Source organism: Brachyhypopomus gauderio, chromosome 14 (genome assembly GCF_052324685.1).
Source record: "Brachyhypopomus gauderio isolate BG-103 chromosome 14, BGAUD_0.2, whole genome shotgun sequence".
In the NCBI taxonomy this organism is placed as follows: Eukaryota; Metazoa; Chordata; class Actinopteri; order Gymnotiformes; family Hypopomidae; genus Brachyhypopomus; species Brachyhypopomus gauderio.
In genome coordinates, this window is record NC_135224.1 from 18,505,535 (window position 1) to 18,779,244 (window position 273,710).

Below are 273,710 nucleotides of genomic sequence, written 5' to 3' on the forward strand. Positions count from 1 at the left end.
CTTGGTTCCATGGCCAAACACCAGTTTATCATTGCCAAATGTCACACAGTTTCACACACCACTACGTTAACATCTCATCAGCTTCACACACCACTACATTAACATCTCATCTCCTCACTCATCTATCCAAATTAATGGACTAAGTTTATATCTTATAAATGTACACAACTACAGCAAAAGTAAATCTCACAGTACAATGTAGAAAACATCAGGTATAAAAAAATGAACATATGGTGTATTGATATGTATTTACCTGTGCTATACTTCTTATAGTTCCTTAAACTGAATACATATCACTAAGATGCTTTACTTTTGTTACCATTATTTACCATATAATTAGGTTTGTTATTCCCCATGTTAGTAAGATGTTAAAGTTCAACTTACGGGTCTCCACTCTTAGTTTAGTACCAGTCCCAAATATAATCTTATTGCTTGCTCCAGTATTCACACAGAGGTTTGGTCTAGAACGAAAACTAACACTCAATGTTTTCCTACTATGTTAACATTTAAGAATTAAGGTTTTTAGCTCCATAACAAAAGAATTAGATTTCACTCACATTAGCTGTTCAGTTCTAGATCATTGTGTTTATATAAAATTTAAAGCCTTCCACATAGAGAGGACTTAATTCTTGGCAAAGCAGTGCATGCACTGCTGATAGTAAATATATCTTCTCATAACATATCTTTTAAAAATTATACAGGATCAGATATTTCTACACGTTAATGCACATTAAGTCTGAAATACTGATTCAGGAACAGATTTTTCTAAAGCTTAAGACACACTGAAACCTGAAATGCCGAAGGACCTTACGTGATTCCACAGTCAGTTTGATTCCACTTCCAAAAATGATCTTGTCATTCCCTCTAGTCACACAGAGCTACACGCCACAACAAAATCTACCCAGACTCTGTCCACCTAGTCTGCCTTTTAACACTGTTAGTACAGAGAGATTTTATGTAAATGCACCATAAATTAATTGGCTTTTTATTCCAGTAATGATTTATAGAATATGATTTAGAATTCAGTTGATTTCAGATCAAACAATACAGTCTGAGTAAATGTAAATTTGGAATTTCAATAGAAATGTTTGGCCATTCCAACACAGGTAAATTATATACTATGACATCTGCCTTTTTATAAAGACATGGCATTTTTATAAAGACATTTATGCCTTGTTGTTAAAATATATAAATGTTTAACTCACGTTTTTCAATAAACAGCTTTGTTCCATGGCCAAACACCAGTTTATTATTGCCAAATGACACAGTTTCACACACCACTACATTAACATCTCATCTCCTCACACATCTCCTACATCTCCTCACTTATCTATCCAAATAAATCGACAAAGTTTATATATATTATAAATGTATGCACCTACAGTAAAATTTAATCTCACAATAACATATTGTGTAATGATCTACCTGTTAATCTGTATTTAGTTTTGTTATGTTTCACCCATATTTAAAACTTACTGGTTTCCATTTTCAGCCTGGTAGTTTTGCCAAATGTGATCCTGTTCCTATCTGCAGCATTCAGACTACAATACACTTCATATGAAATATAACTCACCTAATCAATCAACAATAATCTCTCAATTACCGACTGTGTCTATATCCAGATTAAACTTTTCATCTAACACCAATTACTTCTAGTTGATAATGAAATGTCACTATAGCCTTTTCATTCTGGGGCCTCACACACATTCATCATGGTTAAGAACATAATTAGTACTGCTAATGAAGTATGTTTCAGTAATTACATGAAACTTCTTACTAGTTTTCAGTTTTCCTATAATGTATTCCTGTAAACAAACAAATTCATCAAAATAATAAAATTCAGTGTCACCTGTTTCAACAGTGAGCTGAGTTCCTTTGCCGAAAATAATTCTGTCTCCACCAGTATTCACACAATACCTTCCTCCCCAACACAAACCTGTTGTACTCTATTCTGCAGATAACTTTCACATATTTGATACTTAAAAATGAATTATTTTCATAAATACAGCCAAGTGTTACTGTTCCACTAAATGCACACCAGTGTTTGGATTGGTATGATAAATGCAATTATAATTTTGAATCTTTGAATATAACAGAAGGATAATTTGTACTTTTTTGTATTGCCACAAACCACATACATTTTGCTAAGATGCTACATTTTTGTGGTGTTTTTGGTTTACAGTTAAGTTTGTTGTTTCCAAGACAAGTGAAATGTTAAAACTGGACTTACGCATCTCCACTGTTAGTTTAGTGCCAGTCCCAAATGTAATCCTGTCACCTCCTCCAGTGTTCACACAGGGATTTGGTTCAGTCCAACTATCAATCACTGTTTTCCTACTGTACGAGCATCATGTTCTGCCTCCCTTCTGTTTTATTGCTTACAGTTTTTATCTGATTTATTAGTGCCCAATCATTTAATAATAGTTTAATAATAAAGTATTGTTGTATGCTGTTCAAATAATAAGTACATTTAATAAATAAATAATTGGGGGATCATCTTGTTAAATGTAATAGGACTTGTATTATTTACAATATAAAAAATTTGAGGTGTCAATTCCAGGTTCCGAGATTAAAAGTCCTCACCAGGATTTTGCTCAGGCTTCCTGGATTGTGTTGGATCCACTAATTTTACCTGGATTGCTAATTAGAAAATCTAGCAAGCTTGAGCAAAATCCTGGTGAGGACTTTTAATCTCGGAACCTGGAATTGACACCACTATACAGAATATTGTTTAATATATAATGTTGCATTTTGCCTAATTAACAGAAGTTTAGTTCCATGGCCAAAGATCATGGAAAACAATATTCTATTTTCATTAGCCATGCAGCATTAGATGCTCATTTATTAATATTATAATATAATATGATATAGGCTACATGATCCACATATTCAGGGCTTAAACCTTTCTGAACAATGTATGTATTGTTGCACAAACACTTCTCAAATATTCATCACTGCTCATCAAAGTTAACCCAACACTGTTTGGTAAGAGGTATTGTGTTGCTGGTTGCTCAGAATAAAATATTATTTCTTACCTACTTCAGTGTAGAGCTCAGTGCCTTTGCCAAATATTAGTTCGTTAGTACCAACAGTCACACATTCTTATCCTCCATGACAAAAACGTGATGGCATGGAGGATGTGACTTTCAGCAACCTGAAATAAAACAAACTGTCCCACCTGAGTCTCTGAATTAATTCATTCTCATAACAATGAATCTCTTTTATCAGACAATGAGATTATCAGAAAATCAATCAGAGATACTAAATATTGTAAATGTGTTTACATTTGGTTCTTGTCCACATGTCCTTATAAGCAAACAAATATTAATAATAATAAATCTGTACTTACTGGGTTGAATGACAAGCTTTGTGGCCACTCCAAAAAAGACCTTGACCCCTTAACCTGACACCCACCATGCCAGATAACACCATGTAAACATCACCTGCAAAATCAAAACAAAGAACAAAACAAAACAACTTTCTCTGTTGAAAAAACATTGTGCTAACATATTTATGTTTAATGTGGATTTTTATTACTAAGTGGCAGGTAAAAACTAAAAAAACTATTATATAACTTTACAAAAACATACAATAAACTTGATGTTTTACTGCATAAAAACATGGAATCATTTTGCAATTAAAGGCTGTCTTGATCCAGATACCTTAGGTTCAGTGGTCGCAGTGATCAGTGTATGTATCTGTCCCTGGTCTCTGCCATTTGATTGGTCACTTCCACAGGACTTAAACAGCAGTTAGACATCCAGAGAAATCCACTTACATATCTGCCCTTTTCCACAACCAGAGAAAGTGTGTGTGACACAAGCACGTTCCTTTTTAAAGTACAGCTTTAAGCTTTGTTTAAGGCTGGGTTTCAAATGCGGGGTGCTGCCAGGCAGGGATGTACACACACACACACACACACCCCACTGCCCCAGTGTGCCCCACTGACCCACATTCCACAGTCACAGGTGAGCACGAGCCAGCCGCCATTCACCTGTGCTTTCCAACAGTAACATGGTGGTTATGCAAACCTCTGTTGTCACTTGTTAAAAATCCTGTTTGTTTTTTTTTTTGGCCCACCTTCAACCATCTAATTGAGGTTAGGTGGACCATAAAGGAGAGGAAAGAGGAGAGAAAAGAGGGGGAGAGAAAGTAAAAAAAATGACTGTGATGTATGTGTATATGTGAGTGTGTGTGTTTATGTAAATGCAACATAGGATAAATGCATGGAATGCACTTACTAGTGAGGGTAGAAAGCTGTGACAACATTCCCACAGAGGCCAGAGGCAGAGAAAGACCAGGGAATCCCGCCCGAGAGCCACCCATCATCCGGCAGGGCCCCCCTCCAGCCGAGGAGCCCCGAGCCGCCCCGGACCACAACCGCCCAGGGGAGTAGGCCAACCACCACGCCGGAGCACCAGGCCGGGCCCCGAAACACCAAAGCGCCCCCCTCCGGAGGGGAGAAGTAACCACAGGGGAGCAGCCGGGAGAGGACCAGGCACGACAGGCCCCCGTCCCAGAACCAGCTGTCCTCACACACACTCAACCTCATATATACATTCACCCCCATATATATACCCACACACATATTCACCTGCACACCTTCACCCCATATATACCCACGCACCTTCATTCACACCCATATACACTCCTACATACATATACACACACCCCCTTATATACACCCTCATTATATATACGCCCACACACACACACACTCACCCTCATATATAGACCCTCACACATATACTGTATACACCTACACGCACATGTACATCCACACAAACATATACACTCCCACACACATTCACCCACACCCATATACACTCTTAAGGACATATATACACCCACAAAAATACATACACATTCACCCCAATATATACACACACACCCATATATACACCCCCCCCCCCCCCCCCCCCCCCCACGTACACACACCTTGTCGACCTCTGGATAACATGCCTGCCCCCCAGGATCTACTGTGTGTGTGTTTGTATGTGTAGGGGATGGAGGTGGGGGGGGGGGGGGGGGATATGTAGGTCCAGAAGAAATAGTCCCCTGGAAGAGTAGGGCGAGCTAACTATCTGGCTCATTAGGCACCGTGTTTCACTAACCCCCCACAGAGGCACGAAGAGGTCGACCCAGGGAGACCAGGGAGACACCACCACAGCATCCAAGCCCAGACCCCCACCACCCCCACCGCAGAGAGTAGCCTATTGAGCCGTACCAGTCATACAACATTGGACATCCACATTTACACAAACACATATACACCCACACATTCATCCCATGTTTTGTAAGAAAATGAAATAACAAGAAATGATAGGGTTTGATATTAGAATGCACTGAGCCCAAATGAATTTATGCCAAATATAAAGTCTAAACTATTTTATAAACGGTGTACTATTGTATTTGTATCAGTGCAGTAACACGTCACTAAGAAGTCTTCATGCAGCCACAATACTGTATACCCAATACACCAGACACATTTTACTCTCTCATCCACTAGAGGGAGCCAACATGGCTCATGCTGATAGTCTTTTTCTGCAAGTGAGCACATGGTTCATTGTAACTGTGTCTTAGGCAGTCCTTTAGAGAGAGCTCTACATCTCCAAGCTACCATGTTTCTTTCTAAAACCTAATTTTTGCATGAGCTAAATCCATTGCCCTTAAAGGCTGCCGTAGGCTTTATATAATAATGGAGGGTTTGCTATACTATTTGTCAGCTAATTTTTCCCTTGTAAGATTTCATCCAAACCCCTTAGCTTATAATTATTATTTGTAAAATGTTAGTGCAGTTCTGGGCTTTGCTACTTTATTTTACAGTATTTGACAGATATGGAGGCACATGGCAAGGATTGTAAACAGCAACCAGCAAGACATCGTACTAACAACCTCACATCAAATCACATCACAGCTAATTCCATCCCTGATTTTATATACAATTTTGTCGTTTTGGGGTTATATATTTATGTTTTGTAAATGGATATTTTATCATTATCAACATGTATAAAATGTAAATTTTTTTGCAGTTTTTGGTTTGACACTGATTAATGTGTCCTTCATTGTATCATTCAGTTTTGAGGTGTCTGTATCTCTGGTTAGAAACCCCAGCAATACTGAGGCAGGGGCGGACTGGCATACATTACTACCGGGGATTTCCCCGGTGGGCCACCGGTGGTTTAACTCGGCCCGTGGAGGAGCCATTGCCGCGCACTGTGGCCCCGGCCCGTAGTCACGCTGCAGTTTAACGGTGTTATTACCTCTCCCCCGCTCCAGTCAGACAAACCTGCTCAGCGGACTGGGCCAGCTGATGCGGGCTGATGGTATGCAGTGGAGATCAGAAAAAAACCAACTTGTCCCAGAATATCCGGGCCGGACTACGAAAACATACAGCAGCTGTGGCACTTATTAATACAATTAGTCAGGAACTGGAAAAGCCTTGTCCATACTAATGTCTCCCTGTTTGTATCCCAGTGACAAGTCAAGAGAGAGACGATAGTTGCACACTGAGACTGCTGGAGGTCTAACTCATCATGTGATCCCTCCGCGACACGGTTGACACTACTGAAACATGAAAAAATAGGTCTGCATTGCCGTAAAGATGGAGCAGTCTAAGCCAGGGTCTAAACATACTACAAAACGTAAAGGTGGCGATGAAAAGCTGAGAGAGAAAAAAAGAAAAGCTACAGAGGTTACTCACTGAGTGAACAATGTAGGTTTCAGTAGCTTTCCAGTTGTTTTTCCCCTGTATATTGTCAGGGTCAAGTTGTTAAGTTTGTTAGTTATTTTGTTATGCCACGATGTGGTTTTGTAATTATATTATTGCTGGAAGTAATATTGTTCATATTGTCCATATATATAATCATATGCCCTTACTTAATATGATTAACTCCTCCCTTAACCTAGGTTACATGCCCAAACAATTAAAATGCGCCGTAATTAGACCCTTGATTAAAAAACAGAATCTCGATCCGCAGATTTTAGCCAACTATAGACCCATTTCTAATCTCCCATTTATCTCTAAAATTTTAGAAAAAGCAGTTTCCAATCAGTTAAACCACTATCTCCAATCAAATAGTATCCATGAAAAGTTCCAATCAGGATTTAGACCAAACCACAGCACTGAAACAGCTTTACTCAGGGTAGTGAATGATCTACTAATATCGGCCGATAATGGGCTCGTCTCGTTCCTTATACTGTTGGATCTTAGTGCAGCTTTTGATACTGTAGACCACAACATTTTGCTGGATAGACTAGAAAACACAGTAGGTATTAAAGGAGTCGCACTCTCCTGGTTTAGATCATATTTAACTGACCGCTTCCAATGTGTAAGTGTTAATAATAAAACCTCTAAATCTGTGCAGGTTAAATATGGTGTCCCACAAGGGACAGTCCTAGGACCACTTCTATTCACACTGTACATGTTACCCTTAGGCGAAATTATGCATAAGCATGACATCAGTTTCCATTCCTACGCAGACGACACTCAGCTATATTTATCGGCAAAACCCGATGATTTAGGCGCAAACAGTAAGATTGAGAAATGTGTAGAAGAGATAAAACATTGGATGGCATGTAACTTTCTAGCACTAAATGCCGATAAAACAGAATTGATAATAGTTGGGTCTAGGGCTGCGAGAGACAAGATACATAATGCAGCATTGAATCTACATTCTTTTACTATAACCCCCAGCGCAGAGGTAAAGAACTTGGGCGTCACAATAGACCCAGATCTCTCGTTCGATACACATATTAATAATATAACTAGGGTAGCGTTCTTTCACTTGCGCAACATTGCCAAAATTAGAAACATATTAAATATTAGTGATGCAGAAAAACTAATCCATGCATTCATATCCTCTCGTTTAGATTATTGCAACAGTCTCCTAGCTGGATGTTCTGGTAAATCGATAAACAAACTCCAGCTGGTTCAGAACGCAGCAGCACGAGTTTTAACAAAAACTAAAAAGTTTGATCACATTAGTCCCGTACTATCGTCATTACACTGGCTGCCAATTAGATTCCGTATTGACTATAAAATACTTTTATTAACATATAAAACGCTGCATGGCTTAGCTCCAGACTATCTTAGTGAACTTATTGAACAATATAACCCAGCGCGTTCACTTCGCTCGCAGGACGCAGGGTTATTAACTGTTCCTAGGATCAAAAAGATCACAGCAGGTGGAAGAGCCTTTTCTTTTAAAGCTCCACAATTGTGGAATAATCTTCCTGCCTCTATTCGGGACTCAGACACAGTCTCAATGTTTAAAACTCGATTAAAGACTCATCTGTTTAGTTTGGCCTTTGATTAATCTGTTACATATTTACTACATCTCGTATCTTTTCTCCGAGGTTCACCTGGAGAGTAACATTGCAGTCGGAGCCTACAATACCAGCATCGCTGCTCCGACACGGAATGAAAGCCTGGCGTTCATCAACAGACATTTACAGTGACAATATCATAACCCAGAACTTTCATTTTTACCTTTACTTAGTCTGATTGTGTGATTTGTGTGTGACTTGTGTATTTGTCTGTATTTTGTGTAATCTGTGTGTTAACGGGCCGCCCAATGGAGGATGGGTTCCCTTTTGAGTCTTGGTTCTCCCGAGGTTTCTTCCTATTCCCCACTATCTTAGGGAGTTTTTCCTCGCCACTGTCGCCCTTGGCTTGCTCATTAGGGTTCTGGACCCGTAGTATTGTTAACCTTTTAAATCCTGTAAGGCGCTTTGTGACAACATGTGTTGTGAAAAGCGCTATACAAATAAACTTTGATTGATTGATTGATTGATGCCTGCATAATATGAGTTAAAATTAAACAGGCAATAGTTAAACAGACAAAAGGAGGTTTAAATTACAGTGTGTGCAGTTCAAAACAATACACTGCAACCACTTCACCTGTGGTAATCTAATAGGAACACTAGAACACCATATGGACAAGCATCAGTTTCTTAATCTTTCATTTGCAGACTGTTTGCTGACGCAGGCCCTGTGAGTAGTTGTGAAACCGAGAACGGTGTGTGTTAGAAACCAGGATGTGCAGTAGATGTGTATCTGAGAATGAGGTTAGCGCTTAACGTTGTAGGGGCTGTGTGCAGTTAAACCTGTGGTTAAGACAAGCACTCACAAAATGACACTTCTGCATGCAAGGTTTATTGTTGCAGTCATCTCTTTCTAACATTGCATCTTACATGGGTGTATCTTGCATCTTAAATGTTGCACTAAAACTATTAACATAACCATATAATAAAGGAAAGCTAAAGCACAAAAAATTATTTATATATATATATATATATATATATATATATATATATATATAGCAATACACAGATTTTTTAGAAAACATCAATGTGACTACTCTTTGGAAACCACCTAAAAACACCTAAAACAAGTGCATAGAACTACAGTTATAGGCAAGTAAACAAACGTCTCCTTTAGATAAGAAATGCTTTCATTGACATCATTAAATTTATTGCAACAGCCTTTGCCAGCAGAAGCCTGAGACCCGTCATGATCAGGTTCGTCGTGTATTCCACGGGGTTATCTGCACAAGAAAAAAGTTATTAAAAACCATTTATGTGTGAGTGCTATGGCTATGTCTACGTATTCATTAACCAAGTCATTACTCACTGCTTGTTTCTGTGGATTGGTTTCCGTTTAGACTGCTTATAGTTATAGAGGGGATACAGGCAGTGCCAGGTCCCTGTGGTTTTTTATCTGGGGGACAAATTTCAGTTTAATAGACCTGTACCCAAAGCGCACACTGCACATCTGATATTTACCAAAGGTTAATTTTAAGACAGAAACTCACCTTTGGAAGCTCCCTTACTAGTATGTGTGCCTTTCATCTCACATTTTTGAATGTCTTCCGTAGAAAACCCAGCATAGTAATAGACCCCGTGTTTGGACAGTACAGCATTGGAGACAGGCTGACTAACAGCGGTCTCACTGCCTGCCAAGGTCAGCTTCATTTCTCCTTCCTTTGGTGTAAACCCTGCCGCCAGACACACCTTTGGCCCATTACTTGAAGGGGCCAAGATTGAGAGCTGAGGAGGTGCATTAGGCCGAGTGGCTGGAGAGGAGAAAACAGAACTCATGTCATGCACTCTGGCACATAAATTCATTGAACATAACAATCAATCTTAAACTGGTATTACAGTAGATTCTGAAATTTGAAACTGCTTCTTTTCTTCTGAATGTAACCGTATTATGCCATTTACCATACTACAGCGAATGTATTATGAACAGAAAAAGTAATTTATTCAAAACCTTTGTCAAAGTAGTGGTGGTCATCACCCACTGTGTGATAAAATTGATGGACTATGTATCATCTGTCAGGAAGCCTCACAATATGACAAATGTTCCATATTAAGACACACTGAACACCTCGTGGAGATGTTGCGCCCTGGACAGGAACTTTAACTATACTCCATCCCTGTAATTTGGTGCTTGGAGAAGCTTCACTAAGACTTAAATGTGAATGTTATTCACTATGCTTAGGGTTTAGGGTTAGGGTTTAGGGTTTCTTTGATACAGCTGCTTTAAAATGTGTTTTTTACATTTACATATAAAGGAACCAATCCTAACACATAATGTAACAACATTATTAGTTCTGCTCAAAACATGTTTGCCTTACTATCTGCATAAAATACACATTGACCCCAGCAACATACACAAGTAAACATTCATTCAAGCTATTCATTAGTGTTGTTACAGATTTAAGACTTATAACCTTTATAACTTATGGCAAACCTTTAGCATTTCATTTACCTTTATAAAGCAATTTCCTTTATATATTTTCAATTATTTTTTAGATTTATATGTAGTAAGATGACCTGCCCATGGTGTACCCTGCCTTCGCCCGGAGATGCTGGGATTGGCTCCAGCCCCCCCGTGACCCCGACTAGCGGGATTAAGCGGTTCAGATAATGGATGGATGGATGGATGGATGTAGTAAGATATATATTTATATATGAAGCACTTTGCTTGCACAGCTGATGAAGGACCTCTGTATAAAATGTTCTGTTTCTCTGGAAACTTTGTGTATTTCACTACAATGTTTAACATCTCTTTGTATCTTACGTATGTACCCTGCAGTTACTTACCTGGAATGCTCTTCAGAGATACACTATATTACCAAAAGTATTCGCTCACCTTCTTTGACTCACATATGAGTGACATTCTATTGCTAATCCATAGGGTTCAATATGACGTTGGTCCACCCTTTACAGCTAGAACAGCTTCAACTCTTCTGGGAAGGCTGTCCACAAGGTTTAGGAGTGTGTTTATGGGGACTTTTGACCATTCTTCCAGAAGCGCATTTGTGAGGTCACATACTGATGTTGGACAAGAAGGCCACGGGTGGCATCCTATCACAATTCCACGCTGGAATTCACTGGGCTCCTGAGAGCGACCCATTCTTTCACAAATGTCTGCATGCCTAGGTGCTTAATTTTACACACCTATGGCCATGGAAGTGATTGGAACACTTGATTCCAATCATTTGGATGGGTGAGCGAATACTTTTGGCAATATAGTGTATATTTTTTTTTTTTATCTACTGAAGCTCACAAGCATTCCAGAGAAGTAGTATGTTTGAACATTTGGAGAGTTTTGAGATGTAATTTTAATTTTCTGTCATTCCTTACTAATAAAAGTCTTCTTAGCATATATTGTTGACATACTGAAAAGTCTGAAATCCCTTGATAGAGCCTTCAACACTGGAACCATCTTTACCCGACAGTTCATACAGAATTATAGAGAAGTGTGACATTAATTAATAGTACATATTCTGTTTCAAAAGAAGCTGTTAAATAATTCAGGCTCTATTCACTAATATAAATATTATATATATATTTTAAGCAGTGTCACACAAACATTTTCATATAATCATATTAGTATATAGGAAGAGTATATACTATGCAAGAGTAGGCTACATTAAAAATGTAATGCAACTTTAAATCCAGTAACAAAAAGTGATCAATACAGAACAACACGGAAGATTTAAGTAACAGTATTAAATTAAGTATACTAGATTTGGATCACACAATCTTACTAAAATAATGTACTTTTTTACTTATGTATATTTATTACATTCTTGGCATGCTTTTAATAAATTTTGTCTTAACTCAATATCTAAATAAACTAAATAGAGATCCAAACACCAGGGTCAAACAAAAAGGTTTTGACCCTGCTACTAACTTTGACAATATTGGCCAAGAAAAAAGAAATAACCATATGCTCATCATTCAAAGAACCAGGACATTTATATTCCAAACATTCTGACATTCTGACTGTAACGGAACTAACAGACTGCAACTGGAAATGCACATTTGGCAAATTTTATATTTTTTAAAACCTTAGTTCAGTACTTCTTTCAAATGAGGTTTCTGCTTCTATTTATATCACTCTGAAGTAAAGACACTTTCTTTAAATATCTGGAATTAAAGACAAGAGACCATCTAAACATATGCATCTCTTGAAGCTCAAGTCACCCTACAATGATCACTGCTTAGCAAGATGAACATGGATGTTTCCACATGGATAGTAAATTAAACTGTAAATCAACATTCAATATTCTGTGATTCTGCTTTCAAGAAATAGACGAGAAGAAAGACTTACTTGGTTGAACTTGAAGAGATATCGGCTTTCCAAAAATCAAGGGATCAGTATTAAGCACTGCCTTAATAAGCCTTGCAAAAAGGCTCTCACTTCAGTTTTGCTCAGAAACATGGATTCTCAAAACACTACAGCTAACACTATCCTTTGCTGATAATCCAAATTTTTCACAAATAAAGTGCAGGTACATATCCAGTGGTGAAATGAGTTTTAAATGATGTTGAGATACTTTACTTACTTGGTGTGACGGTAAGTTTGATGGGTTTTCCAAAGGTTAGCTCAGACAGCACATCAGTAAAGCCTTTAATAATATCCCATGGTAACAACAATAGCCTTCATGTCTATAGCAAGACTAATCACCAGTCTTAATACTTTTTAAATGATATCCAATAACATAATCCACCTTTGTAGTCATTTCAGAAGCTCTTCGGTTGTTTTTAATTACAGACTCCACATGCCAGCACTTGCATCTACCTTCGATAAAAACGAAAAAAATCCAACAAATATATAAAAATAAGTCCAATACGCATACAACTGTGTGTGTACAGCAGGCCTGTCAGACATTTTTGGGTCTCACTTATTTTAATTCCACTCCAAACAATGAAAACAGAGTCTAGGTATTTTGTACAGGGCTTAATGAGACTTGAGCCACCGTGGTACTCCAGTCCACTGTGATAGACACCAGCACAAAATCCTATGGCTCAACCAAACTGCTAGCTCAAACGTTAAGTTTCTTCCATAGTTTAAAGAATTATTTCCTTTGTTCTCACAATAACATTTATAAACTTTGAAATTTACAAGCTATCCTTTTTTTGTAACTATACTTTTTGTGGATAATTCTATAATAATTTCATATTGCATGTCTAGTTCTACATTCATACTTACATTAATTTTTGAAGATTCTCTGCAGTTCTGTAATTAATTGCCCATGTTCACTTGTAGAGTGAAATGCCAAAATTCACTTCAATACAGCATGATAGCAATGTGTAAATAATCCCATATTTATCATGTGGCAGTATGGCAGTATTAGGACAGTATATTCGGGCAGTACTTTGTGCAATATCTTTTATTTGCCATGGAATGGAGGCGGCAGGTTTTTGTATGAGGGCGGTGCAGAAATGAATCACTGTGGTATACCCCAGTCCCACAGCGAATCAGAACTAAACAATAACCTTCAGTCTCCCTCAACACACATGTTCACATTACCCAAAGCTTTTTCATGCAAACTTTTTTGATGTTTTTAAAGTCAGTAATAGGATTTATTAATTATATATATATATATATATATATATATATATATATATATATATATATAATAAAGATAATAATAATTAGAACAAGTTTCTTTGGGCAAGAATTTTTACACTATTCGTGCTTTGAATGGGTTTCTATATTTTGTGAAAAGCAATAATGAATGTTAGAAGCCCATAACACTGAGTACTTCATTAATGGATATTAAAGACAATTAATTGCAGCCTAAGTGGATTCAGTTCATTAAATAATAGTAAATAATGTGTTTGTGTATACATCTTAAATGCTCATAGAATCTGGCATTACAAGACAGAAAGCCTCACTAAGGAGTAATCCAAGCAGACTACTGAATGTAGGACATTTTTAAAAGTAGTGAAAGCTTGGTGCAGTTTATAAACTAACTGACTGTGTTCTGTAAAAAAAAAATCTGGAAAAAACCTGCAAAGATGTCTTCATCTTGAAGAGATTGATTCCACATGATTCCATGATTGACTGTAATTTCATGTGATTCCATGCTTGATTGTGATTCCACATGATTCCATGATTGATTGTGATTCCACATGATTCCATGATGATTGTGATTCCATGTGATACCATGATTGACTGTGATTCCACATGCTCCACGATTAATTCAGTTTCCCCACTGGACTTGTGTTTTTTTACATTCCCACCTGTTACTTTCTTCACATGAGTCTTGCCACCTGTGTATTTAAGCCTCATGTCCTCTGCTCATTCCTCTTTTCTGAGAGACACAGTGTCTCTCAGAACACGTCCAAAGCTAAACACCTCATACATATCTCTCATACACGTTCAAAGCTAAACAACTCCCTGTCTAGACATGGGGTTTGTCCCAAACCTACTGAGCTGTCTACGTAGGCACTGATTACGTATTCAGCTGTTTACGTAGGAAGCATTCTCACTGACATCCATCATCATAAGCAGTGATGTCAGTAACGCATTACTTAGTAACACATTACTCTAATCCAGCGTTTCTCAAAGTGTGGGACGTATTGCAGTCCCACACTTTTTGTGAGTATTGAGTATTGAGTATTGAGTACAATATTGAGTATTGCAGGTGGGGCGCAAGCAATTGGAAGAAATGAACCTTTTTAAGCCTGTCGTTTTAATGCCTGTTTGTTTTGCATAAGCCCCGGATGTTTAAAATGTCTGCGGAACAGTGTAAACCAGGGCTAGATCCGGACCTTTAATGAATTTGTACCGTCCCGCGGCCCATCTCCCCATAAATAATAATAAATATTTGATAAACCCCTGTAAAAATAAATAACATTATATTTGCAACATTTGACGACACTGTGTTGCGCTTTACTCCGCCGCCACCCCCCTTGGTCAACAAATTACGTTCGCCACCCCTATTGAATTTAGTTCAATAAATTGTAAAATGTAAAACTTGTTATTACCATTTTCTTTGGGTGGAATTTCCCCTTCTTCTGAGGTGGGGAATGATAGAAAAAGTTTGAGAACGACTGCTCTAATCTTACCATTATTTTTTCAGTAACGAGTAATATAACGAGTTACTATTTCCAGTCCAGTAATCAGATTAAACTTACTTATCTATCTGCCTGTTGCTGCAAAATCTGCAGTCAGTCTTAATTCTGTTATCAGCTGCTTAAATGACATTAAGCATTGGCTGTCTCAAAATTTTCTCCATTTGAATGATGACAAAACTGAATGGATTTTGTTTGACACTAACAGGAATCCATGTAACAATTCTTTCAGTTCAAGTTTTCACTCCCCCGCCTTAACCAGGTGGTAAACAATCTAGGAGTGAAGCTTGATAGTATTTTAAAATTGATAAACAGATTGATTCAGTTGTGAAAACAAGCTTCTTTCAGCTCCGTTTGCTCTCTAAAGGAAAGCCTTTCCTCAGCCGTACGGATTTGGAGAAAGCCATCCATGCTTTTGTGAGCTCTAGACTCAACTATTGTAACGCTCTATATGTTGGAATTAATCAGTCTTCCATCTCTCGTTTACAGCTTGTTCAAAACTCTTGCTGCTTGTTTGTTGAGCAGCACACATAAATCTGAGCACATTACACCTGTTCTTTCATCTTTAAACTGGCTGCAAGTTTCAAGTTTAGAATACAGCTTAAACTGCTGGTCTTTGTCTTTAAAGCTTTGAATGACCTTGCACCACCATACATCACAGAACTTATACAAATCCATCAGCCCAGCAGAGCCCTACGGTCAGCTGGCCAATACCTACTCAAAGTACCAAAATCCAGATGCAAGCACTGGGGGGATCGGTCCTTTTCTGTTGCTGGTCCAATGGCCTAGAATTGTCTTCCCTTAGAGTTGCGTTCCATCTCTGACCTGGTTCTGTTTAAGGTCAAACTAAAGACCTACTTATTCAAAAAGGCCTTTGACATATAATTCTTGACACTTTTAATTACTTCTACTTTTATTTAAATGGTTGTATGATATTTTTTTATTTGTTTTGTTTGCACTTAAGCACTTAATTTTGACATTGTAAATTTCTTTTTTTACCTTACATGATTTTATGATATTGTTTTATTTGTTTTGTTAAGCACTTTGGTCAATGCAAGGCATTGTTGGAAGGTGCTATATAAATAATTTTTGATTGATTGACTGATTGATTAAAGTAACTGTGTGTTACTATTTTTATTTTTCTTAGTAAAAATATATACATTTACATTTACATTTATGGCATTTAGCAGACGCTCTTATCCAGAGCGACTTACAAAAGTGCTATGTAGTTGCTTGGAATCTCCAAGGTAGAATAGATAGTCCTGAACACAAGGTACTCTAAGCTGGAAAAAACCACTAGACGAAAGTCAAATGATACCTAACAATTATACCTGAATATACACATCCCCTGAGGAAAAAGACAGTAAACAATTCCTATAACCCAATTATGCACAATACCTGAGGAAAGAGACGATAAAGTACAATAGACAAAGCATAATTATGCAAAGTGCACTTGAAAGAGGTGGGTCTTCAGTCGGCGTCTGAAGACAGCAAGTGACTCCGATGTTCGGACACACAAGGGAAGTTCATTCCACCACCTTGGAGCCAGGACAGAGAAAAGTCTGGATGCTTGTCTCCCATGTGTCCTGGATGATGGAGGGTCAAGACGAGACATACTTGAGGCGCGGAGGGCTCTAGGTATGCATCTGGGTTTTACCATGGCCATCAAGTAAGGAGGAGCTGGACCATTCTTTGCTTTGTAGGCCAGCACCAGGGTTTTATATTTGATGCGGGCAGCTACCGGAAGCCAGTGGAGGGAGGACAGCAAGGGAGTGACATGGCTGAACTTGGGAAGGTTGAAGACCAACCGAGCTGCAGCGTTCTGGATCAGTTGCAGGGGTTTGATGGCATGCATGGGAAGACCAGCCAGTAGGGAGTTGCAGTAGTCCAGTCTTGAGATAACAAGGGACTGGACAAGGACCTGAGTGGCCTCCCTAGAGAGAAGTGGCCTCCCTAGAGAGAAATGGCCGAATATAAAAAATATATTTTTGCTTTCTTCTTGTCTCAGTTCTACTTTTGCGTCTGACCGTAGGCTCGACTCCACACGCTGCGCGCAAACCTGTGAGAGCGCGAGCGCGTTCACGTCATTCTGTGCAGTGTTGTCCGAAAGGATATGTGGTAGTGTAAAGAAATACCCCTCAAAAACAGGGGAATGAACATTTACCTGACGAATTTTAATATTGCATTGTGTTTCACGTTTGAAAAGTGTTGGAATTTTGGCTAACGTAGCCTACTTAAAATGCTTGAAATTGTAATGGCCAGTCATGGCCTGGTGGTTAGGGAATTGGTCTTGTGACCAGCAGAGGCGTAGCGCAAAATTTGAGAAGGGTAATGCTGCAGGCCGGAGCCCCGGTGGGCGTGGGTAAAGGGCGGAGCATGTGTCAATCATTTTCGACTGCAGCCAATCAGATACTACACTTTTGTTGTCAATCAATTTTTATTAAGCCAATTATCAGCCAGAGTTAGCTGTCAATCATTTTTTACTGCAGCCAATCATCTTAACAGATCTGCCAAAAGAAGGCGGAAACTGCACGGAGAAGCTCTTTAAACAGAAGTATATGCCGCTCTTACACAAAAGTAGCTGAATAAAAACATTAGAAGAGCTATGACTTTAGACATTTTTAAATAAAAGTTTAAAATACTTCTCACTTGTTATTCTGGAACGGCACTTTAATGTTTTTTTTTCCTTTATTGCACGTATTGCATCATTTACATCATATATATATATATATGTGGCGAGTGTAAATTGTTAGCGGAGGGGAGGTGTAAATGGACACAAATTAAGTATTATATCGCGATCGATCGCCAAGTATAAACGCCTCCGCCGAGCAAAGCGTTGAGGAGCGATTTCGATTGGAGGATCGTGCTCTATTTTGTATTATTAATTTTTTGCTGATGCTGGTCCAGCGTGTCGCGTGCCACTGATTATGCCTCGGCGTGCCAACGGTGGCCCGCGTGCCATAGGTTGCCGACCCCTGCTGTAGAGCCTTTGAATATTAAAACCATTGTAGAAATTAAGCTCAGCAAGTAAAGTAAAAGAAGGACGCGATCACACAGTCTCATTGAATATGTAGGAGTTAATGAATAAAGTGCACCAACGCAAAACCCGTGACATAATCCAAATCCAAAGTTTGAAGACCAGTATTTTTTTTATATAATCAGGCATTGCTTTTAATCGTCATAATTATGGAGAGCTAGCTAGATATCGTATGTTCACCGTGTATCTTTCGCCAAGAGAAATTCGTGGGCAGAGTTTAATTACATCTTTGCGGGAGTCATTGAGTTGGATTAACTCTGATTTGATCAACTCTGTCCGATAACTCCAACGCTCCATCGTCATTTGATTATATCAAAACAATACTAGTCTTCAAACTTTATTTGGATTATGTCACGGGTTTTGCGTTGGTGCACTTTATTCATTAACTCCTACATTTTCAATGAGACTGTGTGATCGCGTCCTTCTTTTACTTTACTTGCTGAGCTTAATTTCTACAATGGTTTTAATATTCAAAGGCTCTACAGCAGGGGTCGGCAACCTATGGCACGCGGGCCACCGTTGGCACGCCGAGGCATAATCAGTGGCACGCGACACGCTGGACCAGCATCAGCAAAAAATTAATAATACAAAATAGAGCACGATGCTCCAATCGAAATCGCTCCTCAACGCTCTGCTCGGCGGAGGCGCTTATACTTGGCGATCGATCGCGATATAATACTTAATTTGTGTCCATTTACACCTCCCCTCCGCTAACAATTTACACTCGCCACATATATATATATATGATGTAAATGATGCAATACGTGCAATAAAGGAAAAAAAAACATTAAAGTGCCGTTCCAGAATAACAAGTGAGAAGTATTTTAAACTTTTATTTAAAAATGTCTAAAGTCATGGCTCTTCTAATGTTTTTATTCAGCTACTTTTGTGCAAGAATTGCATATACTTCTGTTTAAATAGCTTCTCCGTGCAGTTTCCGCCTTCTTTTGGCAAATCTGTTAAGATTGGCTGCAGTAAAAAATGATTGACAGCTAACTCTGGCTGATAATTGGCTTAATAAAAATTGATTGACAACGAAAGTGTAGTATCTGATTGGCTGCATTCGAAAATGATTGACTTATGCTCCGCCCTTTACCCACGCCCACCGGGGCTCCGGGCTGCAGCATTACATATATGTGCAAAATTCTGGGGCCCCACCGCAAGGAGGCAATGAGGAGGCCCGTGCGTGAGCTAAAATCTCGCGAGCGACCGTAGCGCGCGACCCTGTGCGAGCGGTGTAGGCGTTTATACTTTTGCGAGCGTCGCGAGCGTCACTGCAGTGTAAATATGGCTTTGCAGTGTTGTCCGAAACCATACGTTAACAAATACGAGCCTCTTGTAATTCCAGGACGAAACATGAGAGAACGTGAAGACGTTAAGATTGGGCGTTTTGAAAATAAACAACCATTAAATAATTTGATAAAAAGCGAATAATTTCGAGTATATGTATAAATATTTAACCAAGTTTAACGTGCTGGGAAATATTGAAATGGACCTTGAAAGTGATGTACGCTGTCGCGGCGCGAGGTCGTGCACCTCTCGAATTTTGTAACTTTGCGCGCGCGCCGCGCTTCAGCGCGATCGACAAAGTCATGTTTGCAGGGTTCATACACCTAAACAAGGTGGAATTAAAGCACTTGTACGGCACTTTTAAGGTCCATTTCAATATTTTCCAGCACGATAAACATAATTAAGTTAAATATTAATACATATACTCGAAATAATTCGCTTTTTATCACATTATTTAATGGTTGTTTATTTTCAAAACGCTCAATCTTAACGTCTTCACGTTCTCTCATGTTTCGTCCTGGAATTACAAGAGGCTCGTATTTGTTAACGTAATTTCAACATTTTAATGTACTTTAGCCTAAATTCCAGCACTTTTCAAACCTGAAACACAAAGCAACATCAAAATGCGTCAGGTAAATGTTCATTCCCCTTTTTTTGAGGGGTGTTTCTTTATACTACCACATATCGTTTCGGAGAACATTGCAAAGCCATATTTATGTTTGATGCCTGGTGTATATATACGGTCTCTGGTCAGGTAAAAATGTTCTTTCCCCGGTTTTGCAGAGGTTTTTTTATTCTCCACTGCCACCTATTGCCACCTATCGTTTCGGAGAACACTGCAGCGACGCTCGCGACTTTCGCGAAAGTATAAACGCCTACACCGCTCGCGCAGGGTCGCGCGCTACGGTCGCTCGCGACAGTATAAGCCAGGCTTTAGGCGGGGCCCACCTTTGTTCGGGGCCCCCCCGCAGTGCGTGCCTTGCGTGCCCCTCCCCTACGCCAGTGGTGACCAGAGGGTCGTGGGTTTGATTCCCAGACCTGAGACCATGACTGAGGTGCCCCTGAGCAAGGCCCTTAACCCTCAATTGCTCACTTATATGTATAAAAAAAAAAAAAGATAAAAATGTAAGTCGCTCTGGATAAGGGCGTCTGCCAAATGCTGTAGATGTAATGGTATTTCCTTTCACAACAAATAGTTGTCTGACTGAATAGTTCGCTTGCATTACGTTTACAAATATATTTACAAATAATACCGTGCAGCGACACAAACGTAATGTCAGGAGATACATTATTTAAATGTCAGGAGATACATTGTTACTGTTAAAAATGCACTTCCAAAAAGTGAGTATTGGAAAAACATTGCTGCTGAATGTAACTACTAATAAAGTAACTTGTAATCTAACGTAGTTACTTTTAAAATCAAATAATATGTAACGTAACTAAGTTACTTTTTAAAGCAGTAATCAGTAATCGTATTACTTTTTCAAGGTAAGCCATCACTGATCATAAGGCAGATTATTGAGACACTCTAGTTAGACAGCCATTTCATGACATCTTGTTCTCGCACTATGTATGCGACCGGTGTTTATTTACCTCAGTTTCTGTTGACTCGGTGTTTCAGCACGATGAATTCACCTCTTCCCGTTTTTGTGGCATTAAATAAACTTGTTGTGCTAAGACCTTTGTTAGCCAGCTGGCTATCCACGACAATAACTTGAGGCTTCAAACCCCGCTAGTATAAATGCTAATCCCTCAGTGTATAAAACTGCTAAATGCTGCGTGGTTTTATATTAAGAAACATGTGTTTAATATTTCTTGAATATTCTAGAAACAACAGATATCATTAGAATAACGTACACTTGAACATAACTTCCACAGCAGCAATAGTTGTGCTGCATTGAATCATGGGACCGTATAAGAATTGGGGCAACCTATGTGTCAGGAGTATGCACACCACGATGTAAAACGCTATCTATGTAGATTTTGGGACAGACCCAATGACTAGAAAAGGTGCTACAGAAATCCAGACAAGATGACGCAAAAGCATGAGTATGCTTATTTGTAGGCAGCTGTCATCATGGATATTACATATATAATCTAATGCATTTTTGCTAACATTAACTGCACTAGTCTCAAATTCAGTGCAACATTTCTCAGTCCACCATTCCCAACAATAAGGAACTTAGATTTGTATTTGTTTAGTTGTAGAACGTTGTGCAATATTCAGGATTTTATGTCCTTTAGACCAGGGTGTCAGCCTGTGGGCCATAAAGCACCCACTCCTGATCTGCAGGTCCATTCTCAGGGGTCCGTAGTGGACTATTCAGGGTGCCTTATCAATAATGGGGAGGCACAGTGGAGTCATGAATTAAATCCTTTCTATAGGGCACGCCAGGGCCGGAGTGGGACACTTTTTCAGCCCGGGAGTTTCATGCCCAAATCCAGCCCAAAATTATTTTCCCCTCCCAATCGGCCCAAACTAGAGACTGACATGAGCCGGCCCATCGGGAATCCTCCCGAATCTCCCGATTAGCCACTCCGGCTCTGGGGCACGCAGTGAGGGATGGAAGAATTATTTCCTACTTCGCGAAAGCCTGGCATGACAAAGGATGTCACCTGATGTTTTTCTGTATTGTGTGACATAAAAGTAAGTATTAAATAAATGTAGGTATTAACATTTTTATGCATTTCCTGTGATGAAAATTAAATGGATTGTGTATCTTTTAAGCTATGGTTGGCATATGAAGTGGGAAAGGTTGAGAAGCCCTCCTCTAGACAATGAAACAAGGAGCTAGTAGATCTTCACAGGTCAGTATGTATTTACAACTGTGTGTCACTGATGGCAGGAAATTCACTTATTAATTGTCCTGGCGATATCCTGGAGCATGTAAGGGACTCTTAAGACACTTAGATGCATAATTAATTAATTAATGCCAATTAATGCTAATTAATTTTCATGGCCATTCTGGTAGGACTGAAAGCAATTTAGAAGACTTCAGTTGTAGCTGTAGTAGTTGTAGTTTTCATAGAAAAGGAATATTGGAAATGTTTTCCTAGTTGTCCATAGTTTTTCAGGACTGACTTGATAAAACAGTTTTAAAACTGTTGATACTAAAAGACAGAAGGACATTTCTCCCATCATCCTTCTTCTTTCACTTCTACCTTTTAAAGTAAAAACATAGAGCACTCATGTCTTAAGAGAGCTGAGCTGAGTTTCTGTAGAGGCCTCGTGTTGGATTTGATCACTGTGCGTCCGTAAGTACACAGCAAAACATGCCAGTGCAAAAACCGTTCAAAAGAGTTCGCAAGAATAGGAAACGCGATAAGTCAACTGGTACATGTGGTAAAAAGATTAAACTGTTCTGGTTTCCTCAGGAAGTGGGAGAGCTTCTCTCACACTCCAGCATTTAAACATATGCATGTACAGAGACAGTTAAACCTGACCTGTTGTAGAAGTCCTGGAAAGCTGGAAGGCTACATCAGATTATCCTCTCTGTTGTCATGATTATGCATTGGAGCTTGGCTCACTTGTGTGAGGTGGAGGATCCAAATCAGCGAGTTATTCACTAGTTGCTGATTACATGAGGGTGAACCCTATGATCACTATAGGACTGGATCATCAGGGCCCGTGGCAAGTTAAAGTTTCCCTGGATATGGTGGTGCACAAGAAGGTCACAGTGGAGATCATTAAATAGTGAGGGGTGGTGGGGGTTTTATTTGAAGTCCACCACCATCTCTACAGCTTTCTGGGTTTTTTGTCCTAGTCCAACCTGCTGACTCCTATTTGTTGGACCTTCAAAGGTCATGTATATGTAGGAAGTAGACAGTCATACTCATGTACACTAGCTTGATTACCTTCTTACACAGTTTGTTTGGTTACGCTCTGGTAGTCAGTTCTATGTTGTATTTTCTTATGTTTTGCTACCCAGACCAACGTCCTACCTCTTCTCTCTCTTAGTTGCTTTGGTACCAGATAAAACTCCCAGAGTCCATCATCGAATACAGACTGAATAATCTTCAATTTTCACCAACGTCTGCACTTTTGTTTACACCATGCTCTATTTCACATCACTTTGTGTGGTTTTAGAGTTCTGCCACAATCGTCCCTGACACACCTAAGGTTAACAACGGCCCAATTCTCACTGACGTACCAGCACTAAGGATAGCAACGCCCCAATTCTCACTGACGTACCAGCGCTAAGGATAACAACGCCCCAATTCTCACTGATGTCCCAGCGTTAAGGACAACAACGCCCCAATTCTCACTGATGTCCCAGCGTTAAGGATAACAACGCCCCAATTCTCACTGACGTCCCAGCGCTAAGGTTAACAACGCCCCAATTCTCACTGACGTACCAGCACTAAGGATAGCAACGCCCCAATTCTCACTGATGTCCCAGTGCTAAGGTTAACAACGCCCCAATTCTCACTGACGTCCCAGCACTAAGGATAACAACGCCCCAATTCTCACTGACGTACCAGCACTAAGGATAACAACGCCTCAATTCTCACTGACGTCCCAGTGCTAAGGTTAACAACGCCCCAATTCTCACTGACGTCCCAGCACTAAGGATAACAACGCCCCAATTCTCACTGACGTACCAGCGCTAAGGATAACAACGCCTCAATTCTCACTGACGTCCCAGCGCTAAGGTTAACAACGCCTCAATTCTCACTGACGTACCAGCGCTAAGGTTAACAACGCCCCAATTCTCACTGACGTACCAGCGCTAAGGTTAACAACGGCCCATGCACTAATTGTTCATTTGGCTCAGTTTCATGTTTTGCTCTTATTGTGCCATCCATGATCAACCAGTGGATGGGTGCTGGTTCTCAAAGTTTTTTCCTCAGCCTCTGATGGGAGTTACTCTTTGAACCGAACAGGGTTCATACACTTTTTTGACAATTCATTTCCATGACTTTTCCATGACTATACATTCTCTAAACATATGTGTAGACATGAAAAATAAGAAAACATCCAGGCCAAAAGTCCACAGTATATCATAAATTATTGAAAAGCCACATGGTTTAATTGAAAATATAAACATTTACCGTATTTTCAATATCAATATAAGCCGCACCTACAAAGTTTTTTTTGTATGGAAAATGTTGTACAAGGCACCGGTGAGTCCCCGCTTAACGATGGGTCTGGTTAACGCCGGGCCGGAGTTACGATAGACTTTTAAAAATTTTGTGCGGTGCGCGGAGGAGCAGTGGCAGCACAGTGGGGTGTTGTGGCGTGTTGTGGGGTGTTGTGGGGTGCTGTGTACGATAAGCCCATCTCGGCAACGCGGTCGCTCTTTCTCACGCCATAGCCATAGCTTGTATTTGCCCAACTGAAGCCAACCATTGTTGAATGGGCATTTACCAGCATTACGCTGATCTACAACTCATCAAAGCACAATCTACAGCTGCGTTTGGAGTCCGACGCTAATGCAGAACACGTGTGAAGTTACGTTAGAGGTCCGCACAATGGGGAAAAAAAGGGCTATATTTTATTATATATATTTATTTTTTCTTCCGGTTATCAGAATGACATACATTTATTGTGTCAAGCAAATATCCATGACTTTTCCAAAACATTTGAGTATTTTTATCTTCCAAAACTTATCCAGGCCTGGAAATTTCCAGATTTTTCATGACCGTACGAACCCTGACCGTAGCCCTTGGCATTCTCACTGGGGGATTAGTCACCATTCACCCCAGTGCGGAATACAGTCATCCCCCCAGGCAGCTCGATCAAGGTTAAAAGGTTAATATACATTTTGAACAGTGGTACGGGATCACTACTTAGTCGATAGTCTGAGTTCAGGTGTCAGAATCAGTATTAGGGCAGTGTGGGGCTACCCTAGTGTTTGGGAGTGAGCGAACATGTCACAGAAGGGAGTAAGAGTAATACTGCATTAGTAAAAAAAGAGGAAGACAACTTTAGAGGACATGGTTGACTTTATTAAAGGCAAGGCTGATTTCAGCATTTCTGAATGTCCATTGAGACAAAACAATAAACCAAGCCCATTGCAGAAGGAGACATCTTCACCCAACCTAACCCTCAAATCCTCTGAAAGACTTCACTGGATATCTCCTTCATCCTAAACACACAAGGCAATTTCGAAAGCTGTATTTTTCATGCACAATTCCCAAACGGATTCTCATACAAGAGGCATGGTCACATTCGCTCAGGGTTGGCCTTCCTCGTGGTCGAACAAGCGGTCAGTTTCTTTAATTTCTTTATTGGAATGTTATTACTGCCCAGAGGTGCAGAGGTTGTTCTCAGTAACTTGTAAAACATGTCACTAATGCGAGACACATCTACAGTCAAAAAAAAAAAAAAGGGGGGGGGGGGGGGGGGGGGGGTACAGGTCTCCACACTGAAAATGCAGTGATTAGCAGGGCTTCTAAAGGAGAACATTCAGACAAGATTACATAGCATCTCTTGACCCATCCAAATACAACAATGATAGGTTTCCACTAAAACCAAACCAGAACGCTGTTTATGAAACCCAGGAATAAGTATTAAAAGGAACAGCCAAAAATATATAGCACACAACTCCCCCTACTGGGCTGGGCTTGGTTCTTCTGTTACATTATTATCTAATTTTTCCCTTAAGTTCAGCTTATTTTATTATGCCTCTTTTTACATCTTTTTTGTTTTTTTTTTTAAATACTTTTAAATGCAACAAGGAACACAATCACACAGCAAATAGACATCATTTACAGTCGTCTTCAATAAAACGTTCTCTACATGAAAATAAAAATATGTTCTTCCCTCTTCTTGGAACCCGCCACTCAAACCTTCCATCCAAAGATACGTCTGCAGTACAGCCATGAGAAAACTGAACGTACTCACTGAACGTACTCACTGAACGTACTCGTCAACTTCAAAGTTTCTCAAACACTGACCTCTGGCCTAGAACCGGCCCTAATAAACAGAGGCAGGAAATGACACCACAAAACCGTGCCCTTAAACAGTTCCCAGAGCTGCATATCTCAGATTTTAAAAATCTGATTTTACAGGGGGGAAAAAAACAAAAAATAAATTAAAAAATAATAATAATAATAATAACAATAAAACAAAAGCAAACAGAAACACCTCCCTCCCCAGACTGCAGAGTCCAGCCAGACAACCGAAACCCAGGAAGGCCCGGAGAACGTCGGTAGAATCTCCTGCCCACACATCTAGGGTTTTGTTCAGAGCCAGCGTTAACCTAAGGGAGCCTACAGCAGCGCACATCTACGTCAAAATGCACCGACGGGCAGGCAGGTGATTATCCGGACAAACGTCAGCGGCTAAATGCAGCGGTACCTACATCTAAGAACAGCGCGAGAAGCTTTTCTACTGTTTGACAGTGATAGCTGAAGAAATAACAGGTCACTCTTTTAGGTACAAGAGTACAGTAAAGTATGTGGGGTGGCTATAACTAGTTTTCTCTGATCCAGGAACAGATAGTGGCTATAAGGGCTATAAGGCCGTGGGAGAACAGTAGAGGGGCTGCCAAACCAGCAGGGGCAGAGGCTGGGCCCAGTCCACCAGCATCTACCTCAGAGACAGCTTCAGCCATGGTGGTGGGGGAAGATCTTATTTCTTCTTATCAAAAGAAAAAACAAAAAGAAAAGAGGAGGAGGAAAAAAGCTGAACAAACACTGACCAGGCACACAGAGAGCTAGTAAAGCCACTTAAAACTACCAAACGGCAGAACCAACATGAACCAATAGAACTAGTATGCAAGTAAATGTTGGGCAAGAGGGGCGGGGCTAGGGCAGGGCTAGGGCGGGGCTAGGGCGGGGCGAAGGCCTGGGGAGGAATACAATATATAAAGTTCTCCCAGTTTAGCAGTAAACTATTGAACATATCAATCCAATAATATCTCAGAAAGCTAAAACTGCTACATAACAAGTCACAAAATACAGTATTGTTAAATGCAATCTCTATTGCAGCTAATGATACTACACCCTATTACCTATAGTCTAAGGCCTACCTCCGCATAGTTCTTGGTAAGCCATAATTTGGTGGTGTGATTTATAGCAGTTCCATCTACTAGAAGAGGCCGACGTGGCTTGTCCCACCCCACCCGTACCAAACGAAAACACTTCCAAGAAATCAGCAGACCAGATTATCACAGACAAACTATTATCCATGACCGGTGGCAAACTACGTCCTATGATCCGTGTGCGGTGTGTACAGGGGTACACTCATAACACCAACTGCAGTAAATACAGAGCCCACTATCTGGTATTACCCTACCCCACTCCCCTCAGCTACACCAAAGCCCTCCTTCAAGTAAATACATCCAGACTTCAGAAACATCAGTCTTTCTGTTGATTTGCCCACTACGCCACTTCAACCCCTCCATAAATCTTTCCCTTCTTCACACACAGCCTTCACACACGTCTCGTCTCGTCCCTCGTGCTATGCGTGGGTCACACCGGGTGGTGAAGTGCAGGTGGTTGAGAGGGTCCAGTACAGAGTCTAGAGTCACGCCCAGGAGCGCCTGGGTTCCCTGGGGAAGCAGGGAGGGGCGATCGGGAGAGGAGACCTCCCCGAAGTTCCCCCGTGAGGGACAGGGCAGCAGCCGGCCCGTTCTGAGGAGTGCGACGGGTGGCTGGTTCTCACACACACACCCCCCCCGGCCATGCAGGCGCACAGAGAGAGACAGAGCGAGAGAGAGAGAGAGGGGGAGAGACGGAGGGGGAGACAGAGGAGAGGACTGCACCTCCCTCATTGGTCAGGCGATTGGCCGGTTTGGAGCCGGTTGGTCCAGGTCGGCCCTTGACTCCAGCCTCCACACGCAGGTAATGCCGGAAAAAAGAAAACTTTTTTTTTTCCGATTGGAGCTGGTGGTTGAGCACCTCCTCCTCCTGATGGGCGTGGTTTTCAGACAGCGCGGGGCGCGTGGAGGCCGGCGCTCAGTGCGGTGGGTTCATGGCCCTGTGGCCACGCTGCTTCTGTTTCTGCTGCATGAGCAGCTGTTCCAGCGCAGACGGACCTGGGGGCATCATGGAGCTGGACCAGATCGACTGAGGACACACGCAGACACACGCAGACGCAGAAACTAAGTCACTGCTTACAGGGAATACAACAATCTAAATCAAACTGCTTATTACTGGCTACCTTATTTCTGCAGTTCTCTGCAGACTGTGTGATTTATGTTCAGAATCATTTTAATTTCTCCACACTAGCAGTGATGGCGTTAAAAGGTTCAAGTTCTTCACAGCAGGTACCTTGAAGCTGTCGAGGAGAACGCTGGAGGCATCCTCCATAGGTATGTCCTGGACTGCCCAGCTGCTGGGGGCGGGGCCCTGGTTCCAGCTACTCGTCTCAGGAGCAGAGGAGGCGGGGCCTGCGGGCAGGTAGTCTAACCCAAAGCCACTCACACCTGCAGGGAAAGAGGAGAAAAATGTGTCCTGGCTTCAAGTCTGGAATTGCTGAGGAACTAGATGTGGAGGTCCACGTGTATAGGGGTCGTGTACCGGTCTTCTCGGGCTTCCAGCGGTCAGGCGCTCGCCGCTCGCGGCTGTCGGGCGTGCCGATTGGCCCAAAGTTGGAGAAAGGCAGAGCACCGTGGCTGTGGGTGGGCGGAGATGACGGCAGACTACTCGGATTGGACGAGTGAGGTGATTGGCTGGCTGGGGTCGAGTGGTCTGCCAAGAAAACAAACAAACCCAAAAAAAAAGGAGAATAAACTGACTACGAGTGTGAGTTGGTTATCCCAAAACATGCATGCACACACCCATGATGTAATGAGCTCGGTGATGGTAGAGCTCTCGGGGCATGCTGGGATTGACGCAGGCACCACACCAACCTGAGGTGGCTGGGAGTGAGGGCGACCACGGAGTGCCTTCAAACAGGGAGTAGAGTGAAGGCTCCTGGTGCATCATGGGAACATCTGGCTTAGCTGCGGGTGCCATGTTTTTGCCGTAGGCCTCACTGAAGATGCTGTTTTGGTAGGAGCTCTCCTGCAAAGTCATGGCAGTCACTCTCTGTGCTGGCAACACTAAAAAACTTTATAAAGAAAATGTGCTGCCTTCCTGCAATTAGACTTTCATCATTATCTTTTTTTAAGTTAAATATATGCACATCTCTATGTCAATGTTAATGAACTACACACTACATGTTAAGCCTACAGTTAAATGAAGTTAGTCTACAAGCAGTAAGTGTTGTTAATCACAGTCACTGATTTTGGACAAACTTGGTTTGGACTGCACACCTCCTGTTTTCCATTATTAATGCTGTGACCAATCAACAAACGTAACTTCACTGGTGAGCATGAAACAAGTTTAGACCAGGCATTGCAATTAAAGCCATGCTTCACAGGCCATTTCTGTGAACAATGCTGCCACCTGGTGGCAGAAACATCATTGTGCTGGTGTGAGTGACACACTAACCTGTACAGAGAAGACAGAGCGATGGTGCAGAGAAGGTTGGCCCACTGCCTCACTGTCCAGCCTAGACTGGCTCGATAACTGCAAAACAGGAAACCACACAGGCTGTGAGGCACTGACCACACTGCGTGATCTTTAACTCCACATTAGCTGAACCTCACCTTTAGCTGAACCTCACCTGAACCTTTTAAAAAAGATTATTAATTTGCTTGTTAACTGGTTTGTGTTTACATGGTTAAATAATTCAACTGCCATCAAATCGCGTCTAGCTAAACACTGAACTGGGGTTCAGAATTCAGAATGATGAGCAGTGAAGTGGATTTTAAGGCCAAGATCCCAGTACATCCTGCCGAGCCTGGACCCATCCAGTATCTCCACTACTGCCCTCCGAGCTAATCTGCCTATTTCACTGCAGCAGGCGAGTGTGAAAAACAGTAAGTCACAGGAGAGGAAGTTCAGAAGCTCTGGCAACCCCTGCCTGATGTGATGGGAGGGAAAGCTACATACAAACAGGTTCCTTCCAGAAGCAGAGTTAAGAGGGCCGGCCAAGGCCTGGTAGCAATCATGAGACCTAGAAAACCCTCGCTCCTCCTCCTCCTCAAAGTCCGCCAGAGTTTTTAACAGGTCTGGAGGAAGAAGAGGAGAGCCCTTGTTGTCCTAGTGGGAAACGAAGCAGAAAGGGAAGGAAGGAGGGAGGAGAGAGAGAAAAAACAGCCCTGTAAGAAAGGAGAAAGCCTAAGGAAAAGCCCAACCAAAAGAGAAGTGCTGCCACTCGCCCCACACACTCTCCCCAGACGCTCACCCCCCCACCCCCCCCCCCCCCCCCCCCACGAAACCCAGACCCTCGCCACCCCCCTTCAAGACGCTCACCCTTGCCCCCGACCCTCGAGACCTTTCTTGCTTACGCAGAATGTAGTTAACGGGGTAACTGCGCAGTCCTAACTACACAACGAAAGGCGACCCTTCACCGTGACCCAGTTAACAATAACAGAGCTGCAGCACGGGCCTCCGTCCCCCTCGCAGAAGACAGATCAGAAAAGGAGAAAAGAAAAGCTGGAAGGCGAGCATATCCCCTGCTGCCCCCTGCTGGCCTAGCACCCAACTTCTCATCCAGCTGCCCCCTCAGAGCTAGTCCTGTGGTGGGCTGTTCACACTCGTACCATGCATCGGGTCTGACCGCGGTGTCTGCCTCCGCACAACACGCTCCTATAAACGGTCCTAAATACTGATGCTAATTTACAGTAAACAGTAATGTACCTCATAGGCTGGGCCCCTGGGCGTGGAGTCCTGGTCAGGACAGAAGACCCCGGACTGGTGTTTGCTCATCCTCTCGCCGACGCCCCCGCGACCCTCACCCATGCGGTACGGCGCCTCCCAGTAGAAATCCTGCATTTTGACCTCTGGGAAATTGAGTTTCTTGTCCATGGCGGCCTGCGGCGCCTGCACGGACACGGCAGTGGGCATCGAGTGGTCAAAGAGCTTCATGTGGTCTGGGCCAGACATGAAGAAGGACTGCTTGGGCATGGGCATCTTGGGTATCGAGGGCGGGGCCTGATGATGGCTCCACATCTGTCCGGACGGCTCGGATACGGGCATGTAGGTCTGAGGGAGAAAACGAAAAAGACGGCACGGTCACAAAGACGGTACGAAAAAGTCGTATGAATGACGTACGACAAAGATCGCCCATCATTACTGCAGCGCAACCTTCATAAACGTATCATTGCGGAGGCAGACCAACCTGTGGCAGGCCGGGGAGGTGCGGGGGGCTCTTGCCCAGCTGAGAGCTCTGCTTGGTGGGAGACTGCTGCACCTGCAACTGCACGGTCTGCTGCAGGTTTTGTTTGGAGGTCTGCGTGGGCGGCGGCTGGGTCTGCTGGGGCGGAGCTTGGGGCGTGGCTGGGGGCGGGCCCTGGCCGAGGGCCCCTGGGCCAGAAGGCCTCTGCTGGCTGTAAGGGATGTGCGAGGGCTTCCCCGACTGCACCTGATTGGCAGGCTGGGCGTGGGAGGGGGGCTGCAGGAAGGGGGTGGGGACGGACACGCCCGCGGGGAAGGTGAAGCCGGGGTTCATGGAGAACGCTACAGGGGGCGGGATCACGTACGCTGGTGGAGGAAACCCTGCGGCAGACGGAACAGAGATGTCCTGTACAGTGAGTGTCCTACAAAGGTGACCTACAAAGGCAGGACACCCTGGACGGTGGATGGATACTACGCACATGCTCACGGAAAGAACATTTTTTATAAGAGTAAACTTTATATAATATCACACTTCGATAATAATCAGATGTATTTATTAAGACATGCTTCACTGTACATATCACCTACATATTTGATGTGAGCGTACATGACTGCAGTGCTTACAGACAGCAGACAGGTGTGTGTGTGTGTACCTGGCCTGCTGGGAAGGGGCGGGAAGGCTCCTGGATGATGGATGGGGATGAACTGTGACGAACAGGTCGTCTGAGTCTGGGTGACGGGCGTTTTCCTCGCTTCGGACACTGGAGTCTTCCTCATTTCAGACTGAGTCTTCACCTTCCCAGAAAACCCGATAGAGCGATTAAAACTGAGCCCATTATTCAAGGATCCACATGCTTCTCGGGGGGCCGGTTGAGTTCTTGCACGCGCGAGTGTTCTCACCTGTTTGCCGGCGTCTGGCGCTTTCTCGTGGCTGTTCTTCTTCGTCTCGCTCTTCCTCTTGCCTTCCTTCTTGGGCTCGTTTTTCCCGGGCGCGCCGGTGCCTTTGCCGAAGCCGGCCCGCTCCTTCCCGCCGTCCCGCGGAGGCTGGCCACGCGCGTGCTCGCGGCTCTGCTCGCGGGGTTTGATGTTCTCCTTGAAGGTGACCACAGGCCTCTCGCCCGGGTCCACGCCGCTGTTCTGACTCTTCCCTGCCGACAGCACGGACTTGAGGCCCAGCGAGCCGTCGTGGGGGGTCTGCTCGCCGTTGGACGACTCCTGCAGCACGGCGGGGTCCTTCTCCTGCGGCTCCTCCACCACCAGCTCGGGGATGTCGGTGAGGAAGAGGACAAGGCCGTCGCTGAAACGGCACTGCACGAGTCTACGGGACAGAGACGCGGGACAGAAACGCATGAGCAGATGAACGGAACCGATGAAAAGAGAGCGGTAACGAGAATAAATAAATAAATAAAATAAAATAAATAAACAAATAAATGCATCAAAAGCACAGTAAAATGAAAAAAAAAAAATGAAATGTTAATTCTAGTCTCACCCGGGCTGGTTGTCGGCCACCCACTTTCCCAAGCTGATCAGCCTCTGGTGTCGGGCGTGGACCGTGAGGCTTTCCTTGCCAATGGCAATGCCCTGGTGACCCTTGGAGAAGTCCAGCAACCTGCATAATTAAGCGGAGTTCAGGTAAGAGAAGAGCGCCCCCCGATGCCCCCCCCCACCCAGCTCCAGCCTGAAATGTGCCACCGTGCCACGCGGATGCGTAACGCTACCTTAAAGCCGGCCGGAGTGCCAAGAAGCCCTGGAGTTCAAACTCTTCCGGGAGCGGAGCAGTCACTGGAACACAAGCAGAACGTCTCAAAAACACGTACTGCTGTTGCCAGTACACAGAGCGAAGAGAAGCCGTTAAGGACATTTCAGGGGACAGAGACATTACCTGATGGACTGGACACGTCTTCCTCCTTCGGCTGGAAGCTGTTAAGAACAGACACCAGCCATGGCCAAATACTGTGGGGAGATACAAGGCCTTAATCAGCATATCAGAATGGCAAAACACCATTCAGACAGAACGTGTCCCCATTAGCACATCACAAAGCATTAATCCACCTCTAACTGGGACTGAACAGAGAGGAAGGAGGTCTTACTACTGTCTCTGGTCGACAGCGCTCTCGGTGAAGACCCCAGGTCGTAGACGCAGCCAGTCCAGGGACACTTTGATGGCAGGCAGGGGACATTCTCCCCTGGTCTCCTCTTGGTTCTTATTCAGTAAGGCTCGGCTACACATCCCACCCAGGAAGGACACTGCACACACACAAACACACGCGTTACAGCACAGGCACAAACGTGCTTGAAGGTTTTAGAAGCCTGTTCTTTAAAGGTATGTTTAGTTTGTACTTTCATCAATCCCAAAGACCGACTGTAACAAAGCAATGCTAAAGCTATTACCCCTAATTTAACATTCTGCTACTATCGCTAGTCAACTTAGCATTGAGTGAGTCGCAGATCCCTCAAGAGTTGCAATCTTGTTCAGAGGCGGAACATCAGAAAACTCTGTTAAACCTCTTTTGTTCCTTTGTTACTATTGTTTTAAATCATCGAGTTCACTGTTAATCAACTGCTGCGCAAGTTTTTCCCTTTTCAGACGAGCGCCTACCCTCCAAACCAAACGAGTCTTTTAATGAACGACGCTAAATGAACAGAAGTCAAACCGTAATGCCAAAACACTAAATTCTCTTAAAGGGCATTGTGTCTTTCAAACAATACGTAAAATCTCTTGAAATATTTTTCCAACTGATATTGCAAACAGTCAACTCATCAATGCAGCCCAATTCAAAATCTGGTCGAAGTTGTTACTGATCATGTTTTTACATGCAGACTTTTAATTTAACGGAGAACGCATGAGGAACGCGCAAGGAACGCCCGAGGAACGCCAGCGAGACATACTGAAGAGGCCCAGGAGCTGTAGCCAGCTGAGTTGCTCGTCAGCGCTGAAGCTCTGGCAGTCAGGGTCGTTGCTGAAATCCCGAAGGTGGTGGAGCTCAAACAGGTTGATGACTGTGATGTGGACCAGCTGCTGAGAGCTGAAGGCTTTCTGCAGAACCAGCCTCTGTAGGACAAAGTCGAGAAAAAACAAACTGAGTTTGGTGGTCTTCTGTCAGCAGACCAGGCAAGCATCTGGGCCACTGGCCCAGCACTGTAGTCTGCGTGGTGGTCCAAGCGCCAGAAATAACTATGAAAATCCACATGCAAACAGTTTTCTACCATAAATCACCGTCTTAGCAAAGTATGTACAGACCATTTTGCCACTGGGCTAGAGATTGCATGTCCCTGTTCTATTTAAAGCAGGTCTTTGTTTAGAGCATGTCCTGCATAGGTGCAGCGGTGTGGGGCGGTGTGGGGCGGTGTGGGGCAGTGTGGGGCGGTGTGGGGCAGTGTGGGGCGGTGTGGGCCAGTGTGGGGCGGTGTGGGGCAGTGTGGGGCAGTGTGGGCCAGTGTGGGGCGGTGTGGGGCAGTGTGGGGCGGTGTGGGGCGGTGTGGGGCAGTGTGGGGCAGTGTGGGGCGGTGTGGGGCGGTGTGGGGCAGTGTGGGGCAGTGTGGGGCAGTGTGGGGCAGTGTGGGGCGGTGTGGGGCGGTGTGGGGCGGTGTGGGGCGGTGTGGGGCAGTGTGGGGCAGTGTGGGGCAGTGTGGGGCAGTGTGGGGCGGTGCGGGGCGGTGTGGGGCAGTGTGGGGGTACCTGGAACTGTTCCTCCAGCCTCCCACGCAGGGCACTCAGCTTCTCCAGGCTTTTGCTGAGGTAAACATGGCCGTGGAACTTGATGAAAGCCTTAATGAAATCTGACACGCTCCATTTCGTTTTGACCTCGTCACGGCTGCAGGTCAGAAGAGGCTCAATGTCAGAACAATGTTTTTGTTTGTTTAAAATTAAATTAATAAAACACACACACAACTCACCACAGCACACAAGACCAATATTTGCAGAATCATCACACAATAAAAACAACATTTGGTTAATAATATGCCCTTTTACTTAATTTGACAGTTGTAGGAAGATCAATGACTAAATTGTTAAATAAGCTGTTAAATCCAGTTTAGCGTAGGAAACTGTGTACCTCTCAAGGGCCTTGGAGAGAGCCTTCTGTAGATTAGTGGAGGCTGCGGGGAAGGGAAACTTGACGGCGATGCTTCTGCAGTAGTAGAAGATCGTGGTAAGGTGATCTCCTTTGGAGGAGGCCAGGATAGCCAGCTGGTTGTAGGGTTGACCTGAGAGGCACAACACAACCCACCACCCTTCTTACACACCTTTTAAAGACTTTTAAAGCAAGACCTGCTGCAGACGCTGTCAAAATAGAATCGGAGGGCGGGTGTGATCGCGGTGTGCTGACAGCACTGTCTGATGGACACTGGAGGTGTGGAGGTGAGAGGGTGAGGAGAGGAGGTGAATAGGTTAGGAGAGGAGGTGAGGTGGTGAAGTGAGGAGAGGAGGTGAGGTGGTGAAGTGAGGAGAGGAGGTGAGGTGGTGAAGTGAGGAGAGGAGGTGAGGTGGTGAAGTGAGGAGAGGAGGTGAGGTGGTGAAGTGAGGAGAGAAGGTGAGGTGGTGAAGTGAGGAGAGAAGGTGAGGTGGTGAAGTGAGGAGAGAAGGTGAGGTGGTGAAGTGAGGAGAGGAGGTGAGGTGGTGAAGTGAGGAGAGAAGGTGAGGTGGTGAAGTGAGGAGAGGAGGTGAGGTGGTGAAGTGAGGAGAGGAGGTGAGGTGGTGAAGTGAGGAGAGGAGGTGAGGTGGTGAAGTGAGGAGAGGAGGTGAGGTGGTGAAGTGAGGAGAGGAGGTGAGGTGCCTGTGCTTTAAGAGTGACCAACCGTTCGATGGGACGAGTTGAGCTGCGTGCCTGTAATATGACTCCGCTTGGCTGGTCTGGTTACGATAACGTGCTTCACATGAGAAGAAAACAAACACACAAATAAACAAACCTGTCGGTGCAAAACAACAACAACAACAACCAAGCATTCACACATAAATTTTACGCCACCCTGAAACGTCAGTCAAACTGGACGACGGCGACTTTAAAGACCATGACTGACTTTGAAGTCTACTGCCACAGGACTCCTTCCCTCGCCGTGCGGCTGCCTAGCAGGCCTGTTCGTGATGCACGTGGCATGAAGACTCACCAATGTCCCCCAGGTGGACCAGACAGTGCTGGCAGATGTAGGAACAGGAGCTCGGCTGAGGCTTCACGATGGCGCTGGTGCTGCTACTCTGTTTATTGCTGATGATGCCAAGCTGAGATGACTTCACACGACAAGGCAGGTCCACGTTGAACACGGTGCACAGCTCTTGCAGTAACTGAGTGAGAGTGAGAGAGAGAGAGAGAGAGAGAGAGTGTTTGTGTAAGACAGCAAAAGGGAGAAAGACAAACATGTATTTTGACAGAGAAGCAGTTTCATTCCTAAACTGTTTTACACCGAAACAGAAATGCAACTAGCTGACTGTGTAGCGTTTAGGCGTCTGTAAACTGGACACCTCACCTGAGTGTAGAAGCCACTGGCTGCTTCCAGGAACAGGGAGAGGTTGGCTTGGACCTCACTGCGGTTGGGGTTGGCCCTGTTCTTGGCCTGGCTCTGTAGTGTTGTTATCTGATTTTTAAATGCATGGTTCCAGCTGAAAAAGAAAAGGGTTGGAATATATTGGGGGTTTCTCCCACATCAATGTTAAAACATCCAAGACGTGCCTCCATGTATTCGGGTGCACTGCTGTGATGTCAGCGTGAAGTGAACGCTAATTGAAGCTCGGGCAGTCTGCCCTAAATGAGCTGCGTCTGATGTGTTTTCTCCTTACAGGTCTTGTTCAACTTTCTTGTCCAAAGCGTACTCCAGGTCCGTCACCAGCATTTGCTGATACAGGTCCTGAAGAGCCTGTCGTGATGTCCAGACCTCTGCAGCACCGAGCTTAGAATCTGCAGAACGGCCAAAGAACTAAAGCTTAATCACATCCACAACTTTTGCTTAAAACTGAAGTGAGAAACGCAAACCATGTGTTTCGCATAACAGACCTGACTCCTACAAAAACACAGTACAATCAGCTACAGTCTTCATACATATACAGTGAAATGAACTTTCCAAATTAATCAAGGTCTTGTGTCCTCAATTGTGAAGTTGTGCAGTAAACCAGAGCCATGTTAAAAGATACAAACCTGTCATATCAGCCTTCAGTGTCTCCGCCTGCCTGCTCCAAGAGAGGAAAAAGCAGAACGATGAAGATATTACATATTCATACTGTATTAGCATATGCAAATATGGGACAGTAAACACCAGACAACCACACGGGCCACAGGCAAGATCATCGTCACATTCTTACTTAATGTCTCATACTTTTGTCGTCAAGTCAGTTCATACAACTGTGCGACAGTCATCTGGTAACACCAATCACTTCGAGCAGTGGCCTTAGTGTTTTATCATTCTACCATAACAGCAGACGTCAAACAATTACAAGGTAAAGGCACATACGGAACATTGTGTCTGTCTGGCCAAATACTCCAGACCCAAATGTTCTTAGAATAGTCATCTACTTTTCCACACTTCACATTTTCTATTTGCTCAAAACTACTAGGCTAAGGGTTTGGTGCATAAAGCTAGCTGTTACTTAGCAATACATAAACACGGTGATACAATTTTGTCATGAAAAATCGTGCTGTTATGAATAATATCAGTATGGCTATCATGCTTCCCAACAACAGTGCGAGGTCAGGACTAAATGTTGTTTAAAGAAATTGTGTGAGACAAGTAGAATAAACAATAAAACTGAATGCTTCCCCATTTATGAAACAAATAATGCACACTTATACTATCAGAAGAGGAACCGAGATCTGAAAGCAAAGGTAACACCGCTCACAGCTAAAATCAGAATAGTCACAGTTACAAAAAAAGTTACACAGATTATGGATATGAAGAACTCACAAAGGGGCCTCACAAAGGCCAGGTGGTCCAAGACAACAACAAAGGAGGACAAGAACATGGAGAAGTGGCGGGTGGTGCTGCACTGGAGAAACGCTCCACCTCAAACTACTACTGAAGACCAAGGACTGCACTGGAGAAACGCTCCACCTCAAACTACTACTGAAGACCAAGGACTGCACTGGAGAAACGCTCCACCTCAAACTACTACTGAAGACCAAGGACTGCACTGGAGAAACGCTCCACCTCAAACTACTACTGAAGACCAAGGACTGCACTGGAGAAACGCTCCACCTCAAACTACTACTGAAGACCAAGGACTGCACTGGAGAAACGCTCCACCTCAAACTACTACTGAAGACCAAAGACTGCACTGGAGAAACACTCCCCTGAACAGTGACCGTCAATACAAACACCACAAACTACTACTGAAGACCAAGTCGTATAAAGGTCAACCTTAACTTGTACTTAACAGGTCTGGACCCTTTATAAATTTTGGTTACATACAATATAAAATTCTATATTTGAGAAAACAAGAGACTGTGGCCCATTCATTAGAAAGGCTCTTGCATAAGGTCCAACGTGCACTAAATATAAAGAAATTTGCTTGTTAATGGCAAGTTCATAATTTCTGGATAAAAACATACAATCCAAGGCACATTCTCTTCAACCATATTTAATAACCTCAAATAATAATTTTAATGTCTCATGCATACCGAGAACAATTTGTTATATTTTAGAGCAATATGTAATAGAAAACCATAACAAAACTAAAATAGCATCTATGGCAGCTTCATTGTACAGCCAAATGATATGCTAACAGATGCAGGTGCAAAGTTAAACATATTTCAAGGTTTATCAGGATATGTAAAACAAATGTCTGTCATTTAAAATAGCCTACTGTGTAAATTTCCATAGCATTTTTATGGTTCTACAGCTATCCGCAGCAATATGAGCACCAGCATTTTGCATGGATGGACACACGTCTTTAGAACTCAAGGAGGGTTGACATTCTGACAGCTTCTAATTCAATCTATTCCCATGAGGGTTTGTATACACCGGTAACCCACAATAATTACCTGTGATTATTATTTGTGGGTATGAAATAAATTATTCGCATTAACCATTTTTGGTGGCATAACAATAGCTATTCAAAAGCAGGTTTAATTCACATTCCCTCATCCAGCTTACTGACTGCCTGGGCATTGTGGTGGTTAACCTCAAGGTTAGAATAGTAAATGCTTAGCCACCACCATGTTAGATATTCGTCTCTAGCTTACTCTAAACAGCTAGCTAGGCTTTCATGATCAGGAGGAACGGTAGCTATATCCATTTTGATTACCATCACTAATTAAACAGATCACTGCTAACCAGCTCTCAAGGCAGACGGGTAATGGTTCACTACCACCAAGAATAACTCATCATGTGTATACATATCGCGTTTGGCTAGACAGCAAGCAACTAAATTCGGCATCAATGAACTGAAGATAGTTCATATGATCTAACTTACTACAGCACGCAGGCCCAGTCAGCAGCCGCGTTACAGCACGCAGGCCCAGTCAGCAGCCGCGTTACAGCACGCAGGCCCAGTCAGAAGCCGCGTTACAGCACGCCGACACAATAAGCAGCCGCGTTACAGCACGCCGACACAATAAGCAGCCGCGTTACAGCACGCAGGCCCAGTCAGCAGCCGCTGCGTTACAGCACGCAGGCCCAGTCAGCAGCCGCTGCGTTACAGCACGCAGGCCCAGTCAGCAGCCGCTGCGTTACAGCACGCAGGCCCAGTCAGCCGTTGCGTTACAGCACGCAGGCCCAGTCAGCCGTTGCGTTACAGCACGCAGGCCCAGTCAGCCGTTGCGTTACAGCACGCAGGCCCAGTCAGCCGTTGCGTTACAGCACGCAGACTCAGTCAGCCGTTGCGTTACAGCACGCAGACTCAGTCAGCCGTTGCGTTACAGCACGCAGACTCAGTCAGCCGTTGCGTTACAGCACGCAGACTCAGTCAGCCGTTGAGTTACAGCACGCAGACTCAGTCAGCAGCCGCGTTACAGCACGCAGACACAATAATCAGCCGCGTTACAGCACGCAGACACAATAATCAGCCGCGTTACAGCACGCAGACACAATAAGCAGCCGCGTTACAGCACGCAGACACAATAAGCAGCCGCGTTACAGCACGCAGACACAATAAGCAGCCGCGTTACAGCACGCAGACACAATAAGCAGCCGCGTTACAGCACGCAGACACAATAAGCAGCCGCGTTACAGCACGCAGACACAATAAGCAGCCGCGTTACAGCACGCAGACACAATAAGCAGCCGCGTTACAGCACGCAGACACAATAAGCAGCCGCGTTACAGCACACAGACAATAAGCAGCCACGTTACAGCACGCAGACAGCACGCAGACACAGTCAGCAGCCGCGTTACAGCACGCAGGCACAATAAGCAGCCGCGTTACAGCACGCAGACACAATAAGCAGTCGCGTTACAGCACGCAGACACAATAAGCAGCCGCGTTACAGCACGCAGACAATAAGCAGCCGCGTTACAGCACGCAGACACAAATGAAACTGAGGAGGCGAGATGTGGACACCCTGGCAAAATGGTCATAAATTAAACTTGAATGAATTTAGCTGGAAACGTGCCAGCCTGCTCATATTTATTCCGCAACGCAACAACACACACCGTTACATGAAGTAACCCAAAGCGAGTAAATTAAAGACAGTAGCGAACGCACTGAGCAGCCAGGTGAGCGACTAGGTGCGCTACCACAGCTGTAGCTAGCCCAACTATAGCTACCCCGACAGAGCCAATGTCAATGAATATACACACACGGGCTGATTATATTCACAAAAGCCACTAATATCCTGTTATTACTGCGATGCCAGATATATAACGATGCGTGGCCGCGGCTCGCCGGTGCGGTAAAGACACCGTTGCCGTTTGTTTGTTTGCTAACGTTAGCTAACGCCGTTAGCCATCCCAGCTAGCCGGGCTAGCGAGCTGTGCTGCATGTAGGGGAGATAAATACCAGATTAGACTATTAGCCGGGTGTCTCCTGAAATCAGAGCTCCTTTCTGCGTGAATGCGTGGACTGGTTACTGGAAAACGAATTCGTCGCATCAACCTTACGGGTTGTTAAGCTAGCGGGCTAACGGGCTAGCTGGCTGGCTCCGCTCACGTTTCAATACCGTCCGGTGGGTACCCTAGCATGCTAGTTAGCCACCAGGTCAGTCGACCGCCTAGCTCGATGGTGCCGGGATACTTCCCACCCGGGCGGGCAAACCTCGCGCGTAAAAGCCCCGGGGAGCCGCCAGTGGTGTGTACGTACCGTAAATATTGAGCACAGGCGTTCATCCTGCCGGTATCGCAGGTATATTAGACAACGACAGGTCCAAAAGCTAAATCTACACCAGGCGCCATATTGTCTGTCGCTCGCTAGCAGAAACGGAGCGGGCGTCCGCTAGAGGGCGCTGGCGAGCCGCCGCCGCCGCTCCCGCCCCTTAACGGTCAGAGGGGACGGGGGTATTTATCATTAGATTAAACATTAAGCTTGCTAACTAAAATGAACGTCGTTACTCTGAGGTTAATACGTAACAACCTTAAACTAGTTAATTACCAATTAATAGGCCTGGGTTGAAGTTGCCAAGACAGTTATTACTTCCTTACTGTAAACTTTACTGGTTTAGGAGAAACCCCAAAAATGACATGAAACTGTAGCGTGTTCTTCACATAACGCCGAGCTCTGTGGAGGAGGCAACATCACAATTTAGGATGAATACAAACCTTTCCTGTGTGAGACCAGATTACACGCTCCATATAAATCAACAAAACAGTACAGACGCGGAATCCAGACATGTAACGCACTCATATGCCCTATAAACATCCATCCGTTTATAGGGCAACATCTCCGCTTAGGTTCGATCCAAGCTGACCTTAGACTCTTTTTATTTCAGAATATTCATTTTCATAATGTGGAAAGGCCGACTCCGTGTCTTTAGGTGGAGTCTGTCCCTTTAAAACAGATAGCCCGTTATTGTGACGCTCTGCGTCTGGCTGAGGAGACGACGGACACTGCAGGCGCAGACGACCGAACCTCGCCTTTCTCTGCGATCTCACCAGAACAAAACAAAAAGGCCGTGTCGCATGTGAGAGGAGATACGGACCCACAACTACAATGACGGAGACCACCAAAACGCACGTTATTTTACTGTCATGTGGAAGTTTTAACCCCATCACAAAGGGACATATTCATATGTTCGGTAAGCATTATTTTTGTTTGTTTCAACCTCGAGTGACTGTGCGGCTTCGACCAGCCCACTAGATAACCTTAATTGTAATTTTAACAGTAAAAGTTGGATGTTTGTGCGATTTCAAGTGATGTTAACCGTAATAAGTACGGCAGGATAGGTTGTTTGTGAGCGCTTGCGGAATCGCTGTCCATGGCGAGGTGCTGAAATGGGCGAGGGCCGATGACATACTAAATAATTCAGTCAAGTTAAGCGGATGCGGTTTTGCGCAGCAACAGATTTGTAAAACGAAAGATTAAAACGTTATCCGTCCTTTCGTGTAGCTATAACTATAACTGACATTACACATTTTCATAAACAGTGTAGTCTGTTATTGCCTGATGACATGTCAGGCTACAAAATTCGTTGTGTACGTAGTTAAATAGGTTGGTATGGCTATGGCTTACATAAAAGAAACATGTCCTGTTTTTATGTTATCTGTTAAGAATTTGTGCCTAGTGTTCATCTCGAACCGATCTTCTATTGGGCGTATTTGTTAATGAGAGTTACAAATCTTTCTAAAATACCCATCATTGTGAGAAAAGTGACGCACAGACGTAATTGTTCATTTAATAATACTCGATTAAAGTATGGTAATTGTATGCCTTTCTGAATTCTAAACGAAAAGGGGGACAGTGATATAAGGGGGGAAACCGTGTGAGCTGACTCACCGAGATGAAAGTGGTTTTAAACCAGAAACCTCTGGGAGCATGTGCAGTAGACCACGTGCACCAGCCTGCCTCAAGTAGGTCCGAGTAGCGTAATTAGTGTAGGTTACAGAACTCGCGAATCAGTGTCCTACAAGTTATAAGTTATGAATAAATTAATTAATTTAAACAATTATAACAAGTTTGCAAGTCCTTAAATATTCACAAAGAAAAAATTGTCATGAAAATCTGTTAACATTCATTTAAATTTAGGTTAAATGAGTCTGACCTGAAAACGATTCCTCAGCAATTTAAAGTCTTTCAGCAGTTTAAAGTAATTCTCTCACATTACATTTGTTCACTCTGTACAAATGTTCACGCTTGGTTTTAGTCCTTATAACTGTAAAGAGAGAAAAGGTCTTTCCATGGAATTGGGCAGGTCAGGGGCTGGTGATAGGTCTTGTGCAGTATTTCAGTGAGGAGCAGATATCAATAGTGTTAGATAAGAGCTGCCTGTCTCACAACTGACACTGACTTTTCTCTGACCTATTTTCCAAGCCTTTGACTGCTGTATGCTTTCTGTAGAGGTAGAACAGCTTTGTGTCAGCACTGCACTCACTGGGGAAAAGTGTTAAAGTAGAGCAACGTAATATGAATATGGCACTTTTAGAAATCAAATTTAAATTGTTACGGGTTCAACTGGATCAATTTGTTCAGTTATCTTATTCATATTAACACACAATGTCAAATAACCGTAGATAGCCTTAGATCTCACAAAACGGAAATTTGTAAGCTATATTATTCACAATCTATATAAAATAAATTTTCTTATTGCCGTTGTTCTACAGATCATCTTTCATATGATCTGCACAAACACATCTTCCTTTATCTCAGGAGGGTATCCTGTTTCTTTGCCTAACCCCCTCCCCCTCAAAATGAGACCACATTACAAAAACTGCTTTACAAAGACAGCACATTAAATAAAATGATTCTCTGGTGTGAAAGCCATAAACCTGTGATGAACAGGATCATAAACTTGTGAGGGAGAGATGGTTGTGAGGCAGAGATGTGCTGCTCATCGTGAGGGAGAATTTTAAGAAACAGTTGTGTATATAATTTAATTTCACCTTCCCTGCCTATCTTTATTCTCCAAGCGCTACGTCATTTACTTCTATGGTGCTGCGTGGTAATTCAGATTATATAAAAAACACATTCACTGACCCAGTGCTGTTTGAGGCATCTGTAACTGTCATGTGGCCATATGTGATCTGCAGAAAAAGCCAGAGAGTATCTGCATAAGACTGGGAGATTCATCGTGATCGGGGGGATCATCTCACCCGTACATGACTCTTATGGCAAACCGGTAAGCCATTTTTTTCCAACTGCCTTGTAGCTATGAAGACTACACTTGAAACTTGGAATTGAACAATGGACAATGGACTCAGACGTGGCTATTAGAATGAACGGTGGTTGGTTGGAGACGCAGCTAACGTGAAGGTGGACGATCTGAAACGTCTGCGTTCCTGCCGTATTTACTCCTGTCGTGACCACATGGGTCAAATGTGTGGACACACGTGGAGAACGAGGCGTGGCTGGGTACCAGTGAGCAGTGTGGTGCGTGCAAACCGCACGTCACTGCTAATAAAGTGTCCTTGTCCAAGTGTCCTCTGTAGTGAATGGAAAACTGGCCTGCTTTCCTGCTCTCTTTCCCACTGCCAACAACACAAATGAATACAAAATGTTTATAAAACACAGATGCCATCAATTGTTAACTTTGTTATATCAATAATATATTCCAAACAATAAGGTGATATTAATGTGTAGTGTTCTGAACTGTAGAACATTTGGAAAGTGTCAATTGTTTTACTGGTTACTTGGAAAATTCATGTGCTTATATATTATATGTGCTTATATTTATAATTTGCATTGGAAACTTTTGTGTGGAAATTTGTGTTTCCTGTTTTTGCCAGGGCCTCGTGCCTAGCAGACATCGCCTCACCATGTGTCAGTTGGCAGTTCAGTCCTCTGATTGGATCAGGTAACTGTCAGTCAGTCACAACACTTCTCAATCGGATGTAATTAGTACAACATTTGTGTCAAACCCGCAGGGTTTTTTTTTTTTTGTATAATTCCTGTTAAGTTCCCCTGTAGTTCTAGATAGAGCATGACAGGAGCTGGAACAGAACAGGGCTAAGAACAGTGCTTGCCTTCACAGGGTGGACCCTTGGGAGTGTTATCAGGACACCTGGCAGACGACCTGCAGTGTCCTAGAACACCACCGAGATCTCATGAAGGTCTAAAGCACTCCACTCAGACCAACCGCTAACACGGACCACTAACACTAACACCAGCCTCTTAAACCTCTAAAGCCAACCACTTAAATCACCCAGTAACACCAGTTACTAGAACCAAGCGTTAACACTAACAGAGTGAAAGCACACCTGCCAACACAAACCTGTTACACTAATCATTAATATTATCCAGTAATACTAGCCAAATTCAACAACCCATTAGCCATTATTAACATCAATTACTAACTCCACTAACCAACCACCTGTAAAATCTGCATTGTCAAGCTTTTAAATTCATATCTAAAATTCTAATTCTCAGTTTAAACATTGAATATTGTGTTGTTGTGCTTCCTCACAGAGAGTGACAGGATGTATTCTATCAAACGTGAACTCTCCCTCCACAACTCCTGTGATTGGCCAGCCCCAGAACACCACCTCCCCCATCTACCAGAACCGCAACACAGTGGACAAGCCCACAGCCAGTCCGAGTCTTCTCTGAGCTTCTCCACGCAGTCACGTTTGATGTTAGTTGTCTGATGTGTGTGACATAAAGATCTAATATGTCTCACTCACTCTCTGTCTCCATGTAGTTAAGCTTTGGGGCAAGATGAGTGAGGGTCTGGGCAAAATCTGCTGTGTACGCCCACATGTGGAGCACTTCACCTTTGTGGGTGGGTACCAGAGGTCCATTTCACTCTAGACCTGCAGTACACACTTCACCCACACACACACACACACACACACAAACACACACAGATCTTTCCATTGTCTTCATTATTGACTTTGACATAAGCCATAGAATGAAACACTACTCCTTATTCTAGAGTCAGCTTTCATGCTCAGTTTGATATGTGTTCAGATATTAATGTCATTGAAGACATTAAAGGCTTGTTGGAGTCTCCCTGTCACCCTGACTCAACAACTGTCTTCACGTCTGCATTATTAATAAGCATTTTGGACAATAGTACATTTCCATGACCAGCCTAAGTTCCAATATATCAGCCATGATGTCTAAGGACTCTTTGTTCAAACAGATGAGAACGCCAACCTGGGCACGGCGGTGCGCTACGAGGAGATTGGTGAGTACACGGATCCACGTTGTTCTGACTTGTACTGTGGGTTCTTCACCGCCACATGGTGTCACAGTGAGTCAGCGGCAGGCGCTCTAAGTTCGTCCAGACACACACGTCCATTTCTCCTGCGGACACGCACTTCAAACAGCAACAGATGAGAGGATAACGCACCGAAGAGTCTTTGGCATCGGCAGAGTGCATGTGGCATTTATTAGCATGTTTCCTGCAGGCAGTGCTGTGCTCTTTTGTTGGGTTAAATGAATATTGAATTCTTCTTCATTTCATAAGCTGCTGTGCAGTGCTGGTCTAATATGTGCTGTGTCTGTTCAGAGCTTCGCATCCTGCTCCTGTGTGGCAGTGACCTGTTAGAGTCCTTCTGCATTCCTGGTCTGTGGAATGAAAGTGATGTAAGTCTGTCTGTTGCTCTCTGTCTGTCTCTCTCTCTCTCTCTCACATGCACACATGCACATACAAATAGAAAAAAAAACTATCACAAAGTTTCAAAAACAATTTAGTGCAACAGATAATTAATGGGGTTGGATTTAAGACCATGTATCAGCTGTGCATTGTATGGTATCAGCAGGGCTATTTTCTATGATGCAGTCTACCATGTTCCTTACAGGTACCTTTGTAATACTACTGTCAATCTGCAAACCTGAGTCTGTCCTAAGCTGTTCATGTTTTTGTGTGTGTGTGTGTGTGTGTGTGTGTTCATTTGCAGATGGAGGTGATTGTGGGAGATTTTGGGATAGTGGTGGTGCCACGTGACAGAGCTGACACTGAACGGATAATGAATCACTCCTCCATCCTCCGCAAGTACAAGGTGGTAACCGCATCTTTAAAATATGCTCAATTCTTTTAAATATGCCCCATTCATTTGAATATTCTACATCCATTAGAATATTCTACATTCTTTTGAATATGCTCAATTCTTTTAAATATGCCCCATCCATTTGAATATGCTCCATCCTATTAAATTTTCTCCATCATTTTGAATACGCTCCATCGTTTTGAATGTGAAGACTCTCTGAATGTCCTGGATTGGTCGTCTTTGTCTCTCTGAATGTCCTGGATTGGTCATCTTTGTCTCTCTGAATGTCCTGGATTGGTCGTCTTTGTCTCTCTGAATGTCCTTGATTGGTCATCTTTGTCTCTCTGAATGTCCTGAATTGGTCGTCTTTGTCTCTTAGCTTGTCCTGCTGTACTCACTGATGGAGCAAATTGATTGTGGCTTCAGTGCAGAGCTTGTTAACCAGCCCAACCTTCATTATTACAGGAAAACATCATTGTAGTGAAGGACGACCTCAACCATCCGATGTCAATTGTCAGTTCAACAAAGAGCAGGTAAGAGATTACATGCAACACTGTATCATCTTAAGAACACACATAGTGTAAACTAGAGACCAAGAGCATAAAAGTCAGATCACGAGAATGAACTTGAATCAGGACTACAATCACAGATCTGATGTAAACCCTCAGGTCAGGAGCAGCATCTATATCTAATCCATGTGTAGTCCAATGGTATGACACAGTACTGTAGATGTGTAGATTAGGTCTGGCCAGCCCTGCAGGACGTATTCGTTTGGCACTGTTGGCACTGTTAAACTGTCCATGTCCACGCTGTAACCCAATACTCTTTATTTAGACTCCACGAGTCTCTGTCCATGTCCACGCTGTAACCCAATACTCTCACTTCCCTGCAGACTGGCTCTCCAGCATGGAGACGGTCATGTCGTGGACTACCTGTGTCAGCCGGTGATTGACTACATCTTGCAGACTCAACTGTACATCAACGCCTCTGGATAGGAGAGGCCACGCCCCCAGCCACACCCCCCAGCCACACCCCCCCCAACCTGCCCTGTCGGTCTCCCCCTGTGTGATTAACAGAATAGTCCTCCCACACCACTGCTGATTTCTTGTAGAGGAGCATAACCTACCTGTCGTCCCTCCTACCTGTATCATAGTGACTTGTCAGGCCAATGGTTGTGCAGCATCGTGCCAAAGAGAGATGCCATCCACCAATGGGAAGCGAGCGAATGGGTCAGGTGGGCAAAGTGATCCAGTGAGGTGAGTGAAAGGGAGAAGGGGAAATAGGAGCAGGAAGAGGAAGAGAGAGGGAGCGAGAGAGCTCTGTTTGACCCGCTGTAATATTGGCCTTGCTGTTGATTTCATACTGTCTGTTCTTCTAACTGCATGCCTAGAGGTTTTGTTTTTACCGCATGAGTGCTTGAATGGCCTCATAGACTGTAGTCTGCTGTGACAGTGTTTGCAAAAGTCAAAACAACTGCTCAGACGCATCATCTCATCTCTCACTTCCTTTTCTATTTAGAATAGAACAAAGAAACTTTGCGTTAATTCCTGCGACTGCATACTGTGCGACGCTGCACGATCTTCAGCGTGCATTTATCATTTGAGCGTATGGGTGCACATTAAAAATGACGTTTCCTTTGCTTACATGCCCAACACTTTGCACACAGCTGGTTTCACTTGCCAGAGGAATAAGACGCTATTAACGTTTATTTATTGATCAATTTTTTTTAGTAAGCCAGTCACTGCCATTACACTTTATACGTTTACGCTGCCAGGTTTGTTACGACTCGGTGGTTTAGGCTGGGAGTCCGTGGCAGGCTCTTCTCCTGTTTGGATCCAGATTGAACACTTTCAGCCTTAGAATGTGAAACTGATTGGATGAATGTGTCACATTTTGAACCAGGGCGTCGAGTGTAAAAAGGGACACGTGCGTGCGCTGTATTGTCAAGACGCAACTGCCAGTTTATAAACAAAATGATAGGGACGATAAACACGCTTTGAGGCTACTGCAAAATTGTTTGATGAACCACAATTAAGGTGAACTACAAGTCCAGATATTGTATATTACAATAAAAATATTGCTGAGAATAAAATTACGCTTTCATCACACACTAATATTGTGTATTTAGAACTGACACAGCAAGCTATATTTTTGGTTATATTTGTACACTGTGCGCTCAGTCTGTTGACACTGAACACATTATTGTGTTATTGGTAATGACTGGAGGTCATATCATGAGGAACTGGAGGAACTATGAGAAAAATGAAACAAAGGTCATAACCGTGACTGATATGGTTACATCAAAATGTGTTTTAAATTTTTTTAATTTATTTTAACTTTATTTTACCAGGAAATATCCCAATGAGATTGAAAATCTCTTTTTCAAGGGAGGCCTGGCCAAAAGATAATATACCTAAACCCATTTTAAGGCTGAAGCTCATTAATCACATTAAATCATATGGTAGTTGACTGAGGAGGTCTTGGTTGGGTTCTGTTCAGCCTCTAGTTTTGTTGAACAGGTGCTTGTTTTGTATGTTCATTTGGTGGAAATGACCTTTTAAATGTTTGATAACACGCATAGAATGAAGTGAAACACAACATGAAAAATTAATTGAACTTCCTGACTGTGAACAATGACGGTTCCTATAGTTCTATACTGCTAAACAATGTTTCTGACCTACAATGTGATAATATCGAAATATGTCCACACTGTGTTTCACATTTCATGCTTTTAGTGAATCTCAACATTTAGTTGTTAACATGCCATAAAATGAATCAAATCTACATAATCCTAGATGAGTACATTTAAGAGTTCACGCTGTTAACACGTTTTGCAAGCTTACAGACTCTTTCAACACATCACCAGTGTTTTAATGTAGCTGTGTGATCATTAGTGTAGCTAAGTGCTCATTACGTGGCACAACAGAGTTACAGTACCAAACGCAAAAGCCCATGAAGGAAATCTCGCACAATTTCAAAACGCTTGCAGTTACAACCTTTCACCGCCTCTAATTCACTGTGTATAATACAAAACTCGGAGTCAAAACAGATATGACATAGACCTGTGGCCGCATCCCGATCATCGGGTGTGGTTTAGGAATCCTGGCCTTCAATATTACCTCTACAATCCACAAAGCTTCCTGCAAAGATCTATGCCTTACCACACAGGCCAGAGGATCAGTTCCACTTGTTTTCTTTGTACATGACAAAGTTTTCATTTTGTTGCTGTATTCAGTTGCTTTTTAAAGCTTGATTCCAGATATGGGTTGCTTTTTAATCTACTGGTATATATAAGGTTAAATGAATACAGAGGCATGTAAGAAAAAATAGTATTTGATTTTGTTCTCAGACCTGTCATTTGTGTTGAGTAATTGTTTATATTGGCAAGAATGCAAGAAGCTGATTACGTACAGCTTGGGTGCATCATGGAAACATAAGGATTCAACACTGAATGTCCATATTTAACTCGAAGGCAACTTTTGCTCTGTTCAGCAGTGGATATAATATTTAGTTTAATAAAAACCATCAAACAGTTAGTTGTGCTTTTTTATTCCTTGTCAGGAGTGTTTTATAAGAACGCATAATAAATACTGAAGGTTTCAGTGATTTCCATCACTATATGATTCATCAAACTCTGCTTCATTATTCGTGTAAAAAAATGAACATCTTTGGTTATCACAACAAAGGTCCAGGACTGATTATCATCATAATGTCACAGTCGTGTTTTTTTCACAAAGATGTAAAAAAAAAAATATGAATGAAAATAATGAAATGATTAAGGCCTCACTCAAGGCCACACGTACCACAAGCGCCCACAAACATGTTGCAAAGGAACAGTTGTGTTGAAAAGTGTCATTAGTCTGTGTGGCCTTGGGTTCTGCGTAACAAATGTAAAGTGTTGTTTGTGTGTTTGTGTGACCTTGCGTAACAAACCTGTTTAAGTGCAAGTGCTGCTCTAGACTCCTAGTCCTAAGCCTAAGCCTAACCTAAACCTTAATCCTAGCCTTAAACCTAAACCTAAACCCTAGCCTTAAACCTAACCTAGTCCTAACCCTAAGCCTAACCTAAACCTAAAGCCTAGCCTTAACCCTAGCCCTGACACTCAACACTAAGGTCTTTCAATAGGTGCTGTGTTGTAGCAGCCGTCTGGGATGTGGTTGTGAATGTCCTCCAGGTTGGCTATGTCATCCAGGATGGTGTCGATGTCTCTGAGCATGCGTGCAATGGCGGCTGTCTGCTGGGCTTCTCTGTCCCCGAGCTCACGGAGTCTGGGCTTTAAGTCCTGCTCCACACGCCTGCGACTCTCGGACACGGCCCTCTCCAGATCCGCCATCCTCTTCTCGTCCACTCTGCCTGGTTCTCCTGGAGAAAGCATGGTGATTTCAGGTCAAATTAAGGGTCAATGCAGTTCAAATGTAAACCTCATCACAATACTACAGTCACATTTTAACTTCCATGATGAAGATTGAATGGCAAGTTAGTAACTGTGAAGTTGCTTGATATGCAACCTTGCGACTAAAATCTAAAACTAATTGAATTCATTTCTGTTTTTTGCAATTTTTTTGTCAAAGGAATTGTCAAAAAGATTACGTAATTTCAAAGTGACTACAGGTAGTGAACTGGGCGAAAACGCAAACAAATTTCAGAACAAGTCCACATATTGCAGTAAGGTTGGTCATCAGATGGGTTTCCAGACTCACCAAGCAAACCCAGAAGGTCATTAACGGTCTTTAAAGTGGCTCCGACAGCATCTTTGGTGTGCTTTGCTTTGTTGAATGCTTCATTGGCCTCCTGATTAACCTGAAGAGGAAGAAACAAACGTCTTTGTGATGAGGAGTTCCACGGGACTGTGTGTGTGTGTGTGTGTGTGTGTGTGTGTGTGTGTGTGTGTGTGTGTGTGTGTGTGTGTGTGTGTGTGTGTGTGTGTGTGTGTGTGTGTGTGTGTGTGTGTGTGTGTGTGTGTGTGTGTGTGTGTGTGTGTGTGTGTGTGTGTGATACCTCGCCAGCCAGCTTTCTCTCTCGGTCTGCGTTCTTTTTCTCTTTGGTCAGTTTCTTCATGGTGGAGTCTGCCTGTGTCTTAAGTTCTTCCAAACCTCCCCTCAGTGTGGTGGCTGTGTTCAGAACATCAAAGGACGGTGGAAGGGAGCCAGACATTGTCTGAGGAGACACACAGAGGGGCTCTTCAGCTCATTCCCAGTGAGTTTGCATCTTGCTGTTCACTTCCACGATGAATCAGCAGATTTTTCTTTTCAGCGACACACTAATCGAGGGGGTTTTTGAGAGTGCAGGAACCGAGATGAAGTCTAAAGCTACACTGCAAAGGGAAAGACTAATGCTAAGTGCTCCTGTAGCTCCAGGTGTTAAGGTCAGTGATGTCCAGGTGCTAAGGTTACAAATGTCCAGGTGCTAAGGTTAGTAACGTCCAGGTGTTACGGTCAGTGATGTCCAGGTGTTAAGGTTTGTAATGTCCAGGTGTTAAGGTCAGTGATGTCCAGGTGCTAAGGTTAGTAACATCCAGGTGTTAAGATTTGTAATGTCCAGGTGCTAAGGTTTATAACATCCAGGTTCTAAGGTTAGTAACGTCCAGGGGTTAAGGTTAGTAACGTCCAGGTGTTAAGGTCAGTGATGTTCAGATGTTAAGGTTAGTGTTGTCCAGATGTTAAGGTTAGTGATGTCCAGATGTTAAGGTTATTGATGTTCAGGTGCTAAGGACTGTCCAACAGCTTGGATTCCAGAACAGAGCTTCTCTTACCTCCACTTTGTTCAGGGTGCTCTTCAGCTTGTCGAGGGCATCCAGAGCATCGCTGTAGTCGCTGAGCTGGTCCAGAACGGCCTGAGTCCTGTCATTGCTGGCTGTGGCCTGCTGAATGGTGCCATTGATGATGGGGAGCTTTTTGAGGGCCTCATCAGCCAAAGCCTTACTACTGCTGATCTGCCCTTCAAACCCTAGACAGGTTCAACAGACCAACAAGAACATCAATAACAATGCTCCTGCTATGACTATTAATACTACTAATACTACTGCCATCACTATAAATACTACTAATACTACTGCTATCACTCTTAATACTACTAATACTACTGCCATCACTACAAATACTACTAATGCTCCTGTTATGACTATTAATACTACTAATGCTCCTGATATCACTATTAATACATCTAATACTACTGCCATCACTATTATAATTTATCAACTATTATAATAATAAAATGCTAAAACAAAATAAAGTATAACATAAAATACCCTTGTCATGTGGACTATTCATATACTATAATATAGAAGTCATTTTATATGTATTTTACAAAACATCTCTGTGCTCCAGTTGTACCCAATGTTGTTACTGACATTTGGGTCAGACTGTGTGCTGAGATCTGAACCAGACTGCACTGATCTCTAACCTCTAACCTGTGAACCAGCCTGTGCTGACCCCTAAATCGGGCCGTTTGCTGACCTCTGAGTTTGTCCAGTGCCTGGTCCACGTTGTCCAGCTGGCTGAGGACCTGCAGAGACCCCTCCGCCTCAGCCTGGGCAGCAATGGCCCGGTTCAGCAGCTTCTCCTGGGCCTTACAGAGCACAGCAGCACGTGTTATTCAGCACAGTTCTATCCCTGGTTTGGGAAGACCAATCTAATACTGACAACTAAACCAAACCAAACCAACACAGCCTCTTGCTGATCAAATATGGCGGCAACTGCATAATCTTTATGTGAGCATAATCTGTAGGGATTTTACTGTACCTGCTGAACCGTTTTGAAGACATTCATCAAGTCTTCGGCTTCCCTCTGATCAGCCAGAACCTCCGTCTGCAGTTCCTGGTAACTGGTTTCATTATTCGCCAGTAAATCCCTCAGGCCATCCAGTGTGGTGACCAAGCTGCTTATATCCTTCTGATGACAGAGAGTTGGGTAAGAATTCTGACACACATCTCATTAAAATGCACACGAAACTACCATACATACTGACACAAACACAACAGATGCTCTCTCTCTCTCTCCCTCTCTCCCTCCATCTCACTCACACACACACACACACACACACACACACACACACAAGGGAACTGCTCCAAACTTCTCCCTCTCCCTTGACACTGATTCTCACGTTTCTGCTGACTCATGCTCTTAATCACAATATTTAATTTCAGGGCTCTGCCGCTCTCTGGATCTTAATACCGCTATCATACCAAAGCTGTACATATGATGACACACATGCCGTGTTATTATGAGTGATGACTAACACACGTCAACAGACATCAGTCACACTAAAAGAGCAATACACAACGCATCCACTTATGCACTGTATCCAAGAACATACTGTATGATCTATACCTGAAATCAAAACCAACATAAATCACAGCTCAGCACCTTGGGAGGCTTGGGAAGGTTGTTCTCCAGGTCAGAGATCTGGTTCAGGGCGTCTTCTGCTGCACGGCTCTCCACCCCGGCCTGGGTGCTCAGGCGACCGGCCTGCTTCTGCATGCCCTCCACCAGCGCCACGTCACGCTCATACCTGCCACAGTGCCCATTAGTCTTAGCATCTCCCACACGTGATGGTGGTTGTAATGTGGACTGCACACAGTGTATCTGTATGGTATCTGTGCGGGTGTAATGTAGACTGCACACAGTGTATCTGTATGGTATCTGTGCGGGTGTAATGTGGACTGTACACAGTGTATCTGTATGGTATCTGTGCGGGTGTAATGTGAACTGCACACAGTGTATCTGTATGGTATCTGTGCGGGTGTAATGTGGACTGTACACAGTGTATCTGTATGGTATCTGTGCGGGTGTAATGTGGACTGTACACAGTGTATCTGTATGGTATCTGTGCGGGTGTAATGTGAACTGCACACAGTGTATCTGTATGGTATCTGTGCGAGTGTAATGTGGACTGTACACAGTGTATTTGTATGGTATCTGTGCGGGTGTAATGTGGATCGGGTGGCCCACTAGTGCCGGGCTTTGGAGTACTCACTGGTTTTTGAGGTCGTTGATTTGTTCTCGGACTCGGTTCTCCCCGCTGACAACGGAGCGCGTGCGTGCCAAGGCGTTCTCCGCCTGCAGGACGGCGCTGTTGGCCAAGAGCTCCACAGCTGCTGCTTGTTCCTGGTGCCTGGTAAGATAAAGGGGCAAAGATCAGTTGCAACCATCTAACTCTAACCCCCAACCCCAACCCTAACTCTAACCCCAACCCTAACTCTAACCCCCAACCCCAACCCTAACTCTAACCCCAACCCTAACTCTAACCTCCAACCCCAACCCTAACTCTAACCTCCAACCCCAACCCTAACTCTAGCCCCTAACCCTAACCTTAAACCTAACCCCCAACCCTAACTCTAACCCCCCAACTCCAACCCTAACTCTATCCCCCAACTCCAACCCCAACCCCAACCCTAACTCTAACCCCAACCCTAACTCTAACCTCCAACCCCAACCCTAACTCTAACCTCCAACCCCAACCCTAACTCTAGCCCCTAACCCTAACCTTAAACCTAACCCCCAACCCTAACTCTAACCCCCCAACTCCAACCCTAACTCTAACCCCCAACCCCAACCCCAACCCTAACTCTAACCTCCAACCCCAACCCTAACTCTAACCTCCAACCCCAACCCTAACTCTAACCTCCAACCCCAACCCTAACTCTAACCCCCAACCCCAAACCTAACTCTAACCTCCAACCCCAACCCTAACTCTAGCCCCTAACCCTAACCTTAAACCTAACCCCCAACCCTAACTCTAACCCCCCAACTCCAACCCTAACTCTATCCCCCAACTCCAACCCTAACCCTAACTCTAACTCTAACCCCAACACTAACTCTAACTACCAAAACTAACTCATCTAACCGCCAGTGATACCAAAAATGATACATAAAATATACATTATGTTGTGAATCAAGGCAATGCTCTGCACAGGTGTAATGTGCTGGTTTATCTGTAGGCTATGAAGACTATTCTGCTACATGCAGCACTGTCACAGTGTTCATAAAAGCTTACACATACACAGAGAGACGAGGACAGAGGGAATAAAGGACTGAAAGACAGGGGAACTGGACAGATGTCCAGAAGGGTGCACACATTTACAAGGACACTCGTCATACACACGTCTGTGCCAAAGGGAAGGAGAGACGCTCCACTCACCGCTCAGCCATATCTGTGGCTTTCTGAACCAAACTGGCCATCGTGCTGGTGCCGGCCTCCACGTCCCCTAAAGGCAGCTCCTGACAGAGGAATACAGTGGAGTCAAAAACATGGTTCCAGGAGGATCGCACAGCCGTAGTTTGTGAGTGCTGTCTGGGGCTCAGCGTGACGCTGGAAGCTCGCAGTTCTATGGCACTTGATGACTGGATACACACTTGTGAAAAGAGGCCCACTGAATCTAAAAGAAGCATGCTGGTGCTGGGTCTAGTGGTTCTGTATGTGTTCAGGTTGGCCATGGGGATTCCTGGGAGCTCTACGGTGGCTTATAAGGGGTGTCTGGATGCTTTGTTTTGATGAGAGGTGGAACATGACTAAAAAGAGTCTGAGAAACATTCATCTAGGTCAGCAGATCAAGACAAGGAACCGGAAACTGAACGGGAGGATTCTACAACACTCACAGCTGCATCGATGTTCTGCTTAGCCTTTTGGAGGTTCTTTCTGATATCACTGATGAGTTTCTGGACCTCAGCCACTTCTTCCTTGTTCTGACGGTCCTGCTGCATGATGGTCTTCACAGTCCTGGACACGTCCTGAATTTTACCCTCTTCCTTTCTCTGAGAGCTGCCAATAGCTGACAGTTTGTCCTGAAGTCTCGCCTCCGCATCTGAGGGACACACAAAGTGTTGCATGTAGGAAACAGAGGTGTGAATATATACAGTATGTGTATATGGCCCTTATACCAGTGTACTGGGATGTTATGTAATTAACTGACACATGAATGGAGTCCAAAAAGTATATTCTACCCTGTGCAGTGTAATCCACACATGAAATTCAGTGTAATTGCTATGCTGTGATGTCCATACTGTAATCTATCAAGTCAAGTGCAGTGTGATTTACTGCCCCCCTGCAGTGAAGTGTGATCTACCCCCTCACTGATTCAGATGTAATAATCAGATGACACATGACTCATTACATTAGAACATGGAGAACTCCATGTCCCTAGAAGCCCCCAGTCCTGCGGGCCTGGAGCTCGATATAGAGGAGCTGCATTACCAGTGAGAGCATCTGCCTTGTTCTTCATGGACTGCACCATTTCCTCTGCAGTGCGAACGGCTCTCTCCACAGCGGCGGTGACGGGAACATCTCCACTCCCCACACTGTTGAAAAGGGCCTCCAACTCCTGGAGTTTCTGCGTATACTTCTCAATCTGCCCATAAAACAACAATAACTCACAGTAAAAAAAAAACCCATGATCTGGTGGGGTTCTTGGTTTTAGTGTTTCGTATTAGTTAAGCTGCTCTCTGGGGGAGGAGGCCTGACGTCGGCTCCTGCATGCAGTGGTACTCGTCACTGCTGCACGCTGATATCTGGGCTAGTGCCATGTTTGCTCCACCCACACATCCACACAAGCTCCTGAGGAGTCTGCAGCTACGTCACTCTCCACCCTAAACTCCACTGCAGCTGGCGTTGAGCCCGAGATCCAAGTCCACTTTCATCAGCTTTAGACTCTCAAAGCAGCTTTTATGTGACAATAAAACATCAGAACTTTATTTCTATTTTGAATTTTAGGTTCACATCCAAGGAGTCTAATTGTGTTTTGATTATAAGTAACATGAACTTACTTTCTTAGTTTTCCATCCGTGAGCTGTCATACCTTCAGCACAACTAACACTGAGTGGGTGACTGAACCAAACTAGGACTGAACCAGGCCAGGACTGGACCAAACCAAGACTGAACCAGGCCAGGATTGGACCAAACCAAGACTGAACCAGGCCAGGATTGGACCAAACCAAGACTGAATCAGGCCAGGACTGGACCAAACCAAGACTCGTGTCACTGAGACCGACACAAATCATCAAGCAGCAGGCAGAGGCTCGGGCCCTCACCGAGCTCATTAGACCTTCCTCCTCAGACCTATCGACCTGCCCCAGGTCCCCCTGGCAGGTCCCCAATGTAAAACGGGTGTTTGGAAGCCCCAAAGTGGGCACTATTCTCTTATTCCTGCAATGTGTCTTAGACTAATATGTTAGATTAATATGTTAGATCAGTGCTTTAGACTAACGTGTTAGACTAGTGTTTTAGACTAATGCACTAGAACAGTGTTTTAGACTAATGCACTAGAACAGTGTTTTAGACTAATGTGTTAGACAAGTGTTTTACATGTTGGAGAGGTCGTTAGAACCGTGTTTAAATCTGAATGTTCTCAGACATGTGCTGGATGGATCACTCCGAGTCGCAGGTGGGCCTACCTGACTCCTGATGGGGCTGAAGCAGGACGGACACTCCTCGCGTTCACACTTGTGTCCGTGGAAACCGTCCTTACAGCGGCACTGTCCCAGGGGACTACAGGACCGAGACACCGAGCCCCGCACGTCACACCTACACGCTGCAGAGAGAAGGGAGGAGCAGAGGGACACGTCGTCAGCGTCGGCCCGTCCAGGCGCCTGGTCCCGAGCTGGTTCGCGGCCCAGTGGGGGTGTGCGTTACCCTGGCACGCGTCTGCCTCTTTGCGGTGGTGGAATCCCTCCGTGCATTTCTCACATCTGGAGCCTGTGGTGTTGTTCACACACTTCAGACACTCTCCTGTGATGCTGTCGCAGTTTCCCGTAGCGACTGGGTCCAGGTGCCCGTTACACTGGCAGCGCTGGCACGGTCGTACCATGCCTCTCTCTCCCAGGGGGTCACCATAGAAACCGTTGTCACATTGCTGGCAGTTGGAGCCTATCATTAGCAAAGGAAAATGGGTCATTATTACTGCATCCCATAATACTCACACATCCAGACCTCTCCATCCCATAATACTCATACATTCAGACCCCTCCATCCCATAACGCTCACACATCCAGACCTCTCCATCCCGTAATACTCATACATCCAGACCCCTCCATCCCATAATGCTCACACATCCAGACCTCTCCATCCCGTAATACTCATACATTCAGACCCCTCCGTCCCATAACGCTCACAAATCCAGACCTCCCCATCCCATTAACGCATCATGAATTAATGGAACCACACAGTCTGCTAGCGGTGTGACATCATGTGACTCACCTGTGGTCCCAGGTGGGCAGCTGCACCTCACGTCCAGCGTGCCAGGTGTAACAATGCAGGAAGAACCCAGAGGACACGGGCACCTCAGGCAGGAGCCAGGGCGCCGTGGGTCACTGTAGAAGCCCACAGCACAAGCCCGACTCACGGGTGTCTCATCAGCTGAGTAGCAGTCTCCTGGGAAGAGTGCACAGAAAGATCTTTCTCTTTACTTCACTGTGCAGGCCACTCGGAATGGAATAGGACCATATAGGACAGATATAGCACAAGAAGCATTATAGAGCATTATAGAGGCTTATGGAGAATTATGTAGCATTATAGGGCATTACAGCACAAAATGTGTCAAAGCAAATGCCCTTAAATGATAAGAGTTTTGTGATGACTAACCTGTTGCTGGATCACAGCTTCCTCCCTGACATGTGCAAGGCTCACAGGGGCTTCGGGGCCCTTGGTCAGGGAATCGTCTCTTATGACCTGCAACACAGCGCTCACAGAACTGGCCTTCGTAACCCTCTGGACAGCGGCACTTCTTCACCCAGCCTGCAGGGGCGCCAGAGCCCACCCGAGCCGAAACCAGAGTGACGTCGTCTAAATACCCACGTCCTGAGTTCCAAACATGAGCGAGACAAAACAGTTAGTTTGACTTACAAAAGCAGACCACACCTCTGTGTTTAAGACAGCTGCCCTGATTGGAGGAGAGCTCGTTATTGTGACTGCACACTACAGGATGTTTGGCTTCATTATCTGCATCATTTGGGTCTCATGAACTACTCAGTGGCTTCTCCAAGACCCAGAGGAAGTCGGAGCTCCTTGCAACGGTTTGGTGGGTATTTTTATAACTTTAACACTAAAGAACCTCTGCGGTGACGCTTACCCTCTTCTCCAAACGTGGCCCGGATCTTGATGGCTGTGATGTTGCTCAGAAGCGTCTGGAACTCTGCAGCTGACAGCTGAGGCTTCCATTTACTGCTGGGTTGCTCATCCAGTCTAGAAAGTAAATCGCAGTATATCCATGTACAGACGGGATTCATACGTTACACATACTACAAATCCTGTTAAAACTCAAGTGGGAGGGGATTTTAGCGTGTTGTCAGTTTTTTGCAGGTGTTATGATAAGGATTAGGAAATAAATCCGTTGTATCCGTTGCATGGGATTATCAAGGCTCTTGCATAAGGCCGGGTTTATGAGAGGAGACAATCTCATGTTTTCATTCTCAAACAGTGCCAGCTATGAAATGCTTGTTCATCTGTCAGCCGTCTGTCGGAACTGCGTGTCCTCTCCACGAGACTAAAGCGACTGTGCTGATGCTCGTGTCTTTACTCAAGATTTAAAGCTCGCAGTTCGCCAGCGCTGCCACTGACAGGTCCGCCACATCTGCACCGGACCAGCGTTTTCAACAGTGCTTTGGCAGTTACATCCTGTGCTTGTTCTGATCCGCTGAGCAGATGCATCGTCAGCACTGCGTCCCTGTGGCAGTGACGGCAGCTCTCGACTGGGACGCTGCTTCAGAACCGGCTGTGCTGCATGCTTACGGGAACGTGATATAACGCAGACGTGTAGGAGGAAACATCTGAATGCTGAATAAGGATGCAGACTGTGGCCCAGTGTGTAGACTGTGGTGTATGGCCACTGAGACGTACCTGAAGGAGTAGGTGACTTTCTTTCCACAGGGTACAACAGTCCTGAGGTCCCCCAGTGATGCGGAAACTGTCAGGCCGTTGCCCTCTAACATCACGTCAGAGGTGGAGGGGTGGCGGACACCTCTGTCCAGACGGAGGGAGAATGTGAACATCTGGCCGTAGCTCAGGGCCTGGTTCCCCAGGAACGCAGCTGAACACGACAGAGGGAAAGAGTTCAGACGTTTCTTCCTGCAAATGTTCATGGGGTTTGCTCGTATTTTGGGTAGGATAACAACAGACGTAGGACAGATCGAACCTGGAGCAGACAGGTAAACCGGCAGCACGTCTTTAGAGATGACCTCAACGTCTCTATGTGTGGGGGACCAGCGGAAGTGCACCGTGGATGGGTTCACCATACGAGCAGTGACGGTCCGCCATCCATCCGTCCCTGATGATTCATGGGAAAATTCACTACTTCTTCACAAATGACTCATCGCGCAGTTTCATTCACACAGAAACGGGCCGCCTGACCCACCTCGATCAAAGGTTGAGGTGATGTTGTAAATCGAGTAGCCGTGTGCCGGAGAGCATTCTTCTGAATGTCCGTAACATAAACAAGTTGTTTGCCTGAAGAAAAAGTTTGTTCTGTCAAGCACATCGAGTTCCAACATGGATAGAGGACTCCGAGATGGCGGCAGTAAACGTGAGAATGTCCGTCTGCTTACCTGGGCTGCCCACACCCTCGGGCAGTGACTGGAGACCCATTGGTACACTGGTCACACCTGGCCCCCTGCACGTGCTGCTTACACACACACTGCCCCTCACTATTACAGCCTGGGCCTTCAGCACCTAAACAAATTCATGGGAAACCGTTGACAGATCCCCTCTCCGGTGGGGGACTGGGGTTCAAATCCCATCAGGGCAAGCGCTCTATACCAATAAATGTCCTTGTGCAAGACTCCCGATACTACATACGTAGTACAGGTCTGCAATACGTTACATCTGTAAGATGCTTGAAACTGTAAAACAACCTGGATAAAAGTGTCTGCTGAGTTCAGTAAATGTAGAAGATTCTGGCAATTTCAAAGGTACTAAACGGAAACTACTTATTTCACAATGAAATTCTGTATGATTATTTAACTCCATACAAATTGCTTATTTAGAATATCCTGTTATTGCAGGATATTCAATAGAAGGTTCCTCCTCAGTCCTTACCTAAGGAGTTGCAGTAACAGGGCAAGCAGCGCTCTCCTGCCCTCTGGTGGTAGTATCCTTCCTTGCAGCTCTCGCAATGCCTTCCTTCTGTGTTCTCTTGGCAGCTCTCACAGCGCAGGCCCAACGAGTCCCGCACACAGTACAGCGCCTTCCCGTTACACGCGCAGCGCGCAGATGCTGCAAACACAACAGCTTTGGTTAGATATACAAGAATCAAGACGGGATCCTACTCGCTCTGAAAGCTAGATTTTTACATGTGAGTGTAAAATTAGCAGCCAAATCTGCAAACAAATGGATCTTTAATTACATGCGCGTAATCGCTATGTCGGTGTTTAACCACACCCCGGGGACACCTGCATTCCTCCAGGATCAGGTAATGCCATAGAACTACCCAAAACATCAAAACGAAGACAACACACCCATGTTCTACTAGGGTCATTTTCAAAGGAAGATAACCGCAACTGCTTCCCCTTTAGCCAGTCCCCCCCCCCCCTCACTTTCAGTCAACAGATTTATTCTGAGGGAAAGACATGTTTTTGTGCATGCCCTTCACCACAAGTCTTATCCAGAGCTCCAACGGACATGATTATATACAGACTTCATGCCCTCAGGGCAGACGACACACTGCTCTTACTAATGAACACACACTAATGAACACAGGTTGGGTGGCAAAGGTTGCAGATTGTAATCAAACAGCTGCTTTGTGATCTCTGTGGCACCAACTGGTTGCCAATACGCTTTGTACTTTCGCCTGACTGCTGAGCTATCTGAGGAATAAACTTTGAGGTCTTCTAAGGTTAGGAGATCTATGACAGCAAACGAACACGCTTTTAATCGGTTATAAACGACAGTAAACTCAGTAGTATCCGAATTATAAACGATCACATTACTTCAGCATACGACATATGAAAAGGGTTAAACTGTAACTGTATAGAACATTTATTATACAAAAACAAACAAAAAATCTAACTAAGCTTAATTTCTTATACATAGAGTACATTTCGAAAGATCACTAACTCCGGTAATACGCATGATTGAACTTGTCAAGTAATTATCAAACCATTTATCAATACCCTCAGGAGGTGAATAAATTGGTCTGGGAATACATTTCTTTATTAATCGAGAGTATGTTTCCCAGGGACTGAACTAAGAATCATTGGCCTAACACTGCTAACATTGGTCTAAAGAAAACATATAAAGCACAAGGTCCCCAAAGGTACCAGCGCGTCCCCTTAGCGCAACACACATTACACCTGTTGCCTAAAATCATTATTTAGCAGCTAAATAAAATAGTTTCAATATACACCAGCCTATTTGGATGTACGACAATGTAACCAAAATCGCACTTACATTCATACGCTCGGATGGGATACCAGACATAAACTGCGCACAGAAAGATCCAGCTGATCTTCATTTTTCAGACAAGTTAAAAGTAAAAGTTATCCCTCTCTCGTTTGATGAGACCTGCAGCGACAGACGGAGTCCGTTTAGTTCTGCTCAAGACTCCTCGGTGCGCGCATTTAAAACCTCTCACTTTATCCAGCAAGCGCCGACACGCCACGCGTGTTTTCTCATCTGTCATTTTACTCAGGGCTGATTCACAGCGAGCGTGCCCAACAGGAAATGTATCACTACACTGGTCGTTAGCAGGACACTGCAACAGGACAAACAAGACAACACAGCAAGCCCTGTTCCACTGTAGAGTGTTTGGACTCATGTAAAGGCCATTTCTGTCAGTTTTGTCAATAAGAGCTAAATGTTTCACCTCTATTGTACCATTTATTACCTACTTCACCTAAGTAATTTTTACGTAATTATACTTTTGTACAATAAGTTTTTGGCACGTTAACTTGCTACTTTGGTAAGTTAACTTGTGCACATTTAACACATGATTATGGTGTGTGAGAGACCAGATACCTTTTCCCACCAATCATTCTCTTTTACATTTGACCTTTGCACATTACATTTAGGCCAAATTTAAGTCAAATCTCAGCCCATAACTGCCTAAAATAGTTAAGAACACAGATATTACATCACAACATACTGAAGCTCTCTGCTGACAAAAACAATTACCTGAACTTTTATCAGCTATAACAAGGTATGACTTCATATAACACATATTAGAGAAGTTATAACTTAGGATAATCTAATGATCAGGGCAATTTAGATTTTTCTGCAATGAACATATATTGACACGATATACTTTCCAAGAGACAGGCAGTTTCTCATAAAAATCACTAGCTGATCCACAACTGGACTCAACATTCGGTCTTGTATTGTAACACGTGGGGCGAACATTCGAACTAACAGCGAGGAACAACACAAAACAAACACCTACACTGAAATGAGTGCAACAGAAGAGAAGCTAATGACATGGTCAACCACAGGTTCATATCAACCACAGGCTCTGGCCTTTTAAAGACCAGAGTACCTTATGTTATTAACCATCAGGGGCAGTTCAGCAAATAAGTGAATGTTTAGTTTTCGTACTGAATCACTACCTCATTGTACTAGTATGCATATTCCACCAATCATCAGATTAATATTGTAAATACTGCAAATATTTAATATTGTTAAAGTTGTCTAAAACAAAAAGAAGGTAGTCCTGGAACACGACTGTTGTTGTATGTAGACGCCTCTGTCACACCACACCCAGAATCATCAAGGAGATGTTGGACTGCAGCCAGCCGGTTGGTATAACGCCGTACCCTGCAGACACGAGATACATTCCAGCTCAAAACATAAAACATCCAGAAAAATCCAGCCCCTCGAGGCAGTGATTCCAGCACTGTGTAAGGAATCACGCCTTGAGTGTCGCTCGAAATGAAGGCTGAGTCAGAGGTTTTCAACCACACCCAAACACACACATACACACACACACACACCACACATACACTCATCATTGCCACACCTTACTCTGCTCACACACCGGGCCCCACCTCAAGTCAAACTCACTCACACTCCGTACAGATGTACAGAACAATGTGCTTACGGAACTTCCAGGTCACACCCTGTCTACATTTGTGTAACTTGTCAGTACCGCACCCTACACCTCACACACACACACACACACACATGGAAACACACACACACACGGGAGAGTAAAGATGGAGTGATATAGGGACTTGTGTTTGAACACTGGAGAACGGGGCAAAGCATGACAAATCCTGTAGGATATTTCACGTCAAACAGTGATAAAGAAATATTCACACAGGAAGCAACATGCTTGCCTGAAACAAAATGTAAATTGTGACATACATGTTGAAGAATACTAAAAAACTTAAAACAGAAACTAAAAAAGCAACAACTGAAGAGTATATTTTTTCCACAAGAGTGTTTCAGGATTCTAAAACATGACACATAGGATGAAAAACCATGACTCTTACCAAACTGGCTTTTAAACATTTAATACTCCACACATAAAGTGGTCGATCTCATGATCGTCTTCAATCTCAATAATTCATATCATTTTAATGGGAATTCAAACAAAGAAATCTTTTTGTAGGCTTTCAGTACATAACGACTGAATGGCTCATTGTAAAGAAAGCCTCTTTTTAAATCCATGTAAATGTCTTAGGGAGATCACACAGTGGTTGTCTCCTATGGCCAGAAATGGCACAATGATCACTCTTGTTGCTGTGTGTTGCTTATTGCAGAATGAAGCTGGTTCATTGGCAGATTTGATCCAGTCATGTCTGCAGCAATGACTCACACATTACTTACAGACATCGCCACATGATTTAGACTTATTGATACTGAACGTGGGCATGACTCAAGTCAAGGATCTTATCTCTTGTGTTCTCACACTGCTGTAATACACCTCAGTGCTGCAACTGGCGTTCTCATTTAGCCAGAAGCTGATCTGTAGCTCTCAGGTTTGAAGCAGACCTGCTGAACTTGTGGGCCACCAACACGCAGCAGATTAGTGGTGTGGGTTTTAATTGTAATGTGAATACATTACATAGAGGCTCTCTTGTTTTGTAGCTCGTGGTGGACAAACATTTAGAATGACCACCTGCATTAACAGACATGAGGAACAGGTCCTCATAACATCACTGGCCCTGGTGCTCAGGATTTCTGTCCCCACCCTGTTGCACTCACGTCCACCCTGCTGGTACAGCCACTCACCCCCACCCAGTATAGACCAGGGTGCAGTGTGCCACACATCCTGTGTTTCTTTAGCATGGTGTTTAATGACCATATAGTCCTGTGTGTAGTCCCGTGTATTCACGCTTGTGTAGTCCTGTGTGTTGTGTTGCACTATGGACCATAAGAAACATCTCATTCCAGTGTATAGAGCCCAGACCTCTAGGCACAGAGAACAGAACCCCAAACTTAAACTCTGTAACAGACAGGAATGAGTGAGGGCATTTAAGGTCTGATTTCTGAAATTTTTAACTGCCTAGACCAGTGGTTCCCAAAGTGGGGGGCGCGCCCCCTAGGTGGGGTGCAGAGTTATTGCAGGGGGGGTGCGAAGCTTGGAAGTAAAACATGTGCACTTGTGTCAATATGGGGGGGGTGTGTAGGGGGGGGTGCAAAAATATTCTCATCTACTAAAGGGGAGCACGGCAGAAAAAGTTTGGGAACCACTGGCCTAGACCATCACAAGTGCAACATGAAGTATGCTTTTAAATGAGTGTAACCACACGTTACAAGGTCCTGTAATAACCACTGTTTATTATTCAAATGTTACAATCGGATTTACAAGCAAACAGGAAACAAGACGCAGTTTCTCAGGTCCTTTGGAGTGTTTGTGAAGAGTGTCGTACTAAAGAACAGAGGAAGGCAGCCATCTTAAAACCCATTTACTCTCCAAAACCAACGTAAAAGACTGTGCAACACACACACACATACACACACACACATACTAAAAATACAGATTAAAAATACTTGATTCAATATAAATTAGAAATACTGTTTTATACATAATTGTGTACATGTTGCACGTCTGTCCCCAGTGGTACGGTTAGCAGTGGGTGTAAGCTCTAGCTGAAATATTTTGGTGATAGATTCCACAGTTAAGTCCCTCATCTCCAGACACAATAAATCACGAAAAGTGGTCATTTCAAAGAATCAAGAGCCTGACACCGATGGAACATTTAAAACTAAGAAATGTAGAAAGAAGAGCCTGACCGAGAAACAGACAGAAAAACAAACAATGTGGTAAAAGAATCTACAGCAGACGCCTTAATTTCCCTGCTAACGACTTCAAAAATGCAGTCACCAAAGAATCTCAGATTATGTGCAATGAATGGGATGGTATCCATGTAAATGGTAAATTAGGGACTGCATCTATAATTTAAGGCACAAAACCTCATTAGGGGTTGACTAGCAACATGGCACCTGCTTGGTCTCTTACCTTTAGCAAACACTCAGGCAAAACGCATGTTCTGAAATGTTAGACATATATCACTTAGACTGTTTCTGATGGTCGGTTTAGTGTCAGAGGAGAGTTATTCCTCATAAAAGCATTATCTGTTGTTTTATTTACTGCCCATTGAAATTAAAAATACACAATTAAAATAAATGGCTGAGCTAAGAGGCAACAAAACTGAAGCAAGTATACAAGCACAGTACACCACACGAGAGCCAGCAGAGACCGTATATATTATGGAGCTGGAGGTATCGGCTGAATTTGTTTCAAATTCAAATTTGTTTCAAATCAGCCTTTCCTGAAACATTAAAGCATATATTTACACAAATAACAAATCCTCAGTCTATATCATAATAATAAAAAAGACATTCACACAAAAATATAACATTTGAAATAATTATTAGCACCAGTGTATCAGATAAAAGTCTCGCTACGCAAATGTACAAAATTGCATAGTGTTGAATTTTTGCCTCGGAGGGAAAAACAAAAAGAAGAAATGTTAATGTGATCTGCAGTACACCTGTAAATAAGCAGCAGCGTCTGACCAAAACAAACAAACAAACAAACAAGAGTCTCTAGTGTTAAAATAAGTAGATGAAATGCATACAAACCAGGCCAGTCTGCAGTTATACAAACCACATGGGTCTGAAGAAGCCTTGCTGTCCACCCCGTGCTTCTCCGTCTATTGTCACGCACGGGTGGAGAGATAGAGGTGGAGGTGAATACTGTACTGTAGTGTGTGCTGCAAACTCCCTCTACACGGCCATCACTAGATAGGGCATGTAACGCTGAGAGAGTAGAGGCAGATTACAATGACATAGCAAAGATGATTCCTTCACTGTCCGCTTTCTGAACCACTGGTAAAGAAATGTTGAGGGTGTCTGTCAATAGCTTAAATCTTAAAATCTATAATCTCTGCTCCCTCCCTCTGCTGGCTGTGATAAAGCAGGAGCATTCTCCTCAGGATTGGGGGAGGGGGGTAAATTCAGGGGAGGTGGGGTAGGCGGGGGCAGGAGAGGCAACCTCTGCCAGCCTGCCTCGGCACATACGGTGTTCGCACTAGCTAAGAATTATCTTCATGCTGATGCACTGCAGTGTGTTTGGAGAGAGGACAAGATGAGTGGAGTGGAGATGAGAGGGGGAGAAAGCTGCTTCTTTATCGTATAATTCACAGAAAAATGGCTTGAAAAATGTGGCTTCGTTCATTGAAATAAAAAAAAAGTTAAACCGAAAATAAAACACAAGAAACAAAACAAAAAAAAAAAAAATCCACAAGAAGAAATGTGAAATGAAGATGAAAGCTGTTTTGGTACAGGATGGCATCTTGTCCCGAGTGTTCGAGTATTAGATGGTGAAAAGGCGTGGTTCAGACAAGGAGGGAGGGGCACAGAGTAAAGGGGAGGGGCATGGTTGGAGAAGGGGGAGGGGCACAGAGGGAGGAGTAGGATGCAGAGCAAGGAGCAGAGGCATGGTGGGAGGAGCAGGGGAACTTAGGGTCGTTCCAGGGACGGCGTGTTGAAGCATCCCTCCGGCAGGGTTTTCTTGATGTCGTTGAGGTTTTCGATGTCTTTGCGGATCTCTCTGATCTGCTGGTCGTAGTCACTGATCATGTCCTCTTGGCTCTTGGCCATTTCATTGAGCTCTTTCAGCTTCTTGTCCAGGTCGCTGCCTGCCATCTTGTCCTTGGCGTCCTTCAGCGAGTTGTCGATCTGGTCCAGTTTGCTCAGATCCACCTTGTCGATGTTGCCTGAGAGGGGAGAAGACTCATAAGGGTGAACTACAGAACTACATATAACTACCATCAGAACTACAACAAAAACCCCTGTGGGCACGTGACTGGACTCTGTGCTCACCTAGCTGGCTGAGGAGATCGTTGATGGCGCTCAGCACGGTGCGGACAGCATCTTTGGCCTTGCGGGCATTTTCCTCCGCTTTCTTTGCACCATCAGATGCCTGTAAGGATAAGATGATCGACAGGTCAACCATCCAGTAGAAGTAGTTCAAGTTCACACATAGCAACTACAGTGTCAGAGTATCACGGTAAATCATGTTCTGTTCATGTTTGTAGGGACTATGCAGCTGCGGCCAGGGCCGTTCCTCTTGCGTTTTCTCACCATGCTAGCCATCATCATGTCCTGGTTGGCCTCCTCGGTTTTCTTGCCTAGCTCATTCTCCGCAGCAGTCAGCTGCTTCATCATGTTGTTCACATCCTCATCCAGTTTCATCGTGTCTTCAAAGGCTTTGTCCGCGTCTGCTTTGGATTTAGCCGAGTTCTGGCAAGGATGAGACAGAAGTGGCAGGTGGGCATTTGCCAACGGTCCCTAAGGCACGTCTATGTGAGGGTGCGTTTGCCAACGGTCCCTAAGGCATGTGTACGTCAGTGTTGTAGGCCTACATACCTTCTGGACATTACTGGCGATCTTCTCTGCCTCCTCAGCCTTGGCTTTGGCCTCTTTGGCGTCGGTCACCGCGTTGCCTAGCGAGGCCTCCGCCTGCCGCGTCTTCTCATTGGCCTCGTTGATCGTGGCGTTGATCTGCGGGATGCGCTTCATGGCCTCCTCAGCCGCCGTCTTGTTGTCGTTCACCCTCTTGTCAAAGTCTGTAGCGGGACACGTGATTGAGGTCACAGTGAGGTCACGGGTGCCGGGACACTCTCGGAAGGACACGGTTCAGCTCGCTGACTCGTTAGGCCCAGAGACAGGTGCTTTAAACCCCCACCTCCTGCACCTTCCGCAGCTGTCTCTTACCTCGGAGGTTGGTGAGGATGTCTTGCGCCTCCTCGTAGGTGGACATGCCCCTCTTTGCAGCCTCCTCAGCCAGGGCCTTGGCAGCATCGGCACGTGCCAGCAACTGATCCGCCGTCTGAGGAGAGAAAAGGCAGAAAGGAAGGGAGAGTTAGCACCAGAGCTAAGGAGAGGTGCAGGAGCAACTTAGCTCACCTGTGGAACTATTTACTATGAACATTATGTAGATCTGAAGGGAGCTCTTCTGTGTTGGTACCAATCCTTTGTTCAAATACTGTTCAAATCATTTCTGTTCAACATGGTGTGTGTTCATGATTTCATTAGAGCATCACTTTGAGCTCAGTGATTGGTGCAGGATAAACCAGACAGCACAGTGAAGACTAAAAAAAAATTCCCAAGATCAAAAAAATAAATAAATAAATAAATAAACTTCCAAGATCTAAAAGAATCCTCTCAAGACCTAAAAGATATCTTGGGTTGTGAAGGAAAACGGACACACCCCGTGGTTTTGTTTTTGCTAACTGGTGAATGCCCCGGTCACCTCTAGGGCTCAGAGGAAAGTGCCCTCAGTACCTGCTGCTCAGTCTTCCCCTTTTCTAGAAGCTTCCGGACCTCATTCTCTTTCCCCCTCAAGTCCTCACGCAGATCGTTGTACTCCTTCTCAGTCTTATCGATTAGATTATCCAGGTCTGCGGCTTCCTTCTTGATTTTATTGGCTTCATCCTAAGAATGCAAGAATTACTGAGTGTGTCATTCGTATTACTGAGCAGGATACTTACAAACAAAGAAAAATACGCAGGCCATAAACGAATATCGATGCAAGCCACCAATGGACAGACATATTCCACTGGAATGGTAGATATACAGTCTGTCAAAATGTAAACTTCTGACTAGCTTTAGTTAAAAGGTGTCCACGAGCGTACTCGATGAGATCTCTTACCTGCAGGGACTTGACGTTGATGGGCGGCAGGCTGGTGAGGTTGGCGTAGATCTTCAGAGCTTTGGTTCCAGCTTCTTCTGCTTCAGCATGAACTTTATTGGCTTGTTTCTCCAGGTTCTTCGCCAGGTCCTTTGCCTCATTGTACCTAAGAACACACAGCTGGTTCGTTTACATATTCCCCACAGTGGAATATGGCCAAGCAGTTTCATGATGATCACACATACTTCCTGTTGAGTTCATCGATGTCATTGTTGATCTTGGTCTCGCCATCTAGAGTTTTCTTCAGTAAGTTGTAGGCCTTGTTGGAAGTGTCATTGGCATCTTTTGCAATCTTCTCAATCTGGTCAGCATCCATCTTATGCCTGAGGAGGGAAACACAAAGTGAGATGGTTTCACACAGTAAAAAATGTACTGGTCCATTATCAGTGTTATCACTGTCCATTATCCATCATTCTTGTTCTCATCATTACTTCTCTGCCAGAGTGCGGGCCTCTTCTGCCAGGAGGGTCATGTTGTTGGGGTCTCCAGTGGTTGTAGGAGTTTTGATATCCTGTAAGGTAAGAAACATTTTCTTTCATGCTCGTTTACCGAATATTAGAGGATTCTAAGGGTCTGTCCCAAAACCTAGTGAGCCGTCTACATAGACAGCATTTTAATCCATAGTGCGTGCTCTCCCGACACGAAGGCCGTCCCAATTCTTAGATACCTTAAATATGCTGTGTACTGAGATATCTGAAACTGCCCAAATTTTAAGCCGGCATTGGTTGCTCAGCTCCTAAAGCCCCTAAATCCCATAATTCAACGCTTTTGCGCCTGGTGAAGTAATTTTCAAATGTATGTTATTCTAATTCTCTCTGCTTTCTCTAAAATATTCAAGAGTTTTTATCTTAATATAAAACCACATAGCATTTATTTTACCACTTAGGTTAGTTTGTGACCAAACTATGTTTTATACAGTTTTATACATTAAGGGATTAGCATGTATGCTAGCAGAGTAGCTTATCCAAATGCAAGAATTAAAATTGCAATAAAAGCGGGAAGAGGAGAATCCATCGTGTTTCCAGTCCAAGACTGCTCTCGCAAAAGGGAGGACAGAAGCAAATGGCAGTCAGCCATGTTGAAGACTCACCACTTTGCTGATGGCGTCTTTGGCCTTGTCCAGCTCCTCTCTGGCCCGGTCGATGAGTTTCTCTGCCTCGCGGACCCGGTTGCGAGCTTTGTCCGCCGTGGTGCCGGTGTTGTCCACGGTGTTCCTTATGTTCTGCAGCCGATTCCACTGGGTGGTCAGTGTGGAATTGATGCTCTTAAGACGATCCAGGAGCCCCTTGTCCGCATCTGCAGGATTACAAGTCATAAGGAGTCTGTAATACTTATTCACCAAGACAACAAACTGGAATCTCATAATAATGTACAGGTACAGCGTGATAAGAGAAACATCATCATCATCATCATCAACAATGTACAGCACGAGTGAGGCGAGCTCTACCTTTGCTTGCTTGAGCCTCTGTCAGCAGGTCCATTATGGCTTTCTCCGCCTCTTTGAGGCGGTCCTCAAAGTCCTGGTCACTGACTGTATCCTTGCTGCCCAGGTTGTCGATTAAGGTCTGCAGGTCATGGAGTTTCTGCCTTTGTTGGTTCACCTGGACAATGTGGAGAGGAAATTAGACTCTTTACGTTTTCCTGCCATACACAGGGTTTTCCTTTACTCATATTTGATCTGCTTTCTGATGATAATCCGATCATCTACTTTTCGTGTAGTCCAAACGAAAGAAGAATGCTTTGAACTTGGATCAGTACCAACGCGACACCTTTTTCTTCCCGTCTTAATGTTACATGATCTCTTCACTGACAAACAATGTGTGCGAATGTGCTTGTGTAGAAAGAAACGCTAGCTGTGTGTCAGAAAACAATAGAACCTGCTGTAAAATGTAACCCAGTCTGCTGTAGTGCATTCCACTGCAGTAGAACACAGAGTAGCTCACTACACATCTACAGAAGACACAGCACTTCACAGCGTTTCAATCATAGCAAAGGAGAAGAGAGTCTCTGTGCACTGGCCACTATGGACTTCAGGGGCCGTGATTTACTAAACAGTCCATAAGAGAGCACAATATGAACCGTCCATGCAGCCTTATACTCACTAATTACATTTGATTATGACATGGAGTCGCAATGTTTATGATGGACTGAAATACAGATCAGAATGCAGTAACATTTGGAGATTTATTTGAGCTCATTTGACGCAGGGGGCATCTGTGTGAAACACAGTGGGATAAATTGGAGTGGATTACAGGGGTTTCTCACCCCTGACAATAGTGCAGCATTTCGCCACGCAGGCAGTTTCAGCACAGAAATCAAGAGAACGTGTGAGACAGGATCTTCTCATTCTACTGGGAGTCAAAGGTCATGATATGCAAGGCTGTGTGTGTACATTCTTCAGTCTAACCCTGACCATGTATGTACATTCTCATGAAACTGTCACATTTCCAACCTCAGCAATTTATACCACACTACTCTACCATTTCTCTCTCACACTCACACACACACACACACACACACACACACACACACACCTCATTCCAGAGTAGACGGAGCAGAACAGCCCTTACCTTGTCTTTGACGAGGCTGTAGCAGGTGGGGCACTGTTGACAGCCAGGGGTGGAGCGATTGTAGAAGTAGTTCTCCTCACACATGTCACAGCGCGTCCCCACGAACCCGGGACGGCACTCACAGCGCCCGTCCTCCCTGCACTGAGCCATCTGGGACCCCTCCGGATCACAGTCGCAGGCTACGGGGGGCAGGACAGGCCTCGTAAATGCACACACACACGAGCTTCTCCAACAGCAACACACACCTTCAGCCTCTGTTTGTAGTTCTAACCGTCCACACCCAGTGCTGCGAGACAACTCTATAGATATTGTAACACTTGCGGGTCACGTGACTGACGTAATGCGGCGAGCGTGACGTGAGGACGGAGCCGTGACCCTTACGTTTGCAGCCGGAAGAGCCGAAGCCGAAGAAGTTGACCTCGCAGCGATCACAGTGTTGACCTACGACCCCAGGCTGACATTCGCACTGGCCACTCGCAATGTCACACTGGCCGTTAGTCGAGCCAATAGGGTTGCAGTTACACCTGAAAGACAATAGTTTAAAAAGAAAAAAAGTGCCATCAGAACGGACGTCCCAGCATGGTTGAAGCATGGTCACGAGGGCGGGTGGAGGTGGGAGGGTGGAGTACCGTTCGCAGCCCTGCAGGCTCTGCAGGTTGTAGAAGCCGGGCTCACAGGCGCTGCAGTCGCGGTTGGTGACGTGGGGCAAACACTGGCACTGACCAGTCACCTGCATGCAGGTCGTCTGCCTGCCCACCGTGCCGTATGGAGAGCAGGAACAGGCTGGACATAAGAACAGCACACGTAAACACCGCACACCTGCACACGGCTACAAACGCAGGCTAGCTGCTTCATTTGAGTGGTTTAGACGCAGGGATTAGTGATATGTGTAATGTTTATGAAAAATAGGAGAACGTCAAATCAATGTCTTCAGAAGCCACAGCAAAGCACACCACTGATGAGCTTAAAGACACAGACATCACAATCCCACTCAACACAATCCCACTCAACCCAATCCCACTCAACCCAATCCCACTCTACTCACCCCCACTCAACACAATCCCACTCAACACAATCCCACTCTACTCACCCCCACTCAACACAATCCCACTCAACCCAATCCCACTCAACCCAATCCCACTCAACCCAATCCCACTCAACACAATCCCACTCAACACAATCCCACTCTACTCACGTTTGCACTTATCAGCTGGGGTTGCTGCCAGGGCATTGCCATAAAACCCTTCTTTGCAGCGGTCGCAGAAGAAGCCATTTGTGTTGTAGATGCATTTGAGGCACTCGCCCGTCTCCCGGTCACAGTTGCCGACGGCGTTGGGGTCGATGTTGTCACTGCACTTGCAGGCGCGGCAGGTTCTGGCCGGGCCGTTTGTGCCCAGCGGGTCCCCAAAGAAGCCGTCGTCACACAGCTCACAGCGCTTGCCTGGCCAAGAACGGAGACGTTGGCATTTTTACCCAGACATTTACATTTACAAGATTAGACGCTCGTTTAGCTTTTAGGCAACGTTCGTTTTGGACCTGGCATCATTAAACATTAAACACATTGTAAAATATTAAACACAGGAACTCATTCAAATGAACATTAGCCAATAAGAATCAACTTGAGCAATAAACACAATAACAGCTAGGACAGATATTTCTAAACCACAGCCTTTGATGCCAATCTTGCATGTGCAAATGAAGGATAATGACCATGTAGGATTCTCACACATGGGTGAGCAAAGATGTGTGGGGTGTGTGTGTACCGGTGGTGCCTGAGGGGCAGTTGGTGCTGGGTGTGTGTACCTGTGGTGCCTGTGGGGCAGTTAGGTGCTGGGTGTGTGTACCTGTGGTGCCTGTGGGGTAGTTAGGTGCTGGGTGTGTGTACCTGTGGTGCCTGAGGGGCAGTTGGTGCTGGGTGTGTGTACCTGTGGTGCCTGAGGGGCAGTTGGTGCTGGGTGTGTGTACCCGTGGTGCCTGTGGGGCAGTTGGTGCTGGGTGTGTGTGTGTGTGTGTGTACCTGTGGGGCAGTTGGTGCTGGGTGTGTGTGTGTGTGTGTGTACCTGTGGTGCCTGTGGGGCAGTTGGTGCTGGGTGTGTGTGTGTGTGTGTACCTGTGGTGCCTGTGGGGCAGTTGGTGCTGGGTGTGTGTGTGTGTACCTGTGGTGCCTGTGGGGCAGTTGGTGCTGGGTGTGTGTGTGTGTGTGTGTGTGTACCTGTGGTGCCTGTGGGGCAGTTGGTGCTGGGTGTGGGTGTGTGTGTGTGTGTGTACCTGTGGTGCCTGTGGGGCAGTTGGTGCACACCACCTCTTTGGTTTTGGGAACAACGGCACAGGTAGCAGCTGCAGGGCATGGACACTCCTTACAGTCTGTTGATGACCCCACTGTAGCATCGCCATAGAAACCATCCTTGCACCTCTCACAGCTCATGCCAGCTGTGTTGTGCTGGCATTCACACATTCCTGGAAAGAGAGAAACACAGCATCATCATCATCATCATCATCATCATCATCTGAACGTGCCACCAGGCATCACTGGGTCAAACCACCGTGACCCCCTGACCCCAGGACCTCGGAGTAATAGGTGTGCAGGTGACTCACCTGTCGCGGAGTTGCAGGTGTCGCTGTGGCCGTTACAGTTGCACGGCTCACATGGGCTGTAGAGGCCCAGCTCCGGCTTGCTCCGTCTGTAGCCGCCGGCACACTGACCGCAGTGCTGGCCCAGGTAGCCCTGCGGACACACACACTTCTCCACCCAGCGCGCAGGAGTACCATGACCTCGCCGAGCCGTCACCAGGGAGACATTGTCCAAATAACCTGCACCTGGACACCAACAAAGACCACGTCGTCACCACATCTGTGAGGTCATGACTGCTCATCCAATAAGCTCTGGGTTGACTTGTTCTATATTCAAAATAACATCTGTGAGGTCATGACTGCTCATCCAATAAGCTCTGGGTTCACTTGTTCTATATTCAAAATAACATCTGTGAGGTCATGACTGCTCATCCAATAAGCTCTGGGTTGACTTGTTCTATATTCAAAATAACATCTGTGAGGTCATGACTGCTCATCCAATAAGCTCTGGGTTGACTTGTTCTATATTCAAAATAACATCTGTGAGGTCATGACTGCTCATCCAATAAGCTCTGGGTTCACTTGTTCTATATTCAGAATAATCAGCATCTCGGCTTCAGGAAGCAGCTTCTTAGTTTTGGTCAAATGCAATCTGAGAAACAGCTGTGTGACTACGGCTGTAAAAGTGCTATACAAATAAATTTGAGTTTGACTTAAGGATTGTTACATTAGTATAATTACACCCACCAGAGGGCCTGGGAAGACCAGGTCGCAAGACAAATTGATTTTATAAAATTAATTTTAAGGATATATTAGCAGAAAGCTGTTCTTGGGAAATTTTTTATACAATTTCACTTATTACGTATTTACTTGAAACAAGTAGAAAACTTCTTTAAACGAGTACAATAGTCTTTTAATTCTTACAACCATATCAGAATGAGAAATATGAGATATTCACTCCAGACTAAAGATGTGTTCCCTTTGGGAGACTTCACTGCTGTGTGGTTCTCAGTGTGTTGTGTTTAAATGTGGCTGTGGCAGGTCAACACAAGGTTCTGAGTTCTTCTCCAAACAGCTGGTGGGAGGAGGAGGTGTGGAGTCGTACTTCTCTCACTGTAGGTACCGCGGATCCTGACGGAGGTGAGGTTGTGTAGGAGCTTCTGGAAGTCCGCGTGTTCCAGGTTTGGTCTCCAGGGATAGTCAGCGGTGTGGTGGAGTCTGTCCAAACAACACCACCATTTTGATTTCTTTTTCAACACAGACGGACCACAGACGGGATGCAGTGCATCGCCTAGCAACCGTAGCCCACCTGAACACAAAGGTCTGCATTTGCTCTGCGGGATAAGCATTTCCCTGGGCGATGAGCGGCACGGCAACGCGAAGCCCCGCCCCCTCCAGCACTACATCCTCGGCGGAGAGTCGTGCGTCACGACGCTCCACTCGGAAGCTCAGGGTGAGGTTCTGGCCGTAGCTCAACAAGTGGTTTCCCAGGTATTTTTCTACAGGAAGGGAAAAAATATATATACACATTTGCTGAAACGTCTGTGGTAGTTCACCACTCACATGCAGTGCTGAATTCTGACTGTGGTTAAATCAGTAGCATAGAAGCGCGTTAGCGCCCTCATCCAGACAGCGGAAGACTCGGGGGTGTGACGGCAGTACCAGGGGCTACGAAGTACATGGGGAAGTAGTCGTCTGAGAGCAGCGAGATTTCCTGGGAACCTGCGGACCACTGAACGTGAACAGCAGAGCCGTCCCTCTTCTGACCCTGCCAGCCTTCATCACCTAACACCAGAGAAACACAGCAGCACAATACTTCAGGACACACACACCCACCACACACTTCAGGACAGACACACACCACACACTTCAGGACAGACACACACCACACACTTCAGGACAGACAACACTTCAGTACACACGCACACAACACTTCAGGATAGACACACACACACCACTTTGGCTTTTCAAAGGTGTGTGTGTGTGTGTGTGTGTGTGTGTGGGCCGACCTTGCTCAAAGGTGGAGGTGATGGTGTGGATGCTGTATCCCTCTGCGCTGTCACACACGGTGGAGTGATGGAAGCAGAAACACGGTGTGCAGCCCTGAGGGTTCGCAGGGTCCAGGTTAAAATAGCCCAGCTTACACCTGAAACACACACACACAGAGTTCAGTTTAGAGCCACATACACACACACACAGTTCAGTTCAGAGCCCCCCACACACACAGTTCAGTTCAGAGCCTCACACACACAGTTCAGTTGAGCCTCACACACACAGTTCAGTTGAGCCTCACACACACAGTTCAGTTGAGCCTCACACACACAGTTCAGTTGAGCCTCACACACACAGTTCAGTTCCACACACACACAGTTCAGTTCCACACACACACACACACACACACACACACACACACACACACACACACACACAGAGTTCAGAGCCACACACACACAGAGTTCAGAGCCACACACACACAGAGTTCAGAGCCACACACACACAGAGTTCAGAGCCACACACACACAGAGTTCAGAGCCACACACACACACACACACTGTTCAGTTTCGTTCCACACAACTTCTGAAGGAACATGGCTGTGATGGGCAACGTGGCTGCTTGTGTGTGTGTGTGTGTGTGTGTGTGTGTGTGTGTGTGTGTGTGTGTGTGTGTGTGTGTGTGTGTGTGTGTGTGTGTGTGTGTGTGTGTGTGTGTGCGCGCGCGCATGTTGGCTCCAGACATCATCAAATGTCTTTACATCAAAAGCAGATGCTGTAAAAGACAGCATCAGAATAACACACACACACACACACACAGCATCAGAATAACACACACACACAGCATCAGAATAACACACACACAGCATTTATCCAAGGTGGTCTGGAATTTGGAACTTTACCAGCAATACAAACAGTTATTGTTCCCAGTGATGCAGAAGGTTTCGGACTCCTCGTGTGAAAATCAGTGACCGAAAATAACAGTCAACACACACACACACACACACGGAGCATCCAGCTCACGTTTGGCCCAGTTGACTTACTGTTAAGGACTGGCATGGGCTTTGTGTGTGTGTTTGTGTGTGTACATGCATGTGTAATTGCATGTGTGTGTGGGAGTGTGTGTGTGTGTAAGACAGAACTAATAGCTGCTAAGATGAAGAAATTAAAAGGGAATTTTGGGAAATGAGACGGCAACAGCCTGGGGTGTGTGTGTGTGTGTGTGTGTATACACGAACATGTGTGTGCATGCGTGGGGGGTGGAGTGTATGGGTAATGAGCAGGCCTCACTGGGGGGCGGGGCAGTGGGCGGGGTTTCAGGCATGTTTTGGCAGTGTGATCTGGTGACTAGCCGTCTGCAAGCCCTACATGGTGTGTCTGAGGTTCTCAGTGGGGAGACTGCCACTGTCTCCGAGCTATTTCTACTGCCCCTAATTCTGCCACATACATGTTTCCTCCCCCTTAGCAGTCTCTTGGTTGGACTCTCTCCCTATCTCTCTCTCTCTCTCTCTCTCTCTCTCACACACACACACACACACACACACACAAAGGGACTTTCCATGTTTTAAAAAAGTGCAAACACGTAAAAGGGATCTGTAGATTTCAGCCGTGTTTACTAAGGAGATTTAAGGGTGCTGGCTATCATATATCTGATCTGAGAACAGTGTATATTGACTCACTCCTGTAAATTCTGAAATAAAGGTCAGACTCAGTACACATGTGCCATTTAGTTTCATATGTAAGAGATGGCAGGAGAGAAAAATGGAAGAGTGAGAGAAAGAGTGAGAGACGGAGAGTGAGAGGCGGAGAGTGAGCTCAACCTGTCACAGTTGAATCCTTCCACGTTTTCCTTGCACTTGCAGCGTCCCGTATTCACATCACACTCTTGTGTGCTTCCAGCAGGGTGACATTCACAGGGTCTGTGGGGGGGGGAGAGAAACACGTTATGCGTGTTCTTAATCGGAACCTTCACACCGTTCTCCACCTCCCTGCCCATAATCCTACATTACCCCCAATTAAACTAGCGGAACACTCCACACAAGACACACAGGTGCACAGGTGGTCTGGATCCTAATGTTACAAGGCTAAGCTCATGCAGGCTTGTGTGTGTGTGTGGTACCTGCAGCCTGCCTCGCTCAGCGTGTGGTATCCGGGTTGGCAGCGTTCACACTTGTCCCCCATGACGCCTGGCTTACAGCTACAGCGGCCTGTGTTGTCACACTGAGTGCTGAGGGACCCTAGAGAAGCAGACCGGACTGTGCATGAGAAACGCACACGCCCACACCTGCCCACGCTCCGCCCCTAACCTCGTCGGCCCCGCCCCCAGCGCCCCGCCCCCTTTCCTCACCCACTGGGTTGCAGCTGCAGGCGAGGCAGCGGTGGCCCGAGCCGTCCCGGTAGTAGTTCTCCAAACAGCGATCGCAGTGCGGCCCGGCCGTGTGGTCGGCGCAGTTCCGGCAGTGCCCCCCGTGGCCCGTGGCCCGGTACAGCTCGGCATCGAAGTAGCACTCACCACTCTTCCCACTGCAGTCGCATGCTGAAACACGCACACGCAAACACACACGTCAATCAAACACTCAGACCCCCCCCCCCCTAAACAGCGTCCAGGACACGTCACATATGTGATATGCGTCGATGACCACAGCATGGACAACATGGGCTTCAGTCAGTTACAGCGGGATCAGTCCCAGGATATGCAGCAGGAGTGGGTTCAACACACAGTCACTGTGACGCCCTGATCTGGGACCAGTCGTGGCTTTCTAGAACCTGGTGAGAGAGCTGTGGAGATGGCGGAAGAGCTGATCCTGGGTCAGCCTGCTCTCCCGGAGGACGGCGGGACGTGGGCCTGGGAGCAGTGTGCTCACACGTGTGCATTAGTCATGCGTTTCCAGGAAGGACGTGTGTGCGTGTATAACCAGACGAGGGGGAGGGGGGCAGACTTTATTATTTATTTATTTTACTGCTTTTTGTAGACTGTTCCCAGACGCTCCACTTCAAAAGTGTGGAACCACTCAAACGCTGGAGACCACTGTTCTTGATTATAAAGAAACCTTGTTGCTACAGATACATAATAAAAATTCATTTCCAAACGACCCTGTATGTGTAGCACTTTATTCAACATTCTATCACTTAGTTTTCTCTAAAATACTAAATGTAAGTTGTAAAGTGGCTTCTGTTGTCTGTTTGATATCACAAGGATGTTCACCATGTTCACACTTGTAGTGTAAACACAGAAGAACGTGTGAGTGAGAGAGAGTGCAGGTGATCCTGGAGATACAGAGACAGAGACGTGGAGACGCAGAGATGTGGAGACACATGGCTGTTCCGTTAAACAGGGTCTCCATCGGCAGCAAACAGGCAAAGCCATGGCTGCAAATCCCAAGACCTGCATGGTGTGTGTGTGTGTGTGTGTGTGTGTGTGTGTGTATACGTTACTCACGCAGACACTCGTTGGCGTTGTCTGCCGTGGCTCTGCCCCAGGGCCGGTCGTTGAAGAAGGGTTTACACATCTCACAGTCATCGCCGGCTGTGTTGTGTTTGCAGTTACACACCAGCTTGCTGTACTCATTCTTCACACACTCGCTGGCGTGGCCGTTACACTTACACCTGAGTGCGAGAGACAGGAGGTCACGCATGTACACACACACACACACACACACACACACACACACACACACACACACACACACACACACACACACACACACACACACACACACACACACACACACACACACACACGCTACTGCTGTGACAAAGCACAAAGGACATGCCACTCAGAGGCAGTGCTCCAAGACGCGAGAGCGGACCCACGTGTGACGTTCAGGCCCTGCGTGAGATGGCGACCTCCCTAGCACAACCTTCATCTTTGACACGTCTTCACCTTTGTCTTCAACACGTCTTCGTGGAGGCAGTGCGTAGGTGCTGACTGACTGTGTCCTCTGACAGGAGACATTCAGGACGACCCCAATATACTGTCTGTTCCTTCTCATGATAGAACCTGACAGCAATACGTCCCGATAAGCAATAACGATGTTTTAGATGTGGACAGTGAGCGCTCTGACCAGCCCAGATAAGGCGTCCGTAGGGGCCTGGATGAATCGTGGCATTCACATGATCCACCAAACGCAAGTAATGTGGCTCAAGTCAAGATGGCTGTGACCACATCAAAGGCTCCCCAGGACGCCTCTGTGTGGGAGTCAGACTGGAATACAGTCATATCACTCACAATCGCTGCTTTATCCTCCACATGTGAACCGCACCAGCAGGCCATCCATCTGTGGAGAACAGGGCCTTATCCTCCACATGCCCCGGGCCACGTGACCCGGATCACGTGACCTGAGCCACGTGACCACCTTCAGATCACAACGTCAAGCCGACAGCCCTTCTGCAGACGTTTAAAGCATGCCAGACGGCACAGGGGCCCGTCTGCGTCTCCTGTCTGGGGTTTTCGTGGCAGCATTCCTGCGCAGACACTTCAGCACGCAGCAGCTAACGACAGAGCTTGAGTCCACACACACACACACACACACACACACACACACACACACACACACACACACACACACACACACACACACACACACACATACACACACACACATACACACACACACACACACACACACACCTCTCAGCGATTGTCTCAGGTGTTTCCTTGGCAAGCCCGACGGAAAAAGTGATGGACAGAGCAGAGGAACAGGAGTGTGGTGGAGTCCTCTAGTCAGAGATATAATTAGTGCTGCAGATCAGGACGATGAGCCAGTCTCTGTTGTGCCCTCCGTAAGGTTCCCAGTCCTGATTTAGTGTCCTGTCCTGTGTAGTACACTCTCCTCATGGCTATTCTCAGCCTCTGTGATTTGATCAAAGGCCAGTGCTGGAGTCGGTCTCTCGTGAAGAGCCATCCGGAACAGTCGGTCTCTCCTGAACAGTCATCCACAACAGCTGGTCTCTCCTGAATAGCTTCTCTACAGAGACTCCGCACATCACCACCAAAGCAGCATGGAACAGCAGGCCACAGGCCCAGACGCCGGGCCTGCCAGACGCCGGGCCTGTGTGCCAAGAGCAAACAGGTGTAATCTGTCTCCGTGTCACACATGCTCGCACATTCGCTCGCACGCTCGCACGTACGCACGCTCGGGTAGTCCACTTTCTGCATGATCCATAATACTGCACTTCCAGGCAGGAATGTGAGGAATGTGAGCTGTGTAATGAAAACGTGTTCCAAATTTCAAACAACGTGTGAAAAGTGTGTGTGTGTGTGTGTGACAGCACACAGAGCAGGAGCTCAACACCAGACCCTGCCCGACCACTTTAAACACACCGTTCTTATCAACACACTAATGTCGTATCAAGTCGTGCGAGGGTGAAACCCAAAATTTGCGCCGAGGTGCTATTGAGCGTGCTCACCACCCTCCACAGGCTGGTCGTGTTCTGAACGCCTGAACGCTGAGATCACTGCCTTCTCCACAGACTTGTTTGAACTTGGACGAAGGGGATCACTGCATTATAGCAATCCCATTTGCAATCAGATTCAGAAATACCTTCACAGTCTTGTGTCTTCTGGCCCCATCACGTGTCACATCAAGTCCTGTTGCTATTGGAGAGTCCGGTCACGACTCTTGTACACACCTGGCTACATGCACAGATGATGGACTGCACCCTTAGCTCCACAGAAGAGCATGTTTTTCTTAACTTGGCATTGTGGGGGAGGCTTTAAGTCTCTAAGAAGACTTTCAATTTAGCTAAAAAGTTTGCTTTATTTAACACGTACACGCGCACACACGCACACGCACACACACACACACACACACACACACACACACACACACACACACACACACACACACACACAGATCCCAGAACCTGGCCCCAGTGCACACTGGTCACACGTAGAGAGCAGGTTTCAACCCACAGGTCAGAACTTTTTCAAATGTTTTGTGGGATTTTCTCATACACAAACAGATTTGATGCATTTCCCAGATGAGCTTAGTGTGTTAGTTCTTGTGAAATAAATGCAGTAACAGACAAACCCCGCTCCCCCCACCTCCTCCCACAGTGAAGCCCCGCCCCTCACCAGCCTCCCACAGTAAACCCCCACCCCTCACTGTGAAACCCCGCCCCTCACCTTCCTCCCACAGCGAAGTCAGAGATGGCGTAGTAGTAAGACTTGAGGACCTTGGGGTCGTTGAAGACCTCGTCTCCGAACGTGTTCAGTCTGTTCAGGGTCACTCTGATGTCTGTGGCAGTCACCCAGTCCTGAGGACATCAGAAGGACAGAAGGAATGTTAGAGTCACCAGCTTCTCAGAGCAAAGCAGAGTTAGAAAGTGGAATTTGTCAATCTCCTCCATACAGCACACATATGAAGGAGGGCATGACAAAGTCAACTGAGGGAGGGTAAACCGGAGATTCCAGAGATAACGGGCTGATAAGTTTATTGACGTTAAAATTCTAGTGAAATCCTTATCGCAGGAGGAGAGTAGTTACATTGTGCAGTCGGGGACGATATCGGAGCGTAAAGGTTCAGAGTAACACATGCAGCTGGCCAGCAGACAGCTTCAGTGGAAAATGGACGACAGTTAAGACGTTAAACAACTGCAGTGTGCTTGTTTTATTCAGCCATATGCAGCTGCTGCGTGTTTTCTGGACTATGTGCATGACAGGTGAAGGCTGGATGTTCAAGGAAAAGAAATAACTACAATTTGGTATTACTCAGAGGTGGGCATTCCAGGTTCAGAAAGTAAAAGTCCTCACCAGGATTTTACTCAAGCTTGCTGGATTTTCTAATTAGTGCAATCCAGGTACAATTAGTAGAATCAACACAATCCAGCAAGCTTGAGCAAAATGCTCACCTCTGGTATTACTACAACTAAAAACACAACATTTAACCTCATTCTGCAGTTGCGCCCTCTAGTGGGCCTGCCAGACATTCTGAGAAGAATGTGTTAAAGAGTGTATGGAAATGTTGACAGGTTATAAGAGTCTAGTTGTTTTCAGATTCCATGTTCTCACTCTGAAATAGCGCCATGATTCGATGTTTACACTCCGGAATAATGCCAAAGACTCTACAGTTCTCTCCTTCACACACACACACACACATACACACACACACACACATACACACTTTAAATAAGCTAATTCATAAGCTTTTTGTTCTCTAATAATCTCTACAATAATCCTACTAATAATGACATTACAATCACCTCTGGTAAACAGTCAGACCTGCCCAAGGTGCATATAAGCAGCACACAAGGGAGTCAGAGTCCTGGGAGAAGAAACTCCTTTGAAGGGAAGAGGAAGTCGCCCCAGAAAAAGTCATGCCGCCAGCCACCTGCTGGCCCTCGGCTTCTGTACAGTTGCTCAGGACGAGATGCGATACACAGGACTCCTCCAGATCATTACACGATTTACTGTGCAGGTGAGCAGTTTGTTTGAGTTTCAATATTCCAATATAACTTAAATGTATATGGTTTACATGTTCTAGAAACTTCAATTGTGGCTACGTCTGAATAAGCTGCTCCATAGGACTCAACAGGGACTCAGCAAGGGTCTGGGCAGGGAGGGTACAGCAGTGTTTTCAAATGTGTCGATCATCTTCCATCATCAGAAATGTTGAAATGCAAAATGGCATCACCTCTGGGATTTATACTGCAGCTAAACGAGACTCCGTCCAGGCCAGACTCCGCCACAACTCTAACTACTACCAGCACTTCTGATCAGACGTCACATTCTAGAAACGCAATAATGTGAACAGGTCATCCTTCAAAGCATCACCGCCCTGCTATGCTTTGTGTAACACTAATCACAGCTGACATCTGCAGATTTTAATGTCCCTGGGGTGGGGAATAAAGTCAAGAGGTCACACCTTTGGCTGTAGGTCATAGGTCAAACTTTCATCACGGTCTTCGCACACCAAGCAAACATGACACCACAGAAAAGGATCCATTCCTAAAAAAAGAGGCCTCGCCATTGGGTATAAATAGCTGAATAGCACAGGAGTCGGCTAATATGGAAGTATCTGGAGAGAGGGCTAAATCTGTCCATTCTGAAGAGGTAGAGCGGTACACATTACAAAACATGCCTTTCTGTGCAAAGAATACACCAGAGCTGAACAGGAGAAGGCTGTCATACCAAATAACACGCTGCCAACTATGAAGGATTACATTTACAGAAGACATCAACAGTAAAGACAGTCCAAAATTATGCTAATGACAGGCAGGCGCCATGACAACAGATGTTCTGTTCTATTAGAGAGCATGATATCGTGAAACAATCCCTTTTAAACAGTCTCCCATAACGTATCTAAAATTACACCACTGTCAAAATGATTGCCAGATGATTTCACCATCTCACACCTTTCCCCCCCCACACCAAATGCCACAGTTTGTGGACACACCCCCCCCCCACCTCACACACCCACACTCCCTCCTCCCAAACACACACGCACGAATGCGCACGCGCACACATGCACACACACACACCCACATTCCCTCCTCCCAAACACACACACACACACACACACACACACACACACTCTTCCAGCTGTGCCTGCGCGTCTGCCAGATGCAATCGGAGAGAGGTTGGGAAACATGGGGGTGTCACCTAGCAACACGCTGCGAGTCTTGGCAGTGGTGAGTGAGTGTCGGGCCCCGTGCTCCGCTCCACCCGAGCGCCAGAGGACGGCTCTCTACGGATGCCTCCACCCACCCCCACCCACAGCACCTGACTCTCATCTGCTGCCCGGCACCCTCCCCTCCCCTCCTCCCAACGCCTCCACCTCTTCGGAATGAGCACTACAGAGACTGGCTGTCTTGCTCCCTCCCTCAAAACATGACGCATGCCTGGCCAGATGGGTTTCTGACTCACTGTTACCGTCCTGTCCTCCGTCCCTGGCATCATGGTGCTGGACATGAGACACCGTCTCTAAGGAGGCCGGCTGGGGTGCAGACGGACTCGGCGTTCGTCCCGCTACTCGTGGGCCTTAATAACAAGGCCACGCAAATACAGATTTGTCATAGAGATTTTAGTAAGAAACTTCCTGTCCCCCAAACTCCACTTCCCTCACACACTCTGAGCTCACTCGCACTCACACACTTGGAGCCCTGGGTTGTTTGTCTTGTCACAAAAGGTCTAAGTTGCACAATCTGGCTAAAGACTTCCTCAGGGAAATACGGCTGGAAAGCACAGGCTAGTTGCTAAGTAACCGTTTCTGTGGCGTGGGAGAGGATTTTGTACAAATCTGGATGTTTGTGTTGTGTGGTAACATGAACCCTGCTCGGACAGGATTAAATTCTCAAGGGTTCCTGGGTAAATTTCTGCTTTTACAGGTGCCTGTTGGTTTATTTCCTTCCAGATGAGTGAATTACAGACCGAATCACAGACTGTTTCACACCTGTTAATTGAAATTTGGGCTGCACGATTAATCGTATTTTTATCGTTATCGCGATGTGAAGTTTCACGATAAACACATCGAAAGAGCCACGATAACTCCTTGAATAACAGCAAACTCAAATTGCATTATCCTCGTCCAGCAATAGAGGGAGCTATTCGTGCTGCAGACTATGATCACTTGACGCAAGTAGGCAAGAGGCAGAGTGAGGTGAACACGCTCATCAGTCACGCAATTTGGTTTAAGCTTGGTTACACTTGATGCGGCACGAGGGTCCGCGAGGCGAAAATAACGTAATCGCGGTGGCTTCGCCCGTGCGCGATGACCTCGCGCGCTGTCGATTCACGAGGTCGTGCACCTCTCAAATTTTGTAAGTTCGCATGCGCCACGTCTCAGCGCAATGAGAACAGTCATGTTTGCAGGGTTCATACACCTATACAAGGTGGAATTTAAGCACTTGTACTAGGGTGACCATATTTTTGTTTGGGAAAACCAGGACACGGGGGGGGGGGGCACGAACGTAAGTTGTTGGTTCTCCGCCAGTTGAGTATGATGAGGCTCAACTGATGAGGCTCAGGGATTCCGTGTCATACAGCGCCGTGCTCAGGGTCCGAACGTAAGTTGTTGGTTCTCCGCCAGTTGAGTATGATGAGGCTCAACTGATGAGGCTCAGGGATTCCGTGTCATACAGCGCCGTGCTCAGGGTCCTAGTGCCTGTAGAATTAATGGCCCGATTAACGTAATTTAAAAACCAGGACATTTCCACAGTTTTAAAAAATATCCCGGGACGCCCGGGGCAGGACGTGAAATACGGACATGTCCCGGGAAATACGGATGTTTGGTCACCCTACTTGTACGTCACTTTCAAGGTCCATTTCAATAATTCCCAGCACGTTAAACTTAATTGAATTAAATATTTATACATATACTCTAAATGATTCGAAATAATTCGCTTTTTTTTTATCACATTATTTAATGGAGTTTTATTTACAAAACGCCCAATCTTAACGTCTTCACGTTCTCTCATGTTTCGTCCTGGAATTACAAGAGGCTTGTATTTGTTAACGTAATACAAGAGAACTGTTCAATCAGACAGATATTTGTTGTGAAACGAAGTAGTTACAATTTCAAGCATTTTCAAGTAATTTAGCCTAAATTCCAGCACTTTTCAAACCTGAAACACAAAGCAACATTAAAATTGGTCAGGTAAATGTTCCTTCCCCTGTATTTGAGGGGTGTTTTTTTTTTTTTTTATACAGTGGTACCTCGAGATACGAGTTTAATCCGTTCCAGACCCGTGCTCGTATCTCGAACTGCTCGGTTCTGGAAGCAATTTAACAATGTAAAGTATTGTAATTGGTTCCGGTCCTTAAAAAAGTCACAAAACTAGCGTAAATGTGGAAAAAAAAGACATGTTCTTTATTAATAAAGGCATGAACCGGTGTCCGAAGTTGGGACAATATCGTCAAGCCTTTCGCCGTGTTTGCACTTTTTAAAGTTGTCCTTCTGCTTCAGGATAGTGCTAATGGTGGATGTACTCCGGGCGAACAGACGAGCGAGTTCGGCTACACGAGTGCCTTTCTCATGCAGGTGAATAATCTCCTGCTTAGTTTCTATAGTTATCATTCTCTTCTCACTGGACTTTCCACTACTAAAGCCCTTCTTTGGAGCCATAATGCAAAAAAAAACGTTTGTAGTATACTGTACTGTATACACCAGGGGTGCTCATTACGTCGATCGCGATCGACCGGTCGATCGCGAAGGAAGTGTCGGTCGATCGCGAAGGAATGTGCGTAGATCGCGTCACATAAAATAGTAGTAGATGAATCGCACATCTGCACTGACGGTTGTATTTTGATTGACATTCACGGTAGCCAATCTGCAATCCACTCAACAAATTACGTTCGCCACCCCCCCCCCCCCCGCTCAACAAATTACGTTCGCCGCCACCCCGGTAGATCTTTCTGACTGGGTCATCTTATAAGTAGCTCGCAAGCTGAAAACTGTGGGCACCCCTGGTATACACCGTACGTACTGTTACTCGTTGCAAAGCACACGTGCGAATGGCTGTGATGACCGGTTCATGCTCGTATCTCGAGCGTGCACTCGGGTGTCGAACAGAAATTTTGCTCGTCTCGGTGCTTGTATCTTGGATCGCTCGTATATAGAGCAGCTCGTATCTCGAGGTACCACTGTACTACTAGGCCTACATATCGTTTCGGACAACACTGCAAAGAATGTGACACGGCAAGATTAAACGCTTCACGAGGTGTGCGGAGTCGCGCGCTACGGTCACTTGTGAAAGTATAAACCTAGATGGAATCTATTGTTGAATAAACATGCAAAATATCTGGAATTATTCTTATTCTTATTACTACATTACACAGTAAAAAACAAAACAAATTAACGTGCTGCTGTTCAGAGAGACACTACACTTCTGTATTTTAATCTTAATTTATCGTGGTTCACATCAATATCGGGATATCCAACAAGGTTATCGCACATCGCAATTCTAGTCCATATCATGCACCCCTAATTGAAATGCCAGTGAACGAACTGATCATTATTTACAGAAAACTAAAAGTTTACTTTTAGTAAATAAATTTTTGTAAATTCAGAACCCCTAACCATGACCTTGACCCTAACCCCAAATCACAAGCAAAATCTCATTGTTTTCACTGATTTTATTTTATTTATTTTTTTACTCTTCCTGATAATGGTCTCCCAGGCAATGCGAGAAGTCAAGGTGTTACCACCAGACCAAACAAATGGCTATGTGTTCTGTGATGTGGAAAGTGTTTACTATCTAGGGGGTCCACTGATATGAGCCATGGGAGACTAAATACAGCAACAAACGCTGGCCATCTGTATGGAAAGACATCAGCACGTGTATTCAGATGGGACTAAAATGATCAGACATCATCAGACAACTGCTGAGTTTGGCAAAAAAAAGGGAGGTAATTCAGCCGGAAATTTTCCTTTAAAAAGGCAGAAAAAAACACCAACGTGACCAATCTGGAGTGAAATAAAATCACAGAATGGCACGTGTAAAAGAACAAATCCCAGATCTACTTTTAAAATTAGTGCTGTCTGTGGAGGACTAAAGAAAGAGACGTGTGGGAGGAAACCAGACTGTAAGCATATGTCGCAATGTTTTGCACCACCACTACCCCTATGGGTGGAGGAAAAGGGCCCGAGGCCCCTGTACCTGCAGCACGGGGCTGTGGTCGAAGTTGTAGGCGCTGGGCCGGCCCTCGAGCGTGGAGAAGGCCACGTTGCCCCCGGTGAGCGGTGAAATGTCGCTGAACTCGTCCGTGCAGAGGGCTTGCTGTTCGTCCTCGTTGGTGCGGATGAAGCCGCGGTTCACCTTGCTGTAGGTCTTCTCGCAGGAACCGCTGTAGTACTGGTAGGGCACCCAAGGGCCGTCCACACGCGTGCGCTTGTAGATCACAAAGCTCTCCGGACGACTGGTGTGGAACTTTAGACGCACGTAGGTGATGTCGAAGGCCTTGCCTGGAGGATGGAGAAGGGTGGAGAGAGGAGGAGGGAGATGGAGAGATGAAGAGGAGAGAAAACACAATAAATCAGTCCAATGCACAGGACAGCACGCACTACACACACATGGCCAGGAAGAGATGTTTGTGATAGGAGGCCACGCTGAAGGCCCTAGGGCAGGCGTACTCAACTAAATTTGTCCGCGGTCCAATTTTGGCAGATACCTGTGACCTGAGGTCCAGTGCGGCGGGGGTGGCGAACGTAAGTCATTGAGCGGGGGGGGGGGGACGGTGCGCGAACGGTGGAGGCGTTTATACTTTCGCGAGCGTCACTGCAGTGTTCTCCGAAACGATAGGCGTTTTGTCCGAAACGATATGTGGTAGAAACACCCCTCAAAACAGGGGAATTAACATTTACCTGACCAATTTTAATGTTGCTATATGTTTCAGGTTTGAAAAGTGCTGGAATTTAGGTTAAAGTACTTTAAAATGCTTGAAATTGTAACTACTTGGTTTCACAACAAATAGCTGTCTGACTGACTAGTTCTCTTGTATTAGGTTAACAAATACGAGCCTCTTGTAATTCCAGGACGAAACATGAGAGAACGTGAAGACGTGAAGATTGGGCGTTTTTTAAATAAACAACCATTAAATAATGTGATAAAAAGCGAATTATTTCGAGTATATGTATAAATATTTAACTTAATTATGTTTAACATGCTGGGAAATATTGAAATGGACCTTGGAAGTGACGTACAAGTGCTTTAATTCCACCTTATAAAGGTGTATGAAAACGTGACTTTGTTCATTGCGCTGAAGCGCGGCGCGAAGTTACAAAATTCGAGAGGTGCACGACCTCTCGAACCGACAGCGCGCGAGGCACTCGCGCACACGCGAAGCCACAGCGATTACGACATTTTCGCCGCGCGGACCCTCGCGCCGCTCGCGAAGCGTCAACCAGGCAGGCTTGTTGTTGAGCGCGGGGGGGGGGGGGGGGGGGGGGGGTGCAGCGTAAGTTGTTGAGCGGGGGTGGCAAACGTAACACTCGTGACGGAGTGTTTTTTCAATAGCCCTGAAATAAATGTTACGGTTTTGTTTTGGTCCGTATCCAGTTAATCAGGAATGTGATTGGGTCCGGACAGGACTGCGTTCGGGTCCGGATCCGGACCGCGGTCCGCCAGTTGAGTACCCCTGCCCTAGGGGCAGAGCAGACACGAGACAGGACCAATGGGCTCTCGGGGGAGGAGTTCTGGCAGACACAGACGGGACCTTAACGCCATATTCACTCATTCATAAACTATCTGTACCTCAGCACGACGCCACAGGCACCTACACATGGAGGAAATGGTCTGCTTCTCAGAAGCAACAAACTGGCCAGGGAGAAATATCAATGCCATCTTAGTCATAAAAAACAAACAATTATTATTATTATTCATTTTCCAACCTTCCTCCAGCATTGACTTTGGCAAAAAACTGTAAAGACTAACTAGAACATCCACATGTGTGAAATAACACAAAAAAACAACATTGGACGACAGAAATGAGATAGAGTGATTAAATGTAATTGATTAAAGTTCTTGGGTTCATATGTGAACTGCAGCAGTCTGTTGAGGTCTCCCAGCAATAAATCTGTGTATGCAGGAACGCATGACGCAAGTCTGAACAAGCACAACGTGTCCGAGAGGACCCAAGCGCATCCCCACAGAGAACAAGGAAGCACTCCACAGAGATGGCGTTTATTTTGAGTGAAGGAAATGACACCATCTTTCAGCAGAGCCACAGGGGATTGTGGGATTGGGGAGCTGGGAGGGGGAGGAATAAGGCAATGTTTGCTTTAGCAAAGACTCTGTTCTCCTCACACATCCTCAAAGACTAAAATGGTGGACAAATGCATTAAACAAATAGGCCGACTTATGCAAAGGTAAACACCAAAAAGTAGTTCACTGATGCCGAGACAGGCTGTTTCATCACAGCTGCCTTTGGGTGTCTGGTGGAGGTTACCATAACAATGAACACGCTCACCTTCCAGAGACCTCTGCACGCACTTCAATTGGTCAAGGTCAAAGTTCATGCAAAGCGAGAGAACGTTTAACATCAGGGTGTGGACCCGTTACCACCTCCTTATTCGTGAACACAGAATGTGAGGACCTACTTAAAGATATGAAATGCTGGACGTTTAACCCAGTGTGTGTGTGAAACCGGCCTACATATCTCTCGGGACACTCGGGAGCGGAGCATCCAACACGCATCCAGCGCGCTCCGTCTGCAGTCTAATTCAGCTGGTACTCATACTCCTAATGAGTTTATACTTTTTTTACATAAACAGTTGGCGCAGGCCCAGCTGTGTATTACACACTTCGTCGGGGTTTCACGACACGGCGCTGCAGAAAAGCAACAACTAACTTGTGCCGGTGGGGGCATTAAAGGGAGACCTAAAGAGAAAACGCACCATTTTTGACACGTTTGCTTCCAGTAAAACACAGGAGATGAATTAAAAGCTTTGATGTCGGTTACGAATTAAAATGTTTGACGTGAGTTTCTTTAAGGCTGGTAATACAGCTACAGTGTAACGCATCTGTATATTCCACATGGATGTATGCTAGAAAACGCACCCAAGGTAGGAGCCCAATTAAAGTGATGGGAGTACCGCTTCTATTTTAAATGTGTGCAAACCTCCTCAAAACTACCCTGTGGATAACCAGCTCAGTGTGAAAGACCAAAGCATTCATGAACGTTTTGTCCTTCTGGCGAGAGGCTGAATTAAGGTTGTCGCTGAGGGTTCTGGGCGCTGGACTCCTCTCTGAAGCCGCCCCCACACCCCAGCACAACAAGACAAACGTCTGTTGGCACAGCAACGTGGAGCCGAGTGACCGGCTAGATGGAGAACCAAACAACAGAAGCCCTTCATGGGAGCGATGTGGCGCTGTGCGATAGTCCTGGAAAACCAGAAAACCATAAAGGGAAACCATAAAGACGCTCCACCCATGCATACAACCGCAGAGCACTGCTGGGTCTGGGACACGGCTCGGTCCCGGGTCAGGGACACGGCTCGGTGCCGGGTCAGGCAGAAGGGACTCAACCCGCCATGCTAGCTTAAAACTCAGCCTCGACGACATCACAGCCTGAAACGACACTCAGGTTTCACGAGGCCTGAAAAATTCACCCTCCCAATTCTGATAACAATTCAACAATACAGTCAAAAACTGCTCTGTACAATCAAATTCTCATGAAGTACTTTACAACTACAGCTTGAACAATGAGATCTTATCAAACACTGGAACAGGTTTCAACGAAAAATACACATGTCCTGCCAAACAACATGAACATAACAGTCCAAATGTTCTTCATCGCAATCCAACAACCAGCACCTGGGACCTACCACGGAGAAACACTCTCCCCTGAAGAGTAGAGACTTGGCCCCGCATTGCTGTCCACTGCAGCTGCAGACGTCCCCTAAAGGATCATCTGTCTCCAGGAGCCACGACCCAGCCGGGATCGTCACAGTGCCACCGGGCCCCAGCACACAAGTGCGAGCTGTGAGGAACACTTACGCCCTCTAACTGGAGTCATTACACCGATGAACTGACATACACAACAGATAAAAAAGGAAATTTGGTTTTTAGTAATTCTGTTTCTCGCCACGTATTTTTCTCTGATTAGTTCTTTATGTGGTGTAATCTGCATTGGAATATACTTATTGGCGTTGAGCTCCCAGTATGATTTCAGTCCCATGGGGTTTCAATCCCATCCTTATTAGAGCCCAAAACCACAGAGTGAGAAGAACTACCACAGTCGTTTAATATGCAAATCCCCACATAATTATATATCCAACACAGGTGTTAATTGACACAGAAACATATTGACATTAGTACTACAGCATGAATAAGTCACTATTAATTAATCAACCCATCAGTCTAAAGCTGTTGTGTGTTTCTCTATGTTAATAGTGATCTTTTGTACTGGGTAAAAACAGTAATCCAACGGTTTGCTTGGACTTGAGTAGTAGACGTATACAGATGCGTTGGCTGGTTTAGCACAGCACCCTGATGGACATTTGTTTATCTACATCAGTCCTGATTACTGTACTGGGGTTCTTTTGCACGTACTCGAACGGGTTTTTGCTTGACCGCAACAGTGAAGCTCTGGATCGTATGACATGCTCCTTTGCTACATGCGAGGGTGCAGAAAGAGGGGGTGGGGGGCTCTGGTTCAGATGAGAGGAATGTGTTTCTGCACAGCCCAGCAAGGGGAGGAGGGAGAGGAAGAGAAGGGGGGGGGGGAGAGAGAGAGGGAGAGAGGGAGGGAGGGAGGGAGAGAGGGAGAGGGAGGGAGGGAGAGAGGGATAGGAGAGAGGGAGGGAGAGAGGGAGGGAGGGATAGGAGAGAGGGAGGGATGGGAGAGGGATGGGGAAAGAGGGATGGGGAAAGAGAGGGAGAGATCATGGAAGACACTGGCTGCAGTTGATCAAACGAGAGAGGAGATAGGATAAAAAGAGAAGATACAGTCAGCGCAAAGAAGCTGCAGGCGATCAGAGCAAGACGAAACACGACGGAAGCAAAACATCAACGTGAGGAGAACAAACAAACAGACACCGATGAAACATGGTCCTCACCACAGAACCTGCAATCAACATGGCTCTCCATAATGTCTTCACATTCACCTTTCAAATTCAGGCTACAAGAGGTGGACTTTTTGTTTTACATCTTCCCTCCAAAGGAGAATGTGAACTTCCTGTAACTCGTGAGCGCTGCAGGGATCAGTGGAACAGAACTGGTTATTATGGTTCATGGCGAGAGTGTTATGGCAGCCCGCTGAGGTTTGTACAGAAACCATAAACATGGGCCTCTCGACCCAACTGAACCAAGGCCTGACTATGAAAACACAACCAACAGAGGACTAGCGTCTCCATGGAGGACTAGAACCTGGAGACACAACTGCAGACAAATGCTAGGAAGAAACGTAACCCCAACCCTAACCGAACCGATTCCTCAACTCCCAACCAAACCAAGTGGCGGTGAACAATTACAAACATATGCTGCGTGGCTGTAGTACTATTTATCACGAAGGGTTTCAACAGTTCCTGCTCCGAGGAGCGAGGCCACAGCTGCTGGCTTTCCTGAGAAAGAGGCCATCGTAAATCCGCTCAGTGTGTAAGCAGATGGCATTATAGGAAGAGTCATGAGAACAGCGTTGATCCCGTGTTCCCAAGAGCGTCTGGGCTTTGGAGCCGCTAGCGGCCCGGACATTTACAAACCACCACGTACAATTTACCACTCGTGTGCGCTGTAACACTGTGGACATAGCAGTTTTCCTGAGTCACGAGAGTCCTGGGAGTCGCCGGGGGACTGTGGGTCCCTGGGAGACGCCGGAGGACTGTGGGTCCCTGGGAGACGCCGGAGGACTGTGGGTCCCTGGGAGACGCCGGAGGACTGTGGGTCCTTGGGAGACGCCGGAGGACTGTGGGTCCTTGGGAGACGCCGGAGGACTGTGGGTCCCTGGGAGACGCCGGAGGACTGTGGGTCCTTGGGAGACGCCGGAGGACTGTGGGTCCTAAGAGACACTGGAGGATTCCATGAGAAGTGGTGAGGTATGGGTGAATGCATCAACAGAAGCTCCGTGCCCTTGAGTTTCTGCTTTTTGGAGTGACTGGACTGCTAAACTCCTGCTGTCATTTTCATTCACAGAGCTGAGCTTTAAAATCCTGCTTCCAGAGTCTGATTAGAGGGACAGACACCAACACACCATGAATGATCATTTGTTCTAATAAGGGACGACAAAGAAAAGAGGCCTCATGGGACTTCTTCATGCTACATGGGACTTGGGAAGTGACAACACTCGGCTTGGCCTAGAAATGTGCCAGCACTCATTTATGGGCTGAAGAAGAGAAAGACCAGGACTGAATCAAGAGGCTGTTTCACATGGGAAGACTGCCTGGGCTCACAAAGCACATCCTCCAGTGACCATTCAAAAGGAGATACTCAATACTACCAATGAAGACACACGAAATGAATTAAAATAAACAAGGGTGCTCGCTTTTACCTAAAAGGATTTTCACTGTAGTCAGTGAAAAGGCCTCTAGACTCAGTAACTGTAAATACACATAGTCCTCCCATTGACAGAGGAGCTTAGCTTGTCTGTCCATTCAGAAGTGTGAGGGTGAGGTCCACCTTTCTCAGTCCAGAAATTCCTTTGAGCTTTAGCCTTGCCGGCTTCCCCAAAGGGCGGAGCGTTTTTGCCGTTGCCCATGCGATGAATTCACGCCTTTCAAAACACCTTGAAAGCACGTCAGCGCCATTCAAAGGCCAAGCTGCAGCTCTGTCGAGACAAAGGACTGACCAACAAGGCAAAACAAACAGACACACGGGCCCCCCACGGGACGGCTGCAGGACACAGGGTAATTCCTCCGTGATGTTTACTGGAGGACTCCAGCAAATGGTGAGGAATAAAAAACAGAAACACAGTTACAATGTCGTGTGAATGTAGATATACTGATGATGTCTGTGAAGGGGACGTATATCTTCATGGTTATGACAAAACATTTGCAGTTACTGGATTTCCTGTGAGAACACAGCAGCTTAATACAAACGCCACCTTGCAGTTTTACAGTCCACACTCCCCCTCTCTCACCTTCCCACAATCCCTTGCATACACACCCCAGAATCACACAACTCCATACATGTACTAACACCCACACACCCAATACCAAGCATGCAGCCTCCCCCACAGACACAATATCATGCCTGCACCCACACCACACCCACGCAAGCAGGCGGCCAGACGGTTAGGGTGCAGGCTACTCCTTCGTAATCCAGACTCACAGGTGAGCTACACACACAACCAGCCTTCACTTCACCATCAGCTTTAGCGCACCTGAATTCAGGAAAGAGTTTTGCCATGCAGAGCAAACAGAAGTCACTATCAAAATGTTTTAAATTATCCATATGCTTTGTCTTAGTCAAGAAACCACAGAAATTTCAACCAGATGTGAATAGTTCTGCAAGTAGAGACTACTGAAATTCAGAATACAATCTTGGAGCAATAAACACACCAGTATTACAACAGCCTGGGCGAGCAGTCAGTACTTCTGTCATTTCGACAGAGGTGTGTGTTAACCGGGTTGGAGCGGCGCCGACCCAGTGAAGTAACACCGGGCCTCGTCATGCACTCCTCCGACACGCTTTCACACTCTTAAAACACTCCACAAAGTGAAGCGCACACACACAGGGAAAGAGAGACAGAGGAAAAAAAAAAGAGAGATTTGGAAAAAAGGGGAGGGAGGTCCCCCAAGAGGAGATAGGGATTAGGGGGTGCTGTGAGAATCAGAGGTTATCATCCAGTGGAGAAGCCTCCACCCATCTCCCCCAGCCCAATTAAACGCTCCGCTCATGACTTCATCGCATTCTTCGCCCGTGGAACGAACAATCGTGGCTTTGACTTTGTAACGTGTGGGCATGACCAACTCTCTTCCCACGTAAGCAACATTTTCCTCATCTGCCCCTCGTCCAGCTGGGAGCTATGTGGAACATCTGCTGGCGTCCACACTCCCACGGAAGACGGCCCCACGCTGACGCACGCGGGGCTCACATATCGCGACCCCTGCTCAACACCACACCACTCCCGCCAGCTCAAGAACCACGTGTTATGACTTCGCATTAAACGTTTGACTACTGATCCTGTCAAAAAATATATATATATACAAATGGAAGAAACACAGTGAGCACCGCCCTGCAGCGGTGTCCTGACGTTTTGTAAATTCTGTCATTTGTTCCCGGGGGAATCACTTGCTTTATAGAGTAGCTTTGGCAGGAACGTCTTGGATGCCATGGATACATTTCACCTTTACAGATTAGCCACTTAACACAGTGTCCCAGCAACAGACATGCCCGGTTTAACCTGTAACACATCCGAGAACGGTCTGAGACAGGCCAGACACCAGCTCGCTCTCAAGACACCTTCCACGATCAGATGATGAGGAGGGAGACGAAGGGATGTGCACCAGACTGCAGCTAGTCCAGATTACACACGGGGCAAACACAGAGGGATTATTGGGAGACAGAGTGGGGGAGGGACAGATTACACACGGGGCAAACACAAGAGGGTTCACTGGGAGACCGAGTGGGGGGGAGGGGCAGAGAGGTGCGCATTACAATGGAGGAATGTGAAGAATGTGGCGGAATACAGCGGCAGAGAGGAGCTGATAGCCCTTCACAAAACGCCGTGCATGAGAGACACCTTTTCATGTGGGGATTAGGGAGGGACGACCCCCTTCCCTCCCCCACTCCTTCTCCCCCACCCCCTCTATCTCTCCCCCTCTCCCCCACTCCCTCTATCTATCCCCCTCTCATCTCCATATATGGATGTGAACCCCTTTCATGAACTGGCCACATAATTAAGGACCCACGCTCTTAAACTCAAACTGGTCCTGTTCCAACTCAAAACTAAATGCAGGAAGCGGCAGATTATCTGGAGGAAGAAGCTCTTCTCGGATCGTCGGACTTGACGCCTGCTCCTTAATCTGTCGAAGTATCTCGCATGTTCATCCGGAGAAAGCCCCATTCTTTACTCAGCCTAAACATTGCTGTCTATTCAGGGCTTTGTATTTGCTCGGTCTTTGAGGAGAAGTCACAAGACTTCAGGTGTTGAGCTCTGGAGGGTGGAGGGTGGGGGACTGTCCTGGCCTGTGGGGTGATTCTTTAAGCTGGGTGAGGGAATCCATAATGTCAAGGGCTGACAGAGAACAGAGCACTAGGGCTTAACATACGGGGTTAAACACAAATCTCTACAGATAGTGAAGTGCTTTTACAAATTTATTATCCATGATTTCTCAGTTACAGGTTTCACACCGTTTGAACCTACAAGACAGCTGGGCACCAAAGGCAGGATTTCTTAACTGATGGCTGGACCACCTGTGAGCTAGTAAGGGCAGGAAGGTGAGAAAACAGGACAGCACTGTGCTAAAACTTCACACGTCTGCTCACTAGGACAAAGGTGGAGCACACCCACACTACTCTAACCCACACCCACACTACTCTAACCCACACCCACACTACTCTAACCCACACCCACACTACTCTAACCCACACCCACAATACTCTAACCCACACCCACAATACTCTAACCCACACTACTCTAACCTACACCCACACTACTCTAACCCACACCCACACTACTCTAACCCACACCCACACTACTCTAACCCACACCCACACTACTCTAACCCACACCCACACTACTCTAACCCACACCCACACTACTCTAACCTACACCCACACTACTCTAACCTACACCCACACTACTCTAACCCACACCCACCCTAACATGCACACACACACACACACAGAGCAGCTGATGGCTTTATGGCATATTAAAGTGTGAGGTGCGAGGTGCAGGTGAACACTCCTGCTGTTACATCCACTGGAGTGAACACTCCTGCTGTTACATCCACTGGAGTGAACACTCCTGTCTCTTCGGTTACACTTGTTGCAATACAGCCTTTAAAAGAGCTGCACTGTTTTGCTTCGATCAGATTGAAGCGGTTAGCGTTAACCTGTGTTAGCCTAACCTGACCACTGCCCCTTGATGACTAGTGCGAATCCTCATTTGTTGCTCATAATGTGCCTTTCAATGGCTCATCAAAAATCACTGATGGTAATGGATGTTGAAGTTTTACATATTAAAGATTTTATAACAAAAATCTGATCAAATCAATCTGGAATCTATTGGTTTCCATTTTGAAATTATTTTTTGATAAAACCAACCATTCAAGAGTCCTAAAAAGGGTCCTGCATGAAGGCCCTTGTACCGCATCCCAAGCGCGCGCGCGCGCGCACACACGCGCACACACACACACACACACACACACACACACACACACACACACACACACACACACACACACACACACAGCCCTTGAGGAACCACATCACAGGGTATTCACAGACGAGTCTTTGTGGAAGACTAGTCATAACAATGGCCTTTTCTGCTCAGTGCATCCTCACACATGCTGGTAGTCTGTCCTAGCAGAGGACCTCAGTGCTGGTGAGTCTGCCTTCATCACATCTAGTGTTCATGTGAATTACAGAGAACACACACTGTTCTTGGAAACCAAACTGATCCAGCTGTCCCAAAACTGCATACAAGGTTCATGAGCAACATGGCTTTGTTTGGGTTACTTTTTAATGCTTTGCTTTGGTACCATAATTGTATTTCTATAACCTCAATGTGCTAGGAGGTGTTGTAAATAAAAGCACCTGTTGAGGCTGATAGTTATGTTATTAGGCAGTTAAACATCATTCTAGTGGAGTTCTAGTGACTAACAGTTGGCCGGTTATATGCCATTTTGAAAAACATTATTTTTTGAATGCCAACAGTGTTACATGTAAAAGGAAAATCAAAAGTTAAACAATTTTATAACTAATTTGTTCTTATTATTAATTCGTTTTTATAAGACACCAAAAAAAAACATTACATAGCTTAATACACCATTGACTTCCCTGCTCTCAGAGTATCGGTATTGTAAAACCTGTATCGGTCCAACCCTAGTGGTGAGGAGGGAAGCCACTCCAGTGTGAGCTTCTGCTTAAGCCCCGCCCCACCTTGCAGCCCTGTGATGTTCTACCATTCTCTGCTCAGCTGCTGGAGAAACACCACGGTCAAGCCGCGAGACACTGAACTTTTCCCTCAACAAGTCTTCACTGTCACTATTTTTATTAGGCCGTACAAAATATGTGCACTGCACTAAGTGTGTATTTCCTTATGCTGTTGGATAATGGTAAGATAGACATGGTCTATAGCCTAAATCAACTGAAACGCTGTCCACATCCATTGTGCAATGTGGAGTTACAGCTGTAGATTCAATATGGCGCGAGTGAGTTTATGGGTTTGCTAGGTTTGTGGTGGGGTCCACACGTGACTATTTCATTTGGCTCCCTTGCTGGTATCTGAAGAATCAACTAGGGGGAGGAAACTCCATGCAGCTGTGTCTGCTGTAGAACCTGGTCCACTCGACATCCCTGCCTCCTCTCCTCCCAATCAGAGGTCCTGAAGTCCTGCCTGCAGGACAGTCCTTTGCAACAGCACAGACCTACAACAACCACCTCAAGAACCACATGAGATCTCTGCCTCACTGTGCAAACTCAACACAGTTAGCAAATAGTGTGCTCTCGGAGAACGCAAACACTGCGTGGAGGAACAACCTCTAGCATCCAGTCTGGGCTTGCAAACACACGAGTTAATGATGAACTAATATTACACCCACAATGGCAAATCAGAAAAATGTATAGTGTGTGGAAGAGGTGGGGGGGGGGGGGGGTTACTTCTACCCTACAATTACTTTGCTGTTCATTAACCTCAAGCCCTTTTGGCATGCAAGAACCACTTTCCAAACCAGCAAACACGCAGATTTGCTTCCAGGGTGAATTTGAACTTGTGAGCTGTGCTTTCCTGCCAAGGTTAGATACATTCAAGATGCTCCTCAGATTGCGACAAACAGATTCTTTCTTCGGAGGAATGTTTTTCCTCTATAAAGCGAGGGCTAAGGACACATACTATGCTGGCGCTCAACAGTGGACAGCTGAGAAAACAGTGTAGAACTTGGGACCGTCTCCTTAAATAGGACTTCCGGTATCGGGGCAGATGGTATATATGGGGGGGGGGGGGGGGGGGGGGGCGTTGTTTGCAACAGCCTAAACCTTCCCATTTCCCAGGATTATCATCATCACATCTGTACGAGTTGAGAAGTTTGCAGATCTTTCACCCATTATTACTGACACACAAGCCAGAACCACTCTCGGGCGCCTTCTCAACCTCAGCTTCTCAACCTCTTTACTGGCAGTCCTGATGAAGACATATGTCCTACATAGTATATTGAAAACCTGGGAGTGGGTATTTTGGCTGTTACTGCAGCCTTGAGTATGAGAACGGAAACTACATTAATCAAACTTATTATTATGACTAGATCGTCTAAGAACAGGTGTACTGGCATGACGTCACAGGTCTTATTTCTTTTCTGTGTAACCAAAAACACATTTGCATGGTTTTCAAATGGTTGTAGACAGTATTCAGTATAAATGTGCTGCAATTAAGTCTTTTATGTAAAGAACTGTTGATCCCCCCCCCCCAGTTTTACATTAACACACACAGCGGTTGTGTAGCGGTGTAGTTTAAGTCCAGATGGAACCAAATAAACACCACCAGAGCTGATTCAACAATAACAAGCGTGTTCGTTCGACACCAGGGTTTACGGGGGAGTGGCACTGAATGGAGAACAGCAGTTATCAAGGTCGTTTCCCCCTCTGTGTGAGGCTGCTGTTAAAATGTGTGAACATCTGGTGAACACTGCAACAGGACAACGTGCAGAAACACAAGGACTCTTGGGAAGAGTCTTGGAGGACTCTGGAGTCATCTCCCCAGTGTCAAACCACTGGGCACATTCTCTGAAAGTCTCATTCGCAGCTTCAAAACCAGTTTTTATTCACCGTATCTTTGCCTCCTGTTGCACCACAAGACAATCCTCCCTCAAAACAGGCTAAAATTACACTGCAAATATCTGTACGTCTCCGTGATGCATCTTTCTTCATTGTTTAAAGCCCCACAGGCACGTCTGCATCTGTCCGTCTGAAGGAATCACGCTGCCTCCGCTGGTTTATAATTTCCTGTGCAACACAGTTCAACATCAGAGATGCGCTTAAGGGAGCGCGGACACAGCCCTCGCATAACCACCCCCCACCGTCTCTCCGCACTTCCTCTGCACTGCTTTTATGAGCGAGCCGGTCGTACAGCCAGACAGAGCTGTTCCCACAGCCTGGACTTCCTGGATCAAGGGCAGGCAGTCTGAAGAGGAGGAGGAGGAGGAGGAGGAGGAGGAAGAGCCACCACCTGCAAGTCAGCTTCTCCAAAATCAACAAATAAACAAACGTATAAACCAATAATAAAACACCACAAGATTCTTAAACCATTAGATTATTGATGTCTGTCTGATTTAAAATTACAAAGTGGTACAAACTGCCAACGGAGAAGCTTTGTAGTGGAGCTACAGAAAGGGCCAGAAAGTCCACAGACGCCTTACTAGGCTAGCCAGACCCAGACGGCTCTTATCAGCTGATCTCCTCAAAGCCCACAGAATGCGAATGGTGCCAGCACCACGGAGAAGTTCAGCTCCACCGTGGCTGGTGGGTCAGCCTCCCGAACCCGCAGAGAGTCGCGTGACCGTCAAGACGGCAGGACTCCCCGATAACGACCACACTAAAGAGCGAAAAGATACAGCTCCCCGCTCACATCTGCAGGAGGTATCTGCACTTTTCAAAAGGTCCTTCCCGAGAGCGATAAGGGAGAAGGAGAGACGTCTCTCTAATAGGACCTGCCATGGTTTTAAGATTGTCATCATGGGATCATTATGACTGGGTTTGTTTAGTCTGAACCTGCATGTGTAGAAGGAACAGGGCACAAATTGACCTGCACTGACAAATTGACACAGAGTGTTAAAAATGCTTCACCCATATTTTAGAAATAATCATATTTTGATCATTAGAACGATATGCAGGATTGAAAATAAGAGAACCAGGAAGCAACAGGTCCTGTGCACCAGAAGTGTGTGATCCTACATCACCCCAATCCTGTACAATTTAATGTTTCTTGTGAAAAATACCATCATGATTATAATACATACTAACCCATGGAATAAATGCACTGCCATAAACAAATGGAACCAGACTTTACTGGGTATAATCCAAATAACTCCAGTCTCCAGGGGCAACGGTAAAGCGAGCTTACTGGTACCAACTGGGAACAAACACTGGACGTCAGAAGACTGGCACTGGGGTGGCTTCAGCTATAAACAGAGCCACTTATTTGTTTATAATGCGGTTGTTGACAGGCTGGCAGGTGCTGGAGGCTCTGACGGGTTTGCGCGGCGCGCTAATCAGCAGGGGCTAGCGTCTCCGACAGAACGCCGCACCCGCGGGCCTCACAGAACCGCCTCGCCATACCAGCCTGCCTCTTAATTGGAACAACGTCATCCGACGGTGCTAAATGCAGCCCTGGGAACACAGACGGCTCTGGGACAGGTGCGGGAGCTAAAGCAAGGCCTGACACGCTGAGGCAGAAGTCTACCACTGGTCCATGACAGAAAATAGCTAAAGGGCATGGCGATAATAACACAGGAACATTTGCAGTCTATTTGTCGGTGCAGGAGTTATTCTACAAGAACACGTCGGAGACGGGGACTATTAACCACCCAGTCTTAATTTAAGCACTGCTACAACAAGTCTTGCTTAGCAACATCTTGAATTCTGTCGACTATCTGACAATCTTAAGAACAAATATTTAGAGTCTGACCTTTGAAACAGATGTATAATCATGCGTGCGTGACGTTGGTGTTACTGCAATCTGCAGGTGTTTAACAGATGATAGCAGATCACATTTTCTGTATTTACAGACACTTTATCAGGGTGCAGTATTTGAACCTGTATATGGCATAACTGACAATGGCACAATATTTTGTTACATGCGTTACAGTGCGTGCAGACACACACAGTTGCTCTAATGTCTGTGACTTCCTGTAGTGTCAGACGTTCAGAGTGATGGGATGTAACCCAGATGTTGCTGCTCTATAAACTATGGAGGCCTGTCAACACTTCAGCATCACATTATGATTTTAACTACTTGAAATGTACATTTGTGTGTCTTTCCATCGCAGAAGACCAAGCTCTCCCTCTCTCTCTCTCTCACACACACACACACACACACACACACACACACACACATTCCTCCCATACAGGAACAACATACAGTCATTGGCTGTAGCCCTAACAATGGATGACGTGTCAGGATGTGTTGTAGTCAGCCCGTCAGACATCAGAAAGAGGCAAGACTGACCATCCTAATCACTGTACCCAATCACCATTATCTGACAGGTACAAGACCTCTGGGCTACCAGCACCCCAGCTTGGCTTAGCTTATCTGGCGCATACCGCCCCAGACGACAACATGCTCTTCATCAACTGAGGAGGAAGGACAATGAAGATTTACTCATCGGTGCCGACAAAAACAATGACCTAAGGTAACCAACAAGTTAGGGTTGAAAAAGCCCGTCTCTCGCCCAGTTATCGCGGGCGATGGTGTAATTCAGCTCCGAGCCGCACTCTGGACGAGGAGCGGTCCGAGAGCAGAGAGCGGGCGTCCGCTACCATTACACAGCCTTGTCATCCAACCCAAGTCCCGCTACTGAAGGAACAGGAAGAGCTGTGTGAGAAAGGACAGCCTGCAAATCCTCTAATCCAGCTGCGTAATTACGACTCCAGAACACAGACAGCAGGTCATTTACATTCACTCCTTTCCACGTAGGAAAAAAATATCCAGGTGTGTGGATTATGAAGGGAACTGAAAGCAGGGTAAGTGGTCGTGCTCAACGTAAAGATCACTTGATTGGGTTAAAAATGCATTTGAGTGTCTTCTACACTCACTATGTGCGGTAACGATGCTAAAAGCCTCTCTTGGGCTGAGGAATACAAGCAGTGAGGTGGTTTCGGATTACAGCTAAGTTAAAAGTCTATTAAAAACCACCAAAACGTGGAAAATTGGCATATGTCCCCAGCGCAATGTCCCAAGCCCCCACACCACTCCCCCGAGAGCACGGCGTGTCCCCCTCGTCCCCCGAGAGCACGGCGTGTGCGTGTCCTGACATGCATCTATCTGGTGAATGAGCAACTGCACAATGAAATGTCACGGGTCAGACGAGGGTCAGTGGTCACAGTGGAACAAACAGTACATCTAGATGAAAGGAATCAGAGGTAAAGGTGTGTCTCTCAGGTGTGTTCTCACCAGGTCCCGGGAGTTGCTCTGGGTCTTTGGACAGTTAAGTTAATCAGGGACAAGGGGCCGCAATAAAGTTACACGAATGGATACACACGAATACATGGCCTGATCTTCCCTGTCTGGAAACGTTCATGGACTACATACAACGTGGGCCAAAGTTGCACCTATGTGAACATGTTATAAAACATGACCATATTTCCTTTCTGAGGGATTAGATGAACTTAACACAAAGCGGGTTTATGACTCGGCAGCGGCAGGACCATGTAGCGAGAAGGCCGTCACGGTGACGGCATCTGGCAGCGAGACACATTTCTTCTGTGCCTGAACACTGGCCTTGCAATTAGCTCCCAAAACCAAGAATGCAGAGTTTCAACTTCAAAGTGCATGTATGGGCAGTAAACACAGGCAGTGTTTAAGATGGTGAAAGATTTTAGACCCTTTAGACTAAAGTCTGACTGGTCAGTCTTGTTGTGTGACAGCAAAGACTCAGGAGGTTACGCTCTAATTAGGAAAACCTTCAGGGGGGTTAAACCGGAGAGATGCGGTTGGGACGAGGTAAAATGACAGAGAAGGAAAGTAAGGAAAAAACAGGGCGGGTATGTGTACGAGGAGGTGGGGGCGTGTGGACAAGGAGGTGGGGGCGTGTGTGGACAGTTGAGTAGGAATGACCAAACAAAAGACTAATCCAGTGTCTGAATGACCCCTCCCCCATGTAGAGAAAGACAAAGGGGGTTTGTGGTGATGTGGGAGTTTGGAGAGGGTGGACCAGAGACAGAGGCACTAGGGGAGAAGGGCTTCAGATCGAAAAGATAGGATCCTCATGTCTGTTCCCCTCCATCTCACTCTCCCACACACACACACACACACACACACACACACACACACACACACGGACGTAATTGAATACATTAAAATACTTTTTTTTCATTAATAATCTCCTTTGTGAATTTCACTTTATCCAAGCTGGTTTTGCACTGGCAGTGACTGACAAAGATTGACTCAGAAAGCCTCACTTAACATAAAAATCTTTCATATTTATGTAGACCAGTTAGCACATTACGGCATACCAAATCTTTCACAAAACCGCCTCTGCTGTGCAGATCTAACAGATCTAAATTCAAGACGACTATCAAGGGACAAAGTTATCCAAATGAGCTGGAGCTTGATTTATCCCCAAATCTTATTAAGAATGTAAACTAAAGCTGAGGATTCTTCACAAATACTGAGACAGACACAACATGCACAGTTCAGGACCAAGACAAACAAAAAACACCGATAACTACGGCGTGGAAGCACAACCTCTTAAAAAAAGTCTCAGGTGTGCTCTCCTCAGAAATCACTGCGGTACCATTCAGCACTACAACACTGGACCATTACGCTATACGGAGCCTGAAATGTATTTCTGGTAAGGCAGAGGTGTCGGGTTGTGTGTAGGGAATCCTATTCACAGATGTAAAAAACAATTTTTAAATCGGACAGAAATATACACACACAGCTCAAATACTAGTCTGCTTTGTACGTCATCTAATTCACTCTTGCAGTTAAACTACATTCACAAAGATGCACAAACTCACGTAGTTATTTGATTTTTTAATTTGTGCATTTTGTTTGTGTTTTGTTAATTACAGCTTCGTTACAACTAGGACTTGTGTTTGCCGCTGTCCTTCGCATCAGTCCGCACTAGATTGCCTGAGGTAACCCAAGTACAAAAGTCAGGTTTGCAAGCATCGACGTCTTCGTGCAACTTTAATCAGGTATACGGTCAGGGGTGTGCACCTTATACTTATGGTAACCACCACAAGGGCCACCACAACGATAATAATGTGACTCTCTCCACCTCTGTCAGCCCTCAAACACGCAGCTCCAGATGGGAACCGTGTCGTTTCCACCTCGACAGGAAAGTCATGATGATGATTAGCGCGATTTTGGACAATCTGGGAGCAAACGGTAACGTCTGGCAATTACACTGCAGCAGATCCAGGACACGGCGCACCCTGAACAGGTCTGAGCACCGCGGCCCGCGCCGGAATGTCTCAGCAAACTGCCGTGTTTGCCCTGCTGTTCCAGGGGAGGGGATCATGTTTAGTCAGGGCTGAGGGAAGGAAGTGACTGCAGAGAATCCCATTACAAACACGGCTTGACTTCTGCAGGACACAGGAAGTCCCGGTAACCTTTGGTAAACTTAACAATGGGGAAGATATAAATGAATGCAAAAGCACTGCTACGTCTTAAAACCCAAGCAGATAACCTACCACTTACGTGCTTTTAGTAACGCACTGCAAGTACGGAGTACGGACAATCCACTTTTAAATTGTGAAAACAGTCTATGGAAATTACAAAAAAAAAAAGCATCAGAGTTATATGCTCAAATCTTCACATAAAAATCGGGAGAAATGTCACCAATCTATTTCCAGGTCTTTATATATGTAGGAAATACCGGCCAAGCTGTACCGTAAGAACCGTACCCTGATACCTGACGCCAGCCCCATAAGAAAACAGCATGAACGTGTCTAGTGACTATAGATCTGTAGTGACTATAGATTCTATAGTTGAAGCAGGAGAAGGATCCCCAAGACGAACAGAAGAAACGGAGCAGGAAACGTTCTAAAGACTGGGATGTGCTTGACGTTTTGGGCAGGTTAGATGAGCAGACTGAAGACTGCTAGCACCTCCGGCGTGAAACATCCCCGTTAACAGAGCCTCTCATCTCAGGGGAAAGCATATTGAATATATGGATTATGGTGAACTGAATTATAGATCAAGTTCAAGGTCCTCTGAAGTCCATTTAAACCTAGCGATTGCACTTTTTCTCTTCCTTGGGGAAACTATTTGCTGATGGGTTTATTTCCTTTTCTGTCAGTGAGGAACAGTTTGTTGGTTCAAGTGCTTTGCTCATAATAAAAGGAAACAATCCAGTGAAGTATTTATTGACCATTTGTTCATGTAAAACAGTTCAAATAGAAGGAACAGCACCCACTTGGATCACACACACACACACACAGTCCATTTCCTTTTATGGCATGTATTTGGCAGACACTCTTGTCCACGGCGACTTACATTGTTTATTATGATACTATTTGCGCTATTTGAGAAGGGAGGCCATGACCTTGGTGTTACCTGCACCTGCTCTACCTGCGGGACCAGAAGCCTTTCTGTAGGGCTCAGACACGGCGCACCAGTTAGATCTCCAGATGTGAAGAAATTCCTTAAAAACGAAGACGCAAGACTAAATGAACATTAGCCTGGTCTGCCCCAATATTCATCTTGGGCACAAAACTGCTCAAATAAATGCTGCATGATAAACCAAAACTTTTTTATTACATGACTTTTATTACATGACAGACTGTTTGATCTGGCCAATAGGAATCTGTGTCTTTAAGCACAAAGCTGACAGGGGTGATAATGCCAGTGGTGTGTGCGCAAACGCAGAAACCAACCCTGACCGAGTCTGTAATACGAGCCGAAGCGAAAGAGAGACAACAACCTGGAGAGACCACTGACGCTTCAGCGACACCTGAACTCACTGAGGGAGGAGGCAGGAAGTGTGAATATGGAGATGCTTCAGATTAAAATGGACAACAAGGCCCGGCAACACACAGCTGCGCCGCGTCAAAGCACCCCACACAGGCACGTCAGTCCCGACCAAACATCCGTCACGCACATCCTGACCGTTTCACGGATTAGTTCAGACCACCGCTATGACCAAGAAATCTCTATAAGCCTCTACATATTCATGCACAGCATTTATATTTGCATATCAGCCTATATATTTGCATAGTGCAGAAAGTGTCATTCAACAAACAAAAATCCATGACATCAGCATCGATAAAATAATTTTGGAATTATGACCACGGTAGATTGAACACTTTCCTTTACTGCATAGAGAAAAGGTACACCTTGGAATCCAGAAACATTCTCTTCCTCAATACTGCGAGGGCCCCATTGGCACTTAGGCTTTGACAAACACTGCACAGTAAAAGCAGGCGTTATCTCAGACGCCCGAGGGAGGGTATTTTCCTCATATGAAGCAGAGGAACCCTCATTCATCCATGCCACACAAGAACAAAAACATGCAGATAGTGGTGATCTGCTGTCATTGTGGAGTCCCCCATCTTGGTGGGTCCTCTGTTTATGTGTGGAAACAGCTGCGTTTGGCCACTGACAGCATTCAGAAGAGCAGCGGGTCCAGTTTCACACTTCAAGACCAGGCTGCTCCTCTTTGAAGCTTTTGAAGCGTTGATTGGTAGAAAATAACAGGGGAGGAAAACCCCGGCTCTGACACTAGATACAGTTTCAACCCAAAACAGCAGGAGTCCTTGCAAACTGGAGACATGCGGGAGTCACAGAAGACGCTTGGCTTCCTGGCCGTCGAACGAATTACACATAGGACATGCAACATGCTTCAGCGGCCGAAAGACAAAATACTTCGGCTGCATTCTCTGCAGCTTGCCTGTCGTAAAAATGTAGTGGTTACATTTCAACGCAAGTGACTTGTACTGGGTTTCAGGGGAACTCCCTCACCAGCAGCAATTGTGATGTCAGTTTATTTTGGCAACGAACAAGGATACAGTGAAGTGGCGTGCACACATGGCATGGACTCAACGCCACCTGCATCAAGACTCACCAGGGCAAGAATTACTGCCGATTCCACTTGAGCATAAACGGGTCTCCAAGAGCTAAACCGTGCTGAACATATCTTCATAAGGTTAAACTGTTATCTTTGTGCTGACCTTCAGTCATGCACATTGAGGTATGTCAAGTTTGATTTTAGTGGTTGTTTTTAGTATCATAAAAATTCAAAACAATCTCACCTGGGACAAACATTCCCCATGCATATCAGAATAACGGAGTTCGATAGCAGATGGGTGTGCAGGGCTGAACCCAAACAAACAATATTTACTAACTGGAGGAGAGATATAAACCTGCTCTGTAGGGTATCAAAGAGTGTGGATTGGTTTGTATGTGTGGACGGGTTTGTGCTCTTCACACAAGCTCATCATATGTGCCAAACTCAAGTGTTGAACTAATGGACATGTGGAGAACTTAACTCCCGTTTCTTTTTTGTTAAAAAGAAATACATCAGAATGTCATTCAGTTTCTGGACTTACTTCACTGTCAACAACGCATTTCTGATAAGATATGTGTGAGGATTTGGTGCTAAAAGTGTCAATGAAACACAGAACCGCAGAACATGTGCACATTTATCACAAAGGAGAGGAAAATCTCCACTACAAACACCCGCTTCTGATTTACCTAGTATCCTTCTCTTCTGTATCACAGAAGGAATTTTTAAAGGACGTATTTGACCATACAGACCAGCATGACCATACAGACCAGGATGAGTGGTCTACAGTGGTTTTCCCAGCAGGAGATGAGGAAGCAAGCTGTTGTGGTCCACCCTGGGTGGTCTGATCATCCTGTCTTCACCCCTGCATCACAACTGACAAAGCCATCGACAGTCTTCATTACCTTCATCACCACAATGTGGTAAAGACAACAGAGCCAAGCTATTCAGCAATCATCAACTGCAAAGTTTAGATTTGGCAGCAATTAATGATAAATCTCCAAACTTCATTTCAAAACCAAAATAAGGAACCATGTGTTGACTGAAAATGCAAATCTTGCACCAACAGGCACCAGAACAGCAGTACAAACAAGAGATTCCCACGGCAGTATGCTCTAACCAAATAACTTGCTCTGAAGCCCTCTCAACTTGAGACTGGTATAATTTGGTCCAGCTGGTGCACCCTCAGAAATGACAAGGTCTTTTACTGAGTTTAAGGCAGAGTAAAAGGCTCCCGGGGGACGAGAAGGGCCCGAGGGCCTGAAAACAGAGCGTGCTCCAGGCGTTCCCACACTACCGGCCTTGTCCTCGTGCTCACACTCGCCCTCACACTCGCACAGCGAGGGAGAAGGGGGTAGCGGAGGCACTCAAGTGAACAGGAAGAGAATCCTCTTCCCAAACGCTGGGTTCTTGTCAAGTACACCAGGGTCACTTTTTGGACCAAAATACTGTATTCATCCAGAAAAAACAACCCCCTCCCCACAAACGGATGTGTACGCTTCCTAATGGAAGTCAGCACGAGGAGGGGAACATGGACAGTGTTCCGACGGGCATTAAGGAATGCCAGAAATGTTCCCAGATTTAAACCATTACAAGACAGATGTAGATCTGGAATCTTCTCATTGAAGCGAGTAAGCATCTGTTAATCAGACAGATGGACATCGTCGAGAATACAGCTGCCATGTGTACTGCTCAAGTACATTAGGAACAGTCACAAGCCAGCAGGTCAGGATAGCGTCCACGGTCCATAGGGACTTCAAGGAATTCATTTACACAGAACGAAAGGAATGCGGACAGCACTTATCGATCGGTAAACGTGTCATTTTTTTTTCCCGCCTTTTCAGTGTCAGCAGGAAATGCAGCAGCTTGAGTGGAGAATGCCACACCGCCCAAGAAACACGGTCACTCACAGTCGTTAACGAAAGATAGGCCAGTGTAATTTATCTGAGCGAGACCAGGCCCCCCAGCGCTGTGGCGTTCTCCATTCACGAAGAAGGAAGGCTTGAAGAAGCAGGATGTCTGAAATTCATTCTCCCCATTTATGAATTCCAGAACGAGAAAAAGACGTGTAGCAGGGACAGAACGTTTGTTTAAAAAAAAGATTATCTATGAAAACCCAGCGGATCTTTTTTCAAGCCCCATATTAAAACTAAACAGGTTTCTCAACATGAAAATTATTAACCACCAAGTTATACATCCAACTTTATTCATATATGAACGTTTAGGTCTTTGTTTTCCACGGACAGGTTAAGCATTGTCTTTAAGTTGTAGAATTCATGGGGATTGCACAACAATCTCCTTTCAGCCTAAAGGTAAACCTATGTTCAGAAAACAGGTTCAGTAAAAAATGTTCAGAATGATCTAAGGCTTTTTAACCTTTGGTCTACCAATGGCATTTGTAAAAAAGTAATAAATCCTCAGAATGACGTACGTATGTACGGAGAGCAAACCTCCCTGTGTTTAATCTCCTGTGTGGATCTATTTGAAAACTACTATGACTTCCTGCTGTATTCTCTCTCATCTGTCTGCCTGTTTAATGAAGCTTCGTCTCTGGTCTTCAGGAAAAGGCTCACTAGAAGCGTCATGTCAGAACTTGTCTGCATCCTGCCCAAACTAGGCAGAATGGAGATAAAAGTCATCAAAGGCAGTTTATAGAAATAAGAGCTTATGGCAGAGAGCTGCAGACATCTTGTGGCGTGCCACCTACAGAGGGACACAAAGAACATCCCACTCATGAAGAACAAACCCACAATCTTCATGTAGACATTTTGCTTCACTTCCCGTGAAGTTCAAAACAGTACTCGTGCCGTTGTGCACGAGCGTGCAGGGGCGCGCTCGTGCGCTTGTGTGTACAGCTGACCACTTCCTCCCAATATTAGAAACAATCAAACACACAAGTAATTACAGACTGTGTTCACACTCCATAACCATGGTGATCTCAGCCAACAACCATCGCTGATCACAGCCAGCCATCAGTCAGCTGATCACCCTCATCAGTCTTGCGCCCTATGATTCCATTAGCACTACACACTACAGAGAAAACCAGATACACTTCTATCCAGTGAGGCTGACTGGATATTTAGAAATTAAATGACATTCCATTATTGCATTAATATGATAAATACATACTTTCAAACAAAAAAAAATTATTTTAAAATCTGTCAAAACGCAGGCGCCAGAAATGCACAGACCCCAGTCAGGCCTAGAACCAAAACTGTGCCATATCGTTTTGCTTAGGGTGCTAGAGATTCAGTGGTTCACAGAACACGAACAATGTCCATGTTCCCAGGTCAGCAGAAAATGGGAACCGGACAGGCAATTAAAAAAGCACGTTTTTGCACAAATAAATATTAACTCTGACAGAAATATGCTGACTTTTTATTCATCCAACACATTCATTCCAAACGTGTCTTAATAAAAACACACCATTTTGTAAGCATGACCTTAGGTTAATCACAGTACTCAGTAATCTGTATCTGTGCCTGTGCCTAAAACATCAAGCAGAGCGAAAAGGCAATCACGCGCCGCTCGTGCACGATCATCCGCCACTCGTGCGCGCTCCCGGCTCCAGGGGCGCTGAAAGCGGACCGGGAACGCAGCACGGTTAATATATTTAAACACGACGTGACTTTACGACCGCGTAAATGATTAACGACGGGTATTTTAAAAGTCCGAGTTAGAAACCTTGCGATTGACACGTACGGCATGAAAACTAAAAGAAAGTTAGTAGGAGACGGAGTTAATGTTCGAGTTCAACTCCGAGTAGTTTGAGACCGGGGTCGCCTGTTTTTGGGGCGGTGATGGCCCAACCGAACCGTGGAGAACCGAACCGATTTCCTCTAGCAAATAAGGGGATGTTTAGTCTCCCATCCCGACACGTTTTATCCATGTCGGTGATTATACGGTCAGTGACAACCAATTTAACGGTCACATTCGAGCAACCGCAGTAATCTGCACCATGTCTGGAAAATTGCTGACCGAGACCCAATCACCTGGACCCACACGAACCTTTTCTCAATAAACAAACAGGCTAGAGCCACGCATGTCACATAAGAAACTAAATTATATTTAGTTTGAAGGATCAACAAAAACAACCCCAGCTGTAAATATTATTCCCTATAATAACACACACAAAGCGCGCTCCTTCACCAAAGACGAACCGCTCACCCAGATGAAGCGTTAGGTTGATGGCACTGGGGTACTGGACTCCTGCCAACATGGTCTGGCTTTGCCACCAAGTGGTATCGGCCTGGTTGTTGTAGTCGGTGAGGTAGACCGCGCTGTGGTGCTGCCTGGGGTCCCGGGCGTTGCAGATGTGGCAGGACTTGGTGACCCCGGTCACTCCGGTCTGTACGCAGTACTCTTCGGGCGGAGAACCGCAGGTGTTGGTGGCCACCACGGTCACGTTGAAGGCGGCGTTAACGAACTCCGGCATGCAGCGCTGGGCCCGGTTCGACTCGTCCACGCACTCGTCCATCGCCCCGCGGCCGCGCGCTGCCCACAAAGTCAATAAACCCAGAACCACGGCCAAACGAACCATTATTCTGACTTTTTTTCCCCCACGACTCTGAAACCCGTCACGAACACGTTTCTTTTGGACCGTATCCCCGCACCAGCTACCGTGTGCGCGAACTTGGGAATAAAGTCATGCGGAACTTTCACGGCGGTGCTGTTTTCTTCACTTTTCTACTTCGTGCGAGGTTCCGCTGGATCATCGGGCTGCGACCACCGCCATGGAAAAACTTTGGAAGGAAAAGAACTATATCCGATGTAGGCTACACCCAGCCAGCCAGTGCGCAAGTCAAAAAATCGCTACGTCTACTTCCGCCTGAAGGACACTTTGATGGGCCGCCGAGCCGCTAAAAAGGCAAAAGTCCTAATGGCTCCGGCAGCGGAGCCCGTCCTGAGTGGGCGTGGCTAGTTGGGAGAGTAGGCGTGTCACCGGTCCCATCAGATCCAGCCCTCTGCGACCCGGTGGACGTGAGCAGGACTCCGCAGATTCCTAGGGAGGCGATGGACACTGATCGAAGCAAATGGAGGAAATCGGTTAAAATGCTTCTAATAATAATTACAAAAACATAAAAAAACATTTTCATAAGTTTTAAAAATAATCTTCATATGTTTTAAAAATAATGGAGCTCGTGCCAATTTTTTTATCCTGATGTATAATGATTTTTTTTATTATTACAGCTGTTTATAAGCTTAAGTTCTAGTAGCGACGTAGCAGTAGCTGTGAAACAAATCAAACCAAATCATGCTTGGATGAATTTCCAGTTGCCTACTATGAATAACCAGGCGCAGATAGTTACATACTCCGAGCACAGGGGCAAAGAGCAGGGTTAAATATACTTTCAACAAGCAGGTCTCAGGAAACCGAGAATAGCAGCATGGATCTTAACAGTTTATAGCTGTAGAGTCTTGCATTACCATGTCAGAGCCCAACTCTACATTTTCTTGTATCAACAAAGCGTACCGAAATCATGAAGCCTTGTTTGAGTTAAATCAGTGAAGAGTAATTCATGAAGCCTTGTTTGAGATAAATCAGTGAAGAGTAATTCATGAAGCCTTGTTTGAGATAAATCAGTGAAGAGTAATTCATAAGAGTGCTTTAAATTACTGAGCAGTTCTACTGGCAGAAAATAGCAACACTTAGATTTTTGTAACTCCAGCTCAAACTCTAAATTCCTCACCTTTGTGTAAACTCACTCAAAGGTTTAGTTCGACTACTCACACACCATATTAGGGTCATTTAGTTCAGAACAGACATTTTGTGTCATTTTGAGTCATCTGCCAGCTGTCTGCTTCATTTGTCATACTTCCCAACTTCATGTTTGATTTAATTACATGACAAGCTAAACATATATGCATGTTGATGAATTTAACCGAGAGAGTTGCATGGCTGTGTACATTCGCAGTGTTTATATACTGCAATATTGTACGTTTCACAGTTTAATCTATTGCACCACATGAAAAGCCCCTGAAACACAACAAGGAGACCTCAGAAACACAAGACAATGGTGAAAGCTATTCTGACAGATAAGTTGTCAGTCACAATGCATATCACGAAAGTGACTGATAATGCTTCTGAACAGAGATGTTTTACCCATTGGCTAATCTGAAAGAATGTTAGTAATTAAAGTTTATTCATGACCAATGGTTGTCTCTGAGTGTCTCATAACACATAATTATCATAAATCCATTACAGGTCTAATTATTCACAGGCCAAACAATGTCATTTGAAATGATCAAAGGCCCTTAGATTCTAAGTGTAATCAATGCAATCAGTTGGTTTTTAATAGTATTAAATCAATCATTTAGGATTAAGACTAAGAGAGAACGATTCAGCTTCATGGCGTTCAAGCATGACCTTAAAGAGTAAAACCCACAACCAGTGCCCAATCTCTCCACACCACCTCTTATCTCTCTCTATACAAACCACAAGCACACCACCCTGTCCTGTGAGATCATCATACATTACACTGCCCTGTCAATCAGCCCTTTTGTTTCAACAGGCCTATTGCCGAGGCACAGAGAGCTTCATTTATCCCCAGGTGTCAAAAAGAGCACTCCCTGTCAACACTCAGTCAAATACTCATTCCATGTTTCCTGTGATTCAGGGCCATGCGCTGTTCAGGCTCAGACTTGCCCTAAATGTGCATTGTCTCAAATCCTTTCCCTCAAGAACTTTGAGCATTCATCAGCAGTTCCTTAAGGGCACCACTGCTGCTTTAAGATACAGGAGCTATGTACTCTGCAATCCTCAGAATCTACCTCGAGGGTAAAGACTTTGTTCTCTCTAGATGTTCCTGTATATCCTGAATTTGTTGGTTGTCCTATCAGACTGTCAGATTAGCAGACTACAATATTATGCTTAGGTCAATATAGGATTACTGATGACAGTGATGGGGCGGGATGGTCTAAAAAAGGCACAGGAAGTATAGTTCCCATTTTTGAAAGTTCACCACAGGCTTATAGCTTTGTAGCTCTTACATAGTCATCCATGATCTCAAATAACCAATGAGGAATGTTACTCGACTGGGTCACCAACCCAATGGCTAAAATACCACCTCCAGAACTGCAGTCCTCTTGTAAGCATCGGAAACGTTGCTAAAAGAAAACATATGTTCTCATCAGCCACACATACATATATAATCTTGCTAAATATAATTGGAAACGGATTAAATTCCAAGTCTGTAGTCCACTAAGACCAAAGTAGGGCTTTCTGGTTACAGGTATGGAGGTGGATGTATGATAATAATGTAATTTACATTTACATTTATGGCATTTGGCATTTATGGCATGTAATGTTTCTCTTCCTCAGACCCAGGGACCTTATAAAAGTTTCATGGTTTACATGGTGGAATAGAAAGTTTCAAGACTTTAGTGCAAAAAAAGTCATCACTGGATTTTCAAGAATATCCATGATCCAAAACATTCCTTCAAATATATGGAAAAACTGGCTTATAGCCTACAGAATAAGCTCACTTGTGGATGGAGTCGAGAGATTACAAAAACAAGGCAGAGAAATTCAGGGTTAACAATAATTGTGACACAGCTCTTTCAAAAAGCAGAAATATTCTGCACTAAAACATTTTCTTCATCTGTGAAGTTTCATATTTCTCAGAACTGCGAATACAGAAAACATCTGAAAAATTGGGCTGTATCCAGCTTTTTGTTTATATTGATTTAATCTAAAAACAGGTCACAAATGAAGACGCAGACAAAATATATAAGAGAGAAGTGGTTTAGTTGAACACATGAAGCAAATTCAGGTTTTTAATCTGACGCGCGTCGATTACGTCGTGAACGTCGTCTCGTTGTTCCCTCTAGTGGCAATCGCTCGATGGTACATTTATGTATCTAAGGGACAAAAGTATACTTCAGACAAGCAAAATTATCCCATTTGTTTAAAAAAAAATCAATTAAAAAGTGCGTTTTATCGTTTTAGCAACTTCAATTCGGCGGCTCGTATGACCACATTTGAGGAATCTAACGTATTTGAGCAATCTTAAAGTGGACCATTTTTTTCGCGCGCATTTTCTCGGCTCGCGCTCAAAGGATCTGGCAGCTTCTGACAGAAAACGTTAGCTAACCAGCTAGCAGACAATATAACGCCATCTCTAGTCAGACCAGCTCAAATACTTGGAAATAAGTCATGGCGACATGGTTTCCGCACGATGTTTACCAAGAGAATACAGTCGAATGTGACAAGAATGAAAACGATTCGCCGTGTGCAGACGTTTCACCAGAGGAAACGGCTGACAAAGACACTGAAGAAAGTCCCAACGGAGACCCCGATTACACCGACGAGGCTAAGACGCCACCACAGATTTATACCTCAAAAAAATCACTCACGCATGAAGACAGAGTCTCTCTCTTTTGCGATGAGATATTCCGGTGGTGTAGTACGGTAAATTATATTATTTTCAATGTATTTATTAAAATTATATTATTGTAGCTCTCAATATATTAGATAAATAAGATGATGTAGTTACGTTAACTAGCTAGCTAAGACACCTGCCTAGTTTAGCTATCTAGCTAACGTTAGCAAGTGTACATATCCTACCTAGCTAATAATTAGTGTCTAATTAATTATGTTGGACTAAGTACTAATTGTGTTAATATGTATAAGGCCGAAGAAGCAGATGAAGCGATTGCCTTATTTATCAATGAGAAAATCGTCAACAAAAGGTCATGGACTGCGATCTGGAAAACTGCCCCTGAGGGCCGATTTGGGAATTGTGACACTGGGGAGTTGCCCTATATTGGTGTACTTGTACAGGTATTAATGTTAGCACACACCTGATTTTTATCAGAGACTGAAGCGCTGTCATTTTGAACTGTGAGATTCTAATGAACTGATAAACTAGGTTATGTTTGTCTTGGTCTCAGGTAAATGCTACACCATATGAGGGAAAAGCTCTGCCACTTCGTGTCAGTGTGTCTGTGGCAGAACCATTTTCCGCAAATATTGCTACTCTGCCCAGAGAGATGGTGGAAGATGTCTTAAAGGAACAAGATTACTTAGTTTCAATCTTAGATGCGTATCCTATAGAAGGTTTGGGTCCCGATGTAGACAGCATTGCTGAGGCCTTGGAACATGCTAGGTAAGCACATACACTCACAAGCATCTTAATGAAATGTAGTTGCCACTTTATTAGAGACACCTTTCACTATGGAAATTAGACACAAGATCTTGGAGTGTAGCATAAAATCAGGTGAGAGTTTTCTGTGGATCAGTTTCAATCCCAATTGGAATGAGAATGTACAGCGATTTGAGCACCTTCGAATAAGGCATAATCTGTGATAGACTAGTAAGTATTAAAAGTATTTAAAAATTGCCAATCATGTGAGGCTTTATCGTGAAATGGTGTCGAGAGTATACAGAGAAAGGTATGATCAAGGAAAGACATCCAGCAAAAGGGATCCTATGGATGTAAACAACTAACTGAAAGGGCTCAGGGGATGACGTCAGTTGCAGCTGAATGCTACACTGATATTACAACGAACATGTCTGAACACTCTGCCCTTCATTCCTTAGCATGGATGGACTAGAACAGTAGACAGCCAGTTTGAGTGCCATTGCTGTCTAACCAAAATACCTCCAGTAGGCAACAGAACACTGAAATTGGATCACTGAGGACTGGAGAAACATTTCTTGGTTGGATTGTTCCATATTTCTGTTACACCATAGCAATAAGAGAGCCAGAATTTGGGACAAATAGCATGAACACATGAGTCCTTAGCATTAGGTATCAGCAGTTCATGCTGGTGGAGATGGAGAATTGGCATGGGGAACATTTTCTTGGCACACCCTGGGACTGATATCTGTGGATGGACTTTTGGACAGCAAGGCTCACATAAATATTTTGGCTGACCAAATTCGCACCTTCATGGCAGATTTTACCCAATGGTTGAACCCAGGCCACAAGGGTCATATAGTCATGGCTTGATTTCAAGAACAAGGAGTGGGTTTTCCTTCACATTCCCCAGATTTTTTTGATTTTTTTTGTATAGAATTTTGATTCTATACAGTATCTCTTGGGACAAGGTAGACCAGGTTGTTCAGAGCATGGCAGTACATTCATCTAATTTGCGGCAACTAAATGCAGCTTCCCTGTCCACATGGGCCAGGATTCCTGCAGAACAATTTCAACACATAGTGGAATCTGTGCCATGCCATTACTGTAGTTCTGAAGACCAGAGGTGGTCCAACATACTACTAGATTGGTGACTCCACTAAAGCAGCTATTCAGTGCCTATAAGACCAAATATAATATGTGTGTATTTAATTATATAGTAACTATATAACTGTAATTATATAGTAACATATAACTAGGGTTGCAGCGGTAACCGGTTTCACGGTATACCACGGTATTAAAATGCATGGTTATCATACCGTGTGCGTTTGCTTATTACCGGTAAAAAGCAAGCCAGCGGAGAAACTGACCCGCGCATGCGCAACTCTGCTCCGGTTCAGCTACTCAGCACACAGCGGTGAGAATGGCAGAAAGTGTATCAGACTTAACAAATTTTTTAACAAAAAAAAGCTAAACTAAAGTCAGCTGCGAAAATGACGTAATCGCGGTGGCTCCGCCCATGCGCGAGGGTCTCACACGCTGTCGATTCGCGAGGTCGTGCACATCTCGAATTTTGTAACTTTGCGCAGGCCGCGCCTCAGCGCAATGAACAAAGTCATATTTGCAGGGTTCATACACCTTTACAAGGTGGAATTAAAGCACTTGTACGTAACTTTAAAGGTCCGTTTCAATATTTCCCAGCACCTTAAAATTAATAAAGTTAAATATTTTTTTCATCACATTATTTAATGGTTGTTTATTTTCAAAACGCACAATCTTAACGTCTTCACGTTCTCTCATGTTTCATCCTGGAATTACAAGAGGCTTGTATTTGTTAACGTAATACAAAAGAACTGTGCGGAGTCGCGCGCTACGGTCACTAGTGAAAGTATAAACCTAGCTTTTTATGGTCCTTGCTTTCACTGGATGTGAAAGACGCCATTAATTTACATGCGTTCATTTTCAAATTCTAACGTGCCTGTTTTTCATATGTTAAAACCAGACTCTGTGTGAAAGCCTTAAAATAGAAATCTCTATTGTGAGGGTCATGTCAGAAATAAATCCTCTCTTTCTGCAGTATCTGGTTATATTCTAACTTGGCAGTACAATGGACATTTACAACAGTTGTTGATCAGACACTGACCCAGGCTGAGTTTATCAGATATTAAATAATTTAAACTTAAATAATTGTACTGAAATCCATGATTTAGGTTTCTCTAATTTCGCAGTATTTATATAAACATGTTTACAGCTTATTTTTTTAAAGGAGACATTTTGTATACAGTTGCAGGTTTCTACAATAAATGGTTAATTGAACAAAAAAAAAACTTGTTGTAATTTCTTTAAGGGGCAGTGTATCTTTTAATAATATACAAACTAACTGTGATACCGTGATAACCGTGATACCGCGGTATTTTCTGAGACGGTTATCATACCGTGAAAATCTCATATCGTTGCAACCCTACATATAACAGGTTTATTTATAGCCTCTTTGTTGCCATGCAGTTTTGTTAGCCTGAATAATTGTGATTTTAAGGTGATTAAGGACATATTTATTAGGAATAGTTCTGATATGGAATCGGCCGCATTATCCATACTGTGACGGGCAGGGTGAGCGAAAATAAATGGAAGCGATCACGCCAAGTCTCAGGGAAATAGGATGGTTTAATATATAAAGTGTGCAAACCAAAACCCGTGAACTGATATTTTCTATTCAGGGGGAAATGTTTGTGTTTTTTAATCAGTTGATTTTTACCTAAAAATAATACTGCAGTCTGTTCTGAGCATAACTCAGAGGAGATATTGGGGTACTGAAGTATTGCATTTCTGTTGAACACCATTTGATACTGTTTTAGGTTTTTCTATGATTTCCTGTCGAGGGACTGGGATATTGTGGAAGAATGTCAAGATTATGCAGGATTGATTGAGAAGCGCTTACAGCTGTAAGTTGCAACTTCATAATACACAGGGTTGCTAGTTCACTTTGTACATATCCTCTATAGCTGTGAATTATAGGGAATCTTCACTTATTCATAATTTTTCTTTCTTTATTTTTAAGGCAAGTGATGTCTTGATATTGTCATGATATTTGTGTAATTATATATATAATCTTTTGCTTACATTTGTGCATTTATATTAAAAATGTATATTGAAAGCATGCAGCATCTTCTTTTTGGTCAAGATCAGGTCGAATTTTAGAATTAGAATTTTTTTTTGGATTAGATTAAACTTTATTGCCATTGTGCGTGTACAGGTACATAGCGTATGAACTGTAGTTAACATTTAACCAGAAATGCAATATAGAGTAGTTACATAACGTGCCAAGGTTATTGGAAAAACAGTAAGCATATACTAGGATCAGCAATCAGATGAAGGTTTGACCTATAAAGCAGTGTGAGCGCACATTATATACAGAACAGAAAATAACATCTGTAGTGGAAGTATGAAAACAGTACTATGTAATGAGTGATAGGCGTGCATTAACAGTATAGAGGGTGCAAGGATGCAGATAGTGGGTGAAGCCAATAATTACAGTATATTATAACCAGGGGTGCACATAACTTTTTTAGTGAGTTACTCATGTGAGTACCAGCAAATAGTGTTTGGTACTCACCTCATCCGTGATAAGTCTTAAAAGTCCTCCTCACTATCCACCGCACTGTCGCCCCCATTGTCCTCCTCAGTGTCGCCCTCATTGTCCTCTGCTTCAGCATCCTGTGTGGCAGATGATGCTGCTGCTGTAGATGTACTTCCTTGCCCTTGGTTGAGCCTCCGGTTGGCTGTCTCCATCCACAGGTCAACAGCTGGCTTTGGGTTAAATGTCTCTGTGGTCTCCTTTGACAGGTGGATGTGCATATGGGCTGAGAGACGAGCATGTGACAGGCGGGATCTGTATTTGTTTTTGATTATGTTAAGATGTGAAAAACCTCTCTCACAAGCTGCACTGCTCAAAGGCAGTGCAAGAGACAGCTTAACCAGCTCTTTGATGTTGGAGTAAGCATCCGGGTTACTTGGATTATTTACTATTTGGACTAGGTCATACACAGAAGATGCTCCCAGCCGTTTTGCTGCCTGCTTTAAGCGCATCCATTCTGTCAGAGTGATGTCTTTATTGAGCTGCAAGATGGCCTCGTATTTTTGGAGAATGTTGCAAATTGTTGTGTTTCCAAAACTGTGGAGGCCTTGCATTTTCTGAGGCCAGGTTGAAGGGTCAAATACTAAGAAGTGATCACATGACTTAAGGGAGTCATATCTAGTTTCAAACTCTTCAATTAACGCACGGAGTAAGTCTGTCTTGTCTATGTCAGCCTCAGCATTAGAAACAGTCTGTGCACTATGGTCTCCAGCATCAAGCATAAGTTTGAATTGCCCAATGGCCACCATGAGTTCGTCCTTACCAGTGTTGGGAACGTTACTTTAAAAAAGTAATTAGTTATAGTTACTCACTACTTGTTCAAAAAAGTAACTGAGTTAATAACTAAATTACTCTATACCAGGGGTGGCCAACCCGTCATAGACCAAGAGCCACTTTTCTTACTGTGTTACGGCAAAGAGCCACATCGTACATGGGCGAGTGTAATCTGTTGGGGGGGGGGGGGGGGGGTGGCGAGTGTAAACTATTAGCTGTGAAGACAGTCAAATGCGTGTTTTCCACTACGCCGGTTTTAAAAGTATTAGCGGCTCGCTAGGCTTGTAAACTAACCGCGCACCACGAAAATGTAGCAGTGTGTCGCCCCGTTTGTGCAGGTGAGCCCGCGGACCGGCTGGGGAGCCGCATGAAACCAGGCAAAGAGCCGCAGATTGGCCACCCCTGCTCTATAATAAAAGTAACTCGTTACCAGGGAAAGTTATATGCCAATGAATAAGGATTTTTTTTTTGAAAAAGCAGTCCTCACAGTCAGTTGAAATGAGTAGATCAGAAAGGTGTTTAACTTTTGATATTTATTGCACATCCACAGACCAGTGCAGGATAAAATCTTTTAAAATCCCAAATCTTTGTAAAAAAAAAAAGCAAAAGTAAAACAGTTACACTATTTAAAGTGCATTTACATCTATCAAATTAAATTAAATTCTCTCAACCTGAAAAAGCTGGTTTGTTCACAACAGAAGTAAACTTAACAATAAAACCTCTATCCTTAATTAAATAAATCAAATACCCAGTCTGGTAGACATTCAGGAACTTCAAGTATTTTCTTAAATAATGTTTATATCGCCACCTTGAAAATGGAAATTTTTCTTCGGCTTGCTCCTGACTCGCCATTTCAGCCTCTTCTCCGTTTGTGTCACGTGTCTCTCCGTCTCACTGGCGTACTTCGGCGCGCGTGTAAAAACACTGGCTCTGATTCGCTTACTGACTTGTAAGTTAAACAGGTGTTACACCGAGAACTGTAACCTATCGAGATCTGTTACTCCTCACTAGCCTGGGCAGCGGTCCGCTCGTATTACTGTTAGTATATCAATATATAGTAACGCACCACTTTTAATGACCAGTAACGTCAACGGCGTTGTAACGACAGGAAAAGTAATTAATTATATAATCCCGTTACTGACAAAATGACGCCGTTACCTAACGCCGTTATTTTTAACGGCGTTATTAGCAACACTGGTCCTTACATTCCCCTATGGTCAACTTTTCTTTCTGAAATCCGATTGATGTGGTCTTCAAAATGTTGCCAATGTCAACCATGTGTGTTAAAAAGCATTGAAAACGCTCTGTGCAGATATGCTGCAAGTCAGGGTTATCACTTGTAGCCAATTGCATTTTAATGGCTGACAATAGTCTTGATATTTTTAACAGTACTTCGTGCCACCATGCAGACCACCTAATATGAAACTTTCCCAATTTTACAAAGGAGATCCCATTTTCTTCACATAGCTTCTGCAATGCAGCCGTTTTTTTTGCACCACCTTTCTGTAAATAAAACTGCAGCAGCCTGACCACAGACTGATTGAAGGTGTTGCAGTACGGAACCTTGCGGTCAGCTGATTTTGCGCAATTCTCCATCGTGTGTGCAGTGCACAGAATGTGCACAAAATTGTCTCCAATCGCAACTAGTCCCTTTAGTTTTGGCACAACGCCGTTGTACACCCCGACGTTAACAGCCGTCTGTGCACACAGCGACCAACTTTGTTCTCCAGTCGTCCAAACATGTGTCCTGAAATAGGGCTGCCACAAACGATTATTTTTATAGTCGACTAATCACCGATTAATTTTTATGATTAGTCGACTAATCGGATCGTGCGTTAATTGAATATAAAACATACAGCATATCACACTAAAATGCAACTGCTATTATATAATCATCATTAGATTTCAGCTAAAAATAAAAACAATTAAGATCATAGTTCATTAAACCTTTAATGAAATATGCAACTTGTTGCAACAATTATTAAAATAAGTATTAGGCACTGGCTTAAACAACGCAAAAATAAATACATTAATAAAGATTTTTTTTTTAGGTTTTTCTTTCTTTCATTTGTCTCTGGCATCAAACGTAGCTACATATAAATCAAATTAGGTAGGTACCTGAAACTAAGGAATTATTCACAAAAATAAAGTTTTGGTCTCACTGACGTTACAGAAAACACACGAATGCGTGCTAAGGCTAATGAAACAAATCGCCATCACTAATGTTAACTTTTACAGTTACCACGATAAGTAAGTACAAAGTTAACGCTCTGTTTACGGTAACGTTAGCAGCTAACTAGCGATTTAGATTACAGAGATGACTGTCCCTCTTCATCATTGTCACAATAAGCCACAACATGCTTCAGGTGCTCGTACATCGCGGTTGTGCTGCTGTGGAAGGAAAGTTCTGCCTTGCAGATATTGCACGCGTTTCGGAACCCGGTTACGGAAAATTATCCCACACTTGAGTTCCGTAGCCGGGCAGCCATGATACCAGTCTGTATAATGTCCTGGGATGTCGTCCACTGTCTACCTCGGTTTCCACTACTGCGCATGTGCGTTAGGGACAGAAAGGCAGACACGACCGCAGCAGTATGGAGAGAAAAAAAAAAAAACACGACGCATCGACTATTAAATTAGTCGTTGACTATTTTAATAGTCGACATAATCGTGACTAGTCGACTAATCATGGCAGCCCTAGTCCTGAAAAAGTTTTACAAGCCCGTCTGTTATTGCCTGTGCGGTGCGGTCGGCACCCAATTTGACCAATCCGAGAAAGTCTGACGAAAACTCTCCATTGGTGGATACTGACACAATGTACACGATTTCCTGCTCAGTTTTTGTGATGTCTTCGGACCCGTCAAAAAGCAGTCCCCAAAACTGAGCAGCCTGCAACTTTGCTCGTAGCTCCCTGCTGATGGTATGCGCTATGCTCTGCATAATCCTTGTGCCCCCTTCATGTGAATGATAAGCAGTACCAACATTAACTCCTAGCCGCTTCAGCAACGGAATATCCTCCGCAAATGACGACATGGGACGGGTGTGTTTTGCTTTATGGAAAGCAAGGAGAAAAACGTTAAAAAGGGCTTGCCTTTGTTGATCAGTAAGCTTGTCTCACCATCTGCTAAGTGGGCGACTTGCTATGTCTTCTCGGCTAGCTTGTTTATTAGCAATGACTTGCGCCACAGTGGCATGTTCCTTGCTCTTTTCGTGTTTGTTAAATAACGGATGATTGTAATTCTTCGACCCTTTATAAAATGCACCTGTTTTGTCTGCTAGCTGTGGATGGGCACGGCAAATCTTGCACCACATTTCTGTTCGCTCATCATTAGCCTCAAGCCACGGCACTTCTTGCAGCCACTTCTCTGAAAAAAGTATTTTCTTCGGCTCTGGCTCCAGTTGCTGTTTCTTAGTTGGGGGCGAAACTCCAAAGAAGCTGCTTACTGTTATCTGTTTCTTCTTAGACATGTTTGACTATAATTACCAACATTTACCGATGTACACTGGCGACTTGAGCAGTCATGTGAAATATTTCAGGAGGGATCGTCAGTACGCAAGAGCGCGGTAGTGACCCAAGTGGCAGTACGTGTTGCTAATTTTTGTCGCGCATGCGTACCAGTTATGTGCAATCCTGATTATAACTCCAAAATATCTCAGTTAATCAAAGTTAACAAAGCACTACATTGACCAGTGTTCAGTGGTAACAGTTATATTCTGTTCTGCCAAATAAATGTTATCACATTAGGAATATCAATAATTACACAAGTAGCTGTGCTTTGTGTGTCAAATCAATATGACATTCCTGGCTAGCAAAAAATTGAGGTGTTATTTGATAAAAAGAATATGGTATGAAAGTATGCCAGACAAGGAATTCCCTTTCACTCCATGTCCGCACAGGTATTCTGATATTGAGGATGGAACCATTCCTGGTCCCATAATCGAGCGCTATCGCAAGACTCTGGAAAAATACCACAGCAAACAGCAGCAGCTCTCCCGGCTCCAGAAGAGCATCCTTGGGGAGGCCACGCTAGGGCAGACAGTGGACAGCTGCAAGATATACTTTGAGATGTCCCAGCTCTCCGGGCTTCTCCAGTTCTGGGAGGACCTGAGACTCAGGTTAAAGGGAGCGTGGAACATAGATTCTCAGAGTTTACTATCATTTCAGTACATGCAAGTCTTGTTTTCCCTGCAGGAGTCACGGTCCATTCTACCCAAAGGTCTACAAGCGGCGTAAGGGACACAGAGCATCTGGGAAGAAAGTGGCACATATTGTTGCTCAAGTAATGACAACGGACATGGTGTGTTACCACTGGAGTTTAAAACCTAAAACAAACCCCTACTTAGTGTCTGAGGTTGCATGTAAATGAGCCGTTTGTCTTTCAGCTCAATACTTCAATCAAATCTGAGTAACTCACCCATATATTATGTTGTTACTACGTGTTGTGTGCTGTATGATATTTCTCACTCTCTTTATCTGTAATGTGTCCTTGAGTTTCTAGAAAGGAGCATGAAATTGTGTAGTTTTATTATTATCCAGACTGTTTCGTGTACAAGTACAGTTCAGTCTAAGTTAGTTCTTTTAATAACACAAGTTGGCATTTATTTGTGAAGGTCCTTATTTCCACTGTTCTGCTCCAGATAAAGACTTTAACTTCAGACACCCTCATACAGCAGCATGAGTGTCTGGCAGGAGCCCTGGAGACGTGTTTCTCTGGAGATTCTGTGGTTATCTTCCCTGGCGAACACCAGGCTGATGCCCTGGCCTCACTCACTGATGACATCCTCATCATGGGTCAAGCTCATATCTTTAGAGTGTTGTTATCAAAGCCGTCTGGGCTCTGTTTCTCAAAAGCATTGTAGTGTTAGGAGATAATGAAAGAAGAGAAGATGTAAATCAGTGTAAATCTTGTTTTGCTATTCAGATATGGTCATGTCAGTGCTTTTGGGACATTTAGCCCTGTCGTTTCATGACACTCATTCACAAATCATCACATAACCCTACAGAATACTTTTCACAATTCTCAGCAATTGTGGTTTATAAAACAGTGTACCGACATGTGATGTGCTGTGAATTGACCATGTGTTGTATTCCAACCCACCACCATTATCAGGATTTGGAAAGAGGCAAGATGTTGTGATCAACTCAGACCCCTCCCAGTACAACTTTGTGGCCTCTAAGGGGTCACAGGTGACTATACAGGACCTAACACTGGTCCAGAAGGGAACGTGTGATGGCATTGTAGTGGTGGAATCAGGTCACATGACTCTGCAGAACTGCGTGCTAAAGTGTGAGGGCACCGGGGTGCGTGTACTGACAGGCGCCTCTCTTAACATGACCGACTGTGAGATCACCGGAGCTCAGGTACTGCAGGACAAATCCAGTCTGAACACAATGGTTAATTTCTCTCTTGTATATATATTGCACCCAACAAGTGTTCTGAAAGACTGAACTGGCTTTGACAGGGAGCAGGTATAGAGCTTTCCCCAGGGAGTGTGGCAGAGTTACACAGGAATGAAATTCACCACTGCAGCAGCCAGGCCAGTAAAGACCTCAAGAGCTCACTGGGTGGTATTAACATGAAGGTAAACCAGAGGTTATGTAGTAACAATTAGTCTTACCAACACATTACCAAACAGTATGACAGCATCCACTCAGAACTCTGGGTACAGGATGATTTAATTTTCTTTTCATTAACACAGTATGACTAATATATTGTTACCTGTAGTATAGGGGTCAGGTACATGTTCTCATCAACAACTAAATATTTTTTTGAAGAGAGAACAAATGTTAAGTGTAGGTTTCTAGCCCAAAGAAATAAAAATTGCACCTACAGCAATCCAGTCAAGATTGCCCCAGGGTGTCAGAATCTGGGACAGAACAGTTTTATGAAGTCAGTGAGGACTTGGTCCATATATGGTCCACTTACAAAGTTTTCTAACACAAGCTTACACTTGGTGAAAATATGTTTTCCTTGTTAGGTGCTTCCTCAACCACAGCTCAAGATGTCCAAAAACTACATTCATGACAACCATGGCTATGGGGTGACGATCCTGGTGGCTGACCATCAAGGCCGTGCTAGTGAAAACCAGCCCACTGCAGGTGGAGACAAGAATGAAAGCGATCATTTGGTCAGGGCCATGCAGAAACTCAGTGTGGACGTCAGCCATAACAAGCTAGAGTCCAACAGCATGGGGGAAGTGGGAGTGCTGCACAAGATGTGGGTGAGCTCATAGAGGCACAGCAAACCACAGTTCACAGGAAAACACCAGGCATGGAGCTACAGCGTTGACTTAAATGTTTTTAGTTGGTCTTGTCAGTAGTTGCAATCGATTTATAGCAGTTTTCAGTACTTTCAGAACCCTCTCAAATGCTGTTCTGTAATTTATGTATATTTAAATAGACACATTTTTTAAATGTTGCTCAAAAGCAGTGGTTTTCCAACTATATATATATGGATTTTACTATAAACTGAAATATAGGGAGTTCACAAAGTTCATTCTCAGTCAGTCGCTGAAATGTCAGGGATGGCAATAAATTAATATTTGAATTCATTTTTTGTATATCTGATAGAAATTAAAAGTACTGTTCATTGAAACCTTTTCTTCTTTCACACATTTTCTTGTGTAAACCTTTCAGTTCTCAGTAATATGTTTTTACATTCTGGCAAGTTAACTCAGAACACAAGGGCTGATCAGTGACTCATTTTAAACATTTATGACATTCATTAAAATAAAATGCAAAATATGATGCTCAGCCACCATACATCAGTTTCCAGGTAGTATTTTATTTTAATAAAAAAAAGGAATCAAAAACACTTAAGTGTGCAATGGCTGGAATCATGTGCTTTATAGATGAGGCAGAAAAAAAGCTTGCTAAACAAATGAATACAAAATCCTCTTAAATTATGTATATGTAGGTATTGGTTCTCTCTAAAAGGCTCCATATCCGCCTCTATTATTCCCCCAACCTCCCCGGTATCCACCTCCCCCTCGGTAGCCCCCAGATCCCCTGTGTCCACCTCCACCCCAGTGGCCTCCTGACCCCCTGTATCCCCCACCACCACGATATCCCCCACCACCGCGGTACCCCCCACTTCCTCTATAACCTCCACCCTGGTACCCTCCGCTCCCCCTGAAACCTCCACTTCCTCCATCGTACCGGGTCATCTTAGGAGGTCGTGGACCATCTCCAAAGCTGTAAAAAGGCAGAGGAAATTATTTGGACTGTTGAAGTGCAATATTTACCCTGGTCCAAAATTCTCATAAAGGGCTGAAGCCTGGGATGACTACAGGTTCACTCTAAAATGCTTCTAGTATGTCAAGGTACCAGAAACCATATCTTAAGTTAAATTAAGATTACCTTCAACAAAGCATCAGTAACAAAAGCAGAACTTCTGAAGATAAGCCAATATCCAATTTTATAAATCCGGTAATCCAGCAAACAGACACGGAGTGTTGTTCTCACCGAGGGTTGGAGGCCATGAGGTTGAGTCCTGCAGAGGAGGGTCTGGAGAGGAGGCGTACCACGTTGAGCAGCCGTTCATTGGTGGGATCCATGTGTCTGATGTACTCTGGGTCTTTGCTCACCTCCACCACTACAGCCTCTACTGCAGCCCTCAGAGCAACCACAGCACCGGCTACTTCATGCGGTACACGCAGCTTGATCCTGTGGGGCGAAAGAACCATTTAATACGTCGACTTCATCAGTTTGTGTCAGTAACTCAAACCTCAGTGTGTGGTGCAAAAACCTACCAGTCATCAAGCTCGATGACCCCGTCCTTAGAGGTGATTTTCTTAGAGGCAAATAACAAGAGTTGAAGAGGGCTGACCATAGTCATTCCTTTGGCTGAGATCGCTCGCGTGCGAATCTGTAATAAACGTTAACAGCAGCTGACTATTACCTGCAAGTAACTGAATGATTTTAACTGTAGAGCCAAGGGGAAAAACAAAACAAATGTACCTTTTCCCCAAAGACAAAGAAAGGTGATGGATAGGTCATGTCCTGGTTACTGAAGGGACAGTTAACAGAGGACTTGTGGATGAGGGCATTGCGGCCTTCCGTTGTCAAGATCTTCCTCTTTTCTTTGTGGTAGCACACATTGGGGTAGGCACCAAAGGTCAACAGGGAGATCACCACATCCAGATTATTGTCTGGCCCCACGTTGTTGAATATCTGATTCATAAGGCTCTCTATGCAAAAGAAAAGCATGGAGGTTTAAGGAAATGGAAGTCTGAGAAGTTGTAATGGCGTAGAGGCTCAAGACCATTCTGCCAAAGAGCCAGTGTTTCTGCCTCTGATTCTTTAACCCTCAACACAGTAAGAAGCACCAGGACTGGCTGCTTAATGCCAAGGATGAGTGTTGCGAAACAAGACCTCACACAGAGCAGCTTCCTGCTGGATATCAATATACTGTTCTTTCATCACTGGTAGCAGGGGCTTTCTGTTGCACAGCTAAGCACATTGGGATCAGAACCAAACTTTGTGGAGAACACCATCAATTTAAAATGTGTGTTCAAATGCAGGCAAACAGGCCAAGTGCTGGATAACGTATTATAGTTCTTAATTGACAGGGAAACAAATATTTCTGTCCTGTATGAAGGGGCAAGAGGCAGTTTTTAGTGTTCTAGGGCAAGAAGCCAGAGTACATCGTTTTAAAATGTATTTGTGATGCACATATTCCATGTGCCACATTTTCTGGTGTATGGGCTCTCTATTGATGTGCAATATTTGGTCTATGGCCATAAGGCACAGGGAGTGTGAGCTGACCTTCAGGAAAGCCCGAGTTGATGAGGATCTCCTTCAGCTGAACTTTGGCCTCCCAGGTCATCCTCAGAGTGGACATGTTCAGTCGCTTGTGCTCACAGAACCTGGTTTCAGCATCTTCACCACCCATCCTGAACATTACACACGTGTCACAACGGTTATGTGTGGTGTCTTGCAGTCATATTTCATCTTGAGAGCCTGGATGTGTAGTGGACCCACCTGACTTCATCCCAGGCCTGAAAGACAGACAGCAAGGCCACATGGTCAGAGAAACGCGTGCCTGCAAAGTTTCTGTGGACAAAGCCCAGACGCTTCCCCTCACTGATGAAAGGCTCCGGGAAACAAGACGCAGCAGAAATGGTGCAAACCGCGTCTCCCACACTGGAACAAGACAAATGCAGATCAGTGTGTCAGCAGAGCTATTGAAGTACTAACAGCAGAGCAGAGCTCATGTTAGTTTTTAAAAATGACAATGTAAAATCCAAAGTTACTTAAAGATGCAGCCCATGATCATCATCTTGCCCAGGCGAGGTTCAATGGGCAGTTTGGCCAGGATACGCCCCAGTGGTGTCAGCTCGTCATTACAGTCCAGCGCATCCAACTCTGGTAAAAAAGTGGGATTACTTAAAACCCTCTAATTTAGTGCTGCTTGACAGAATTGAGTGCAGGTTCACACATATAATTTATTAAACAATCAAACAGAAAATGCATTAAAAACAAAACTTTACATTTATAACTAGATTTGAACATAAACCACAATAAACAAGGGTGAGTGGACCTAATATCTGTGCCACTGAGTTAAGATACGTTACTTAATCCAAACTCCCGCATTGATTCCACTCACATTTCTCCAAGTATTCATTGTGGACAGTACAGAGGCAGTACCTCGGAGAGTGTGCTCCGCCTCAATCACAGCGTCCAGTGGGGGGGGTTCTATTGCTCTGGACAGGAACTGGCCGATAGCCCCCAGCCTCAGGAGCTTAATGCTGAGAGCCACCTCGTGGAGTGGCGTGCGGAACATCTCAGGAGTCATGTGGGTCTCTAGCCTGAACACTCGCCACAGACAAACAGCACAACCTGTAGTCACCTGTACATCACACCGATGGAGGATCTCAACCGATCCACGTGATTTGGCCCAAGATTAGGGTTCATTTGTGCTCTGAAAGCATGCGGGACATCAGACATGTCTTAACAGGAACGTGTTGGTGATCAGTCTGTTTCTCACTTGTCAAAGCGTGCGCGGCTGCACAGATGGAAACAAAAGCCGGGCCGTACGCGGCCGGCACGACCCTTCCTCTGCTCCAGGTTGGTCTTGGAGGCCCACACGGTGGCGTAGTTTGTCATGTTGTTATGGGCAGTAAACAGCTTCACCTTCTGCCTGAGTGATTCAGAACAAGCAGTATAAGTGCGCCAAAGCCCGTGAGATGAATATGAATCTGACTGACCTGGGAAACATGCATACACAAGTTTTAATCAGATTACTTACTTGCAGGAGTCAATAACGTAGACCACGTCATTGATGGTAATGCTGGTCTCGGCAATATTTGTTGACAAAATGACCTGAACACGATATTCAGTGTCAGCATCCAAACTAATAAACCAGGGACCGGGTGGAAGTTGATTCATAGCAAACACTAAGCACAAAGCAATTGAAGTGAAACTGGACAGTGTGTAAGGGCCAGACCTTCGTGACACCCTGAGGGACAGGCTCAAACACCCTCCTCTGTTCCTCTCTGGGGATCTGAGAGTGGAGGGGCAGGATTCTGTAACGCTGGCCTCCTGACAGACATGACCACACACACACACACATCAGTACCAGAGTGTAAATATGGCAGAAGCTTAATCGAAGTGACCGCACCGAGATGTTAATCACTACAGACCGAAGTGTGGGTTCATCTCCAAGTGCTTGTGCATGGAGTATATGAGATTCCAGCCAGGCAGGAAGACCAGCACCGCCCCATCCACCTGCAGGGTCTCGATGTACTTCAGAAGGGCCTCAATCAGTTCAAACGGAGTCTCCTTCTCGTTCATCTGGGCCATGGAGCGCTTGGTCTCTGGACCGTACTCAGATCCACACAACAGGTTACAGTTCACCTGTCAGGCATAAGCAGAGGAAAACAGATACAGACTCATTTCAACGTCACTCAGGATGTGTAAATCAGGACTGGCAAATTGTTAAATGTAGCAACGAACACAAGTTTGTTATTTTTTTAATAACAAATGGGCTCTTTAAAGGAAAAGACTTACAGGTGTGCAGTTTTAAGGACAAACCCATTGGATACCCTCTCTAAACATATACAGTAATGTAGCACACTCCTATGATGCTATAAGACAGTGACATGTGGCTCTGGTAGATCAGTGATCTGGTGTTGTGAAGAAGCTCTAGCACACCTCCTCTTCACCACCATCCTCATCTTTGTCTTTTTTCTTTTTGTCCATCGGCGGAGGGACAAACTGTGTCATCTGAATGCAGTCCTCCAGGAAGTACTCTGTAAAGGTCAAGCACACTTCTGAGGTCAGACCAAAGGAGAGAGGATCACATGATCTTTACTACCCATCAGCTAGTAATCCATCCCTCCACAAGCAGAGGCCAGTATAGACTCACCTTCCACGGGGTACGTACGCCCAAACACCTCAATGATGGGGCAGTTGAAGAAGTACTCTCTGAACATGGTGGTGTCGATGGTAGCAGACATAAGAATGACACGCACGTCAGGGAAGGCCTGGACCACGTCTCGCAACACCACCATCAGAAAATCAGTCTAAAGATACAAAAAAACACACACAAAAAAACGTCCAATTTTGAATTTTTCTCCTTTAATACAGTTATAATGCATTTTACTCACAAGCCTGCATTTCAAATGCACTATATGTGCCTACAAGCATAATAAACTGCAGAAACAGAAGCTCTTCACTTACATTAATGTCTCTCTCATGGATCTCGTCCACTATAACGTGGCTTATACCTCGAATTCCAGCTTCGAGTTTCCTCAGTAGCACCCCTGGTGAACGCACCCAGGCAGGTTAGTAACGCACCGGACAACAACTCTTATCAGCTGTGTGTCACGGCAACAAACCGGTGACTTTATTTGACTGTCTCGTCTAAACAGGTAAACAGGGACGCACCGACGGTGCAGAAGAGGATGCTGGCGTGGGGGCGGGGCAGGACGGACTCGAATCGTACGCTGTAACCGCAGCTCTTCCCCACCTCCTCGCCCCTCTCGTAGGACACACGCTCCGCCACAGACACCGCACTGATCCTGCGGGGCTACACACACACACACACACATACACACACACACAGCTTCAGAGAGTGTTCATACAGCCCATTGTTGGAGGGGAAGGGGTTGGAGTAATCCCAGAGCTGCCCCACCTGAGTGACTACGATGTTGCAATCTGAGGCCCTGCCTGCATGGATGCACTGGTCCAGTATGTACTGGGGCACCTGCGTGGTTTTTCCGCAGCCTGTAGCTCCGCGGATGATCACCACAGGACTGCTGCGGATGGTGCTCAGGATCTCCTCCTCAAACTTCTTCACAGGAAGCTGCTCTCGCTCATGAAGCATCTGTTACAGAATCAGAGAACAGGCCTTCAGCCCTGGCCCAGGGGAGAACGGGCCCTCAGCACCGCCCACAGGGGAAAACAGGCCCTCAGCCCCGCCCCCAGGAAAGAACAGGCCCTCAGCCCCGCCCCCAGGAGAGAACAGGCCCTCAGCCCCGCCCCCAGGAGAGAACAGGCCCTCAGCCCCGCCCCCAGGAGAGAACAGGCCCTCAGCACATCCCAAAACAGGACATGTATCTGATAGAGACTACAATGAACCTCTCTACATGTGTGTGACGGAGTCCAAGTTACTCTGCACCAGGACGTTCTCAGCTCACCTCCTGCAGGTTTTTGTCGTGCTCCAGCTGGTAGTCGAGCTCATGCTGCAGGTCTGAGCTGATCTGCTCTGGTGTGCACTGGAGTTCACAAGAGATGCACAGAAATGTTGCACACTGCACATCATCATGACCAGATTACAGACAACAAAGTTAGACTAAACCACTGGTTTCATGTACAGACTAAGATCTAATGAAAGATTTCAGTAAAAAAAATAATAAACCAGTGGTATTCAGTAGGGGTGACCTGCAATAGTCGTTGATTCAACTATAGTCGACTATACCCCCTAGTCGACTATGAACGTCATAGTCGAATATACCATTCTAACTGCATGGGGGTGCACAAGGACGCAGTTAAGCATTAGTTATTAAATGAAATGTCTTTGTTTTCGTTATATATAGCCTTTTGTCAAATAAAATCATACTAATTTCTGTTAATAAGTATTTTCAAATGATGTTTGCGCATTAACAATAGGCATGTTCCTTACTACACATTAATAAATCACACCCTGCAGTTGCACAATCCAAATGAGCGGAGCTGAACACGCTATAGAATATGCGCAGCATCTGCCGAGATTATAATGGCTACTAAAAAACTTCAAAAGTATTTTGAAAAAGATAAAGATGAATCAAACAAACAAAGTAAAGTGCAAGTTATGTCATCGTCTTTTCATTTCGCACGACAACAACCAACATGGCATACCATTTAAAACGCGTAAGGCAAAAAAAAAAAACGTTTGTAGTTTCAGTCGTGTCGTCTCGTCTCGTCGCGGTGCGTCTCGACAAGTAAGCCTATAACATTTTTTTGTTGTTGTTTGCTTTTAGACCCCGTTACTTGAACCTATACTTGTATTTTTTTGCTGTTGTGTGGCATTTTTTTTTTATATTTTCAGGCAGGCATATTTTATTTAAAATATATTTGACATTTTGCACAGTGCCTGTCTGACAGTTCGAAATGCGCAATGCGCACTGACGGTTAATGTTCTCTAACGTTTCATAAAAAATAAATAAGTAAATAAATAAAAGCTGAATAAAGCCAACCTACCGTGTTTATTCATTTATCTGAGTGTTTTAGGTTTTTACTTTGAAGAGGACAAAAGTCCTGAATGAGAACGGTTTAAGGTGCTCTAAATAAAAATAAACCCGATTCGACTATTAGTCGACTAAAGGGAAAAGCTGACGAATCAGATTCGACTATGAAAATCCTTAGTTGAATACACCCCTAGTATTCAGTGGTATACAACCAGTAGTATGTCTAGCTCAATACGTGTTTGGAACTCTATGGTGTCTATGGTGCTTCCTATTTTAAACTGCACTAATTAGACATGTTGGACTTACGAATGCCAGGGGTCCCTCATCAATGTTGCAGCTGGTCCAAGGGTTCCAGTTGACCTGCGGGGGGGACCAGGACACCACACCCCCCTGGCTCTGCCTCTGAGAGGGCTCAAAGTGGGCCATCTTCCCCTGGACCAGGGACACTGGACCACTGGGGTCCTGCAGCAACAGCAGAGCCAAGAACACCATCAGCAGTTTGAACGCAACCAGGTACCGAGCACCATAAACGAGGCGTGTGTTTAGGGTGGAGTGGCACTTACGGGCGGAGGAATCTGGATGCCTAGCTCCTGGATCACATTCTGCAGCTGCTCCTTCAGCTCCACACCAACGTTCACCTCATAGACCTCCACCTAGCATTCAAACGAGAGCACACACTCTAGAAACCCGCCAATATGGGCTCCAGCTTCAGCGACCCCACACAGCAGCTCCGCCCCAGGGGCTGGGTACTCACGGTCTCTCCTTCCTTCTTCTTGGTCAGGCCCGTAAAAGCCTCGATGACTCCCAGATGGTAGAGCTGGCGAACCAGAGACAAGGCACACGACTGGGCCGCCAGCTTCTTATTGGAGCCATGCTCACGGGCGAAGATCTCTGCACATCGCAAAAATGTTTACCGTCAACATCTCCTGCATCAAACACACTCCGGCAAGTTCCCCATTTATATGATCTGCTCAAAGTGCAACAAATACATGGAAGAGGAACAGGTAAAGGACACTTACTTCTACCTAACTGTCTTACGAAGACCGTCATTTCAGCAATGAAGCTCCTAGATGTAACGAAAGATTCAGAATCCAAGAATTCTAGCCATGCTTTAATTTACAGTGAAACAGCAACATCCAAATATGCAAGACACGTTCGTTATCCACGTCACGGGGACAACACGAGTCGTGCAGAATGCTGCAGTCGAGCGTATGACTCAACTCCTTGTATCCAGCACCTGTTAGATTACTGCCTCCTAGAAAAGCATTCAGTGCTGCTTTACATGTATGGAACCACACGGGAAAGGCGGCCACACAGACGTACACTCAGTGAGCAGAAAAACAGAAGCCTGTGTGCAGACCCATGCATGACTCGTTTGGGCTCTGCCAACAGCTGGAGGATCCCGGTGCTCCAACCTGCTCACGTCCCTCCCCTGTTCAGACCAATATCACGGGCCGGGGGGGCCAAGTCATTAGTCTGATTCTAGCACCTTGTTCAAAGTGCTCAACATGGCGGAACAAGGTGGACGTGACATTATCCTTTCTTGACATTCTGTGATTAATGCTTGGACAGCAAGGAGTCAGTCTACTGGATCCAGGACACAGGCCAAGCATGAAGGGCTGTGGTTGGATTTATTATCAGCAAGATTTCTTACTAAGGCTGTGCAGCCTTATACCGGTTACTTTACCCCACAGCTGTAGTGCAACATTACATCCACTATGATGTTACCTATTGCTATGGTCCAGGCAATGGGCATGTCTGACTGATCATGTTTTAGGGCCATTATTACAATTTGTTCACATCCAAAGCAAATACATCAGGAATAAAGTTGTAAGCAGCACTGTATGTAGTTACACACATGGCAGTGGAAGAGAGTGTGTATACACACACACACACACACACACACACACCTATATAGGAAAGGCCATTTTTCAGGTCACTGAGTGTACACATGGATTCAGAACTGACCTCAGCCTTCGAAAGCCTATTAACAGAGCGCCACTTCATAAGAGCGTCCGCGTGTGACCGATCTTGAGCAGGTATGTTTTTCTGCCAGACTTCCCACCATGAACCAGAATTCTTCCACCTTTGGAGACCTCCATTCCTGATGGATCACTGACACCAGAAATCACAACCAAACATTACCACTCCCCAATCACAGGCACCTCAACACTCTCGTCCAACACTCATACAGGCTCTGCCATGTGGCGCGTTAGCGCAGCCTAACAACGCCACATGTCTGTCACATGTAAGGATGTGGTTTCTGGTATCGTTCTCCTCCTAGCTGATTTTGAGGTTTCTCACAATGTAAAAATCCACAAAAACCTGAGAAACAGTTGAGATTTTAAAGAAGAATTCTATAGCTACAGGGGAATTTGTTAGGGAGGATGTTTCTCATCATTTCTCTGAGATCTCCTTGGGGTTTAATACACACCAAGAAGTTCTCTCACACCATTCAGTCCAAGTCCAGCAGAAAAACATACACTCCAAAAGTCACATCACTATATTCATACCTACTGCACTTAAGCCAACTCTACCAATGACTGAGCTCCATTATCTTTACTGCAAATGAATGATGGTGAATGATGTAGGTGTCCATCAGGGCCGTCCAGACCTGTTGTGGTCAGGCCCCACTTGGTTATACGTGTAGTCCGCCTGAATTTTCTCCTTCTGGAAGAACTGGTTGAGACGGGCCTTGGCATTCTCCAGGGTCCAGTTACCATGGAGACCTGCATTTAAATCCACCTCCTCAGACTCCAGGGTCTGTGAATAAACATGTAATAAGGATGCCACTGTGACAGCGCCACCTTGAGGGGAATTTCCTGCAAACTAACTACGATTACAGTCCAGTGCCATGAGGCACTTGGCATTTAAAAATAAAACTTTAACACAAATAAGGCTGATGTCAGTATTCTCAGCATTTAGCAGATAACCTGCAGAAGGACTGTGCTTCTATATTAACAACGTAAAAGAGATCCTTGTGACTGGACGATACTACCAAACTCTTTTCTGATGTAGGATTCTACAAACATTAAAGAAGCAATAAAATCCCGATTTTACAAGCATTTGTCTTAATGTTATGAAACAGCCACTTAGTGGTCTGGATGTTTCGGGAATTCTGTTCAAATCCATCTTAAACATGGCCACCTCCATGTGGAGACCTTCTATGGAGCATAAACTGATTCTCTGGAGGACTACAGAGCAATTTGACTCATCTAATGTGAGCTGCACTTTATAGAAAGGAATATAAAAATAATAAATATCCTCTTTCAAGAATATAATGTGCTACTTTTTGAGAGTATGAATGGCGTATTACTCCTTTAACCAACACCATGTTAAAATGAAATAGAAATTGTGCTTCTTCACTAAGGCAGTACGAAAGAACGTCAATCTCTCCCCTTCTATTAAGAGTTCACCATCTTCAGCCCAACTGACTCTGGACACAACAAACATCTGGAGTGAGGAACATCTTTGCTCCTTTGTCTCAGAGTGTGTTAAAGACCTACAGCTTTGGCTTCCTGCTCCTCTTTCCTGGAGTAGTAGTCCTGCAGGTTGGCGCCACGCTCCCACTGAGAACCGCTGAAGCCAGAGTAACCCAGACCGGTCACTCCTGCCACAGGACCAGAGGACGGATCAGAACCTGGAGAGGAAAGCACCGGATGGCTGAAGACTCCCCCTCTCATAGCAGTCACACATACCACGCATGTACGAAAAGTCTAAACTATTAAAATAAAATCTATTAAACTTTATTCCAAAGTGTTCCGAGTGCAATGTCAGTGATATATACGAGTGAGATTATATTTTAGGGTCAAAACGTCCACACAGTACTGAAGGTCACAAACGTACCCACTCCAGCGGACTCTTTCTTGACGACTAAATGTGGAGGCAGCGGGCCACTAGGGGGCAGACTTCCAAACCCGCCGCCCTCTTCCCTGCTGCCCTCAGACACGTCCGGAACAGCAGCCTGGGGATCCACACAAAAGTGTCACAAAAGAGCCCAGAAAAGTGAAAAATGCGTTAAACACGAGACCAACACTCACCCCCAGAGCGGGTACTTCAGAAGCGCTCATCTCACCCGCTCGGACAAGATAATTTACGAAGTCCCTTGCGGCGTTGGACTGGGCGTCTTTCTTGTTGGTGGAGTTTCCCATCCCGGTGTAGTTAAAGCCCTCCACTCGCACCTGACAGGAGACACGCATCCATAAACACCATAAAACACCATAAAGTACCGACCCAAAGAGGCACCACACCACCACCTTTCTCACCTCGCACAGGAACTTCTGTCTGTTCTTGTTGCCCGCCGCACGTATGTCGTAGTTGGGCGTTAGTTTCTTTTTCCCGCACCAGGCATAAAGGAAGTTTTTGATGTCCCCCATAGCCGAGGTTCACCTGTGCATTAATGAAGAATGTAATGAATTAACTTAGAAATTATTAAATGAGTAGTTACTGTCACGAACAGCATCAGGGAGCGAGTTAAACCGACAACTGCCGCTGGTTTGACATTTGTTAGCCGGCTGACACAACTAGGTTTAAAAAGAGATTATGGTCCATTTATAGGATCCTAAAATACAATGTGCCTGCTTGCGAATAACACAACAAATCTAGCAGGAAGACGAGGAAGCAGGTTAGCCGATTAGCTAAAGCGTTTATAGCTTAATGAACCTAGCGAATTAGGGAAAAACCCAAAGACCGAGAGGTAGTGTAGTACGACAGCAGTTATCATCTTAAATATAACAGGACATAATGAAGAACACGACACGTACGGAGCTCACACACCGCAAGAGTTAAAGCACAGGGGGAAACGGACGTAGCCAGCTAGCATGCAGCAGGCTCAAACAGGATGTGACCCAATTCTGATTTTCAAATTAAAAGTTCCACTTTTTTTTACTGTATTATAGTGTTATAGAACTACATCTAGAACTAGCTACTAATGGATTGATGTCAATAAGAAAATTATATATAGTGTTATAGAACTACATCTAGAACTAGCTACTAATGGATTGATGTCAATAAGAAAAAAAAAGCTTCCTGGCAGTATAGTTCAGTTGCAGAGATCTTATGAGACTGAAAAGCACCAGATGGTATGCCATTCAGATTTATTTTTTGACAGATATATCAAAATACATTTGACCTACTGAATAGTCTGGACTTATAAAAGATGCTGGCATTGCTCCAAATAAAATATTTATGGGGAGAAGTCATGCCTACAGTCCTAGCCAAGAAGAGCTATCTAATCAGCATCATTATATATTTTGTAAACATTTGTACATATAGATTTTTGTTTAAATTGTTTATCTTATAGTTTTATACTTCCTTTCTCTGTTCCTTCCTCTCCGTTGCTGTAACATTGCCAATTTCTCCGTCCCGAGATTAATAAAGGATTATCTTATCTTATCTATGAAGATTACCCTTTGATGCAAAAAAGGAGAAAGCCCATGAAAAATATAATTAGGGATATAATTAGGATTTGATTTCCTAAAGGATTAGAAAAATATAATTCATTTGGTTTTTAACATTACAAAATTTCATGTCAAGATGCTTCTAAAAAAGAAAAGTAGTGCGAGCAAGCTAATGGTGGCTTCATGCTTCCTCTTGTAAATGCCAACTATGGTCCTGGTCTCCTTTACCTAATGCTCTTAGTGCAAATCACTTGGACTTGTGTACTGTAGAAAATCAGGAGGGCTTCTATGTGCATGTAGTTCTTTATAATGCTACAGAAAAAGACCCACAAACCAAAACCTAGAGGTAAAATTCTGATTTAGTTCCCCTGCAAGCTCATCAATTATAAGTTAGAATATTTATACATATTTAATTAAACCAATTGTTCAACCAGTAATGATACAAAAAATAATGACAGCGTCTTTATTTACATAGACTGTAAAGATCAAAGACTTCCCCTCGTTGTTGGACCAAACGTATCAACATGTGCATCTCATCTGGACACTGAAGTGAAGAAGGCAGAAGAATGAGGTGATGGAGGAATGTTGGTGCAGGCCAGCCTGGCTACACCCTCAAACCCAGACACACACAGTTAATTGACTCTGAATGTAGGAGGCACAAGTCCGTTTCATGGAGACACAACCGTGTTTATTCCGCACGAGTCAGTTTCCAAAGTTAGGAACTCATTTTAATGGACCTTCATATTACAGAACAGTGACAACTGCAAAATGCATCCAAGGTCTCTGTGCTACAAAATATTGGTTCTACACGACAGTTCGAACTCAATGGAAAACAGTGTCATTTAACAGTAGTCTGACAAACATTAAATAGGACTGGGAGAAAAGAACAGTGATATGAAAACAGCTGAATTCGGACAGCAGACGCATCAGACAGGTTACGAAAGGGATCAGGAGTATAAAGCACATTCGTTTGAGTGCTGACCTAGTACCAGTTAGGTTGGACTATATCTTTATGCTTATTAGGATAGAAAAGTTATGAAAGGCAAACAGTGATGCTAGATCTGCACTCTGAGGACGTTTATACATCAGATCCCAGGTGAAGGCAATTCCTAGTGTGCTCGCGAGGAGAGAGAAGGCCATTGGTGCAAACTGGATACAAGTTTGGTTTTTAGCAGCCAGCCTCTGGGTTGTTGGATACGACTTAAAAATCAGGTTCTCTAAAAGCAAAATAATCCCGTGTGGAGAGCTCCGATAAAAGCAGAGAAAGAAAGAAGAGGAAAGTGGAGTTAGAAAACGGAGTGCAGACATCGTTTGGCCTTCAGGTTCAGCCACAGCCATTCACAATGTGCTTCAGACCACACTGTTATTTAAAACAACTCCTCTATGATATGTACATCTCCTCAATATAACCTATCTTACTTAAACAATACTTATAAAATAATTTTAGACTCCACTCTTCATTGTCATGTTTGTGAATATCATTATATATAAAACACATTAAACCTCCAACACAATTTCAAACAGTCTCCTCCGTCTCCGTCATCATGTCTGTACAGGACCAACACAAGATACAGTCTATATACATTAAGAAGCAGGCGATCCTTGTACGTAGTAGTCGGTGAGCAGACCAGCCCACGCGGCCCTGAGCTGCCGGGGTGTACCCCACCCTGAGTCCGTGCTCAGCAGCTGCTGTTCCGAAACTCTCCGTTCTCGGTGATGGAGAGCTTGGTGGGGTTGGTGGGGGAGAGGCCGTTGCGTAGGCCGGGCATGCTGTAGCGCTCTTTGACCTGAGTGAGGGCGCCCATGAGCCGTGAGTTAGCCGCGTCCAGGGAGCTGATCCGCTTCTCCTGTGAAACACACACACACACACACACACACACACACACACACACACACACACACACACACACACACACACACACACACACACACACACACACACACACACGCGTCTCAGCAAGGCATACTTTGCTGATTATCATGTGACCTCCAGTTCAAATGCATTCGATAAATGTGGTGAGAAGCAGCACATGGGGCAGCCAGGGGGTCTGCTGGGGGAGTGACCTCCGACCTCCACAGAGCAGCAGGTGTCTCCAGGGCAGAACAAACATTTCACCCAACTACCAGCACCAATGAACACATCACACACCAGACAAACAGGCAGCAACACCCTATATGCAAATTAAAACAGCAACCGTGAAATAGACGAACAGAAGTCATACCGCACAATAACGACATTGTGGAGGCCAGTGAGATGGGAGGGATGAGGTGGGCGGAGCTAGGGAGGGCGGAGCTGGGGTGGGTGGGACTGGGTTTCACAGCCAAAGCTCAAGCAGAAGCTCACAGACGCCAGTAAAGAGACAAGTGTGCTACGACCCGAGGATCCTGTCCACCTGCTTGTGTCACCACTGAAAGAGCAGAAGCTGTCTCACCGTGGTCATCACAGCGAGGTGAGCAACAGTTCAACCACTCCAGCAATCTCACAACCTACCAATGTCTAGCTATCCATCACTCTATCTATAGCTCCATCACTGCTCGTGTATTTATACAGTGCATGAGTGTGTGTGTGTGTATGTGTGTGTGTTCCCTGGGAACAGAAGCCATGACCTTTGTGTTATGGCCATCATGACCTCCACTCCCTCAGCTTCAGCACCTCAACTCATCGCTGACATCGCATGATTTCTGCACACCTACCAATACCACACACCTTTAATACTGCACCCTTACAAATACCACACACCTTTAATACTGCACCCTTACAAATACCACACACCTTTAATACTGCACCCTTACGAATACCACACACCTTTAATACTGCACCCTTACAAATACCACACACCTGTAATACTGCACCCTTACAAATACCGCACCCCTTTAATACTGCACCCTTACAAATACCGCACCCCTTTAATACTGCACCCTTACAAATACCGCACCCCTACAAATACGGCACCCCTACAAATACCACACACCTAGACTACCCAGCAGGATTGCAGCCAGGCACGGGTGTTTGTTTGGGTATTGGGCTGGGTGCTGACCCCAGCCCAGCGTGGGTGTTGGGTTGGTAGTGTGCTCAGGGTGCGGTGCACTGCTCATACTTGCCTGCTTGTATTACCTCAGCTCCTTTAGAGACCTGCAGTGCAGCGGGACACAGTAACAACAAGGCGGTCAGCAGCCCCGCGGTAGCACACAGCGCAAGGAAGAGCAGCAGCAGTAGAGCGCTCGCGTCCCGCAGAGAGCTCGGACCAGCGGAGTGCTCGCGTCCCGGGTCCCGCGCCCAGCCCACCCAAGCCCCAGCTCTCTCTCACCCCAACACTACAGCGTTGGACTGGTCAGCTGCTTCTACGTGTGATGCCTGGCATCAAGGTGGCGGGTTTGCCGTCGCCGTGGAGATACCTGTGCCTCGATGATCTTCTGCTTGGCGTCTATGACGGCCTGCATCTCAGCGTGGTCACGTTTCAGCTCCTCCTCCACTGCCATTAACCTGCAGAACAACAGAAGGAAGACTCAGTACTGCTGACAAGCACACGTGAAGGAAAACTCAGTACTATTGACAAGCACACGTGAAGGAAAACTCAGTACTGCTGATAAGCACACGTGAAGGAAAACTCAGTACTGCTGACAAGCACACGTGAAGGTAGACTCAGTACTGCTGATAAGCATACGTAAAGGAAAACTCAGTACTGCTGATAAGCACATGCGAAGGAAGACTCAGTACTGCTGATAAAACCGAAACTACTGTCTGCAGGTTTTGATAGCCAATGTAATCATTAACAAGTTAAGTCAATTGAAGGATTTTAAAACTTAAAAGCCAATTAAATTTCACAGGACCTGAGCTATCTGAGCTAGCTAAATTGCACACTTGTTTGTTAATAACAAAGAGGTATTTAGTAGGGGTGTGACAAGATCTCGTGTCACAAGATCTCGCGAGATGTAACTCAGCGAGATTTCTTGTCGCGTTAAAAATCTGTCTCGCGAGATTTGTGATCCAGCAAGCAGTCAGAATGATGTCGGAAAATACAGGTATTATTATGCACCCGCCACTTTCAAATCGTTTGTTTGGCAGCATTTTCGGTAGCCGGCAGAAATGATAAATGGCAAGAGAGTGACTGATAAGACACGGACCATATGCAAACATTGTATGAAAATAAAGGTCTGGTTAACGACGGACCAGAGTTACGACCGACTTTTTTAAAATTTCGCATGGTGCGCAGAGGTGCAGTGGCAGCACAGTGTAATGTTGTGGAGTGTAGTGGTGTTGTGAAGTGTTGTGTACGATAAGCTGAGGCAGCGCAGCCTCCACCGCAGCCCATCTCGGCAACGCGATCGCTCTTTCTCATGCTGTACGCACGAGAACATTGTTCGTTTTTTTCTTTACTATATTTACAATTTAGCGTATCTAAATCTAGGGTCATGCTTAACGACGGACTTTTCAGTCTCTAACCCCGTCGTTAAGCGTTTGCAATTGAAAAAAGGAGAAATATTTCATTTTATTTATTTTATTTTAACTTATGAAATTTTATTTTAATTTCAATTTGTAGAGGAAGAAGTTTATTAAAAGTTCATGCTTACATCATGCATGTTAAGAGTTATAATAAAACATTTCAAAATGCATGTGTAACTCAGTTAAATAAAAGTCTGTTGTCCAGTCATATAATTTGTCATTTTAGTTTTCTTAAAATCTCGTCTCAATCTCGTGAACCCAATATCGTGTGTCATCTCGTTTCGTGAGCTGAGTGTATCGTCACACCCCTAGTATTTAGACATAAATTAGGCAGGGCTGTATGTCAATGGTTGTATTGTACTGAAAAGTCCCAAATGTCTTACCTTCAATTAAATAAAATAATATTTAAACAAATAAATAATTACAGTGGTTGAATACTGGGGAGATGGTACTCTCTTTCAATGTGATAAAAAGCAAATTATTTCGAATCATTTTGACCATGTGTGTATTTGTATAAATGTGTAACTTAATTAAGCTGAAGGTGCTGGAAAATATTGAATGGACCTTGAAAGTGCTGTACTAGTGCTTGAATTCCACCTTGTAAAGGTGGATGAACCCTGCAAACATAACACAGTGCTGAAGAGTGGAACGCGACCTCGCGACGCGATAGCGGAGCCACCGCGATTACGTCATTTTTGCCGCGCGGACCCTCACGCCAGTCGCGACGCGTCAAGTATAAGCAGCTTGATGGGTGGTGCAGCAGATTGCTCTTGTTCCCACCAGCTGCGACAAATTTTGCTGGACAGCATTTGCAGTAAGTGAATGTTTGGTCCACGTCTGACCTTTAAAACCCTATGTACTTTTGGCAAAAGTTCCTTTGGGGCATCAACTTTTTCTTCAATGTTTGGTAGAATTTGTGGTCCAAATGTCCCTCGTTTTCAGCAAGCTAGATTTGCGCTCTGTTGAATGTGTGCTTAGTGGCGTCTCTTGAGAAACAATTAACGACGTTTCTGCGTTTTGGACACGAGAAGTTTATTTAAACCGGTGTGGCCGGCATATGAAAAATTCTTATCATAACAAAAATAAACACTGGTTTTCGGTGCGAACTGGTATACCGTCCAGCACTATGTCAGACCTAGTCTTGCTACGAGTACCCCACCTCCCACACACACACCCACACCCAGCCTACACCCATACACACACCCAGCTTACACCCACACACACACACCCACACACCCTACACCCACCCACACCCTGACTCACCCACACACACACCCAGCCTACACCCACACACACACACCCACACACCCTACACCCACACACACACACCCTGACTCACCCACACACACACACACCCACCCACACCCACACACACCCACCCACACCCACACACCCAGCCTACACCCACACCCCCACACACTCACCCACACACACCCACACCGACCCACACCCACACACACACACCCAGCCTACACCCACCTGCAGATGATGCTCTTCATCTGACTGTCCTTCTCCTCCTGCTGGTGACGCAGGCGTTCCTCACTGTCCTCCAGACGGGTCTTGTACTCCAGCAGGAGTCGCTGCATCTGCTGCTCCTGCGCCAGGAGACGCCGCTCATACTCCTCCAGACGCACGCCGGACACCCGCAGACGCTCCTTCAGCTTGGAGATCTCCTGCTCGTACTGCAGGGGGAAACAGACACCGCGGGGCTTCAGCACAGACGCCACGAACCATACGCGCCACAGCTAGGGGGCGATGTGGCACAGGGACGCGCGTGTGGGGGTGGAGAAGCTACGTTAGAGTTTCCTGTAGGAGGAGCAGGCAGACGTGGGCCCAGCGGTGTGTGTGGAGGCGCCGGTGTGTGTGTGTGTGTGTGTGTGTGTGTGTTCGTACCTTCTCCACGCGCTTGCTGTCCCCTCTGCCCTGTCCTTCATCCCCCTCCTCCTCCTCATACTGGCCGTTATTTAACACCCATGCTGCCGTCCTCTCAACCGGAGACATGGTGACTGACTCTACGGGAGACTGCACCTGTCGCACACGCACACACACACACTGCATAAGCTTTTGCTAATCATGAATAAGCTTTGCATCCATTTCCTGGTTCAGATTTGACATCTAAGTGTCAGTGTGAGCGTTTGGTGTTCGTGTGTGTGAGATGCATGCGAACATATTTCTGAGGCGTGTACGTGTTTGAGTGCGTGTGTGTGTATGCAGGCGGCGTACCTGTCTGCAGGTGTGTCCCGTAGCCGAGGGTCCCGGGCTGTCCCTGGAGCAGCAGGACTGCTGTCGGGACGCGGCTACACTCTGCTGCTGGGGCTCCGTGTTCGCACTGCTGCAGCTGCGCAGAGACGAGCTATGTGGCAGAGACCTGGCCGGCCACGCCCCCCCATTCACCCCGCCCACCCCACACGCCCCGCCCACCCCGCGACTCTGCTGCTCCACTTTCACAATATGGGCCGTCCCCACGCCGCCCTGCCGGGCCAGCGCCACGGCCTGAGGGGCCGTTTGTAGGCGGGAGGCGGCGAGGGCCGGCGACAGGACCTCCTCGCCCAGCTGCGGACCCCGCGCTCTACGCGCGTCCCGGTCCGGGCCGGGCCTGAGGGCGGGGCCTCGTCCCGGGCTGGCGCTGCTGCCCGAGCTACCCGTGCTCAGGTTCTCGGAGCTGGAGCGGCGCTGGGGAGAGCGCGCGGGCCGGGGGGAGACCTGCGGCGGGTTGCTGAGGTGGTACACGGGGTTCTGGAAGGACAGCGGCTGCAGGCTGCGCTGCTGGCTGAGCGAGGGCGGGAGGGGCCGGCGGGACTGCGGGGCGCTCTGGGGGAGGCCGTCCCGCACCGCCGCCTTCAGTGGGACGGGCTGCGTCTGAGCCGGTGGGGCCGGCAGGGGGTCGACGGAGGCGTGAGGCCCCTCGCGGACCAACCTCGGCGGGGCTTCGTGGAGGGGGAGAGGCCCCGGGGGGCCCTGCAGGAGGTGCGAGTCGTGGAGGTCCATGAGGGAGATGCTACGTCCGTTGGGGAGGTGGTGTTCCCGCTCCTCCTGGTCGGAGAAGCTCACGCTGTGTAGGGGAGGCTGCTGGCCCAGCAGAGGCGGCTTTCCGCGAGGCAGAACCTCCGTGTGCTCTGGGCCCGGGGTTCTGATCCGGGTCTCACTGCAGAACACGGCAAGGCACAGCAAGACGACACGTTTCATACACAGGGCAACCTCAGGCATTTACAAAATAAAAGTATAAAAGGAAAAAACACATAATAAATAATTATTATTAAATAAAATATCATAATCATAACAGTCATGAGAGTCACAGTATGTAGGAGAAGCAGACAGAACTTTAAGTGTAAAGTCTGGCTGTGTGTTCCCACACAACCCTGTTGCTCTGAGCAGCATGACTACAGTGTTTCTGCAGGTCTGGGTCTGGAGCAGAAGGGGGCGTTTAGCGGCTGATCTCAGATCTGTCAGAGCGGACGGTTCCAGGGACGTCTACCTGTCCGCCGGGTCCTCGAAGATCCTCTGGAGTCCCGACGAGACGCTGGCACTGATGTTGTGGGCGGAGCTGTGGGTGGAGCTGTGGGCGGAGCTGTGCTCCTGGAAACGGCGCAGCTGCTGCTGGATTGGGGTGGGGCTGGAGAGTGAGCGTGTGATGTCACCAAGGATACGCGGCAGAGGCCCCAGCTTGGCCACCGTCGCCTGCAGGAAGGAATTGTCACCCTGGGGTTCACGCGGGTCGTTTGGGATGGGGGGGGGGGGTGTTTTTGTTTGTGTTTTGATGGTTTTTCCGGGCCATCGTGAGCAGACGGCAGCCCGGGTAGTTTGAAGGGGGCGGGTGGTGGGGAAGGATTGGTGGGAGGGGTTTCAGGCCGGCCGGCGAGAAGCACCAAAATGCATTGGTGGTGGCAGAGCGTGACCATGGAGACAGGCAAAAAGAGGGTGGAGCCAACACAGGGAATGGGCGGGGACAGGAGAGAGGAGAAAAGAAAACAAAAGCAATTTAGATGAGGAATAAACTGAGAAGAAATAAAACAACATGCTTTCAAAAATGATGAGTCATTCCAAAATAATAAATGAATTAAAACGGTCAAAATGTAGTGCATGCATCCATGCTCAACAACAACAGGAAGTGTGTGCGGGGATGCAGGAAAGGCAGTGAGAGATTAACTAATGAGAGCCAGACAGGCAGGAGAGACACAGGCGCACCGGCCCGTCAGGCTGTGGGGGTTAGAGAGGTTAGAGGGGACCAGAGTACACACATCACACAGTACTGTCACCGTCACTCACACACACACACACACACACACACACTCACACACACACACACACACACACACACACACACACACACACACACACACACACACACACACACACACACACACACACACACACACACACACACACACACACACACACACACACACACACACACACACACACACCATGCTCACACGGCAAGCTTGCGTGTAAACATTTCCTAACCCCTGTCTCACGCGACAGCACTTACACTCCCGTGCAAATAAGTTCAGATCCCGATATCTCAATGTAAACACAGAATGAGGATGTAATCCAAAATCACTCAGCAGCCCTGACTTAAACGAATGATTGGGAGAGACCAGTGCCCTCAGTGCACACAGAGCAACAGAGCTAATCACACACGCCACGCCAGCAGACGCCATGGGCAGCGGGAGAGCCCGACACGCCCCGGTCACGTCCCTGATGTTTCATTAACAACGTTTAACAACGCTGTAAAATATTTTTTTCTTTTGCGAAAGAGATGCTGGACCTTTCTAAACAGCCACCTAAACAGCCACGGAGTGTAGCTATGCTCAGCGGGTGTGGTTAATGCCAATGACCCACAAACGCAGCAGCTCGTTCAGATGGGGGCTGCTATGGGCCCAGAGGGTGGAGGCCCCGTGTGTAGTACCTTGTCCAGCTGGGACACCACTTCCCACAGCAGGGCGTGCAGCAGGGACAGCTCCCGGCCCAGGTCGATGTAGCCCTCGAAGCCCGGAGTGTTGGAGATGGTCTCGGGGTTGGAGATCTCCAGCAGGAAGCGGGTCATGCCGGCCCACTCGTGCTCTAGGAAGTCATTCATGAAGGCCATGTAGTCCTCTTTGTTACCGAACCTGAGTGGGGGACAGTGGGGGACAACACGCAGCTCAGTCACCCGATCCTAGCTGAACCACAGCGGCCAACCCACTACGGACACACTGCGGAGGGATACGCAGAAACGCGTTCGCATACTTGGCGAAGTTGGCGAGGTTCTGGATGACTTTGGCGATGAGGGTGAGCGTGCGTGACGTGCGGTCGTCCGGGTACTCCTGCATGAGACTGAAGAGGGACGGGGACATGATGGCGGGACACAGGAAGCGCAGGAAGAGGGACGCACTGATCAGACGCTGGCTGAGGTCCTGCTTTCCCCGAGACTGACACTGCTGCTTCCACAGCGCAAAGACCTCCTTCAACTCCCGCGGAAACACACTGAGAGGAAGAGAGAGGGAGATTGTGAGGGAGAGAGAGAGAGAAAGAGAGAGAGAGAGAAAGAGAGAGAGAGAGGGGGGGGGGCACAGCGGGCTTCACCAGTAGGAGTTGATGATCTTGCAGAAGGCCAGCTCACAGCACATCTTCAGGTTGCTCTGGTGTTCATGCAGTTCGCTGCTGGAACACTTTGACGGATCCACCTCGCAGTTCTCGTCTGACTCGTACAGAGCTTTGATGAACTCCCCTACGAAACAGACATTAGGCTACGGTTATGGCTCTAGAGACACACAGTTATGGACTCAGTGTTTGGAAGGAGAACCTCTATAGATCAGTCAGTGGACTAAACTCCTGACATGCTTTCAGTACAACAAATACACTTAGTACACGGCTAACACATTCTCTCTGATGGGGTTCTAGTGTTATGGTGTCCATAAACTAGGGCCTAGTTTACTAGCATAAGAATGGAAACGACTCTGGACAAGAGCATCTGCAAAGAGATGTTCACACACTCACCTAGGGCGTCGTGCAGGTACTTCTGACCCACCAGTTTGAGGTATTCCTCTATGGCTTTGGTGGCCAGTGTGTTCTCCCTGAAGATCAGCACATCATGATCAGCGCACCGATCTATCTCCGACATCACAAGGTCCGTCAGGAAGTCCTGAGGTAGAGAAACACCTATTAGATACTGGACAAAACCCAGCTCTCGGGAGAGTCAGAATAAGACTTGCAGGGTTCAGTACAGGTTCAAGACCCAGATAGAGTGTGGTTCTGTACACCATTCATGATGGTAGAATGCAGTTCAGGCCTATAGGTGAAAGACACTGTGCTTGTGGTGGGGGAGACACACACTCAACACTACACCACAGCACTAGGATGATGGGCTCACTGCACACGTTTCCCCAGTGAAGGGCAGAATGTCCTCAGACATGCTCCCGTATCTCGTTATATCGTGGTATAACAGGTACAGCGTGGTGCTAGCAAGCCCAAGGTCCTGGGTTTGATTCACACAGAACACACGTGCTGTCATACTGGTAGTTTTGCAAGTCACTCTTATGGCTGGTCAGCTGGTAGGGCTGGGTATTGATTCAAATTCCAAGAATCGATCCGATTCCGATTCTGAAGAGTAAGAATCGATTTATTTCAATTTAATCGATTCGATCCGATTCGATCCAATTTGGGGGTTTGGTGTTATTAAAAATGTATTTGAGCTGTTTACTGAATGTGTAGAGAAGCTAGTATTATAGTTGAAACTAGTAGGGTATTATATCGATATTAAACAGCAAATAGTTACAGGTAGTTGGTAGTTACTGATGGCTGGAAGACTGGCGAAAAGGGTAATCGTATATCTACCTTCAAGAAAGGTAATCCAGGACAATAAACAGAGGACATCATTGAGGTGTCTATATGCAACAGTGGATGCTTACTGCAGGAGTGGCCAACCTGCAGCTCGCAAGCCGCATGCGGCTCTTTGCCTGGTTTCATGAGGCTCCCCAGCCGGGCCGCTCTCACCTGCACGGATGTGTGTCGTGGCCCGGTTACCTCATCAGCTCTGAGGGCGACACACTGCTACATCTTCGTGCTGCGCGGATTGTTTACAAGCCTAACAAGCCGCTAAACCAGGCTTAACACTTTTAAAACCGATGTAGTGGAAAACGCGCATTTGACTGTCATCACACGCTCACACGAGTTACTAATTCGCCAACTACTGGCGAACGGTCGATCGCAATATAATACTTATTTTTTGTCCATTATACACCCCCCTCCGAATTAGCTGGCAGTGTCAACGAATCTCTTAGCTTCATCTGCTGTGGCTCTAGTTTGAGGTAGGGGTGATGCCGCAGCAGGTGATTTTTCAGGTTGGTAGTGTTTCCGCAATGCTTGACTTCTATTCCGCATGTTTTGCAAATGGCTTTAGTTTTGTTGAGGGTAATTGTTCCTTTTAGTTCTCAGTCTAAATCTCCTTTTAGATTTGACTATCGTCGTCCGGCACTGTCCGACGCCTTGTTGTTTTACAGTTAGTTAGACCGAGCGCGCCTCCGTGAATTCAGTGACAAGGCGGGGGTAAAACTTCACTGGGGGAAATGTAAAAAATTCTTTTAATTAAAAAAATCGATCTTTGGACGTACGAATCGATTATCAGATCATCCTATGCGAATCGATTCTGAATCGGAAAATCGATTTTTTCAACACAGGCCTATCAGCTGGTATTAGATTTTCTCAAAATATTTAAGAGCAATTTTTAAAATCAGTAAATTGAATGTTGCACAACTCATCCTTACAAATTAATGCTTGTGTACAGCAGAAGAATTTTTTGAATGAAGTCATATTTATATATAAATAGCGCCGTAGAAACTAAGAAACTAAGGACACAATTACAATTAACACGCACAAAGAAGCAGCAGTGTGTTAAGGCTGAATTATACTTTCACGAGTGACCATAGTGCGCGACTCCGCACACCTCGCGCGAACCTGCGCAAATGGCGGAGGTGTTTATACTTGCCGCGTCACATTCTTTGCAGTGTTGTCCGAAACGATATGTGGTAGTATAAAGAAACACCCCTCAAAAACAGGGGAAGGAACATTTACCTGACCAATATAATGTTGCTTTGTATTCCAGGTTTGAAAAGTGCTGGAATTTAGGCTAAAGTACTTGAAAATGCTTGAAATTGTAACAACTTCGTTTCACATCAAATAGCTGTCTGACTGAACAGTTCTCTTGTATTACGTTAACAAATAAAAGCCTCTTGTAATTCCAGGGTGAAACACGAGAGAACATGAAGACGTTAAGATTGGGTGTTTTGAAAATAAACAACCATTAAATAATGTGATAAAAAGCTAATTATTTCGAATAATTTCGAGTATATATATAAATATTTAACTTTATTAAGTTTAACGTGCTGGGTAATATTGAAATGGACCTTGAAAGTGGCGTACAAGTGCTGGAATTCCACCTTGTAAAAGTGTATGCAAACATGGCTTTGTTCATTGCACTGAAAAGTTACAAGAGTCGAGAGGTGCACAACCTCATAAATCAACAGTGCGTGAGGCCCTCGCGCACGGCAGGAGCCACCGCGATTACATCATTTTCGGCGCGCAACGTGTCAAGTATAAACCTAGCTTTAGGGGTAGTTCAAAGTAGGGGTGTAAGTTAGGGGTAGTTCGAGGTAGGGGTGTAAGTTTGGGGTAATTCGAGGTTGGGGTGTAAGTTAGGGGTAGTTCGAGGTAGGGGTGTAAGTTAGGGGTAGTTCGAGGTAGGGGTGTAAGTTAGGGGTAGTTTGAGGTTGGGGTGTAAGTTAGGGGTAGTTCGAAGTAGGGGTGTAAGTTAGGGGTAGTTCGAGGTTGGGGTGTAAGTTAGGGGTAGTTCGAAGTAGGGGTATGGCAAAACAGCTCTTTGCTCCCAGTTTGTCCTCTGAAACTCCAGGGGGCACCAACGTCTTGCTGGGCTGGGAGTCAACGCCGTGAAATGCTGCATTTTATTGCATTTGTTAATTTGGTGTTGATTTTGGTGCACAAAATTATTCATTTTTTTAATATTGATACTATTGAATGTAAAACTGACAGTAGGCATATCGTTACCCACCGAAATGTTGTAAATATTGTAAATATTAATTTAAACAATAATAATCTGCCACTGGCAGGTCCTCCCAGCCCAGTATAATCTCCCAGTCACCAGTGTGGCGATTCTGTCCTTCCTGGACAAGCACATCTGTTCTCTGTGAATCTTTATTCTTTGGTGCTGCCAACACTGGCTGTCATCACTGACTCATCTGCTCATCTATGGAACTCATCTGTGGAACACCGCAACACACCTACTGATCATGTGATCAGTCTAACCACACCCACTGATCAGTAATTGCGCCCTCTGCAGTACCTTAGTGAAAACAGCTAATGACATTTCCTCACGCCCATGTGTGGACGTGTCACGCTGTTATGTCTCATTTGTATGCTTGCGCTGTGTCCACAGAAATAGTGCCCCAGGACTTTTATAAAAGCCACACTGTACTCTTCAAATGTTCTGGTGCTGTCAGCACTTTATCTCTGAAACTGCTGAATCACATCCTGCCATCTTGTTGTCTCAGTGCCCGACAGCTTAACTGTTGGAAAATTGTGAACATTTCACTATTTTTATCCTCCAAAAACATTTGTTTGAATGTGTTATTTTAGTAAATTCTACCAACACTCAAATTTCAAAGTTTTTGTTTTTAGACAGCTAACTCTAATACAGTAAACAACTGAAGGCTCTCAATAAGATGTACTGAGAGGTTCCTACACCTCACAATGTTACCATGGTCCTGTCTGAGGGATGTCATACAGGAGTGTGTGGAGGCGTACGGAGGGGTACAATAGTGTGTGGAGGCGTACGGAGATGTATGGAAGTGTGTGAAGGTGTACAGAGGTGTGTGGAGGTGTACAGAGGTGTGTGGAGGCATATAGAGGTGTGTGGAAGTGTACGGAGGTGTGTGGAGGCGTACAGAGGTGTGTGGAAGTGTATGGAGGCATATGGAGATGTGTGGAGGTGTACAGAGGTGTGTGGAGGTGTACAGAGGTGTGTGGAAGTGTGTGGAGGCGTACAGAGGTGTGTGGAGGAGTACAGATGTGTGTGGAAGTGTGTGGAGGCATATGGAGGTGTACAGGAGTGTGTGGAGGCGTACGGAGGTGTACAGGAGTGTGTGGAGGCATACAGAGGTGTACCGGAGTGTGTAGAGGCGTACGGAGGTTTGTGGAAGTGTGTGGAGGCGTACGGAGGAGTGTGGAGGCGTACGGAGGTGTACAGGAGGCGTATGGGGGTGTGTGGAGGCGTAGGAGGTGTGTGGAGGCGTACGGAGGTGTAGGCTCCACACAGTGAGCTCCTACCTTGGCTCTCCCTGTGCTCTGCAGGATGTGCACCAGTGCGCTGGCCATCTCCTCCTTATTCCTCACACTGATGACGGGCTCCAGCACAGAGCACAACATGGCGTAGTTGTTGGTCACAAACTCTGCAAACTCCTTATACTGCTCCATGGGCAGGATGGAGACTGTCTGGAAGCGGGACTTGATGCGGATGGAGGGGCCTCCACCTTTAGCCTTGGTGGTGGTGGGTGTGCTGACCGGGTACCACTTCTCCACAAACTGGCGTCCGGCTACGCCCTGCGTGGGGATGTTGACCAGGCCCACGTAGTTGTTCTTGTCCTTCTTCTTCTTCTTGTCGACGTCGCGGTAGATGTGCACGGTGATGCTTCTGACGGGGGGCAGGCTGGCAAACTCAAAGTGTTCCCCCCAGAACAGGCAGTCCGCGCGGGGCTTGCTGGTGGTGCGGGCGTACAGCACGTCGTCCAGACACAGCTCACAGAAGTACTTCTTCTTGGGGGGCAGGTCTTTGGCCTCGATGATCCACAGACGCAGGACGTTTTCTGCTCGCCTGCAGTTGTCCTGGAGAGAAGATGGCACGCCCGCTATGGAAACCTGTTTGAGATCTTTAAAGCGTTCCTTCATAATAGCAACTGAAGAACCTGCAACTTTTGTTACAAAACTGCGCCTCAAAAATGAAACAGCAACATGAAGAGAGACTAGTAAAGATTATTAATATCTGAAAAGCAGCAGCGAGAACCCAAAAGCCAGAGGTCTACCTTATTGGGCTGAACTGTTCTTCTGAGGTTCTCCATCCACTTATCTCTCTCTGAGGCAGAAGAACAACTGAAGCACTTACTCCCACCTGAGTACATCACCTACAGAGAGAGAGAGAGAGAGAGAGAGAGAGAGGAAGAGAGGGAGAGAGATGGAGTAAAAGAGAGAGAGAAATAGGGAGGAGGGTTCTGTGAAGAACTGAGGTTCTAATTCCTCAGTGTATTATCTCAACATGTTCACTCTGGGAGAACACAAACAAACGTAAAGAGAGATGAGATGTTAAGAGAAGCTGCACCTCGAAGCAGAACTCCTGTCCCAGGACGCTGCTGTGGAGGGGTTTGATGTAGACGTCATCGTCCATGCTGAGGTCCAGAGCTTCTGCCGCACTCCCCGGACTCAGCAGAGACTCGTGGGAACAGGTCTCCTTCAGCTTGGGCAGGCCTCGAGATCTGACACACATGGACATCACAGCCCCTTTAACTCATCCACATCCTTCCTAATCAGGCGTATGACATATCGGTACTGTGTCATTTTGGGGTTTGATCCGCCGTCCCCTCCCTTGTATACAGGATATTAGTCATGTGATGCTGAGAATGCAAAGGAAACACTCCCCTAATTCAATAATAACTTAGCTTCCACCCATATGAAGAGAAGTGATATGAAAGACAGAGAGAGAGAGAGAGAGAGAGAGAGAGAGACAGAAATACAGAGAGAGATACAGAGAAAGAGAGTCCTCTAAGAAAAACGTGCAGATATTCCCGAAACGTGAGCAGTCTTCAGACCAGCGTGTCTGTCCTCTACGGCTAGCGGCGCACGCACGGTGTCCCACACACGCACGGTGTCCCACACACACACACGGTGTCCCACACACACACACGGTGTCCCACACACACACACGGTGTTCCACAGCCTTGTCCAGATGGGGCAAATCGCAAACCTACGAAAAGCAACTGAAGATGCGCTTGAAGGAGTTACTCCAGAGCATATCAGCAGGTCATGTCGTCTGTGGAGCCCCCGTCTACGTGGAGAGGAGCGTGGTCCAGCCGAGCGCTCCGGGCAGGGAGCTGCAGTGTGTGGGCTTAGGTGGAGGGAGGAAGGTGGTGCACACCACCCGCACCACCCCGGTAAACAAACGGAAGAACAGGACCTGCGGGACAGTGTCGCTATGGGAACAGCCCCAAGAGGAACTGCGGTCATGGAGCCAGGGACAAGCTGTGTGCGCAAACATCACACACACCCGTGACATGGCTGTACACACACACACACACACACACACACACACACACACACACACACACACACACACACACACACACACCAGCCAGTGACATGGCTGTACACACACACACACACACACACACACACACACACACACACACACACACACCAGCCAGTGACATGGCTGTACACACACACACACACACACACACACACACACACACACACACACACACACACACACACACACACACACCAGTGACATGGCTGTACACACACACACACACACACACACACACACACACACACACACACACACACACACACACACACACACACTTGTGACATGGCTGTACACACACACACACACACACACACACACACACACACACACACACACACACACACACACACACACACACACACACACACACACACACACACACACCAGTGACATGGCTGTATACACACACACACACACACACACACGCTCAGAAAGGCAGAAACAACTTGTTCACACCCCAGCATTCATCCCAGCAGCAGGTCTCTCCTCCGCTCCACACCTCCCTCTCTCCTCACTGGTAAACAGGAAGATTCCTGCACCACAGTGTCTGCAGGAAGCACGTGGTACCAACTTCTGTCCCAACAGACCCTGCCTCACTCAGCCCACTGGAGCACAGCGGAGGATACAGAGGGAGGGGCAGAGTACAGAGAGGAGAGGGTGGGGCAGAGTACAGAGAGGGTGGGGCAGAGTACAGAGAGGAGAGGGTGGGGCAGAGTATAGAGAGGAGAGGGTGGGGCAGAGTATAGAGAGGGAGGGGCAGAGTACAGAGAGGAGAGGGTGGGGCAGAGTACAGAGAGGAGAGGGTGGGGCAGAGTATAGAGAGGAGAGGGTGGGGCAGAGTACAGAGAGGGAGGGGCAGAGTACAGAGAGGAGAGGGTGGGGCAGAGTACAGAGAGGAGAGGGTGGGGCAGAGTACAGAGAGGGAGGGGCAGAGTACAGAGAGGGAGGGGCAGAGTACAGAGAGGAGAGGGTGGGGCAGAGTACAGAGAGGAGAGGGTGGGGCAGAGTACAGAGAGGGAGGGGCAGAGTACAGAGAGGAGAGGGTGGGGCAGAGTACAGAGAGGGAGGGGCAGAGTACAGAGAGGGTGGGGCAGAGTACAGAGAGGGTGGGGTTGTGCAGTACTTCACTATCTGTACCTTTGCCACAATCAGGCTTTTAGCTGGGCCATTGAAGGTCCTGTTAATTTGTAGCATTAGGGTCCTGATAATCTGTGGCATTAGGGTCCTGATAATCTGTGGCATTAGGGTCCTGATAATCTGTGGCATTAGGGTCCTGATAATCTGTGGCATTAGGGTCCTGATAATCTGTGGCACTCAGGTCCTGATAATCTGTAGCATTAGGGTCCTGATAATCTGTAGCATTAGGGTCCTGATAATCTGTGGCACTCAGGTCCTGATAATCTGTAGCATTAGGGTCCTGATAATCTGTAGCATTAGGGTCCTGATCATCTGTAGCATTAGGGTCTTGATAATCTGTGGCATTAGGGTCTTGATAATCTGTGGCATTCAGGTCCTGATAATCTGTGGCACTCAGGTCCTGATAATCTGTAGCATTATGGTCCTGATAATCTGTGGCATTAGGGTCCTGATAATCGGTAGTGTTAGGGTCCTGATAATCTGTAGTGTTGGGGCACTACACTGAGCAAACTCACATTGAATTTAACAAACGTGACCACACTCACACGGAATTTCAGCAATGCAGTGTAGGGAGGAGACGCTCCGAACTGCACTCTGCTGTATGGACGAGCGTTTGCGGTCCTGACTACAAGCAGCTGAATCAGAGGGTTCAGAGTGGAACAGAGAGGATCTACTCATTAAGCCGTTAATGAGATGATCTACTTATTAACATCTTAAATACACATTCATCAGCATCAACGACGCGGCTTGATGTGAACGTTAATGCCTTCAGGATGTGCAAATTATTTCAGCATACATTTATGAGACTGAATCAGAATTGTGTTGTATGAATAACCACACAATATTTATCACTGCATATCTTTCTATCTTGCATCAGAAAGAAATTCCATCTTAATTATAATATAGACATTGTAAACTGGACTGATAAAAATACTTAATGACAGAAAATTAATAACAATTATCGAGCAATGCCACCACGGTGAATCATAAAGATCACATCTCACTGTCAGGACCATGTGATCAGTCGCAATCTACAAACGTACAGCCACGGACTACGCTGGGCTATTAGCGTGGCTTATATTACTAGTCCGAACAGTGAGTGTAATTGAGAGAGCGCTACTTAACGGCGCCTTCGAGTGTTTAACAGAAGCCAGACAGTGGATGGGCGTCCCGTAGCAGACGCAGCACGTGAGCGGGGCGGTCTGGAGCCCCGGCACAGCGTAACGCAATAAGAGTGAGTAACATCATTATGGAAAGAGCACAGATGTGATCTTTATCAAACGCCAAAGAGAAGTCTGGATGGGTTGGGGGAGGAGTGGGGGGAGGGGAGCACCTCCCCAGATCTCCCTGGACCCACATGTCCATCACCACCACATGCACAGACATCCAGTAAAGCATGCGCGCTAAGCAAAGAAAACTCTGGAAGGCAGGGTGCTAATCTGTGGCGTGTGAGCCCTGCTAATCTGTGGCGTGAAAGCCCTGCTAATCTGTGGCGTGAGAGCCCTGCTAATCTGTGGCGTGAGAGCCCTGCTAATCTGTGGCGTGAGAGCTCTGCTAATCTGTGGCGTGAGAGCCCTGCTAATCTGTGGCGTGAGGGCTCTGTTAATCTGCAAAATCTCTGTGCCCATCAGCACTGTAAGTGTGGAGCAGTTTAGAGGTCTGCAGGTCGTGCCCTTTCCCCCAAGGGCCACGTTGTCTGGTCCCCCTGTCACAGATAAGCAGGACCAAATCCACTCCAAAGGCAGTCTAGTAGTTCTTGTTTTAAATGGACCTTGGAGTCAAGGCACCCCTTATTCACCAAACAAAAAAGATAAGCAAAATAAAAATGATTTATCAGAATAATTAAAGTCAGCTTGTATAAAATGGAAACTTCAATCAACAATGATTTTAAAGGGTGCATATTATGGAAAATAATCTCTTCACATTCCAGTTTTTTGTGTGAGCTGCTGAGGTCAGAAAACAGGGGCTTCACTAAGCTGTTCAGTTCAGTCCCCGCTTTCACTAGAGGAGTCATTAAAATTGCAATGCACCTGAGAAACCTCCACCCACATCCTGAGATCGACTCTTGCTATGGTGTGATTGTTTATTTCTTCTTCTTCATGCAAGCACTGGAGCCACTAGCATTACGTTGAAGCTAAAAGCCACATATAAAGACTTTTCTGTTGAAGCTAAGAGCTACATATAAGAACTGGTGTGGGTTTCCCGAAACGTTCGTAGCGCTAAGTACTTCATAACCTCGTATGAAACATACGAGGTTAAGAAGTACTTAGCGCTAAGAATGTTTCGGGAAACTCACCCCTGCTCCGTTGAAGCTAAAAGTTACATGCGAGGACTGCTCTGTTGAAGCTAAGAGCTACATGCGAGGACTGCTCTGTTGAAGGTAAGAGCTACGTGCTAGGACTGCTCTGTTGAAGCTAAGAGCTACGTGCTAGGACTGCTCTGTTGAAGCTAAAAGCTACATGCGAGGACTGTTCTGATGAAGCTAAAAGCTACGTGCATGGACTGCTCTGTTGAAGCTATTACTTACATCGTTGGTTAAGTGTGGACGTGAATCACGTGAGAATAAAACGGTAGAATGGCTGTAGATGTTACTTGTGTTTGCTGTTGAATCTACAGATTCTCAAGACATTTATCACTGGTTACTGGGGTCATTTCACACAATCTGAGTGTTTAATAGTTACGGCAATGCAACCATCATTTTTTCTCTGAACCAGATGCATGTCACCTGTTGTTCCAGTCACCTGTTTAATTGTACATACATGATTCTAGACTGAAAATTAGAATAATCAGTACTGTTTTTATTGCTTCACCAAACTTTGCTGCTCACTTGTAAACTCCAAGTCTTGGCTATGCATGAGTACCTTTGATTTCTGCAATGGGACTTGGTACCACAAAGCCATACTTGCATCTGTACACCCAGAAGAGGGGGCGGGACTAGCACTGGCGCATTATTATTTAAAGGGACAGGCACTCAAACCAGCCGTTCTAAATATATCTTTGTAGACAGGGTGAAGAGTGATGTGGTGTAGTATTCTGAGCATAAACTATGTTAACTTGTGCAACGGGGGTATAATTGGTTCCCTTTAATTTAGCTTTTAATCTCATTTAAGCACACTAGCAGGATAGCTGCACCTCTGAAGGGATACTTCTAGCCCACAGTGGGGCAGTATAGAGCAAAGAAGAGCAACCTTAGGCAAAAAAAAGAAGAATTTAAGCACCGTGTTCATTTCTGTAGTAGTCTGTCAGTGTCCTGTTACTGACAGTCTGTAGGATTAAAAAAGATTCAGTGTCTCTGATTACCAACCAAACCATCCAGTTAAGCTGAACAGTTTTCATACCAGCACATCATGTAACCAGCATTGAGATTAAAACATTATCCTTCAGGTTATGCAAGACGAAATGAACTATATTCACTCTATTAATCTGTATTAATCACCTTTGAAGGTATATAATGAAACACACAAACACACCATATTCGGGTGTGTCCGAACTGTTCCCAGACTTTAGACCTTTTCAGTTATCTTCCCTTAAGGCTTTAAGGGATGGAGAGGGATGTGAGGTCATGTCAGAACCGGGCCGTCACAGTCGGGTCCTACCTGTCATTGTCGGCGGGACGCAGGGAGGGCAGTCTGAAGCTTGAGTTCCGATCCAGCTTGGTCTGGCTCTTTGTTCTCTTAATGGACCCTTTCAATCGCTTACTGAAAAAGCCCTGGAAGAGTGAGAGAGAGAGAGAGAGAGAGAGAGAGAAGGAGAGAGAGGGAGAGATTCCGGTCAGGTTTGTCCCTGTTAGAAAGGTATGCAGGTGTTTGACAGGCCGAGAGTGTCTGTGTGGGTGGGCTAGTCTGGGTGACTCAGTGTTTGCCGTCCCAGCCTGTCGGGAGTGACTAGCCCAGTGTGTCTCCAGTTACCCTCCAGCAGAGTGAACACACAGCCCCGTTGATCACCCACTGCATACAGCGAGGAGCTTTGGCTTCTCTGCTCAGTCCGCCACCGCCTGCGTGGGCACTGGCCCGTGACTTCCTCCGACAATAAACAAACTTCTCTGAGCAGGCCGTGTGTTGAGGGTTCTTAGTAAAGGAGCAGACAAAACAGCCGCTGTGGACAGGAATGTCAGACGGTCGGCTTCCAGCGCAGGGTCAAAGTACACAAAGGTAGTAGTAGCCGACTGCCAAGGCTCTTCCCAGCTGCGCAACATCGCCATTTCACCCAAGAATGCAGCACTTGCTCAACGCCTCGGGGGAAAGAACTGAAATGAATCAGTAACCAGCAGCGAGGGTGAGAGTTCAGACAGAGACAGGCACGCTCATCCAGAACTAACGCGGGCGTGCACCAGACACCGGGCGTGAGCCAAAGAGAAAACCAGAGATATACAACTGGTGACGGCTCAGGAACAAAGGGGAGGTGTTATAATGGTTGGAGAAACTAACAAAACCTGTGATTTCTGACTGTGCACTTTTCTGCTAACAATGTCCATTTTGGTCATATTAACGCAAATGAGTAATCAGACAGCACGGGCACATGCCCTGGAGGTGAAACCGTAAGATGGAAAAATAACAAGAAGAACAGCACCTGAGAGGATTTACAGTACTGAAATTACCGTAAGGAGGGAGTGTTTAGTGGCTAAAGCAGTCATTAACAGAGAAGCACTTTATAAAAGGCATCACTCCACTGGGACATGATACTCCCTACATGAGTGACTCAGGAAAGCATTAAAGAGCCTCAACAATCAGACACGAGTTACGAAAAGAGGGGGAAGGAAGAAGAGAGAGAAAGAGAGAATGGAGAGAGAGAAAGAGAGAGAGAACAGGGAGAGAGATGGGCATAAACCAAGAGCCCGTAGCTCCTTGGAAATGTGGGTCTTGTGTCCGTTTGCCTGCCATTGCAGACACGTGTTGTTGAGACAGAAGCGGAAGACTCCAGCACACCTCCACAGTGGCGTAGCAGCAGAATCCCAACACCTCCACCTGCTCTTAGCGCACCTGCCCCGACTACACCACCTGCAGCCCACACTGCCACCTCCACAGAGCAGCAAGGAAACAAACACTAAACCACACCTGGGCTCTGAAACCTGCCCAACACAACGCAGCACCATCTGCAGGACTACTGGAGTAGAGCAAAAGACAAACACGCACAATTCATCTCTTATAATCTCCCTCCACCTTCACAGTGCCAGGGATATAAATATAGCTGGCCCACTTCCTCAACGGGTAAAAATATCATCGAATTCCAACACGTCTGTCATTCTGTCTCTCTCTCTGTCTCTCTCTCTCTCTCTGTCTGTCTCTCTCCGTTTCATTTGCTGTGTGTTCACTCGCTATGTTTCCACACTGTACTTTCAGTAGACTATCACTGTGTTTGTTCTGATAGGGGGATTTGTACAGGACACGTCTGTGTATGTTACACATGTAATTGCTGGTTTATACCTATGCAAAGACCCGTGTTCGTATCTGCAGACATATGCGGGTGTCAAACACACATTCTCATTGGTGTTAGTTAACATGCTTTAACAGAACCTGAACACTGGAGGGCAACGTCCAAACCAGACTGTCAACAGAACAAAGATGAAAGTGATGTGAACAGCAGCACATCTGTACAGGATGAAGGACGACACTTGAACACAGACAGAGCCATAAACCAGTCTCCATCATGACGTGGGAGTATAAACCAGTCTCCATCATGACGTGGGAATATAAACCAGTCTCCATCATGACGTGGGAGTATAAACCAGTCTCCATCATGACGTGGGAATATAAACCAGTCTCCATCATGACGTGGGAGTATAAACCAGTCTCCATCATGACGTGGGAGTATAAACCAGTCTCCATCATGACGTGGGAATATAAACCAGTCTCCATCATGACGTGGGAATATAAACCAGTCTCCATCATGACGTGGGAGTATAAACCAGTCTCCATCATGACGTGGGAATATAAACCAGTCTCCATCATGACGTGGGAATATAAACCAGTCTCCATCATGACGTGGGAGTATAAACCAGTCTCCATCATGACGTGGGAATATAAACCAGTCTCCATCATGACGTGGGAATATAAACCAGTCTCCATCATGACGTGGGAGTATAAACCAGTCTCCATAATGACGTGGGAGTATAACCCAGTCTCCATCATGACGTGGGAGTATAACCCAGTCTCCATCATTACGTGGGAGTATAAACCAGTCTCCATAATGACGTGGGAGTATAAACCAGTCTCCATCATGACACGGGAGTATAAACCAGTCTCCATCATGATGCGGGAGTATAACCCAGTCTCCATCATGACGTGGGAGTATAACCCAGTCTCCATCATGACGTGGGAGTATAAACTAGTCTCTATCATGACACGGGAGTATAAACCAGTCTCCATCATGATGTGGGAGTATAAACCAGTCTCCATCATGATGTGGGAGTATAAACCAGTCTCCATCATGACGCAGGAGTATAAACCAGTCTCCATCATGACACGGGAGCATAAACCAGTCTCCATCATGATGCGGGAGTATAAACCAGTCTCCATCATGATGCCAGTGTATAAACCAGTCTCCATCATGATGCGGGAGAATAAACCAGTCTCTACCATGATGCGAGAGTATAAACCAGTCTCCATCATGACACGGGAGTATAAACCAGTCTCTACCATGATGTGGGCGTATAAACCAGTCTCCATCATGATGCAGCAGTATAAACCAGTCTCCATCATGATGTGGAGTATAAACCAGTCTCCATCATGACACGGGAGTATAAACCAGTCTCTACCATGATGCGAGAGTATAAACCAGTCTCCATCATGATACGGGAGTATAAACCAGTCTCCATCATGATGCGGGAGTATAAATCAGTCTCCATCATGATGCGGGAATATAAACCAGTCTCCATCATGATGTGGAGTATAAAACAGTCTCCATCATGATGCGGGAGAATAAACCAGTCTCTACCATGATGCGAGAGTATAAACCAGTCTCCATCATGACGCAGAAGTATAAACCAGTCTCTATCATGACACAGGAGTATAAACCAGTCTCTACCATGATGTGGGAGCATAAGCCAGTCTCTACCATGATGTGCGAGTATAAACCAGTCTCCATCATGATGTGGGAGTATAAACCAGTCTCCATCATGACGCAGGAGTATAAACCAGTCTCCATCATGACATGGGAGCATATACCAGTCTCCACCATGATGCGGGAGTATAAACCAGTCTCCATGATGATGTGGGAGTATAAACCAGTCTCCATGATGATGTGGGAGTATAAACCAGTCTCTACCATGATGCGAGAGTATAAACCAGTCTCCATCATGACACGGGAGTATAAACCAGTCTCTACCATGATTTGGGAGCATAAACCAGTCTCCATCATGATATGGGAGTATAAACCAGTCTTCATCATGATGCGGGAGTATAAACCAGTCTCCATCATGATGCGGGAGAATAAACCAGTCTTGACCATAACGTGGGAGTAAAAACCAATCTCGATCATAACGTGGGAATATAAACCAGTCTCTATCATGACATGGAAGTATATACCAGTCTCCATTATGATGTGGGAGTATAAACCAGTCTTTCTATCATTATGTAAGAGAATAAACCAGTCTCTACCATGATGTGGGAGTATAAACCAGTCTCTACCATGATGTGGGGGTATAAACCAGTCTCCATCATGATGTGGGAGTATAAACCAGTCTCTACCATGATGTGGGAGTATAAACCAGTCTCCATCATGATGTGGGAGTATAAACCAGTCTCTATCATGATGTGGGAGTATAAACCAGTCTCTATCATGATGTGGGAGTATAAACCAGTCTCCATCATGACGCAGGAGTATAAACCAGTCTCCATCATGACACGGGAGCATAAACCAGTCTCCATCATGACGCGGGAGTATAAACCAGTCTCCATCATGATGTGGGAGTATAGACCAGTCTCCATCATGATGTGGGAGTATAAACCAGTCTCTATCATGATGTGGGAGTATAAACCAGTCTCCATCATGACGCAGGAGTATAAACCAGTCTCCATCATGACACGGGAGCATAAACCAGTCTCCATCATGACGCGGGAGTATAAACCAGTCTCCATCATGATGTGGGAGTATAAACCAGTCTCCATGATGATGTGGGAGTATAAACCAGTCTCCATCATGATGCGGGAGAATAAATCAGTCTCTACCATGATGCGAGAGTATAAACCAGTCTCCATCATGACACTGGAGTATAAACCAGTCTCTACCATGATGTGGGAGCATAAACCAGTCTCTAATATTATTTGGGAGCATAAACCAGTCTCCATCATGATGCGGGAGTATAAACCAGTGTCCATCATGATGTGGAGTATAAACCAGTCTCCATCATGATGCGGGAGAATAAATCAGTCTCGACCATAACGTGGGAGTAAAAACCAATCTCGATCATAACGTGGGAATATAAACCAGTCTCTATCATGACATGGAAGTATATACCAGTCTCCATTATGATGTGGGAGTATAAACCAGTCTTTCTATCATTATGTAAGAGAATAAACCAGTCTCTACCATGATGTGGGAGTATAAACCAGTCTCTACCATGATGTGGGAGTATAAACCAGTCTCTACCATGATGTGGGGGTATAAACCAGTCTCCATCATGATGTGGGAGTATAAACCAGTCTCTACCATGATGTGGGAGTATAAACCAGTCTCCATCATGATGTGGGAGTATAAACCAGTCTCTATCATGATGTGGGAGTAAAGACCAGTCTCCATCATGATGTGGGAGTAAAGACCAGTCTCCATCATGATGTGGGAGTATAAACCAGTCTCTATCATGATGTGGGAGTATAAACCAGTCTCCATCATGACGCAGGAGTATAAACCAGTCTCCATCATGACACGGGAGCATAAACCAGTCTCCATCATGATGCGGGAGTATAAACCAGTCTCCATCATGATGTGGGAGTATAAACCAGTCTCCATGATGATGTGGGAGTATAAACCAGTCTCCATCATGATGCGGGAGAATAAATCAGTCTCTACCATGATGCGAGAGTATAAACCAGTCTCCATCATGACACGGGAGTATAAACCAGTCTCTACCATGATGTGGGAGCATAAACCAGTCTCTAATATGATTTGGGAGCATAAACCAGTCTCCATCATGATGCGGGAGTATAAACCAGTCTCCATCATGATGTGGAGTATAAACCAGTCTCTATCATGATGCGGGAGAATAAATCAGTCTTGACCATAACGTGGGAGTAAAAACCAATCTCGATCATAACGTGGGAATATAAACCAGTCTCTGTCATGACATGGAAGTATATACCAGTCTCCATCATGATGTGGGAGTATAAACCAGTCTTTCTATCATGATGTAAGAGAATAAACCAGTCTCTACCATGATGTGGGAGTATAAACCAGTCTCTACCATGATGTGTGAGTATAAACCAGTCTCTACCATGATGTGGGAGTATAAAGCAGTCTCTACCATGATGTGGGAGTATAAACCAGTCTCTATCATGATGTGGGAGTATAAACCAGTCTCCATCATGATGCAGGAGTATAAACCAGTCTCTACCATGATGTGGGAGTATAAACCAGTCTCTACCATGATGTGGGAGTATAAACCAGTCTCTAATATGATTTGGGAGCATAAACCAGTCTCCATCATGATGCGGGAGTATAAACCAGTCTCCATCATGATGTGGAGTATAAACCAGTCTCCATCATTATGCGGGAGAATAAATCAGTCTTGACCATAACGTGGGAGTAAAAACCAATCTCGATCATAACGTGGGAATATAAACCAGTCTCTATCATGACATGGAAGTATATACCAGTCTCCATCATGATGTGGGAGTATAAATCAGTCTTTCTATCATGATGTAAGAGAATAAACCAGTCTCTACCATGATGTGGGAGTATAAACCAGTCTCCATCATGATGTGGGAGTATAAACCAGTCTCTATCATGATGTGGGAGTATAAACCAGTCTCCATCATGACGCGGGAGTATAAACCAGTCTCCACCATGATGTGGGAGTATAAACCAGTCTCCATCATGATGTGGGAGTATAAACCAGTCTTTCTATCATGATGTGGGAGTATAAACCAGTCTCTACCATGATGTGGGAGTATAAACCAGTCTCTATCATGATGTGGGAGTATAGACCAGTCTCCATCATGATGTGGGAGTATAAACCAGTCTCTATCATGATGTGGGAGTATAAACCAGTCTCCATCATGATGTGGGAGTATAAACCAGTCTCTATCATGATGTGGGAGTATAAACCAGTCTCCATCATGACGCAGGAGTATAAACCAGTCTCCACCATGATACGGGAGTATAAACCAGTCTCCACCATGATACGGGAGTATAAACCAGTCTCTACCATGATGTGGGAGTATAAACCAGTCTCTATCATGATGTGGGAGTATAAACCAGTCTCCATCATGATGTGGGAGTATAAACCAGTCTCTACCATGATGTGGGAGTATAAACCAGTCTCCATCATGATGTGGGAGTATAAACCAGTCTCCATCATGATGTGGGTGTATAAACCAGTTTCTACCATGATGCAGGTGTGTACTTTATTAGCATTAGAACACACACGTGTGTGTGTTGATGCTCGTGGTGACACTGTGTAGTCGTGGTTACCTCCTGTGCTCAGTGAAGTGACAGCTGTGACAGAAGTGTAGTGGCTCAGGACACTCTGAGGACAACACCACTTAACCCAACACGGCCTCCGAGGCTTAATGAAAGTGGGCCGTTAATCCTTAAAATGGCTGGTGGTCTATTTCTGTATCGGACCAGGCAGACACTTAAGGAGCTACCCACTGTGGTTAGTGACAGACACGGAGGATGTATGTACATAGCCTGGGGTGAGAGGGTGTGTGTGTGTGTGTGTGTGTGTGTGTGTTGTGGGGTGAGACTCTTCAAGGGTTCATAAGGTCTGTGTGTTGAAGGCGGTTTCCGCTCACTGAGCAGGACTCAGGGCCGAGAGGAGAGATGCAGCCTAATACTCACCGGTACTCTGAAGGGAGAGGAGAGATGCAGCCTAATACTCACCGGTACTCTGAAGGGAGAGGAGTTCGGCCCGTCCATAGAGAAATTCTTCTCAGAGCTGCCCAGGCCCGAGATGCTTCTCCGCCGAGGGGAGCGTTCGGCGGACACGTCTGGGGAGAGAGGGGACAGAGGAGAGAGAGGGGAGAGAGAGAGGAGAGAGAGAGAGAGAGGGGAGGGATTAGAGCAAAGCAAGGACACAGTAAGGTTGCCTTAGACAGGAAGTAATACCCTAGACTCTTCCACAGCAGTGTTTATATTGAAGCATACACAGAGGTCCGACAAGCTATTGTGGGAAATTGTAGACCAATCACGGAGCTTGGGAGGCCTGATGCAGCTCCGCCTTCACTGTGTGGGTGGGCTTCTCTCAGGCATGGTGCCCGCTACCCTTTGCAACCACCGCTGACCGTAAGTTGCTGACGGGGGGTGCACAACCTCGCGAAGCAACAGCACGCGGGGACCTCGCGCAGGGGCGGAGCCACCGCGATTACGTCATTGTCGGCACGCGAAACCTTGCGACGGTCGCGGCGCATCATGTATAAACAAAGCTTGAGGGGTTACGGCACATGCAGCGCCGTGCGCAGTGCCCTAGTGCCTGTACATTTACATTGAATGGTCCAATGAAGGTAATTTAATCAGGACATTTCCTCACAGGACGTGAAATACGTCCCGGGAAATACAGACGTTTGGTCGCACTACACAGTAGACAAATCATTTTTGGCACTTACAGTTAAACTGCAGTTAGCAGCAAATGACTCGATATGCATATTACTATTACGAGTGCCATCATATCGCTTGTGTTTTTCAGATTTCATATGAGAATCCAGCGCTTTATAGCCCATTGTACCAAGTTTGAATGTTTTTCGGCAAGTTCACATCGCGCCTCATACGAATCACTGGAAGGTTTCAGCCAGCCACAATATTTTTCATCCTCCAGCCACTTCACTGAATGGACATTTACCCATGTCTGTATCGGAGCCTTGTATTGTTGTTCCCGCCGCAGCCCTCAAATAAAAGCAGCTTGTTAGGCAGCTAAAGCATCGTCTGCTGTTTCCACCTGTTAGGTGACGTACTACTGCCATTAGGCGGAGTATACGGCCATTGCGATACCCTGTGCCCTCCCCAGCCGTGTTCAGAACGTGAGAATAAACCAGCACAAGGTCAGAGGTCAGCACAGGCACAGGGGTCAACACAACAACTCTACAACAGTCATAGCTGTGAGGCCAGTTACACTACTGCACGACCCTGTCCCCTAAAATGGACGCCCAGTAAAGTACTTTTCAGAGGGGTTCTTCTCCATAAGACTCGTCTGTCCAGCCACTTTTCGTTATCCATTCCCTACGACCAGAGTTCTTCACCGAGGGTTGTTCAGAGCTGCGGACACAGTGGCACGTGCACGTCTGTCTGGAGCAGTTCAGGGTGTCTTTACCTGGGGTGCAGGGACATCTCTATGTGTGTCAAGGATGCAGAGGGACGTGACCCACATGTGCAGTGAAGCGTCCCGCTCCTCCCGAGGCAGCGTGGAGCAAAGCCCCTCCTGTTCACACACAAGAGCACCAGCGCGCTCCCTAAACACTCCGCTCTGATCGCCACCAGACCCGGCCCGTTCCCACAACGCTCCTCCATCTTGCGGGACGGCCGCTCTGAATGGATCAGCCAGGTGGTTCACCACTGCAGCACACTAGTGCAGCGCTACAACACACACCTTCACCACACTAGTGCAGCGCTACAACACACACCTTCACCACACTCGTGCAGCGCTACAACACACACCTTCACCACACTCGTGCAGCGCTACAACATACACCTTCACCACACTTGTGCAGCGATACAACACACACCTTCACCACACTCGTGCAGCGATACAACACACACCTTCACCACACTCGTGCAGCGATACAACACACACCTTCACCACACTCGTGCAGCGCTACAACACACACCTTCACCACACTAGTGCAGCGCTACAACACACACCTTCACCACACTAGTGCAGCGCTACAACACACACCTTCACCACACTCGTGCAGGGCTACAACACACACCTTCACCACACTCATGCAGCGCTACAACACACACCTTCACCACACTCGTGCAGGGCTACAACACACACCTTCACCACACTAGTGCAGCGCTACAACACACACCTTCACCACACTTGTGCAGGGCTACAACACACACCTTCACCACACTCGTGCAGGGCTACAACACACACCTTCACCACACTCATGCAGTGCTACAACACACACCTTCACCACACTCGTGCAGTGCTACAACACACACCTTCACCACACTCGTGCGGAGCTACAACACACACCTTCACCACACTCGTGCAGTGCTATAACACACATGTAGCACGCAGCTCTGTAATAGGGCTGTCAGGCTCAAATCCTGCAGGCCAGGACCACTGACCACTGGCTAAACGCAGGAGCATCACATTTCTGACATCTTTTAGAAGACACTTACAAAATAACAGCTAAGAAAGTGAGCTCCAAACCTATGGCCAGTTGCACTCCCCTACCCCCCAGAGCCCTCCCCCAGCCCCCCAGAGCCCTCCCCCAGCACCCCAGAGCCCTCCCCCAGCCCCCCAGAGCCCTCCCCCAGCCCCCCAGAGCCCTCCCCCAGCACCCCAGAGCCCTCCCCCAGCCCCCCAGAGCCCTCCCCCCACACCCCTATCCTGCCCGGAGCACCTCCAGAGCTTCCATTTAAATTCAGAGAGTGAGGAGACTGAGACCATAAGCACCAGTCAGCAGTACCAAAATGCTACTTTGCAGAAACAGCAGCAGCCAAGTTCTCTCTCTCTCTCTCTCTCTCTCTCTCTTTCTCTGGCTTCAGTGATCGCCTGCTCTATCATTCACACTGCCTCCTCAGCTGTCTGCAGAAAGAGAACTCCCACGCTCCAGAAGTGTGTGTGTGTGTGTGTGTGTGTGTGTGTGTGTGTGTGTGTGTGTGTGTGTGTGCAGTGCGTAACCTAGGAGAGCAGAGCTGGGTAATGACTAAGCGATAAACACGTCTCACGTCTACTTCATGCTAACGGAGAATGTGAGTGGTCACTGGAGCTCTGGGCTACCCGGTGTGTCAGGACGCAACATGCAACTTGAACGACCTCCAACACACAACTTAGGAAACACTTAGTGACGCACAGAGGCAAGCACGAATAACCCAGTGTAATGGAGCAGAAGAGAGAGAGAGAGAGAGAGAGAGAGAAGGAGAGAGACCTACAGAGAGAGGGAGACAGGAGAGAGACAGACATACAGAAGGAGGGAGACAGGTGGGGAGGGGGACTGGAAGAGAATACCTCTATCACAGCTGTTGCCCATCACCTGCTCAATAAACAGACCAGGTCAACACGTGATTGGCCGGCAGGTGACCATCGCCTTGTCCCGTCAGCTGCAGGGGTTTCCTCTTAAGTGTCCATTATTCCGTTTGAGATCCCACAGGACTCTTATCCAGCAGTCTCTCCATAGAGTCTCTGCCTTGTGTCTCTCTTCTCTGGCATGTCCTACCTCTTCCTCTCTCCTCTCTCTCTTCTGCGCCCTCGTTCTCTCGCTCCCTCCTTCTCCTCCGCTCCCCCCTGCACACGGTCTCTCTCCCTCTCCCTGCAGTCTTCGCCTCGGCAGCCTCTCCCTCGGACTCTCGCCCGGCCGGCCGGCGGAAGAGATTTTACCGCATATATTCAATCAATCTGTAACCTCACTCCTCTGTTTCTCTCAGCAGAAGAGAGAGAGAGAGCGCTTCCTTCCCCTTCTCCTCTCTCACCCCCCCCCCCCCCCCCCCCGCCAGCAGCGTCACACACTCTGTGCTGCAGCCTCCGTCTCCCTCTCTCTCTCTCTCTCTTTCGCTCACACACACACACACACACACACACACACACACACACACACACAAACTTCTTATTGAAGGTGATTTTTAGGTACAAAAAGGTGGTGGGAGGGGAATTCATGTAGGACATGGCTGTGGGAGGTCTGTGCATGTGTGTGTGTGTGTGTGCATGTGCGAGAGAGAGAGAGAGAGAGAGAGAGAGAGAGAGAGAGAGAGAGAGAGAGAGAGAGAGAGAGAGAGAGAGAGAGAGAGAGAGAGAGTGTTTGTGTGTGAGCGAGCGTCTGTCTGTGGGTTTCTCTAGCTTTTATGGACACCAGCAAAACTGGAAGGGGTATGTGTGTGTGTGTATGTGTGTGTGTGTGTGTGTGTGTGTGTGTATGTGTGTGTGTGTGTGTGTGTGTGCGCTTTCACTGCAGGTGCAGCAGACAAGGAACATACTAGGTCAGTTAAACAACTCCTACCAGACTCTATTAGTATCCTGAGGGGCTAAGAGCCCTTGATTCTGCACAGGCACACATACACTGATAATAACGCTTTAATGAAAACCCTCGCTCACATTTCCAACATACAACAAACAGACTCATGTTTGTCGTCCAGACCTGGACTGTAGCAGATTTAGCAAAACAATAAACGGTCCTGTGTGTGTTGCACATGCCCCGCACCCCCCAGAACCAAACACAACAAACACCTTTCACAATACGGACTGCAGTCAACTCACTGCTCAAGTGCTCAGACATCTGGTGTCCTGGGCCAATATGTCCAGCTTACAGGTTCTATAGCAACACAGCCCACACGTTTTATACCAACACAGCTCAGGATGTGTATTCATTTTCATTGGTGGAACAACAACAATGATAATAGCTTATTATTATCATTATTATGTGTGGAGGGGTAAAACAAGGCTTATGTAACTCCTCCCATTTCCTGCACCCACCTCATTAGCCCCGCCCACCTGTGTGTCAGACTGGCACGTCATCAGGGCCCCCTCCCCCTGTGCCGCTGCCCCAGTGTAGTAGCACTGATCAGGAACGGGCCTTCCAGACCAATACGGCCACGATCAGGTGAGTCAAAACCAACCATCAACACGCCCACTGAGAGACAGCGGAACAGCAGGGGAGAAAGAGAGCGAGACAGACGGAGGGTGAGACAGAGGGCATTTGTGAGTGAGACAGCCAATCCCAGGATTTCTGCATTACCACTGGATCAGCTTTCATTACCTACTGAAATAAGCCTGCAATCTGGAGGTTCATGTCATTCAAAGAGCTTCAAATGAATCAATACCAACAGCCTTCAGAGAGAGAAAAGAAAGGGCTTCTTTACTAAAGGCTCCCTTCCCTCCTGCTGCTGTGACAAACCATATGAACTCCCCTACGTGCCTCTGTGATGGGAAACTAACACGCACACGCTACGGTGAACGTGTATGTCCAAATGTGCACATAGCACTTCACCAGATAAATCATACAAGCAAGGATTCATTCATTTATTCATAAAGGATTCATTTATTCATAAAGGATTCACTCATTTACATCCATCAGTCAAAACAATGAGGTGGGGGGTGGGAATAAATAAGAAACAAGCAGGTTAAAGTTCAACTTCTCCAAGGTTAAACTCACTGCTTCCTCGTCCCAGCACCAGGCCTTCAGGATAACAAGACCTGATACTGAAGGCATTAATTATTCAGATGCAGTTGGACATCAGGTGGATGCTAGCTAACCTCTATCCTCACTGAGGTTTCTGCATCCATTTCTCTCTCTGGAATTAACCACAGAGAAGGCTGCTTACAGGAAAGCCGAACAAGATACCGCATCACCGACCGAAGTGAAGATTTCAGCAAATGGCTTCTCATCTTATCACTTCTGCATCACATGTTAGATGTGCCGTCGTTCACTGAAATCTGTGTCAATAGAACAGCCGTCAGATGCGGTTGATATGTTTGGAATCCAGTGATGTCATAGAGCACTAATGCGTGAAACCTCACACCACCTTTACCATTATGACATATCACGGACTATGACATCACATACGACGCTTTCAGAGCCTTACAGAAGTACACCACACCTACTCTGTGAGGAGCAGCGACAGACGTTAGTCAAGGTCTTTAAGAGGCATTCTGCATGCCAGGACATACCAGATCATAGTCAAGGCTCATAGAGGGATTACAGGCCTACCTGTGCACAATGAACTGACTTAATAGCAAATCTCACGGCTGCCAAGCATTTGGTCAAAAGAGTTTGGGCAAAGCCATTCAAAAAACCTCTGTACTTCCATTCATTGGGCAAGCATGCCTTCAACAGTATATTAAACTGTATAACCTCAAAACTGTAGAAAGTTTTAAGTGCAGTATTCAAACAAAGCAGCATTCTTTGGAACGCCCTTAAATCTCCGTAAACATAAACAAATATTATCAACTCATGTCCGAAAAGCATCTGCATATTCATCCAAAACTCAAAAAACGTTACGCTAAATATGTTACAAGTGTATAATTCATTTTAAGGACCAAGAACATAGCCAGAAGTATCGTGGCTGATCTGGTATGTACAACGTCGGGGTTGCTGGTCTGTAACACTGCTTGAATGTAACGCGCCATCAGTGATACCGGAGACCTGCACAAACCGGGACGCCAAGTTGCCGACAGTTAAAAACACGCGAATAAGTAGTTAGCCAACAGCATAACCATTCTGGCATTTTTACATTCTGGCATTTCACAACGTCCCACATTAAAACTACAAACTGTCCACCGGCGTCCATGAGACTGAAACTCACATCAGAGACACACAACTGTGACAGAGACGCAAAACTTACCCATGAAATCCATTATTACGATCAGTCCGTGTAAAGTGTGCAATTCATGACATCCCTCCGTGGGAACGGAGCGCGTGCTGCCGTGAGTAACGTGAGTGGTGCACGTCTGCTGCGTTTTCACGCTGCTCTGCCCTCTCAGCTGCACGCGCTGGAATGCGGGAGAGCCTGTGCGCGAGCCGGTCAGACCCACTCCGCGTTCTTTCTCTATCCGCCTATTGAAGGCAACAAAAGCCGCACTATCCGCGAGCCCCGGACGCGCCGGGCAACCAGCGCGCGGGTGCGCGCGTGCGGTCCGGCTCCCGTTCGAAACGACCGACGAGATTTCACCAGCATATGTTTTATTCTGCTGGTGTCGTGTCAGTTCTTGTATTTAAAGGAATAAAAGTCTGACGAGACGTTTGCAGTTCTAAAATATATTATTAACGTACCGTAACCGTAATCTTCGGGAAAGTTCTATCGCAATGGAATGGGGGTTTATTTTCTACTCCATCTATGTTGGAGACTCTTCCTCACCTCGTACAATAAATGAGTAGCTCAGTCGCTCATATTTCTGCCCGCGCACAAGGTGCGAAGTGCGTCAGGTTCCAGGTGCTCATTAAATGAGGCGGGAAATCTTAACGCGTGCCGACCAAAGGGTGCGCGTGCAGCGAGGCGTTTACACTTTACTTTACATCTGAATTCGGAACAGGCCGTGCTGGTGCTGCGCTTTCCCCAATAACGTCATGCTTAATCATGTAATGAATAAATGAACCAAAGGCCGAAAAGCAATTACATTAACTGTCAGAAGAAAACACAGAGCAGTATCAATACTAATGTAATAAGAAAAATATCACAAATAACATACAACGAACTACACTATTTAGTTTCTTGGGCTGACTACATGGCGTTCAGAAGCGGAATACCCGCAGGCTGTCGTATTTCATTCTCAAGGTGATTGAGAAAGTTGATTCAAGTTGTCTAGCAGGCTCATAAACTTCAGAAACGGAGAGGACGTCTTTTATTGTTTTGTTTTTTTCAATAAACTGCATAATTCAATTGAGAGATCAATATACACCCGAGCAGGTCACTGCAACAAAGTGAAGGCTAGTCTGCACAGGGCCGTCCAGATTTGCTCATGAGTCTCAGTAGAATCAGTTCCCAAAATGAAAATCCACATTTCCTTGACAAATAAATTTTAATCTTTCACATGCACTTTAACTGTAAATAGTGACCATAATGCCTTGAATTGTATTCTCCCTGATTGGTACCAAGGCCAAATCACTAACAAAACACTAACTGTGAAACCTAAACCTGAGACCTTCTATGAAATATATAAAATTGTGTTCAGAATAATGCGTGACAAACGAGGGGGTGTGTGAAAGGCCAGAATGAAGGACGGGTCATAAACAGTCCAAAACACGTCTGTCAACAGTTCCTCTGGTTGGTCAAAGGTTTCAGAAGCTTGTTGTCAGAGCAACACAGTGTGTGCAAATATTCTCACGAAGACTCCACTCTGGAGTGGATAAAACACACACACTCTCTTCCTCTAAATAGTGTGTGTGTGTCAGAGCTTCAAACCTCGCGGGTTGCTCTGAAGAGGTTTCCTAGGGGATGTAGGTAAACCGGTTTTCTGACTCCAACAGGTTATTTTTTTCTTCTCTTATCTGTGCAGGTTCATCACCCTGCTGGTGTGAATGGCCACCGAAATCCATTCCTCTGTTTGGCTGTTGGCCGATGGAGGCGCTTCATTGTTAAACGGTATGTACATTAACATATAAATAAGGCTGTGGTCTCGTCTGTGTGTGCGGCGCTGCGGAGTGAAAGGGCCTGGGATGAATGGAGCTCTCCCTCACAGCAGCCAGGCGGTTGGCCTCATCCACAATAACCCCAAGCCCAGAGCTGTGCCCCGGTCTGGCCTACCCCGCCCCCTACCCCGCCTCCACAGGGGCAGTGGACGCAGCACGGCATGCAGTGGGCCGGCCCGGGGGAGGGGGGACAGAGACTGACGTTGTACCTCACACAGCCTGGGTCTGTGTGGAAGACCCACATTCTCAGAACCACCTCCTCTCGCAAGCATCTACCAGCCCACAGTGGTCAACAGGTCAAACACACACACACACACACACACACACACACACACACACACACACACACACACACACACACACACACACACACACACACACACACACACACACACACACACACACACACACACACACACACAGAATCTAGTTATAACATGAAACTGAAGGGATTTTAGCTATTCTAAATGTGTAAGGGGGTAAACATGACTGACCAGATCAACAGGACTCTACACTGAACAAATCAGCAGGACTCTATACTGAACAAACAGGACTCTTTACTGAACCTGACTTCACTGAATAGGCAAACAGTACAACTGAACATCACAGATCATCAGCCTAACCCTCTGATAAAAAAAAGCTTGTTATCCAAAGAGTTTGGCAGTTCCAGAAACCACTCCCCAGCCGGGAATCTTACGGTCTCTCGCCGATAGTTACCAGGTCCTGAGCTGAGTTGAGTCGCCCCGTTCCTCGTGAAGCAAGCGCCATACCAGTTGGTTCAGACTAGCTTAGTTCACTGGTTTAACTTATTTTAACTTATCTAATGACATCTCTTATGAATACAAATAAAGGTAAATTGGTTATCTGCCTATTTTCCCTTCTAAGGCCAAAACATATAATTCTAACTACATTTGTTGTGGTATTTGTTGAATCATAAAGGGAACAAAATATATTTTTATACTACCTGTGACATTTTTCAGAGGCTGTGTGGGGATTATAAACTCAGCACCAGGTCAATGCTTACCCGACACGGAGGCGCCCTCTGCTGGACAGTCGGGGAACTGTCCTTCGGAAGGCACGCTGACCGTTCTCCTCAGACTGCGGCCTTTGACTGACGAACCTGTTGGACTCTCGTGGATGTCCGCAGGCATCTGGGAACAGGTCAGGGGTGAAGCACATGAGGTCAGGCAGGGGTGCCTACGCTCACAGCAGGTCACAAGGGTCATTCCAAACATGGCTACAGATGAACTAATCATTCAAATCTCCCAGGGAGCCAACTGTCAATCAACCTAAATCAGCCTCTTTCCCATCAGTCTAAACTGGTGGAGAGAGTCAGGAGGTCTTGCAGTTGATACCCACTCACAGTGGCCGAGTCCACCACTGTCTTCAAATGCGTACTGAAGACTCATCTATTTGTGGAGCATTTAAATGACTACTAATCCTGCTCTGGTGGAAATACTGCACTATTAATGATCAACGGAACGCTCCTAGCGTTTCCCGCTGTTCGATACCGCACCCTTTCATTGGAAAATTATTTCTGTGCATCAGCATTGACTCATATATCTAGCAGGATCATGTTTCAATAGTTTAATCTGGCTCTAACGGACTGGACTGGCTTCTATGAGAAGATGACAGAGCACTTTTGTAAGTCACTCTGGATAAGTCATCCTAACGTGAGGAACTTCATGGACCCCCCCACCCATCATGGACCCCCCCCCCCCCCCCCCCCCCCGGAAGCCCTTACCTCCTCCTCCCGGTTCAGCAGGATGAACTGACTGTCGGTCAGTATGCAGTACTTCCTTTCCCAGACGGCGGGCTCGGAGAAGGGCGACTGTCCGCAGGAGAAGCGGTGGCTGGGTGGGCCTTTCACGTCTGTGAAGGAGAGAAGGCGGGGCTTAGACCAAATGGGGCTTTAGTTGGCCTCTTAACCCCATGCCTCAGAGGCCGGAGGTCACCAAGCCTCGAAGGTCATGAAACTTCACAGGGAGAGGCTTTTCATAGCGGGGGCTATTTTTAAAACATTGTTCACGAAGCAAAAGGCACGGCTAACGAACAACACAGCACAAAGAGGTTAGGATTTATTACACGTGTCTCAATCTTAAAAATAGACACAGCAGAATGTTTTTTGAATGGAAGCAAAACACCAGAGTCTATTTAACACGACCTGTAGAGGGCAGTGTTGCACCAGCAGCCTCAGTTCCTACACAACGTCCTGTAATCAATGCATCACAAAGGGAGGACGAAGCCACAAAAGGGGGAAGAGGATATCAACATTTTCAGGAAGTGCCCAACACATTCTTAGCATAACGGGGATCGCGAAAAAGCACGTTTCTTCAGAAAGCTGCACACTATCTAAAGATCTGGGAGACGGGCGAGTAGACGTGCAACGCAGGCTTCAGTTAGTCCAGTACGGGCGAGTCCCGTACAGTTAACGACTTGGTGTGTGTGCAGCGTGTGTATAAACAGGCCAGTGGCTGGAGGTGTTCATTACTTGGTCGTTACGCTTCATCAATCAACACGGGCTGACAGCTGTGCTACACGCTCTGTTGGAGGACCCCGGAGAGAAAGCCAGGGTCAGAGGTCAATGTCAGAGGTGTGTGCCCTACATCACCCTTAGCCAGGAGGGTGTCCTGCTAGCGTGGGTCGTGGGTAAAAGGTGCAGTTGGATTCACAGCGGCTAGAGACAGTGGAGGGAGAGACCTCCATCTTTAAAAGGGTGGGAAGGGCAGACGGGAGCTAGTGAGAGATGGAGAGAGAGAGCGATGTCGCAGGAGAAGAGAGAAGAGAGGAGAGAGAGAGAGAGAGAGAGAGACAGCAGGCCTGACCATACTTCATCTCCTGCTCCACAAACATGGAAATATGGGGCATGTAAACAGCCGAGTTGTGACAGGCTCTGCCGGGACAGCCAGTGAGCTGCGGGACTGCGGGACACGTAGGGAGGAAGCTGGTCCTCTCACCGCGGGACACGCCGGCTCAGACAGACCAGGGCCCGGTGCCAGGCCAGCACACAAAGGCGTGAGATAAAGAGCCTACCCTGAGATCCTTCCTCAGACGTGCCAAACTATCAGGGGGGGCGTCCGGCAGAGACCGCCAACGATCAGAACCAGAACCGGCAGCCGTGAGCTACGCCAGCCGCTAGCACTCTATCCTTCCATTACGAGCATTAATAAAAACCAGCCACGTTCAAACCCCACGGAGCTGCAGCTCGAGGAATGAGATGACGTTTGACAAATACGCCCGGGCCCCCCGCCGGGAACCTCAGTGTCCTGCACGAGCTGCTGTGGTCCTCTGGGGCCGTGGTGCGCTGCGAGGGGCTGGCAGCGTGGAGATATATTTTAGGAAGCCCTGCCGTGCGCCGGCCCTCGGGAGGACGCGGACTTCCTCACCTGCTCCTGCTGCCGGCGTGCGGAGCGTGAGCGCTCCCTCTGGACCTCCGGAGGAGGCGTGGCCTCTGGCACCTCCCCTCACCAGCAAGGGCCTTTTGTCTCGTCCTTGGAAAGAATATAATGGCGTTTTCAGTGCCAAGAGACCCAATTTAAAACTCACAATGGTCGTCTTAAACTGAATATGGAAGGCTGGCATTATACCCACTGCTTCACTTAAAAAGAGGAAAAGAAAGACATCCAACAACACACTGAGGAATTCACCAGCCTTTCACAGAACAGGAAGAGCAGGAAAAACACTGCCCGCCTCCAAGGCTGCTGTTATAGGCAGGCGAGAATCTCAAGAGGGTCTTCTGCAGTTTGGGAAAGATTTTTCAAAGGGGATGTTCGGCGCTTTTGGAGAAAACGCATGTGAGAAAGGACTCGCGAGTGAATCTGCACTGAGCAAACTGACCAGAACGCGTTGCTATACTGCACAGGGAAACCCTGTAGTGGGTGTTTCTGAGGGGCAGTTCAACATGCTGCATGAACGTGTGTTCTGTCCATGTCACTGACATTTTACACTTACACGGCCTTCAAAACGTCAAATGAAACCGAACGTTGTGCAGACCTCAGCGCTTAGACGGTCGCTGGCAGCTCGCCCTGTCGGTGGGCAGATGTCTCTCGGGATGGTTGCGACGTGGAATTGCCATCAGCTAGTGGTTATGCCGGTACAGCTGAGTGACCGGTGTTGCTACCCATTGTGCTCTGCGTTCTGGAGCAGAGGGTGTCTGATTGCGAGGACAGCGATGCCTCGTGGGCAGATCCGATCTGATATCACAGACGTGAGTGTGGAAGAGGAGACGCTTTGGTCAAGAAGGAGGAGAGGAGCTCCGATCAGGCCTTTCTCCCTCATGCAGCATTCATGACAAAGAGGCAAACCTGAACATGCTTTACTGAGTTCCTTTTACTTTACTGAGCTCCTTTTCCTTTACTGAGTTCAATTTTAAATTAATTTAAATTACCTTCATTGGACCATTACAATCTAAATCACAGGCACTAGGGCCCTACGCACGGTGCTGCGTGTGACATATTCCCTGAGCTAGGTTTATATTTGACACGTTGCGAACGACGCGAGGTTCCGCACGCCGAAAATGATGTAATCGCGGTGGCTCCGCCCCGGGCTCCAGCGCAATGAACAGTCATGTTTGTAGTGTTCATACACCTTTACAAAGTGGAATTCACTGTCAAGGTCCATTTCAATATTTTCCAGCACCTTAAACGTAATTAAGTTAAATATTTATACATATACTCGAAATGATTAGAAAAAAATTGCTTTTTTAATCACATTATTTAATGGTTGTTTATTTTCAAAACACCCAATCTTAACCTTCAGTGAGGACACCTTGTGATTAAGAACAGGGCTGCCCTGTTTTTCCTAAATGAAAATATGGTCACGCTATCTCAAGGCCCATCACATAGTCCAATAGGTCCAATACAGAGCGTGAAGTCTGATGAGATCTCCCGCTGTTTCCCTGAGTGTGTGCCACCTGTGCGTGTTGTGTGTGTGTGTGTGTCTTGAGGTGGGCGGGGTTTGGGGGGTGATGGGGTAATTGCAACATGCTAGGTTTTGGCACAGAGCTCAAATGCAGAGTTTCTAATGAGGCTCTCACTTTGTGGGTGTCCTGGACGCTGCCCCGCACATGCAACCGTGTGTGTGTGTGTGTGTTTATTTGTACGTCTGCATGGTCTGAAAACAATTACAGTGGGGTGTGCATGCCAGCTATATACAAGAGCCAACAGTCTGTGACCCTGGAGGCCGCTGGACCCTGAGATAGAAGGTTCTGTCAGAGACCCCCAACAGTGAATGGGACTGCAAGGGTGTGGACAAACAGCAGCTTTTATTAAATAACTACTCAATAAAATAACCGACTATTAAATAACTTGAATTCTCTGATCCACATGTACTCTAATTATAATGTAATTAGCTCTGCCCCAATCCAACTACAGGGATGGCCTTCTGTTCAGGGGGCTCTGCTGCTGAAGTAGTAGCCGCTCCTCAAATATCCCAGAATGCACTGGTATTCCAGATCTTTCCGAATGCATGTGAGAGCCAACTGAACGTGCAGGTCCAGAATGTGTGGGACTCCACTCATACCGGGTCTGTCCACAGCAGTTTGGGCTGAGCAGAGGTTTAAACTTAGTCAGCAGGTGTGTATTTTTTCCCCATGTACTGTTTACAATTTTTAATCCTAATTTTTCCCCTTTGTGTTTGATAGCCTCCATTAAAAATCCATGCAGCCTAATAATATTTACACTAATATAATAATAATAATAACACTTTGGAGAAAAAGGAGCTTGCTGCTTCGTCCAGAGGGTTAAATCTGTTCATATCTCCAGGAGTAGTGTGTGTATGTACAACCTCAAAGTTGGGCAGGTTTGACCTCACAACATCTCACATTTGTACATATCTGGAAAAAAAATTGAGGGACAGGAAGTTTATTCCTTTCCTAGAGTTCCTCAAATGAGGCAAATGCTCTATATATAGATCCTGTATATATAGATCATAAAGTTTCCATCACAGTGAATTACTCATTTTATTAGGGCTGCTAAGAGTGGCAGCTGGTGACTGGCAGCCGTTACATACAGACCAGTTTGTGAGTTTTGGAAAATGATTATGATCTGCTAGACAGACACACCCTGTCTTCAATGCAGGTCTTATTTTATTAATACCACAACCTGTTAATAAAAACACACCTCTGTACAAGTGACAGAGTGCACACACGCGCACACAGATATGTTTGTATGTATCTATGTTCTTGTTTAGAGTTTGTGCGCGCATGTGTGTGTGTGTGTACAGCATTGACCTTAGTAGATCCTGGCACATCTCTAATCTTTCGTGAGTCTGCAGTGAGGTATCTGCTGTTGGGATGTGTGTGTGCAGGGGGGGTAACTCTACCCCCAGCTGCCCTGCCTGGAATGTCAGTGAGACAGGAACAGGCTCTACCACCTGTCTGCGGTGGGCTTCAGTGGGGGGGGGGGGGTATAGTCTGCTACTCACCACCAAGACAGTAACAGCAACAACCCCCCAACCCCACAACTTCTGGGCAAGATATACAGCCATTCAGCTGCCATTAAAACCCATTTGTCATATTCAATACTAGGATAAAGTTACTCTACGATCAGAAATGGTTTGACCTTGATGGTGACTGTGATGGTGACCCTGACCCAAACCCTATTCACACCTCTGTAGACACACACACACACACACACACACACACACACACACACACACACACACACACACACACACACAGGTCAGTCCAAGGGTAAATGTGCTTTCTTGTGTCTTTGTGTTTACTTCGTGAGAAAAACGTGAATATTGGGCAAGGCTGGCCGCAGAACTGTGAGTGGACAGGGAAGTGTTGGGCGGGAAGCTGTAACACGTGCTTGTGTGGTGGTGCTTGTGTGGTTGTGCCGAGCAGCATCAGCCCTGTCTGGATGGAGCTGGACTTCTCATCTACTTCACCCAAGACCAGCACAGATCTCCAGCATCTCCTACCTGCTCCAGTGCCCATCACGAGCATGGCTTACCGCCCGCAGAAGTCCTGTCTGGCTGTAATCTACTAGAGGTGTGCCAAAAAATCGATTCATATATCAAAAATCGATTCTCATTTACTACGATTCAGAATCGATTTTAAATGTCCCAAAATCAATTCTAAGTCGTGGTGAAGTCTCGCATTACGTAATTACAAAATTATGCGAGACTTTACGCAGCATGTTCTGGGACACACTCATGCGCGGAAAAGGTTCAAAACACATGGAGGAAAGAGATATTCAACCTGTCTGGTCTTCATTTAAGGCAAAAATATGGGTTCATTTTGGTTTTTACCGAATGCCGGGGAAGACCAAACTGGACACAATGTAGCTCGTGTGTGCAAGGCTTGTGTAACGCGGTGAGCACGGGAGTGTTAATATAGAGAAGGGTGATAAATAATATAGAGGATGGACCCAAGTGCCGGTGTTCTGAAAATCTGTGCTACCCCTCGAGCTGTCCTACCTTGGGCTACTGCGCATGCGCATGCTAAGATTACGTCACTGTCAGCGTAGCCCAGAATTTTGCGCTACCAGCTGTTTTTTGTCTTGGAATAACGGTGAGTTTTGCCCATTTCTCGTATTTAATCATATTGCAATGTAAATCTTTTTGCATTTTATTGTGTTTTTTCGACAATTGTTAAATATTTTTGTGATTATCCTAGGAAAGACCTCGTAAATATTACTATTTGCTCGAGTGTTTCCAACAAGTGGAGGTTTCAAATGTCTGTTTTAGCCTCGCCGTACTCGATTTTATCCATCTGTTCATTCTAGTGTCCTACACTAACTGGTTTTAGTTGATTCACTTCAAAATGAGCACTTCTTAACGCTTAACATTCGTTCAGTTTGGCTATTTTATATTTCTGAAGCAATTTTCTTAAATACAAGTAAATAACCATGTAACGTTCATGACGTTTGCGCTGTCATTTCTCCATGTTAGAAGGTGATGCTGACGACAAGAACATAACAGAAATGGTACAACTACCGATGCAGTACAGAAATTTTAACAGACCAACGCTGAGAGACCAAAACTGCAGTGTTATTTTTGTAGTATTTTTAATGTTCACAGTTTTATTCTAGAATAATTTGCAATAACTGTATCATAATGTATAATTAAAATTTGTTTTGCTCCAGTGCATTGTTTCAATAATGACTTGTGATTTTATTAATGGTAGAAGCACGTTCGGATAAGGTAATATAGCCTATAAAATGATCATACCTACCTACAGTATTAATGCTGTACACACGTTCTGATAAGGTAATGTAGCCTATAAAATGATCGTACCTACTGTTTTAATGCTGGATGCACGTTCTGATAAGGTAATGTGGCCTATAAAATGATCGTACCTACAGTATTAATGCTGTACACACGTTCTGATAAGGTAAATATAGCCTATATGATCGTACCTACAGTATTAATGCTGTACACACGTTCTGATAAGGTAATGTAGCCTATAAAATGATCGTACCTACTGTTTTAATGCTGGATGCACGTTCTGATAAGGTAATGTGGCCTATAAAATTATCGTACCTACAGTATTAATGCTGTACACACGTTCTGATAAGGTAAATATAGCCTATATGATCGTACCTACAGTATTAATGCTGTACACACGTTCTGATAAGGTAAATATAGCCTATAATATGATCGTACCTACAGTATTAATGCTGTACGCACGTTCTGATAAGGTAAATATAGCCTATAATATGATCGTACCTACAGTATTAATGCTGTACACACGTTCTGATAAGGTAATATAGCCTATAAAATGATCGTACCTACAGTATTAATGCTAGAAGCACGTTCGGATAAAGTAATATAGCCTATAATATGATACCTACAATATTAATGGCAGAAGCACGTTCAAATAAGGTAATGTAGCCTATTAAATGATCGTACGTACAGTATTAATGCTAGAAGCACGTTCGGATAAGGTAATATAGCCTATAATATGATCGTACCTACCTACAGTATTAATGTTGGATGCACGTTCTGATAAGGTAATGTAGCCTATAAAATGATCGTACTCGTACCTACAGTATTAATGGTAGAAGCATGTTTGGATAAGGTAATGTAGCCTATAAAATGATCGTACCTACAGTATTAATGGTAGAAGCATGTTTGGATAAGGTAATGTAGCCTATAAAATGATCGTACCTACAGTATTAATGGTAGAAGCATGTTTGGATAAGGTAATGTAGCCTATAAAATGATCGTACCTACAGTATTAATGGTACAAGCACGTTCATATAAGGTAATATAGCCTATTAAATGATCGTACATACAGTATCAATGGTAGAAGCACGTTCAGATAAGGTCATATAGACTATAACATGATCGTACGTACAGCTACTGCTGTGGTACTACATTTTGATATGGTAGCAAGAATCGATAGATATGTCTATAATTTTGCGCTACGGGTGTGCGCCATGTGCGCTGAGAGTGACGTAATCTTTGCATGCGCATGCGCAGTAGTCCAAGGTAGGACAGCTCGAGGGGTAGCACAGATTTTCAGAACACCGGCTCGCAAGAGCAAGACGTTTGACACTCGTCACGTGTATTAGCGAGAGGGAAACACGCACAGCGACCCAGAACGAACAAACAAAACAACACGGAAGACTCAACGTGCAAGATAATAGAAAGCAAAACGGTGAGGGCACGGAGTAAATAGAAACAAAAAACCAATGCGGAAAATACAACGCGTGAAAAATAACACTCAACCGTAGTGAGACGGGAGGAAGAAACAAAACAACAGTAACTAAAAAACAGCGCGGATAAATGCAACGCGAAAACGAAACCAAGGACACCAGCAGAAGTAACTGGCAAAAAAATGCTGCAGCAAAATAAAACCCTTCCCAAAAATAAAGGCAAAACGGATAGGAAGACATACAGGATTGGGAAAACTTGAGATGGGTCAGGAAGCGACGCATGAGATACTCGAATAAGTAAAGAGAAAGCATAACAGAGAGAGGTGGCGAGACACCATTAAACGATAAGCAATCACAGAGAAAGCAGAGACTGGCTGAGAACGTACGGTTACGTCGGTTTAGTCTGGGACTGACTCTGGTGCCCCTAGCGACGGCTGGGGGAACTGCATCCGAGCCAGCCCTGACAGCTCGCAAAATGAACCTCAAGAATTTTGGTAACAACAAAAACCATTTTATTTTACCAAAGCACTTAATTTTTGTTAATTAAATGTGAAAGACACTTTTCTGTATTTGTCGTTCTGTCTTGCAAAGCAGACTGTAGTAGATCATGCAGATTTTATAGACTGAAGCAGAAATTTTTATAAATCAAATCGTTTTTTGAATCGAAAATCGTTTTGAATCGAAAATCGATTTTTGAATTGAATTGTGGCCCCCAAAATCGGAATCGTGAGATAGTAAACGATTCCCACCCCTATAATCTACCCTCAGAGTCCACCACAGAAATAGATTTGCCTTTATATTTCTTGAGTATTCAGAACCATTAACACAACGGTGTTCATATCTGGGCCTTCTTTAGACAGCTCACCAGCCAAATTCCCACAGAACCTGCCAGGTGTACACACAACCTCTTACACACGCACGCACACACACACACACACACACACACACACACACACACACACACACACACACACACACACACACACACACAGAACAGAAGATGCTTTGTGCCACGTTGCTGCAACTGTGGAATCTCACTTCCAGCAACCTGCCCCCGGCCTGCCTCTACACTACCCAGCCGCCCTGTCTCCACGACAACCCTTCAACACAAACAGCTCCTCCAATAACAATGCGGTGACATCACCGCCGGCTTATCAGGTGCGGAGGGCTGGTGGGGGCGGGACGGTAACGGCAGGTAAACAAACACAAAGCGACAGATCTGGATGGCAAGAGAGTGTTCACTGTACGGCGTGTGTGTGCACATTAGAGACAGGGCGTGGTACCGATACTTTCTGAAGGCCCGTCACTGTCTGCTGCTTTCAGGACACTTTAAACAAACATACCCCACGCAAATATGCGCTGCTGCTAAATACTAACACGCAGATAAAAACAGCTTGCTGAAAACGCATGCTGACAACTTCTCCTCATGCTTTATTAAACTTATAAAAAAATATCTAGCCTAATGTCATATGAGGTGTGCTCAAGTGTTTCAACAATTTAATGTCAGTTGGACTTTTATGATGATTAAAAAAACATTTTTAACGATTAAAAAACAAAAAATGTCTTTACGTTTAGAAGCTGTTGCCGAGACTGGATTAAATTGTAAAGAGTATAGTATAAATGACTACGCTAAATGAGGACTGAAGTAAGAGAGGTACGATGGCCAAACACAGACTGACTCTAATCCTGACACCGTAGTTTATCAGCAGTGCAAATTAGTGGCCTTAAACGCTATCTGGGGTGATGAAGGGTCAATTCATTGTCTATACGGGGAGGAAACGACTGCAATTAACAGATTGGGTGATGATTGCAGCTGTATTTGTGTGTGTGTGTGCTACAGCCTCCAGCTGGAAGGTGTACACACAGGGGATTGTAGTGGAAGTTTGGCTTTGTTTTGACATGCGTGGTTAAGCAGGATGTAACGGCCGGGTGGGTTAATCAGGGAAGGAGGATGGATGTCCTGCCCATGGGGAAAAGGGTCTGCACACACGAGGCATCTCAGAGCAGGAGTGCTGATCTAGGAACAGGTGCTTCTCCAGCCATGGAACTACTAATTAAGACTTGATGGTCAAATTTAAGTTCTGCATATGACCACACAAAAGAACAGTCAAATAAGGTGCGACCTCTCACGCAGCGAATCGTGAGAGTCAAGCTGTGTGTGCGAGCACTGATCAGAGGTCAGGGAGAGACGTACTCGTACTTCATATTCAGGAGAATAATACGAATCCATGACTCAAAACTGACTCTCGTATCACAGCAACGGCTAACTGCACTAATCTTTCTGTTAACCACAGACATTTTAATCATGCTGCAGGCGGCCAGAAATTGCAGCATGTCTGTGTCTGCTCTAATTTGTCACTTCTCTTTAAGGTAAACTGGTATAGTAACACAGCAGTGTGTGCGCATGTGTGTGTTTGTGTGTGTGCGTGCATGTACACATGTGAGTAGATAGCGCTCTGCGTCTGTGTCCTCAAGCTAACAGGAGAGTGTGAACTATCATTCTTAATTATTTTGGCCAGGCCCTCAGGTTAGTTAGCGCATGAGCAGGCCTGAGCTCCACCCCTCAGGACAAAGCTCCACCCCTCAGGACAGAGCTCCACCCCTCAGAAAATCAGAAAGCCTCTAGAGAATTTCTACAAAAGAAATCAGTAGAAATAAGTCCACCTGTTGTTTAACACTGCCTGTAGAATGCAAGAACAAAAACTACCCCCCCCCACATAAATATGACATTAAAAAACATGTTCCACAGAAATGTGTTTGTTTCATGTTGTTGTAAATCTGCCCTTACACAACCTGTGACTGGAGAGGGGGGGGGGGGGTTATGTCACAGAAACATCTGTTGTGCTAAATATTCACACCTCCCCCCTCACCCCCACGTAGTCAGAGCTGTTGGTGGCCGGCCGAGGTCGTCATGGCAGCTTCATCTGGGTGCTGGGGTGAACACACTGAAACTAGATCACGTGTAGAGGTACGATGTTGAAGGCAGGTCTAGCTAAAGGACACGGCTCTCACAGTGCTGGCCATCTCACGGGACAGGCCCACGACACCCGCCCGACTGGACCAAGCTTCCCGAGTCTGCAGAAGAGGACTTTGGGCTTTTCCCAGCAGTTCAGCTACACGGCTGTGGCCTCAAAAGAGGCGTGTGAGACTATAGGGGGCGTGAGGCTGTAGGGGGCGTGGCTGGCTCTCTTTGTCCTCTTTTGGCAAATTGCATTTGCATACAAAAAGGCCAAAGCTCTTTCCCTCCACCCTTTGCAAGTGAAAAGAGGATGGATGGATTTGGGGGATGGAGGGATTTGTGGAGGAGATGGAGGTAATGCTGCCCTGCTTTGGCAGCCAGACTCTTGTGGCCAACCTCAGAATGAGTGTTCGACCTTTGAAGCTTAACTGTATTAATAAGGACTCCCAAAAGCCCCTGTGCAATCCTAATCAACTTCATCACAGCAAGTGTGTTGCCACGCTCTCCTCCCCTTTAGCAGGGCTAAAGGGTCATTCACCTGCTAGCCACTTAGCATTTACACTGATTTGGAATGTACCCTGTACAACAACCCTGTTGTTGAGTCGTTCATTATTACTATTATTAATATTATTATTAGCTGTGTGGGAACCTGAGCAGAAAAGGGAAGAACACGTGTTTATAGTGAAGCCACAGAGAAGTGAAACATCATCATAGTGAAGTGGTTTAACACGTAAACGACCAATGCCGGACAGAAAACGAAAGCTCAAGTTGTCAATTTAGACGTAAATTTAGCCTTCATGAAAATGCCCTTGTACAACATTAGATGGGCCATAATCCCCTTAGCAGCTGCAAAAACCACTGACTAGTTTAGACACCTCTAACATCTTTTATGCAATAGCAGCAATGAAAACAAGGAGCCCCTGATGTTCTGGTGACGGCATTATCCACGGCTGAGTTCCAGTGTATCCAAGTGTATGAGGAAGACATGTTCTCTTCCTGTCTGATTAATACAATCAGAAACAACAAGGCAGAATGATGGATGAAGTCCATCAAACTTGTTTCAGCACGATAACAGTGTAATCTGTGCTGGTGCCTGCAGGGCCGTATGATTAATGCGCTGCTGTGTGAAGGTGCCCAACTAAAGCACACACCTCTATTTCCGACAGTCCGGTTTAATTCAACGATAGCTGTCATTCTGGATCCTTTACTGCACATCACCGTGTGTCTTTACACATGTGGATGTCTCATAATGGTCTCGGTGCGACGTGGCACCAACACTACACGCCATCCACCACCTGTCGGAGAGACCGGCCTCCGCAGGACCGACAGCGGAAGTGTCCCGCATGGGGTGGCGTTTAGGTCGGACCCCTACCGTCTTGTGGTGGGTCCTCTGCGTTGTCCTGCTCTCGAGCGGACAACATCCGATTGATGTGACGTGATAAGGCCGGCAGGATTTCAGAGAGACGCAAGGCGCCGCGCTCCAGCGTGCGGGGCTGCGCTTCAACGGTGACGGTGGCGGCCGGCGAGGAGGCGGAGCGCATGTAGGGCGGTCGGCGAGGTGGAACGTGTGCCAGGAGCTCCCCTGAACTGGTGACGCGCCCGCCCTCCGGGAGGCTCAGGATCCGGCCCACCGGGACGTGTCGTGGGAGGGAGTGGCCGCCCCAGACGCTCCGGGTGGGGTTCTGGGTCACGTCGTGATCCGGGGAAGGTCCGCCCGCGGGCCACCCCTTGTGGGTCCCGACCTCCAGCCAGGCGGGTTCGGCTGGGGCGGAGTTGGAGCGGATCTTCAGCTTGGGTCGTCTGGACAGTGGGGAGAGGCGGGAGCTGCTCCATCCAGCCGTGTGACGCCTAGAACCGAGCCCCATGGCAGGCCTCCTCCACCGTCTCATGGTCCGACAGGGGAGACGCGACTAGCTTACACACACACACACAGCTACTGCGACACGGAGACGACCCACCGTGTGCCGATCCGTTTCAGTCCAGCGTACCTGCCGCAGTCATATCCTCACACCCCAACCACATGACCTAACTAGTACATCCTCTGTAGGTTATCTGACCAAACGTAGACGAAGGAGAGGTTCATCTCGAGGGAACATCTCCACTCTTTGCTCAGAAGAAACACGTTCACTGGTTTAAGGCTGAGGTGCCATTTCCTGCTTTCTGACTCGTAGGGCTTCCTGGGAGGAAATAGGTTTCAGACAGAAAGTTGCGCATCGGTGTTTGCTCACACTGTCCAATCAGAGGCAGTCGTGGCTTCCAGCTGAGGTTAACTCAGCCCACAGAGGCACAGATGACTACAGAAGTTCAGGTTTAGTGACGGAACACCAAACCAGCAATATTAATGCATGATTCTTGTGTTTGATGAATTCAAACAACAGGAAAGTTCTTAAATTCAGGATTTTTTAAACCTTATTATGCAATATTAAATATCCCCTTCTTCCTCTCAGTTTCCTGTGGGCCACATATAAACAGAAGAGAAACTCTGACTTGCTTTTAGCATGTCGGCTCTAGCAGGACTAGACAGAAAGGGTCAGATTGGCTGCTCGATTTGGTTTTAAGCAGTTGATCCCATCCCTCCATCTAGGTTTAGCAGTACGACAGAGTCTTCAGCCCAGGGGATGAAGCACACAGCAGACTCCCTCCATGCTGACGCAGGTCTCAGCAGCTCATGGAGATGAAGAGTGAGATGGAGACGGAGATGGTGATGAAGAGTGAGGGAGCCTAGTGGCGTCTGCCTCTCCGCCGCCACACAGTAGTGGCTTGGGCGGCGTTTACTAGGAGACGGTAGTAGCTAAGTGGTTGATTAGTAATCAGAGTGCTACCGGTAAAAACCCACCACTGCTGGGTGTCACTGTTGGGCATCTGAGCAAAAATTGCTCCTAAATTGCACATAAAGTGCTCAAGCTGTTTTCTGCCATAATCGTAATTCGCCTTTGATAAACCGACCGGGATAAAAGCATAAGCCACATACCGTAAAGGTTTAGTTAAGGTTGTAAAGCACCTATGCAGAGCATCAGTCAAATGGGTCTGTTTCCACACTACAACCAATCCGAAAGCTGAATGAAAGAAAGAAAAAGCTCACATGGTGATGTACAAGTGTGTCCCGTAAGCCCGGGGTTGTTTGACGGGACTACGGGACACACTTGTACAGTGACGAGACTCGTGAAGGTCTCCAGACTCGGGATTAGTGAGTACTGCTCAGAAAAGATTCATATAAACATCTCCAGTCATATACAGGAAAACAACACAACAGAATTCATTTTTATTTTCTCAGCACATTATAAATAATACTGCATAACAGAGTCACACTGAGCCATTCAGGTTTCAGTTATGTGAGACGTTTACACACACACACACACACACACACACACACACACACACACACACACACACACACACACAACCTACAACTGTTCAGGAGCGCCTACTTTATATTCACAGTTTGTCCCAACTCGGCGCCTTGAGCTGGTCTCCAGCACGCTGGGATTCAAAAGTGTCTGACCCAAGTCTGGCTTCTGCTTGTCACACTGGAGAAGTGTCTGAATGAAGGCACCTGGCATGCTCGCCAGGCACTGGACACCACCCCCCTCTACACCCCCCTCCACCCACGAGGGGACCCGCACTGCCATTTCCTTACTACTGTTTCCTGTTTACATGCACTTAACACCTCTCAGCACACACAAACCAACACAAATCTGCCACTGTGAACGCCACTTTCATAAAAGACTGCAAACTGTTGGATTTTCTTATGTAAAATTAAAATGTAAAATTAAAATGTAACTATGTAGATCCTTACTTTAAAATGCAGGCAGGATTGTTTTATTTTTCAATCTTCAGAATCATCATTTCCTGTGAATCAGAATGGGACCTGACTAGAACAACGTTTCTCTACTTCCTTGTTTTTCCTGCTTCTCTTAACAAGCCAGTTAAAGTCTCTGTCCGAATCTGGGTCCAAATCTTCCGGAGACCTGGACTCCACCAGTCAACACTCTCTCACAGCTGCAGGAGTCCTGGAGCCCAGGGACGAGGGGGAGGAAGGCACCAGTAAACACTACAGGCCCCAGAGCAGTGGGACTCAACCGGTCCCAGCCACCGCCCCCCAGGCAAGCGGCTGAACGGCGTGAGCTCCCCACGGGACCGGCGGACACCAGCCTCAAGGGCACCTTCCTCCTCAGCATCTCTGAATAACTCTGCACGACTGTCAACAGGGCCTGGCACGGTGTTGCACCGCTCACACACAATAGCTTCACACAGGAGCCTGACGGCCCACACGACACTGTAAACCTCGTCTGAGCAGAGGAAGTCGACTGTGCGCCTAATTTAAGTGGAGGAAGTTGGCGATTGTTGTCTTGTGTCATTGGTTTCCAAGCCACCCGGCCTCTCTCCTGAAGCTCCCCCCACTCACGCCGCAGGGTGGGGGGGCCACGGACAAGGACACGCCGTCTCCACTGAAGTGGAAGCGAGCGGTCTCTGTACCTACCGCCACTCTGCCCGGCGCCATGTGCCAGGAAGTCACCAGGCACACGCATCCACTCCTCTCCCAGAAATAGCTCCTCTCTATAAAAAGGTCCTGGAAGTCAGGCCAGAGACGGGGGGAGGACAGAGAGAGAGAGAGAGAGAGAGAGAGAGAGAGAGAGAGAGAGAGAGAGAGAGAGAGAGCCAGAGAGCCCAAAGGATCTCAATGGTAGGCTCTCTGAAACACCACTAGAGAATAACCAATCTGAACCGCTCTGTTCTGGAAAGCCTGGAGACCTGACTGGGTGAAGCTGGTTCTCCCCAAACCCAAATGAAGCAACCAAAAGGTTGGTGCCAGTTACGGGCGAGTTAGCTTCGGCTGGCCGTGTGACCCCAACACAGATCAGTCATGCCATGTGTTTTCTTCTCCCCCCCCCACACACAAACAGCAGAGTGTATTTTTAATCTTCATCCAGGTTGGAGCTCTGGTTACTGAGCTCAAGCAAGGGATATCCTGCCCCCCCACTAAACCTCCCCCCAACCGGGCAGACACTAGGCCAACAGGTCAGGGAGGGGGGGGGGGGGGGGGGGGGGTCAGGGGGACGGGATGGGGTGAGGGGGGGGGAGGACACCTTCGGTTGAGCCTGAAGCCTCCCACATGCAGCTTGTACATACCTGGAGCAAAGACTTCTGGGTAATAGGTGGAGCAGAGTCTCCCGAGTTATAGGTGAAAGAGAGACAGAAGAGAGAGAGTGTGTGAGCGGGGGAGGAAGGGCCTGCATGTCTATCCCGCAGGACTCTAACGGATAGCCATTGTGTTGGAGCGTCTTCTCCGGTCTCGGCGTCAGAGAGGGAGGATGTGTTGGACCGGTCCTACACAACTGTACGATTGTGTACATCTATACGTGTGTACACACAGGTGTGTCTGTGTGCGTGTGCCTGCGTGGCTAATACAGAACAACCATCAACAGGCAGAGAGGGAGGGCAGGATGTGGATGACCGTCACTGGACTGTGAGACGCCTCTAACCACACACTGACTCTCACAATGACAAAATAAATACTGCTTGAATAAACCGCTCTCTAATTACCTTTTGTGAGTTACCGTGGACAAAGCTACAAGGCAAGAGGTTACACACATCCTGTAGACAGTGTGTGTAGTGAATGCTTCAGGTGTGTTTACAGTGACAGAGATGCCACTCCAGTGAAGGATGTCGCTCTCGTGGTGAAGACTGAATGGCTGAATCTCATGATTCAAGCAGTCTGCGTGGAGGCGTGAAAAAACAAAGACGGTTCTTCGTGCCCCCTGGACATTCGGGCTGAAAGAACCGTCAGGCAGCCAATCACGCTGCCCCATTCAGCGCTCGCCAATCAAGAAATCAAACCACACTCCCGCACTCGCCAAATATCCTTGGGCTGCGCGAAGCTGCCAAGAGCCTTACGGCATCAGACATGTGGAGGCAAGCGTGCGCACACACTCACGAAGACATATGCACACACACGCGCGCACACACACACACACACACGCACGCACGCACTCAATCTCAAAGACTGACGTGCGCTCACACACACACAAAACGTGCAAACACAGACATACACACAACAAACACACATTACACATTATTCATCAACCATCATGTCTGTGGTTAACACCCCAGCACTGCCTCTTTACACTTAGTCAAAGGCTTTGTGTATATACGGCATATTTACTCAATATGCATTCTCTATCACTTCATTTCAAAACGTATATTTAAATATATTCATTTTCGATGCATTCTGTGAACCCCGTGAATATCTGTCTATCTATCTGTCACTGAGGCGCGCGCACACACACACACACACACACACACACACACACACACACACACACACACACACACACACACACCCTCTGACCTCTTGTTGGATTTCTGCAGCGTTTCTTTCATTTCTGGCACTGAACTCCCCTGTGCAGTGCAGTGTATTGTACAGCCACTGTGGTCCTGTCATATATCTGGCACAACCCTACCAAACACGGAGTGGATGAACATTCTCGCCAAACCTCAGAACATCACAACCCAAATAATAATACGCTACCATAACAGTGGCTTTCAAAATCAATTCAACGGCATTCGTTTAAAAACACGATTGTGCTTTAAGAACAACAGAGTAAGTGAGGTCAGTCTGTGTGACAATAAAAAGATGTTGCCACCATTTCTTAGAGGAATGATTAACTAAATGTTTACAAGTACAAATACAAACAAAGAAACAAATATTGTTCACTGTAATTATCTACAAATAGCACTTACTCAGGTGACCATTTAATGAACTGGCCACTAATTAGATTAATTAATTCTTATTTTACTAATTTAACTTATTAAATGTGTGTTTTCTTTTTACCATGCAATAAAAACACTGCAGTGATACAACACTGGGACTCAGATGACTCTCTTATTCCTTTAGGCTTTGCATCAAAACCCAGCCCTAGTGTCACTGGGCGAAGATGCAACCCTTGGGTAATTACACCCTAGTTAAATGAGCCCTGATTTGGTGCATGACATGAAAGAATGGGGTTGATTTCAAACATGCAAAATATTTGTTTTTTTTTTCTTCTTCAATGCCTCGCTCTAAAATTTCTTACCATAGGAAAAAAACGTTATGATGTAGTTAATGTAGAAGGATCCGTGACCCTTATCCATTTATAGCTAACTAGAAAACGGTGTAGTCAGACAGACCTTTTTGGTTGAACTCATCTGATGAAGACGCAGTCAGTGCTGGAATATTGTGACAAACTGACTGTGATCAAACGATCAGAATCAGGTGACGCCGTGACACACCTGTTCCTGTTTTAGGAGGAAGTGTTCCAGGGCGGGAAGGGCAGGTGCGTCAGGGGCTGGACATCATCCACACAACCTCGCCTGTGGGCTGTAATGACACACTGAAAGACGCGTCCGCCACGCGAGCGCTCGCAGGAGCAGAGCTGGAGAGAGAACTGCCCCAGCTACCCGTCAACCCGAGACAGGCCAAAATACATACGTCACCTGCGAGAGGCACCCAGTCAGAAGGGTTGCGTGTATTGTGTCAGTCAGCCATGTCTCTTATGACAACAGCGATGTGCGTAAACAAACTCACAGTGCGAGTGTGTGTGTGTGTCCGAGATTGCGTGTGTATGTGTGCGAAACAATGGCGCACTATCAACATGTTTGCATGTGTTCTTTCATGAGAACATCAAACCTCAAGCACGCAGGCCACCATGTATTGCACCATTTGGCTTATTGAATATTTACAAAACAAATACAAACAAACAATCAAACAATCCTCACAAGCTACGAGCAGCGTGCAGATGATGCAGGTGACCCAGCAGTCTGTGGACAGAAGCCCTGATCAGGCCATTAGACACACGGCTTCACTTCCTGCGCAGCCATATTAAATGTCCCTCATGTCACACGAGGACCTTGTGGTAATGTGAGATGCCGTGCGACTTGGTGCAGGTCAGGTTGGGCTATTTTTTGTGTTTTTTTTATTTCCTAGGCATGTTTTTGTAACTGAATGAGGGAGAAGTGGTAAGGATGAGGTAAGAAAATCGCTACGGCAACTCTACGAGGAAAAGCAATGCTCTGCTTCAGTGTGCTTCTAAAATAGTTCTAAAATATGAGCCACGATAAGTTAAATAAATCATGGTGGTCAGGGTTCTACCAAGGCTTTAAAGGCATTAACTAAACCACGGTCTGCTCCTGTAGCCACGCCCTCTTCTCCTGTAGCCCCACCCTCCCATTCCGGCTCATGGAGCGCCCCAGCCTGGGTCCATGTTTATTGAACACTTCAGCCTTTCATGCCCTAATGAATGCAACTGTATTGACACTGGAGAACTGATCTCAGGTCAGCTGTCCAAGGGGGCTAATTAATTGGTCTTGGGTATAAGGCGCAGATAAACAGAATATTTCCCTTTTCCTATATCCTGATTACAGTTGCAAGAGCTAACTGCTAATACTTACGGAAGGTGCGCTTGTATTCAGTCACCACATGCACAATAATCCATGTTCATCTGTGATTTATGACGAGATGTAAATTATATTAATCTGAGAAGGAGAGCATTTAATTAAGGATGTGAACTGCTCAGAGGCTACGGACTGACCTTGGAAGACTTCTAATGAATTATATCCCTTAAGTATGACGTATATATTTCCTGGGCCATTAACTGGATTGCTATGTTCGCAGTCACAAGGATGAGTGTGTAGACCAGAGAGTCATAAACCCCAAACCTCATCACTATTGCACATTTGGTGGAGATGAGGAATAAGCAGTCGTTTAGCAGTAGGGGCGTCAGCATGGTTGAACCAATTAAAGCGATCAATCCGGCATAATCGGGTGGGCGAGAACAGCTCTTCTGGGACTCGTGGGAGGGCCGTGCTTGGCTGGGCTGCTCTGAACGCTGGCAGGAAGCTCTGGCAGCTGATCACACCCCTGACACGTACTAACCAATCGTGGGTGGGGGGGATTGACGGCAGGATGATAAAGAGAGCACTGGCCTGAGGAACTGTGGGAGAGCTCCCAACACCACGGCTCCACGCCTACGACGTCTGATGCGTCTGCAGACGGGGTGGAGATGACGCGCCTATCATTCAACATGTGTGAGCAAACTCGAACAGAACAGCGTGAATGTTTGCTCCAGAGAAACAAAGGGTCCAGTCAGTCTGCACCTCTGAACACCATGTGGCCTGCACGGCCCTACATGAAGTTGGGAAAATGACTATAACAGCATATTCTGTAAACATCTCGCCCTTCACATAAATCTTCAGGTCATGGTTTTGATGTTGGCCATAGAGCAAAGCCGTACAGTATATCTCCTTACGCCAGATGCATACAATATCCAACAGCCAATAAGAAATGGGACTGAAAACAGGAAGTGCTGGACTTCCTGTGTTTTCAGGTGACGCCTATGATCTCAGGCGACTGTCTCCTGGCCGACAGTGCTGCCTGTGTCAGAGGAAAGGGTGGAGGGGTAGGTGGAGGACAGATACCTGCCCTTCTCTGCAGAACCCCGTCACTGTTTGTTAACTGAACCCAGTCAAACAATATAAGACAAAAATCATTTAAGTGTCACATAGGGTCTAAAGCAGTGATTCTCAACTGGTGGGTCGCGACCCAAAAGTGGGTCGCGGACATGTTCTGGGTGGGTCGCGGACAGTTTGTAAAAAAAAATTAATATGCTACTCTTCAAATTTTGTACTCACCTTTTATCCTGGAAAAAAGACAGAAATGCACCCGTCAGACATGCCAGGGCTCCAGATTGCGACTAAAATCGTCGCAATCGCGACCATAAATTTAAATTTGCGAGTAATATAATTATTTCACTCCCCATCAACAAATGCGGGAATCTGATCACCAGCGTGACTCGCAAAGCAGCGGAGCGCTAATCGCTAATCGTTGAAAATGGCCAAGCGAAAAATATCGCATTTTTTCACAGTCTACATCTCTGTCGGACCAGAGACCGTATCTCTGTGTCGGACCCAAAGAGGACACACTTCTTTATAACTGTACATAGTTTTAAGGTAATTTTAATGGGATCTAAAGTCACTCGTATGCATACTAGTAAAGTTTGTTTCACGTTCACATATTCTTAATTCTTTCTTCAATAACTTTGACAGTATTAGCAAAAGTGCCAGAATATGAAAATTCTTATTTCTGGCAACTAAGACAAACATCTACAACTTTGTTTACGTCAGGAATAGACGTATTTTAAATAGCAGACAACATGTTATTTTAAATGTGCAACTTTCACCACTGCAACGTCTAAGGCACCGTCTACAAATTACCTTAACATGGACGCAAGGGGCTGTCGTGAAGGCCCCAGAGCACTACATACTCTGTTTTTTGAAATAATTTCAATAGCTTTTAAAAGGTCCTTCATAAGACCACCAAACAAGTTGTATTACATAAAGTGCATGGTGTATGGCAAGCTACAACTTTTTTTTCTTTAATGGGTCGCGACTTAATGACAATGAGAAAAAGTGGGTCCCGGGCTGAGACCAGTTGAGAACCCCTGGTCTAAAGGATTTCACAGGTTTTTCTAAAAGATTAACCAAAGCCAACATTCTGATAGATGTTCTACAACAAACCAAAGCGACCCCAGTGCAGTCTGCGTGGAGAAAGCGGGAGGGGTGGATATGAGACCATGTGAAGCTCTGGTTCCAGTAATGAGCTCTGGTCCGTAGGAGGCCTCCAGCAATCAGTCCTTGGGGATGTGGATGACTCGCGGACGGGCCTGTCCAGAGCGTCAGCTGGACGGATCAAATCTCCAACGACCAAATGCGCTGCCATGTGTCTTACACTGCTCTCATCGATCAGACCCGGCCTTCAGCGTGGGGGCGGTCAGTGATGAACTACAACCCTCAGTCACGTACACCAGACTCACGAGTCCACGAGATGCTTACCTCATCTCGTCTCACTGTAAACCTTTAATAGGCTTACATGAGGCCTTTCTTCAGAATAATGCAGTTTTCAACGGAGCAAGGAAAACGCATGCCATTTTACGCACTCTAATCCGTCACGTAATCTTAATCCATATGGTTGTTAATAGACAGGGACTCTGAGGGTTTCTGAGGGTGAGGGCTACTTTTACTGGGATTATAGCTGAATTTTGCACAAAACCTTGAGTGCTTTGAACGAGCTGCTGTTCTCGTTTCACTCCAGCCGCTCATGTCAGCCATGATGTCAGCGTAAGTGCCTGAGGGGTGTCGGCTCTGACCGACGGCCACACCCCATCAAGAAGATCACAGACAGGCTCTCTCTTCACTACTCCAAACCTCTTTCATTCAGAGAAGATGGCCGTCCAATGATGGTGGCAAACGAAGCAGCAGGTTGGGAAGAAAGAGGGGAAAAGTTCCTGAAGTTCCTAACGTGCCCCTGTCTGACTCAGCATGATTCATGACACGGAGAGCAGAGGACTGAGCCAAGCTTTCCTAAAGCCAAGAGAGATCTGCTCAAGAGAGGGGGTGAGAGAGAGAGAGAGAGATCTGCTCAAGAGAGGGGGTGAGAGAGAGAGAGAGAGATCTGCTCAAGAGAGGGGAGGGAGAGAGAGCGATCTGCTCAAGAGATTGGGAGAGAGAGAGATTTGCTCAAGAGAGGGGGGACAGAGAGGGAGAGAGGGAAGGATGGAGAGAGGCAGGAGAGGGAGATTAAGAGGGAGAGAGGGAAGGACAGAGAGAAGGATAGAGATAAGGATGACTTATGATGAGACAGGATGGGTCCGTCATCTGGTCGGCCAGTCGATCAGCAGCCTTATTGAGTCACTGAAGCTCTGGAAGGCAGTGACGAGCGTGCTGGTGCCTGCTCACTGAGGTCATGCACAGAACGGTCTGCTTACATCACAGCCCGGGCTCGGGACGCCGACCCTCTGAGCCAGCGAGCTGAAGGGGAAATTTCCCGAAAGCCGGCAGGGCCGAGGCAGCGCACAATCGGCCTATTCACCGCCGCGCCACCACCGCCGCTCCCCAGCCCCCTGTTCCTCTGGCTGTTTCCTCTATGAGACCGAACACATCTGAGCAAGGACGTCGTAAACACGCTGCTCCAGAGAGCAGACTGAGGGGCATTCACCTTCACCCGCCCCGATCACCACATCGCTGCCACGGCCAACAGTACAGTGTCAGAAGAGCCAAGGAACCTTCTAGAACAGGACAGAAGAGCCACACACTGAGAAGAGCCAAGGAACCTTCTAGAACAGGATAGAAGAGCCACACATTCAGAAGAGCCAAGGAACCTTCTAGAACAGGACAGAAGAGCCAAGGAACCTTCTAGAACAGGACAGAAGAGCCACACACTGAGAAGAGCCAAGGAACCTTCTAGAACAGGATAGAAGAGCCACACATCCAGAAGGGCCACGCAACCTTCTAGAACAGTCCTAAGAATGGCAACTTGTGGTGGAGGCCCTGGTCGCTGTTCTCTCCGATTTGCTGGATCGCTGCTCCATGACTGCTCTGACGCTAGCTGTATGGGAGGGATTCTTTCCTCTTAGTTCTAAGTTTGCAATCAGCTGTCTTCAGGGGCAACATGGTAAAGGCCATGTTTAATTATGACATGGTCTGATGCTACAGAGACGTGCAGAGGCATAGACCCCAAAAAAAAACACAACACCCCCACAAAGTTTGTAAGAACTGCACTACACTAGAAATCACACAAGCTAGGGGAGTGTAACTATGTTATCAGTTTCCCAGTACATAAAAATAAATCTATAAATAAACATTCCAGAAAACTCCCCTAAGAGCAATGATGAAGATCACTGTCACGGCTGTCATGTTCATGATCATCTTTTTTCCAACTTCCTTTCATATCTGAGAGAGTATGTAATACACACCAAGGCTCCAAGGAGAACGCCTAGAACAGTGGTTCTCAAACTTTTTCTATCATTCCCCACCTCAGAAGAAGGGAAAATTCCATGCCCCACCTGTCCCATATCACCCAAACAAAATGGAAATAAAATACAAATGGGGGTGGCGATCGTGATTTGGCGATTTGTTGACCGGGGGGGGTTCATTAAAGGGCCAAATCTAGCCCTGGTTCACACTGTTCCTCAGACATTTTAAACATCCGGGGCTTATGATAACTGAACAGGCATTAAAACGACAGGCTTAAAAAGGTTCATTTCTTCCAATTGCTTGCGCCCCACCTGCAATACCCATACGCCCCACATTTTGAGAAACGCTGGGGGCCTAGAAACTCTGTAACTCTGTAGAAGCTATTGTAACAGTGAGGAGAGTAGGGGGAGGAGCTACTGCGACAGTAAAGAGAGTAGGGGGAGGAGCTATTGTAACGGTGAGGAGAGTAGGGGGAGGAGCTACTGTAACAGTGAGGAGAGTAGGGGGAGGAGCTACTGTAACAGTGAGGAGAGTAGGGGGAGGAGCTACTGTAACAGTGAGGAGAGTAGAGGGAGGAGCTACTGTAACAGAGGAGAGGAGGGAGAGGAGCTACTGTAACAGTGAGGAGAGTAGGGGAGGAGCTACTGTAACAGTAAGGAGAGTAGGGGGAGGAGCTAGTGTAACAGTGAGGAGAGTAGGGGGAGGAGCTACTGTAACAGAGGAGAGGAGGGAGAGGAGCTACTGTAACAGTGAGGAGAGTAGGGGAGGAGCTACTGTAACAGTGAGGAGAGTAGGGGGAGGAGCTACTGTAACAGTGAGGAGAGTAGGGGTAGGAGCTGCTGTAACAGTGAGGAGAGTAGGGGGAGGAGCTAGTGTAACAGTGAGGAGAGTAGAGGGAGGAGCTACTGTAACAGAGGAGAGGAGGGAGAGGAGCAACTGTAACAGTGAGGAGAGTAGGGGGAGGAGCTGCTGTAACAGTGAGGAGAGTAGGGGGAGGAGCTAGTGTAACAGTGAGGAGAGTAGGGGGAGGAGCTACTGTAACAGAGGAGAGGAGGGAGAGGAGCTACTGTAACAGTGAGGAGAGTAGGGGAGGAGCTGCTGTAACAGTGAGGAGAGTAGGGGGAGGAGCTACTGTAACAGTGAGGAGAGTAGGGGAGGAGCTACTGTAACAGAGGAGAGCAGGGAGAGGAGCTGCTGTAATATGAGGGGGAAGAGCTGCTGTAACACAGGAGGGGGAGGAGCTACTGTAACAGTGAGGAGAGTAGGGGGAGGAGCTACTGTAATATGAGGGGGAGGAGCTGCTGTAACACAGGAGGGGAGGAGCTACTGTTATCACTCATGTAACTGGCTGACTCACTCCTGGGTAAGTGTACCAGTTTCAGTCTGTAGTGACAGTAGAAGAAATGCAATGAGAACAGAGGCAGTACATGCACAGCATAATGGACCTGAAACGACACCGATGGGCCCATTGTGCTAGAAGAAAGCAGGCTACCCTAACACCACAGCGATAAACCCACACAGGACAATCCTACGTAAGTATTTGTCAGCAGACAACTGCTTTTGCCAACAACATTTACTAGGTCTGGCTTTCAGCAGGATGTAAGAGCCATTATTGTTTTACCTGACACTTTACACCTAATCTTCCCAATCTGTTCCTCACATGCACACACATGCTCACGCATGTGCGCACACACACAGACACACACACACACACACACAAAGATGACAGTGTTAAAACGCAGAGTTGAGGAAGTGATCAGCATGTGGACAGAATTACTTACTAGGTGAACTAGTCCTAGGTGAACTAGACCTAGGTGAACTAGTCCTAGGTGAATTAGACCTAGGTGAACTAGTCCTAGGTGAACTAGACCTAGGTGAACTAGACCTAGGTGAACTAGTCCTAGGTGAACTAGACCTAGGTGAATTAGACCTAGGTGAACTAGTCCTAGGTGAATTAGACCTAGGTGAACTAGACCTAGGTGAACTAGACCTAGGTGAACTAGACCTAGGTGAACTAGTCCTAGGTGAACTAGACCTAGGTGAATTAGACCTAGGTGAACTAGACCTAGGTGAACTAGACCTAGGTGAACTAGTCCTAGGTGAACTAGAACTTCTGTCTTTTCATGTAATGCTATTCATGTTACAGCCAGCTGAAAAATGTCAGTAGGCTACCATGACAACTGCCTCATGACAACAGAGGCACAGAGACATGAGAGGCTTTAGACAGCATCCTTACAACAAACACACCCACAATTACACCCTGTAATATACAGCACACCCACAATATCACCCAGTCACATGCAACCCACCCAGAATAACACCCAGTCACATACAACCCACCCAGAATAACACCCAGTCACATACAACCCACTCAGAATAACACCCAGTCACATACAACCCACTCAGAATAACACCCAGTCACATACACCACACCCAGAATAACACCCAGTCACATACAACAGACCCAGAATAACACCCAGTCACATACAACAGACCCAGAATAACACCCAGTCACATACAGCAGACCCAGAATAACACCCAGTCACACACAACAGACCCAGAATAACACCCAGTCACATACAGCCGGCCCAGAATAACACCCAGTCACACACAACAGACCCAGAATAACACCCAGTCACATACAGCCGGCCCAGAATAACACCCAGTCACACACAACAGACCAAGATTAACACCCAAGACAGCAATATTTTCTATACACAACACATCCACAGTAACATCTCTTTACAAACAACAAACACACTGATACACACAACGCGACTCAGAGTAACACCTCATTACATGCAACAGACCTGGAGTAATGTTCCATCACAAGTAAAAGAGCGTCTGTAATACCCTGTTACATGTAATACCCCCACAGTAACACACCATTACATGTAATACCCCCACAGTAACACACCGTTACATGTAATACCCCCACAGTAACACACCACTACATGTAATACCCCCACAGTAACACACCACTACATGTAATACCCCCACAGTAACACACCACTACTACAAGACTCACAATACCAATCATATGCAACTACAAAAACAAAAATATTCAAACACTCATTAAACACGATGTAGAGCTCTGCTCACGTCTAAAGATTTCTTGAGGCATGCAGTCTCTGCATGTATCTACTGAAATGCATCAGTAAACACATCTGCCATTCTTTAGAAGCTACACTTTACTTCTCTAAAATCCCCCCACAGTACTTTCTTAGGACACGACACTGCAGGTCACCACACCATATATAAAAGACGAGCACACACGCGAAGCTGAGATCAGAACTTCATAAATAGGCGATAAACCGTCACGCCACATTTCACGTTTATGGTAATCACGCGTATTCACGTCGGCTGCTCAGCCGTGAACCAGCGTTTGCTCGTCTCTCCAGGAGTCTTCAGAGAACAACCGTAAGGTCCTAGAAAAACCACCCAGCACCGAGCCAACCGACCCGAGTGGCAAATCTGAAGGAGCGATAAGTTTATAGATCGCGATGAATGCAATTAATTCACAAGGAACCCCACTGAGGTAACGTTTGTGTACCCAGTAGTCGTGTAAACCGTTGACTGCTCCACTCACAAGGCAATCATACGGATGAAACGACGCGTTTCGTTGTGATTTTTAAGCCTACACGTTATTTCCGCCGCTGTGTTTCCAGCTGTCAGGGGGAAAATCACGCGTCTACGTGCCCAGTTCTTCAGGTGAAAGGGTCAAAATGAGAACCTAAATCAGGAGAAAGATTAAAAAACATCAGTGCAGGTTATAAACGGCGACGCGCTGAACCCACCGTACACGCGCAGCCACCCTTGGTGCTGGCAGAACGAGTCCATTAAGATCCCGTCCGCCGGGGGGTCCAGACACGCCAGTCCTCCCCGAACCGCGTCCACGTCGCCAGCCGTCGGGTCCGTGTCCACGCCAGACACGCCAACACGGTACATTCCGGTCAGGGACTCCATCCAGAAGTTCAGCAAAAACACCAAAACCCAACGACTTAATCACGGTCGGCTGGCACCCATTAAACACGGAGAGTTCATTCAGATAACCTAAAAAAAAAACCTTGTTTTTTCTCACGTGAACGCGAGTTAACGCTACAGACAGGTAGTTTGAGACACAACGGTCGCTTGGTTGGGTTTACAGGCGAGGGTACCGACGATGAACCACAGGAGGGAGGATGAAGGAGGTCCGGACGGAGTCACAAGTTCGCCATCCTTCTGTGTTCTCTCAGGGAGTCAAGTGGGCACGAGACGCGCTTCGCACGCGCAGCTTTAACGTCTACATTTGAAATCAAACGGCCGGCCACGCGCCCGTGGAAAACAGGCTAACGAAACTTAGCTAATTCGGTTTTTGAGGAGATTTAACGCTGTTTAACATTCTTTTTTCTTTTTTATGAAGAAATAAAATGGGTTTAAATGGGTTTCGACGTGACGGTAAAGTCCTCAGTACGGTCCTCTCCTTGAATGAAGTCAAAAGTGCGATACCGCTGCCCGGTTCGCGAAGTTCCGCCCGGCCGGTGTGTGAGGAGGCGGACCGTCCGACCCACGTCCGACCCGGACGTCCACTCGTGTTCGCCGAACAGAACTTTACGGTCTTGTCCTTCGAGCGCTTTTGAGACGGTCGAGACTCTCGACTGTGTATTGTTCGAGCCGCGACTCGGGACGTGTTTTGTGCTCCGTGGGTCTCGCCGGCCTCCGTCCCCGGCGGGGTCGCGCACCGTCTCCGCGTTTAAAGCCCGGTCCGCTTCTCCCACCGCTGGGATTCAGGCACGACCAGAGGAGAGCAGAGAGCCTCGATCAACGCGCCTATATTTCGCTAAGTCGGCATAAAGTTTCGCCCGTTTTGTTACCTACTCAATTTTGAAATGCCAAAAAACATTTGATCCCCTTCCAGGAAACCAAACGTCTCTGACTAATAGTAGCTGGGGCTTTTAATCGTTATTGTAAAGACTACCACCGCTAGCCAGACAGCTGCGGCTTGGCGAACTACTGAGACACCTGCTGGTTACCCTCTAAATGTAAAGGGTAAATTTATATACACTCTGAGTGTTTTGTCATAATAAATATATACAGTGACAAATAAAACGAACGAAAATATTTTCATTGAATAGGTTTCAGTTTGAACTGTAATGACTGACTTCTCGTTCTACAGCACACCGATGAGTTGATTAGTTGAACCTCACCTGCGCGGCAGCACTTTGCTGCCCTCTTGTGTCCATCAAGCGCATGCTTATTCGTGTGTAATAAAATCTATATAACCATTAGGCTTGTTCTATTAATTTGATAGGTAAAATGTGTTTAAAATTTTATTAAACTACCAGGGCTATACCAATAACAACACAAAACTGTACATTAAACATAAAACAAGAAGATGAAACCAAAATCAGATATTAGCTTATCCTGCATAATGTATCTAATGCATGCTTCCTCTTTGTGGGTTAACTCAAGCAGCAGATTAAATGTTTAATACACATGCTGTTGTTTTTAGTCTGCACATGCTACAAAAGTAACCAAATATGTAAGCAGACTTACACTGATATAAATAAATATAAATAAACCTGGTTTTGTTTGTGGTCCTTTTTGGGTAAAGCTTCTACAAAACAAGGAAGTAAAACCACTCCATTTTCAATTCCAGTGAAATACCAAGATATTCATTATGATATTCAGCATATTTAAAACATTTCCTCTAATTTTGTCGTAAGGTTTCTCTGGGGAGATGTATGCAGAAATAGCACATACATAGTTTCGTAGAACACATCTTTTTAATTTCAATTGCATTGTCTTGGATCAGATCTGAAATCTAATACCTACGATGTGTTTATGAGTTTCAAGATGGGTTTTGTTCCCTAGAATGAAACAAAAATGAAATTGTACTTCACATTTAAATAGTAAAAATGACAAATAAATAAAACATTTATTAGGGTACTACTGGGTGAGAGAAGGAATAAGATGAAAGATTCCAATTTTGTGTGTGTGTGTGTGTGTGTGTGGTTGTGTGTGTGTGTCTAAACATCCTTTAATGTGCTTCAGATTTGGAAAAACACAAGTCGGGCTGTTTTAATTAGTAACAGAGTAAAGTCTCCACAGGACAAGATAATCTGTAATAGTTGATCAACACAGATCCTTCACTACGTACACTCATGAGGCCCAAACACAAGCCCAGGCTGGATATGCCGCTGAACATTCTGTCTTTAGCACAAGATCCACTTCCACCTAGTAAAATGTGTTCCTCTAATAATGACCTTCACACACTCACGCTATGCCGTAAGCTTAGCTAGGATAGGAGCCAGAAGATCTTCCAAGTGCTTCTTCTGTTCTTCCAAGTCCTGGATTGATGGACATGTGGTAATCTGAATCCAGTTGGATTTTGCAGAGCACGTATTAAGACAAATCTTCTAAATGTTAGGAAAAGAAAAAGAAGGGGAAGCTTTTACTTAAAATGCCTCTACCACATATTTATTTATCCATTCTTAAGATGCTTTAATTCAAAGTGAGTTACAAATGAGACATAAATACAACACATGCATACCATTGATATGGCCTATGCCTTCATATCCTGTGCTAAAGTGCTTTTAGGGCATATTTGCAATAACTGGCCAAATACTAGTCAAAGACATGTTACATATATACAAGCCCAATGAGAGAAAGGCCAGGTTTAAGAGCTAACAAGGATTAAAGGTGCTATAAGCAACAGTTAAATCGAGATGCAACGTTATATAATACAGATACGACATACAATCTAGGCCTATACAATTAATATGCAGTGTACATAGACCAGGTGACAAACCCATCACTTTTTTAAGGTAAGGCATTAAGGTGAGATGATGAATTAGTTCGATTTACCTTGTCTTCTTCACTGAGTTTCCCTTGAACTCGCTTTGGGTCTGCGAGGATGTCTCTGACTTCTGCTATGGATGCTTGCAAAGTTTGCTTGGCCTCTGTTAGCACACAAAGAATACTTCATGAATGCCGAGCTTGACCACCGACTCGAGATACACGGTTATGGACCTACTGAATTACCAGCCCAAGTGAGATAATCCACACAGTCCCACTTGCAATAGCGACGGGCTACGTCAACCGCACGCTCCCCGCAGAAGGTGACGGCGTGCAGGTCAGCGCCGAGGTCCAGCAGGGTTCTTACTGTGTCCAGCTGGCCCCACATGGCCCCATGGTGCAGTGGGGAGTACCCTGGCAGCGTGCAGATCCAAACATGACATCGGTACCGTTTATCAGACAGTGGCCTCACATTAGCTTAGCGAGTACAGCACACAAAACTGAATAAATATTATTACCAGGGTTCCAACGGGTCCTTGAAATCATTGAAAGGTTGTGAATTTGAAAAAATACATTGGAAAGTTTTTGAAAACAGGCATAAAAATATTGAATTGAATATTGGGGGGGGGGGGTGGATTGAAATTTCACATGGATGAAGACCACTGTCAACGAATAATAGGGCAATCACATTTGGTAGGAAGTCAATATTTAGAAAAGAATGGTATGAAAAAGGTATTTTTGTAAAATATCTTGAAAAATATGATCTGATATGATTTATGTTATAAAAATTTTAAGAAGGTCTGCAATGTGATTCCTTTAGCATTGATTCAATTAATCAAAAATGTCATTTTATATTCAGAGGTGACATGTTTTGATGCCCATTGCCCACGTTGAAAGTAAATGACTGTAACTTAGTTGACATCAAGTGTAATAACAAGATTATCAATGATGGTATGAGACAAAAGACTTACTGTGAATATAATAGAGATTGTTTCAGAAACATCCTAATACAAATTATAAAACCACAATGGTTTTTCCTCATTCCAAATTAGCTCATTCCAAATGTGTCAAATAATAAATAAGATATATCCTGTAGCCGTGTTTCCTTAAAGAAGATTTAAATTTAATCTTGATTCTTGTGCCTTTTGTAAGTCAGAAGATGAATCCCTGGAACATTTGTTTTTTTTCCTGTCAGTATTCACAAAGTTTTTGCATGGACATTAGAAACTGGATCAATCTCAAACTTAACATTCCTTCTTTTGATGTTGATACCATTTTATTTTATGTGGAAAACTTACGTTCAGATTTCTTTGGTGGCATTAATGTAGTCATACATTTAGCAAAATACCACAAGTAAGTGGAGGGGTCATAAGCCCACCTTCCTCTGCTTTATGAATTTAAATCATATTATTCTTCATTAATTAGATAAAAAAAAAACTCACACCACATCTCTAGAAAGTTATTGTTCTAATATCATTATATGACAGGGCTCTCAAGTTTTTGATTCATGTCAGAGTGTGAGAGTTGTTGACGGGGGGGGGGGGGGGGGGGGGGGGTGGCGAACGTTAATTGTTGAGCGGGGGGGGGGGGGGGGGGGTGCCGACCGTAAGTTGTTGAGCGGGGTGGGGGTTTGTATATCGCGATCGCCAGTGGAGGGCGACATAGATATGGATCGGAGGTAAATAAACTAGATTTTTTTTTCTCGCCGTATGAAATCGGAAGTGTGGCGTGTGAGCGTGTGAAGACGGTCAAATGCGTGTGTCACACGCTCAATGCGTGAGACTTGAGAGCCCTGTTATATGACTTTGCTCCTCTGTTCTTTGTATGTATGTGTATATGCATATGGGTATTATAATTACTATTATTATTTTGTTTTGTCTGCTGTCAACATGTAATTATTTTGCCAGCACAAGTTCATTTAAAACTGCATTGAATCAGCGGGACCTATGCTGACTTTTACTTTGCAAAAGTAAGGTCATTCTGTAGATTATATTGGCGAAATTTGTCTGTTCAATCGCCACTGCATTCGAGTGTTTCCTGTACGTAGTTAATGTGTGTGGCTGCTTTAGGCTACGTGAACGCCACCCTAAACGTTAAAGCTGTGATGGACTAGTAAAATCGTTAGAAAGACGTACAGAGGCCAAATAAAGTGCGTGTTTGGTACATTTGTGACTTGAAATAAAACTCCCAGTAGTCCGATATCCAGCGTTAGCTCTTTACCCCTTGTGGTCGGCGCGTTCACGTCAGCGTAGCGCTTCTCCACAAGCTCGCGCACGAGACTGCTTCTCCCAAGCGCGCACGCGGCCGCGAGGGCACGCCGCACGCCCCCGGCTCCGCCCGGGAAGTCCGGTGGGTCCTCAGCGTCAGAGGCTCGAGTGTTTTCCAGCAAATGCTGAAGGCCTTCTACATCACCTTCCTGAGCCCACGCGAACGCGGCGCTCGCCTGCATTTTCACCGAAGTTGTTGTGGGATGTGTTGATTGATGTCACCATAACAACCAAGGCCACGTGAGGGGGGGTGACGTTTTCCTTCCAGCGACGCGCGTCTCGCTTCTACCACTAGATGGCGGTGTTGTGTGTGGTTCTTTCATGACGGGTGGGATGAGCGTTTTAATCATTAGATGTGTTTTACTCGTGGTCTAACGAGTGGTCTTGAATCTTCACATTTATAGGTGCAAGGGCAAAGTTATTTTAACTGAATTATTCCTTTAAGAACAAATATAACATTAAAAATCTAAAAAAGCAAAGTTAAAAACATGATATTAAAAATTCACATTTAATCTGTGGAGATTTAATATGGATCATATGATTCAATGTAAATGTGCCATATTTTGTCAATTGTGATTTTTACAACCCAATCGAAATTTGTCCTCCGCTTTTAACCCATCTGTGGAGTCAGAACACACAAACACACACTAGTATTACCAGGGGGCTGTGGATCACACGTGCCCAGAGCGGTGGGCAGCCCTAGCCCGGCGCCCGGGGAGCAGTTGGGGTTAGGTGCCTTGCTCAAGGGCACCTCAGTCATGGCCTCAGGTCTGGGAATCGAACCCACGATCTTCCGGTCACAAGACCAGTTCCCTAACCGCCAGGCCATGACTGCCCCAATGGAATCTCCAGATTCACAGGTAGTGTAGGTACCGAATGGGTTTGATTCACATGGTACACACATACTATAATACTATTATAATATATGTCCCTCTGGTCATTTGAGTTTCAGAATTTTTTTTTTTATGTGGGCATAATAGCATTGTCATTGTTGTACTTGCATGTGATGGCTGGGTTTTCCCATCAGGTGACTCTCCATGTGTTTCCACTGTGTGTGTGTGTGTGTATGTGTGTAGGTTAGTATATGCATGTGTGGTTGCATAAGAGATTATAAGAGATTGTGGAAAAAATTGTTGCCACCACACAACTCAGCAGAGAAGGGAAAGTTTTGGGAACAAACTGAATCACCATATCTCAGTGTGATGGAAAGTTTTTTTTCATACAGATGAGCCAGGACACGATGTTATTTCAACAGGAGTCCTAATATGTCACACTCATGTGATCCGCGACACTTAGAAGTCATGCACATATCAGCATGTTAGCAGTGGGGCTTTCTTCTCTTAGAATCCCCTTCATAATTACAAAACAATGTTTTTGTGTTCCAGCTTATTTTCAGAGGAAACAATGAGTGAGGAATGTGAGAAGCTTCTCCCATCATATGAAAATTTACATCAGATGTTTTATGTTCTATGGTCTATGTTAGAGGACAGGTCAGCTGTTAGTGTAGTACAGAGAACGTAGTATAGTACAGAATATAGCTAGCATAGTAAAGCTAGCATAGTCAGTACAGTACAGAGTATCGTTAAAATAAAAGAGTAGTTAAATAGTGAAAGAAAATAGAAAATAGTGAAAGTTTTCAAATCTGTTCTCTCGCGACTCTGATGAGTGAAAAACACGTGACAGCGGTGACATGACCCAAAACAATCCTGGTGTAATCCTGACAATACACCACTTCCTTGTTTCAGTGCCAGTCTTCTTGGTTTGAATTTTCTCTGTGATATTAGCTTTGCAGTGTACCATTGTTTAAAAAATAAATAAATCCTACTTGCACACATATCCACGTAGCATTAAAACAGAAAAGCAGAGTTGTCGCCAGTTCTCGGTCGCCGATGTATTCAGTGTCGCCTGCTCTCCACGAGGTGGCACTATTGTGCTGCAACTGAAAGTGTCCCCGGACAGATGAGTCATGCTTCCAGTTGAATATTTCATAGACAGGCCCGTTTGTCTCTATGCATTGTTTCTAGGGTCATATCTTAGCTTTATCAAATGTATACTGATCAAATATATAAACGAATGTCTTACGTATAAAAACTGAGTCATAGAACACACCCCTGATTTTATTTGAGTCGTGTTAGTCAGTTTCAGCAAAACCTTCATGTTAGTGAAGTTAGTATGAGTGGTCTTGAGGGAGTGGCTTATTTTCACTGATCCAGGACCAGGTCCACCTACCCACAATTTTCATTTGAATTGTAACTAGTCATAAAGCAAAACTGCTCTTAGAACAATATGAAACAGCAACTACACGGTATGACTGAGTGTAATGTAGTAATGTAATGTACACGGCGTTCTGAATGTAATGCGTGGGTTGTGAACTTTCATGAGCTCTGTTGGAATACCCACTGAAAAAAAACAAGATTTCCTCTTGTCTATAATCAGCATACCTGCGTCCGTGTGTATGTGACCTGTATTCAAATACTTGGAAGTTACATCATGGGTATGACTGGCATCCACAGTGGTGGTAGAGAAAGAAAGATTGAATACTCAGCTGGCGTTCCAACTCGTGTGGCACTTCCGTATCGGAGCGCCAGTCACCGGCTGCTCTGCCAACACCCTGCACCCCATACACCAAACGGATCTCCATGTCTCCTCTGACTTCTATGACTTCTATGACTGCTATGACTTCTATTTGAAGCATGGAGTGAAATATTAGATGCATGTTCCTGACTTCCGTGTGTCCAGTGGAAGAGAGAGAGAGGGAGAGAGAGAGAGAGAGAGAGAGAGAGAGGGAGAGGGAGAGGGAGAGAAAGAGAGGGAGAGGAAGAGAGAGGGAGAGGTGGAGGGAGAGGGAGAGGGAGAGAAAGAGAGGGAAAGAGAGAGAGGGAGAGAAAGAGAGGGAGAGGAAGAGAGAGACAGGGAGAGAGGGAGAGGGAGAGAAAGAGAGGGAGAGTGAGAGGGAGAGAGAGAAAGGGAGAGAGAGAGAGGGAGAGAAAGAGAGGGAGAGGGAGAGAGAGAGAGAAAGAGGGAGAGGGAGAGAAAGAGAGGGAGAGGGAAAGAAAGAGAAGGAGAGGGAGAGAGAGAAAGAGAGAGAGAGGGAGAGGGAGAGAAAGAGAGGGAGAGGGAAAGAAAGAGAAGGAGAGGGAGATAGAGAAAGAGAGAGAGAGGGAGAGGGAGAGAGAGAGGGAGAGGGAGAGAGATAACCCATGTGACAGGCACATGGAGGAATGCTGGAATTAGGTTGCATTTACATATGCTTTCATTTCTTTCTATGTGCAAATATTTCTAATAGCACTACAAATGAGTGAACCAGCCCAAGACAACCATTATACTGAAGATAGCCCCTGAGGCTCGGCGAATGTGGCACACACTGCTTGTTAGCAGGCTGCTTGTTAGCAAACAAGCCTCCACCTTCGGGTGGAGGCGACACCTGCCTCTGTCCTCAAAGCCACTACAGCCTGCAGGGCTCCAGGGCCGCACTTCACCTCATTGGGCTGTTCTCACACAACAACATCTGTGCTCAGCCAGGGGTGACCGGCGTCTCCACGCCTGGTGTGGCACACACAGAAGCATTTGAATCATAGACTATGGCTGGATTCTGTTTCATTGCACTTCATCAGTTTTGGGGAAACATAACGCCTTCATTGACGTGAAACTTCTATTTCAAACTTTTGAGTTTATTACAGATTACTACAGGATGCCAAGGACATATATTCCTCATATTGACCCGAGAAGGACTTAATGGGCCCTCTAGCAGGAAGAGCAGTCCCTCCCAATCGACTGCAGCTTGGACACTTCCATGGTCTGATGGAAGCATGTCAGTAAACAGGTCCGTACTGATCCAGTGAGGTGCCATCATCCCCACGTTGTGTTGCGGGGGCACTGTTAGCTATTAACCTGCACGGTTCATCTTCAGACCGATTCGGGAGATTGTGTTGACGGCCCATGTGCATTAGGTCCGGCACCATTACACGCTCTCTAAACCCTCTCTGAACCCGCCCCCCCCCCCCCCCCCCCCCCCCCATCCCTTCCGGTCACCTCACTAGCCCAGCAGCGCGCTACACACCTCAGCCCTGGACCCAGATGCTGGCATCCGGGATCCAACGACTCGGGTGGCTCTCCCCTCCCCCATGGGAAGGTCGTCATGGTGACAGCACTACGACATTCGTCATCTGCGTCGCCGAGTTCAGCGCTGACTGACGTGACGTTATTGGAGCACTTATCACGATTCGAGAATCCAATCTAACCCTGACATCAGCGATCCTTCAGAATCAGTCACACCACACTCCGCCATCCCTTACGCCGGCCGCACGTCACGCCGTACGGCGCTCATGACACGTGGGAGAATTATGGAGGCATCAATGGGACGCAAGGCTTCCTTTCTGTTCTGACACACAGCAATGACAGATCAGGTCATGATCAGACTCAGACTCACGGAGCGCTTGGGAAATTCTGAGGTGAGCATCCTGCACCGTTCAGATTAGCGTCCCGCTCGGTTAGGCTGATTCAGACCAACTCAGATAAGTTTGCTTCTCAACCTTCGCATTCCTGTGTAGTGCTTTGAAGTCCTACTTATAGAATGGCAGTGTTAGATTCGTGCGCTGTGGCCGTTCCTGTAACTATGACACATATTTTCATGTCTCAGGTAAAAATAAGCTCGCAGATACTGATGTCAGTAAAAATTAAAGTGCACACGGACTCGAGTTTCACGTTCACTCAGAATCGCGTGAATGCCGAATATCTTACTGTCCCTCAGGTCAACACAGCTGCACCGTAAAGGTCTACGATCTTTGACCTTCAGTACTGCCTGCCTCCAATTTTAAGGCCTATGCTTCAACCCAACATGGTGTGACCCTTTCTTCAAGGCGATTGATATCAAAATGGCAGCGGTCGGAAAAACACGGTTGCTATTTTAAGCGCGTTGCTTATGCTGAATGCGTCAACCACCAAGAGTCAACAGGAAGCAGAGTGGCCACAAAGAGAGAGAGAACCACCATGAGACGTTTGCGGAGGCGGCAAAAACAAACAGCACACAAACAAGGGCTGCGTGCAGGAGGCAAAACGGGCGCACGTGTTCTGTTTCCACAGGAAGCTTCAGAACTGGGGCAGGGGGCAACAATCAGACAAACGAACCCCACTGGTTTCCAGTGTGGGGCTCCATCTCCTGTCCCAGTTTAGCTCTGTGCACGCTGCAACGCGTCTGCTCCACATACGTGCGTACGTGTCAGCTGCACGCGATTGGGTAACGGCGTGTTGACTACGCCACGCGTGTTGACTACGCCACGCGTGTTGACTATTTTAGACACGTTGACTGTATTAGACATGTTGACGCATATTTGTGCAGATGCAGAGGCAGAAGGTTGTGGTTGGGTGAAGGTCTGCATGTCTGCGCATGAACACACACAAACACACACACACATATGCACACAGTTGTTATTTGTGCATGAAGGGTGTTGTGTGTGTGGTCATCATGGAGATGCTGCAGGTGGTGTGTGTGTGTGTGTGTGTGTGTGTGTGTGTGTGTGTGTGTGTGTGTGTGTGTGTGTGTGTGTGTGTGTGTGTGTGTGTGTGTGTGAGTGTGTGTGTGTGTGTGTGTGTGTGTGACTGAAGATGGCCAACTCAGTGATGAGAGCCTGTACTGCTCCTGCAGACTGAGCAGACTGATTAGGGTTTACTCCAATGGTTCCAGAACCCTGCATCTCTGACACACACACACACACACACACACACACACACACACACACACACACACACACACACACACACACACACACACTCAGTAGGGTTTCCAGGACATAGTGTGGGCTGGGAAACCGCCAGTCTTCCGTGCGATTAATTGCATCTTTTTCACTCTTCAGAATGTTCTGTACTTGGGGGGAAAAAGAATTGCAAAGAGACCGTGCATTAAGTCCAACAGGTCTTGTGCAAAAGGACCAGAGAGAGAGTCCAGAGAGAACAGAGCAGGGGGCCAGATTCCAAAATATCGATTTAATGTGAGTTAATGTGCCTTACTGCTTTAATGGGAGTTTATACTTGCTGTAAGATGTTTCATGTCGTGTGCCCACAGAAGAGAGAGGTCTGATCACCGTAGCCTGACTGAGAATCACACCTGAACGTCACTTCTGCATTCATTACACAAGTTTCCAGTTGATGCTGTAAAATGGTACTTATGAAGAACACAAGGCGCAACCACATGAGAGAAGATGAGAAGATCACAGCTGCAGGCGTGTGTGATCTGAAACACGCCGCCAGTGAAACACGCACAAATAAGACCCCTTAACCCAGATCAAGGGTGTGCTTTCTAGACCTTTCTGTCTTTCTAAAACATAATGGAGTTATGTGAAAGATAACGTGATATTTGTTGATATTTTAACCTCCAGCAGTAGGCCACTGGACAGTCCGGGCATCATGAAATCCTGCTGATCTGATGACATCAGCACCTCAGGTTCAGCACAGGACAGAACAGTAGGACGGTGTGTACACAACCTGCTGGGTTTCTGTCAGACGCAATCTCTCTCTCTCTCACCCCCTCTCTCAGAGAATCCACCCCAGGGGAAGAGAATCCACCCCAGTAGCAGGGAATTCACCCCAGAGTGCCATATACGTAAGTTCATCACATTACCAATGATGGTCTGCACACCTCACACACCACTGCCTTGTCAATACTGCTATATCTGACCCCAAGACCACCCTTTAAAGCAGGTAACAGTCTACAAATAACGAAGGTCTTTAAAGACATTGTAACCTACAAGCGTGTTTGTGTATGTGTGAGGGTGTGTTTTTGTGTTTATGTATGTGTATGTTTGTGTGTGTGTGTGAGAGGGTGTGTGTGTTTGTATGTTTATGTGTATTTAGTGTAGAATCAGTGTAATCGATATTCTTCGTGCTGTGAGTTCCTGTTCGTTCTGAGTGACACATGGTGGCCACTCCCCCACCCCACCGCCCCTGTAACGTTGGCTACTGTAACATTCTCCACTGTAACGTTCTCCTCTGTAACATTCTCCTCAATAACGTTCTCCTCTGTAACGTTCTCCTCTATAACATTCTTCTCTGTAATGTTACCCTCTCACCTCTTCATCCACTGATTATAGGTGCTGTGCATACACTTCAAAAGATGTTTGTTTTCTACCTTAAGAAAATCTAGAATGGTTCTTGAGGGATGTGGGCATGACTAATGACTAGAAGTTATAGTTCCTCACCCCGTTGTGCAAAAACGACCTGTTTTATCTTGACTTCCTGCTCACCTCATTTCATGCTGTCCCATATCACGCCGTGTTATTTTCTGCATGCTCGTCACAAAGAGCAGGCCGCTTTCGATTGCGCTGACATGTCGAGTGGGCGATTGCGCAACTTAAACGGCCTTAAACATCCTGAGAAACGTCACAAACGTTTTTAACGCTACAGCTCTGTGGTGCACACGCAGCAGCGAGGTGTCGAGTCACCCCCCCCCCCCCCTGTAAGGTTTTGGAAGGGCAGTGTTTTTCTTCCAAGGTTTTCGGGCAAAACACAATCGGTGGATGCTAGTTTCATTTTTGCTGGTTTCACTGCAGGATGTGAAGACTCATCATGTAAATACCATCATGTCGGTTACATGTACACAAGCAACTGTGCTCACCTAACCAGTACACTCACACCGACAGCATTTTGGTACGTATAGTATGAGTGGAATTTGAAGGTAATGATGACACTTAACCACATAATCACCTGAGACTTGTAATTCTAAGAATAGCAGAGAAGCAAAGAAATACATTCCAAGAATAACGTAAACCTGAGTTATACAGTCACACTGGCTGGGTCAGCTTTTCCCAGGGAACTAAAGTGAATTATTTTCAATTACAGGTAAGAACATGTATATTGTGACCCCCCCAAACTGTTGTTTTTACCTCTTTTGAGAGATCCAAGTCTTAATTAGGAGGGTCAGTACCTGAAATTTGAGACATTATGTGAACAATGGGCAATTGTTACATGGAATGAGGTTTGGAGTTGAATGACACACCTCACAGTGATTTGGGAAGACTCATTCAGAGGGTGTGCTGATACACACATGGAGATGAATCACCATCCAAGCAAACTGGTACGAGGAGAGCATCGTGTTCACTAGACAAGTGAAGGCCAGGGGACCATCCAGCAGATGGAGACTATTGATCTCACTCCAGTATCTAATACGGACGTGATCCGTCCCATAAGGACTGATACAGCAGACACGGAGTTCACTTGAAACAGCTCCATGTCTGTATGGAAATGGAAGTGTGAACTCGGGGATGACCACCAATTCCAACATATCTGTATAAATCACAGCAGACAACCACGTTCTTTTTGAAGGACCTGACCTTGTTAGACAAAAAAATGCTAATCCAAGCAGTCTTAGCTTTTCTTAGGAATTCACTTAAGCATTTGAATAATGTACAACATCACCAGCCAGTAAAACAGGCAGAGAATGCTGAGTTTATTTAAACAGAGATCAGATGAGTATTTTGAGTTTGTTCATGCAGAGATCAGTTGAGCTGATCTGTTGTTTCCTCATAGTTGTGAGGGAGCGGCAGGACGTTCTCACAGGTCTTCAGTGCCAGCTGAGTTGTCTTGAGGAAGCAGACACACCCTTTGCAGTCGGAGGTGTGTTCCAGATACCGCATGCTGTTGCTGTGAGTGCGTGTGCAGGCGGAGACACGTCTGAGTGCGGCCGTGTGGCCTTCTTTATTTCCATGGCAACAACGAGCAGCCTGACTCCCACGCGTGAAGGGGGTTCCGCTGAGTCCCCGCGTCACTGCGATGCCTCCGTGTCCCCACGTCCCCGCACTGTCCCCACGTCCCCACGTCACTGCAACGTCTTCCCTGCTCTCACAACCACCCACCATCCCAGGGGATCCACATCACACACACACACACACACACACACGTCTGCCGCGTTGCTAGGTGCTAGTGTTTTCAGATAGCTGAGTTTTCATTCTCACCCACCCACACACACACACACACACACACACACACACACACACACAAACACACATGCACGCACACACACACACACACACACACACACACACACACACACACACACACACACACACACGCACACATGCACGCATGCACACTTGCTTGTGTGCTTTAATATTTGGAATAAAGCCACCTCACACAGTTTAAGGGCACTAGCCACCCTGCAGGCCGTCATGGGGGAGTCATGAAGAAATCAAACTCAAGGCACTTCAAAGTGCACGACAGACTTCAGACATGATCAGTCCAAAAGCGTAGTGATGTCATTCAAATATGCCACACACACGTAGTGATGTCATTCAAATATGCCACACACACATCGTGATGTCATTCAAATATGCCACACACACGTAGTGATGTCATTCAAATATGCCACACACGCATCGTGATGTCATTCAAATATCCCGCAGCGGAGGCAGGTCGTCTCTCCTCTGCTGCCTTCCAGAGTGAACCTGACCGGACTCCCGAGGGGCTGCGGGACAGGTACGCTGATGCAGGACACGTAGGGTCAGGCTGACAGGACGCTTGTCCTCTCACACTGTGGGACAAGGTCAGCAGGTCTGGGAGCTCTGCTGCCCCTGCCATGCCACGCCCACAGCCCGGGTGTGGTCGCGTGTGCCGCGTGTGCCGCGTGTGCCCTCGGTGTGTCCCACGTCCTGCGTGGCAACACAAACGAGTCTGTGTGCAATGTGGTGTTGAAGGGTTTGAGGTTTGTGAGCTTTGGTGCAGCAGGACACACACGTATCAGTCCAACGCCCCTCCGCTTAGCATGGTGACATGTCTGTGTGTAAGATCCTGTTTATATAACCTTTGCCACGATATGGCTTTAGCAGTGAGGACTGCCGTGCCTGTTTGTTTATAAATAACCTCTGGACCCGCGTGGGCGTGTCACTGTGCGGATGTTGGCTGATTCGTTTGGTGACTGTGTGTTGTGCTACAGCCACAGAGGAACTCCTCACAGCTGTTCATGTGGAGAGGCATGTCTGTGTTTGTGACTCCCAGCAAATCAGTCTGAACTCCCAGAGCTGAACTCCCAGAACGTGTTCCTGAGAGAAAATGGCAGAGAACAGTTCTGAATCTCGCTGACACTCTGCCAAACGTGGAGTGAATCAGAAATGCTTTTCTTTCAAGTGACTTTGGAAGCGTGTATGCAAAAGAGAAGTGGGGCCGGAGAGACAGAGAAAGGCTTTGATCTTCCAGTGTAATGGAGCGAGGCTAAGCCCCTCCCCCTCTGTCTCCAGGAGGTCAGTGACAGATGGGGGCCAATTCTGGTCCTGCCCCGCCGACAGCTGCCAGGGGATACGGAGGAAGGAGGTCAAAGGTCACGCCCTTTTACTATGGCAGAGGACTCGCACATCCATGCTGACACTAATGCACACACGCACGCACACACACACACACACACACACACACACACACACACACACACACTCAGCACAAGGCTCGGCCTTTAGAAAGTTCAATTAAATTTGCCAGCCTGGTGTCCTCTGTTAGGGGTTCTTCTGTTGGTGCTGTCAGTATAACTCATGTCATGTGGGCCTGCTCGTTTCTGAAGCGTAGGCGTCTAATAAAACAACCCATCAGGAGTGAGGAAACATCTCAGTGAATGTGACATCACACGTGATTTGCAGTCAGTGCTGTAATAGCTATCGCTACAATTTCTTCTCATTGTAATGCAACAGAGTATAAACATGTCAAGTATCATGAAGCAGATGTTCTGGTGGGCATCACTGATTCAGTGTTACATTGTGGTGATACAGTGATACTGTGATACTGTGGTGGACATAAGGATCTTCTTCATGGCTTGTCCCCCATAAACAAAAAAGCTGCATACTGGGTAAACCAGCTATTAAGCTGCATGTTGGCATTAGCAGAACACAGAACACTGAACACTGAACACATAACACTGAACAGTGAACACAGAACACTGAACACAGGACACTGAACAGTGAACACAAGACACTGAACACAGAACACTGAACAGTGAACACAGGACACTGAACACAGAATACTGAACACAGAACACAGCCTGGGACTAAAAACAGCACAATCCTCCTGAGCACCAGAGCAGGATGTTGAGTAAGAGCCTGGGCACTCCCTGTGTCACTTACCTGCTCCTGAACACACACACACACACACACACACACACACACACACACACACACACACACACACACACACACACACATGCAGTTTACCCACCCCACCCGGCAGCTCTGTACCGCATCCCAGGTCATGTCAGAACACTCTTAATCTCTCACTTTACTCACTTTAGGATTGCGGAGAACAGAAACTGGTTCTGGCGAATGCTGAGAATGCGTGTGGTGTCATGGCCATGGAGCGTGAGGGATGGAGGGAGCGTCTGCGTTCCTCTCGTTCTCGCTTTACTTGGTCAGAGAGGGAGCAGATGCTTCTGAGTTATGAGGGTAAAGAGGCTTTGGGAGGACGAGCTACCTGCCCGCCTGACACCTTTGGATGGGGGCAGTAAGGCAGTGGGGTAGATGGCCTGCTGGAAAAGCCCTGATCCCTTGGTCCTCCGGGCGGAGAGAGCTGCACGCATGGCTACACGATGACACAAAGACGAGTCCGGGCGGCCCTCGTCCTGCGGCCTGGCCGAGGTGTCACCAGACAGGTGCACAGACGTCTGCACCCGCCTGCGTGCTGCATTTGAATAATTGCATTTAGCGGAGTGAATGGAGTGGGAGGTGGTGATCGTGGGGGCCCCCGCTCTGAGCGGCAGCGGGACACACTCTCCATTGTGCAGGGGGCCCCACTTGGCCCCTTCCCCTCACGATATGGGGGGGGGGCACACCCAGGGTCGCGTGGCCTCTTTGTCACAACAGCAGATGGGGGTCAGACCCCTGGCTCAGCCCCAGAACCCCCCCCCAGACAACAGGAGCCGGAGTGTCACAAAAAAGGGTGACCCGGGTGTCTGCCCCGCCCTGGCCGACGCGGCTGTTCACGCAAAGCAGGACCCGTCGGAGGGCGCATGAATACCAAACACGCACAGCTGCCCCTGGGTTCAGGTGGGCTCATCTTCTGCGTGCTGCTGAAAGAACTCTGGGGTTCTTGCAGAAAAACGACAGTGTCAGCAGGGTGATGTGCTATGGCAGTTCTAAGGAGGGTGAAAGCCGCTCTGAGCCCTGCGGTGTTTTATGGAAATTCTTCCTAACTGTGCATTCCTAACTGTGACGCAAAACGGCTGCTCGTGTGTATCTGTGTGTGTGTGTGTGTGGTGATTCAGTTCATAAACTGTTCTTGATTGTGAGAGGCTCGTTTGTCCCACCTGCTTCCGGGACCACGGACTGAGCTTGTCATGGGGATTCTTACCCGTCCCGCTCCTGTGACAATACATACTCGGATCCACTTCCCTGATCTGATCGCCGGAGCTGCCTGTCACACCTGTCACACCTGTCACACCCGGGACGCGATGTCTGCAGACACCCGGGACATTAGCTACTTCCTTGTTTTGACTGTTTGTCACAGGGAGAAGTCTTGGCATCTCTTCTCCTGTGCAGGCCGAGCCCCGGCATTCCTCTGACTTCTCTAATAAACTGTTTTTGAGCTGTTTCTGGGGGTGGTTGCTATGTTTGGGGAGGGGGTTGCTGTTTTTTGGGCAGAGGGTTTCATTGTTTGACAGCTGTTTTTGGGGGTGGGGCGGGGGTTGCTTTGTTTGAGTGCTGTGTTTGGGGGTGTTGCTTTGTTTGAGTGCTGGTTTTTGAGTGGTTTCCTTTCTAATGGTTTTTCATGTCTTGACTGCACTTATTTTTTTGTCTTTTGTATTGTAGATTGCTGATCAGGAACTACATGTCCTCTCCTCTCCTCTCCTCTCCTCCCCTCTCCTCCCCTCTCCTCTCCTCTCCTCCCCTCTCCTCTCCTCTCCTCTCCTCTCCTCTCTCTTTCAGCCTCTTCTGCACACGTAGCTGTTGTATAAGGAAGCCCAGCTCTGATGTGATTGCATTTGGCACATACAGCTGGTTGAGATGACATCATTGTGCAGTGTTCTGCCTGTACACGTGTGTGTGTGTGTGTGTGTGTGTGTGTGTGTGTGTGAGAGAGAGAGAGAGAGAGAGAGAGACACACACACATGCTATAGCACATGCTTTCCTCACATGGTGTCTTCATTAGCAGACAGCAGTCAGTCTGTAACAGCATGGCCAATCTGGGTGGCCGATTTGAGCTTCATTCTCTTGTCTGAGTCCTGCATTTCCAGAATGTTCAGAACATGAAGGTCTCCTGCATTTCTGAGCAGCTCTGGACACAGCGTGGTTTAATCTCTCCAGAGCCCTTCCGCTTCTGGGCTGCTGTAGGACTGTACTAATTACTGCAGCTAGAGCCATTTGCATTCTCTATGTATATGCATTATTTACATGTACAGTACATGAGCGTGTGTGTATGTGTGTGTGTGTGTGTGTGTGTGTGTGTGTGTGTGTGTGTGTGTGTGTGTGTGTGTGTGTGTGCATGTGTGTGTGTGTGTGTGTGTGTGTGTGTGTGTGTATGTGTGTGTGTGTGTGTGTGTGTGTGTGTGTGTGTGTGTGTGTGTGTGTGTGTGTGTGTAACTTGGACATTAAAGCAATTCTTTGTCACTCTGTCCTTTAGAAATGAGGCCAGTTGAGTCTAATTACAATTACACCCCCTGCCAATCTGTCATTCAAGCCTAATTAATAAGCCTGGCCAAGATAGCCAAAAGGTTGAGGATTCTGGTATTGTTACGAGTTTATATGTTTCATCAATTCAGTTCAACTCATCTATACCTAATTTTGCTTGTTAGGAAGGTTTTATGAACTTGCAGTAAGATTCAGTGTGAGTAAATGTAGGTATTTAAGTATTCTGTAAACATGCTATGAAAATACCGGCATCTTATTAATTTAGAAATGTTGAATTTAATACCTGATAAACAAGTGTGGATGTGTATTACTGAGGGGTTAGATGAGTGTATTGACACCAAATTCAGCTCACTTCCTCTGTTCTCTCTGACTTCCACATGGCCAAAATCGGTGTGTGTGTATGTTACTCTATAGAAACATACTCTATTTATAATGAAGAAGTTCAGATCTTCTCCAGAGCCTCACTGACAGTATCTGTTCAGTTCACCACTGCAGCCTCTGCTGATAGTGTAGTCCATATAAAGTTAGATGTAAGAGACTTCATCACTTATATGCCCTCAACGCACCAATGAACAATCAAACAGCTGAATGTATAGAAGTTGGAGAGAGCAATACAGATGAGTAAACACAGAAAACATGGAAGTCTGCCTCTCCTGAAAGATCTCTCCTCACAGAGAGGGAAACCACGCCACTCTCCTGAGATTCCATTGATCTGTCTAGTGTCCATTGATCTGGCTGGTCTAAGAGGAGAGGTGTTTGTTCCTTAACAGATTACACCATTGCGCGTTGCTTAATGTACGAAAGACAACTGCTCCCGGTCCTGAATTAGTCATCCGGTGTGTTGTGGAACTATTGCATTAGAGAATCACAAATGTTGTTTTAGAGAGTGACAAATAAATCAGCTTGTTGGATTGGACTTGAAGTCCTTTTTCTGTGATTCCTTCAGTATCATTAATTTGTCATGGAACTAATGGCAATCTATATATGAATGCATTCAAAAGGTACACCACATGACTGAATTCAGAATTCAAAAGGTACTCCACAGGACTGAATTTAAAAGGAACACCATGGGACTGAATTCAAAAGATACGCCACAAGACTGAATTCAGAATTCAGAACATTCAGAACAACACTGAATAATAAAAAAATACACCACAGGACGGAATTCATTCATAGTGCAAAAAGAATTTTTCCATTCTTTCCTCAGGTCACTGCCTAGTGACTCTTTATGGAAAAAAAAGGGACGGATCTGAAATAACCCTGCCTAGTATTCATCAGTAATGATTCAAAGAGCTGGCAGAGGTTCTGTTTATCTTTCAAAGTTACACCAGTCCTGCCTCACATGCTTAGCTATTCACAGCATGTGCACACTTTCTCAAGACATAATTACCCTGCTCTGAAAAACCGAAAGAATCAAACTACCCTTCTCAACAGGGCCGGCGCTAGGGGGGGGCAGAGGGGGGCATTGCCCCCCCAAATTGTGTCTTTGCCCCCCCAAGCACAATGCAAGCAACGGCTTTTTTAATTATCTCTAAACCAATCACAAAAATGCATTTTGCTTTACAGCGTGAAGATATTTCCTTGCTTATTCCTGATTGGCTCTTTGAGTCATATAAAAATCGGCAGACTGCCCCAAACGGTTCAGTTCGGCAGTATATGTTCTGTTAGTGTGAGTGAAAGACAGGTATACTGGTAAACACTCTTCTGAGTTTAAACTGACTTCCACATGGTAATATTTGCTTAACTGTGGTTTTTCGTTGCTTTAATGTTACTCACCTCTTACATAGGTGTTGCTTAAATTATTTTATTAGCCGTTAGCGGTTAGGGTAACTTGGTTCTCCTAAACCTGCGCAAGCGGCGGAAGCGTTTAAATACTTGCCGCGCAGTGTTGTCCGAAACGATATGTGGTAATAAAAAACAGGAGAATGAACATTTACCTGACGAATTTTAATGTTGCTTTTTCAGATTTGAAAAGTGCTGGAATTTAGGCTAAAGTACTTGAAAATGTTGAAATTGTAACTACTTCGTTTCACAACAAATATCTGTCTGACTGAACAGTTCTCTTGTCTTAGGTTAACAAATACGAGCCTCTTGTAATTCCAGGACGAAACATGAGAGAACGTGAAGACGTTAAGATTGGGCGTTTTGAAAGTGTGATTAAAAAAGCGAATTATTTTGAGTATATGTATAAATATTTAACTTAATTAAGTTTAACGTGCTGAGAAATATTGAACTGGACCTTTAAAGTGATGTACAAGTGCTTTAATTCCACCTTGTATAGGTGTATGAACCCGGCAAACATGACATTGTTCATTGCGCTGAGGCGCGGCGCGCGCGAAGTTACAAAATTCGAGAGGTGCACGACAGCGCGCGAGGCTGCTCTTTCCCCCGTTCATGGTTTAAACCACATATGTCAAGTCAAGGCCCGCGAGCCAGATCCGGCCCGCGAATTGATTATCTATGGCCCCCTGGATGATATTGAACTACTATTAGAACCGGCCCGCAGGCCACAGCCGCCCGATGGTGTTTTGTACGCACAAACACTACATTCCCCACAATGCAACGGTAGCCCGCGAAGTCACTGCAGCGCGAAGCGTCGCGAGGGTCCGCGCGGCGAAAATGACGTAATCGCAGTGGCTCCGCCAGCGCAATGAACAAAAGTCATGTCTGCAGGGTTCATACACCTTTATAAGGTGGAATTCAAGCACTTGTACGTCACTTTAAAGGTCCATTTCAATATTTTCCAGCACGTTAAACTTAAATATGTTAAATATTTATACATATACTCGAAATGATTCGAAATAATTCGCTTTTTATTCACATTATTTAATGGTTGTTTATTTTCCCCAATCTTAACGTCTTCACGTTCTCTCATGTTTCGTCCTGGAATTACAAGAGGCTCGTATTTGTTAACGTAATACAAGAGAACGGTTCATTCAGACAGCTATTTGTTGTGAAACGAAGTAGTTACAATTTAAAACATTTTCAAGTACTTTAGCCTAAGCTGCAACACAAAGCAACATTAAAATTCGGAGTCGCGCACTATGGTCACTCGCGAAAGTATAAACCTAAATCAGCAGTCAGAGCAGACATCAACGTTCAGCTATCCCCCTTCTCAAAAATGACTAAACGTAAGGTGGACACTGAGAACGGGTTTCAAGCCAGGTGGGAGGCAGAGTACATGTTCACGGAGGTAAAAGGTAAACCTGTGTGTCTTCATGTGATTTTTCTTTGAAGGAAGTTTGCCTGTTGAAAAATGTTTTCACTTGAAATTACTGACAGATCCATAAGAAAATAGTGCTTTATTCATTTAAACATTAAATAATATACACTGTGTTAGGTCTTGGTTCAATAGGCTATGTGCAATCATTTCAATATGTTTTAATAAACATTGAACCAGTCCGGCCCTCGGCTTGTAGCAAATTTGGTTTTTTGGCCCTCTGTGTTTTTGACTTTGACATCCCTGGTTTAAACGATTCCTCGCCATCACAGCCAGTATTGTTATACTGTGCATAAATACCGCATTGTACCAGTACGTTTCATAACATCAATAAAAACTTCAATACTTTACCAGATTTTTTACCATTAAAGTGCAGTAGATAGATTTCTTATTTTATGTACTTTCATATTTTTTTCTTTTTCAAAATAGAAATGTGACGAATACTCCCTTTTATAACAGAATTTGTATTCTTTTGTTTTCTTTATATTTTAATTTCCCAGTAATATAAATATTCTCACTCATTCCTATTTCCATGTTTGAATATTCTCAGTCTGTGTATAGGTACATTTGTCAGCCTTTCAAGAAATAGAGTTGTTCTATTAGTAATGGCAGTATTGAAATGAAATACAATTAGATAATCTTTGTTCTCCATTTACATAATCAACATGTATTTTTTAATCATTGTGTTTTAAGTTCGAAAATGTGCATTTTTATTTCTTTACCTAATACATCACTTTAAGCCAGTATCAATAGTCATCATTCAAGCCTTGAATATATTTCTGGCTTCATAAACATGACTATCAACATGCCCCCTCATTATGTTTTACTGCCCCCCCAAGCAAAGCAGTCCAGAACCGGGGCTGCTTCTCAAGGCAGTTCTCACCAGATGGCACTGGAGAGACAGCATTCATTAGAGGACAAAACGTTTTAAGCCCCTGGTATTCTAAAGAACCCAAGGCTGCTGTCTTCAGATTATCTGAGCTGACGTGTCCTCTACTGCAGATGTGTCTATAATATTGGTGTAAGTCATCCTTGCCTACACAAAGTCACCACATCAAACTGAAAGGCATTCCTGACACATCTGCAGAATGACAGCCCTCAAAACGCTTCATTAGGAAGAAACTACTGGCATGCAAAAAGTTTAGATGAGCTTCTCTGATCTTCACGCATCTAAGTGAACCTTCATGGACATCATGGTGTTGGAATGAGTTCGTAAGGACAGTAATTAAATACAGTGAGAGGATGGTGATCCCACTGAGCTAAAACGAGCCATCCTCAATTACGTCTGTAGCTGTGAGGATTCTCTAGCTGTCGCCCCTCCTCCTGCCTGTGCTGTGAAGTAACGGTGAAAAAAAATCTCCACAGAGCTAATAAATCCCTGGTGTGTTTTATGTGCCTTCCTGTTGTTCGTTTGAAACCAGCTTTTATGGTCTGAGACGGCACAAGTTCGAGACACCTGCATTAAACCCTTTAAAACTGATACCCTGTTTTATAGATAAGCTATGATCATTTCTTCCACCGACAGAAAAGAGGCAGCTACACATTCACTGTGTACCTCAAATTGATTAAGTCCTGAGGTAAATTTATGTGTTTGTTGTAAATTTTTCGATTTCTACAAGCAGGAACATGGCCACCAATATCAGGCATGTTGGAGCTGAGTGCTGTCTAATGCTGTAGCATTTGCTCTATGGTTCTCTCTGTGCTTCACTGGCTGCCTTGTTTATGCTTATTTATGCCATCCTTCTTTTCTCTCCTATGGCTGTGCCAAAACAGTATATGATTGGCACAGTTATTCCTGGCACAGCTGATCCATCACTATTGTGCTTTACACCCCTAATTAAATGGAGTTAATGGATGGAAGCGTCTGCAACTCTCCTGGCTGTAGTGTTTGTTTCTGCCTCCACTGTTACCCTGTCTCTGCTGTTTCTGCCTCCACCGTGTCTGCCTCAACTGTACCCGCCTCTGCTGTCTCTGCCTCTATTGTACATCTGCCTCTACTGTGTATTTGCTTGTTATGTCCAATGACTACCTCTACTGTCTCTCTGTCTCTGCTGTGTCTTTGTCTCTGCTATGTTTGTCTCTGTTTTGTCCATCTCTGCTGTGTCCGTGTCTGCTTCTCTGATGTGTCCACTTCTACTGTCTCCGTTTCTGTTTTGTCTGCCATTACTGTATGTCTCCTATGTGTGCCTGTGCTCAGCCTCCGTTCCAGGATCAGACGCACAACCTCGGTGCAGCTGGGTTAAATACAGGAAAGATGTGATCAGCACTGTGGACTCTGTTCCTGGATCAGCATTCTGGACTCTGTGTTCATCTACTGATCCTTTTATCCCTTGTGTATGCAGCAGCACCCAAATAGCCCAGCACTGATCACAACAACCCCGAGCGTCTCACACTGGGTGCTGCATCGGTGTGTGCACACTTTAGTCCATGGTCACTCTTACAAGAGACATCACTCTCTCTGAAACAGCACATCTCACTCTGTAGCTACTGTGTGAGTATTTCATATGGCGACACAACAACCTCACTGGTTTTCAATCAAATGGGTTCTTGATTCTCCCATTTACCTGTAGGCCTAATACATGCTACTGTCTAGACGGTCACACACTTACTGCTAAACTCACCCACATGGGAACGTTCTCATTTGAAAGTAAAGGAGGTGGGGTGTTAGTTTGGTTCTGTAGATTCGCTTTCTCAGATGAGGAAGCTACTTTCAGTCTTGGAGGGAAATTTTTGTCTATATAAATTGTTTAGCAGTTAATTAAGTAAATAACTAAGCCCATTACTTAATTTAAAATGCTAGACATGATTGGACTTTATAGGTTTTTAATTACATGCTTCACACTGACCTAGATTCAAAGTGTACGTGACAGAAAATATGGACGCCATTTTGCAACATGGCTGAGGCTGTACTGCGTGGGCATTACGGGTCCCTCATGTCTGTGTGGTTGAATAACAGATTTCATAGCGACTCTTTCTTCTTCAGCACCGATCATGACACATCTCTCTTGGCGCTGCGGTTCAGCGTGTGAAGCTCCCAGAATCGAGAAAGCTGAAAGTGTGATCGCACCGCTGTGCAGTCTGTCACCGCGCGACTCGGCGGATCACGGCCATTTCGCAGAGGCTCTCGATAAAAAGTGCAGAGTTTGCTGCAAGGTTTATGAGCGGAGGAAGAAGACCAGATATGACGACGATTATGATACAAATACTGCAGTGGGATGTCTGAAGGTCACACGAGATTTATGTGTTTATTAACTGTTTTCCTTTGCTATCAGACATAAGATATATCAATAATAAATTGAAAAACATTACACGATATCCTAAACATAAATAACTGCTCCAAATTTAGTTGATACACTGAAATGTTTGTGTTGTGGACAGATATCAGCGTTTTCAACATTTGACTTTTTTATCTATCTTTTTATTTATATATGTTGTTTGATATGTTTGTAAGTCATTATATCAGGAATTTAGAACGAAGAGGGAGATTTTGTACCCCGCCTGTGTAAATGCTTACACACACACACACACACACACACACACACACACACACACACACACACACACACACACACACACACACACACACTTAGGTATTTTATGAGTTGCTATAAGAAGGCACTGGTATTTGCAGAGGTGTCAGCTGTGTTTGAAGGTCCCTTGCAGTGTGTTGTTTCACTCTGGGATTGTGGGGGATTTCTGACTGAGCGTGCTCCATCTCACGCCTACGTGTCATAAAGTCAGCAGAGACGGCACTTAGGAAAACACTCTCACCCACCCGTGGTGGCAGGTCTTACGGCCTCGTGCTTACTCTCCACAGACTCCAGCCGTGCACGCCCACCAGGGGTCCCTCCTCTGCTCTAGCCATGCACGCCACCACCTGACTGTGTGTGCCCTTCCAAAAAAGTGTCCTCTTCACTGGCAAGAAGCCCGTGGCACGATGCTGGCTCCCACGGTTCAGAGCCAGCCAGTCCGGAGCTGAGCTGTAACCCCAGCCCATGTCCGGGCCTCGCTCTGGCTTTGAGCCAGATACATGTCCATATTCGGACGACCTGCTTGTGTTGTGTCTCTCATACAAGTGTCATTTTACTGAGGGAGAACGCTATGGTGTGTTGTGAAGGAGAGGGTCATATATTTCATGCACATTCACGAGTCGTGTGTGACACGCATATGAAATGCAACGCTGTTGTTTACTGCAAGGCCACCAAAGAAGTGTTCAAGCCCAGAAAAGAAACACAGAGACTGCAGCCCTGATTACTGCAGGTAATCCTGGGTTGTGCAAGGTTATGAGACCAACATCACAGCAGGAAGAGGAGGAAATGATCAATCAGGCGCTGCATGGACAAGGTTAATCATTGTTCATTCCATCCATGAAGAGCCTACATCCTATTACTACCTGGATGTAAACAGAGAGAGAGAGAGAGAGAGAGAGAGAGAGAGAGAGAGAGAGAGAGAGAGCTGAACACAGTGGTTGGGTACAAATATGGATCTCTGTGGATGATTCATCCCATGTGGGATGTGATTATAGGGTTGAAGGTCTCCTTCTGTCAGTCCGGGCTGCACTGCACAGCTCTAGACAGAGGTGCTACCCTGTCATGTAGGACTGTGCTTTAATGAGCAGAGGGGAGGTGCCATCGCACGCGCTCGCCTGGCCGTCGTGAGCTTCCTTCTGGGGAGGGGGGGGGGGTGGAGACAGTACTCATTTCCATTCTTTAGCAGAAACAGTAGGGCAACAGTGGGGTGACACTGGGATGGGGTGAGATGATTCACTAATGAATAATGAATGAGAGCACCCGGAGCCATTGCATTGCAGAACGGTGTTGCTCCTCCCCTCATTAGAGTTAACCCACCCCCCCACACCGCTGGCTCCACCCACCACATTCTCTCTACAGAACGCCTGGTACAGGCAGCACTTTAACAGAGAAGAGATGGTGAACAAGAGGGCATGAGAGAGAGAGAGAGAGAGAGAGAGAGAGAGAGAGAGAGAGAGGCAGCTCAGGTTGTAATATGTGACTGGAAACTCAATATAGATTTCTCTCTCTCTCTTTCTCACTCTGCCTTGTCATCTCTCACACAATCTCCCTCTCTCTTTCTGTCAGTAGCTGCGCCAGTGATGTCCAGTGATTAGTTGCTGGTGTGTGTTTGGGGTCAGGCTGGCAGATGAACAGATGAACAAAGACTCAGAAGCGGACAGTGAAGTCCACTCCTGCTCTTATAAGGGAGAGACTTAGCTCATAGCATCATTCAGTGCTTCATCGTTCATCCCATCAGTGTCTGTAGTGCAGCTCAAACCAAACACAACACAAACCAAAGCAGAAAAGCGAAACCCGTGTGGTCTAGAGGTTCATTTTGCTGGACACACATGGGTCAGATGGTGAGAAACAGTGAATGTGTCATACAGAGTTTAAAGTAAGTAATCACTTGCACTTCCAGTGCCCTAAAAACTGCGTAAACATATGTCAGACTGTCCTAAGGTTCAGTCGTGGAACACTCATTCAGGCAGTACTTCAAGCTCTGCTGGAATCTCTCTAGATTCAGCCTGCCAAGCTCCCAGATTGCCTTCAGGAATGATTCTGTTTCTTACTTCAAAGTTTTTCTCCTGTTTCTCACATTCAGGGTTTTCCCTCGAGTTGCTCAGAGTAAGCTTCTGCCTGACGTGAATCTGCCAGAGATTAACCAAGACTGAGGTCTGGAGAACCAATCAGCCTCTCCCACTCACGCACACGCACACACACACACACACACACACACACACACACACACACACACACACACACACACACACACACACACACACACACACAAACACACACACGCACAAGCACAAACACTCACACAATGAACATGGCTGCAGCAAACCGCAATACGCTCCCCACAACCATGGTGGTTAAAAAAGAAAACATCTCTACGCATGTTCTGGGGAACTTGGTTTATGCAGACTTGTGAAAACAGAATAAAGCCCCCTTTTTGAGAAGCCAGCCCAGAAGAGTGATTGAGGCAGGTGGGGATGTCACCAGCGGTGTGGGGTGAAACACAGCAGTCAAAACATGTCTGAGTAGGAGAATATGAGCTGAGAGATAAGACTGAGAATTCCACTCATATCATTTCATCCATAAAACTTTCCCTCATGCACAAAACAACACAAATGTAAAGCCCACATTCCAATGATGTGGTTATAGGGCCATAACTTTGGCTTGTAAAGATTTCTAAAGGTTTCTAAACCTTTAGAAGGTGCGCGTGTGTGCGTGTGTGTGTTGACTTTACTTTTGTGGAAACAAATCGAAGGTGTTTTTACATTTTTTGCAATAAAAAAGATGAAATTGAAGTATAGACCAGCCTGAGTTGCATAAACGTGTAGTCAGTGTGAAAAACCATGAACGCACAGACTTTTGATACTCAGTTTAAGATCAGACTCCTTCATATTTTCACTTGAGCAGTAGTTCGCTCACTTTCACTTTAGATCAGTTGTTGATCAGACTGCAGTTTACCTGAAGCAAAGAGCTTTGGTGTTTTTCCCATTGCATCAGAGCGAAACCCTATTGTAGAACTTCTCTTGGCCCACGGACGTAATTTTGGGGGGGGACAGGGGGGACATGTCCCCCCCACTTTTTCAAAAGTCGGCTTTGGTCCCCCCCAGTTTTTACGGTTAAAACCAAATATTTAAATAGGGACGAATCCATGTCCCCCCCACTTTTGAAATCAAAATTACGTCCATGTCTTGGCCTCTGTAGCAAAGCTGACGCCCCGTCTGTCTGCACCAGCAGACAGGCAGAGACGAAGCTTAGGAGGCACGTTGGCTGTCTCGCGGAGTCGTGGGGAGGTCAGTCTCGGGGCCGTCATGCTGTGGGCTCCTTCAACATGCCACTCTCTCCCTGTATTCATCTGCTGGTAAAGGTCAGGTGCAGGATGAGGCAATAAACACCAGCAGACTGAACTCAGCTGTCACTAGAGCGCTGTGGATACACACTCTTTTGTTCTTTTCTCAAAACTTGATGAGAAGAAGCATTTCTTTACACCCCTCCCTCGCTCTCTCGCTCTACCCCCCCCCCCCCACCCCTGTTGGCAACAACACAGAACACACCCAACAGGAGTAGAAAGGAGATCAGAAAGGACCTTTAGGTGCTAGACTGAGCAAGGTGCTAGACTGAGCAGGAGACATTACATGGCTACACTAAACTCGGTACATTGAACATGTTTAGGAACCTCACAGGGCACTTAAAGTTCACATAGAGAGAAAAAGATGAAAAAAGAGAGAAAGAGTAGAAAATTTACGCATGAATCTTACCTTCCATACACCCATAGACAGGAAGTGAGACTTATGCAGGAAATATTGACCACAGTAGCTTCTGTATGTGCAACACCGCTGCCTGTTGCTATTGGGGAAATTAAATAAAACCACAGCGGTCTTGGTGCACTTGTAGGAGTGACAGAGTTTACAGTGGAGAGAATTATATCACAAAAATGACTGGCAACCTCCCACAGCAACATGGGGAGGACTTGAGAAGACTGGCGGGCGCTACCTGTGATGGGGGAAAGCAAAGACTCAGTGAATTCCCCAAGAATTGATGCATGTCTCCATTTGAACAGGAGCAGTGCGTTGTCATGGTTACTGGGTAGAGGATCCTGGGACAGCCCCGGCTGAAACCGAGCCGCCATCTTACATTCCACAGAAATACCCTCCATGGTAAAACTTCCCACTAAGGTTTATAAACAGTGAGCCACCGCCATTTTGCTTTCACTGGCACACTTTTCCTTTGGCCCGTTCTTTCTTACGCTTGATGTTTACGTATTTATACGGCCACACACACACAAGCCCACATTAACCCACGCATACACAAGGGCTTTCCTCTGACAGCCTGTGGGTTGGGAGACCTCCACCCACGTGCCCTCCCCATCTGTTCACCTCACTTCTGTCTCCTGGGAGAAGTCAGTGATGTGTCATGAGAGCTAGACGGTCTTGTGTAGACCGTGATGACTGCATCATGTCTCCCGAAGGGAACCTCCTACTCTTATGAAAGTCTGGTCTGAAAAAACCCGCGGAATCAACCTAACAATAAACTCCCACATCTTCTAGGGAATAGTAGCATATGTTCGTAACGGTGTAGCCAACGGCTTTTGTGAGGCTAGTTGTGTGGCGTGTAGGTGGGTTTTATGAACAGCAGATGTACCATTAAATATGTTCACACTCTAATGATGTTGTCAGTAAACTTCTGATCAGACATTTTAGCAAACAGTACTTCTGTGATCACCGAATCAGTGATTTCAAAGTGAATACGGAACATGCAGTCAGGGCTGATCCAGTACTCGTCGGCAAAGTGTTATAAACAGATCAATAATACTGATACATGCTATGAACTGACTGGCAAATGAAATGTTCTGTAACAAATGAGGTTTCAAGCAAGTCCTGCTTCCCTTGATGAATCAAAGACACAAGAACAAAGTTTCTTCAGTGTACACAAAAATATATAACTGCAATATGTGTTTGAAGCTTTGAAGGAGAGAAGCTTAATCAGAATTAAGCTGAGTATGTTTCAACATGCAGGAGACCCGTAAATCTGCGTTGTAAGACATCAGCAGACTCTGAAACTCTGCTGCTCATGTTCCAGAGAAATCATCCAGGTTCCAGGGTGCTCATCCAGGATCCAGAGTGTTCATCCAGGTTCCAGGGTGCTCATCCAGGATTCAGGGAGCTCATCCAGGTTCCCGAGTATTCATCCAGGTTCCAGGGTGCTCATCCAGATTCCAGAGTGTTCATCCGGGTTCCAGGGTGCTCATCCAGGTTCCAGGGTGCTGGAACATCACAGTGGAATGGTCTGGGAATTCCCCGTTCTCTGAAGCTCTGGAATGTCTAACGATCGCGGCTCATTGATTTACGGCAGCAGAAAGCTGTTCCTAGGAGTGGAGGGCCTGGATGTCTGGCCCATATTTGGCCCATATTTGATGTCTGGACCATATGCGTCATGGTGACACGTTTCCCCTCCAGATGGTGTAAAATCACTCAGTGTGTATATACTTATAAAATATAATCAATAATGAACAGTGTAGGTATATAAAATATAATCAATAATACACTGTGTAAGTACATAAAATATAATCAAAAATACACAGTGTTAGTATATAAAATATAATCAATAATGAACAGTGTAGGTATATAAAATATAATCAATAATACACAGTGTAAGTACATAAAATATAATCAATAATGCAGTGTAAGCACATAAAATATAATCAATAATGCACAGCAAGTATATAAAATATAATCAATAATGCACAGCAAGTATATAAAATATAATCAATAATGCACAGTGAAAGTAGATGGTAGGTGAGGAGGTGAAGTACTTATTTCCTGCAGTATATCACAACATTGCAGCTGCACTAGGACCAGCACCTAGTCAGACATCCATGTCTGTCTGCTGTCTGTGGAGAGAACAGAAGACAAACAAATAGGGACGATTAGCAAGTGTGACTGGTGTTTATACACTACAGTTACAGTAACTGTGAGCTAACATAATCTTTTAACATAAACATTTATAAATGACTGTCCCTCAATGCTGGAGACGCACATGCCAATGATGCTAAATGTAATAACAAGCAACAGGGAGAGTGTACTTCCAGACCAGGGTGGAGACTCTTCCGGAAAGCCTCAAAGGGGGTGGAGCTGCACAAAGGGGGCGGGGCATTTGGCTTCCTTCTGGTTTATGGCAGTCACTGTCCTGCTGCGAGAGTCTCTGAGTTATTATGCTAATCTGATTTACCATAACATCACAGTGTGTTTATTACTGACCAGGCCAGTCTCAGAATGTTCACCCTATTCTCCAATCAGGTTTTATCTGAATCTCTCTATTCATAGCATGTAACAAATGGCCCACAGGTCATTCATACATAAAGAGGCCGTTCATACATAAATACGGGTGGTCTTTATTACTTGCATGTGTAGTCTGCCTTTAAGGGTAAAACCCAGGTTTGTGTAGAATGCTTCCCATGGTTTGCACAGGCAGCCCCCACAAAGCCTTGCTTATCTGGACCGTCCCCAGGCCAGACCCGTGGACCCACCCGATCACCACCCACCCCCACAATCCCTGCTTTTGTGTGCGGAAACCGCAGGATGGACCTGTGGCCCAGACTGCGTTGAGCCCGGGGAGAGCGATCCTGGGAATGCAGATGCTAATAATTAAAGGCAGAGCTGTTAACATGTGCGCACACAGCAGCCATTTCCCCGTGTGGTTCTTCTGTTTCCGTCCTCGGTGAGAGGAGACGAGATTAATGGCAAATGCCTCTGCCGTAGATAGTTCAAAAACGAACCCTGTGAGTTAAGGAAAACTGATGTTTGCTGATGACTACGTTAATATTTAAAACGTAAAACTGCAACACACGGACACACCGGCATATAGATGCTAAAGATACAGGGGAATTAAATCTAGATGATGGGTAGTTATGTGATGGCTAACTGTAGCTAACTACACAGCTGGCTTCATCGTAACGTCTGTGCTACTGCTCAGGCTCCCACTGGAGCGCCGGTTACTCAGCGGTGCAAAATTCAGGAGCCTGAAAAAGAAAACACGCTTCCTGTCACCCCATCCACCCCCACCCTCCTCATGACGCCTTTCCCCAAAGAGTGACTCACCCCCCCCCCCCTTGCTATCGAGAGTCCTCCGCTGGGGTTGCTGGCCAATGCATAACAGAGTGGAGAGCTACTTAACCCATGAGCTACGTTATCCATCCAGCCCACACTGAAGGTCTCATACCCCAACGCCAGCAAACAAGAGATTAAAATCTGTGATGTGTTTTATTTATAAACATTCAGAGCCTAGAGTTTCCTAGCATATTTTATATTAATGTACCAGCTGGAGAGGTGATTCACTACCCCTGCGAACCTAAAATGAAAACGTGACTCTAAGCAGCGTTTTGAAGGCACAACACAATTCAAAAGTATAACAGTGAGGGGTCAGAAAGGCACAATCTGGAGGGAGGTGTTCAATACAACTTCTCATAAACGTATCCACAACAGACACGAGGTCGTGAAATGCCCAGTGCTGCTTGGTCCTGCCAACAGTTCTGATACTAACCCTATTTACATGGATGTCACACCATCGTGTGTGTGTGTGTGTGTGTGTGTGTGTGTGTGTGTGTGTATGTGTGTTGGGGCTTAACCCACAGGGCTATAGGCCTACCGTTCACCTAATTGTGATGTAAAACAATGAGTTTATACACATACGAATAGAAGTGTAAAAACACAAAAGAAGCAGTAAAACATTTAAATCTGATTGCTCAGACTAATTCAGGAAGTAGAGAGATCTTCAGAAGTGGTCTGAGTCAAAATTCAGTTGGATGCGATGCATGAGTATGACCGTATCCGTCTGGCCAAGCCACTCTGACAACCAAAACCCGTTCAAACACACATCACAAGACCATGTAAATGCACGCATTTACATATACACACCCGAGCACACAAGAAAACAACCCAGATGGCCTGGAATAGGAGAAGAGGAAGACAGAGTTGTCGTGGTGACAGACACATAGAACAGCTGTGCAGAGACCATGATGAATGGACATCGGTTAACCTTCGAGAGCACACGACGGCCTGAAAACCACCCAGCAGCAGGAACAGCAGCAGAACTGGTGTTTCTAATGAACCGGCAACCAACTGTGTACTCTCTGATGTTGCTTTCTAAGCCATTATAGCGTTTCTGTCATTATAGCCTCCCCCATGCTTGAACTAGGAATTAAGAGCTTTACTACCATGGCTCTGCGATTTGAACAAGTTTGATTATAAACAAGCTCATGTTGATAATAACGTTATCTCAAAGTCTGTTAATGGTACCATTAATGGTCAAATTACATTGTAATGTAAACAGTACACTGGAGCTTTGCTTTCTAAACAGTTGTGTTTGTGTGACGTCACATGTAAACAATATCTGCTTGTGTGGAAATTTGGAAAACACATAAACTGACGTGGATTACGCGGATTTGAAATGTCACGACCTGCCTTTAACTTCGCTATAGTCCATGATGATGTTTGCGCTGTGAAACCTGATGTTCTGAGTTAACTCGAACATACTTTATAGTTTCTCATAGGCTATGCCAGGTTCACAATGTGCAATTTTGCTGACTTCTGAGTTCTGGTAGTGTCAGGAAATTTTGATCAAAATCGCAGTGTGTGACTGTTCCTACGCGGTTCTTCTCCTCCCGATGAGAACACTGGAGGTGTGAACCCACGGGGCATTTACACATATTTTTCATTACCGCCACTTTTACGCCGTGGGTCTTTTATTGTTCTGCTGGAGAGAGTGGAATTATTTCTTTAGTCGCACATCTACAAAACCTTTATCGTACAGCCTGACTTTAAGGACACGATATCGCATGATCGATCACAGAATTCTGCCAAGATTTTACGGGCGTAATCTCGTAATCTCTGACAAATTATAAGACCACTGAAACCGCAGCGTAACCCTGACATTGGGGCATTTCAAATGACATCATCCTTCCATCCACAGCCCACACTTTTGTTTTGGTGATAAAGTTGTAGATGTCTTTAAGAAGTCTTTGAAGAACTATTACTTTTTATGGGCATTTTTTTCACAATTAAGCCACAAACCACAGAAAAGTGCAGAGCTGATGATTTATGGACGTGGGATTCTTCCTTCGGCAAACAATTGTGATTTATGGTCTGAAGAACTAAAACGGAGAGCAGTGCTCTGGTAGTGTTTTATAAAGAGCTCCTAAAGCTCCTGCTAGCTGGCAGCTCTTACAAGGACATGTCTGGACTTGTTGAAGTTAACGTTTAATTTCATCAGCATCCTGCTGATGACCTCAATGAGTTGAGCTCTTGGTTATAATCTGGCCAGACCTGGGAAAACATAGTTTTGGACTATTACAAAGCTGATTGGGAATGAGGTTTTTTTAGTCTAGATTTAGGCTTGATCTGTGCCTGGTAAACTGGCATATGGTGGGGAGTATGATGATGAGGAAGTGTGTGTGTGTGTGTGTGTGTGTGTGTGTGTGTGTGTGTGTGTGTGTGTGTGTGTGTGTGTGTGTGTGTGTGTGTGTGTAATAAAATAGCCTTAGAATATTGATGAGTAGACGTACGTCATTAGGAAAAGATAATTAAAAGATAATTGAAACATTAATCACTAATATTGCCAGCTGATTCCATACACATTACTTCTGGATTTCATTTATGTCATGTTGCATAAATACACCATGAAACATTTATGTTTATGTTTATTAGTTCATTTTTTAGCTTTGTTTACCCAGCATTTGTTATGTAAAACATTATGTATTGATGATGATGATAACATTTATTTGATGAATTCTTTGGCTATAGACAGTTGTTAGTACTGTGGACTACAGTTTTCAACTGTCAGTGAAACATGTTGAGGTCTTTTAAGTACAGCTCCAGAATACCTAAAGGGAGTACGTGGTAAACTGAGTTTATCTGTGAGTTTGCGCTCACTTCTCTGGTGCAGAAAGATCGATTTGGAGCCCCGGGGTTGACTTGGAGCCCGTGCGTGGTGCGGGTCTGAACACGAGTACACTTCACCATCGGTCTCCTGATGTCGGGGGAAACAGATGGTTCTGTCTGATTGCGCCCACCAGCCGCACACCATCTCTGTTCCACCTGCGACCGCAGGTGAGTCAGATCCAGATAATTATGTAAAAAGCCTTTGACACTCCTGTGATACAAGGAAGCATAGAGATCAAACTTGCGAGGCACTCCATAGTCCCACCTCATGACTGCTGCTGTAGCTCACAGGAGTAGAAATTACGTTCTTCATGATTCTACTGGACAGAGAGCCATTATGTTGGTCCAATGCTCAATATTTATGTTGGCTTGTAGAGGAACAGATCATGCTGGGCCCTGAGTGATTGGATCTCAGGTTGTTGCTAAGACTCCTGACCCATATGGTCCTTTGGCCAGTGATTCACAGCCCCTGGACCCTGAGAGGTGGACGTAGGAGAATGCTCAGCAGGAGAGAAGGGTAGAACAGCCAGAAGAGCTTTTAAATCTGCACACATCGAGAAGGCAGAACCTTCGTCACTGGAACACTAGTGCTGTGTTACCCATGAATCAGTAGCAATCTCTGAAGGTAAGGTTATTCATTGAGTGTTGCCTATTTGAGCGCAGGAACAGTAATAGTTATGGGTAATGACGTGTTCAAAAGTGAGTGTTTATCCGTCACCAGGGAAGAGTGTTTTTAAAGGTTAGTTCGGGAGTGACTTTAAAACAAATCACAGGGCTTTTTTTGTGACACAGTGCTTTCTTCAAGTTCCCTTCTTGGGTCCAGAACGGAAGATGACGCGAGGACGTGAGAATTCAGCATGATTTTATCATGTTGTACAGTACTTCTGCAGTTTAAATGCTAACGTCACATGGCAGCTGTATTTAGTTACTCCTAAAGAACACCATTTACTGCACCCGAGCCACCACCAGCAAGTGCCCTCTCTCTGCTGAGTGGATACGACCAGTAGGAGGACCACGGAGACAAAGCCCGTGACCCATGAGTGATGACACTCATTTCAAATCATTCGTGTACTAGGCTGGAGTTCCCCCTTTAAATGGTATATGACACTTACATACGACTTTGGGTAGTCATGGCTCCTGAACCATGGTTCCTAAAATAATGCAACCACACACCTGAGGTTTAGCATTGTTTTAATTGTGAGGGCAAATTGTGAAGTGTTATTGGTAAAATGGTTTTATGTAATTTCAGCATCTGAAAAGGCAAAATTTCCATACATTGACAGACCTAAAAACTTTACATTTCCAACTTAGTGGAGTTGTCACTTAGTAATGTTATTTTTGTCTTGTAGGGAGCTCAATCACCTTACAGCTTCACCATCGACGGGCAGCTCGGCCCGATGCTGGCAGACCCGGTGTGTTTGGCTGAAGCGCCGTCCCCACAAGCCTGTCTGGTGGTGGGAGCAGAAGCTGAGCGTGGCCGCCGTGTGCCTGTTGACTCCAGACACACACAGACAACCATGCTGCAGACGTCTTTCAAAAACCCTCACGTCTCACTGTGAAATCAGTCAATCTCTAATAAATTTAATCTAATAAATCTGTCTTCAGTTTGAAATTTAGTGTCGGGAACAGAGCAGACAGAAATCTCTGGCACTTCAGCAATACTGATCCACTTTATAAATACTGATGTTTTTGCGTCAACATGAAGCATCAACCTCAACTGTACCAACAGACTCCAGCTGTTAAACCACAATGTATTGTAGAGGTTGAAAATTGAAGTAGTTTCCAGAGAAACAGGATGTTTCAGACAGGACCTTCAGCGGTGCAAATAAACTACAGAGCTGATGGAGTATTGCTGTCCAAAATGCGCCGTTTCTCTGGATACTTTGTGTATTTCACTACAAGTTTGTATCTCTCCTCTATATAGTATAACTCATGCCCCCCCTTCCATTAAAAACACAAAATGCATTTCAAGAAACTTTATTACCCCCCCCCCCCTCCCCCCAACATTCTTACAATACATAAAAAAGTGATCATACTGAACATTTCCCAGTGTCAACACCGAACAATTACAATAAATACAAAAACATAAATAAAAAATAATGTTTAACCAAAAATAGTCTGAATAGATAATGGCTTCCACAATGACAAGATGAACACAGTTCTTATTTCTTTAACACTTTACAGTTGGGTTCACAGTATTCAGGACAAGATCATGTGGAGAGAAGCAAACGGAGTTAGAGGCACAAATGAAACGTTTTTAACGCTCTCAGACGAGAGGCATTATGGGAGGAGAACGCCATATCCCAGGTACAAGCTTATACCAGCTGTTTGTAGTGCTGCCCCCAGAAAGGTCCCATCACTGGGACGGCGGGACGAAGAGGTCCTCGGCGTGGCCCGTGTCCGATCCCCTCGGTTATTTGAGCGCGAGATTCAGAGGGCCATTATTGCACAACCCAGACTCATCTCTCAGAAAGGCACTTTAGTCCAGTCACTCCTCAGTCAGCTACAGTCGGGCCAGCCACACCCCAGCCAGCTCCACAACCAATACTGATCAATAAAAATATTATTAATAATAAATTAGAACAAGGACCACCCTTTGGAAACTCCAGCTCTCCAGGTCTGACGTCTATGGTTTACTGAATTTAAACAAAAACTGTATTTAAAAACTGGGGGAAACGAGGAAGGCTAGTGATTCAAAGCTTAAAAAGCCAAATCCCACATCACAGCTTTGAGATCAGTTTAGAGCGGTCGGATGGAGGGGGAGGGGGGCACGCTGAATGCCATGTGCCCCAGACACCCCTCATACCCACCCATGGCACCAGTCCAGCCAATAGGATCACCCTCCCCCCCACCCCACCCCCCATGCAGCATGAAGTGAAGGTGGTGGTCTGGGTGGAGGATCAGGACCGTAGTAGGGAACGAGTATCCAAACAACTACAGTGCACAGCAGTATGTAGAGACCACGGTCCAGGTCCTGGTTGCTGGGGCAACCTCCCGTGTCCCGAGCCTTCAGTGAAGTCCTGTGCATGGGTGTGCGTGCGGCGAGAGGGGACTTCGTCGGAAGGTCCGTGTCCGTTTGTTTACGCGCTAGCGTAGTGCTGCAGCAGCTGCACAACGTAGCGCAGACGATGGCGGAGCTCGGGGGAGCAGCCCTGCTCGGCCAGGACGTCGAGCGGATACGAGAACGACAGCCGTTCCCTACTGATGTACGTCAGGAGATAGGAGTCCGACAACTTCGTCAGGATGACCTTGGTGTGGTCAGTGTAGAAGTTCACCTGGGAAAGAGAAACCAAAAGAATGAAATCAGTGGAATGAAGCCAAAAGAATTAAACATCAAGCCCTTCATTAAAATGTAACATTTATGAAATATGAAAGGCATGATCTCCCAGAATCTGACGTTTCTGCGAACAGAAGCTTCACAGTGGGGGTGAGCAGCCTTACCTGTAGGTAGCCGTTGTTGAAAAGCATGACCAAGGCATGATCGGTCTTCATCCACTGCAGCAGGAGGGGACAAGCAGCCGGCGACGGCTGGCCATCACAACCCAGATCTCCACCCTGCAGAGATGAGAAAACCCAGCTCAGCTCCACACGAGTCCTTCCCCTCACTCCCCCTGGTGACAAACGTCATCCAACTCCAGACCCTCCAACAAGAACGTTCCCTCACCTCCATGAGGTTCTGCTCCATGTAGTTGGCCATTAGTTCCACAATGTGCTTCTGATTCTGCAGCTGTTCGGGTAGTGCATCAGCTTGGAAGGTGAAGTGCGTGTTGTTCGTCAAACAGTAATGAACAGTCCTGCAGAGAGGGAAGCAGAAAGCCCGTCAGAACCCAGTCTGGCCATACAGAACCTGGACATCATGACCCAAATTGCCCCTTTAAGAGGTCAAATCATGGATGGTCTGAAGGTCAGGGAAGCGTCACGAGACTAAAGGACCTACCTGCGCTTGTCGCATAGACTGAGGTGAGTTCCTTCATTAAAGAGGACACCGACGTAGTGATTGGAGAGCTGGTACCCGAAGCCATACTTGTTGGAGTAGTCCACCCATTTGGTCACCCAGACGAAAGGTTTGGGTTTCGTTAGACTTGGAGGGTTCCTCGATGCTGGAGAACACAACAATGGTTCAGGCGTCACTTTCCCCAAAACGTCTAAATGAACGCATTCAAGTTTGGGCCTCTGGAACCGTATGGGTCAGAACTTGCGAGAACAAACCTGCTGGCATGCTGGACAAGCAGCTGTTGAGGACCTTCATGGCGGCTTCAGCCACGGCAGCTGGGGTCACGGCGTCTTCACAGACTGCGCAGAGAAACACCCTTAATTAATGAACTAATTAAGGTGGATCGGGATGAAACAAGTTGCATCACCCTGCTACATTGTGATCATAATATAGGTCAGTTTTTTTTTTTTACTTTGTAATAACAGAAACCCAGAAGCTTCAGGGTTGCGTCTAAAAATAAGACACAGGAAGTGCACACATTCCTGGGCCATTTGTTGCTGCCAGACAGAAGCTAATGAAGTAGAAGTTCACCCTCACCATCGGTGCTGCTGGCACCAGCGCGCTTGAAGGAAGGAGACGCCGACTTCCTAGACTCCTCCTCGGCTGGTGTGTCTAGAGGCCCCGAGCTGGCCAGCTGACCCGCGGGTGATGTAGTCTATGGGAAAAGAGGCCAAATTACTCCCAAAGAATGTGCTTTGAAATAAATGGTTTATGCTAGCGCAAACAAGTTGGGGCCCCATCAGGAACATCCTGTTAACTCTGAACCTCGGTGTAATGTGCAGCGAGAACCCCTCATTTTCTCTACCAACTGGCTCAACAAGTTTATTCTTCCAATGTCGCTGGTATTCATTCAGTTCAAACAAACGTAGCTCAAACTAATCTCCGTTAAGAATGAAAGAACGTAAAAATATTCAGTGTGTGTGCTGTTTAGCCTTTAAACAAAAGCTTCACTGTACAGTTGGAGACAGTTTTGAACCGTGGCTTCAGTGCTGCTCTTAAACCCCAGCTTTCACACACCACCTCCCATTCACTGAAGCTTCAGTCGCACGCCACAACAAAAGCACACACTTCCTGAGCTGGGACTTTTATCTTTACTCCAGAAACACAAACCAATCAGCCAGTATGGAACCAATTAAGGTCAACACATTGGCTCCAGAGATATCTGAACTACAGTTTTTACATCTGAACTAAAACATTTTTATTATTAATTTCCCTTTTCTTTAGGATAACATGTTTATTTACTTCATTATTTAAAAAATGTTTTTAATTCATACCTCATTCACTTCCACCGTCTTGTAGCTAACCTGTCGACTAATTGAGGTCTTCATCATGCCCGATACCAGCTTGGAGATATCTTCCTTCTCCTTTGTGGGGTTCTTCTCCACTGCACCTGAAGACCACATCCGTTTTAGGACCACACAGCAACACCAAGAGGGTCACAGTCAAGGGCAGGGAGCAACGATGTACTGAAGCTTACCTTTATATTTCTTCTTGCCAAAGAGACTCTTTGCCATCTTGGTGAAGAACTTCTTGGCGGGGCTTGGTGGGTTGAGCTCGGGGACCATTACACAGGCGCTGGGGGGAAGTTTGTCTGGGGTGAAGCTCTGAGAGACCGAAACATGAGCACGTTAGGGCATGGTTCAAAGGTGGGTTGTGTGCAAATCCAATCCAAAGGAACTGAGATTAAGAGGACTACCCAAACCATTTTTAATTGTCAGATTAAGTATTTTTGCTACTAACCTTACTGAAATACTCATGGCCCAGAATCTGGTCTAGAGTAAGACGGTCACTGGGATTTTTCTGGAGGATTGCGGAGATCAACTTGTGCGCAGCCGGAGAGAGCGATGGTGGAAGAGTGTATTTCACTTCTTTAATACACTTGTACGTCTCCTTCAAGTCTAACGTTTCAAACGGGGGGTTTCCACACAGGAGCGTGTACCTAATCAATCCAGAGATAAGAGTTGTGGTCACGCCCGTGGAGTTTAACAGCATCCCACAGTCATTGACCCTGCCATTTTGTTTAATAACGCTTAAATGTTGAATAAAGTTGGAAACTCACATTACACAACCCAAAGACCATACGTCTGACTCTGTACCATGACCCTGGCGGTTCAGTACTTCTGGTGACAGGTAGTTTGGTGTTCCACAGATGGTTCTGAAAAATTAATTCACAGCTTTATTCTACTGTACTGACCAGAGTCTCACGATCACAAGGAGAGACAAAAATCATTACTTACTTTTTTCTCTGCTCAACAGTCTCCAGCTTTGCTGCCAGTCCAAAATCACCCAATCTCAATTCCATATTCTCATTCACAAAGATATTCCCTACAAGGACAAGGGTGCCATAGTTAGCCCTACATTGGCAGTCAAAACACACGTAAACATCAGACTGCAGGAGAACCAGAAATAATGCGCATATTTGCCACAACTTCACAAGGTCACAACGCGGCAGCGACACAGCTAGGGCAGAGCGGTACCTAGTTTGAGGTCTCTGTGGAGGATGCCTTTGTTGTGCAGGTACTTGAGGCCAGATATGACCTGCCTGAGGTAGTATCGCACTTCAGGGTCCGTCAGGGTGTGCCGCACTTTCCAAATGTGTGCCAGAGACTGCGACAAAAGGAGTTAACGATCAGTTCCGGCAGTCTCGTTAATCAACCGGTGGTTTCTGCTTGTGCTGGCAAAGACACAGACTCCACCACTGTGTGTGTGTGTGTGTGTGTGTGTGTGTGTGTGTGTGTACGCGCCTCACCTTTCTACTGCAGAGCTCCAAGAAGATATAGATGTTGTCCTGGTCTTCAAAATGATGGGAGAACTTTACTACATACTTGTGCTGGAGGGTCTTGTGAAGCTCGATTTCATTAGTTATCTACAAGACCCAAAATGAGCGATCATTAAAAACAAATCCTTTGTACAGTTTTTTTTTTTTTCACCAATGACCATTAATATGATAAGTCAGCAGGTGATTTCTGTACCTTGTCTCTCTGATGTGGCTTTGCCACTCTGCTTTGTGGTATAACCTTCACAGCATACATCTTGTTGTTTGCAAGATCAGTCATTTCATAGCAACGCGCAAAGCCACCCTGAAACACAAACAAGTGGTCAAAAAAACAAATCAGCACCTGGTAGAATAAACATGCCCGTGTGCGCAATACAGCTGGGCTGCGGCCGGGCGCGTTTCAACACATGGATGAGCATGACGTCGTCCCCTTCTCCACCACCATAACCCCACCTAAAAGCGTCGCCAATGACGCCGCACTTCCACAGCGCAAATCCTCAAACGGAGAACTCGCCGTCTTATTGGTATCCGAGATCAATGTGGAACAGCTGGGCCCACCAGAACAGCGTCGTGGCCATTCAGAAATATTTCATGACATCGGAAACGGCGCCTTACAAAACGTCCAACGTCCACTTAGGCGCAAAATGCGCTCCAAAAAAGACGCAAATTTATTAAATTCTTGTTTTACATTGATGCCATTTTGTATTAATGCTTAAAAAAATATATATATATATATATATATATATATATATATATATATATATATATATATATATATATATATATATGCGCAAAAGAAGCTGCAGGATCGAGAATAAGGACAAAATGAAACGGGTTTAAGAACACGCAGAACCCGCAAGAGCTGCCCCCGTTTCCATATGTTAAATTACAGAGGACCGACAAATGGACCGAATTTAATAATAAGCCAATAAGAACTTCAACAATAACCGGTTGTTTCCCGCAGTGAATGATAAACAAGTACCTTCCCCAGGAGCTTTCCTTTGGCGTACGACCTCCCGGTCTTTGGGTCCAGTACCACCTGCGCCAGTTCGGGTTTGACCTGCTCGGATTTACTCCGCTTCCGTTTGGGTAGAATCCCCTGGTCCGGGGACGGCTTGAATAAATCCGCGTTCATCATTTGACATGAACGTCGCTGCTCTGTGGTAAAACAGGAATCCATTCATGAACACCCTCCTCTGTCCGTAACAGATATCTCCGTTATTAGGTGAGTCGCGGAGAGCAGTCCGCCTCGGTTCGGTCCCGATCAAACGTGCCTGGCGCGACGAGCCTCCGGTATATAAAGCGGGTGGGAGGAGCTATGCTGAAACGGAAGACCGTGATTGGTCCGGAGAGCCTCCGTCAGAGGATGAAGGGAGACAGAATGAAATGTGGTTGAAATCCTGAATGAAATCCGCAGTGATCCAATCATGGCCTGATGTATTCAAATACCCCCCAACCTTCCCCGATGAATATCAATAGGCTGCCATTGACACTATTCGTGCAAAATGTTAGTTTGCTTTGTGAGTTGGCCAGAGCATTAACCCACTAGCCCGTCACATACCTTACGTTTTTTAAATAGACGTTTCCTCCAGAACAGGTTATTTTCCTTTAGAAATGTCAGATGATATGGTCACCGTACAGTTCATTTTGTTACACCTGTTTTTAGCAAGTACTTGGACACATTGAATTTTGTTAATATAGCGTCTGATCAAAAACAGTGATCAAACTAGAGAAGGTCAAAAGTGACCCCTGGTGGACAAACACACACACACACACACACACACACACACACACACACACACACACACACACACACACACACACACACACACACACACACACACACACACACACACACACACACACACAAAGCTCAGAGTATTTATTTGTGATTTTAGTGATGTTTTCATCCCAGCTAAGAGCGTTGGAGATCACATTTCCAGTGGGGACTGGCATTGAGGTCCATATTGTTGGAGGCATTCATGTTATGAGATGGTCTACTTTCCTGTTTGTATTTGCTTTCATCACTGCCTGATTAAACTTCTAAAGGATGTGTAGAGAGGTGAGTCTGCTGTTGTTAGCCGCCCTATTCAAGACAATGATTATTAACCACCAGGCTAAAGTGTAGAAAGAGTCAGGCCCACGCGCTTCTGAGGTTCTGATGGGGCAGGATGAAGTTCAGGTTTACGTTCTCACCCTCCTCCACAGATCCGAGTGGGATCAAGGTGACACGCAGAAACAGCCCTCAGGTATGTGAATCGGGCAGTCAGATGTTTCTGATGTTAGTTCTGATGTTCAGGTGTGTAGCCATGGAGACAGGCTATTTTCTTTCCTCTTTTGGGACAGGAACAGTAGTGGAAGTTTTGCAGCAGACTGGCACTCACACTTGGACACAGGTTGATTGGCCATGTTTGTGATAGCCGGTCAGTGTTTGAGGTGGTCAGGGATAATGGAAGGTGTTGAGTCTTTCAGAATGGTGGAGTGGGGGTAGGTGTTATGCTGCGGTAGTCGGGGCAGTAAAATGGGGTAGTACATTGCAGGTGTGAAGATGCAGTTTGAGGTGACGACTGCTGCGAGCAGGACTATTTGAAGTCCTTTGTGTTTCAAATCAGCTTTAAAATAATCTAATCTGGGAGAGACTTGTGGAGATGCAATTGATGGGATCTAGTTTTAGATCTTGTAAATCCACTGTACAGATTTTCAGATCTCTTGGCTCTTCACTAATCATTCTTAACTCAATATCCATATCTCACTCATTATGGACCCGTTCGGTCTGCATTCTCCAAAGTTCTGCTTAGTTTGGTATAAATGTGTGTACCAGCACAAATGACTTGTATGGGTAACATCCTCTGGGTAGAGCGATACTCGTTCTAGTTCCATTGGCCTTTCTGGACAGGTGAACGTTCCTTGTTAGCACAAGTTGTTCCACTGTTCTTGTAATTCAGTTCAGCAGATCTTTCTACAGAGCTGCAGGTTCCTGGCTCATCCCACACCACTGATTTGTGGATTGTTTCGTTCGCTGCTGAAGTGGTCCTGTAGCGCACCATGACTTTGCATTGGAATGCTGACATATCTACAGAAATCTGTGTGTGTGACAGTGGTCTACAGACACCATGTCTTTAGTGGTATTCGTCCAGATCATGCTGAGTTTCGCCGTGTGTGTGGGTAGCCAGCCCACGGCCTTGTACGGCTCGGGTTCTGCTCTAGCGCTGACCCACAGCTGTTCAGCACTAGTTACATGCCATCTGTTGTCGTATTTTAATGAGGAGCTCAAAGTCTCAGTTGGCATTCAGAAGATGAAATCCAGGTAAAACTAGAAACAAAACAAAGCTTTAACTTTGTCCTAACGCGACCTGATGTTTTCTCCAAGTGTGGATCAGTAGTCATTTTAAAATGTCAAAACAGCAGCAGATGCAGAAGGTAACATAAAGACCTATAGTGCCCCCTAGTGGACATTAATTCAGCAGCAATAATTATGATTAATCCAAATAATTTGAGATACAACTTCAAATATGCACATAATTTGAAGTAAACTGTACATAATTTCTGTATTTAAATACTACCCTCCTCTAGGTACATTATTGCTTATTGTGTTGCATCAGTGACCGCTGCTTTGAAAATATACATCTTAAACCAGCTCTGAAAGTCACACAGCTAGAATACCACGGGCAGTGAAGACAAGGACACAAGGGTTTTCTTTGGGCTCAGGTTTTTCCCCTTTGTTGGTGTGTACATTGTCTGGAAAACATCAATGTTTATTAAACACACATTTTAGCTCTGATGAACAGATATCAGATTTCCGCTGTTGGTGGAGTAAGATTAAGTTGCCAATAACAAATTAACAAATGCGAACAAGTAATTTCAAATAAAACCATATAAAAGAAATAATGGACAGAAATAGGAATCATGGGACACTTCATGAGGAATTGAGGTCAGGTGGAGCGGAGGGATCAGAGGCAAACAGGGCGGGGTCAGAGGCATATGGGGCGGGGACAGAGATAGATTGGGCGGGGTCAAAGACAGATGGGGCGGGGTCGGTCTCAGAAGTCCAGGTCATCTCCTTTAGATTTCTTGTCCTGCGACTCGGCCCAGGCTTTGTTGATGGTGCGCTTCATCTCGTCGTCTCCCTCGGAGTAGATCTTCTTCAGCATGCTCATCAGACCATCTCCTGGATCTGCATTCTCATCATAGCTGGGTTTGCTGGACACCACAAAGAGCAAATTAGGAAAGTATTCATGTATTTCAATCCTTCTGATCAGGATTTTAGTACGAATATCTTCTTCAGTGTGGGTAAACTCGCACGCAGCCATATGACACTTACCAGACAGACATCACAGCAACCACAGTTCTTTAACAACAGCATCTTTGCATTTTGGGAATATTTCATGATTAGGAAAGCAATAAATATTGCCTGCAATTATTTGGAATAAATTCACAAAGGCCAACTGTTGGATTGGTTTCTTGTGCACGCGTTACTTGGGATTTAGATTCAGGGAGTAAAGAAAACAACCCCCCCCCCCCCCCCCCCCCCCCCCCCCCCCCCATCAAGAGAAAACATCAGGTTAGTTAAGAATGACAGATATCACCTGCTATTTGTTTATGGGTTCTTTGCTCCAAGCTACAGTCACCTACCATTAAAAGATTCAATGAGCAATAAGTAATTTGTTTGTTGACTGTTCACAATATGGAATAGCCATTATAGTAAAACCTATTGGCCTGTATGCACCATAGACTCTGCACTGCATCACATGACCTCTTTATTGTGGCTGAGCTGCCTTGTGCATTCAGCACTATAAACCTGATTCTGCTTTTAATCCACACTTACAAGAAATACATAACAATTAACAAATAGTCACTTTCATAAATATTAACGGCAACTTATGGTGGAAACATTAATCTTACTCTTTTACCATTATCCTACTCATTAAAATGAGCATTAATTTGTGAATTTAATTTGCATAATAATTAAGCATAATGGTTAAGCATAAGGATGCTGATTAAAGAAAAATAAAAAAAACAACCAAAGACAAACAAACCTAAAGCTAATTTTCCAATCTGGTGTAGCCCAGTAGCTCCATAGTTTATACTAGTATATATATATTTAATAATGTGTTATCATTAATTCTATGGTTACAGTTTACATGAGGTCAGAAATGTGTGCTCTCGTGAAGGGATTTCAGTAGTCTCACACACTACATGTAAAGTCAGGACTCAAATATGTTTCAGTTCCACCACTAAGAACAAAAACATTTTCACAAAACACAAACAGCCTTACAAGGATATGCAAAATTGACCACAGTGTCCTAGAATCGTATGGTTCATAATTCTTAAAATGCAGATGACGTAAATTTTGGTTTGACTTTGTCTTCACTGTCTTAACCCTAACCCTAGATCTAAACTCTTCCAGTGTGGTGTCTTCTGAGGAAACGTGTGATCTAGTATGATCTAGTACTCACTCTTTCTCCTTGCTCTGCTTCTCTAGCTGGGTCAAACACTCCCATTTCTTGGCTGTCGTCTTCTTGCACATGACAAGTACCATGTCTGTTTTAACCTGTTAAAAAAGCAGACAAACACTGAATGACGACATGAAGACATGCACTTACCCTGTACCCTATATGCCGTACCCTGTACCCTACATGCCGTACCCTACACGCTGTACCCTGTAATGAAGAGATGAGAACACCAACCTTTCTACTGCTGTCCTCAATGACAATGGGGCTCAAGAGGTTGTTTATCATCATTTGATGGTTTTTTCCATCCAAATCTTTAACAAGCACACTAAATGACCTGCGAAAAGACGACATATGATCCAAAATGATTAATTATGATCTGAGGGGGTCAGATGCCCCTGCAGGAACGTACAGCTCCGTAAGAACCGTCATCACACGAATAAGGAAACAAAACAAGCGAGTGCATCATATTTGTTTGATGGTGCTGTGCTGCGTACCTCTCTGTAAATTTGACCTCTACATTTTCAGCTGGGATTTTATGCACTCCTTTCAGTGTGATGTAAATTTTTACAAACTTTTCTGACTGATCCCAACCTATAATTTAAAAGACACACACACACACACACAGATGAGAGAGAGAGAGGTTACTATGGGGTGCTTTAACTGAAAGTGTATCCCAGTGTGTCGGTTTCTTTGTGGAATAAGAGGCCATTCCTAACGTCATCCCTACCGTAGTTGTTTATTTTGACCGTGTATCCTTTGAGTGTCGACTCCGTTTTATCTCCCGACTCTTTCTTTTCCTGCTGTTCTCTTTGCAGGCGTTTCTGCGCCAGCTCCTTCTCCATCCTCCTCTGCTCCTGGGAGAGCAGGTCCTTCACCCGCTTCCTCTCGCACGTCTCCAGAAGACGCGCCACTTCCTCCAAGTCGCTCTCGAGACCTGTGATCTGAACAGCAAACCGCCAAGGATTCATAAAACCATCTCCAACTCCACACCAGATCCTTCAGACGGGGCCGTTGAACCTCGTTAAGCTGAAGGTGTTTCCGTGAAGCCCGCAACGCGGCCCTACCTGCTCGGTCACGTCCATGGCGGCGTCGCGTGTGTCTCCCAAACGGAAATTAACGTCCAATATCAATAGTGAAACTGTGCAGACTGAACTATGGCCAGAACACCCAGAGGCGCGTGTAGTCCCGCAGCTTTCTAGAAAGATGTCGCGATTCCGGTACGTTCTTTAACAAATTAAAAGTCCCGTCGACATAGAAACCCAATTTCAAAATAAAAGTATTGGACCCTTAAATGGACAAAATTGAGTATGTGTACACTATACAGCAGGGGTAATCATTAAATCTTTCCGCGGTCCATTTTTGGCAGATAGCTCTGACCTTAGGTCCGTGTCCGCGGTGGCGAACGAAAGTTTGTTGAGCGGGGGGGGGGGGGGGGGGGGGGGGGCGGGCGGCGAACGAATGGTTGTTGGGGGCGGGGGGGGGGGGGGGGGGGGGGGGGGGGCAACGTAACACTCAAATGGGTGGTGAACGTAACACTCGTCTCCGGTTTTAAAATATAGTCTCCCGTTAAAATTTTTTGGCATTTGGGTCCGTATCCAGTTAATCAGGAATGTAATTGGGTCCGGATCCGGACCGCCATTTGGTGATACCTGCATACAGTATACTTTGGATTAATTACTACAAGTGAAAAAATATAACTGATAGGCTATAGAAAACAAAGCCATTTTAATGTATATGAAATCGCTAATTTTGTTTATTTTGCTTAGTACGATATGATTTAATGCAGTTAAATAACCTTTTGGATTTGGTAGATCACTGAATTTTAGCTAAACTTCAGATTAGTGTTCAGTGTAAAGCTGCCACTGTCATGAATCCCCAAACTAGAACCAAAACCTAAACTAGACCGATTTATTGCTTTAACTGTGGGGATATTCAGAACTTCTTACTGATGGTGTCTATAAACACAAAAATTTTCAAATATTCTGAAAAAAAAGACAAAAAAAAAAAAAAACATTTTTATATGAGCACTGTATGCTCTGAAGCATGCCAAAAACACAATGTTTATATACATTTTATTATATTCAAAACAATAATCAGAGTTTCAGTGAAATTTCCATTGTGAATGAGACCACTTTCAGTTTGGTTCAGAAATAAAATGGTGCATCTTGAGTCTTGTAGATCATCTACTCCTGTGATCTTCTGTATAACGGAGCTGGACCCGTCGGACCCCGGGTTCCTCCACACTGCAAGCTGTGAACCCCAACGCCACCGACCCCACTGTCCCGAGTGACACGTTCACCACATAGCTCTCTGTATTCCAGACATCTGATTGGTGGTCTGCTAGGTGTCTGAAGACGATACGGCTGAGTCGCCACCTGCGTTTCACTCCTCGGGTCGCGACGTCATCACACACCGGTTGCGTATGCGCACGGGGCAGCTATCTCGGGGGAGGGCATGGATCTCCTTATCCGCCACCTCCTGCAGACACACAAGGCGTTTTATGGCGTTTGCACCAGTTTCAGGGCTATAGCTTAAACCCTAAAAGCTACGAATGTCATAATACCACAGCATCATGCTGTTTCAATGTTTTCATGCATGTGGAAAAAGTCGTCAAAACCACTGGGGGGGGGGGGGGGGGGGGGGGGGGAGTGTTCATGTATCTCCACATTCTCTAATATGCACCAGTTTGTTTCAATTACACCTGAATTGTTCACCCAAATGTGCTAGATAAGTCCAACAGGTTATCGGTCATATAACCACAGAGATAATTATATCCATGATAATTGCATAACATATCTAGATAACCATAACCACTATAGTGCAACTCTCTAATCAAATATTGTTAGTGAAGAGAATACATTTGACACACAGCTACTGCGAGAGGACGGGATGACATTACGGTGTCGGATATTGTACAACTTTGATTTGCATATTGCGCACATACAGGGTCTCTCGAAACTTAAAGACGCCACCATTGGCCTAAATAAGTTCATAAAAAGGCCCATGCAGTCACAAACGGCACCACCTAGAGAAGGAGGTGGGTAGTCATTACATGCCTGCAGGTCTTTGGGTAATATGGTGTTCTTTCTGATGGCGTTGATGCGCAGGCGTGCGTCTGCGTATTCGTAGGCCATCTGTCTCCTCTTCACGTCACGCAGCATCCTCCAGTCCACATAATAACCTCGCACGTGCTCCACGGCACCCAGCGAGCTCCTGCAGGCCTGATACACACATGGGAACACCACAGTATAATAATAATAAAAAAAGGAGACCCAAATGAACTTTCAGGACTGAACCCCAAACCACAACTGCAGGTCATGGAGTGACACTTTAGACCCGTGCAACCCGGGTGTAACTAGGAAACAGAAACAGGACCCGGAACAGCACACGGATCTATAATGAAGCAATTTAATTGTTTACTTTTTTGCCAGTCTTGTGCTGAATTCAACACCCCCTCCGTGAGACGCATCCCCTTCTCAGGAAAGCGTGCTTTACGGCTTTCTGGATGGAGTTCTGTCCCATACATACTGTGTTGTATGTGAATGTCCCCGTTTCAGTCTGTTATAAAAGTGTTGACGAGTCCTGAGAGCATCCTGTCATGTTTAATACTGAAAGTATTATAATACATTATTTTGTACCTGACATGCATATACATTTTATATTTAATTTTATGGCGTTGCATCTGTAAAACTGTCTGTGTATATATGGCTAAAATGATTTTGAAGTAGAATCAACAAAATGTAAACGAAAAACTGAACATTGATGCTTTTTTAATTGGCCGAGAAATGCGCCTCTTAATTCGGACTCATGGAGTCAACATAATTGGTCACTATACCCATTACACCTACATACATAAAGTGATGTTGAGCTAGGATTAACAGAGTTACCGAGAAGGGGACACATCTCACGTCGGGGGCGTTGAATTCGGCACAACGCCGGCTATGCAATTTTACATCCACCGAAGCGTTTCAATACTAATGCGACCTCAGCTACTCCGAGATCTCAGCAGAAACAACAGCTCCCCTAGACTAGCTAAGCTAACAAGCTGTGTAGGTCACACGTTAAATAGGCCGCATAATCTAGCTAACTTTGTTCTAGCCCACATTTCGTTTAAATATACAAAGCAGATATAAACATACTCAAGACAAGCTACACGACTTTACCAGTTTTGTGACCTGTAGGGATGTCTGAAGTAGGCCTAACCCGGACCTTAGCATCATGCAGACAGCCATGTTTGGATCCCTCCTCCAAACGTCTCTTACTTGGGCTTGAAGATCACTTGCGTCCTCTGCTGGTAAGGAGTGGAACTGATGGATGTGGTTTTACTGTAACCGCATAAGACTCAGGACACACCTGTCGACAGGACACTAAAGACACACTGTCAGTCATTGCAATAACATGGAATAAGACTTAAAACTCATTCAAGCAATTAAAAGTTCAAAATCTATATGCACCAACAAGAAGGTTTCACACAAACTAATGTATGTAATGCATATGGTCCAGAGCCACAAAATGGGCCACACTGTAACAGACAGGGCGGGGTTCCTGTGTTTTCACTTCTTAAACAAATTAAATTGATCTCCTGCAGAAGGCACCATCTGTCTGTAAAATCTAGATTACTGTGTATTTGAATGGTTAGTGGGTTTATTTTGGCCCATTTATTGGTCATAAACATAATAAATATTAATCTAAAATGTTGATACATTTGTTAATGTAGTATGCATCAACCTAATTAGAATTTATTTTCTACATTTTAAATTGCATTTGAAAGGAAATTAACTTGCGTTTTGCTGAAAAAAGGAACAAGGACTAGCACAGTACAGATTAGTACAGTACAGATTAGTACAGTACAGATTAGTGTACAGTCAGTGAGGGTTACTGTCTGGTTAAAATGTTTTACTGTAGCGTGTGTGTGTGTATGTGTGTGTATGTCTGTGTGCATGCATATGTTTATGTGTGTGCATGTGTGTGTGTGAGTGATACGCTTCACCTGTCCCTCATCTCATTATTGTTACACTTGTTGATTATCTCCATATTCAAGTGTGTGTCTTGTGTGCCAGTTGTTGTCTGACTTTGTCTATACGTTTGTCTGTTAGCGCTAAAGTGCTATTGCTAATAATAAAACTATAACAGGGGTGGCCAACCCATCAGAGACCAAGAGCCACTTTTTTTTTACTGTGTTACAGCAAACAGGCACATTATACACATGGGCACACTTGAAAACCACCCATCCCCTCCTGATAATTAGGCCTACATGATTTCCAAGTCATATTTAACCCTATTATATTTGGGGTCAAATAGACCCCATTTAAGGTTTAAAGTTTTTAAATAAATTATTGACACATTTTTTTGCTTCATATTTTACGACTTTCTTTAATTTAATATAGAAAACGATAAACAAAATCAACATGATATGTTTTTTTTTATCCTGTACACATGTACGCATTGGTGTTATTTGGGGTCAATTTATATAAGCTCTCTCTTTCTGCTCTCTTTCAACTAAAATGACTTCTTAAATGTAAAGATAAATGTATGGATGGCTATATATATCATTATACCATATAAACATCTGACATAAGATTCTAAAAAAACTGAGGCAGCAAAATTGGTCAACACCTTGTGCCATTCTAAAAACGTTTGCCCACTACTATATATTCTGTACATCATGAGATTATTTGGGAAAATAAAAATAAATGTGATTTTGAAATTATGTAATAATCAGGAGGGGCAAACTGGATTTAAAATCAGAACAATTATTCTGTAGTGTAGGCATATTTTAAAGATACTTTAAAGAATCATGGCAATATTATACATTAAATCAATAAAATAAAAGAAGTTCATTCTTTAATGGTACCAAATGGAACTGAAAAGAGTTATTTAGGGCAATTCTGTTTAACCATACACCCACACAAACAACAGTTTAAGAACCTGTTTTAAGAGTGAGGAGTGTTGATTTGTGTCAGCTGTGAAAGAGTACTAACCTCATCATCAGGTTCAGAGGGCCGTTAAGCTCATTAGGAGGGGGTGGGGCTACAAGCCTCCTTTAAGATATAAAATGGAATGATTAAACAAGACTGCTATTGTGAGCTTTTTAATTTATTTACTTTTTGGGGGAATAACAATGGCTTTGAATAAAGTGGGGCTTGGTGTGGTGCTGTTGCTGGGTGTGTTTGTGTTGTCTGATGCACAACTACAAGGAGTGTTCAAATCTCAACTTCCAGCTGGACTACAACCTCATCAGCAGCCACAAGCAATAAGGCAAGTTGTTGCTGGAGGGGTTTCTCAGGGGAGCCATGTTTCTAACCCCACAGGGCCTGCACAAGGCTCATTTAGCCAGCAGTCTTGGAATCCTGTGCAGGTACCTGTACAGCAGACTTCCAACGTTCAGTCCCAGCAAGTACTGCAGGGACCTATGAAGCAGGTGGCGTGGCATTTCCCCAATGAACCGCAGGTACCAGCAAGACAGCCACTAATGCAGTTTCAGATGAGCCCCCCTGTTCCTGCTGCCAGTGTAGCAGCAGAGTGTGGTGAGGCTGGCATACATGTGGAGGTCAAGAAGGACCTGTTTGGTACTGGTGAGCTGATAAATCCCTCCGAGGTCACCCTGGGAAACTGTGCCGTCAGTGGGGAGGACCGTGCTGCTCAAGTCCTCATCTTCCAGTCAGAACTGCAGGGCTGCAACAGTACTACCAGTGTGAGTGTCTATGAAGTGAATGCTTCAGTGCGGTGTTAAACCCGCATGCAATAACACCAGTTCTTAACAGATGACCCAGGATGAGCTGGTCTACATCTTCTACGTCCGCTATGTTCCCCACAATTTTGCTCATACTCCTATTGTGCGAACTGTTGGTGCTGTGGTTCGTATCGAGTGTCACTATCCAAGGTATTGGACCCTACCAGATGTGCTGTTTAGTATTATTTGGAAGGTTCTGTTCAATCTAATGACCATCAAATGCTTTGCAGGCTCCACAATGTAAGCAGCAATGCTCTGATGCCTGCCTGGATCCCATATGCTTCTACCCAAGTTGCTGAGGAACAGCTCGTCTTCTCCCTGAGGCTCATGACAGGTTTGTCCCATGGCTACACCAGACTTGCTGATCTGTGCCAGAACTTGATCTAATGAGGTTTCTTCTCCAGATGACTGGAAATCTGAAAGGCTCTCCAACCAGTACTTCCTGCATGATGTGATCAGTATTGAGGCATCTGTAATTCAGTTCTACCATGTGCCCCTTCGTGTGTATCTGGACACCTGTGTGGCCACGGTGGTTCCTGATGTGAATGCAGTTCCTAGTTATGCCTTCATAGATAACCATGGGTGAGTGGCATCATTCTGGGCTTTGTGATGGCTGTGGAGATCAAGTAGCTTTGGTCTAACTGCACAAATGATTGCAGGTGCCTGATTGATGCCAAGCTCACGGGTTCCCAGTCTCACTTCCTGCCCCAAACTGAAGCAGACCACCTGAGGTTTCAGCTAGAGGCATTCAAGTTTCAGCAGGACAACAGTGGTTTGGTATGTAACCATGTTTGGTAGGGGGGTGACTAGAATGACTGGCTGTCTGAACTAACCCTTGTCTCTCCAGCTCTACTTCACATGCTTTATGAAGGCAACTCCAGCTTCTTACCCTGCTGATGCTGAGCACAAAGCTTGTTCGTTCTCTAGCAACAGGTATGTGGCTGTGGTCCTGAAACCAGCAGGTTACTGGTGAGGCCTTGCTCGTAAGCTTGGGTATTCTGGCTTCACAGGTGGACTGAAGCATATGGTGTCAACCAGGTGTGTGGCTGCTGTGACACCACCTGTAGCTTGCGGAAGTGGCGAGACTTGTCTGAGGACAGAGGTACGTGTAGGCCATGCTCTAATACCTGATGCTTCTTGGAAAGGGTCTGGGTGTTGGACTAGAGGTGATGGGGGTTTGCATGCACACCCTAAACCCCTTCCCCTTTTTTGCAGGTACACAGCTGGAAGGGGAAGTAATCCTTGGTCCCATCATGGTTGAGGAGAGTGCTTGATGGGCATGATGTCTTGACTGAAATAAACTTTGTGCTGTGACTTCACAACCTGTCCTGTTTTGCTTTGCAATTGGGCTGAGCCTAGTCTAGGTCTTCAGCTGTGATGCAAATCAATGTATTAATTGCCAAATGTAGCTTTAAGGAGATCAAAGCCCAGCTCAAATTTGGGTTTATACATGGTGTTTTGAGTAAATGACCAACTGCCAAAGGTGAGGTGAGATTGCTGTACTCCTGCGTAGCATCTTTGATGCTCAAACCAGACACGAGGAACAAAGGAAGGTTGGTGGAAGCCACTGGAGAAAGGTGTCCTCATAATGGGCAGGTCTTGTCTTGGAGCTCTTTCTGGAATGAAGTTCAGGTAGTTGCATCTCCTGAAAATGCTGTTTGTAATGGCTTGTGAAGCAATGTTGCTCTAACCATTTGACAAAATAAAACCTTTTCGCAGTCCAACTGGTGTCATCTGGTTTGGTCGATATTGATTTAAATTTTACATTAGGAGAAACGCTCTATGCTTTTCATCTGTTCCCACAATCAGAATGGAGAATTTCATCCTTAAATTGTACTACTTGCACACTAGACTCAGTTCCCTCAGTTATTAAGAGGTACTACCAGTTAACTGAACTTCTTACTATAGTTAACTCATCCATTACAATAGGTCACATGCCTGAATCTTGTAAATTAGTGATTATTAAACCTCTGATCAAGAAACCAAATCTTGATCCAACTGTGCTATCTAATTATAGACCTATTTTGAACACCTTTTATATCCAAGATCACAGGCATAATTGCTGGGCTACAGCTTTTTCTATCTCTGTTGGTGCTTTTTGATCTTAGTGCAGCTTTTGACACAGATCACAGGATCTTGCTAGCAGGGTTGCCAACTTTTGACGTTCGCTTGGAGTGAGATTTTAACCTGGGGTCGGTGGCGAATGTAAATTGTTGAGCGGGGGTGGCAGCGAACGTAAAATGGACACAGATTAAGTCTTATATCGTGATCTATCGATTGCCGGTGGTTGGCGCCAGAGCGAACTAGTAACTCATTGAGTCATAGATGTGGATCAGAGGTAAATAGACTTTTTTTTTTTTCCGGCGTGAGATATCGGAAGTGTGGCGTGAGAGCGTGTGAAAACGGTCAAAAATGCGTGTGTCTCGCGCTCAGTGCGTGAGAGTTGGCAACCCTGTGCTAGAATGGTTAGAACGCTGGTTTGGAATCTCGGGCACAGCCTTTTCATGATTTTACTATTACTCAACTAATCGCTATCAATTTGTAGAGCTCAATAATCCGACCAAACGTACAAAATTGAAATATGGGGTCCCGCAAGGTTCCATCTTAAGACCACTATATTATATATGCTACCATTGGGCATAGTTATAAACATGGTGTCAATTTTCATTGCTATGCAGATGACCCAAATTTACATATCAGCCAAACCTGATGACAAACTCAGTTTAGGAAAAATTGAGGCCTGCATAAGATGTTAAATGCTGGATGTCTCTAAACTTCCTCTAACTTAATGAGGACAAAACCGAAGTTCTCCTTCTGGGCCCTAAGGCCACAAGACAGAAAATTCCAGATCTAATGCTGAATGTCGCAGATTACCCCATTACACTTGGCACAGTAGCTAAAAATCTAGGCGTCATATTCTACTCTGACCCATCATTTGATAAATACATAGATAATACTACTAGGATAGCTTTTCTACATCTCCGCAACATTGCCAAGTTAAGAAATGCTTCATCACAGCATGATGCAGAAAGATTAGTGCACGCCTTAGCACCAGATTAGACTATACCGTAACTCATTACTGTCAGGATGCTCAAATAGGAATCTAAATAAACTTCAAATAGTTCAAAATGCCGCAGCCAGTTCTGACTAGAACTAGAAAATTTGATCATATTAGACCAGTCCTATCAGCCGGCATTGGCTCCCAGTTAAATTCCGTATTGATTTAAAAATTATTTTATTGAATTATAAAGCACTGCATGAGCTTGCTCCTTATTACAGGAACTTATTTCCTATTATGATCCCCCACGTCCACTAAGATCACAGGTTGCTGGTCTTTTATTAGTTCCAACAATTAAGGCTCTTCCTCCTGCTGTCACATTTTCTTGTAAGGCCCCCCAGCTTTGGAATAACCTTCCAGAATGTATCTGGGACTCTGACACAGTCTCATTCTTTAAGTCTAGGTTGAAAACTGCTCAAAAAATTAAGGGAACACAACACATCCTAGATCTGAATGAATGAAATATTCTCATTGAATACTTTGTTCTGTACAAAGTTGAATGTGCTGACAACAAAATCACAAAAATCATCAATGGAAATCAAATTTATTAACCAATAGAGGCCTGGATTTGGAGCCACACACAAAATTAAAGTGGAAAAACACACTACAGGTTGATCCAACTTTGATGTAATGTCCTTAAAACAAGTCAAAATGAGGCTCAGTATTGTGTCGCCTCCACGTGCCTGTATAACCTCCCTACAACGCCTGGGCATGCTCCTGATCCTGATCCTGATGAGGTGGCGGATGGTCTCCTGAGGGATCTCCTCCCAGACCTGGACTAAAGCATCCGCCAACTCCTGGACAGTCTGTGGTGCAACGTGACGGTGGATGGAGCGAGACATGATGTCCCAGATGTGCTCAATCAGATTCAGGTCTGGGGAACGGGCGGGCCAGTTCATAGTTTCAATGCCTTCATCTTGCAGGAACTGCTGACACACTCCAGCCACATGAGGTCTAGCATTGTCCTGCATTAGGAGGAACCCAGGGCCAACCCAGTGGCGATTGCTTTAAGACTGCAAGGGAAGCTCAGCTTCCCCTAAAATGTAAAAAATAAGTGATCAAACATATACTGTTGTGTCTACATGTCATTGATTATTAAATATGCGCTACAACGCGCTCAACTTTTGTTCAGGATCAGCTTCTTATCACTGGTAACGACGCGGCTTTCCTCTCACTCAGTCCCTCAGCTTCACAGTGCTTTAAACGGTGTGGATGCTGAGCGTCTACAGAGTTCAATAGCGAAGCAAAGAGTGCAGCGAAACGAGACGAGCCATTGGATAAATGCTGGGCTTTGTCCCGCCCATCGGACGCTCAGCATCTCTGGGGGTCTATGGGGCAGTGGGCTGGCCTCGGCTGGCCCGGACGCTCAGCTTCTGCATGATGATTGGATGATCTGTCTGAGGCTGAATCCTTTTTTGATTGACAGCGAAATGAGCGAATCAGCGATCTTTTGGTGTAAACCTCCACGGGAGCATTTCATTTAAATTTTTTAATTTTTTCATTCTGTTCTGAGTTGAACCAGAGATTTTCCTAATCTTCTTAGTGGCATTTTCTTCGTTAAAAACGACTAGCGACAAATCAAGCTTCTTTTTCTGGTGGTTTTTGTTGTAGCTGCTTGTGTTTGGAGACTGACTTCTATCACTCAAGCCGAAATTGAGCTTCCCCTCCTTGAAAGACCAGCATCCACCACTGGGCCAACCGCAAAAGCATATGGTCTCAAGGGGTCTGAGGATCTCATCTCGGTACCTAATGGCAGTCAGGCTACCTCTGGTGAGCACATGGAGGGCTGTGCGGCCCTCCAAAGAAATGCCACCCCACACCATTACTGACCCACTGCCAAACCGGTCATGCTAAAGGATGTTGCAGGCAGCAGATCGCTCTCCACAGCGTCTCCAGACTCTGTCACATCTGTCACATGTGCTCAGTGTGAACCTGCTTTCATCTGTGAAGAGCACAAGGGGCGAGTGGCGAATTTGCCAATCCTGGTGTTCTCTTGCAAATGCCAAGCGTCCTGCATGGTGTTGGGGTGTGAGCACAACCCCCATCTGTGGACGTCGGGCCCTCATACCATCCTCATGGAGTCGGTTTCTAACCGTTTGTGCAGACACATGCACATTTGTGGCCTGCTGGAAATCATTTTGCAGGGCTCTGGCAGTGCTCCTCCTGTTCCTTTTTGCACAAAGGCGGAGGTAGCGGTCCTGCTGCTGGGTTGTTGCCCTCCTACGGCCTCCTCCACGTCTCCTGGTGTACTGGCCTGTCTCCTGGTAGCGCCTCCAGCCTCTGGACAACCTTCTTGCCACAGCTCGCATTGATGTGCCATCCTGGATGAGTTGCACTACCTGAGCCACTTGTGTGGGTTGTAGAGTCCGTCTCATGCTACCACGAGTGTGAAAGGACCACCAACATCCAAAAGTGACCAAAACATCAGCCAGAAAGCATAGGTACTGAGAAGTGGTCTGTGGTCCCCACCTGCAGAACCACTCCTTTGTAGGGGGGGTCTTGCTAATTGCCTCTCATTTCTACCTGTTGTCTATTCCATTTGCACAACAGCAGGTGAAATTGATTCACAATCAGTGTTGCTTCCTAACTGAACAGGTTGGTTTCACAGAAGTGTGGTTGACTTGGAGTTATATTGTGTTGTTTAAGTGTTCCCTTTATTTTTTTTGAGCAGTGTAGTTTAGCGTTTGATAATTAATATGCCACCTTAGATAATGGTACAGATCCAGGGGTTCATAGGCAAAGGGTTTTATGGTAGACTGGGGCGCTGGTGCTGTCATCCTGTCACTGCTCATGGTCACTCGAGTTTGTTGACAGTGCAGTGGATGGATGCCATTGTCTCAGAATGCCCTCAAGTCTATGTTACCTTCTGGTTCTGCCTTTTTAGCTAGGCTGTAATAATTTAATTTAATGCCGGAGTTGCTGCCACACTCCAGAAATGTTTATAATTTCATCTGTCCTGTATATATGCTTTTACAGATTTTCCCTGTTTTATCTTCTCTGTATGGCTGCCCGCCTACTCGAGGAACACAGAGATGAGGAGAGACGAGCCTTTCCAAAGATCCGTCTTTGGCCGGCCACCTCCTGCCTAACCAGATATGATGGAGGACCAACCCACTGACCTAACTAACCAGTGTGGATGATGAATAAACCCACTACCCTGGGCTCCTCTGCTATGACTAACACTACCAACCATCAAGACGTTTAGGACTAAACAGGAATTACATAAAGGACTCATGTATAACATTACCAACCATCAAGACGTTTGGGACTGAACAAGAATTACATAAAGAACTCATGTTTATAAAAACACACCAAGATGGACTATTTATCCCTCACATCCTCTCCTTTTTTTTCTCTGTCTCTCTTTAAATTGTTGTCATGGTTACCGGCGTCGGCCAGAGGAGGATGGGTTCCCCTCCAGAGTCTTGATTTCTCTCAAGGTTTCTTCCTCATGCTCTTGGGGAGTTTTTCCTTGCCAATGTCGCCCTTGGCTTGCTCACTGGGGGCTTGGACTCGGACACTTGTAAAGCTGCTTCGTGACAACAACTGTTGTAAAAAGCACTATATAAATAAAATTTTATTAAATTATTTGATTATACCTTAGGATATCGTAGTTTGTCCAAGGCTGTAGTGGGACGATGACCAGTCTGTGCTGTTTACACAAGCAAAACGTATTTGGACTAGAAGTCTTGCTCAGGTCAACATTGAACTTTTGCTGTACTGAAGTGTAACTGTCATCTCAGATTTAGACTGAGCTACTTCTGCAAAAGGATATTTGTTAAGAGGGTGTAGTTAGGGTGACCAAACGTCCGTGGAAATGTCCTGGTTTTTAAATTACGTTAATCGGGCCATTAATTCTACAGGCACTAGGACCCAGAGCACGGCACTGTATGACATGGAATCCCTGAGCCTCATCAGTTGAGCCTCATCATACTCAACTGGCGGAGAACCAGCAACTTACGGCTCGCGAGCCGCATGCGGCTCTTTGCCTGGTTTCATGCGGCTCCCCAGCCGGTCCGCGGGCTCACCTGCACAAACGGGGCGACACACTGCTACATTTTCGTGGTGCGCGGTTAGTTTACAAGCCTAGCGAGCCGCTAATACTTTTTAAACCGGCGTAGTGGAAAACACGCATTTGACTGTCTTCACAGTCTTCACAAAGCTGTTAATGACCTGAGCTACCAATGATTCTCACAAATGAAAAACAGTATAACAAAAGACTAAGAGCTTATTGGAGTATTTCATCATCATTGCTCTGCCTTGCTAACCTTTGATAGTTCAGACAGGAGGTAAGAGACGATCATGTCTTGTACTGAGCCTGAGGAGAGATGGAACTGAATTGTGTGTAGTATCCACTAGGACAGGGGTACTCAACTGGCGGACCGCGGTCCGGATCCGGACCCGAACACAATCCTGTCCGGACCCAATCTCATTCCTGATTAACTGGATACGGACCAAAACAAAACCGTAGCATTTATTTCAGGGCTATTGAAAAAACACTCCGTCACTTACGTTCGCCACCCTCGCAGGGACACCCACCTGTGACATTTCCACAGTTGTAGTTACTGGTAACCCATCAAATACTGTTTCAATTGCTTGCAGTGTGTTGTCTCATGAGCCCTGGATGTCAAACTGAGGCAAAAGTTTATCTTCCAACAGAACAACGTCCCTAAGCACACAGCCAAGATGACAAAGGAGTGGCTTTGGGACGACTCTGTGAATGTTCTTGAGTGGCCCTGCCAGAGCCCAGAACCTGATTTGATCATCTCTGGA

General features: G+C 45.6%; 12 protein-coding genes and 3 long non-coding RNA genes across 21 annotated transcripts; 6 read left to right on the forward strand and 9 right to left on the reverse strand.

Moving 5' to 3' along the window:
- Positions 1-26,313: 26,313 nt before the first annotated feature.
- On the reverse strand, positions 26,314-42,189 carry smg7 (SMG7 nonsense mediated mRNA decay factor). Of its 3 annotated transcripts, none has more exons than XM_076972308.1 (23): positions 42,042-42,189; positions 37,948-37,979; positions 37,593-37,710; positions 37,283-37,415; positions 36,926-37,100; positions 36,617-36,688; positions 35,875-36,025; positions 35,499-35,634; positions 34,709-34,871; positions 33,910-34,066; positions 33,702-33,772; positions 33,538-33,601; positions 33,309-33,428; positions 32,720-33,137; positions 32,473-32,614; positions 31,824-32,200; positions 31,343-31,687; positions 30,593-30,742; positions 30,089-30,166; positions 29,506-29,659; positions 29,174-29,344; positions 28,925-29,079; positions 26,314-28,720 (listed from the first exon to the last, which is right to left on the reverse strand). In XM_076972308.1, exons 1-23 carry the CDS (start codon positions 42,065-42,067, stop codon positions 28,610-28,612), a joined length of 3,519 nt encoding a protein of 1,172 aa, XP_076828423.1. In that variant the 5' UTR covers positions 42,068-42,189; the 3' UTR covers positions 26,314-28,609. The 3 variants fall into 3 exon arrangements, with proteins under 3 accessions (XP_076828423.1, XP_076828424.1, XP_076828425.1); XM_076972309.1 differs by lacking the exon at positions 42,042-42,189 and adding an exon at positions 38,711-38,727; XM_076972310.1 differs by lacking the exon at positions 30,593-30,742.
- Positions 42,190-42,629: 440 nt separating this feature from the next.
- Positions 42,630-51,357, forward strand: nmnat2 (nicotinamide nucleotide adenylyltransferase 2). The gene is made up of 11 exons (XM_076973586.1): positions 42,630-42,972; positions 44,921-45,009; positions 45,617-45,684; positions 45,862-45,940; positions 46,296-46,419; positions 46,528-46,608; positions 46,972-47,016; positions 47,341-47,417; positions 47,732-47,833; positions 48,287-48,354; positions 48,714-51,357. Exons 1-11 carry the CDS (start codon positions 42,888-42,890, stop codon positions 48,814-48,816), a joined length of 921 nt encoding a protein of 306 aa, XP_076829701.1. The 5' UTR covers positions 42,630-42,887; the 3' UTR covers positions 48,817-51,357.
- lamc2 (laminin, gamma 2) lies at positions 51,354-64,404 on the reverse strand. Its single transcript, XM_076973584.1, has 22 exons — positions 64,193-64,404; positions 62,843-63,019; positions 62,353-62,476; positions 62,163-62,254; positions 61,944-62,075; positions 61,649-61,838; positions 60,882-60,994; positions 60,395-60,610; positions 60,011-60,184; positions 59,447-59,680; positions 59,209-59,345; positions 58,013-58,166; positions 57,418-57,623; positions 56,960-57,039; positions 55,796-55,933; positions 55,186-55,330; positions 54,562-54,711; positions 54,277-54,388; positions 53,574-53,767; positions 52,820-52,978; positions 52,522-52,621; positions 51,354-52,183 (listed from the first exon to the last, which is right to left on the reverse strand). Exons 1-22 carry the CDS (start codon positions 64,254-64,256, stop codon positions 51,930-51,932), a joined length of 3,345 nt encoding a protein of 1,114 aa, XP_076829699.1. The 5' UTR covers positions 64,257-64,404; the 3' UTR covers positions 51,354-51,929.
- Positions 64,405-67,499: 3,095 nt separating this feature from the next.
- Positions 67,500-117,194, reverse strand: lamc1 (laminin, gamma 1). Its single transcript, XM_076973577.1, has 28 exons — positions 116,499-117,194; positions 91,669-91,973; positions 85,199-85,329; positions 82,511-82,677; positions 81,419-81,607; positions 81,191-81,308; positions 80,892-80,990; positions 79,090-79,226; positions 78,743-78,865; positions 78,390-78,579; positions 78,186-78,298; positions 77,105-77,326; positions 76,778-76,966; positions 75,705-75,950; positions 75,139-75,292; positions 74,891-75,033; positions 74,510-74,688; positions 73,387-73,540; positions 73,030-73,235; positions 72,371-72,450; positions 72,125-72,262; positions 71,901-72,045; positions 71,534-71,683; positions 70,964-71,078; positions 70,616-70,815; positions 70,331-70,489; positions 70,070-70,169; positions 67,500-69,963 (listed from the first exon to the last, which is right to left on the reverse strand). Exons 1-28 carry the CDS (start codon positions 116,869-116,871, stop codon positions 69,707-69,709), a joined length of 4,782 nt encoding a protein of 1,593 aa, XP_076829692.1. The 5' UTR covers positions 116,872-117,194; the 3' UTR covers positions 67,500-69,706.
- Positions 117,195-120,137: 2,943 nt separating this feature from the next.
- LOC143475677 (testicular spindle-associated protein SHCBP1L-like) lies at positions 120,138-132,582 on the forward strand. The gene is made up of 10 exons (XM_076973585.1): positions 120,138-120,741; positions 120,964-121,113; positions 121,224-121,438; positions 124,267-124,353; positions 129,717-129,935; positions 130,012-130,117; positions 130,458-130,611; positions 130,931-131,181; positions 131,283-131,402; positions 131,799-132,582. Exons 1-10 carry the CDS (start codon positions 120,487-120,489, stop codon positions 132,051-132,053), a joined length of 1,812 nt encoding a protein of 603 aa, XP_076829700.1. The 5' UTR covers positions 120,138-120,486; the 3' UTR covers positions 132,054-132,582.
- A 20-nt stretch (positions 132,583-132,602) lies between these two features.
- On the reverse strand, positions 132,603-144,337 carry dhx9 (DEAH (Asp-Glu-Ala-His) box helicase 9). 3 transcript variants are annotated; one of them, XM_076973582.1, is made up of 28 exons: positions 144,267-144,337; positions 143,756-143,879; positions 143,531-143,671; positions 143,337-143,454; positions 142,997-143,130; positions 142,105-142,253; positions 140,510-140,556; positions 140,245-140,381; positions 140,054-140,143; positions 139,797-139,952; positions 138,462-138,539; positions 137,957-138,148; positions 137,710-137,851; positions 137,503-137,585; positions 137,189-137,345; positions 136,975-137,072; positions 136,464-136,677; positions 136,268-136,362; positions 136,070-136,143; positions 135,809-135,961; positions 135,469-135,629; positions 135,075-135,186; positions 134,803-134,964; positions 134,587-134,714; positions 133,780-134,009; positions 133,572-133,687; positions 133,285-133,485; positions 132,603-133,014 (listed from the first exon to the last, which is right to left on the reverse strand). In XM_076973582.1, exons 2-28 carry the CDS (start codon positions 143,864-143,866, stop codon positions 132,750-132,752), a joined length of 3,744 nt encoding a protein of 1,247 aa, XP_076829697.1. In that variant the 5' UTR covers positions 143,867-143,879; positions 144,267-144,337; the 3' UTR covers positions 132,603-132,749. The 3 variants fall into 3 exon arrangements, with proteins under 3 accessions (XP_076829697.1, XP_076829696.1, XP_076829698.1); XM_076973581.1 differs by having other exon boundaries at positions 144,254-144,335; XM_076973583.1 differs by lacking the exons at positions 142,105-142,253; positions 142,997-143,130; positions 143,337-143,454; ... (1 more) ...; positions 143,756-143,879; positions 144,267-144,337 and adding an exon at positions 141,459-142,082 and having other exon boundaries at positions 132,605-133,014.
- Positions 139,934-146,247, forward strand: LOC143475682 (uncharacterized). Its single transcript, XR_013121085.1, has 2 exons — positions 139,934-140,003; positions 145,365-146,247. It is a non-coding gene; the product is annotated as an uncharacterized LOC143475682 (long non-coding RNA).
- Positions 145,556-212,481, reverse strand: rasal2 (RAS protein activator like 2). 3 transcript variants are annotated; one of them, XM_076973579.1, is made up of 19 exons: positions 211,409-212,481; positions 185,648-185,752; positions 184,006-184,133; positions 183,286-183,412; positions 173,860-173,966; positions 166,419-166,531; positions 160,699-160,852; positions 160,406-160,504; positions 159,654-160,208; positions 155,313-155,457; positions 154,899-155,043; positions 154,563-154,799; positions 154,243-154,444; positions 152,809-153,032; positions 151,557-152,478; positions 151,227-151,361; positions 150,813-151,015; positions 148,286-148,373; positions 145,556-146,736 (listed from the first exon to the last, which is right to left on the reverse strand). In XM_076973579.1, the coding sequence occupies exons 1-19, from the start codon at positions 211,575-211,577 to the stop codon at positions 146,569-146,571; spliced, it is 4,026 nt and encodes a 1,341-aa protein (XP_076829694.1). In that variant the 5' UTR covers positions 211,578-212,481; the 3' UTR covers positions 145,556-146,568. The 3 variants fall into 3 exon arrangements, with proteins under 3 accessions (XP_076829694.1, XP_076829695.1, XP_076829693.1); XM_076973580.1 differs by lacking the exon at positions 185,648-185,752 and having other exon boundaries at positions 211,409-212,478; XM_076973578.1 differs by lacking the exons at positions 185,648-185,752; positions 211,409-212,481 and adding an exon at positions 196,198-197,001.
- LOC143475681 (uncharacterized) lies at positions 184,483-190,353 on the forward strand. The gene is made up of 2 exons (XR_013121084.1): positions 184,483-189,777; positions 190,158-190,353. It is a non-coding gene; the product is annotated as an uncharacterized LOC143475681 (long non-coding RNA).
- Positions 212,482-213,018: 537 nt separating the features above from the next.
- ankrd45 (ankyrin repeat domain 45) lies at positions 213,019-216,848 on the reverse strand. The gene is made up of 5 exons (XM_076973587.1): positions 216,609-216,848; positions 214,635-214,802; positions 214,458-214,552; positions 213,871-214,009; positions 213,019-213,460 (listed from the first exon to the last, which is right to left on the reverse strand). Exons 1-4 carry the CDS (start codon positions 216,835-216,837, stop codon positions 213,872-213,874), a joined length of 630 nt encoding a protein of 209 aa, XP_076829702.1. The 5' UTR covers positions 216,838-216,848; the 3' UTR covers positions 213,019-213,460; position 213,871.
- Positions 216,849-246,597: 29,749 nt separating this feature from the next.
- On the forward strand, positions 246,598-248,665 carry LOC143475638 (uncharacterized). The gene is made up of 4 exons (XR_013121074.1): positions 246,598-247,091; positions 247,380-247,548; positions 247,716-248,020; positions 248,273-248,665. It is a non-coding gene; the product is annotated as an uncharacterized LOC143475638 (long non-coding RNA).
- A 257-nt stretch (positions 248,666-248,922) lies between these two features.
- Positions 248,923-254,961, reverse strand: plk3 (polo-like kinase 3 (Drosophila)). The gene is made up of 15 exons (XM_076972820.1): positions 254,676-254,961; positions 253,890-253,997; positions 253,667-253,783; positions 253,395-253,524; positions 253,155-253,242; positions 252,977-253,072; positions 252,658-252,856; positions 252,395-252,521; positions 252,192-252,307; positions 251,455-251,572; positions 251,133-251,216; positions 250,861-251,023; positions 250,588-250,717; positions 250,365-250,478; positions 248,923-250,198 (listed from the first exon to the last, which is right to left on the reverse strand). The coding sequence occupies exons 1-15, from the start codon at positions 254,871-254,873 to the stop codon at positions 250,004-250,006; spliced, it is 1,983 nt and encodes a 660-aa protein (XP_076828935.1). The 5' UTR covers positions 254,874-254,961; the 3' UTR covers positions 248,923-250,003.
- Positions 254,962-257,362: 2,401 nt separating this feature from the next.
- On the reverse strand, positions 257,363-260,372 carry cacybp (calcyclin binding protein). The gene is made up of 6 exons (XM_076973274.1): positions 260,211-260,372; positions 259,874-260,087; positions 259,641-259,737; positions 259,381-259,480; positions 259,150-259,244; positions 257,363-257,893 (listed from the first exon to the last, which is right to left on the reverse strand). Exons 1-6 carry the CDS (start codon positions 260,226-260,228, stop codon positions 257,734-257,736), a joined length of 684 nt encoding a protein of 227 aa, XP_076829389.1. The 5' UTR covers positions 260,229-260,372; the 3' UTR covers positions 257,363-257,733.
- Positions 260,373-261,207: 835 nt separating this feature from the next.
- mrps14 (mitochondrial ribosomal protein S14) lies at positions 261,208-263,460 on the reverse strand. The gene is given in 5 exon segments (XM_076972580.1): positions 261,208-261,477; positions 261,479-261,537; positions 261,540-261,624; positions 262,203-262,367; positions 263,310-263,460. Coding segments are annotated over 5 exon segments (414 nt in total). The 5' UTR covers positions 263,379-263,460; the 3' UTR covers positions 261,208-261,441.
- Positions 263,461-265,236: 1,776 nt separating this feature from the next.
- Positions 265,237-267,197, forward strand: LOC143475528 (zona pellucida sperm-binding protein 3-like). Its single transcript, XM_076973392.1, has 8 exons — positions 265,237-265,840; positions 265,911-266,029; positions 266,110-266,213; positions 266,284-266,461; positions 266,539-266,656; positions 266,727-266,812; positions 266,890-266,981; positions 267,095-267,197. The coding sequence occupies exons 1-8, from the start codon at positions 265,268-265,270 to the stop codon at positions 267,151-267,153; spliced, it is 1,329 nt and encodes a 442-aa protein (XP_076829507.1). The 5' UTR covers positions 265,237-265,267; the 3' UTR covers positions 267,154-267,197.
- The last annotated feature ends 6,513 nt before the right edge of the window (positions 267,198-273,710 follow it).

Bases quoted from the DNA above. Each gene is read 5' to 3' on its own strand.
- smg7 (XM_076972308.1), bottom strand. From the start codon at position 42,067: ATGAACGCCTGTGCTCAATATTTACG. The intron at 37,101-37,282 runs GTGAGGTGTCCA...ACTCTCACTCAG, and splicing joins CCAGTGGCTTCTACACTCAG to TTACTGCAAGAGCTGTGCAC. The intron at 33,602-33,701 runs GTAATGTCTCTG...CTTGTGTTCCAG, and splicing joins AGACGTGTCCAGTCCATCAG to TGACTGCTCCGCTCCCGGAA.
- nmnat2 (XM_076973586.1), top strand. From the start codon at position 42,888: ATGACGGAGACCACCAAAACGCACGTTATTTTACTGTCATGTGGAAGT. The intron at 47,418-47,731 runs GTAAGTCTGTCT...GTTCATTTGCAG, and splicing joins GTCTGTGGAATGAAAGTGAT to ATGGAGGTGATTGTGGGAGA. The intron at 47,834-48,286 runs GTGGTAACCGCA...TCATTATTACAG, and splicing joins CCATCCTCCGCAAGTACAAG to GAAAACATCATTGTAGTGAA.
- lamc2 (XM_076973584.1), bottom strand. From the start codon at position 64,256: ATGAAGATCAGCTGGATCTTTCTGTGCGCAGTTTATGTCTGGTATCCC. The intron at 62,477-62,842 runs GTAAGGACTGAG...GAATTTGTTTAG, and splicing joins CTGTTACTGCAACTCCTTAG to GTGCTGAAGGCCCAGGCTGT. The intron at 55,934-56,959 runs GTGAGTGGAGCG...TTATCTTACCAG, and splicing joins GCCACAGATATGGCTGAGCG to GCACCAGGAACAAGCAGCAG.
- lamc1 (XM_076973577.1), bottom strand. From the start codon at position 116,871: ATGGTTCGTTTGGCCGTGGTTCTGGGTTTATTGACTTTGTGGGCAGCG. The intron at 78,580-78,742 runs GTACTGCCGTCA...CCCTTCCTGTAG, and splicing joins CATGTACTTCGTAGCCCCTG to AAAAATACCTGGGAAACCAC. The intron at 71,079-71,533 runs GTACTGAGGGCA...TTCTCTCCTCAG, and splicing joins AGGGGAAGACTGAGCAGCAG to ACGGCGGATCAGTTGCTGGC.
- LOC143475677 (XM_076973585.1), top strand. From the start codon at position 120,487: ATGGCGACATGGTTTCCGCACGATGTTTACCAAGAGAATACAGTCGAA. The intron at 120,742-120,963 runs GTAAATTATATT...AATATGTATAAG, and splicing joins TATTCCGGTGGTGTAGTACG to GCCGAAGAAGCAGATGAAGC. The intron at 124,354-129,716 runs GTAAGTTGCAAC...ATGTCCGCACAG, and splicing joins ATTGAGAAGCGCTTACAGCT to GTATTCTGATATTGAGGATG.
- dhx9 (XM_076973582.1), bottom strand. From the start codon at position 143,866: ATGGGGGACATCAAAAACTTCCTTTATGCCTGGTGCGGGAAAAAGAAA. The intron at 143,131-143,336 runs GTACGTTTGTGA...TTTCCTCTCCAG, and splicing joins GAAAGAGTCCGCTGGAGTGG to GTTCTGATCCGTCCTCTGGT. The intron at 135,630-135,808 runs GTGAGAAACAGA...GCGAGTGTTCAG, and splicing joins AGCCGCGCACGCTTTGACAA to GCTAGAGACCCACATGACTC.
- rasal2 (XM_076973578.1), bottom strand. From the start codon at position 196,714: ATGAGACGGTGGAGGAGGCCTGCCATGGGGCTCGGTTCTAGGCGTCAC. The intron at 151,362-151,556 runs GTACGCCGCCTG...CGTGTGCGACAG, and splicing joins CGGGACACACCTGCAGACAG to GTGCAGTCTCCCGTAGAGTC. The intron at 148,374-150,812 runs GTGGGTGTAGGC...GTTGTTCTGCAG, and splicing joins ATGAAGAGCATCATCTGCAG to GTTAATGGCAGTGGAGGAGG.
- ankrd45 (XM_076973587.1), bottom strand. From the start codon at position 216,837: ATGCAGGCGAGCGCCGCGTTCGCGTGGGCTCAGGAAGGTGATGTAGAA. The intron at 214,803-216,608 runs GTAAAGAGCTAA...GCACGCTGCCAG, and splicing joins GAACGCGCCGACCACAAGGG to GGTACTCCCCACTGCACCAT. The intron at 214,553-214,634 runs GTAATTCAGTAG...GTGTGCTAACAG, and splicing joins GGATTATCTCACTTGGGCTG to AGGCCAAGCAAACTTTGCAA.
- plk3 (XM_076972820.1), bottom strand. From the start codon at position 254,873: ATGGATTCCTGTTTTACCACAGAGCAGCGACGTTCATGTCAAATGATG. The intron at 252,308-252,394 runs GTAAGCTTCAGT...TGTGGTCTTCAG, and splicing joins TGGCAAGAAGAAATATAAAG to GTGCAGTGGAGAAGAACCCC. The intron at 250,479-250,587 runs GTGAGGGAACGT...TCATCTCTGCAG, and splicing joins TGGAGCAGAACCTCATGGAG to GGTGGAGATCTGGGTTGTGA.
- cacybp (XM_076973274.1), bottom strand. The intron at 259,245-259,380 runs GTTGGTGTTCTC...CTTTTTTAACAG, and splicing joins TTGAGGACAGCAGTAGAAAG to GTTAAAACAGACATGGTACT. The intron at 257,894-259,149 runs GTGAGTACTAGA...TGTGGTGTCCAG, and splicing joins AAGCAGAGCAAGGAGAAAGA to CAAACCCAGCTATGATGAGA.
- LOC143475528 (XM_076973392.1), top strand. From the start codon at position 265,268: ATGGCTTTGAATAAAGTGGGGCTTGGTGTGGTGCTGTTGCTGGGTGTG. The intron at 265,841-265,910 runs GTGAGTGTCTAT...AGTTCTTAACAG, and splicing joins GCTGCAACAGTACTACCAGT to ATGACCCAGGATGAGCTGGT. The intron at 266,214-266,283 runs GTTTGTCCCATG...TTTCTTCTCCAG, and splicing joins CTCCCTGAGGCTCATGACAG to ATGACTGGAAATCTGAAAGG.